The sequence below is a fragment of the Phyllobates terribilis genome, unplaced genomic scaffold (genome assembly GCF_046119375.1).
Source record: "Phyllobates terribilis strain yellow unplaced genomic scaffold, ASM4611937v1 Scaffold_1__5_contigs__length_1240528914, whole genome shotgun sequence".
In the NCBI taxonomy this organism is placed as follows: Eukaryota; Metazoa; Chordata; class Amphibia; order Anura; family Dendrobatidae; genus Phyllobates; species Phyllobates terribilis.
In genome coordinates this window covers 641,262,746-641,551,103 of record NW_027362761.1, presented here as the reverse complement: position 1 = coordinate 641,551,103, position 288,358 = coordinate 641,262,746, and positions in this window count along the sequence as shown.

Genomic DNA, 288,358 nt, shown 5'->3' with positions numbered 1-288,358 from the left:
CTTTTCCATTGCTCTCGGAATTCGGGTGAAGTTTAAAAATGCTTCGGAACTCTTCTATTGTTCTTGGAATTCCGCTGAAGTTTAAAAATGCTTTAAATCTCTTCCATTGTTCTCGTAATTCTGCTCATGTTTAAAAATGCTTCGGAACTCTTCCATTGTTCTCGTAATTCCGCTGAAGTTTAAAAATGGTTCGGAACTCTTCCATTGTTCTCGGAATTCGGATGACGTTTTAAAATGCTTCGGTACTCTTCCATTGTTCTCGGAATTCCGCTGACGTTTAAAAATGCTTCGGAACTCTTCCATTGTTATCGGAATTCCGCTGAAGTTTAAAAATGCTTTGGAACTCTTCCATTGTTCTAGGAATTCTGCTGAAGTCTAAAAATTCATCTGAACTCTTCCATTATTCTCGGAATTCGTGTGAATTTTAAAAATGCTTCGGAACTCTTCTATTGTTCTCGGAATTCCGCTGAAGTTTAAAAATGCTTAAAATCTCTTACATTGTTCTCGGAATTCCGCTGAAGTTTAAAAATGCTTCGGAACTCTTCCATTTTTCTCGGAAATCTGCTGAAGTTTAAAAATGCTTCAGAACATTTCCATTGTTCTCAGAATTCCGCTGACGTTTAAAAATGATTCGGTACTCTTCCATTGTTCTCGGAATTCCGCTGACGTTTAAAAATGCTTCGGTACTCTTCTATTGTTCTCGGAATTCCGCTGACATATAAAAATGCTTCGGAAATCTTGCATTGTTCTCGGCATTCCGCTGACGTTTAAAAATGCTTCGGAACTCTTCAATTGTTCTCGGAATTCTGCTGAACTTTTAAAATGCTTTGGAACTCTTCCATTGCTCTCGGAATTCGGGTGAAGTTTAAAAATGCTTCGGAACTCTTCTATTGTTCTCGGAATTCCGCTGAAGTTTAAAATGCTTAAAATCTCTTCCATTGTTCTCGTAATTCTGCTCATGTTTAAAAATGCTTCGGAACTCTTCCATTGTTCTCGTAATTTCGCTGAAGTTTAAAAATGCTTGGGAACTCTTCCTTTGTTCTCGGAATTCCGCTGACGTTTAAAAATGCTTCACAACTCTTCCATTGTTCTCGGAATTCCGCTGACTTTTAAAAATGCTTCGGAACTCTTCCATTGTTCTCCAAATTCCGCTGAAGTTTAAAAATGCTTCGGAACCCTTCCATTGTTCTCGGAATTCTGCTGAAGTTTGAAAATGCTTCAGAACTCTTCCATTGTTCTCAGAATTCCGCTGACGTTTAAAAATGCTTCACAACTCTTCCATTGTTCTCGGAATTCCGCTGACTTTTAAAAATGCTTCGGAACTCTTCCATTGTTCTCCAAATTCCGCTGAAGTTTAAAAATGCTTCGGAACCCTTCCATTGTTCTCGGAATTCTGCTGAAGTTTAAAAATGCTTCAGAACTCTTCCATTGTTCTCAGAATTCCGCTGACATTTAAAAATGCTTCGGAAATCTTCCATTGTTTTTAAAATTCCGCTGACGCTTAAAAATGCTTCAGAACTCTTCCATTGTTCTCGGAATTCCGCTGACGTTTAATAATGCTTCGCAACTCTTTCATTGTTCTCGGAATTCCGCTGACGTTTAAAAATGCTTCGGAACTCTTCCATTGTTCTCGGAATTCCGTTGAAGTTTAAAAATGCTTCGAAACTCTTCCATTGTTCTCGGAATTCTGCTGAAGTTTAAAAATGCTTCGAAACTCTTTCATTGTTCTCGGAATTCTGCTGAAGTTTAAAAATGCTTCAGAACTCTTCCATTGCTCTCGGAATTCCGCTGACGTTTAAAAATGCTTCGGAACTCTTCCATTGTTATCGGAATTCCGCTGAAGTTTAAAAATGCTTTGGAACTCTTCCATTGTTCTAGGAATTCTGCTGAAGTCTAAAAATTCATCTGAACTCTTCCATTATTCTCGGAATTCGTGTGAATTTTAAAAATGCTTCGGAACTCTTCTATTGTTCTCGGAATTCCGCTGAAGTTTAAAAATGCTTAAAATCTCTTACATTGTTCTCGGAATTCCGCTGAAGTTTAAAAATGCTTCGGAACTCTTCCATTTTTCTCGGAAATCTGCTGAAGTTTAAAAATGCTTCAGAACATTTCCATTGTTCTCAGAATTCCGCTGACGTTTAAAAATGATTCGGTACTCTTCCATTGTTCTCGGAATTCCGCTGACGTTTAAAAATGCTTCGGTACTCTTCCATTGTTCTCGGAATTCCGCTGACATATAAAAATGCTTCGGAAATCTTGCATTGTTCTCGGCATTCCGCTGACGTTTAAAAATGCTTCGGAACTCTTCAATTGTTCTCGGAATTCTGCTGAACTTTTAAAATGCTTTGGAACTCTTCCATTGCTCTCGGAATTCGGGTGAAGTTTAAAAATGCTTCGGAACTCTTCTATTGTTCTCGGAATTCCGCTGAAGTTTAAAAATGCTTAAAATCTCTTCCATTGTTCTCGTAATTCTGCTCATGTTTAAAAATGCTTCGGAACTCTTCCATTGTTCTCGTAATTTCGCTGAAGTTTAAAAATGCTTGGGAACTCTTCCTTTGTTCTCGGAATTCCGCTGACGTTTAAAAATGCTTCACAACTCTTCCATTGTTCTCGGAATTCCGCTGACTTTTAAAAATGCTTCGGAACTCTTCCATTGTTCTCCAAATTCCGCTGAAGTTTAAAAATGCTTCGGAACCCTTCCATTGTTCTCGGAATTCTGCTGAAGTTTGAAAATGCTTCAGAACTCTTTCATTGTTCTCAGAATTCCGCTGACGTTTAAAAATGCTTCACAACTCTTCCATTGTTCTCGGAATTCCGCTGACTTTTAAAAATGCTTCGGAACTCTTCCATTGTTCTCCAAATTCCGCTGAAGTTTAAAAATGCTTCGGAACCCTTCCATTGTTCTCGGAATTCTGCTGAAGTTTAAAAATGCTTCAGAACTCTTCCATTGTTCTCAGAATTCCGCTGACATTTAAAAATGCTTCGGAAATCTTCCATTGTTTTTAAAATTCCGCTGACGCTTAAAATCCTTCAGAACTCTTCCATTGTTCTCGGAATTCCGCTGACGTTTAAAAATGCTTCGGAACTGTTCCATTGTTCTCGGAATTCCGTTGAAGTTTAAAAATGCTTCGAAACTCTTCCATTTTTCTCGGAATTCTGCTGAAGTTTAAAAATGCTTCGAAACTCTTTCATTGTTCTCGGAATTCTGCTGAAGTTTAAAAATGCTTCAGAACTCTTCCATTGCTCTCGGAATTCCGCTGACGTTTAATAATGCTTCGCAACTCTTCCACTGTTCTCGGAATTCCGTTGAAGTTTAAAAATGCTTCAAAACTCTTCCATTGTTCTCGGAATTCTGCTGAAGTTTAAAAATGCTTTGAAACTCTTCCATTGTTCTCGGCATTCCGCTGACATTTAAAAATGCTTCGGAACTCTTCCATTGTTCTCGGAATTCCGTTGAAGTTTAAAAATGCTTCGAAACTCTTCCATTGTTCTCGGAATTCTGTTGAAGTTTAAAAATGCTTCGGTACTCTTCCATTGTTCTCGGAATTCCGCTGACATATAAAAATGCTTCGGAGATCTTGCATTGTTCTCGGCATTCCGCTGACATTTAAAAATGCTTCGGAACTCTTCAATTGTTCTCGGAATTCTGCTGAACTTTTAAAATGCTTTGGAACTTTTCCATTGCTCTCGGAATTCGGGTGAAGTTTAAAAATGCTTCGGAACTCTTCTATTGTTCTTGGAATTCCGCTGAAGTTTAAAAATGCTTTAAATCTCTTCCATTGTTCTCGTAATTCTGCTCATGTTTAAAAATGCTTCGGAACTCTTCCATTGTTCTCGTAATTCCGCTGAAGTTTAAAAATGGTTCGGAACTCTTCCATTGTTCTCGGAATTCGGATGACGTTTTAAAATGCTTCGGTACTCTTCCATTGTTCTCGGAATTCCGCTGACGTTTAAAAATGCTTCGGAACTCTTCCATTGTTATCGGAATTCCGCTGAAGTTTAAAAATGCTTTGGAACTCTTCCATTGTTCTAGGAATTCTGCTGAAGTCTAAAAATTCATCTGAACTCTTCCATTATTCTCGGAATTCGTGTGAATTTTAAAAATGCTTCGGAACTCTTCTATTGTTCTCGGAATTCCGCTGAAGTTTAAAAATGCTTAAAATCTCTTACATTGTTCTCGGAATTCCGCTGAAGTTTAAAAATGCTTCGGAACTCTTCCATTTTTCTCGGAAATCTGCTGAAGTTTAAAAATGCTTCAGAACATTTCCATTGTTCTCAGAATTCCGCTGACGTTTAAAAATGATTCGGTACTCTTCCATTGTTCTCGGAATTCCGCTGACGTTTAAAAATGCTTCGGTACTCTTCCATTGTTCTCGGAATTCCGCTGACATATAAAAATGCTTCGGAAATCTTGCATTGTTCTCGGCATTCCGCTGACGTTTAAAAATGCTTCGGAACTCTTCAATTGTTCTCGGAATTCTGCTGAACTTTTAAAATGCTTTGGAACTCTTCCATTGCTCTCGGAATTCGGGTGAAGTTTAAAAATGCTTCGGAACTCTTCTATTGTTCTCGGAATTCCGCTGAAGTTTAAAATGCTTAAAATCTCTTCCATTGTTCTCGTAATTCTGCTCATGTTTAAAAATGCTTCGGAACTCTTCCATTGTTCTCGTAATTTCGCTGAAGTTTAAAAATGCTTGGGAACTCTTCCTTTGTTCTCGGAATTCCGCTGACGTTTAAAAATGCTTCACAACTCTTCCATTGTTCTCGGAATTCCGCTGACTTTTAAAAATGCTTCGGAACTCTTCCATTGTTCTCCAAATTCCGCTGAAGTTTAAAAATGCTTCGGAACCCTTCCATTGTTCTCGGAATTCTGCTGAAGTTTGAAAATGCTTCAGAACTCTTCCATTGTTCTCAGAATTCCGCTGACGTTTAAAAATGCTTCACAACTCTTCCATTGTTCTCGGAATTCCGCTGACTTTTAAAAATGCTTCGGAACTCTTCCATTGTTCTCCAAATTCCGCTGAAGTTTAAAAATGCTTCGGAACCCTTCCATTGTTCTCGGAATTCTGCTGAAGTTTAAAAATGCTTCAGAACTCTTCCATTGTTCTCAGAATTCCGCTGACATTTAAAAATGCTTCGGAAATCTTCCATTGTTTTTAAAATTCCGCTGACGCTTAAAAATGCTTCAGAACTCTTCCATTGTTCTCGGAATTCCGCTGACGTTTAATAATGCTTCGCAACTCTTTCATTGTTCTCGGAATTCCGCTGACGTTTAAAAATGCTTCGGAACTCTTCCATTGTTCTCGGAATTCCGTTGAAGTTTAAAAATGCTTCGAAACTCTTCCATTGTTCTCGGAATTCTGCTGAAGTTTAAAAATGCTTCGAAACTCTTTCATTGTTCTCGGAATTCTTCTGAAGTTTAAAAATGCTTCAGAACTCTTCCATTGCTCTCGGAATTCCGCTGACGTTTAATAATGCTTCGCAACTCTTCCACTGTTCTCGGAATTCCGTTGAAGTTTAAAAATGCTTCAAAACTCTTCCATTGTTCTCGGAATTCTGCTGAAGTTTAAAAATGCTTCGGTACTCTTCCATTGTTCTCGGAATTCCGCTGACATATAAAAATGCTTCTGAAATCTTGCATTGTTCTCGGCATTCCGCTGACATTTAAAAATGCTTCGGAACTCTTCCATTGTTCTCGGAATTCCGTTGAAGTTTAAAAATGCTTCGAAACTCTTCCATTGTTCTCGGAATTCTGTTGAAGTTTAAAAATGCTTCGGTACTCTTCCATTGTTCTCGGAATTCCGCTGACATATAAAAATGCTTCGGAGATCTTGCATTGTTCTCGGCATTCCGCTGACATTTAAAAATGCTTCGGAACTCTTCAATTGTTCTCGGAATTCTGCTGAACTTTTAAAATGCTTTGGAACTTTTCCATTGCTCTCGGAATTCGGGTGAAGTTTAAAAATGCTTCGGAACTCTTCTATTGTTCTTGGAATTCCGCTGAAGTTTAAAAATGCTTTAAATCTCTTCCATTGTTCTCGTAATTCTGCTCATGTTTAAAAATGCTTCGGAACTCTTCCATTGTTCTCGTAATTCCGCTGAAGTTTAAAAATGGTTCGGAACTCTTCCATTGTTCTCGGAATTCGGATGACGTTTTAAAATGCTTCGGTACTCTTCCATTGTTCTCGGAATTCCGCTGACGTTTAAAAATGCTTCGGAACTCTTCCATTGTTATCGGAATTCCGCTGAAGTTTAAAAATGCTTTGGAACTCTTCCATTGTTCTAGGAATTCTGCTGAAGTCTAAAAATTCATCTGAACTCTTCCATTATTCTCGGAATTCGTGTGAATTTTAAAAATGCTTCGGAACTCTTCTATTGTTCTCGGAATTCCGCTGAAGTTTAAAAATGCTTAAAATCTCTTACATTGTTCTCGGAATTCCGCTGAAGTTTAAAAATGCTTCGGAACTCTTCCATTTTTCTCGGAAATCTGCTGAAGTTTAAAAATGCTTCAGAACATTTCCATTGTTCTCAGAATTCCGCTGACGTTTAAAAATGATTCGGTACTCTTCCATTGTTCTCGGAATTCCGCTGACGTTTAAAAATGCTTCGGTACTCTTCCATTGTTCTCGGAATTCCGCTGACATATAAAAATGCTTCGGAAATCTTGCATTGTTCTCGGCATTCCGCTGACGTTTAAAAATGCTTCGGAACTCTTCAATTGTTCTCGGAATTCTGCTGAACTTTTAAAATGCTTTGGAACTCTTCCATTGCTCTCGGAATTCGGGTGAAGTTTAAAAATGCTTCGGAACTCTTCTATTGTTCTCGGAATTCCGCTGAAGTTTAAAATGCTTAAAATCTCTTCCATTGTTCTCGTAATTCTGCTCATGTTTAAAAATGCTTCGGAACTCTTCCATTGTTCTCGTAATTTCGCTGAAGTTTAAAAATGCTTGGGAACTCTTCCTTTGTTCTCGGAATTCCGCTGACGTTTAAAAATGCTTCACAACTCTTCCATTGTTCTCGGAATTCCGCTGACTTTTAAAAATGCTTCGGAACTCTTCCATTGTTCTCCAAATTTCGCTGAAGTTTAAAAATGCTTCGGAACCCTTCCATTGCTCTCGGAATTCTGCTGAAGTTTGAAAATGCTTCAGAACTCTTCCATTGTTCTCAGAATTCCGCTGACGTTTAAAAATGCTTCACAACTCTTCCATTGTTCTCGGAATTCCGCTGACTTTTAAAAATGCTTCGGAACTCTTCCATTGTTCTCCAAATTCCGCTGAAGTTTAAAAATGCTTCGGAACCCTTCCATTGTTCTCGGAATTCTGCTGAAGTTTAAAAATGCTTCAGAACTCTTCCATTGTTCTCAGAATTCCGCTGACATTTAAAAATGCTTCGGAAATCTTCCATTGTTTTTAAAATTCCGCTGACGCTTAAAAATGCTTCAGAACTCTTCCATTGTTCTCGGAATTCCGCTGACGTTTAATAATGCTTCGCAACTCTTTCATTGTTCTCGGAATTCCGCTGACGTTTAAAAATGCTTCGGAACTCTTCCATTGTTCTCGGAATTCCGTTGAAGTTTAAAAATGCTTCGAAACTCTTCCATTGTTCTCGGAATTCTGCTGAAGTTTAAAAATGCTTCGAAACTCTTTCATTGTTCTCGTAATTCTGCTCATGTTTAAAAATGCTTCGGAACTCTTCCATTGTTCTCGTAATTCCGCTGAAGTTTAAAAATGGTTCGGAACTCTTCCATTGTTCTCGGAATTCGGATGACGTTTTAAAATGCTTCGGTACTCTTCCATTGTTCTCGGAATTCCGCTGACGTTTAAAAATGCTTCGGAACTCTTCCATTGTTATCGGAATTCCGCTGAAGTTTAAAAATGCTTTGGAACTCTTCCATTGTTCTAGGAATTCTGCTGAAGTCTAAAAATTCATCTGAACTCTTCCATTATTCTCGGAATTCGTGTGAATTTTAAAAATGCTTCGGAACTCTTCTATTGTTCTCGGAATTCCGCTGAAGTTTAAAAATGCTTAAAATCTCTTACATTGTTCTCGGAATTCCGCTGAAGTTTAAAAATGCTTCGGAACTCTTCCATTTTTCTCGGAAATCTGCTGAAGTTTAAAAATGCTTCAGAACATTTCCATTGTTCTCAGAATTCCGCTGACGTTTAAAAATGATTCGGTACTCTTCCATTGTTCTCGGAATTCCGCTGACGTTTAAAAATGCTTCGGTACTCTTCCATTGTTCTCGGAATTCCGCTGACATATAAAAATGCTTCGGAAATCTTGCATTGTTCTCGGCATTCCGCTGACGTTTAAAAATGCTTCGGAACTCTTCAATTGTTCTCGGAATTCTGCTGAACTTTTAAAATGCTTTGGAACTCTTCCATTGCTCTCGGAATTCGGGTGAAGTTTAAAAATGCTTCGGAACTCTTCTATTGTTCTCGGAATTCCGCTGAAGTTTAAAATGCTTAAAATCTCTTCCATTGTTCTCGTAATTCTGCTCATGTTTAAAAATGCTTCGGAACTCTTCCATTGTTCTCGTAATTTCGCTGAAGTTTAAAAATGCTTGGGAACTCTTCCTTTGTTCTCGGAATTCCGCTGACGTTTAAAAATGCTTCACAACTCTTCCATTGTTCTCGGAATTCCGCTGACTTTTAAAAATGCTTCGGAACTCTTCCATTGTTCTCCAAATTCCGCTGAAGTTTAAAAATGCTTCGGAACCCTTCCATTGTTCTCGGAATTCTGCTGAAGTTTGAAAATGCTTCAGAACTCTTCCATTGTTCTCAGAATTCCGCTGACGTTTAAAAATGCTTCACAACTCTTCCATTGTTCTCGGAATTCCGCTGACTTTTAAAAATGCTTCGGAACTCTTCCATTGTTCTCCAAATTCCGCTGAAGTTTAAAAATGCTTCGGAACCCTTCCATTGTTCTCGGAATTCTGCTGAAGTTTAAAAATGCTTCAGAACTCTTCCATTGTTCTCAGAATTCCGCTGACATTTAAAAATGCTTCGGAAATCTTCCATTGTTTTTAAAATTCCGCTGACGCTTAAAAATGCTTCAGAACTCTTCCATTGTTCTCGGAATTCCGCTGACGTTTAATAATGCTTCGCAACTCTTTCATTGTTCTCGGAATTCCGCTGACGTTTAAAAATGCTTCGGAACTCTTCCATTGTTCTCGGAATTCCGTTGAAGTTTAAAAATGCTTCGAAACTCTTCCATTGTTCTCGGAATTCTGCTGAAGTTTAAAAATGCTTCGAAACTCTTTCATTGTTCTCGGAATTCTGCTGAAGTTTAAAAATGCTTCAGAACTCTTCCATTGCTCTCGGAATTCCGCTGACGTTTAATAATGCTTCGCAACTCTTCCACTGTTCTCGGAATTCCGTTGAAGTTTAAAAATGCTTCAAAACTCTTCCATTGTTCTCGGAATTCTGCTGAAGTTTAAAAATGCTTCGGTACTCTTCCATTGTTCTCGGAATTCCGCTGACATATAAAAATGCTTCGGAAATCTTGCATTGTTCTCGGCATTCCGCTGACATTTAAAAATGCTTCGGAACTCTTCCATTGTTCTCGGAATTCTGTTGAAGTTTAAAAATGCTTCGGTACTCTTCCATTGTTCTCGGAATTCCGCTGACATATAAAAATGCTTCGGAGATCTTGCATTGTTCTCGGCATTCCGCTGACATTTAAAAATGCTTCGGAACTCTTCAATTGTTCTCGGAATTCTGCTGAACTTTTAAAATGCTTTGGAACTTTTCCATTGCTCTCGGAATTCGGGTGAAGTTTAAAAATGCTTCGGAACTCTTCTATTGTTCTTGGAATTCCGCTGAAGTTTAAAAATGCTTTAAATCTCTTCCATTGTTCTCGTAATTCTGCTCATGTTTAAAAATGCTTCGGAACTCTTCCATTGTTCTCGTAATTCCGCTGAAGTTTAAAAATGGTTCGGAACTCTTCCATTGTTCTCGGAATTCGGATGACGTTTTAAAATGCTTCGGTACTCTTCCATTGTTCTCGGAATTCCGCTGACGTTTAAAAATGCTTCGGAACTCTTCCATTGTTATCGGAATTCCGCTGAAGTTTAAAAATGCTTTGGAACTCTTCCATTGTTCTAGGAATTCTGCTGAAGTCTAAAAATTCATCTGAACTCTTCCATTATTCTCGGAATTCGTGTGAATTTTAAAAATGCTTCGGAACTCTTCTATTGTTCTCGGAATTCCGCTGAAGTTTAAAAATGCTTAAAATCTCTTACATTGTTCTCGGAATTCCGCTGAAGTTTAAAAATGCTTCGGAACTCTTCCATTTTTCTCGGAAATCTGCTGAAGTTTAAAAATGCTTCAGAACATTTCCATTGTTCTCAGAATTCCGCTGACGTTTAAAAATGATTCGGTACTCTTCCATTGTTCTCGGAATTCCGCTGACGTTTAAAAATGCTTCGGTACTCTTCCATTGTTCTCGGAATTCCGCTGACATATAAAAATGCTTCGGAAATCTTGCATTGTTCTCGGCATTCCGCTGACGTTTAAAAATGCTTCGGAACTCTTCAATTGTTCTCGGAATTCTGCTGAACTTTTAAAATGCTTTGGAACTCTTCCATTGCTCTCGGAATTCGGGTGAAGTTTAAAAATGCTTCGGAACTCTTCTATTGTTCTCGGAATTCCGCTGAAGTTTAAAATGCTTAAAATCTCTTCCATTGTTCTCGTAATTCTGCTCATGTTTAAAAATGCTTCGGAACTCTTCCATTGTTCTCGTAATTTCGCTGAAGTTTAAAAATGCTTGGGAACTCTTCCTTTGTTCTCGGAATTCCGCTGACGTTTAAAAATGCTTCACAACTCTTCCATTGTTCTCGGAATTCCGCTGACTTTTAAAAATGCTTCGGAACTCTTCCATTTTTCTCCAAATTCCGCTGAAGTTTAAAAATGCTTCGGAACCCTTCCATTGTTCTCGGAATTCTGCTGAAGTTTGAAAATGCTTCAGAACTCTTCCATTGTTCTCAGAATTCCGCTGACGTTTAAAAATGCTTCACAACTCTTCCATTGTTCTCGGAATTCCGCTGACTTTTAAAAATGCTTCGGAACTCTTCCATTGTTCTCCAAATTCCGCTGAAGTTTAAAAATGCTTCGGAACCCTTCCATTGTTCTCGGAATTCTGCTGAAGTTTAAAAATGCTTCAGAACTCTTCCATTGTTCTCAGAATTCCGCTGACATTTAAAAATGCTTCGGAAATCTTCCATTGTTTTTAAAATTCCGCTGACGCTTAAAAATGCTTCAGAACTCTTCCATTGTTCTCGGAATTCCGCTGACGTTTAATAATGCTTCGCAACTCTTTCATTGTTCTCGGAATTCCGCTGACGTTTAAAAATGCTTCGGAACTCTTCCATTGTTCTCGGAATTCCGTTGAAGTTTAAAAATGCTTCGAAACTCTTCCATTGTTCTCGGAATTCTGCTGAAGTTTAAAAATGCTTCGAAACTCTTTCATTGTTCTCGGAATTCTGCTGAAGTTTAAAAATGCTTCAGAACTCTTCCATTGCTCTCGGAATTCCGCTGACGTTTAATAATGCTTTGCAACTCTTCCACTGTTCTCGGAATTCCGTTGAAGTTTAAAAATGCTTCAAAACTCTTCCATTGTTCTCGGAATTCTGCTGAAGTTTAAAAATGCTTCGGTACTCTTCCATTGTTCTCGGAATTCCGCTGACATATAAAAATGCTTCGGAAATCTTGCATTGTTCTCGGCATTCCGCTGACATTTAAAAATGCTTCGGAACTCTTCCATTGTTCTCGGAATTCCGTTGAAGTTTTAAAATGCTTCGAAACTCTTCCATTGTTCTCGGAATTCGGGTGAAGTTTAAAAATGCTTCGGAACTCTTCTATTGTTCTTGGAATTCCGCTGAAGTTTAAAAATGCTTAAAATCTCTTCCATTGTTCTCGTAATTCTGCTCATGTTTAAAAATGCTTCGGAACTCTTCCATTGTTCTCGTAATTCCGCTGAAGTTTAAAAATGGTTCGGAACTCTTCCATTGTTCTCGGAATTCCGATGACGTTTTAAAATGCTTCGGTACTCTTCCATTGTTCTCGGAATTTCGCTAACGTTTAAAAATGCTTCGGAACTCTTCCATTGTTATCGGAATTCCGCTGAAGTTTAAAAATGCTTTGGAACTCTTCCATTGTTCTAGGAATTCTGCTGAAGTCTAAAAATTCATCTGAACTCTTCCATTATTCTCGGAATTCGTGTGAATTTTAAAAATGCTTCGGAACTCTTCTATTGTTCTCGGAATTCCGCTGAAGTTTAAAAATGCTTAAAATCTCTTACATTGTTCTCGGAATTCCGCTGAAGTTTAAAAATGCTTCGGAACTCTTCCATTTTTCTCGGAAATCTGCTGAAGTTTAAAAATGCTTCAGAACATTTCCATTGTTCTCAGAATTCCGCTGACGTTTAAAAATGATTCGGTACTCTTCCATTGTTCTCGGAATTCCGCTGACGTTTAAAAATGCTTCGGTACTCTTCCATTGTTCTCGGAATTCCGCTGACATATAAAAATGCTTCGGAAATCTTGCTTTGTTCTCGGCATTCCGCTGACGTTTAAAAATGCTTCGGAGCTCTTCAATTGTTCTCGGAATTCTGCTGAACTTTTAAAATGCTTTGGAACTCTTCCATTGCTCTCGGAATTCGGGTGAAGTTTAAAAATGCTTCGGAACTCTTCTATTGTTCTCGGAATTCCGCTGAAGTTTAAAAATGCTTAAAATCTCTTCCATTGTTCTCGTAATTCTGCTCATGTTTAAAAATGCTTGGGAACTCTTCCATTGTTCTCGGAATTCCGCTGACTTTTAAAAATGCTTCGGAACTCTTCCATTGTTCTCCAAATTCCGCTGAAGTTTAAAAATGCTTCGGAACCCTTCCATTGTTCTCGGAATTCTGCTGAAGTTTAAAAATGCTTCAGAACTCTTCCATTGTTCTCAGAATTCCGCTGACGTTTAAAAATGCTTCGGAAATCTTCCATTGTTTTCAAAATTCCGCTGACGCTTAAAAATGCTTCAGAACTCTTCCATTGTTCTCGGAATTCCGCTGACGTTTAATAATGCTTCGCAACTCTTTCATTGTTCTCGGAATTCCGCTGACGTTTAAAAATGCTTCGAAACTCTTCCATTGTTCTCGGAATTCTGCTGAAGTTTAAAAATGCTTCGAAACTCTTTCATTGTTCTCGGAATTCTGCTGAAGTTTAAAAATGCTTCAGAACTCTTCCATTGCTCTCGGAATTCCGCTGACGTTTAATAATGCTTCGCAACTCTTCCATTGTTCTCGGAATTCCGTTGAAGTTTAAAAATGCTTCGAAACTCTTCCATTGTTCTCGGAATTCTGCTGAAGTTTAAAAATGCTTCGGTACTCTTCCATTGTTCTCGGAATTCCACTGACATATAAAAATGCTTCGGAAATCTTGCATTGTTCTCGGCATTCCGCTGACATTTAAAAATGCTTCGGAACTCTTCAATTGTTCTCGGAATTCTGCTGAATTTTAAAATGCTTTGGAACTCTTCCATTGCTCTCGGAATTCGGGTGAAGTTTAAAAATGCTTCGGAACTCTTCTATTGTTCTCGGAATTCCGCTGAAGTTTAAAAATGCTTAAAATCTCTTCCATTGTTCTCGTAATTCTGCTCATGTTTAAAAATGCTTCGGAACTCTTCCATTGTTCTCGTAATTCCGCTGAAGTTTAAAAATGGTTCGGAACTCTTCCATTGTTCTCGGAATTCCGATGACGTTTTAAAATGCTTCGGTACTCTTCCATTGTTCTCGGAATTCCGCTGACGTTTAAAAATGCTTCGGAACTCTTCCATTGTTATCGGAATTCCGCTGAAGTTTAAAAATGCTTCGGAACTCTTCCATTGTTCTAGGAATTCTGCTGAAGTCTAAAAATTCATCTGAACTCTTCCATTGCTCTCAGAATTCCGCTGACGTTTAAAAATGCTTCGGAAATCTTCCATTGTTTTTAAAATTCCGCTGACGCTTAAAAATGCTTCAGAACTCTTCCATTGTTCTCAGAATTCCGCTGACGTTTAATAATGCTTCGCAACTCTTTCATTGTTCTCGCAATTCCGCTGAAGTTTAAAAATGCTTCAGAACTCTTCCATTGCTCTCGGAATTCCGATGACGTTTAATAATGCTTCGCAACTCTTCCATTGTTCTCGGATTTCCGTTGAAGTTTAAAAATGCTTTGGAACTCTTCCATTGTTCTAGGAATTCTGCTGAAGTCTAAAAATTCATCTGAACTCTTCCATTATTCTCGGAATTCGTGTGAATTTTAAAAATGCTTCGGAACTCTTCTATTGTTCTCGGAATTCCGCTGAAGTTTAAAAATGCTTAAAATCTCTTACATTGTTCTCGGAATTCCGCTGAAGTTTAAAAATGCTTCGGAACTCTTCCATTTTTCTCGGAAATCTGCTGAAGTTTAAAAATGCTTCAGAACATTTCTATTGTTCTCAGAATTCCGCTGACGTTTAAAAATGATTCGGTACTCTTCCATTGTTCTCGGAATTCCGCTGACGTTTAAAAATGCTTCGGTACTCTTCCATTGTTCTCGGAATTCCGCTGACATATAAAAATGCTTCGGAGATCTTGCATTGTTCTCGGCATTCCGCTGACATTTAAAAATGCTTCGGAACTCTTCAATTGTTCTCGGAATTCTGCTGAACTTTTAAAATGCTTTGGAACTTTTCCATTGCTCTCGGAATTCGGGTGAAGTTTAAAAATGCTTCGGAACTCTTCTATTGTTCTTGGAATTCCGCTGAAGTTTAAAAATGCTTTAAATCTCTTCCATTGTTCTCGTAATTCTGCTCATGTTTAAAAATGCTTCGGAACTCTTCCATTGTTCTCGTAATTCCGCTGAAGTTTAAAAATGGTTCGGAACTCTTCCATTGTTCTCGGAATTCGGATGACGTTTTAAAATGCTTCGGTACTCTTCCATTGTTCTCGGAATTCCGCTGACGTTTAAAAATGCTTCGGAACTCTTCCATTGTTATCGGAATTCCGCTGAAGTTTAAAAATGCTTTGGAACTCTTCCATTGTTCTAGGAATTCTGCTGAAGTCTAAAAATTCATCTGAACTCTTCCATTATTCTCGGAATTCGTGTGAATTTTAAAAATGCTTCGGAACTCTTCTATTGTTCTCGGAATTCCGCTGAAGTTTAAAAATGCTTAAAATCTCTTACATTGTTCTCGGAATTCCGCTGAAGTTTAAAAATGCTTCGGAACTCTTCCATTTTTCTCGGAAATCTGCTGAAGTTTAAAAATGCTTCAGAACATTTCCATTGTTCTCAGAATTCCGCTGACGTTTAAAAATGATTCGGTACTCTTCCATTGTTCTCGGAATTCCGCTGACGTTTAAAAATGCTTCGGTACTCTTCCATTGTTCTCGGAATTCCGCTGACATATAAAAATGCTTCGGAAATCTTGCATTGTTCTCGGCATTCCGCTGACGTTTAAAAATGCTTCGGAACTCTTCAATTGTTCTCGGAATTCTGCTGAACTTTTAAAATGCTTTGGAACTCTTCCATTGCTCTCGGAATTCGGGTGAAGTTTAAAAATGCTTCGGAACTCTTCTATTGTTCTCGGAATTCCGCTGAAGTTTAAAATGCTTAAAATCTCTTCCATTGTTCTCGTAATTCTGCTCATGTTTAAAAATGCTTCGGAACTCTTCCATTGTTCTCGTAATTTCGCTGAAGTTTAAAAATGCTTGGGAACTCTTCCTTTGTTCTCGGAATTCCGCTGACGTTTAAAAATGCTTCACAACTCTTCCATTGTTCTCGGAATTCCGCTGACTTTTAAAAATGCTTCGGAACTCTTCCATTGTTCTCCAAATTCCGCTGAAGTTTAAAAATGCTTCGGAACCCTTCCATTGTTCTCGGAATTCTGCTGAAGTTTAAAAATGCTTCAGAACTCTTCCATTGTTCTCAGAATTCCGCTGACATTTAAAAATGCTTCGGAAATCTTCCATTGTTTTTAAAATTCCGCTGACGCTTAAAAATGCTTCAGAACTCTTCCATTGTTCTCGGAATTCCGCTGACGTTTAATAATGCTTCGCAACTCTTTCATTGTTCTCGGAATTCCGCTGACGTTTAAAAATGCTTCGGAACTCTTCCATTGTTCTCGGAATTCCGTTGAAGTTTAAAAATGCTTCGAAACTCTTCCATTGTTCTCGGAATTCTGCTGAAGTTTAAAAATGCTTCGAAACTCTTTCATTGTTCTCGGAATTCTGCTGAAGTTTAAAAATGCTTCAGAACTCTTCCATTGCTCTCGGAATTCCGCTGACGTTTAATAATGCTTCGCAACTCTTCCACTGTTCTCGGAATTCCGTTGAAGTTTAAAAATGCTTCAAAACTCTTCCATTGTTCTCGGAATTCTGCTGAAGTTTAAAAATGCTTCGGTACTCTTCCATTGTTCTCGGAATTCCGCTGACATATAAAAATGCTTCGGAAATCTTGCATTGTTCTCGGCATTCCGCTGACATTTAAAAATGCTTCGGAACTCTTCCATTGTTCTCGGAATTCCGTTGAAGTTTTAAAATGCTTCGAAACTCTTCCATTGTTCTCGGAATTCTGTTGAAGTTTAAAAATGCTTCGGTACTCTTCCATTGTTCTCGGAATTCCGCTGACATATAAAAATGCTTCGGAGATCTTGCATTGTTCTCGGCATTCCGCTGACATTTAAAAATGCTTCGGAACTCTTCAATTGTTCTCGGAATTCTGCTGAACTTTTAAAATGCTTTGGAACTCTTCCATTGCTCTCGGAATTCGGGTGAAGTTTAAAAATGCTTCGGAACTCTTCTATTGTTCTCGGAATTCCGCTGAAGTTTAAAAATGCTTAAAATCTCTTCCATTGTTCTCGTAATTCTGCTCATGTTTAAAAATGCTTGGGAACTCTTCCATTGTTCTCGGAATTCCGCTGACTTTTAAAAATGCTTCGGAACTCTTCCATTGTTCTCCAAATTCCGCTGAAGTTTAAAAATGCTTCGGAACCCTTCCATTGTTCTCGGAATTCTGCTGAAGTTTAAAAATGCTTCAGAACTCTTCCATTGTTCTCAGAATTCCGCTGACGTTTAAAAATGCTTCGGAAATCTTCCATTGTTTTCAAAATTCCGCTGACGCTTAAAAATGCTTCAGAACTCTTCCATTGTTCTCGGAATTCCGCTGACGTTTAATAATGCTTCGCAACTCTTTCATTGTTCTCGGAATTCCGCTGACGTTTAAAAATGCTTCGAAACTCTTCCATTGTTCTCGGAATTCTGCTGAAGTTTAAAAATGCTTCGAAACTCTTTCATTGTTCTCGGAATTCTGCTGAAGTTTAAAAATGCTTCAGAACTCTTCCATTGCTCTCGGAATTCCGCTGACGTTTAATAATGCTTCGCAACTCTTCCATTGTTCTCGGAATTCCGTTGAAGTTTAAAAATGCTTCGAAACTCTTCCATTGTTCTCGGAATTCTGCTGAAGTTTAAAAATGCTTCGGTACTCTTCCATTGTTCTCGGAATTCCACTGACATATAAAAATGCTTCGGAAATCTTGCATTGTTCTCGGCATTCCGCTGACATTTAAAAATGCTTCGGAACTCTTCAATTGTTCTCGGAATTCTGCTGAATTTTAAAATGCTTTGGAACTCTTCCATTGCTCTCGGAATTCGGGTGAAGTTTAAAAATGCTTCGGAACTCTTCTATTGTTCTCGGAATTCCGCTGAAGTTTAAAAATGCTTAAAATCTCTTCCATTGTTCTCGTAATTCTGCTCATGTTTAAAAATGCTTCGGAACTCTTCCATTGTTCTCGTAATTCCGCTGAAGTTTAAAAATGGTTCGGAACTCTTCCATTGTTCTCGGAATTCCGATGACGTTTTAAAATGCTTCGGTACTCTTCCATTGTTCTCGGAATTCCGCTGACGTTTAAAAATGCTTCGGAACTCTTCCATTGTTATCGGAATTCCGCTGAAGTTTAAAAATGCTTCGGAACTCTTCCATTGTTCTAGGAATTCTGCTGAAGTCTAAAAATTCATCTGAACTCTTCCATTGCTCTCAGAATTCCGCTGACGTTTAAAAATGCTTCGGAAATCTTCCATTGTTTTTAAAATTCCGCTGACGCTTAAAAATGCTTCAGAACTCTTCCATTGTTCTCAGAATTCCGCTGACGTTTAATAATGCTTCGCAACTCTTTCATTGTTCTCGCAATTCCGCTGAAGTTTAAAAATGCTTCAGAACTCTTCCATTGCTCTCGGAATTCCGATGACGTTTAATAATGCTTCGCAACTCTTCCATTGTTCTCGGATTTCCGTTGAAGTTTAAAAATGCTTTGGAACTCTTCCATTGTTCTAGGAATTCTGCTGAAGTCTAAAAATTCATCTGAACTCTTCCATTATTCTCGGAATTCGTGTGAATTTTAAAAATGCTTCGGAACTCTTCTATTGTTCTCGGAATTCCGCTGAAGTTTAAAAATGCTTAAAATCTCTTACATTGTTCTCGGAATTCCGCTGAAGTTTAAAAATGCTTCGGAACTCTTCCATTTTTCTCGGAAATCTGCTGAAGTTTAAAAATGCTTCAGAACATTTCCATTGTTCTCAGAATTCCGCTGACGTTTAAAAATGATTCGGTACTCTTCCATTGTTCTCGGAATTCCGCTGACGTTTAAAAATGCTTCGGTACTCTTCCATTGTTCTCGGAATTCCGCTGACATATAAAAATGCTTCGGAGATCTTGCATTGTTCTCGGCATTCCGCTGACATTTAAAAATGCTTCGGAACTCTTCAATTGTTCTCGGAATTCTGCTGAACTTTTAAAATGCTTTGGAACTTTTCCATTGCTCTCGGAATTCGGGTGAAGTTTAAAAATGCTTCGGAACTCTTCTATTGTTCTTGGAATTCCGCTGAAGTTTAAAAATGCTTTAAATCTCTTCCATTGTTCTCGTAATTCTGCTCATGTTTAAAAATGCTTCGGAACTCTTCCATTGTTCTCGTAATTCCGCTGAAGTTTAAAAATGGTTCGGAACTCTTCCATTGTTCTCGGAATTCGGATGACGTTTTAAAATGCTTCGGTACTCTTCCATTGTTCTCGGAATTCCGCTGACGTTTAAAAATGCTTCGGAACTCTTCCATTGTTATCGGAATTCCGCTGAAGTTTAAAAATGCTTTGGAACTCTTCCATTGTTCTAGGAATTCTGCTGAAGTCTAAAAATTCATCTGAACTCTTCCATTATTCTCGGAATTCGTGTGAATTTTAAAAATGCTTCGGAACTCTTCTATTGTTCTCGGAATTCCGCTGAAGTTTAAAAATGCTTAAAATCTCTTACATTGTTCTCGGAATTCCGCTGAAGTTTAAAAATGCTTCGGAACTCTTCCATTTTTCTCGGAAATCTGCTGAAGTTTAAAAATGCTTCAGAACATTTCCATTGTTCTCAGAATTCCGCTGACGTTTAAAAATGATTCGGTACTCTTCCATTGTTCTCGGAATTCCGCTGACGTTTAAAAATGCTTCGGTACTCTTCCATTGTTCTCGGAATTCCGCTGACATATAAAAATGCTTCGGAAATCTTGCATTGTTCTCGGCATTCCGCTGACGTTTAAAAATGCTTCGGAACTCTTCAATTGTTCTCGGAATTCTGCTGAACTTTTAAAATGCTTTGGAACTCTTCCATTGCTCTCGGAATTCGGGTGAAGTTTAAAAATGCTTCGGAACTCTTCTATTGTTCTCGGAATTCCGCTGAAGTTTAAAATGCTTAAAATCTCTTCCATTGTTCTCGTAATTCTGCTCATGTTTAAAAATGCTTCGGAACTCTTCCATTGTTCTCGTAATTTCGCTGAAGTTTAAAAATGCTTGGGAACTCTTCCTTTGTTCTCGGAATTCCGCTGACGTTTAAAAATGCTTCACAACTCTTCCATTGTTCTCGGAATTCCGCTGACTTTTAAAAATGCTTCGGAACTCTTCCATTGTTCTCCAAATTCCGCTGAAGTTTAAAAATGCTTCGGAACCCTTCCATTGTTCTCGGAATTCTGCTGAAGTTTGAAAATGCTTCAGAACTCTTCCATTGTTCTCAGAATTCTGCTGACGTTTAAAAATGCTTCACAACTCTTCCATTGTTCTCGGAATTCCGCTGACTTTTAAAAATGCTTCGGAACTCTTCCATTGTTCTCCAAATTCCGCTGAAGTTTAAAAATGCTTCGGAACCCTTCCATTGTTCTCGGAATTCTGCTGAAGTTTAAAAATGCTTCAGAACTCTTCCATTGTTCTCAGAATTCCGCTGACATTTAAAAATGCTTCGGAAATCTTCCATTGTTTTTAAAATTCCGCTGACGCTTAAAAATGCTTCAGAACTCTTCCATTGTTCTCGGAATTCCGCTGACGTTTAATAATGCTTCGCAACTCTTTCATTGTTCTCGGAATTCCGCTGACGTTTAAAAATGCTTCGGAACTCTTCCATTGTTCTCGGAATTCCGTTGAAGTTTAAAAATGCTTCGAAACTCTTCCATTGTTCTCGGAATTCTGCTGAAGTTTAAAAATGCTTCGAAACTCTTTCATTGTTCTCGGAATTCTGCTGAAGTTTAAAAATGCTTCAGAACTCTTCCATTGCTCTCGGAATTCCGCTGACGTTTAATAATGCTTCGCAACTCTTCCACTGTTCTCGGAATTCCGTTGAAGTTTAAAAATGCTTCAAAACTCTTCCATTGTTCTCGGAATTCTGCTGAAGTTTAAAAATGCTTCGGTACTCTTCCATTGTTCTCGGAATTCCGCTGACATATAAAAATGCTTCGGAAATCTTGCATTGTTCTCGGCATTCCGCTGACATTTAAAAATGCTTCGGAACTCTTCCATTGTTCTCGGAATTCCGTTGAAGTTTTAAAATGCTTCGAAACTCTTCCATTGTTCTCGGAATTCTGTTGAAGTTTAAAAATGCTTCGGTACTCTTCCATTGTTCTCGGAATTCCGCTGACATATAAAAATGCTTCGGAGATCTTGCATTGTTCTCGGCATTCCGCTGACATTTAAAAATGCTTCGGAACTCTTCAATTGTTCTCGGAATTCTGCTGAACTTTTAAAATGCTTTGGAACTCTTCCATTGCTCTCGGAATTCGGGTGAAGTTTAAAAATGCTTCGGAACTCTTCTATTGTTCTTGGAATTCCGCTGAAGTTTAAAAATGCTTAAAATCTCTTCCATTGTTCTCGTAATTCTGCTCATGTTTAAAAATGCTTCGGAACTCTTCCATTGTTCTCGTAATTCCGCTGAAGTTTAAAAATGGTTCGGAACTCTTCCATTGTTCTCGGAATTCCGATGACGTTTTAAAATGCTTCGGTACTCTTCCATTGTTCTCGGAATTTCGCTAACGTTTAAAAATGCTTCGGAACTCTTCCATTGTTATCGGAATTCCGCTGAAGTTTAAAAATGCTTTGGAACTCTTCCATTGTTCTAGGAATTCTGCTGAAGTCTAAAAATTCATCTGAACTCTTCCATTATTCTCGGAATTCGTGTGAATTTTAAAAATGCTTCGGAACTCTTCTATTGTTCTCGGAATTCCGCTGAAGTTTAAAAATGCTTAAAATCTCTTACATTGTTCTCGGAATTCCGCTGAAGTTTAAAAATGCTTCGGAACTCTTCCATTTTTCTCGGAAATCTGCTGAAGTTTAAAAATGCTTCAGAACATTTCCATTGTTCTCAGAATTCCGCTGATGTTTAAAAATGATTCGGTACTCTTCCATTGTTCTCGGAATTCCGCTGACGTTTAAAAATGCTTCGGTACTCTTCCATTGTTCTCGGAATTCCGCTGACATATAAAAATGCTTCGGAAATCTTGCTTTGTTCTCGGCATTCCGCTGACGTTTAAAAATGCTTCGGAACTCTTCAATTGTTCTCGGAATTCTGCTGAACTTTTAAAATGCTTTGGAACTCTTCCATTGCTCTCGGAATTCGGGTGAAGTTTAAAAATGCTTCGGAACTCTTCTATTGTTCTCGGAATTCCGCTGAAGTTTAAAAATGCTTAAAATCTCTTCCATTGTTCTCGTAATTCTGCTCATGTTTAAAAATGCTTGGGAACTCTTCCATTGTTCTCGGAATTCCGCTGACTTTTAAAAATGCTTCGGAACTCTTCCATTGTTCTCCAAATTCCGCTGAAGTTTAAAAATGCTTCGGAACCCTTCCATTGTTCTCGGAATTCTGCTGAAGTTTAAAAATGCTTCAGAACTCTTCCATTGTTCTCAGAATTCCGCTGACGTTTAAAAATGCTTCGGAAATCTTCCATTGTTTTCAAAATTCCGCTGACGCTTAAAAATGCTTCAGAACTCTTCCATTGTTCTCGGAATTCCGCTGACGTTTAATAATGCTTCGCAACTCTTTCATTGTTCTCGGAATTCCGCTGACGTTTAAAAATGCTTCGAAACTCTTCCATTGTTCTCGGAATTCTGCTGAAGTTTAAAAATGCTTCGAAACTCTTTCATTGTTCTCGGAATTCTGCTGAAGTTTAAAAATGCTTCAGAACTCTTCCATTGCTCTCGGAATTCCGCTGACGTTTAATAATGCTTCGCAACTCTTCCATTGTTCTCGGAATTCCGTTGAAGTTTAAAAATGCTTCGAAACTCTTCCATTGTTCTCGGAATTCTGCTGAAGTTTAAAAATGCTTCGGTACTCTTCCATTGTTCTCGGAATTCCACTGACATATAAAAATGCTTCGGAAATCTTGCATTGTTCTCGGCATTCCGCTGACATTTAAAAATGCTTCGGAACTCTTCAATTGTTCTCGGAATTCTGCTGAATTTTAAAATGCTTTGGAACTCTTCCATTGCTCTCGGAATTCGGGTGAAGTTTAAAAATGCTTCGGAACTCTTCTATTGTTCTCGGAATTCCGCTGAAGTTTAAAAATGCTTAAAATCTCTTCCATTGTTCTCGTAATTCTGCTCATGTTTAAAAATGCTTCGGAACTCTTCCATTGTTCTCGTAATTCCGCTGAAGTTTAAAAATGGTTCGGAACTCTTCCATTGTTCTCGGAATTCCGATGACGTTTTAAAATGCTTCGGTACTCTTCCATTGTTCTCGGAATTCCGCTGACGTTTAAAAATGCTTCGGAACTCTTCCATTGTTATCGGAATTCCGCTGAAGTTTAAAAATGCTTCGGAACTCTTCCATTGTTCTAGGAATTCTGCTGAAGTCTAAAAATTCATCTGAACTCTTCCATTGCTCTCAGAATTCCGCTGACGTTTAAAAATGCTTCGGAAATCTTCCATTGTTTTTAAAATTCCGCTGACGCTTAAAAATGCTTCAGAACTCTTCCATTGTTCTCAGAATTCCGCTGACGTTTAATAATGCTTCGCAACTCTTTCATTGTTCTCGCAATTCCGCTGAAGTTTAAAAATGCTTCAGAACTCTTCCATTGCTCTCGGAATTCCGATGACGTTTAATAATGCTTCGCAACTCTTCCATTGTTCTCGGATTTCCGTTGAAGTTTAAAAATGCTTTGGAACTCTTCCATTGTTCTAGGAATTCTGCTGAAGTCTAAAAATTCATCTGAACTCTTCCATTATTCTCGGAATTCGTGTGAATTTTAAAAATGCTTCGGAACTCTTCTATTGTTCTCGGAATTCCGCTGAAGTTTAAAAATGTTTAAAATCTCTTACATTGTTCTCGGAATTCCGCTGAAGTTTAAAAATGCTTCGGAACTCTTCCATTTTTCTCGGAAATCTGCTGAAGTTTAAAAATGCTTCAGAACATTTCCATTGTTCTCAGAATTCCGCTGACGTTTAAAAATGATTCGGTACTCTTCCATTGTTCTCGGAATTCCGCTGACGTTTAAAAATGCTTCGGTACTCTTCCATTGTTCTCGGAATTCCGCTGACATATAAAAATGCTTCGGAAATCTTGCATTGTTCTCGGCATTCCGCTGACGTTTAAAAATGCTTCGGAACTCTTCAATTGTTCTCGGAATTCTGCTGAACTTTTAAAATGCTTTGGAACTCTTCCATTGCTCTCGGAATTCGGGTGAAGTTTAAAAATGCTTCGGAACTCTTCTATTGTTCTCGGAATTCCGCTGAAGTTTAAAAATGCTTAAAATCTCTTCCATTGTTCTCGTAATTCTGCTCATGTTTAAAAATGCTTCGGAACTCTTCCATTGTTCTCGTAATTTCGCTGAAGTTTAAAAATGCTTGGGAACTCTTCCATTGTTCTCGGAATTCCGCTGACGTATAAAAATGCTTCACAACTCTTCCATTGTTCTCGTAATTCCGCTGAAGTTTAAAAATGCTTCGGAACCCTTCCATTGTTCTCGGAATTCTGCTGAAGTTTAAAAATGCTTCAGAACTCTTCCATTGTTCTCAGAATTCCGCTGACGTTTAAAAATGCTTCGGAAATCTTCCATTGTTTTCAAAATTCCGCTGACGCTTAAAAATGCTTCAGAACTCTTCCATTGTTCTCGGAATTCCGCTGACGTTTAATAATGCTTCGCAACTCTTTCATTGTTCTCGGAATTCCGCTGACGTTTAAAAATGCTTCGGAACTCTTCCATTGTTCTCGGAATTCCGTTGAAGTTTAAAAATGCTTCGAAACTCTTCCATTGTTCTCGGAATTCTGCTGAAGTTTAAAAATGCTTCAAAACTCTTTCATTGTTCTCGGAATTCTGCTGAAGTTTAAAAATGCTTCAGAACTCTTCCATTGCTCTCGGAATTCCGCTGACGTTTAATAATGCTTCGCAACTCTTCCATTGTTCTCGGAATTCCGTTGAAGTTTAAAAATGCTTCGAAACTCTTCCATTGTTCTCGGAATTCTGCTGAAGTTTAAAAATGCTTCGGTACTCTTCCATTGTTCTCGGAATTCCACTGACATATAAAAATGCTTCGGAAATCTTGCATTGTTCTCGGCATTCCGCTGACATTTAAAAATGCTTCGGAACTCTTCAATTGTTCTCGGAATTCTGCTGAACTTTTAAAATGCTTTGGAACTCTTCCATTGCTCTCGGAATTCGGGTGAAGTTTAAAAATGCTTCGGAACTCTTCTATTGTTCTCGGAATTCCGCTGAAGTTTAAAAATGCTTAAAATCTCTTCCATTGTTCTCGTAATTCTGCTCATGTTTAAAAATGCTTCGGAACTCTTCCATTGTTCTTGTAATTTCGCTGAAGTTTAAAAATGCTTCGGAACTCTTCCATTGTTCTCGGAATTCCGCTGACGTTTAAAAATGCTTCACAACTCTTCCATTGTTCTCGGAATTCCGCTGACTTTTAAAAATGCTTCGGAACTCTTCCATTGTTCTCCAAATTCCGCTGAAGTTTAAAAATGCTTCGGAACCCTTTCATTGTTCTCGGAATTCTGCTGAAGTTTAAAAATGCTTCGGTACTCTTCCATTGTTCTCGGAATTCCGCTGACGTTTAAAAATGCTTTGGAACTCTTCCATTGTTATCGGAATTCCGCTGAAGTTTAAAAATGCTTCGGAACTCTTCCATTGTTCTAGGAATTCTGCTGAAGTCTAAAAATTCATCTGAACTCTTCCATTGCTCTCAGAATTCCGCTGACGTTTAAAAATGCTTCGGAAATCTTCCATTGTTTTTAAAATTCCGCTGACGCTTAAAAATGCTTCAGAACTCTTCCATTGTTCTCGGAATTCCGCTGACGTTTAATAATGCTTCGCAACTCTTTCATTGTTCTCGCAATTCCGCTGAAGTTTAAAAATGCTTCAGAACTCTTCCATTGCTCTCGGAATTCCGCTGACGTTTAATAATGCTTCGCAACTCTTCCATTGTTCTCGGATTTCCGTTGAAGTTTAAAAATGCTTCGAAACTCTTCCATTGTTCTCGGAATTCTGCTGAAGTTTAAAAATGCTTCGGTACTCTTCCATTGTTCTCGGAATTCCGCTGACATATAAAAATGCTTCGGAAATCTTGCATTGTTCTCGGCATTCCGCTGACATTTAAAAATGCTTCGGAACTCTTCAATTGTTCTCGGAATTCTGCTGAAATTTTAAAATGCTTTGGAACTCTTCCATTGCTCTCGGAATTCGGGTGAAGTTTAAAAATGCTTCGGAACTCTTCTATTGTTCTCGGAATTCCGCTGAAGTTTAAAAATGCTTAAAATCTCTTCCATTGTTCTCGTAATTCTGCTCATGTTTAAAAATGCTTCGGAACTCTTCCATTGTTCTCGTAATTCCGCTGAAGTTTAAAAATGGTTCGGAACTCTTCCATTGTTCTCGGAATTCCGATGACGTTTTAAAATACTTCGGTACTCTTCCATTGTTCTCGGAATTCCGCTGACGTTTAAAAATGCTTCGGAACTCTTCCATTGTTATCGGAATTCCGCTGAAGTTTAAAAATGCTTCGGAACTCTTCCATTGTTCTAGGAATTCTGCTGAAGTCTAAAAATTCATCTGAACTCTTCCATTGCTCTCAGAATTCCGCTGACGTTTAAAAATGCTTCGGAAATCTTCCATTGTTTTTAAAATTCCGCTGACGCTTAAAAATGCTTCAGAACTCTTCCATTGTTCTCAGAATTCCGCTGACGTTTAATAATGCTTCGCAACTCTTTCATTGTTCTCGCAATTCCGCTGAAGTTTAAAAATGCTTCAGAACTCTTCCATTGCTCTCGGAATTCCGATGACGTTTAATAATGCTTCGCAACTCTTCCATTGTTCTCGGATTTCCGTTGAAGTTTAAAAATGCTTTGGAACTCTTCCATTGTTCTAGGAATTCTGCTGAAGTCTAAAAATTCATCTGAACTCTTCCATTATTCTCGGAATTCGTGTGAATTTTAAAAATGCTTCGGAACTCTTCTATTGTTCTCGGAATTCCGCTGAAGTTTAAAAATGCTTAAAATCTCTTACATTGTTCTCGGAATTCCGCTGAAGTTTAAAAATGCTTCGGAACTCTTCCATTTTTCTCGGAAATCTGCTGAAGTTTAAAAATGCTTCAGAACATTTCCATTGTTCTCAGAATTCCGCTGACGTTTAAAAATGATTCGGTACTCTTCCATTGTTCTCGGAATTCCGCTGACGTTTAAAAATGCTTCGGTACTCTTCCATTGTTCTCGGAATTCCGCTGACATATAAAAATGCTTCGGAAATCTTGCATTGTTCTCGGCATTCCGCTGACGTTTAAAAATGCTTCGGAACTCTTCAATTGTTCTCGGAATTCTGCTGAACTTTTAAAATGCTTTGGAACTCTTCCATTGCTCTCGGAATTCGGGTGAAGTTTAAAAATGCTTCGGAACTCTTCTATTGTTCTCGGAATTCCGCTGAAGTTTAAAAATGCTTAAAATCTCTTCCATTGTTCTCGTAATTCTGCTCATGTTTAAAAATGCTTCGGAACTCTTCCATTGTTCTCGTAATTTCGCTGAAGTTTAAAAATGCTTGGGAACTCTTCCATTGTTCTCGGAATTCCGCTGACGTATAAAAATGCTTCACAACTCTTCCATTGTTCTCGTAATTCCGCTGAAGTTTAAAAATGCTTCGGAACCCTTCCATTGTTCTCGGAATTCTGCTGAAGTTTAAAAATGCTTCAGAACTCTTCCATTGTTCTCAGAATTCCGCTGACGTTTAAAAATGCTTCGGAAATCTTCCATTGTTTTCAAAATTCCGCTGACGCTTAAAAATGCTTCAGAACTCTTCCATTGTTCTCGGAATTCCGCTGACGTTTAATAATGCTTCGCAACTCTTTCATTGTTCTCGGAATTCCGCTGACGTTTAAAAATGCTTCGGAACTCTTCCATTGTTCTCGGAATTCCGTTGAAGTTTAAAAATGCTTCGAAACTCTTCCATTGTTCTCGGAATTCTGCTGAAGTTTAAAAATGCTTCGAAACTCTTTCATTGTTCTCGGAATTCTGCTGAAGTTTAAAAATGCTTCAGAACTCTTCCATTGCTCTCGGAATTCCGCTGACGTTTAATAATGCTTCGCAACTCTTCCATTGTTCTCGGAATTCCGTTGAAGTTTAAAAATGCTTCGAAACTCTTCCATTGTTCTCGGAATTCTGCTGAAGTTTAAAAATGCTTCGGTACTCTTCCATTGTTCTCGGAATTCCACTGACATATAAAAATGCTTCGGAAATCTTGCATTGTTCTCGGCATTCCGCTGACGTTTAAAAATGCTTCGGAACTCTTCAATTGTTCTCGGAATTCTGCTGAACTTTTAAAATGCTTTGGAACTCTTCCATTGCTCTCGGAATTCGGGTGAAGTTTAAAAATGCTTCGGAACTCTTCTATTGTTCTCGGAATTCCGCTGAAGTTTAAAAATGCTTAAAATCTCTTCCATTGTTCTCGTAATTCTGCTCATGTTTAAAAATGCTTCGGAACTCTTCCATTGTTCTTGTAATTTCGCTGAAGTTTAAAAATGCTTCGGAACTCTTCCATTGTTCTCGGAATTCCGCTGACGTTTAAAAATGCTTCACAACTCTTCCATTGTTCTCGGAATTCCGCTGACTTTTAAAAATGCTTCGGAACTCTTCCATTGTTCTCCAAATTCCGCTGAAGTTTAAAAATGCTTCGGAACCCTTTCATTGTTCTCGGAATTCTGCTGAAGTTTAAAAATGCTTCGGTACTCTTCCATTGTTCTCGGAATTCCGCTGACGTTTAAAAATGCTTTGGAACTCTTCCATTGTTATCGGAATTCCGCTGAAGTTTAAAAATGCTTCGGAACTCTTCCATTGTTCTAGGAATTCTGCTGAAGTCTAAAAATTCATCTGAACTCTTCCATTGCTCTCAGAATTCCGCTGACGTTTAAAAATGCTTCGGAAATCTTCCATTGTTTTTAAAATTCCGCTGACGCTTAAAAATGCTTCAGAACTCTTCCATTGTTCTCAGAATTCCGCTGACGTTTAATAATGCTTCGCAACTCTTTCATTGTTCTCGCAATTCCGCTGAAGTTTAAAAATGCTTCAGAACTCTTCCATTGCTCTCGGAATTCCGATGACGTTTAATAATGCTTCGCAACTCTTCCATTGTTCTCGGATTTCCGTTGAAGTTTAAAAATGCTTTGGAACTCTTCCATTGTTCTAGGAATTCTGCTGAAGTCTAAAAATTCATCTGAACTCTTCCATTATTCTCGGAATTCGTGTGAATTTTAAAAATGCTTCGGAACTCTTCTATTGTTCTCGGAATTCCGCTGAAGTTTAAAAATGTTTAAAATCTCTTACATTGTTCTCGGAATTCCGCTGAAGTTTAAAAATGCTTCGGAACTCTTCCATTTTTCTCGGAAATCTGCTGAAGTTTAAAAATGCTTCAGAACATTTCCATTGTTCTCAGAATTCCGCTGACGTTTAAAAATGATTCGGTACTCTTCCATTGTTCTCGGAATTCCGCTGACGTTTAAAAATGCTTCGGTACTCTTCCATTGTTCTCGGAATTCCGCTGACATATAAAAATGCTTCGGAAATCTTGCATTGTTCTCGGCATTCCGCTGACGTTTAAAAATGCTTCGGAACTCTTCAATTGTTCTCGGAATTCTGCTGAACTTTTAAAATGCTTTGGAACTCTTCCATTGCTCTCGGAATTCGGGTGAAGTTTAAAAATGCTTCGGAACTCTTCTATTGTTCTCGGAATTCCGCTGAAGTTTAAAAATGCTTAAAATCTCTTCCATTGTTCTCGTAATTCTGCTCATGTTTAAAAATGCTTCGGAACTCTTCCATTGTTCTCGTAATTTCGCTGAAGTTTAAAAATGCTTGGGAACTCTTCCATTGTTCTCGGAATTCCGCTGACGTATAAAAATGCTTCACAACTCTTCCATTGTTCTCGTAATTCCGCTGAAGTTTAAAAATGCTTCGGAACCCTTCCATTGTTCTCGGAATTCTGCTGAAGTTTAAAAATGCTTCAGAACTCTTCCATTGTTCTCAGAATTCCGCTGACGTTTAAAAATGCTTCGGAAATCTTCCATTGTTTTCAAAATTCCGCTGACGCTTAAAAATGCTTCAGAACTCTTCCATTGTTCTCGGAATTCCGCTGACGTTTAATAATGCTTCGCAACTCTTTCATTGTTCTCGGAATTCCGCTGACGTTTAAAAATGCTTCGGAACTCTTCCATTGTTCTCGGAATTCCGTTGAAGTTTAAAAATGCTTCGAAACTCTTCCATTGTTCTCGGAATTCTGCTGAAGTTTAAAAATGCTTCGAAACTCTTTCATTGTTCTCGGAATTCTGCTGAAGTTTAAAAATGCTTCAGAACTCTTCCATTGCTCTCGGAATTCCGCTGACGTTTAATAATGCTTCGCAACTCTTCCATTGTTCTCGGAATTCCGTTGAAGTTTAAAAATGCTTCGAAACTCTTCCATTGTTCTCGGAATTCTGCTGAAGTTTAAAAATGCTTCGGTACTCTTCCATTGTTCTCGGAATTCCACTGACATATAAAAATGCTTCGGAAATCTTGCATTGTTCTCGGCATTCCGCTGACATTTAAAAATGCTTCGGAACTCTTCAATTGTTCTCGGAATTCTGCTGAACTTTTAAAATGCTTTGGAACTCTTCCATTGCTCTCGGAATTCGGGTGAAGTTTAAAAATGCTTCGGAACTCTTCTATTGTTCTCGGAATTCCGCTGAAGTTTAAAAATGCTTAAAATCTCTTCCATTGTTCTCGTAATTCTGCTCATGTTTAAAAATGCTTCGGAACTCTTCCATTGTTCTTGTAATTTCGCTGAAGTTTAAAAATGCTTCGGAACTCTTCCATTGTTCTCGGAATTCCGCTGACGTTTAAAAATGCTTCACAACTCTTCCATTGTTCTCGGAATTCCGCTGACTTTTAAAAATGCTTCGGAACTCTTCCATTGTTCTCCAAATTCCGCTGAAGTTTAAAAATGCTTCGGAACCCTTTCATTGTTCTCGGAATTCTGCTGAAGTTTAAAAATGCTTCGGTACTCTTCCATTGTTCTCGGAATTCCGCTGACGTTTAAAAATGCTTTGGAACTCTTCCATTGTTATCGGAATTCCGCTGAAGTTTAAAAATGCTTCGGAACTCTTCCATTGTTCTAGGAATTCTGCTGAAGTCTAAAAATTCATCTGAACTCTTCCATTGCTCTCAGAATTCCGCTGACGTTTAAAAATGCTTCGGAAATCTTCCATTGTTTTTAAAATTCCGCTGACGCTTAAAAATGCTTCAGAACTCTTCCATTGTTCTCGGAATTCCGCTGACGTTTAATAATGCTTCGCAACTCTTTCATTGTTCTCGCAATTCCGCTGAAGTTTAAAAATGCTTCAGAACTCTTCCATTGCTCTCGGAATTCCGCTGACGTTTAATAATGCTTCGCAACTCTTCCATTGTTCTCGGATTTCCGTTGAAGTTTAAAAATGCTTCGAAACTCTTCCATTGTTCTCGGAATTCTGCTGAAGTTTAAAAATGCTTCGGTACTCTTCCATTGTTCTCGGAATTCCGCTGACATATAAAAATGCTTCGGAAATCTTGCATTGTTCTCGGCATTCCGCTGACATTTAAAAATGCTTCGGAACTCTTCAATTGTTCTCGGAATTCTGCTGAAATTTTAAAATGCTTTGGAACTCTTCCATTGCTCTCGGAATTCGGGTGAAGTTTAAAAATGCTTCGGAACTCTTCTATTGTTCTCGGAATTCCGCTGAAGTTTAAAAATGCTTAAAATCTCTTCCATTGTTCTCGTAATTCTGCTCATGTTTAAAAATGCTTCGGAACTCTTCCATTGTTCTCGTAATTCCGCTGAAGTTTAAAAATGGTTCGGAACTCTTCCATTGTTCTCGGAATTCCGATGACGTTTTAAAATACTTCGGTACTCTTCCATTGTTCTCGGAATTCCGCTGACGTTTAAAAATGCTTCGGAACTCTTCCATTGTTATCGGAATTCCGCTGAAGTTTAAAAATGCTTCGGAACTCTTCCATTGTTCTAGGAATTCTGCTGAAGTCTAAAAATTCATCTGAACTCTTCCATTGCTCTCAGAATTCCGCTGACGTTTAAAAATGCTTCGGAAATCTTCCATTGTTTTTAAAATTCCGCTGACGCTTAAAAATGCTTCAGAACTCTTCCATTGTTCTCAGAATTCCGCTGACGTTTAATAATGCTTCGCAACTCTTTCATTGTTCTCGCAATTCCGCTGAAGTTTAAAAATGCTTCAGAACTCTTCCATTGCTCTCGGAATTCCGATGACGTTTAATAATGCTTCGCAACTCTTCCATTGTTCTCGGATTTCCGTTGAAGTTTAAAAATGCTTTGGAACTCTTCCATTGTTCTAGGAATTCTGCTGAAGTCTAAAAATTCATCTGAACTCTTCCATTATTCTCGGAATTCGTGTGAATTTTAAAAATGCTTCGGAACTCTTCTATTGTTCTCGGAATTCCGCTGAAGTTTAAAAATGCTTAAAATCTCTTACATTGTTCTCGGAATTCCGCTGAAGTTTAAAAATGCTTCGGAACTCTTCCATTTTTCTCGGAAATCTGCTGAAGTTTAAAAATGCTTCAGAACATTTCCATTGTTCTCAGAATTCCGCTGACGTTTAAAAATGATTCGGTACTCTTCCATTGTTCTCGGAATTCCGCTGACGTTTAAAAATGCTTCGGTACTCTTCCATTGTTCTCGGAATTCCGCTGACATATAAAAATGCTTCGGAAATCTTGCATTGTTCTCGGCATTCCGCTGACGTTTAAAAATGCTTCGGAACTCTTCAATTGTTCTCGGAATTCTGCTGAACTTTTAAAATGCTTTGGAACTCTTCCATTGCTCTCGGAATTCGGGTGAAGTTTAAAAATGCTTCGGAACTCTTCTATTGTTCTCGGAATTCCGCTGAAGTTTAAAAATGCTTAAAATCTCTTCCATTGTTCTCGTAATTCTGCTCATGTTTAAAAATGCTTCGGAACTCTTCCATTGTTCTCGTAATTTCGCTGAAGTTTAAAAATGCTTGGGAACTCTTCCATTGTTCTCGGAATTCCGCTGACGTATAAAAATGCTTCACAACTCTTCCATTGTTCTCGTAATTCCGCTGAAGTTTAAAAATGCTTCGGAACCCTTCCATTGTTCTCGGAATTCTGCTGAAGTTTAAAAATGCTTCAGAACTCTTCCATTGTTCTCAGAATTCCGCTGACGTTTAAAAATGCTTCGGAAATCTTCCATTGTTTTCAAAATTCCGCTGACGCTTAAAAATGCTTCAGAACTCTTCCATTGTTCTCGGAATTCCGCTGACGTTTAATAATGCTTCGCAACTCTTTCATTGTTCTCGGAATTCCGCTGACGTTTAAAAATGCTTCGGAACTCTTCCATTGTTCTCGGAATTCCGTTGAAGTTTAAAAATGCTTCGAAACTCTTCCATTGTTCTCGGAATTCTGCTGAAGTTTAAAAATGCTTCGAAACTCTTTCATTGTTCTCGGAATTCTGCTGAAGTTTAAAAATGCTTCAGAACTCTTCCATTGCTCTCGGAATTCCGCTGACGTTTAATAATGCTTCGCAACTCTTCCATTGTTCTCGGAATTCCGTTGAAGTTTAAAAATGCTTCGAAACTCTTCCATTGTTCTCGGAATTCTGCTGAAGTTTAAAAATGCTTCGGTACTCTTCCATTGTTCTCGGAATTCCACTGACATATAAAAATGCTTCGGAAATCTTGCATTGTTCTCGGCATTCCGCTGACATTTAAAAATGCTTCGGAACTCTTCAATTGTTCTCGGAATTCTGCTGAACTTTTAAAATGCTTTGGAACTCTTCCATTGCTCTCGGAATTCGGGTGAAGTTTAAAAATGCTTCGGAACTCTTCTATTGTTCTCGGAATTCCGCTGAAGTTTAAAAATGCTTAAAATCTCTTCCATTGTTCTCGTAATTCTGCTCATGTTTAAAAATGCTTCGGAACTCTTCCATTGTTCTTGTAATTTCGCTGAAGTTTAAAAATGCTTCGGAACTCTTCCATTGTTCTCGGAATTCCGCTGACGTTTAAAAATGCTTCACAACTCTTCCATTGTTCTCGGAATTCCGCTGACTTTTAAAAATGCTTCGGAACTCTTCCATTGTTCTCCAAATTCCGCTGAAGTTTAAAAATGCTTCGGAACCCTTTCATTGTTCTCGGAATTCTGCTGAAGTTTAAAAATGCTTCGGTACTCTTCCATTGTTCTCGGAATTCCGCTGACGTTTAAAAATGCTTTGGAACTCTTCCATTGTTATCGGAATTCCGCTGAAGTTTAAAAATGCTTCGGAACTCTTCCATTGTTCTAGGAATTCTGCTGAAGTCTAAAAATTCATCTGAACTCTTCCATTGCTCTCAGAATTCCGCTGACGTTTAAAAATGCTTCGGAAATCTTCCATTGTTTTTAAAATTCCGCTGACGCTTAAAAATGCTTCAGAACTCTTCCATTGTTCTCGGAATTCCGCTGACGTTTAATAATGCTTCGCAACTCTTTCATTGTTCTCGCAATTCCGCTGAAGTTTAAAAATGCTTCAGAACTCTTCCATTGCTCTCGGAATTCCGCTGACGTTTAATAATGCTTCGCAACTCTTCCATTGTTCTCGGATTTCCGTTGAAGTTTAAAAATGCTTCGAAACTCTTCCATTGTTCTCGGAATTCTGCTGAAGTTTAAAAATGCTTCGGTACTCTTCCATTGTTCTCGGAATTCCGCTGACATATAAAAATGCTTCGGAAATCTTGCATTGTTCTCGGCATTCCGCTGACATTTAAAAATGCTTCGGAACTCTTCAATTGTTCTCGGAATTCTGCTGAACTTTTAAAATGCTTTGGAACTCTTCCATTGCTCTCGGAATTCGGGTGAAGTTTAAAAATGCTTCAGAACTCTTCTATTGTTCTCGGAATTCCGCTGAAGTTTAAAAATGCTTAAAATCTCTTCCATTGTTCTCGTAATTCTGCTCATGTTTAAAAATGCTTCGGAACTCTTCCATTGTTCTCGTAATTCCGCTGAAGTTTAAAAATGGTTCGGAACTCTTCCATTGTTCTCGGAATTCCGATGACGTTTTAAAATGCTTCGGTACTCTTCCATTGTTCTCGGAATTCCGCTGACGTTTAAAAATGCTTCGGAACTCTTCCATTGTTATCGGAATTCCGCTGAAGTTTAAAAATGCTTCGGAACTCTTCCATTGTTCTAGGAATTCTGCTGAAGTCTAAAAATTCATCTGAACTCTTCCATTGCTCTCAGAATTCCGCTGACGTTTAAAAATGCTTCGGAAATCTTCCATTGTTTTTAAAATTCCGCTGACGCTTAAAAATGCTTCAGAACTCTTCCATTGTTCTCAGAATTCCGCTGACGTTTAATAATGCTTCGCAACTCTTTCATTGTTCTCGCAATTCCGCTGAAGTTTAAAAATGCTTCAGAACTCTTCCATTGCTCTCGGAATTCCGCTGACGTTTAATAATGTTTCGCAACTCTTCCATTGTTCTCGGATTTCCGTTGAAGTTTAAAAATGCTTTGGAACTCTTCCATTGTTCTAGGAATTCTGCTGAAGTCTAAAAATTCATCTGAACTCTTCCATTATTCTCGGAATTCGTGTGAATTTTAAAAATGCTTCGGAACTCTTCTATTGTTCTCGGAATTCCGCTGAAGTTTAAAAATGCTTAAAATCTCTTACATTGTTCTCGGAATTCCGCTGAAGTTTAAAAATGCTTCGGAACTCTTCCATTTTTCTCGGAAATCTGCTGAAGTTTAAAAATGCTTCAGAACATTTCCATTGTTCTCAGAATTCCGCTGACGTTTAAAAATGATTCGGTACTCTTCCATTGTTCTCGGAATTCCGCTGAAGTTTAAAAATGCTTAAAATCTCTTACATTGTTCTCGGAATTCTGCTGAAGTTTAAAAATGCTTCGGAACTCTTCCATTTTTCTCGGAAATCTGCTGAAGTTTAAAAATGCTTCAGAACATTTCCATTGTTCTCAGAATTCCGCTGACGTTTAAAAATGATTCGGTACTCTTCCATTGTTCTCGGAATTCCGCTGACGTTTAAAAATGCTTCGGTACTCTTCCATTGTTCTCGGAATTCCGCTGACATATAAAAATGCTTCGGAAATCTTGCATTGTTCTCGGAATTCCGCTGACGTTTAAAAATGCTTCGGAACTCTTCAATTGTTCTCGGAATTCTGCTGAACTTTTAAAATGCTTTGGAACTCTTCCATTGCTCTCGGAATTCGGGTGAAGTTTAAAAATGCTTCGGAACTCTTCTATTGTTCTCGGAATTCCGCTGAAGTTTAAAAATGCTTAAAATCTCTTCCATTGTTCTCGTAATTCTGCTCATGTTTAAAAATGCTTCGGAACTCTTCCATTGTTCTCGTAATTTCGCTGAAGTTTAAAAATGCTTGGGAACTCTTCCATTGTTCTCGGAATTCCGCTGACGTTTAAAAATGCTTCACAACTCTTCCATTGTTCTCGGAATTCCGCTGACTTTTAAAAATGCTTCGGAACTCTTCCATTGTTCTCCAAATTCCGCTGAAGTTTAAAAATGCTTCGGAACCCTTCCATTGTTCTCGGAATTCTGCTGAAGTTTAAAAATGCTTCAGAACTCTTCCATTGTTCTCAGAATTCCGCTGACGTTTAAAAATGCTTCGGAAATCTTCCATTGTTTTCAAAATTCCGCTGACGCTTAAAAATGCTTCAGAACTCTTCCATTGTTCTCGGAATTCCGCTGACGTTTAATAATGCTTCGCAACTCTTTCATTGTTCTCGGAATTACGCTGACGTTTAAAAATGCTTTGGAACTCTTCCATTGTTCTCGGAATTCCGTTGAAGTTTAAAAATGCTTCGAAACTCTTCCATTGTTCTCGGAATTCTGCTGAAGTTTAAAAATGCTTCGAAACTCTTTCATTGTTCTCGGAATTCTGCTGAAGTTTAAAAATGCTTCAGAACTCTTCCATTGCTCTCGGAATTCTGCTGACGTTTAATAATGCTTCGCAACTCTTCCATTGTTCTCGGAATTCCGTTGAAGTTTAAAAATGCATCGAAACTCTTCCATTGTTCTCGGAATTCTGCTGAAGTTTAAAAATGCTTCGGTACTCTTCCATTGTTCTCGGAATTCCACTGACATATAAAAATGCTTCGGAAATCTTGCATTGTTCTCGGCATTCCGCTGACATTTAAAAATGCTTCGGAACTGTTCAATTGTTCTCGGAATTCTGCTGAACTTTTAAAATGCTTTGGAACTCTTCCATTGCTCTCGGAATTTGGGTGAAGTTTAAAAATGCTTCGGAACTCTTCTATTGTTCTCGGAATTCCGCTGAAGTTTAAAAATGCTTAAAATCTCTTCCATTGTTCTCGTAATTCTTCTCATGTTTAAAAATGCTTCGGAACTCTTCCATTGTTCTCGTAATTTCGCTGAAGTTTAAAAATGCTTCGGAACTCTTCCATTGTTCTCGGAATTCCGCTGACGTTTAAAAATGCTTCACAACTCTTCCATTGTTCTCCAAATTCCTCTGAAGTTTAAAAATGCTTCGGAACCCTTCCATTGTTCTCGGAATTCTGCTGAAGTTTAAAAATGCTTCAGAACTCTTCCATTGTTCTCAGAATTCCGCTGACGTTTAAAAATGCTTCGGAACTCTTCCATTGTTATCGGAATTCCGCTGAAGTTTAAAAATGCTTCGGAACTCTTCCATTGTTCTAGGAATTCTGCTGAAGTCTAAAAATTCATCTGAACTCTTCCATTGCTCTCAGAATTCCGCTGACGTTTAAAAATGCTTCGGAAATCTTCCATTGTTTTTAAAATTCCGCTGACGCTTAAAAATGCTTCAGAACTCTTCCATTGTTCTCAGAATTCCGCTGACGTTTAATAATGCTTCGCAACTCTTTCATTGTTCTCGCAATTCCGCTGAAGTTTAAAAATGCTTCAGAACTCTTCCATTGCTCTCGGAATTCCGCTGACGTTTAATAATGTTTCGCAACTCTTCCATTGTTCTCGGATTTCCGTTGAAGTTTAAAAATGCTTTGGAACTCTTCCATTGTTCTAGGAATTCTGCTGAAGTCTAAAAATTCATCTGAACTCTTCCATTATTCTCGGAATTCGTGTGAATTTTAAAAATGCTTCGGAACTCTTCTATTGTTCTCGGAATTCCGCTGAAGTTTAAAAATGCTTAAAATCTCTTACATTGTTCTCGGAATTCCGCTGAAGTTTAAAAATGCTTCGGAACTCTTCCATTTTTCTCGGAAATCTGCTGAAGTTTAAAAATGCTTCAGAACATTTCCATTGTTCTCAGAATTCCGCTGACGTTTAAAAATGATTCGGTACTCTTCCATTGTTCTCGGAATTCCGCTGAAGTTTAAAAATGCTTAAAATCTCTTACATTGTTCTCGGAATTCTGCTGAAGTTTAAAAATGCTTCGGAACTCTTCCATTTTTCTCGGAAATCTGCTGAAGTTTAAAAATGCTTCAGAACATTTCCATTGTTCTCAGAATTCCGCTGACGTTTAAAAATGATTCGGTACTCTTCCATTGTTCTCGGAATTCCGCTGACGTTTAAAAATGCTTCGGTACTCTTCCATTGTTCTCGGAATTCCGCTGACATATAAAAATGCTTCGGAAATCTTGCATTGTTCTCGGCATTCCGCTGACGTTTAAAAATGCTTCGGAACTCTTCCATTGTTCTCGGAATTCTGCTGAACTTTTAAAATGCTTTGGAACTCTTCCATTGCTCTCGGTATTCGGGTGAAGTTTAAAAATGCTTCGGAACTCTTCTATTGTTCTCGGAATTCCGCTGAAGTTTAAAAATGCTTAAAATCTCTTCCATTGTTCTCGTAATTCTGCTCATGTTTAAAAATGCTTCGGAACTCTTCCATTGTTCTCGTAATTTCGCTGAAGTTTAAAAATGCTTGGGAACTCTTCCATTGTTCTCGGAATTCCGCTGACGTTTAAAAATGCTTCACAACTCTTCCATTGTTCTCGGAATTCCGCTGACTTTTAAAAATGCTTCGGAACTCTTCCATTGTTCTCCAAATTCCGCTGAAGTTTAAAAATACTTCGGAACCCTTCCATTGTTCTCGGAATTCTGCTGAAGTTTAAAAATGCTTCAGAACTCTTCCATTGTTCTCAGAATTCCGCTGACGTTTAAAAATGCTTCGGAAATCTTCCATTGTTTTCAAAATTCCGCTGACGCTTAAAAATGCTTCAGAACTCTTCCATTGTTCTCGGAATTCCGCTGACGTTTAATAATGCTTCGCAACTCTTTCATTGTTCTCGGAATTACGCTGACGTTTAAAAATGCTTCGAAACTCTTTCATTGTTCTCGGAATTCTGCTGAAGTTTAAAAATGCTTCGAAACTCTTTCATTGTTCTCGGAATTCTGCTGAAGTTTAAAAATGCTTCAGAACTCTTCCATTGCTCTCGGAATTCTGCTGACGTTTAATAATGCTTCGCAACTCTTCCATTGTTCTCGGAATTCCGTTGAAGTTTAAAAATGCTTCGAAACTCTTCCATTGTTCTCGGAATTCTGCTGAAGTTTAAAAATGCTTCGGTACTCTTCCATTGTTCTCGGAATTCCACTGACATATAAAAATGCTTCGGAAATCTTGCATTGTTCTCGGCATTCCGCTGACATTTAAAAATGCTTCGGAACTCTTCAATTGTTCTCGGAATTCTGCTGAACTTTTAAAATGCTTTGGAACTCTTCCATTGCTCTCGGAATTCGGGTGAAGTTTAAAAATGCTTCGGAACTCTTCTATTGTTCTCGGAATTCCGCTGAAGTTTAAAAATGCTTAAAATCTCTTCCATTGTTCTCGTAATTCTGCTCATGTTTAAAAATGCTTCGGAACTCTTCCATTGTTCTCGTAATTTCGCTGAAGTTTAAAAATGCTTCGGAACTCTTCCATTGTTCTCGGAATTCCGCTGACGTTTAAAAATGCTTCACAACTCTTCCATTGTTCTCGGAATTCCGCTGACTTTTAAAAATGCTTCAGAACTCTTCCATTGTTCTCCAAATTCCGCTGAAGTTTAAAAATGCTTCGGAACCCTTCCATTGTTCTCGGAATTCTGCTGAAGTTTAAAAATGCTTCAGAACTCTTCCATTGTTCTCAGAATTCCGCTGACGTTTAAAAATGCTTCGGAAATCTTCCATTGTTTTCAAAATTCCGCTGACGCTTAAAAATGCTTCAGATCTCTTCCATTGTTCTCGGAATTCCGCTGACGTTTAATAATGCTTCGCAACTCTTTCATTGTTCTCGGAATTCCGCTGACATTTAAAAATGCTTCGGAACTCTTCCATTGTTCTCGGAATTCCGTTGAAGTTTAAAAATGCTTCGAAACTCTTCCATTGTTCTCGGAATTCTGCTGAAGTTTAAAAATGCTTCGAAACTCTTTCATTGTTCTCGGAATTCTGTTGAAGTTTAAAAATGCTTCAGAACTCTTCCATTGCTCTCGGAATTCCGCTGACGTTTACTAATGCTTCGCAACTCTTCCATTGTTCTCGGAATTCCGTTGAAGTTTAAAAATGCTTCGAAACTCTTCCATTGTTCTCGGAATTCTGCTGAAGTTTAAAAATGCTTCGGTACTCTTCCATTGTTCTCGGAATTCCACTGACATATAAAAATGCTTCGGAAATCTTGCATTGTTCTCGGCATTCCGCTGACATTTAAAAATGCTTCGGAACTCTTCAATTGTTCTCGGAATTCTGCTGAACTTTTAAAATGCTTTGGAACTCTTCCATTGCTCTCGGAATTCGGGTGAAGTTTAAAAATGCTTCGGAACTCTTCTATTGTTCTCGGAATTCCGCTGCAGTTTAAAAATGCTTAAAATCTCTTCCATTGTTCTCGTAATTCTGCTCATGTTTAAAAATGCTTCGGAACTCTTCCATTGTTCTCGTAATTCCGCTGAAGTTTAAAAATGCTTCGGAACTCTTCCATTGTTATCGGAATTCCGCTGAAGTTTAAAAATGCTTCGGAACTCTTCCATTGTTCTAGGAATTCTGCTGAAGTCTAAAAATTCATCTGAACTCTTTCATTATTCTCGGAATTCGTGTGAATTTTAAAAATGCTTCGGAACTCTTCTATTGTTCTCGGAATTCCGCTGAAGTTTAAAAATGCTTAAAATCTCTTCCATTGTTCTCGGAATTCCGCTGACATATAAAAATGCTTCGGAAATCTTGCATTGTTCTCGGCATTCCGCTGACGTTTAAAAATGCTTCGGAACTCTTCAATTGTTCTCGGAATTCTGCTGAACTTTTAAAATGCTTTGGAACTCTTCCATTGCTCTCGGAATTCGGGTGAAGTTTAAAAATGCTTCGGAACTCTTGTATTGTTCTCGGAATTCCGCTGAAGTTTAAAAATGCTTAAAATCTCTTCCATTGTTCTCGTAATTCTGCTCATGTTTAAAAATGCTTCGGAACTCTTCCATTGTTCTCGTTATTCCGCTGAAGTTTAAAAATGCTTCGGAACTCTTCCATTGTTCTCGGAATTCCGCTGACGTTTAAAAATGCTTCACAACTCTTCCATTGTTCTCGGAATTCCGCTGACTTTTAAAAATGCTTCGTAACTCTTCCATTGTTCTCCAAATTCCGCTGAAGTTTAAAAATGCTTCGGAACCCTTCCTTTGTTCTCGGAATTCTGCTGAAGTTTAAAAATGCTTCAGAACTCTTCCATTGTTCTCAGAATTCCGCTGACGTTTAAAAATGCTTCGGAAATCTTCCATTGTTCTCGGAATTCCGCTGACGTTTAATAATGCTTCGCAACTCTTTCATTGTTCTCGGAATTCCGCTGACGTTTAAAAATGCTTCAGAACTCTTCCATTGCTCTCGGAATTCCGCTGACGTTTAATAATGCTTCGCAACTCTTCCATTGTTCTCGGAATTCCGTTGAAGTTTAAAAATGCTTCGAAACTCTTCCATTGTTCTCGGAATTCTGCTGAAGTTTAAAAATGCTTCGGTACTCTTCCATTGTTCTCGGAATTCCGCTGACATATAAAAATGCTTCGGAAATCTTGCATTGTTCTCGGCATTCCGCTGACATTTAAAAATGCTTCGGAACTCTTCAATTGTTCTCGGAATTCTGCTGAACTTTTAAAATGCTTTGGAACTCTTCCATTGCTCTCGGAATTCGGGTGAAGTTTAAAAATGCTTCGGAACTCTTCTATTGTTCTCGGAATTCCGCTGAAGTTTAAAAATGCTTAAAATCTCTTCCATTGTTCTCGTAATTCTGCTCATGTTTAAAAATGCTTCGGAACTCTTCCATTGTTTTCGTAATTCCGCTGAAGTTTAAAAATGATTCGGAACTCTTCCATTGTTCTCGGAATTCCGATGACGTTTAAAAATGCTTCGGAACTCTTCCATTGTTATCGGAATTCCGCTGAAGTTTAAAAATGCTTCGGAACTCTTCCATTGTTCTAGGAATTCTGCTGAAGTCTAAAAATTCATCTGAACTCTTCCATTATTCTCGGAATTCGTGTGAATTTAAAAAATGCTTCGGAACTCTTCTATTGTTCTCGGAATTCAGCTGAAGTTTAAAAATGCTTAAAATCTCTTACATTGTTCTCGGAATTCCGCTGAAGTTTAAAAATGCTTCGGAACTCTTCCATTGTTCTCAGAATTCCGCTGCCGTTTAAAAATGCTTCGGTAATCTTCCATTGTTCTCGGAATTCCGCTGACGTTTAAAAATGCTTCGGTACTCTTCCATTGTTCTCGGAATTCCGCTGACATATAAAAATGCTTCGGAAATCTTGCATTGTTCTCGGCATTCCGCTGAAGTTTAAAAATGGTTCGGAACTCTTCCATTGTTCTCGGAATTCCGATGACGTTTTAAAATGCTTCGGTACTCTTCCATTGTTCTCGGAATTCCGCTGACGTTTAAAAATGCTTCGGAACTCTTCCATTGTTATCGGAATTCCGCTGAAGTTTAAAAATGCTTCGGAACTCTTCCATTGTTCTAGGAATTCTGCTGAAGTCTAAAAATTCATCTGAACTCTTTCATTATTCTCGGAATTCGTGTGAATTTTAAAAATGCTTCGGAACTCTTCTATTGTTCTCGGAATTCCGCTGAAGTTTAAAAATGCTTAAAATCTCTTCCATTGTTCTCGGAATTCCGCTGACATATAAAAATGCTTCAGAAATCTTGCATTGTTCTCGGCATTCCGCTGACGTTTAAAAATGCTTCGGAACTCTTCAATTGTTCTCGGAATTCTGCTGAACTTTTAAAATGCTTTGGAACTCTTCCATTGCTCTCGGAATTCGGGTGAAGTTTAAAAATGCTTCGGAACTCTTCTATTGTTCTCGGAATTCCGCTGAAGTTTAAAAATGCTTAAAATCTCTTCCATTGTTCTCGTAATTCTGCTCATGTTTAAAAATGCTTCGGAACTCTTCCATTGTTCTCGTAATTCCGCTGAAGTTTAAAAATGCTTCGGAACTCTTCCATTGTTCTCGGAATTCCGCTGACGTTTAAAAATGCTTCACAACTCTTCCATTGTTCTCGGAATTCCGCTGACTTTTAAAAATGCTTCGGAACTCTTCCATTGTTCTCCAAATTCCGCTGAAGTTTAAAAATGCTTCGGAACCCTTCCTTTGTTCTCGGAATTCTGCTGAAGTTTAAAAATGCTTCAGAACTCTTCCATTGTTCTCAGAATTCCGCTGACGTTTTAAAATGCTTCGGTACTCTTCCATTGTTCTCGGAATTCCACTGACGTTTAAAAATGCTTCACAACTCTTCCATTGTTCTCGGAATTCCGCTGACTTTTAAAAATGAATCGGAACTCTTCCATTGTTCTCCAAATTCCGCTGAAGTTTAAAAATGCTTCGGAACCCTTCCTTTGTTCTCGGAATTCTGCTGAAGTTTAAAAATGCTTCGGAACTCTTCCATTGTTCTCGGAATTCCGATGACGTTTAAAAATGCTTCGGAACTCTTCCATTGTTATCGGAATTCCGCTGAAGTTTAAAAATGCTTCGGAACTCTTCCATTGTTCTAGGAATTCTGCTGAAGTCTAAAAATTCATCTGAACTTTTATATTGTTCTCAGAATTCCGCTGACGTTTAAAAATGCTTCGGAAATCTTCCATTGTTTTCAAAATTCCGCTGACGCTTAAAAATGCTTCAGAACTCTTCCATTGTTCTCGGAATTCCGCTGACGTTTAATAATGCTTCGCAACTCTTTCATTGTTCTCGGAATTCCGCTGACGTTTAAAAATGCTTCGGAACTCTTCCATTGTTCTCGGAATTCCGTTGAAGTTTAAAAATGCTTCGAAACTCTTCCATTGTTCTCGGAATTCTGCTGAAGTTTAAAAATGCTTCGAAACTCTTTCATTGTTCTCGGAATTCTGCTGAAGTTTAAAAATGCTTCAGAACTCTTCCATTGCTCTCGGAATTCCGCTGACGTTTAATAATGCTTCGTAACTCTTCCATTGTTCTCGGAATTCCGTTGAAGTTTAAAAATGCTTCGAAACTCTTCCATTGTTCTCGGAATTCTGCTGAAGTTTAAAAATGCTTCGGTACTCTTCCATTGTTCTCGGAATTCCGCTGACATATAAAAATGCTTCGGAAATCTTGCATTGTTCTCGGAATTCCGCTGACATATAAAAATGCTTCGGAAATCTTGCATTGTTCTCGGCATTCCGCTGACATTTAAAAATGCTTCGGAACTCTTCAATTGTTCTCGGAATTCTGCTGAACTTTTAAAATGCTTTGGAACTCTTCCATTGCTCTCGGAATTCGGGTGAAGTTTAAAAATGCTTCGGAACTCTTCTATTGTTCTCGGAATTCCGCTGAAGTTTAAAAATGCTTAAAATCTCTTCCATTGTTCTCGTAATTCTGCTCATGTTTAAAAATGCTTCGGAACTCTTCCATTGTTTTCGTAATTCCGCTGAAGTTTAAAAATGGTTCGGAACTCTTCCATTGTTCTCGGAATTCCGATGACGTTTTAAAATGCTTCGGTACTCTTCCATTGTTCTCGGAATTCCGCTGACGTTTAAAAATGCTTCGGAACTCTTCCATTGTTATCGGAATTCCGCTGAAGTTTAAAAACGCTTCGGAACTCTTCCATTGTTCTAGGAATTCTGCTGAAGTCTAAAAATTCATCTGAACTCTTCCATTATTCTCGGAATTCGTGTGAATTTTAAAAATGCTTCGGAACTCTTCTATTGTTCTCGGAATTCCGCTGAAGTTTAAAAATGCTTAAAATCTCTTACATTGTTCTCGGAATTCCGCTGAAGTTTAAAAATGCTTCGGAACTCTTCCATTGTTCTCAGAATTCCGCTGCCGTTTAAAAATGCTTCGGTACTCTTCCATTGTTCTCGGAATTCCGCTGACGTTTAAAAATGCTTCGGTACTCTTCCATTGTTCTCGGAATTCCGCTGACATATAAAAATGCTTCGGAAATCTTGCATTGTTCTCGGCATTCCGCTGACGTTTAAAAATGCTTCGGAACTCTTCAATTGTTCTCGGAATTCTGCTGAACTTTTAAAATGCTTTGGAACTCTTCCATTGCTCTCGGAATTCGGGTGAAGTTTAAAAATGCTTCGGAACTCTTCAATTGTTCTCGGAATTCTGCTGAACTTTAAAAATGCTTCGGAACTCTTCCATTGTTCTCCAAATTCCGCTGAAGTTTAAAAATGCTTCGGAACCCTTCCATTGTTCTCGGAATTCTGCTGAAGTTTAAAAATGCTTCAGAACTCTTCCATTGTTCTCAGAATTCCGCTGACGTTTAAAAATGCTTCGGAACTCTTCTATTGTTCTCGGAATTCCGCTGACGTTTAAAAATGCTTCGGAACTCTTCCATTGTTATCGGAATTCCGCTGAAGTTTAAAAATGCTTCGGAACTATTCCATTGTTCTAGGAATTCTGCTGAAGTCTAAAAATTCATCTGAACTCTTCCATTGTTCTCAGAATTCCGCTGACGTTTAAAAATGCTTCGGAAATCTTCCATTGTTTTCAAAATTCCGCTGACGCTTAAAAATGCTTCAGAACTCTTCCATTGTTCTCGGAATTCCGCTGACGTTTAATAATGCTTCGCAACTCTTTCATTGTTCTCGGAATTCCGCTGACGTTTAAAAATGCTTCGGAACTCTTCCATTGTTCTCGGAATTCCATTGAAGTTTAAAAATGCTTCGAAACTCTTCCATTGTTCTCGGAATTCTGCTGAAGTTTAAAAATGCTTCGAAACTCTTTCATTGTTCTCGGAATTCTGCTGAAGTTTAAAAATGCTTCAGAACTCTTCCATTGCTCTCGGAATTCCGCTGACGTTTAATAATGCTTCGCAACTCTTCCATTGTTCTCGGAAATCCGTTGAAGTTTAAAAATGCTTCGAAACTCTTCCATTGTTCTCGGAATTCTGCTGAAGCTTAAAAATGCTTCGGTACTCTTCCATTTTTCTCGGAATTCCGCTGACATATAAAAATGCTTCGGAAATCTTGCATTGTTCTCGACATTCCGCTGACATTTAAAAATGCTTCGGAACTCTTCAATTGTTCTCGGAATTCTGCTGAACTTTTAAAATGCTTTGGAACTCTTCCATTGCTCTCGGAATTCGGGTGAAGTTTAAAAATGCTTCGGAAATCTTCTATTGTTCTCGGAATTCCGCTGAAGTTTAAAAATGCTTAAAATCTCTTCCATTGTTCTCGTAATTCTGCTCATGTTTAAAAATGCTTCGGAACTCTTCCATTGTTCTCGTAATTCCGCTGAATTTTAAAAATGGTACGGAACTCTTCCATTGTTCTCGGAATTCCGATGACGTTTTAAAATGCTTCGGTACTCTTCCATTGTTCTCGGAATTCCGCTGACGTTTAAAAATGCTTCGGAACTCTTCTATTGTTATCGGAATTCCGCTGAAGTTTAAAAATGCTTCGGAACTCTTCCATTGTTCTAGGAATTCTGCTGAAGTCTAAAAATTCATCTGAACTCTTTCATTATTCTCGGAATTCGTGTGAATTTTAAAAATGCTTCGGAACTCTTCTATTGTTCTCGGAATTCCGCTGAAGTTTAAAAATGCTTAAAATCTCTTCCATTGTTCTCGGAATTCCGCTGACATATAAAAATGCTTCGGAAATCTTGCATTGTTCTCGGCATTCCGCTGAAGTTTAAAAATGGTTCGGAACTCTTCCATTGTTCTCGGAATTCCGATGACGTTTTAAAATGCTTCGGTACTCTTCCATTGTTCTCGGAATTCCGCTGACGTTTAAAAATGCTTCGGAACTCTTCCATTGTTATCGGAATTCCGCTGAGGTTTAAAAATGCTTCGGAACTCTTCCATTGTTCTAGGAATTCTGCTGAAGTCTAAAAATTCATCTGAACTCTTTCATTATTCTCGGAATTCGTGTGAATTTTAAAAATGCTTCGGAACTCTTCTATTGTTCTCGGAATTCCGCTGAAGTTTAAAAATGCTTAAAATCTCTTCCATTGTTCTCGGAATTCCGCTGACATATAAAAATGCTTCAGAAATCTTGCATTGTTCTCGGCATTCCGCTGACGTTTAAAAATGCTTCGGAACTCTTCAATTGTTCTCGGAATTCTGCTGAACTTGTAAAATGCTTTGGAACTCTTCCATTGCTCTCGGAATTCGGGTGAAGTTTAAAAATGCTTCGGAACTCTTCTATTGTTCTCGGAATTCCGCTGAAGTTTAAAAATGCTTAAAATCTCTTCCATTGTTCTCGTAATTCTGCTCATGTTTAAAAATGCTTCGGAACTCTTCCATTGTTCTCGTAATTCCGCTGAAGTTTAAAAATGCTTCAGAACTCTTTCATTGTTCTCGGAATTCCGCTGACGTTTAAAAATGCTTCAGAACTCTTCCATTGTTCTCGGAATTCCGCTGACTTTTAAAAATGCTTTGGAACTCTTCCATTGTTCTCCAAATTCCGCTGAAGTTTAAAAATGCTTCGGAACCCTTCCTTTGTTCTCGGAATTCTGCTGAAGTTTAAAAATGCTTCAGAACTCTTCCATTGTTCTTAGAATTCCGCTGACGTTTTAAAATGCTTCACAACTCTTCCATTGTTCTCGGAATTCCGCTGACTTTTAAAAATGCTTCGGAACTCTTCCATTGTTCTCCAAATTCCGCTGAAGTTTAAAAATGCTTCGGAACCCTTCCTTTATTCTCGGAATTCTGCTGAAGTTTAAAAATGCTTCGGAACTCTTCCATTGTTCTCGGAATTCCGATGACGTTTTAAAATGCTTCGGTACTCTTCCATTGTTCTCGGAATTCCGCTGACGTTTAAAAATGCTTCGGAACTCTTCCATTGTTATCGGAATTCCGCTGAAGTTTAAAAATGCTTCGGAACTCTTCCATTGTTCTAGGAATTCTGCTGAAGTCTAAAAATTCATCTGAACTTTTCCATTGTTCTCAGAATTCCGCTGACGTTTAAAAATGCTTCGGAAATCTTACATTGTTTTCAAAATTCCGCTGACGCTTAAAAATGCTTCAGAACTCTTCCATTGTTCTCGGAATTCCGCTGACGTTTAATAATGCTTCGCAACTCTTTCATTGTTCTCGGAATTCCGCTGACGTTTAAAAATGCTTCGGAACTCTTCCATTGTTCTCGGAATTCCGTTGAAGTTTAAAAATGCTTCGAAACTCTTCCATTGTTCTCGGAATTCTGCTGAAGTTTAAAAATGCTTCGAAACTCTTTCATTGTTCTCGGAATTCTGCTGAAGTTTAAAAATGCTTCAGAACTCTTCCATTGCTCTCGGAATTCCGCTGACGTTTAATAATGCTTCGTAACTCTTCCATTGTTCTCGGAATTCCGTTGAAGTTTAAAAATGCTTCGAAACTCTTCCATTGTTCTCGGAATTATGCTGAAGTTTAAAAATGCTTCGGTACTCTTCCATTGTTCTCGGAATTCCGCTGACATATAAAAATGCTTCGGAAATCTTGCATTGTTCTCGGAATTCCGCTGACATATAAAAATGCTTCGGAAATCTTGCATTGTTCTCGGCATTCCGCTGACATTTAAAAATGCTTCGGAACTCTTCCATTGTTCTCGGAATTCTGTTGAAGTTTAAAAATGCTTCGGTACTCTTCCATTGTTCTCGGAATTCCGCTGACATATAAAAATGCTTCGGAAATCTTGCATTGTTCTCGGCATTCCGCTGACATTTAAAAATGCTTCGGAACTCTTCAATTGTTCTCGGAATTCTGCTGAACTTATAAAATGCTTTGTAACTCTTCCATTGCTCTCGGAATTCGGGTGAAGTTTAAAAATGCTTCGGAACTCTTCTATTGTTCTCGGAATTCCGCTGAAGTTTAAAAATGCTTAAAATCTCTTCCATTGTTCTCGTAATTCTGCTCATGTTTAAAAATGCTTCGGAACTCTTCCATTGTTTTCGTAATTCCGCTGAAGTTTAAAAATGGTTCGGAACTCTTCCATTGTTCTCGGAATTCCGATGACGTTTTAAAATGCTTCGGTACTCTTCCATTGTTCTCGGAATTCCACTGACGTTTAAAAATGCTTCGGAACTCTTCCATTGTTATCGGAATTCCGCTGAAGTTTAAAAATGCTTCGGAACTCTTCCATTGTTCTAGGAATTCTGCTGAAGTCTAAAAATTCATCTGAACTCTTCCATTATTCTCGGAATTCGTGTGAATTTTAAAAATGCTTCGGAACTCTTCCATTGTTCTCAGAATTCCTCTGCCGTTTAAAAATGCTTCGGTACTCTTCCATTGTTCTCGGAATTCCGCTGACGTTTAAAAATGCTTCGGTACTCTTCCATTGTTCTCGGAATTCCGCTGACATATAAAAATGCTTCGGAAATCTTGCATTGTTCTCGGCATTCCGCTGACGTTTAAAAATGCTTCGGAACTCTTCAATTGTTCTCGGAATTCTGCTGAACTTTTAAAATGCTTTGGAACTCTTCCATTGCTCTCGGAATTCGGGTGAAGTTTAAAAATGCTTCGGAACTCTTCTATTGTTCTCGGAATTCCGCTGAAGTTTAAAAATGCTTAAAATCTCTTCCATTGTTCTCGTAATTCTGCTCATGTTTAAAAATGCTTCGGAACTCTTCCATTGTTCTCCAAATTCCGCTGAAGTTTAAAAATGCTTCGGAACCCTTCCATTGTTCTCGGAATTCTGCTGAAGTTTAAAAATGCTTCAGAACTCTTCCATTGTTCTCAGAATTCCGCTGACGTTTAAAAATGCTTCGGAACTCTTCTATTGTTCTCGGAATTCCGCTGAAGTTTAAAAATGCTTAAAATCTCTTCCATTGTTCTCGTAATTCTGCTCATGTTTAAAAATGCTTCGGAACTCTTCCATTGTTCTCGTAATTCCGCTGAAGTTTAAAAATGGTTCGGAACTCTTCCATTGTTCTCGGAATTCCGATGACGTTTTAAAATGCTTCGGTACTCTTCCATTGTTCTCGGAATTCCGCTGACGTTTAAAAATGCTTCGGAACTCTTCCATTGTTATCGGAATTCCGCTGAAGTTTAAAAATGCTTCGGAACTATTCCATTGTTCTAGGAATTCTGCTGAAGTCTAAAAATTCATCTGAACTCTTCCATTGTTCTCAGAATTCCGCTGACGTTTAAAAATGCTTCGGAAATCTTCCATTGTTTTCAAAATTCCGCTGACGCTTAAAAATGCTTCAGAACTCTTCCATTGTTCTCGGAATTCCGCTGACGTTTAATAATGCTTCGCAACTCTTTCATTGTTCTCGGAATTCCGCTGACGTTTAAAAATGCTTCGGAACTCTTCCATTGTTCTCGGAATTCCGTTGAAGTTTAAAAATGCTTCGAAACTCTTCCATTGTTCTCGGAATTCTGCTGAAGTTTAAAAATGCTTCGAAACTCTTTCATTGTTCTCGGAATTCTGCTGAAGTTTAAAAATGCTTCAGAACTCTTCCATTGCTCTCGGAATTCCGCTGACGTTTAATAATGCTTCGCAACTCTTCCATTGTTCTCGGAATTCCGTTGAAGTTTAAAAATGCTTCGAAACTCTTCCATTGTTCTCGGAATTCTGCTGAAGCTTAAAAATGCTTCGGTACTCTTCCATTTTTCTCGGAATTCCGCTGACATATAAAAATGCTTCGGAAATCTTGCATTGTTCTCGGCATTCCGCTGACATTTAAAAATGCTTCGGAACTCTTCAATTGTTCTCGGAATTCTGCTGAACTTTTAAAATGCTTTGGAACTCTTCCATTGCTCTAGGAATTCGGGTGAAGTTTAAAAATGCTTCGGAAATCTTCTATTGTTCTCGGAATTCCGCTGACTTTTAAAAATGCTTTGGAACTCTTCCATTGTTCTCCAAATTCCGCTGAAGTTTAAAAATGCTTCGGAACCCTTCCTTTGTTCTCGGAATTCTGCTGAAGTTTAAAAATGCTTCAGAACTCTTCCATTGTTCTTAGAATTCCGCTGACGTTTTAAAATGCTTCGGTACTCTTCCATTGTTCTCGGAATTCCGCTGACGTTTAAAAATGCTTCACAACTCTTCCATTGTTCTCGGAATTCCGCTGACTTTTAAAAATGCTTCGGAACTCTTCCATTGTTCTCCAAATTCCGCTGAAGTTTAAAAATGCTTCGGAACCCTTCCTTTGTTCTCGGAATTCTGCTGAAGTTTAAAAATGCTTCGGAACTCTTCCATTGTTCTCGGAATTCCGATGACGTTTTAAAATGCTTCGGTACTCTTCCATTGTTCTCGGAATTCCGCTGACGTTTAAAAATGCTTCGGAACTCTTCCATTGTTATCGGAATTCCGCTGAAGTTTAAAAATGCTTCGGAACTCTTCCATTGTTCTAGGAATTCTGCTGAAGTCTAAAAATTCATCTGAACTTTTCCATTGTTCTCAGAATTCCGCTGACGTTTAAAAATGCTTCGGAAATCTTCCATTGTTTTCAAAATTCCGCTGACGCTTAAAAATGCTTCAGAACTCTTCCATTGTTCTCGGAATTCCGCTGACGTTTAATAATGCTTCGCAACTCTTTCATTGTTCTCGGAATTCCGCTGACATATAAAAATGCTTCGGAAATCTTGCATTGTTCTCGGCATTCCGCTGACATTTAAAAATGCTTCGGAACTCTTCCATTGTTCTCGGAATTCTGTTGAAGTTTAAAAATGCTTCGGTACTCTTCCATTGTTCTCGGAATTCCGCTGACATATAAAAATGCTTCGGAAATCTTGCATTGTTCTCGGCATTCCGCTGACATTTAAAAATGCTTCGGAACTCTTCAATTGTTCTCGGAATTCTGCTGAACTTATAAAATGCTTTGGAACTCTTCCATTGCTCTCGGAATTCGGGTGAAGTTTAAAAATGCTTCGGAACTCTTCTATTGTTCTCGGAATTCCGCTGAAGTTTAAAAATGCTTAAAATCTCTTCCATTGTTCTCGTAATTCTGCTCATGTTTAAAAATGCTTCGGAACTCTTCCATTGTTTTCGTAATTCCGCTGAAGTTTAAAAATGGTTCGGAACTCTTCCATTGTTCTCGGAATTCCGATGACGTTTTAAAATGCTTCGGTACTCTTCCATTGTTCTCGGAATTCCACTGACGTTTAAAAATGCTTCGGAACTCTTCTATTGTTCTCGGAATTCCGCTGAAGTTTAAAAATGCTTAAAATCTCTTCCATTGTTCTCGTAATTCTGCTCATGTTTAAAAATGCTTCGGAACTCTTCCATTGTTCTCCAAATTCCGCTGAAGTTTAAAAATGCTTCGGAACCCTTCCATTGTTCTCGGAATTCTGCTGAAGTTTAAAAATGCTTCAGAACTCTTCCATTGTTCTCAGAATTCCGCTGACGTTTAAAAATGCTTCGGAACTCTTCTATTGTTCTCGGAATTCCGCTGAAGTTTAAAAATGCTTAAAATCTCTTCCATTGTTCTCGTAATTCTGCTCATGTTTAAAAATGCTTCGGAACTCTTCCATTGTTCTCGTAATTCCGCTGAAGTTTAAAAATGGTTCGGAACTCTTCCATTGTTCTCGGAATTCCGATGACGTTTTAAAATGCTTCGGTACTCTTCCATTGTTCTCGGAATTCCGCTGACGTTTAAAAATGCTTCGGAACTCTTCCATTGTTATCGGAATTCCGCTGAAGTTTAAAAATGCTTCGGAACTATTCCATTGTTCTAGGAATTCTGCTGAAGTCTAAAAATTCATCTGAACTCTTCCATTGTTCTCAGAATTCCGCTGACGTTTAAAAATGCTTCGGAAATCTTCCATTGTTTTCAAAATTCCGCTGACGCTTAAAAATGCTTCAGAACTCTTCCATTGTTCTCGGAATTCCGCTGACGTTTAATAATGCTTCGCAACTCTTTCATTGTTCTCGGAATTCCGCTGACGTTTAAAAATGCTTCGGAACTCTTCCATTGTTCTCGGAATTCCGTTGAAGTTTAAAAATGCTTCGAAACTCTTCCATTGTTCTCGGAATTCTGCTGAAGTTTAAAAATGCTTCGAAACTCTTTCATTGTTCTCGGAATTCTGCTGAAGTTTAAAAATGCTTCAGAACTCTTCCATTGCTCTCGGAATTCCGCTGACGTTTAATAATGCTTCGCAACTCTTCCATTGTTCTCGGAATTCCGTTGAAGTTTAAAAATGCTTCGAAACTCTTCCATTGTTCTCGGAATTCTGCTGAAGCTTAAAAATGCTTCGGTACTCTTCCATTTTTCTCGGAATTCCGCTGACATATAAAAATGCTTCGGAAATCTTGCATTGTTCTCGGCATTCCGCTGACATTTAAAAATGCTTCGGAACTCTTCAATTGTTCTCGGAATTCTGCTGAACTTTTAAAATGCTTTGGAACTCTTCCATTGCTCTAGGAATTCGGGTGAAGTTTAAAAATGCTTCGGAAATCTTCTATTGTTCTCGGAATTCCGCTGACTTTTAAAAATGCTTTGGAACTCTTCCATTGTTCTCCAAATTCCGCTGAAGTTTAAAAATGCTTCGGAACCCTTCCTTTGTTCTCGGAATTCTGCTGAAGTTTAAAAATGCTTCAGAACTCTTCCATTGTTCTTAGAATTCCGCTGACGTTTTAAAATGCTTCGGTACTCTTCCATTGTTCTCGGAATTCCGCTGACGTTTAAAAATGCTTCACAACTCTTCCATTGTTCTCGGAATTCCGCTGACTTTTAAAAATGCTTCGGAACTCTTCCATTGTTCTCCAAATTCCGCTGAAGTTTAAAAATGCTTCGGAACCCTTCCTTTGTTCTCGGAATTCTGCTGAAGTTTAAAAATGCTTCGGAACTCTTCCATTGTTCTCGGAATTCCGATGACGTTTTAAAATGCTTTGGTACTCTTCCATTGTTCTCGGAATTCCGCTGACGTTTAAAAATGCTTCGGAACTCTTCCATTGTTATCGGAATTCCGCTGAAGTTTAAAAATGCTTCGGAACTCTTCCATTGTTCTAGGAATTCTGCTGAAGTCTAAAAATTCATCTGAACTTTTCCATTGTTCTCAGAATTCCGCTGACGTTTAAAAATGCTTCGGAAATCTTCCATTGTTTTCAAAATTCCGCTGACGCTTAAAAATGCTTCAGAACTCTTCCATTGTTCTCGGAATTCCGCTGACGTTTAATAATGCTTCGCAACTCTTTCATTGTTCTCGGAATTCCGCTGACGTTTAAAAATGCTTCGGAACTCTTCCATTGTTCTCGGAATTCCGTTGAAGTTTAAAAATGCTTCGAAACTCTTCCATTGTTCTCGGAATTCTGCTGAAGTTTAAAAATGCTTCGAAACTCTTTCATTGTTCTCGGAATTCTGCTGAAGTTTAAAAATGCTTCAGAACTCTTCCATTGCTCTCGGAATTCCGCTGACGTTTAATAATGCTTCGTAACTCTTCCATTGTTCTCGGAATTCCGTTGAAGTTTAAAAATGCTTCGAAACTCTTCCATTGTTCTCGGAATTATGCTGAAGTTTAAAAATGCTTCGGTACTCTTCCATTGTTCTCGGAATTCCGCTGACATATAAAAATGCTTCGGAAATCTTGCATTGTTCTCGGAATTCCGCTGACATATAAAAATGCTTCGGAAATCTTGCATTGTTCTCGGCATTCCGCTGACATTTAAAAATGCTTCGGAACTCTTCCATTGTTCTCGGAATTCTGTTGAAGTTTAAAAATGCTTCGGTACTCTTCCATTGTTCTCGGAATTCCGCTGACATATAAAAATGCTTCGGAAATCTTGCATTGTTCTCGGCATTCCGCTGACATTTAAAAATGCTTCGGAACTCTTCAATTGTTCTCGGAATTCTGCTGAACTTATAAAATGCTTTGGAACTCTTCCATTGCTCTCGGAATTCGGGTGAAGTTTAAAAATGCTTCGGAACTCTTCTATTGTTCTCGGAATTCCGCTGAAGTTTAAAAATGCTTAAAATCTCTTCCATTGTTCTCGTAATTCTGCTCATGTTTAAAAATGCTTCGGAACTCTTCCATTGTTTTCGTAATTCCGCTGAAGTTTAAAAATGGTTCGGAACTCTTCCATTGTTCTCGGAATTCCGATGACGTTTTAAAATGCTTCGGTACTCTTCCATTGTTCTCGGAATTCCACTGACGTTTAAAAATGCTTCGGAACTCTTCCATTGTTATCGGAATTCCGCTGAAGTTTAAAAATGCTTCGGAACTCTTCCATTGTTCTAGGAATTCTGCTGAAGTCTAAAAATTCATCTGAACTCTTCCATTATTCTCGGAATTCGTGTGAATTTTAAAAATGCTTCGGAACTCTTCTATTGTTCTCGGAATTCCGCTGAAGTTTAAAAATGCTTAAAATCTCTTACATTGTTCTCGGAATTCCGCTGAAGTTTAAAAATGCTTCGGAACTCTTCCATTGTTCTCAGAATTCCTCTGCCGTTTAAAAATGCTTCGGTACTCTTCCATTGTTCTCGGAATTCCGCTGACGTTTAAAAATGCTTCGGTACTCTTCCATTGTTCTCGGAATTCCGCTGACATATAAAAATGCTTCGGAAATCTTGCATTGTTCTCGGCATTCCGCTGACGTTTAAAAATGCTTCGGAACTCTTCAATTGTTCTCGGAATTCTGCTGAACTTTTAAAATGCTTTGGAACTCTTCCATTGCTCTCGGAATTCGGGTGAAGTTTAAAAATGCTTCGGAACTCTTCTATTGTTCTCGGAATTCCGCTGAAGTTTAAAAATGCTTAAAATCTCTTCCATTGTTCTCGTAATTCTGCTCATGTTTAAAAATGCTTCGGAACTCTTCCATTGTTCTCCAAATTCCGCTGAAGTTTAAAAATGCTTCGGAACCCTTCCATTGTTCTCGGAATTCTGCTGAAGTTTAAAAATGCTTCAGAACTCTTCCATTGTTCTCAGAATTCCGCTGACGTTTAAAAATGCTTCGGAACTCTTCTATTGTTCTCGGAATTCCGCTGAAGTTTAAAAATGCTTAAAATCTCTTCCATTGTTCTCGTAATTCTGCTCATGTTTAAAAATGCTTCGGAACTCTTCCATTGTTCTCGTAATTCCGCTGAAGTTTAAAAATGGTTCGGAACTCTTCCATTGTTCTCGGAATTCCGATGACGTTTTAAAATGCTTCGGTACTCTTCCATTGTTCTCGGAATTCCGCTGACGTTTAAAAATGCTTCGGAACTCTTCCATTGTTATCGGAATTCCGCTGAAGTTTAAAAATGCTTCGGAACTATTCCATTGTTCTAGGAATTCTGCTGAAGTCTAAAAATTCATCTGAACTCTTCCATTGTTCTCAGAATTCCGCTGACGTTTAAAAATGCTTCGGAAATCTTCCATTGTTTTCAAAATTCCGCTGACGCTTAAAAATGCTTCAGAACTCTTCCATTGTTCTCGGAATTCCGCTGACGTTTAATAATGCTTCGCAACTCTTTCATTGTTCTCGGAATTCCGCTGACGTTTAAAAATGCTTCGGAACTCTTCCATTGTTCTCGGAATTCCGTTGAAGTTTAAAAATGCTTCGAAACTCTTCCATTGTTCTCGGAATTCTGCTGAAGTTTAAAAATGCTTCGAAACTCTTTCATTGTTCTCGGAATTCTGCTGAAGTTTAAAAATGCTTCAGAACTCTTCCATTGCTCTCGGAATTCCGCTGACGTTTAATAATGCTTCGCAACTCTTCCATTGTTCTCGGAATTCCGTTGAAGTTTAAAAATGCTTCGAAACTCTTCCATTGTTCTCGGAATTCTGCTGAAGCTTAAAAATGCTTCGGTACTCTTCCATTTTTCTCGGAATTCCGCTGACATATAAAAATGCTTCGGAAATCTTGCATTGTTCTCGGCATTCCGCTGACATTTAAAAATGCTTCGGAACTCTTCAATTGTTCTCGGAATTCTGCTGAACTTTTAAAATGCTTTGGAACTCTTCCATTGCTCTAGGAATTCGGGTGAAGTTTAAAAATGCTTCGGAAATCTTCTATTGTTCTCGGAATTCCGCTGAAGTTTAAAAATGCTTAAAATCTCTTCCATTGTTCTCGTAATTCTGCTCATGTTTAAAAATGCTTCGGAACTCTTCCATTGTTCTCGTAATTCCGCTGAAGTTTAAAAATGGTACGGAACTCTTCCATTGTTCTCGGAATTCCGATGACGTTTTAAAATGCTTCGGTACTCTTCCATTGTTCTCGGAATTCCGCTGACGTTTAAAAATGCTTCGGAACTCTTCCATTGTTATCGGAATTCCGCTGAAGTTTAAAAATGCTTCGGAACTTTTCCATTGTTCTAGGAATTCTGCTGAAGTCTAAAAATTCATCTGAACTCTTTCATTATTCTCGGAATTCGTGTGAATTTTAAAAATGCTTCGGAACTCTTCTATTGTTCTCGGAATTCCGCTGAAGTTTAAAAATGCTTAAAATCTCTTCCATTGTTCTCGGAATTCCGCTGACATATAAAAATGCTTCGGAAATCTTGCATTGTTCTCGGCATTCCGCTGACGTTTAAAAATGCTTCGGAACTCTTCAATTGTTCTCGGAATTCTGCTGAACTTTTAAAATGCTTCGGAACTCTTCTATTGTTCTCGGAATTCCGCTGAAGTTTAAAAATGCTTAAAATCTCTTCCATTGTTCTCGTAATTCTGCTCATGTTTAAAAATGCTTCGGAACTTTTCCATTGTTTTCGTAATTCCGCTGAAGTTTAAAAATGGTTCGGAACTCTTCCATTGTTCTCGGAATTCCGATGACGTTTTAAAATGCTTCGGTACTCTTCCATTGTTCTCGGAATTCCGCTGACGTTTAAAAATGCTTCGGAACTCTTCCATTGTTATCGGAATTCCGCTGAAGTTTAAAAATGCTTCGGAACTCTTCCATTGTTCTAGGAATTCTGCTGAAGTCTAAAAATTCATCTGAACTCTTCCATTATTCTCGGAATTCGTGTGAATTTTAAAAATGCTTCGGAACTCTTCTATTGTTCTCGGAATTCCGCTGAAGTTTAAAAATGCTTAAAATCTCTTACATTGTTCTCGGAATTCCGCTGAAGTTTAAAAATGCTTCGGAACTCTTACATTGTTCTCAGAATTCCGCTGCCGTTTAAAAATGCTTCGGTACTCTTCCATTGTTTGCGGAATTCCGCTGACGTTTAAAAACGCTTCGGTACTCTTCCATTGTTCTCGGAATTCCGCTGACATATAAAAATGCTTCGGAAATCTTGCATTGTTCTCGGCATTCCGCTGACGTTTAAAAATGCTTCGGAACTCTTCAATTGTTCTCGGAATTCTGCTGAACTTTTAAAATGCTTTGGAACTCTTCCATTGCTCTCGGAATTCGGGTGAAGTTTAAAAATGCTTCGGAACTCTTCTATTGTTCTCGGAATTCCGCTGAAGTTTAAAAATGCTTAAAATCTCTTCCATTGTTCTCGTAATTCTGCTCATGTTTAAAAATGCTTCGGAACTCTTCCATTGTTCTCCAAATTCTGCTGAAGTTTAAAAATGCTTCGGAACGCTTCCATTGTTCTCGGAATTCTGCTGAAGTTTAAAAATGCTTCAGAACTCTTCCATTGTTCTCAGAATTCCGCTGACGTTTAAAAATGCTTCGGAACTCTTCTATTGTTCTCGGAATTCCGCTGAAGTTTAAAAATGCTTAAAATCTCTTCCATTGTTCTCGTAATTCTGCTCATGTTTAAAAATGCTTCGGAACTCTTCCATTGTTCTCGTAATTCCGCTGAAGTTTAAAAATGGTTCGGAACTCTTCCATTGTTCTCGGAATTCCGATGACGTTTTAAAATGCTTCGGTACTCTTCCATTGTTCTCGGAATTCCGCTGACGTTTAAAAATGCTTCGGAACTCTTCCATTGTTATCGGAATTCCGCTGAAGTTTAAAAATGCTTCGGAACTATTCCATTGTTCTAGGAATTCTGCTGAAGTCTAAAAATTCATCTGAACTCTTCCATTGTTCTCAGAATTCCGCTGACGTTTAAAAATGCTTCGGAAATCTTCCATTGTTTTCAAAATTCCGCTGACGCTTAAAAATGCTTCAGAACTCTTCCATTGTTCTCGGAATTCCGCTGACGTTTAATAATGCTTCGCAACTCTTTCATTGTTCTCGGAATTCCGCTGACGTTTAAAAATGCTTCGGAACTCTTCCATTGTTCTCGGAATTCCGTTGAAGTTTAAAAATGCTTCGAAACTCTTCCATTGTTCTCGGAATTCTGCTGAAGTTTAAAAATGCTTCGAAACTCTTTCATTGTTCTCGGAATTCTGCTGAAGTTTAAAAATGCTTCAGAACTCTTCCATTGCTCTCGGAATTCCGCTGACGTTTAATAATGCTTCGTAACTCTTCCATTGTTCTCGGAATTCCGTTGAAGTTTAAAAATGCTTCGAAACTCTTCCATTGTTCTCGGAATTATGCTGAAGTTTAAAAATGCTTCGGTACTCTTCCATTGTTCTCTGAATTCCGCTGACATATAAAAATGCTTCGGAAATCTTGCATTGTTCTCGGAATTCCGCTGACATATAAAAATGCTTCGGAAATCTTGCATTGTTCTCGGCATTCCGCTGACATTTAAAAATGCTTCGGAACTCTTCCATTGTTCTCGGAATTCTGTTGAAGTTTAAAAATGCTTCGGTACTCTTCCATTGTTCTCGGAATTCCGCTGACATATAAAAATGCTTCGGAAATCTTGCATTGTTCTCGGAATTCCGCTGACATATAAAAATGCTTCGGAAATCTTGCATTGTTCTCGGCATTCCGCTGACATTTAAAAATGCTTCGGAACTCTTCAATTGTTCTCGGAATTCTGCTGAACTTATAAAATGCTTTGGAACTCTTCCATTGCTCTCGGAATTCGGGTGAAGTTTAAAAATGCTTCGGAACTCTTCTATTGTTCTCGGAATTCCGCTGAAGTTTAAAAATGCTTAAAATCTCTTCCATTGTTCTCGTAATTCTGCTCATGTTTAAAAATGCTTCGGAACTCTTCCATTGTTATCGGAATTCCGCTGAAGTTTAAAAATGCTTCGGAACTCTTCCATTGTTCTAGGAATTCTGCTGAAGTCTAAAAATTCATCTGAACTCTTCCATTATTCTCGGAATTCGTGTGAATTTTAAAAATGCTTCGGAACTCTTCTATTGTTCTCGGAATTCCGCTGAAGTTTAAAAATGCTTAAAATCTCTTACATTGTTCTCGGAATTCCGCTGAAGTTTAAAAATGCTTCGGAACTCTTCCATTGTTCTCAGAATTCCGCTGCCGTTTAAAAATGCTTCGGTACTCTTCCATTGTTCTCGGAATTCCGCTGACGTTTAAAAATGCTTCGGTACTCTTCCATTGTTCTCGGAATTCCGCTGACATATAAAAATGCTTCGGAAATCTTGCATTGTTCTCGGCATTCCGCTGACGTTTAAAAATGCTTCGGAACTCTTCAATTGTTCTCGGAATTCTGCTGAACTTTTAAAATGCTTTGGAACTCTTCCATTGCTCTCGGAATTCGGGTGAAGTTTAAAAATGCTTCGGAACTCTTCTATTGTTCTCGGAATTCCGCTGAAGTTTAAAAATGCTTAAAATCTCTTCCATTGTTCTCGTAATTCTGCTCATGTTTAAAAATGCTTCGGAACTCTTCCATTGTTCTCCAAATTCCGCTGAAGTTTAAAAATGCTTCGGAACCCTTCCATTGTTCTCGGAATTCTGCTGAAGTTTAAAAATGCTTCAGAACTCTTCCATTGTTATCAGAATTCCGCTGACGTTTAAAAATGCTTCGGAACTCTTCTATTGTTCTCGGAATTCCGCTGAAGTTTAAAAATGCTTAAAATCTCTTCCATTGTTCTCGTAATTCTGCTCATGTTTAAAAATGCTTCGGAACTCTTCCATTGTTCTCGTAATTCCGCTGAAGTTTAAAAATGGTTCGGAACTCTTCCATTGTTCTCGGAATTCCGATGACGTTTTAAAATGCTTCGGTACTCTTCCATTGTTCTCGGAATTCCGCTGACGTTTAAAAATGCTTCGGAACTCTTCCATTGTTATCGGAATTCCGCTGAAGTTTAAAAATGCTTCGGAACTATTCCATTGTTCTAGGAATTCTGCTGAAGTCTAAAAATTCATCTGAACTCTTCCATTGTTCTCAGAATTCCGCTGACGTTTAAAAATGCTTCGGAAATCTTCCATTGTTTTCAAAATTCCGCTGACGCTTAAAAATGCTTCAGAACTCTTCCATTGTTCTCGGAATTCCGCTGACGTTTAATAATGCTTCGCAACTCTTTCATTGTTCTCGGAATTCCGCTGACGTTTAAAAATGCTTCGGAACTCTTCCATTGTTCTCGGAATTCCGTTGAAGTTTAAAAATGCTTCGAAACTCTTCCATTGTTCTCGGAATTCTGCTGAAGTTTAAAAATGCTTCGAAACTCTTTCATTGTTCTCGGAATTCTGCTGAAGTTTAAAAATGCTTCAGAACTCTTCCATTGCTCTCGGAATTCCGCTGACGTTTAATAATGCTTCGCAACTCTTCCATTGTTCTCGGAATTCCGTTGAAGTTTAAAAATGCTTCGAAACTCTTCCATTGTTCTCGGAATTCTGCTGAAGCTTAAAAATGCTTCGGTACTCTTCCATTTTTCTCGGAATTCCGCTGACATATAAAAATGCTTCGGAAATCTTGCATTGTTCTCGGCATTCCGCTGACATTTAAAAATGCTTCGGAACTCTTCAATTGTTCTCGGAATTCTGCTGAACTTTTAAAATGCTTTGGAACTCTTCCATTGCTCTAGGAATTCGGGTGAAGTTTAAAAATGCTTCGGAAATCTTCTATTGTTCTCGGAATTCCGCTGAAGTTTAAAAATGCTTAAAATCTCTTCCATTGTTCTCGTAATTCTGCTCATGTTTAAAAATGCTTCGGAACTCTTCCATTGTTCTCGTAATTCCGCTGAAGTTTAAAAATGGTACGGAACTCTTCCATTGTTCTCGGAATTCCGATGACGTTTTAAAATGCTTCGGTACTCTTCCATTGTTCTCGGAATTCCGCTGACGTTTAAAAATGCTTCGGAACTCTTCCATTGTTATCGGAATTCCGCTGAAGTTTAAAAATGCTTCGGAACTCTTCCATTGTTCTAGGAATTCTGCTGAAGTCTAAAAATTCATCTGAACTCTTTCATTATTCTCGGAATTCGTGTGAATTTTAAAAATGCTTCGGAACTCTTCTATTGTTCTCGGAATTCCGCTGAAGTTTAAAAATGCTTAAAATCTCTTCCATTGTTCTCGGAATTCCGCTGACATATAAAAATGCTTCGGAAATCTTGCATTGTTCTCGGCATTCCGCTGACGTTTAAAAATGCTTCGGAACTCTTCAATTGTTCTCGGAATTCTGCTGAACTTTTAAAATGCTTCGGAACTCTTCTATTGTTCTCGGAATTCCGCTGAAGTTTAAAAATGCTTAAAATCTCTTCCATTGTTCTCGTAATTCTGCTCATGTTTAAAAATGCTTCGGAACTTTTCCATTGTTTTCGTAATTCCGCTGAAGTTTAAAAATGATTCGGAACTCTTCCATTGTTCTCGGAATTCCGATGACGTTTCAAAATGCTTCGGTACTCTTCCATTGTTCTCGGAATTCCGCTGACGTTTAAAAATGCTTCGGAACTCTTCCATTGTTATCGGAATTCCGCTGAAGTTTAAAAATGCTTCGGAACTCTTCCATTGTTCTAGGAATTCTGCTGAAGTCTAAAAATTCATCTGAACTCTTCCATTATTCTCGGAATTCGTGTGAATTTTAAAAATGCTTCGGAACTCTTCTATTGTTCTCGGAATTCCGCTGAAGTTTAAAAATGCTTAAAATCTCTTACATTGTTCTCGGAATTCCGCTGAAGTTTAAAAATGCTTCGGAACTCTTCCATTGTTCTCAGAATTCCGCTGACGTTTAAAAATGCTTCGGTACTCTTCCATTGTTCTCGGAATTCCGCTGACATATAAAAATGCTTCGGAAATCTTGCATTGTTCTCGGCATTCCGCTGACGTTTAAAAATGCTTCGGAACTCTTCAATTGTTCTCGGAATTCTGCTGAACTTTTAAAATGCTTTGGAACTCTTCCATTGCTCTCGGAATTCGGGTGAAGTTTAAAAATGCTTCGGAACTCTTCTATTGTTCTCGGAATTCCGCTGAAGTTTAAAAATGCTTAAAATCTCTTCCATTGTTCTCGTAATTCTGCTCATGTTTAAAAATGCTTCGGAACTCTTCCATTGTTCTCCAAATTCCGCTGAAGTTTAAAAATGCTTCGGAACCCTTCCATTGTTCTCGGAATTCTGCTGAAGTTTAAAAATGCTTCAGAACTCTTCCATTGTTCTCAGAATTCCGCTGACGTTTAAAAATGCTTCGGAACTCTTCTATTGTTCTCGGAATTCCGCTGAAGTTTAAAAATGCTTAAAATCTCTTCCATTGTTCTCGTAATTCTGCTCATGTTTAAAAATGCTTCGGAACTCTTCCATTGTTCTCGTAATTCCGCTGAAGTTTAAAAATGGTTCGGAACTCTTCCATTGTTCTCGGAATTCCGATGACGTTTTAAAATGCTTCGGTACTCTTCCATTGTTCTCGGAATTCCGCTGACGTTTAAAAATGCTTCGGAACTCTTCCATTGTTATCGGAATTCCGCTGAAGTTTAAAAATGCTTCGGAACTATTCCATTGTTCTAGGAATTCTGCTGAAGTCTAAAAATTCATCTGAACTCTTCCATTGTTCTCAGAATTCCGCTGACGTTTAAAAATGCTTCGGAAATCTTCCATTGTTTTCAAAATTCCGCTGACGCTTAAAAATGCTTCAGAACTCTTCCATTGTTCTCGGAATTCCGCTGACGTTTAATAATGCTTCGCAACTCTTTCATTGTTCTCGGAATTCCGCTGACGTTTAAAAATGCTTCGGAACTCTTCCATTGTTCTCGGAATTCCGTTGAAGTTTAAAAATGCTTCGAAACTCTTCCATTGTTCTCGGAATTCTGCTGAAGTTTAAAAATGCTTCGAAACTCTTTCATTGTTCTTGGAATTCTGCTGAAGTTTAAAAATGCTTCAGAACTCTTCCATTGCTCTCGGAATTCCGTTGAAGTTTAAAAATGCTTCGAAACTCTTCCATTGTTCTCGGAATTATGCTGAAGTTTAAAAATGCTTCGGTACTCTTCCATTGTTCTCTGAATTCCGCTGACATATAAAAATGCTTCGGAAATCTTGCATTGTTCTCGGAATTCCGCTGACATATAAAAATGCTTCGGAAATCTTGCATTGTTCTCGGCATTCCGCTGACATTTAAAAATGCTTCGGAACTCTTCCATTGTTCTCGGAATTCTGTTGAAGTTTAAAAATGCTTCGGTACTCTTCCATTGTTCTCGGAATTCCGCTGACATATAAAAATGCTTCGGAAATCTTGCATTGTTCTCGGCATTCCGCTGACATTTAAAAATGCTTCGGAACTCTTCAATTGTTCTCGGAATTCTGCTGAACTTATAAAATGCTTTGGAACTCTTCCATTGCTCTCGGAATTCGGGTGAAGTTTAAAAATGCTTCGGAACTCTTCTATTGTTCTCGGAATTCCGCTGAAGTTTAAAAATGCTTAAAATCTCTTCCATTGTTCTCGGCATTCCGCTGACATTTAAAAATGCTTCGGAACTCTTCCATTGTTCTCGGAATTCTGTTGAAGTTTAAAAATGCTTCGGTACTCTTCCATTGTTCTCGGAATTCCGCTGACATATAAAAATGCTTCGGAAATCTTGCATTGTTCTCGGAATTCCGCTGACATATAAAAATGCTTCGGAAATCTTGCATTGTTCTCGGCATTCCGCTGACATTTAAAAATGCTTCGGAACTCTTCAATTGTTCTCGGAATTCTGCTGAACTTATAAAATGCTTTGGAACTCTTCCATTGCTCTCGGAATTCGGGTGAAGTTTAAAAATGCTTCGGAACTCTTCTATTGTTCTCGGAATTCCGCTGAAGTTTAAAAATGCTTAAAATCTCTTCCATTGTTCTCGTAATTCTGCTCATGTTTAAAAATGCTTCGGAACTCTTCCATTGTTATCGGAATTCCGCTGAAGTTTAAAAATGCTTCGGAACTCTTCCATTGTTCTAGGAATTCTGCTGAAGTCTAAAAATTCATCTGAACTCTTCCATTATTCTCGGAATTCGTGTGAATTTTAAAAATGCTTCGGAACTCTTCTATTGTTCTCGGAATTCCGCTGAAGTTTAAAAATGCTTAAAATCTCTTACATTGTTCTCGGAATTCCGCTGAAGTTTAAAAATGCTTCGGAACTCTTCCATTGTTCTCAGAATTCCGCTGCCGTTTAAAAATGCTTCGGTACTCTTCCATTGTTCTCGGAATTCCGCTGACGTTTAAAAATGCTTCGGTACTCTTCCATTGTTCTCGGAATTCCGCTGACATATAAAAATGCTTCGGAAATCTTGCATTGTTCTCGGCATTCCGCTGACGTTTAAAAATGCTTCGGAACTCTTCAATTGTTCTCGGAATTCTGCTGAACTTTTAAAATGCTTTGGAACTCTTCCATTGCTCTCGGAATTCGGGTGAAGTTTAAAAATGCTTCGGAACTCTTCTATTGTTCTCGGAATTCCGCTGAAGTTTAAAAATGCTTAAAATCTCTTCCATTGTTCTCGTAATTCTGCTCATGTTTAAAAATGCTTCGGAACTCTTCCATTGTTCTCCAAATTCCGCTGAAGTTTAAAAATGCTTCGGAACCCTTCCATTGTTCTCGGAATTCTGCTGAAGTTTAAAAATGCTTCAGAACTCTTCCATTGTTCTCAGAATTCCGCTGACGTTTAAAAATGCTTCGGAACTCTTCTATTGTTCTCGGAATTCCGCTGAAGTTTAAAAATGCTTAAAATCTCTTCCATTGTTCTCGTAATTCTGCTCATGTTTAAAAATGCTTCGGAACTCTTCCATTGTTCTCGTAATTCCGCTGAAGTTTAAAAATGGTTCCGAACTCTTCCATTGTTCTCGGAATTCCGATGACGTTTTAAAATGCTTCGGTACTCTTCCATTGTTCTCGGAATTCCGCTGACGTTTAAAAATGCTTCGGAACTCTTCCATTGTTATCGGAATTCCGCTGAAGTTTAAAAATGCTTCGGAACTATTCCATTGTTCTAGGAATTCTGCTGAAGTCTAAAAATTCATCTGAACTCTTCCATTGTTCTCAGAATTCCGCTGACGTTTAAAAATGCTTCGGAAATCTTCCATTGTTTTCAAAATTCCGCTGACGCTTAAAAATGCTTCAGAACTCTTCCATTGTTCTCGGAATTCCGCTGACGTTTAATAATGCTTCGCAACTCTTTCATTGTTCTCGGAATTCCGCTGACGTTTAAAAATGCTTCGGAACTCTTCCATTGTTCTCGGAATTCCGTTGAAGTTTAAAAATGCTTCGAAACTCTTCCATTGTTCTCGGAATTCTGCTGAAGTTTAAAAATGCTTCGAAACTCTTTCATTGTTCTCGGAATTCTGCTGAAGTTTAAAAATGCTTCAGAACTCTTCCATTGCTCTCGGAATTCCGCTGACGTTTAATAATGCTTCGCAACTCTTCCATTGTTCTCGGAATTCCGTTGAAGTTTAAAAATGCTTCGAAACTCTTCCATTGTTCTCGGAATTCTGCTGAAGCTTAAAAATGCTTCGGTACTCTTCCATTTTTCTCGGAATTCCGCTGACATATAAAAATGCTTCGGAAATCTTGCATTGTTCTCGGCATTCCGCTGACATTTAAAAATGCTTCGGAACTCTTCAATTGTTCTCGGAATTCTGCTGAACTTTTAAAATGCTTTGGAACTCTTCCATTGCTCTAGGAATTCGGGTGAAGTTTAAAAATGCTTCGGAAATCTTCTATTGTTCTCGGAATTCCGCTGAAGTTTAAAAATGCTTAAAATCTCTTCCATTGTTCTCGTAATTCTGCTCATGTTTAAAAATGCTTCGGAACTCTTCCATTGTTCTCGTAATTCCGCTGAAGTTTAAAAATGGTACGGAACTCTTCCATTGTTCTCGGAATTCCGATGACGTTTTAAAATGCTTCGGTACTCTTCCATTGTTCTCGGAATTCCGCTGACGTTTAAAAATGCTTCGGAACTCTTCCATTGTTATCGGAATTCCGCTGAAGTTTAAAAATGCTTCGGAACTCTTCCATTGTTCTAGGAATTCTGCTGAAGTCTAAAAATTCATCTGAACTCTTTCATTATTCTCGGAATTCGTGTGAATTTTAAAAATGCTTCGGAACTCTTCTATTGTTCTCGGAATTCCGCTGAAGTTTAAAAATGCTTAAAACCTCTTCCATTGTTCTCGGAATTCCGCTGACATATAAAAATGCTTCGGAAATCTTGCATTGTTCTCGGCATTCCGCTGACGTTTAAAAATGCTTCGGAACTCTTCAATTGTTCTCGGAATTCTGCTGAACTTTTAAAATGCTTCGGAACTCTTCTATTGTTCTCGGAATTCCGCTGAAGTTTAAAAATGCTTAAAATCTCTTCCATTGTTCTCGTAATTCTGCTCATGTTTAAAAATGCTTCGGAACTTTTCCATTGTTTTCGTAATTCCGCTGAAGTTTAAAAATGATTCGGAACTCTTCCATTGTTCTCGGAATTCCGATGACGTTTTAAAATGCTTCGGTACTCTTCCATTGTTCTCGGAATTCCGCTGACGTTTAAAAATGCTTCGGAACTCTTCCATTGTTATCGGAATTCCGCTGAAGTTTAAAAATGCTTCGGAACTCTTCCATTGTTCTAGGAATTCTGCTGAAGTCTAAAAATTCATCTGAACTCTTCCATTATTCTCGGAATTCGTGTGAATTTTAAAAATGCTTCGGAACTCTTCTATTGTTCTCGGAATTCCGCTGAAGTTTAAAAATGCTTAAAATCTCTTACATTGTTCTCGGAATTCCGCTGAAGTTTAAAAATGCTTCGGAACTCTTCCATTGTTCTCAGAATTCCGCTGACGTTTAAAAATGCTTCGGTACTCTTCCATTGTTCTCGGAATTCCGCTGACATATAAAAATGCTTCGGAAATCTTGCATTGTTCTCGGCATTCCGCTGACGTTTAAAAATGCTTCGGAACTCTTCAATTGTTCTCGGAATTCTGCTGAACTTTTAAAATGCTTTGGAACTCTTCCATTGCTCTCGGAATTCGGGTGAAGTTTAAAAATGCTTCGGAACTCTTCTATTGTTCTCGGAATTCCGCTGAAGTTTAAAAATGCTTAAAATCTCTTCCATTGTTCTCGTAATTCTGCTCATGTTTAAAAATGCTTCGGAACTCTTCCATTGTTCTCCAAATTCCGCTGAAGTTTAAAAATGCTTCGGAACCCTTCCATTGTTCTCGGAATTCTGCTGAAGTTTAAAAATGCTTCAGAACTCTTCCATTGTTCTCAGAATTCCGCTGACGTTTAAAAATGCTTCGGAACTCTTCTATTGTTCTCGGAATTCCGCTGAAGTTTAAAAATGCTTAAAATCTCTTCCATTGTTCTCGTAATTCTGCTCATGTTTAAAAATGCTTCGGAACTCTTCCATTGTTCTCGTAATTCCGCTGAAGTTTAAAAATGGTTCGGAACTCTTCCATTGTTCTCGGAATTCCGATGACGTTTTAAAATGCTTCGGTACTCTTCCATTGTTCTCGGAATTCCGCTGACGTTTAAAAATGCTTCGGAACTCTTCCATTGTTATCGGAATTCCGCTGAAGTTTAAAAATGCTTCGGAACTATTCCATTGTTCTAGGAATTCTGCTGAAGTCTAAAAATTCATCTGAACTCTTCCATTGTTCTCAGAATTCCGCTGACGTTTAAAAATGCTTCGGAAATCTTCCATTGTTTTCAAAATTCCGCTGACGCTTAAAAATGCTTCAGAACTCTTCCATTGTTCTCGGAATTCCGCTGACGTTTAATAATGCTTCGCAACTCTTTCATTGTTCTCGGAATTCCGCTGACGTTTAAAAATGCTTCGGAACTCTTCCATTGTTCTCGGAATTCCGTTGAAGTTTAAAAATGCTTCGAAACTCTTCCATTGTTCTCGGAATTCTGCTGAAGTTTAAAAATGCTTCGAAACTCTTTCATTGTTCTCGGAATTCTGCTGAAGTTTAAAAATGCTTCAGAACTCTTCCATTGCTCTCGGAATTCCGCTGACGTTTAATAATGCTTCGTAACTCTTCCATTGTTCTCGGAATTCCGTTGAAGTTTAAAAATGCTTCGAAACTCTTCCATTGTTCTCGGAATTATGCTGAAGTTTAAAAATGCTTCGGTACTCTTCCATTGTTCTCTGAATTCCGCTGACATATAAAAATGCTTCGGAAATCTTGCATTGTTCTCGGAATTCCGCTGACATATAAAAATGCTTCGGAAATCTTGCATTGTTCTCGGCATTCCGCTGACATTTAAAAATGCTTCGGAACTCTTCCATTGTTCTCGGAATTCTGTTGAAGTTTAAAAATGCTTCGGTACTCTTCCATTGTTCTCGGAATTCCGCTGACATATAAAAATGCTTCGGAAATCTTGCATTGTTCTCGGCATTCGGCTGACATTTAAAAATGCTTCGGAACTCTTCAATTGTTCTCGGAATTCTGCTGAACTTATAAAATGCTTTGGAACTCTTCCATTGCTCTCGGAATTCGGGTGAAGTTTAAAAATGCTTCGGAACTCTTCTATTGTTCTCGGAATTCCGCTGAAGTTTAAAAATGCTTAAAATCTCTTCCATTGTTCTCGGAATTCCGCTGACATATAAAAATGCTTCGGAAATCTTGCATTGTTCTCGGCATTCCGCTGACGTTTAAAAATGCTTCGGAACTCTTCAATTGTTCTCGGAATTCTGCTGAACTTTTAAAATGCTTCGGAACTCTTCTATTGTTCTCGGAATTCCGCTGAAGTTTAAAAATGCTTAAAATCTCTTCCATTGTTCTCGTAATTCTGCTCATGTTTAAAAATGCTTCGGAACTTTTCCATTGTTTTCGTAATTCCGCTGAAGTTTAAAAATGGTTCGGAACTCTTCCATTGTTCTCGGAATTCCGATGACGTTTTAAAATGCTTCGGTACTCTTCCATTGTTCTCGGAATTCCGCTGACGTTTAAAAATGCTTCGGAACTCTTCCATTGTTATCGGAATTCCGCTGAAGTTTAAAAATGCTTCGGAACTCTTCCATTGTTCTAGGAATTCTGCTGAAGTCTAAAAATTCATCTGAACTCTTCCATTATTCTCGGAATTCGTGTGAATTTTAAAAATGCTTCGGAACTCTTCTATTGTTCTCGGAATTCCGCTGAAGTTTAAAAATGCTTAAAATCTCTTACATTGTTCTCGGAATTCCGCTGAAGTTTAAAAATGCTTCGGAACTCTTCCATTGTTCTCAGAATTCCGCTGCCGTTTAAAAATGCTTCGGTACTCTTCCATTGTTCTCGGAATTCCGCTGACGTTTAAAAATGCTTCGGTACTCTTCCATTGTTCTCGGAATTCCGCTGACATATAAAAATGCTTCGGAAATCTTGCATTGTTCTCGGCATTCCGCTGACGTTTAAAAATGCTTCGGAACTCTTCAATTGTTCTCGGAATTCTGCTGAACTTTTAAAATGCTTTGGAACTCTTCCATTGCTCTCGGAATTCGGGTGAAGTTTAAAAATGCTTCGGAACTCTTCTATTGTTCTCGGAATTCCACTGAAGTTTAAAAATGCTTAAAATCTCTTACATTGTTCTCGGAATTCCGCTGAAGTTTAAAAATGCTTCGGAACTCTTCCATTGTTCTCAGAATTCCGCTGCCGTTTAAAAATGCTTCGGTACTCTTCCATTGTTCTCGGAATTCCGCTGACGTTTAAAAATGCTTCGGTACTCTTCCATTGTTCTCGGAATTCCGCTGACATATAAAAATGCTTCGGAAATCTTGCATTGTTCTCGGCATTCCGCTGACGTTTAAAAATGCTTCGGAACTCTTCAATTGTTCTCGGAATTCTGCTGAACTTTTAAAATGCTTTGGAACTCTTCCATTGCTCTCGGAATTCGGGTGAAGTTTAAAAATGCTTCGGAACTCTTCTATTGTTCTCGGAATTCCACTGAAGTTTAAAAATGCTTAAAATCTCTTCCATTGTTCTCGTAATTCTGCTCATGTTTAAAAATGCTTCGGAACTCTTCCATTGTTCTCCAAATTCCGCTGAAGTTTAAAAATGCTTCGGAACCCTTCCATTGTTCTCGGAATTCTGCTGAAGTTTAAAAATGCTTCAGAACTCTTCCATTGTTCTCAGAATTCCGCTGACGTTTAAAAATGCTTCGGAACTCTTCTATTGTTCTCGTAATTCTGCTCATGTTTAAAAATGCTTCAGAACTCTTCCATTGTTCTCGTAATTCCGCTGAAGTTTCAAAATGGTTCGGAACTCTTCCATTGTTCTCGGAATTCCGATGACGTTTTAAAATGCTTCGGTACTCTTCCATTGTTCTCGGAATTCCGCTGACGTTTAAAAATGCTTCGGAACTCTTCCATTGTTATCGGAATTCCGCTGAATTTTAAAAATGCTTCGGAACTATTCCATTGTTCTAGGAATTCTGCTGAAGTCTAAAAATTCATCTGAACTCTCCCATTGTTCTCAGAATTCCGCTGACGTTTAAAAATGCTTCGGAAATCTTCCATTGTTTTCAAAATTCCGCTGACGCTTAAAAATGCTTCAGAACTCTTCCATTGTTCTCGGAATTCCGCTGACGTTTAATAATGCTTCGCAACTCTTTCATTGTTCTCGGAATTCCGCTGACGTTTAAAAATGCTTCGGAACTCTTCCATTGTTCTCGGAATTCCGTTGAAGTTTAAAAATGCTTCGAAACTCTTCCATTGTTCTCGGAATTCTGCTGAAGTTTAAAAATGCTTCGAAACTCTTTCATTGTTCTCGGAATTCTGCTGAAGTTTAAAAATGCTTCAGAACTCTTCCATTGCTCTCGGAATTCCGCTGACGTTTAATAATGCTTCGTAACTCTTCCATTGTTCTCGGAATTCCGTTGAAGTTTAAAAATGCTTCGAAACTCTTCCATTGTTCTCGGAATTATGCTGAAGTTTAAAAATGCTTCGGTACTCTTCCATTGTTCTCTGAATTCCGCTGACATATAAAAATGCTTCGGAAATCTTGCATTGTTCTCGGAATTCCGCTGACATATAAAAATGCTTCGGAAATCTTGCATTGTTCTCGGCATTCCGCTGACATTTAAAAATGCTTCGGAACTCTTCCATTGTTCTCGGAATTCTGTTGAAGTTTAAAAATGCTTCGGTACTCTTCCATTGTTCTCGGAATTCCGCTGACATATAAAAATGCTTCGGAAATCTTGCATTGTTCTCGGCATTCGGCTGACATTTAAAAATGCTTCGGAACTCTTCAATTGTTCTCGGAATTCTGCTGAACTTATAAAATGCTTTGGAACTCTTCCATTGCTCTCGGAATTCGGGTGAAGTTTAAAAATGCTTCGGAACTCTTCTATTGTTCTCGGAATTCCGCTGAAGTTTAAAAATGCTTAAAATCTCTTCCATTGTTCTCGGAATTCCGCTGACATATAAAAATGCTTCGGAAATCTTGCATTGTTCTCGGCATTCCGCTGACGTTTAAAAATGCTTCGGAACTCTTCAATTGTTCTCGGAATTCTGCTGAACTTTTAAAATGCTTCGGAACTCTTCTATTGTTCTCGGAATTCCGCTGAAGTTTAAAAATGCTTAAAATCTCTTCCATTGTTCTCGTAATTCTGCTCATGTTTAAAAATGCTTCGGAACTTTTCCATTGTTTTCGTAATTCCGCTGAAGTTTAAAAATGGTTCGGAACTCTTCCATTGTTCTCGGAATTCCGATGACGTTTTAAAATGCTTCGGTACTCTTCCATTGTTCTCGGAATTCCGCTGACGTTTAAAAATGCTTCGGAACTCTTCCATTGTTATCGGAATTCCGCTGAAGTTTAAAAATGCTTCGGAACTCTTCCATTGTTCTAGGAATTCTGCTGAAGTCTAAAAATTCATCTGAACTCTTCCATTATTCTCGGAATTCGTGTGAATTTTAAAAATGCTTCGGAACTCTTCTATTGTTCTCGGAATTCCGCTGAAGTTTAAAAATGCTTAAAATCTCTTACATTGTTCTCGGAATTCCGCTGAAGTTTAAAAATGCTTCGGAACTCTTCCATTGTTCTCAGAATTCCGCTGCCGTTTAAAAATGCTTCGGTACTCTTCCATTGTTCTCGGAATTCCGCTGACGTTTAAAAATGCTTCGGTACTCTTCCATTGTTCTCGGAATTCCGCTGACATATAAAAATGCTTCGGAAATCTTGCATTGTTCTCGGCATTCCGCTGACGTTTAAAAATGCTTCGGAACTCTTCAATTGTTCTCGGAATTCTGCTGAACTTTTAAAATGCTTTGGAACTCTTCCATTGCTCTCGGAATTCGGGTGAAGTTTAAAAATGCTTCGGAACTCTTCTATTGTTCTCGGAATTCCACTGAAGTTTAAAAATGCTTAAAATCTCTTACATTGTTCTCGGAATTCCGCTGAAGTTTAAAAATGCTTCGGAACTCTTCCATTGTTCTCAGAATTCCGCTGCCGTTTAAAAATGCTTCGGTACTCTTCCATTGTTCTCGGAATTCCGCTGACGTTTAAAAATGCTTCGGTACTCTTCCATTGTTCTCGGAATTCCGCTGACATATAAAAATGCTTCGGAAATCTTGCATTGTTCTCGGCATTCCGCTGACGTTTAAAAATGCTTCGGAACTCTTCAATTGTTCTCGGAATTCTGCTGAACTTTTAAAATGCTTTGGAACTCTTCCATTGCTCTCGGAATTCGGGTGAAGTTTAAAAATGCTTCGGAACTCTTCTATTGTTCTCGGAATTCCACTGAAGTTTAAAAATGCTTAAAATCTCTTCCATTGTTCTCGTAATTCTGCTCATGTTTAAAAATGCTTCGGAACTCTTCCATTGTTCTCCAAATTCCGCTGAAGTTTAAAAATGCTTCGGAACCCTTCCATTGTTCTCGGAATTCTGCTGAAGTTTAAAAATGCTTCAGAACTCTTCCATTGTTCTCAGAATTCCGCTGACGTTTAAAAATGCTTCGGAACTCTTCTATTGTTCTCGTAATTCTGCTCATGTTTAAAAATGCTTCGGAACTCTTCCATTGTTCTCGTAATTCCGCTGAAGTTTCAAAATGGTTCGGAACTCTTCCATTGTTCTCGGAATTCCGATGACGTTTTAAAATGCTTCGGTACTCTTCCATTGTTCTCGGAATTCCGCTGACGTTTAAAAATGCTTCGGAACTCTTCCATTGTTATCGGAATTCCGCTGAATTTTAAAAATGCTTCGGAACTATTCCATTGTTCTAGGAATTCTGCTGAAGTCTAAAAATTCATCTGAACTCTCCCATTGTTCTCAGAATTCCGCTGACGTTTAAAAATGCTTCGGAAATCTTCCATTGTTTTCAAAATTCCGCTGACGCTTAAAAATGCTTCAGAACTCTTCCATTGTTCTCGGAATTCCGCTGACGTTTAATAATGCTTCGCAACTCTTTCATTGTTCTCGGAATTCCGCTGACGTTTAAAAATGCTTCGGAACTCTTCCATTGTTCTCGGAATTCCGTTGAAGTTTAAAAATGCTTCGAAACTCTTCCATTGTTCTCGGAATTCTGCTGAAGTTTAAAAATGCTTCGAAACTCTTTCATTGTTCTCGGAATTCTGCTGAAGTTTAAAAATGCTTCAGAACTCTTCCATTGCTCTCGGAATTCCGCTGACGTTTAATAATGCTTCGCAACTCTTCCATTGTTCTCGGAATTCCGTTGAAGTTTAAAAATGCTTCGAAACTCTTCCATTGTTCTCGGAATTCTGCTGAAGCTTAAAAATGCTTCGGTACTCTTCCATTTTTCTCGGAATTCCGCTGTAGTTTAAAAATGCTTAAAATCTCTTCCATTGTTCTCGTAATTCTGCTCATGTTTAAAAATGCTTCGGAACTCTTCCATTGTTCTCGTAATTCCGCTGAAGTTTAAAAATGGTTCGGAACTCTTCCATTGTTCTCGGAATTCCGATGACGTTTTAAAATGCTTCGGTACTCTTCCATTGTTCTCGGAATTCCGCTGACGTTTAAAAATGCTTCGGAACTCTTCCATTGTTATCGGAATTCCGCTGAAGTTTAAAAATGCTTCGGAACTATTCCATTGTTCTAGGAATTCTGCTGAAGTCTAAAAATTCATCTGAACTCTTCCATTGTTCTCAGAATTCCGCTGACGTTTAAAAATGCTTTGGAAATCTTCCATTGTTTTCAAAATTCCGCTGACGCTTAAAAATGCTTCAGAACTCTTCCATTGTTCTCGGAATTCCGCTGACGTTTAATAATGCTTCGCAACTCTTTCATTGTTCTCGGAATTCTGCTGACGTTTAAAAATGCTTCGGAACTCTTCCATTGTTCTCGGAATTCCGTTGAAGTTTAAAAATGCTTCGAAACTCTTCCATTGTTCTCGGAATTCTGCTGAAGTTTAAAAATGCTTCGAAACTCTTTCATTGTTCTCGGAATTCTGCTGAAGTTTAAAAATGCTTCAGAACTCTTCCATTGCTCTCGGAATTCCGCTGACGTTTAATAATGCTTCGCAACTCTTCCATTGTTCTCGGAATTCCGTTGAAGTTTAAAAATGCTTCGAAACTCTTCCATTGTTCTCGGAATTCTGCTGAAGCTTAAAAATGCTTCGGTACTCTTCCATTTTTCTCGGAATTCCGCTGACATATAAAAATGCTTCGGAAATCTTGCATTGTTCTCGGCATTCCGCTGACATTTAAAAATGCTTCGGAACTCTTCAATTGTTCTCGGAATTCTGCTGAACTTTTAAAATGCTTTGGAACTCTTCCATTGCTCTCTGAATTCGGGTGAAGTTTAAAAATGCTTCGGAAATCTTCTATTGTTCTCGGAATTCCGCTGAAGTTTAAAAATGCTTAAAATCTCTTCCATTGTTCTCGTAATTCTGCTCATGTTTAAAAATGCTTCGGAACTCTTCCATTGTTCTCGTAATTCCGCTGAAGTTTAAAAATGCTTCGGAACTCTTCCATTGTTCTCGGAATTCCGCTGACGTTTAAAAATGCTTCACAACTCTTCCATTGTTCTCGGAATTCCGCTGACTTTTAAAAATGCTTCGGAACTCTTCCATTGTTCTCCAAATTCCGCTGAAGTTTAAAAATGCTTCGGAACCCTTCCTTTGTTCTCGGAATTCTGCTGAAGTTTAAAAATGCTTCAGAACTCTTCCATTGCTCTTAGAATTCCGCTGACGTTTTAAAATGCTTCGGTACTCTTCCATTGTTCTCGGAATTCCGCTGACGTTTAAAAATGCTTCGGAACTCTTCCATTGTTATCGGAATTCCGCTGAAGTTTAAAAATGCTTCGGAACTATTCCATTGTTCTAGGAATTCTGCTGAAGTCTAAAAATTCATCTGAACTCTTCCATTGTTCTCAGAATTCCGCTGACGTTTAAAAATGCTTCGGAAATCTTCCATTGTTTTCAAAATTCCGCTGACGCTTAAAAATGCTTCAGAACTCTTCCATTGTTCTCGGAATTCCGCTGACGTTTAATAATGCTTCGCAACTCTTTCATTGTTCTCGGAATTCCGCTGACGTTTAAAAATGCTTCGGAACTCTTCCATTGTTCTCGGAATTCCGTTGAAGTTTAAAAATGCTTCGAAACTCTTCCATTGTTCTCGGAATTCTGCTGAAGTTTAAAAATGCTTCGAAACTCTTTCATTGTTCTCGGATTTCTGCTGAAGTTTAAAAATGCTTCAGAACTCTTCCATTGCTCTCGGAATTCCGCTGACGTTTAATAATGCTTCGCAACTCTTCCATTGTTCTCGGAATTCCGTTGAAGTTTAAAAATGCTTCGAAACTCTTCCATTGTTCTCGGAATTCTGCTGAAGCTTAAAAATGCTTCGGTACTCTTCCATTTTTCTCGGAATTCCGCTGACATATAAAAATGCTTCGGAACTCTTCAATTGTTCTCGGAATTCTGCTGAACTTTTAAAATGCTTTGGAACTCTTCCATTGCTCTCGGAATTCTGGTGAAGTTTAAAAATGCTTCGGAACTCTTCTATTGTTCTCGGAATTCCGCTGAAGTTTAAAAATGCTTAAAATCTCTTCCATTGTTATCGTAATTCTGCTCATGTTTAAAAATGCTTCGGAACTCTTCCATTGTTCTCCAAATTCCGCTGAAGTTTAAAAATGCTTCGGAACCCTTCCATTGTTCTCGGAATTCTGCTGAAGTTTAAAAATGCTTCAGAACTCTTCCATTGTTCTCAGAATTCCGCTGACGTTTAAAAATGCTTCGGAACTCTTCTATTGTTCTCGGAATTCCGCTGAAGTTTAAAAATGCTTAAAATCTCTTCCATTGTTCTCGTAATTCTGCTCATGTTTAAAAATGCTTCGGAACTCTTCCATTGTTCTCGTAATTCCGCTGAAGTTTAAAAATGGTTCGGAACTCTTCCATTGTTCTCGGAATTCCGATGACGTTTTAAAATGCTTCGGTACTCTTCCATTGTTCTCGGAATTCCGCTGACGTTTAAAAATGCTTCGGAACTCTTCCATTGTTATCGGAATTCCGCTGAAGTTTAAAAATGCTTCGGTACTCTTCCATTTTTCTCGGAATTCCGCTGACATATAAAAATGCTTCGGAAATCTTGCATTGTTCTCGGCATTCCGCTGACATTTAAAAATGCTTCGGAACTCTTCAATTGTTCTCGGAATTCTGCTGAACTTTTAAAATGCTTTGGAACTCTTCCATTGCTCTAGGAATTCGGGTGAAGTTTAAAAATGCTTCGGAAATCTTCTATTGTTCTCGGAATTCCGCTGAAGTTTAAAAATGCTTAAAATCTCTTCCATTGTTCTCGTAATTCTGCTCATGTTTAAAAATGCTTCGGAACTCTTCCATTGTTCTCGTAATTCCGCTGAAGTTTAAAAATGGTACGGAACTCTTCCATTGTTCTCGGAATTCCGATGACGTTTTAAAATGCTTCGGTACTCTTCCATTGTTCTCGGAATTCCGCTGACGTTTAAAAATGCTTCGGAACTCTTCCATTGTTATCGGAATTCCGCTGAAGTTTAAAAATGCTTCGGAACTCTTCCATTGTTCTAGGAATTCTGCTGAAGTCTAAAAATTCATCTGAACTCTTTCATTATTCTCGGAATTCGTGTGAATTTTAAAAATGCTTCGGAACTCTTCTATTGTTCTCGGAATTCCGCTGAAGTTTAAAAATGCTTAAAATCTCTTCCATTGTTCTCGGAATTCCGCTGACATATAAAAATGCTTCGGAAATCATGCATTGTTCTCGGCATTCCGCTGACGTTTAAAAATGCTTCGGAACTCTTCAATTGTTCTCGGAATTCTGCTGAACTTTTAAAATGCTTCGGAACTCTTCTATTGTTCTCGGAATTCCGCTGAAGTTTAAAAATGCTTAAAATCTCTTCCATTGTTCTCGTAATTCTGCTCATGTTTAAAAATGCTTCGGAACTTTTCCATTGTTTTCGTAATTCCGCTGAAGTTTAAAAATGGTTCGGAACTCTTCCATTGTTCTCGGAATTCCGATGACGTTTTAAAATGCTTCGGTACTCTTCCATTGTTCTCGGAATTCCGCTGACGTTTAAAAATGCTTCGGAACTCTTCCATTGTTATCGGAATTCCGCTGAAGTTTAAAAATGCTTCGGAACTCTTCCATTGTTCTAGGAATTCTGCTGAAGTCTAAAAATTCATCTGAACTCTTCCATTATTCTCGGAATTCGTGTGAATTTTAAAAATGCTTCGGAACTCTTCTATTGTTCTCGGAATTCCGCTGAAGTTTAAAAATGCTTAAAATCTCTTACATTGTTCTCGGAATTCCGCTGAAGTTTAAAAATGCTTCGGAACTCTTCCATTGTTCTCAGAATTCCGCTGCCGTTTAAAAATGCTTCGGTACTCTTCCATTGTTCTCGGAATTCCGCTGACGTTTAAAAATGCTTCGGTACTCTTCCATTGTTCTCGGAATTCCGCTGACATATAAAAATGCTTCGGAAATCTTGCATTGTTCTCGGCATTCCGCTGACGTTTAAAAATGCTTCGGAACTCTTCAATTGTTCTCGGAATTCTGCTGAACTTTTAAAATGCTTTGGAACTCTTCCATTGCTCTCGGAATTCTGGTGAAGTTTAAAAATGCTTCGGAACTCTTCTATTGTTCTCGGAATTCCGCTGAAGTTTAAAAATGCTTAAAATCTCTTCCATTGTTCTCGTAATTCTGCTCATGTTTAAAAATGCTTCGGAACTCTTCCATTGTTCTCCAAATTCCGCTGAAGTTTAAAAATGCTTCGGAACCCTTCCATTGTTCTCGGAATTCTGCTGAAGTTTAAAAATGCTTCAGAACTCTTCCATTGTTCTCAGAATTCCGCTGACGTTTAAAAATGCTTCGGAACTCTTCTATTGTTCTCGGAATTCCGCTGAAGTTTAAAAATGCTTAAAATCTCTTCCATTGTTCTCGTAATTCTGCTCATGTTTAAAAATGCTTCGGAACTCTTCCATTGTTCTCGTAATTCCGCTGAAGTTTAAAAATGGTTCGGAACTCTTCCATTGTTCTCGGAATTCCGATGACGTTTTAAAATGCTTCGGTACTCTTCCATTGTTCTCGGAATTCCGCTGACGTTTAAAAATGCTTCGGAACTCTTCCATTGTTATCGGAATTCCGCTGAAGTTTAAAAATGCTTCGGAACTATTCCATTGTTCTAGGAATTCTGCTGAAGTCTAAAAATTCATCTGAACTCTTCCATTGTTCTCAGAATTCCGCTGACGTTTAAAAATGCTTCGGAAATCTTCCATTGTTTTCAAAATTCCGCTGACGCTTAAAAATGCTTCAGGACTCTTCCATTGTTCTCGGAATTCCGCTGACGTTTAATAATGCTTCGCAACTCTTTCATTGTTCTCGGAATTCCGCTGACGTTTAAAAATGCTTCGGAACTCTTCCATTGTTCTCGGAATTCCGTTGAAGTTTAAAAATGCTTCGAAACTCTTCCATTGTTCTCGGAATTCTGCTGAAGTTTAAAAATGCTTCGAAACTCTTTCATTGTTCTCGGAATTCTGCTGAAGTTTAAAAATGCTTCAGAACTCTTCCATTGCTCTCGGAATTCCGCTGACGTTTAATAATGCTTCGCAACTCTTCCATTGTTCTCGGAATTCCGTTGAAGTTTAAAAATGCTTCGAAACTCTTCCATTGTTCTCGGAATTCTGCTGAAGCTTAAAAATGCTTCGGTACTCTTCCATTTTTCTCGGAATTCCGCTGACATATAAAAATGCTTCGGAAATCTTGCATTGTTCTCGGCATTCCGCTGACATTTAAAAATGCTTCGGAACTCTTCAATTGTTCTTGGAATTCTGCTGAACTTTTAAAATGCTTTGGAACTCTTCCATTGCTCTCGGAATTCGGGTGAAGTTTAAAAATGCTTCGGAAATCTTCTATTGTTCTCGGAATTCCGCTGAAGTTTAAAAATGCTTAAAATCTCTTCCATTGTTCTCGTAATTCTGCTCATGTTTAAAAATGCTTCGGAACTCTTCCATTGTTCTCGTAATTCCGCTGAAGTTTAAAAATGGTACGGAACTCTTCCATTGTTCTCGGAATTCCGATGACGTTTTAAAATGCTTCGGTACTCTTCCATTGTTCTCGGAATTCCGCTGACGTTTAAAAATGCTTCGGAACTCTTCCATTGTTATCGGAATTCCGCTGAAGTTTAAAAATGCTTCGGAACTCTTCCATTGTTCTAGGAATTCTGCTGAAGTCTAAAAATTCATCTGAACTCTTTCATTATTCTCGGAATTCGTGTGAATTTTAAAAATGCTTCGGAACTCTTCTATTGTTCTCGGAATTCCGCTGAAGTTTAAAAATGCTTAAAATCTCTTCCATTGTTCTCGGAATTCCGCTGACATATAAAAATGCTTCGGAAATCTTGCATTGTTCTCGGCATTCCGCTGACGTTTAAAAATGCTTCGGAACTCTTCAATTGTTCTCGGAATTCTGCTGAACTTTTAAAATGCTTCGGAACTCTTCTATTGTTCTCGGAATTCCGCTGAAGTTTAAAAATGCTTAAAATCTCTTCCATTGTTCTCGTAATTCTGCTCATGTTTAAAAATGCTTCGGAACTCTTCCATTGTTTTCGTAATACCGCTGAAGTTTAAAAATGGTTCGGAACTCTTCCATTGTTCTCGGAATTCCGATGACGTTTTAAAATGCTTCGGTACTCTTCCATTGTTCTCGGAATTCCGCTGACGTTTAAAAATGCTTTGGAACTCTTCCATTGTTATCGGAATTCCGCTGAAGTTTAAAAATGCTTCGGAACTCTTCCATTGTTCTAGGAATTCTGCTGAAGTCTAAAAATTCATCTGAACTCTTCCATTATTCTCGGAATTCGTGTGAATTTTAAAAATGCTTCGGAACTCTTCTATTGTTCTCGGAATTCCGCTGAAGTTTAAAAATGCTTAAAATCTCTTACATTGTTCTCGGAATTCCGCTGAAGTTTAAAAATGCTTCGGAACTCTTCCATTGTTCTCAGAATTCCGCTGCCGTTTAAAAATGCTTCGGTACTCTTCCATTGTTCTCGGAATTCCGCTGACGTTTAAAAATGCTTCGGTACTCTTCCATTGTTCTCGGAATTCCGCTGACATATAAAAATGCTTCGGAAATCTTGCATTGTTCTCGGCATTCCGCTGACGTTTAAAAATGCTTCGGAACTCTTCAATTGTTCTCGGAATTCTGCTGAACTTTTAAAATGCTTTGGAACTCTTCCATTGCTCTCGGAATTCGGGTGAAGTTTAAAAATGCTTCGGAACTCTTCTATTGTTCTCGGAATTCCGCTGAAGTTTAAAAATGCTTAAAATCTCTTCCATTGTTCTCGTAATTCTGCTCATGTTTAAAAATGCTTCGGAACTCTTCCATTGTTCTCCAAATTCCGCTGAAGTTTAAAAATGCTTCGGAACCCTTCCATTGTTCTCGGAATTCTGCTGAAGTTTAAAAATGCTTCAGAACTCTTCCATTGTTCTCAGAATTCCGCTGACGTTTAAAAATGCTTCGGAACTCTTCTATTGTTCTCGGAATTCCGCTGTAGTTTAAAAATGCTTAAAATCTCTTCCATTGTTCTCGTAATTCTGCTCATGTTTAAAAATGCTTCGGAACTCTTCCATTGTTCTCGTAATTCCGCTGAAATTTAAAAATGGTTCGGAACTCTTCCATTGTTCTCGGAATTCCGATGACGTTTTAAAATGCTTCGGTACTCTTCCATTGTTCTCGGAATTCCGCTGACGTTTAAAAATGCTTCGGAACTCTTCCATTGTTATCGGAATTCCGCTGAAGTTTAAAAATGCTTCGGAACTATTCCATTGTTCTAGGAATTCTGCTGAAGTCTAAAAATTCATCTGAACTCTTCCATTGTTCTCAGAATTCCGCTGACGTTTAAAAATGCTTTGGAAATCTTCCATTGTTTTCAAAATTCCGCTGACGCTTAAAAATGCTTCAGAACTCTTCCATTGTTCTCGGAATTCCGCTGACGTTTAATAATGCTTCGCAACTCTTTCATTGTTCTCGGAATTCCGCTGACGTTTAAAAATGCTTCGGAACTCTTCCATTGTTCTCGGAATTCCGTTGAAGTTTAAAAATGCTTCGAAACTCTTCCATTGTTCTCGGAATTCTGCTGAAGTTTAAAAATGCTTCGAAACTCTTTCATTGTTCTCGGAATTCTGCTGAAGTTTAAAAATGCTTCAGAACTCTTCCATTGCTCTCGGAATTCCGCTGACGTTTAATAATGCTTCGCAACTCTTCCATTGTTCTCGGAATTCCGTTGAAGTTTAAAAATGCTTCGAAACTCTTCCATTGTTCTCGGAATTCTGCTGAAGCTTAAAAATGCTTCGGTACTCTTCCATTTTTCTCGGAATTCCGCTGACATATAAAAATGCTTCGGAAATCTTGCATTGTTCTCGGCATTCCGCTGACATTTAAAAATGCTTCGGAACTCTTCAATTGTTCTCGGAATTCTGCTGAACTTTTAAAATGCTTTGGAACTCTTCCATTGCTCTCGGAATTCGGGTGAAGTTTAAAAATGCTTCGGAAATCTTCTATTGTTCTCGGAATTCCGCTGAAGTTTAAAAATGCTTAAAATCTCTTCCATTGTTCTCGTAATTCTGCTCATGTTTAAAAATGCTTCGGAACTCTTCCATTGTTCTCGTAATTCCGCTGAAGTTTAAAAATGCTTCGGAACTCTTCCATTGTTCTCGGAATTCCGCTGACGTTTAAAAATGCTTCACAACTCTTCCATTGTTCTCGGAATTCCGCTGACTTTTAAAAATGCTTCGGAACTCTTCCATTGTTCTCCAAATTCCGCTGAAGTTTAAAAATGCTTCGGAACCCTTCCTTTGTTCTCGGAATTCTGCTGAAGTTTAAAAATGCTTCAGAACTCTTCCATTGTTCTTAGAATTCCGCTGACGTTTTAAAATGCTTCGGTACTCTTCCATTGTTCTCGGAATTCCGCTGACGTTTAAAAATGCTTCGGAACTCTTCCATTGTTATCGGAATTCCGCTGAAGTTTAAAAATGCTTCGGAACTATTCCATTGTTCTAGGAATTCTGCTGAAGTCTAAAAATTCATCTGAACTCTTCCATTGTTCTCAGAATTCCGCTGACGTTTAAAAATGCTTCGGAAATCTTCCATTGTTTTCAAAATTCCGCTGACGCTTAAAAATGCTTCAGAACTCTTCCATTGTTCTCGGAATTCCGCTGACATTTAATAATGCTTCGCAACTCTTTCATTGTTCTCGGAATTCCGCTGACGTTTAAAAATGCTTCGGAACTCTTCCATTGTTCTCGGAATTCCGTTGAAGTTTAAAAATGCTTCGAAACTCTTCCATTGTTCTCGGAATTCTGCTGAAGTTTAAAAATGCTTCGAAACTCTTTCATTGTTCTCGGAATTCTGCTGAAGTTTAAAAATGCTTCAGAACTCTTCCATTGCTCTCGGAATTCCGCTGACGTTTAATAATGCTTCGCAACTCTTCCATTGTTCTCGGAATTCCGTTGAAGTTTAAAAATGCTTCGAAACTCTTCCATTGTTCTCGGAATTCTGCTGAAGCTTAAAAATGCTTCGGTACTCTTCCATTTTTCTCGGAATTCCGCTGACATATAAAAATGCTTCGGAAATCTTGCATTGTTCTCGGCATTCCGCTGACATTTAAAAATGCTTCGGAACTCTTCAATTGTTCTCGGAATTCTGCTGAACTTTTAAAATGCTTTGGAACTCTTCCATTGCTCTCGGAATTCGGGTGAAGTTTAAAAATGCTTCGGAAATCTTCTATTGTTCTCGGAATTCCGCTGAAGTTTAAAAATGCTTAAAATCTCTTCCATTGCTCTCGTAATTCTGCTCATGTTTAAAAATGCTTCGGAACTCTTCCATTGTTCTCGTAATTCCGCTGAAGTTTAAAAATGGTACGGAACTCTTCCATTGTTCTCGGAATTCCGATGACGTTTTAAAATGCTTCGGTACTCTTCCATTGTTCTCGGAATTCCGCTGACGTTTAAAAATGCTTCGGAACTCTTCCATTGTTATCGGAATTCCGCTGAAGTTTAAAAATGCTTCGGAACTCTTCCATTGTTCTAGGAATTCTGCTGAAGTCTAAAAATTCATCTGAACTCTTTCATTATTCTCGGAATTCGTGTGAATTTTAAAAATGCTTCGGAACTCTTCTATTGTTCTCGGAATTCCGCTGAAGTTTAAAAATGCTTAAAATCTCTTCCATTGTTCTCGGAATTCCGCTGACATATAAAAATGCTTCGGAAATCTTGCATTGTTCTCGGCATTCCGCTGACGTTTAAAAATGCTTCGGAACTCTTCAATTGTTCTCGGAACTCTGCTGAACTTTTAAAATGCTTCGGAACTCTTCTATTGTTCTCGGAATTCCGCTGAAGTTTAAAAATGCTTAAAATCTCTTCCATTGTTCTCGTAATTCTGCTCATGTTTAAAAATGCTTCGGAACTCTTCCATTGTTTTCGTAATTCCGCTGAAGTTTAAAAATGGTTCGGAACTCTTCCATTGTTCTCGGAATTCCGATGACGTTTTAAAATGCTTCGGTACTCTTCCATTGTTCTCGGAATTCCGCTGACGTTTAAAAATGCTTCGGAACTCTTCCATTGTTATCGGAATTCCGCTGAAGTTTAAAAATGCTTCGGAACTCTTCCATTGTTCTAGGAATTCTGCTGAAGTCTAAAAATTCATCTGAACTCTTCCATTATTCTCGGAATTCGTGTGAATTTTAAAAATGCTTCGGAACTCTTCTATTGTTCTCGGAATTCCGCTGAAGTTTAAAAATGCTTAAAATCTCTTACATTGTTCTCGGAATTCCGCTGAAGTTTAAAAATGCTTCGGAACTCTTCCATTGTTCTCAGAATTCCGCTGCCGTTTAAAAATGCTTCGGTACTCTTCCATTGTTCTCGGAATTCCTCTGACATATAAAAATGCTTCGGAAATCTTGCATTGTTCTCGGCATTCCGCTGACGTTTAAAAATGCTTCGGAACTCTTCAATTGTTCTCGGAATTCTGCTGAACTTTTAAAATGCTTTGGAACTCTTCCATTGCTCTCGGAATTCGGGTGAAGTTTAAAAATGCTTCGGAACTCTTCTATTGTTCTCGGAATTCCGCTGAAGTTTAAAAATGCTTAAAATCTCTTCCATTGTTCTCGTAATTCTGCTCATGTTTAAAAATGCTTCGGAACTCTTCCATTGTTCTCCAAATTCCGCTGAAGTTTAAAAATGCTTCGGAACCCTTCCATTGTTCTCGGAATTCTGCTGAAGTTTAAAAATGCTTCAGAACTCTTCCATTGTTCTCAGAATTCCGCTGACGTTTAAAAATGCTTCGGAACTCTTCTATTGTTCTCGGAATTCCGCTGTAGTTTAAAAATGCTTAAAATCTCTTCCATTGTTCTCGTAATTCTGCTCATGTTTAAAAATGCTTCGGAACTCTTCCATTGTTCTTAGAATTCCGCTGACGTTTTAAAATGCTTCGGTACTCTTCCATTGTTCTCGGAATTCCGCTGACGTTTAAAAATGCTTCGGAACTCTTCCATTGTTATCGGAATTCCGCTGAAGTTTAAAAATGCTTCGGAACTATTCCATTGTTCTAGGAATTCTGCTGAAGTCTAAAAATTCATCTGAACTCTTCCATTGTTCTCAGAATTCCGCTGACGTTTAAAAATGCTTCGGAAATCTTCCATTGTTTTCAAAATTCCGCTGACGCTTAAAAATGCTTCAGAACTCTTCCATTGTTCTCGGAATTCCGCTGACGTTTAATAATGCTTCGCAACTCTTTCATTGTTCTCGGAATTCCGCTGACGTTTAAAAATGCTTCGGAACTCTTCCATTGTTCTCGGAATTCCGTTGAAGTTTAAAAATGCTTCGAAACTCTTCCATTGTTCTCGGAATTCTGCTGAAGTTTTAAAATGCTTCGAAACTCTTTCATTGTTCTCGGAATTCTGCTGAAGTTTAAAAATGCTTCAGAACTCTTCCATTGCTCTCGGAATTCCGCTGACGTTTAATAATGCTTCGCAACTCTTCCATTGTTCTCGGAATTCCGTTGAAGTTTAAAAATGCTTCGAAACTCTTACATTGTTCTCGGAATTCTGCTGAAGCTTAAAAATGCTTCGGTACTCTTCCATTTTTCTCGGAATTCCGCTGACATATAAAAATGCTTCGGAAATCTTGCATTGTTCTCGGCATTCCGCTGACATTTAAAAATGCTTCGGAACTCTTCAATTGTTCTCGGAATTCTGCTGAACTTTTAAAATGCTTTGGAACTCTTCCATTGCTCTCGGAATTCGGGTGAAGTTTAAAAATGCTTCGGAAATCTTCTATTGTTCTCGGAATTCCGCTGAAGTTTAAAAATGCTTAAAATCTCTTCCATTGTTCTCGTAATTCTGCTCATGTTTAAAAATGCTTCGGAACTCTTCCATTGTTCTCGTAATTCCGCTGAAGTTTAAAAATGCTTCGGAACTCTTCCATTGTTCTCGGAATTCCGCTGACGTTTAAAAATGCTTCACAACTCTTCCATTGTTCTCGGAATTCCGCTGACTTTTAAAAATGCTTCGGAACTCTTCCATTGTTCTCCAAATTCCGCTGAAGTTTAAAAATGCTTCGGAACCCTTCCTTTGTTCTCGGAATTCTGCTGAAGTTTAAAAATGCTTCAGAACTCTTCCATTGTTCTTAGAATTCCGCTGACGTTTTAAAATGCTTCGGTACTCTTCCATTTTTCTCGGAATTCCGCTGACATATAAAAATGCTTCGGAAATCTTGCATTGTTCTCGGCATTCCGCTGACATTTAAAAATGCTTCGGAACTCTTCAATTGTTCTCGGAATTCTGCTGAACTTTTAAAATGCTTTGGAACTCTTCCATTGCTCTCGGAATTCGGGTGAAGTTTAAAAATGCTTCGGAAATCTTCTATTGTTCTCGGAATTCCGCTGAAGTTTAAAAATGCTTAAAATCTCTTCCATTGTTCTCGTAATTCTGCTCATGTTTAAAAATGCTTCGGAACTCTTCCATTGTTCTCGTAATTCCGCTGAAGTTTAAAAATGGTACGGAACTCTTCCATTGTTCTCGGAATTCCGATGACGTTTTAAAATGCTTCGGTACTCTTCCATTGTTCTCGGAATTCCGCTGAAGTTTAAAAATGCTTCGGAACTCTTCCATTGTTCTAGGAATTCTGCTGAAGTCTAAAAATTCATCTGAACTCTTTCATTATTCTCGGAATTCGTGTGAATTTTAAAAATGCTTCGGAACTCTTCTATTGTTCTCGGAATTCCGCTGAAGTTTAAAAATGCTTAAAATCTCTTCCATTGTTCTCGGAATTCCGCTGACATATAAAAATGCTTCGGAAATCTTGCATTGTTCTCGGCATTCCGCTGACGTTTAAAAATGCTTCGGAACTCTTCAATTGTTCTCGGAACTCTGCTGAACTTTTAAAATGCTTCGGAACTCTTCTATTGTTCTCGGAATTCCGCTGAAGTTTAAAAATGCTTAAAATCTCTTCCATTGTTCTCGTAATTCTGCTCATGTTTAAAAATGCTTCGGAACTCTTCCATTGTTTTCGTAATTCCGCTGAAGTTTAAAAATGGTTCGGAACTCTTCCATTGTTCTCGGAATTCCGATGACGTTTTAAAATGCTTCGGTACTCTTCCATTGTTCTCGGAATTCCGCTGACGTTTAAAAATGCTTCGGAACTCTTCCATTGTTACCGGAATTCCGCTGAAGTTTAAAAATGCTTCGGAACTCTTCCATTGTTCTAGGAATTCTGCTGAAGTCTAAAAATTCATCTGAACTCTTCCATTATTCTCGGAATTCGTGTGAATTTTAAAAATGCTTCGGAACTCTTCTATTGTTCTCGGAATTCCGCTGAAGTTTAAAAATGCTTAAAATCTCTTACATTGTTCTCGGAATTCCGCTGAAGTTTAAAAATGCTTCGGAACTCTTCCATTGTTCTCAGAATTCCGCTGCCGTTTAAAAATGCTTCGGTACTCTTCCATTGTTCTCGGAATTCCGCTGACGTTTAAAAATGCTTCGGTACTCTTCCATTGTTCTCGGAATTCCGCTGACATATTAAAATGCTTCGGAAATCTTGCATTGTTCTCGGCATTCCGCTGACGTTTAAAAATGCTTCGGAACTCTTCAATTGTTCTCGGAATTCTGCTGAACTTTTAAAATGCTTTGGAACTCTTCCATTGCTCTCGGAATTCGGGTGAAGTTTAAAAATGCTTCGGAACTCTTCTATTGTTCTCGGAATTCCGCTGAAGTTTAAAAATGCTTAAAATCTCTTCCATTGTTCTCGTAATTCTGCTCATGTTTAAAAATGCTTCGGAACTCTTCCATTGTTCTCCAAATTCCGCTGAAGTTTAAAAATGCTTCGGAACCCTTCCATTGTTCTCGGAATTCTGCTGAAGTTTAAAAATGCTTCAGAACTCTTCCATTGTTCTCAGAATTCCGCTGACGTTTAAAAATGCTTCGGAACTCTTCTATTGTTCTCGGAATTCCGCTGAAGTTTAAAAATGCTTAAAATCTCTTCCATTGTTCTCGTAATTCTGCTCATGTTTAAAAATGCTTCGGAACTCTTCCATTGTTCTCGGAATTCCGATGACGTTTTAAAATGCTTCGGTACTCTTCCATTGTTCTCGGAATTCCGCTGACGTTTAAAAATGCTTCGGAACTCTTCCATTGTTATCGGAATTCCGCTGAAGTTTAAAAATGCTTCGGAACTCTTCCATTGTTCTAGGAATTCTGCTGAAGTCTAAAAATTCATCTGAACTCTTCCATTGTTCTCAGAATTCCGCTGACGTTTAAAAATGCTTCGGAAATCTTCCATTGTTTTCAAAATTCCGCTGACGCTTAAAAATGCTTCAGAACTCTTCCATTGTTCTCGGAATTCCGCTGACGTTTAATAATGCTTCGCAACTCTTTCATTGTTCTCGGAATTCCGTTGAAGTTTAAAAATGCTTCGAAACTCTTCCATTGTTCTCGGAATTCTGCTGAAGTTTAAAAATGCTTCGAAACTCTTTCATTGTTCTCGGAATTCTGCTGAAGTTTAAAAATGCTTCAGAACTCTTCCATTGCTCTCGGAATTCCGCTGACGTTTAATAATGCTTCGCAACTCTTCCATTGTTCTCGGAATTCCGTTGAAGTTTAAAAATGCTTCGAAACTCTTCCATTGTTCTCGGAATTCTGCTGAAGCTTAAAAATGCTTCGGTACTCTTCCATTTTTCTCGGAATTCCGCTGACATATAAAAATGCTTCGGAAATCTTGCATTGTTCTCGGCATTCCGCTGACATTTAAAAATGCTTCGGAACTCTTCAATTGTTCTCGGAATTCTGCTGAACTTTTAAAATGCTTTGGAACTCTTCCATTGCTCTCGGAATTCGGGTGAAGTTTAAAAATGCTTCGGAAATCTTCTATTGTTCTCGGAATTCCGCTGAAGTTTAAAAATGCTTAAAATCTCTTCCATTGTTCTCGTAATTCTGCTCATGTTTAAAAATGCTTCGGAACTCTTCCATTGTTCTCGTAATTCCGCTGAAGTTTAAAAATGCTTCGGAACTCTTCCATTGTTCTCGGAATTCCGCTGACGTTTAAAAATGCTTCACAACTCTTCCATTGTTCTCGGAATTCCGCTGACTTTTAAAAATGCTTCGGAACTCTTCCATTGTTCTCCAAATTCCGCTGAAGTTTAAAAATGCTTCGGAACCCTTCCTTTGTTCTCGGAATTCTGCTGAAGTTTAAAAATGCTTCAGAACTCTTCCATTGTTCTTAGAATTCCGCTGACGTTTTAAAATGCTTCGGTACTCTTCCATTGTTCTCGGAATTCCGCTGACGTTTAAAAATGCTTCGGAACTCTTCCATTGTTATCGGAATTCCGCTGAAGTTTAAAAATGCTTCGGAACTATTCCATTGTTCTAGGAATTCTGCTGAAGTCTAAAAATTCATCTGAACTCTTCCATTGTTCTCAGAATTCCGCTGACGTTTAAAAATGCTTCGGAAATCTTCCATTGTTTTCAAAATTCCGCTGACGCTTAAAAATGCTTCAGAACTCTTCCATTGTTCTCGGAATTCCGCTGACGTTTAATAATGCTTCGCAACTCTTTCATTGTTCTCGGAATTCCGCTGACGTTTAAAAATGCTTCGGAACTCTTCCATTGTTCTCGGAATTCCGTTGAAGTTTAAAAATGCTTCGAAACTCTTCCATTGTTCTCGGAATTCTGCTGAAGTTTAAAAATGCTTCGAAACTCTTTCATTGTTCTCGGAATTCTGCTGAAGTTTAAAAATGCTTCAGAACTCTTCCATTGCTCTCGGAATTCCGCTGACGTTTAATAATGCTTCGCAACTCTTCCATTGTTCTCGGAATTCCGTTGAAGTTTAAAAATGCTTCGAAACTCTTCCATTGTTCTCGGAATTCTGCTGAAGCTTAAAAATGCTTCGGTACTCTTCCATTTTTCTCGGAATTCCGCTGACATATAAAAATGCTTCGGAAATCTTGCATTGTTCTCGGCATTCCGCTGACATTTAAAAATGCTTCGGAACTCTTCAATTGTTCTCGGAATTCTGCTGAACTTTTAAAATGCTTTGGAACTCTTCCATTGCTCTCGGAATTCGGGTGAAGTTTAAAAATGCTTCGGAAATCTTCTATTGTTCTCGGAATTCCGCTGAAGTTTAAAAATGCTTAAAATCTCTTCCATTGTTCTCGTAATTCTGCTCATGTTTAAAAATGCTTCGGAACTCTTCCATTGTTCTCGTAATTCCGCTGAAGTTTAAAAATGCTTCGGAACCCTTCCTTTGTTCTCGGAATTCTGCTGAAGTTTAAAAATGCTTCAGAACTCTTCCATTGTTCTTAGAATTCCGCTGACGTTTTAAAATGCTTCGGTACTCTTCCATTGTTCTCGGAATTCCGCTGACGTTTAAAAATGCTTCACAACTCTTCCATTGTTCTCGGAATTCCGCTGACTTTTAAAAATGCTTCGGAACTCTTCCATTGTTCTCCAAATTCCGCTGAAGTTTAAAAATGCTTCGGAACCCTTCCTTTGTTCTCGGAATTCTGCTGAAGTTTAAAAATGCTTCGGAACTCTTCCATTGTTCTCGGAATTCCGATGACGTTTTAAAATGCTTCGGTACTCTTCCATTGTTCTCGGAATTCCGCTGACGTTTAAAAATGCTTCGGAACTCTTCCATTGTTATCGGAATTCCGCTGAAGTTTAAAAATGCTTCGGAACTCTTCCATTGTTCTAGGAATTTTGCTGAAGTCTAAAAATTCATCTGAACTTTTCCATTGTTCTCAGAATTCCGCTGACGTTTAAAAATGCTTCGGAAATCTTCCATTGTTTTCAAAATTCCGCTGACGCTTAAAAATGCTTCACAACTCTTCCATTGTTCTCGGAATTCCGCTGACTTTTAAAAATGCTTCGGAACTCTTCCATTGTTCTCCAAATTCCGCTGAAGTTTAAAAATGCTTCGGAACCCTTCCTTTGTTCTCGGAATTCTGCTGAAGTTTAAAAATGCTTCGGAACTCTTCCATTGTTCTCGGAATTCCGCTGACGTTTAATAATGCTTCGCAACTCTTTCATTGTTCTCGGAATTCCGCTGACGTTTAAAAATGCTTCGGAACTCTTCCATTGTTCTCGGAATTCCGTTGAAGTTTAAAAATGCTTCGAAACTCTTCCATTGTTCTCGGAATTCTGCTGAAGTTTAAAAATGCTTCGAAACTCTTTCATTGTTCTCGGAATTCTGCTGAAGTTTAAAAATGCTTCAGAACTCTTCCATTGCTCTCGGAATTCCGCTGACGTTTAATAATGCTTCGTAACTCTTCCATTGTTCTCGGAATTCCGTTGAAGTTTAAAAATGCTTCGAAACTCTTCCATTGTTCTCGGAATTATGCTGAAGTTTAAAAATGCTTCGGTACTCTTCCATTGTTCTCGGAATTCCGCTGACATATAAAAATGCTTCGGAAATCTTGCATTGTTCTCGGAATTCCGCTGACATATAAAAATGCTTCGGAAATCTTGCATTGTTCTCGGCATTCCGCTGACATTTAAAAATGCTTCGGAACTCTTCCATTGTTCTCGGAATTCTGTTGAAGTTTAAAAATGCTTCGGTACTCTTCCATTGTTCTCGGAAATCCGCTGACATATAAAAATGCTTCGGAAATCTTGCATTGTTCTCGGCATTCCGCTGACATTTAAAAATGCTTCGGAACTCTTCAATTGTTCTCGGAATTCTGCTGAACTTTTAAAATGCTTTGGAAATCTTCCATTGCTCTCGGAATTCGGGTGAAGTTTAAAAATGCTTCGGAACTCTTCTATTGTTCTCGGAATTCCGCTGAAGTTTAAAAATGTTTAAAATCTCTTCCATTGTTCTCGTAATTCTGCTCATGTTTAAAAATGCTTCGGAACTCTTCCATTGTTTTCGTAATTCCGCTGAAGTTTAAAAATGGTTCGGAACTCTTCCATTGTTCTCGGAATTCCGATGACGTTTTAAAATGCTTCGGTACTCTTCCATTGTTCTCGGAATTCCGCTGACGTTTAAAAATGCTTCGGAACTCTTCCATTGTTATCGGAATTCCGCTGAAGTTTAAAAATGCTTCGGAACTCTTCCATTGTTCTAGGAATTCTGCTGAAGTCTAAAAATTCATCTGAACTCTTCCATTATTCTCGGAATTCGTGTGAATTTTAAAAATGCTTCGGAACTCTTCTATTGTTCTCGGAATTCCGCTGAAGTTTAAAAATGCTTCGGAACTCTTCCATTGTTCTCAGAATTCCGCTGCCGTTTAAAAATGCATCGGTACTCTTCCATTGTTCTCGGAATTCCGCTGACGTTTAAAAATGCTTCGGTACTCTTCCATTGTTCTCGGAATTCCGCTGACATATAAAAATGCTTCGGAAATCTTGCATTGTTCTCGGCATTCCGCTGACGTTTAAAAATGCTTCGGAACTCTTCAATTGTTCTCGGAATTCTGCTGAACTTTTAAAATGCTTTGGAACTCTTCCATTGCTCTCGGAATTCGGGTGAAGTTTAAAAATGCTTCGGAACTCTTCTATTGTTCTCGGAATTCCGCTGAAGTTTAAAAATGCTTAAAATCTCTTCCATTGTTCTCGTAATTCTGCTCATGTTTAAAAATGCTTCGGAACTCTTCCATTGTTCTCCAAATTCCGCTGAAGTTTAAAAATGCTTCGGAACCCTTCCATTGTTCTCGGAATTATGCTGAAGTTTAAAAATGCTTCAGAACTCTTCCATTGTTCTCAGAATTCCGCTGACGTTTAAAAATGCTTCGGAACTCTTCTATTGTTCTCGGAATTCCGCTGAAGTTTAAAAATGCTTAAAATCTCTTCCATTGTTCTCGTAATTCTGCTCATGTTTAAAAATGCTTCGGAACTCTTCCATTGTTCTCGTAATTCCGCTGAAGTTTAAAAATGGTTCGGAACTCTTCCATTGTTCTCGGAATTCCGATGACGTTTTAAAATGCTTCGGTACTCTTCCATTGTTCTCGGAATTCCGCTGACGTTTAAAAATGCTTCGGAACTCTTCCATTGTTATCGGAATTCCGCTGAAGTTTAAAAATGCTTCGGAACTATTCCATTGTTCTAGGAATTCTGCTGAAGTCTAAAAATTCATCTGAACTCTTCCATTGTTCTCAGAATTCCGCTGACGTTTAAAAATGCTTCACAACTCTTCCATTGTTCTCGGAATTCCGCTGACTTTTAAAAATGCTTCGGAACTCTTCCATTGTTCTCCAAATTCCGCTGAAGTTTAAAAATGCTTCGGAACCCTTCCTTTGTTCTCGGAATTCTGCTGAAGTTTAAAAATGCTTCGGAACTCTTCCATTGTTCTCGGAATTCCGATGACGTTTTAAAATGCTTCGGTACTCTTCCATTGTTCTCGGAATTCCGCTGACGTTTAAAAATGCTTCGGAACTCTTCCATTGTTATCGGAATTCCGCTGAAGTTTAAAAATGCTTCGGAACTCTTCCATTGTTCTAGGAATTCTGCTGAAGTCTAAAAATTCATCTGAACTTTTCCATTGTTCTCAGAATTCCGCTGACGTTTAAAAATGCTTCGGAAATCTTCCATTGTTTTCAAAATTCCGCTGACGCTTAAAAATGCTTCACAACTCTTCCATTGTTCTCGGAATTCCGCTGACTTTTAAAAATGCTTCGGAACTCTTCCATTGTTCTCCAAATTCCGCTGAAGTTTAAAAATGCTTCGGAACCCTTCCTTTGTTCTCGGAATTCTGCTGAAGTTTAAAAATGCTTCGGAACTCTTCCATTGTTCTCGGAATTCCGCTGACGTTTAATAATGCTTCGCAACTCTTTCATTGTTCTCGGAATTCCGTTGAAGTTTAAAAATGCTTCGAAACTCTTCCATTGTTCTCGGAATTCCGCTGACGTTTAAAAATGCTTCGGAACTCTTCCATTGTTCTCGGAATTCCGTTGAAGTTTAAAAATGCTTCGAAACTCTTCCATTGTTCTCGGAATTCTGCTGAAGTTTAAAAATGCTTCGAAACTCTTTCATTGTTCTCGGAATTCTGCTGAAGTTTAAAAATGCTTCAGAACTCTTCCATTGCTCTCGGAATTCCGCTGACGTTTAATAATGCTTCGTAACTCTTCCATTGTTCTCGGAATTCCGTTGAAGTTTAAAAATGCTTCGAAACTCTTCCATTGTTCTCGGAATTATGCTGAAGTTTAAAAATGCTTCGGTACTCTTCCATTGTTCTCGGAATTCCGCTGACATATAAAAATGCTTCGGAAATCTTGCATTGTTCTCGGAATTCCGCTGACATATAAAAATGCTTCGGAAATCTTGCATTGTTCTCGGCATTCCGCTGACATTTAAAAATGCTTCGGAACTCTTCCATTGTTCTCGGAATTCTGTTGAAGTTTAAAAATGCTTCGGTACTCTTCCATTGTTCTCGGAATTCCGCTGACATATAAAAATGCTTCGGAAATCTTGCATTGTTCTCGGCATTCCGCTGACATTTAAAAATGCTTCGGAACTCTTCTATTGTTCTCGGAATTCCGCTGAAGTTTAAAAATGCTTAAAATCTCTTACATTGTTCTCGGAATTCCGCTGAAGTTTAAAAATGCTTCGGAACTCTTCCATTGTTCTCAGAATTCCGCTGCCGTTTAAAAATGCTTCGGTACTCTTCCATTGTTCTCGGAATTCCGCTGACGTTTAAAAATGCTTCGGTACTCTTCCATTGTTCTCGGAATTCCGCTGACATATAAAAATGCTTCGGAAATCTTGCATTGTTCTCGGCATTCCGCTGACGTTTAAAAATGCTTCGGAACTCTTCAATTGTTCTCGGAATTCTGCTGAACTTTTAAAATGCTTTGGAACTCTTCCATTGCTCTCGGAATTCGGGTGAAGTTTAAAAATGCTTCGGAACTCTTCTATTGTTCTCGGAATTCCGCTGAAGTTTAAAAATGCTTAAAATCTCTTCCATTGTTCTCGTAATTCTGCTCATGTTTAAAAATGCTTCGGAACTCTTTCATTGTTCTCGGAATTCCGATGACGTTTTAAAATGCTTCGGTACTCTTCCATTGTTCTCGGAATTCCGCTGACGTTTAAAAATGCTTCGGAACTCTTCCATTGTTATCGGAATTCCGCTGAAGTTTAAAAATGCTTCGGAACTATTCCATTGTTCTAGGAATTCTGCTGAAGTCTAAAAATTCATCTGAACTCTTCCATTGTTCTCAGAATTCCGCTGACGTTTAAAAATGCTTCGGAAATCTTCCATTGTTTTCAAAATTCCGCTGACGCTTAAAAATGCTTCAGAACTCTTCCATTGTTCTCGGAATTCCGCTGACGTTTAATAATGCTTCGCAACTTTTTCATTGTTCTCGGAATTCCGTTGAAGTTTAAAAATGCTTCGAAACTCTTCCATTGTTCTCGGAATTCTGCTGAAGTTTAAAAATGCTTCGAAACTCTTTCATTGTTCTCGGAATTCTGCTGAAGTTTAAAAATGCTTCAGAACTCTTCCATTGCTCTCGGAATTCCGCTGACGTTTAATAATGCTTCGCAACTCTTCCATTGTTCTCGGAATTCCGTTGAAGTTTAAAAATGCTTCGAAACTCTTCCATTGTTCTCGGAATTCTGCTGAAGCTTAAAAATGCTTCGGTACTCTTCCATTTTTCTCGGAATTCCGCTGACATATAAAAATGCTTCGGAAATCTTGCATTGTTCTCGGCATTCCGCTGACATTTAAAAATGCTTCGGAACTCTTCAATTGTTCTCGGAATTCTGCTGAACTTTTAAAATGCTTTGGAACTCTTCCATTGCTCTCGGAATTCGGGTGAAGTTTAAAAATGCTTCGGAAATCTTCTATTGTTCTCGGAATTCCGCTGAAGTTTAAAAATGCTTAAAATCTCTTCCATTGTTCTCGTAATTCTGCTCATGTTTAAAAATGCTTCGGAACTCTTCCATTGTTCTCGTAATTCCGCTGAAGTTTAAAAATGCTTCGGAACTCTTCCATTGTTCTCGGAATTCCGCTGACGTTTAAAAATGCTTCACAACTCTTCCATTGTTCTCGGAATTCCGCTGACTTTTAAAAATGCTTCGGAACTCTTCCATTGTTCTCCAAATTCCGCTGAAGTTTAAAAATGCTTCGGAACCCTTCCTTTGTTCTCGGAATTCTGCTGAAGTTTAAAAATGCTTCAGAACTCTTCCATTGTTCTTAGAATTCCGCTGACGTTTTAAAATGCTTCGGTACTCTTCCATTGTTCTCGGAATTCCGCTGACGTTTAAAAATGCTTCACAACTCTTCCATTGTTCTCGGAATTCCGCTGACTTTTAAAAATGCTTCGGAACTCTTCCATTGTTCTCCAAATTCCGCTGAAGTTTAAAAATGCTTCGGAACCCTTCCTTTGTTCTCGGAATTCTGCTGAAGTTTAAAAATGCTTCGGAACTCTTCCATTGTTCTCGGAATTCCGATGACGTTTTAAAATGCTTCGGTACTCTTCCATTGTTCTCGGAATTCCGCTGACGTTTAAAAATGCTTCGGAACTCTTCCATTGTTATCGGAATTCCGCTGAAGTTTAAAAATGCTTCGGAACTCTTCCATTGTTCTAGGAATTCTGCTGAAGTCTAAAAATTCATCTGAACTTTTCCATTGTTCTCAGAATTCCGCTGACGTTTAAAAATGCTTCGGAAATCTTCCATTGTTTTCAAAATTCCGCTGACGCTTAAAAATGCTTCACAACTCTTCCATTGTTCTCGGAATTCCGCTGACTTTTAAAAATGCTTCGGAACTCTTCCATTGTTCTCCAAATTCCGCTGAAGTTTAAAAATGCTTCGGAACCCTTCCTTTGTTCTCGGAATTCTGCTGAAGTTTAAAAATGCTTCGGAACTCTTCCATTGTTCTCGGAATTCCGCTGACGTTTAATAATGCTTCGCAACTCTTTCATTGTTCTCGGAATTCCGCTGACGTTTAAAAATGCTTCGGAACTCTTCCATTGTTCTCGGAATTCCGTTGAAGTTTAAAAATGCTTCGAAACTCTTCCATTGTTCTCGGAATTCTGCTGAAGTTTAAAAATGCTTCGAAACTCTTTCATTGTTCTCGGAATTCTGCTGAAGTTTAAAAATGCTTCAGAACTCTTCCATTGCTCTCGGAATTCCGCTGACGTTTAATAATGCTTCGTAACTCTTCCATTGTTCTCGGAATTCCGTTGAAGTTTAAAAATGCTTCGAAACTCTTCCATTGTTCTCGGAATTATGCTGAAGTTTAAAAATGCTTTGGTACTTTTCCATTGTTCTCGGAATTCCGCTGACATATAAAAATGCTTCGGAAATCTTGCATTGTTCTCGGAATTCCGCTGACATATAAAAATGCTTCGGAAATCTTGCATTGTTCTCGGCATTCCGCTGACATTTAAAAATGCTTCGGAACTCTTCCATTGTTCTCGGAATTCTGTTGAAGTTTAAAAATGCTTCGGTACTCTTCCATTGTTCTCTGAAATCCGCTGACATATAAAAATGCTTCGGAAATCTTGCATTGTTCTCGGCATTCCGCTGACATTTAAAAATGCTTCGGAACTCTTCAATTGTTCTCGGAATTCTGCTGAACTTTTAAAATGCTTTGGAAATCTTCCATTGCTCTCGGAATTCGGGTGAAGTTTAAAAATGCTTCGGAACTCTTCTATTGTTCTCGGAATTCCGCTGAAGTTTAAAAATGTATAAAATCTCTTCCATTGTTCTCGTAATTCTGCTCATGTTTAAAAATGCTTCGGAACTCTTCCATTGTTTTCGTAATTCCGCTGAAGTTTAAAAATGGTTCGGAACTCTTCCATTGTTCTCGGAATTCCGATGACGTTTTAAAATGCTTCGGTACTCTTCCATTGTTCTCGGAATTCCGCTGACGTTTAAAAATGCTTCGGAACTCTTCCATTGTTATCGGAATTCCGCTGAAGTTTAAAAATGCTTCGGAACTCTTCCATTGTTCTAGGAATTCTGCTGAAGTCTAAAAATTCATCTGAACTCTTCCATTATTCTCGGAATTCGTGTGAATTTTAAAAATGCTTCGGAACTCTTCTATTGTTCTCGGAATTCCGCTGAAGTTTAAAAATGCTTCGGAACTCTTCCATTGTTCTCAGAATTCCGCTGCCGTTTAAAAATGCTTCGGTACTCTTCCATTGTTCTCGGAATTCCGCTGACGTTTAAAAATGCTTCGGTACTCTTCCATTGTTCTCGGAATTCCGCTGACATATAAAAATGCTTCGGAAATCTTGCATTGTTCTCGGCATTCCGCTGACGTTTAAAAATGCTTCGGAACTCTTCAATTGTTCTCGGAATTCTGCTGAACTTTTAAAATGCTTTGGAACTCTTCCATTGCTCTCGGAATTCGGGTGAAGTTTAAAAATGCTTCGGAACTCTTCTATTGTTCTCGGAATTCCGCTGAAGTTTAAAAATGCTTAAAATCTCTTCCATTGTTCTCGTAATTCTGCTCATGTTTAAAAATGCTTCGGAACTCTTCCATTGTTCTCCAAATTCCGCTGAAGTTTAAAAATGCTTCGGAACCCTTCCATTGTTCTCGGAATTCTGCTGAAGTTTAAAAATGCTTCAGAACTCTTCCATTGTTCTCAGAATTCCGCTGACGTTTAAAAATGCTTCGGAACTCTTCTATTGTTCTCGGAATTCCGCTGAAGTTTAAAAATGCTTAAAATCTCTTCCATTGTTCTCGTAATTCTGCTCATGTTTAAAAATGCTTCGGAACTCTTCCATTGTTCTCGTAATTCCGCTGAAGTTTAAAAATGGTTCGGAACTCTTCCATTGTTCTCGGAATTCCGATGACGTTTTAAAATGCTTCGGTACTCTTCCATTGTTCTCGGAATTCCGCTGACGTTTAAAAATGCTTCGGAACTCTTCCATTGTTATCGGAATTCCGCTGAAGTTTAAAAATGCTTCGGAACTATTCCATTGTTCTAGGAATTCTGCTGAAGTCTAAAAATTCATCTGAACTCTTCCATTGTTCTCAGAATTCCGCTGACGTTTAAAAATGCTTCACAACTCTTCCATTGTTCTCGGAATTCCGCTGACTTTTAAAAATGCTTCGGAACTCTTCCATTGTTCTCCAAATTCCGCTGAAGTTTAAAAATGCTTCGGAACCCTTCCTTTGTTCTCGGAATTCTGCTGAAGTTTAAAAATGCTTCGGAACTCTTCCATTGTTCTCGGAATTCCGATGACGTTTTAAAATGCTTCGGTACTCTTCCTTTGTTCTCGGAATTCCGCTGACGTTTAAAAATGCTTCGGAACTCTTCCATTGTTATCGGAATTCCGCTGAAGTTTAAAAATGCTTCGGAACTCTTCCATTGTTCTAGGAATTCTGCTGAAGTCTAAAAATTCATCTGAACTTTTCCATTGTTCTCAGAATTCCGCTGACGTTTAAAAATGCTTCGGAAATCTTCCATTGTTTTCAAAATTCCGCTGACGCTTAAAAATGCTTCACAACTCTTCCATTGTTCTCGGAATTCCGCTGACTTTTAAAAATGCTTCGGAACTCTTCCATTGTTCTCCAAATTCCGCTGAAGTTTAAAAATGCTTCGGAACCCTTCCTTTGTTCTCGGAATTCTGCTGAAGTTTAAAAATGCTTCGGAACTCTTCCATTGTTCTCGGAATTCCGCTGACGTTTAATAATGCTTCGCAACTCTTTCATTGTTCTCGGAATTCCGCTGACGTTTAAAAATGCTTCGGAACTCTTCCATTGTTCTCGGAATTCCGTTGAAGTTTAAAAATGCTTCGAAACTCTTCCATTGTTCTCGGAATTATGCTGAAGTTTAAAAATGCTTTGGTACTTTTCCATTGTTCTCGGAATTCCGCTGACATATAAAAATGCTTCGGAAATCTTGCATTGTTCTCGGAATTCCGCTGACATATAAAAATGCTTCGGAAATCTTGCATTGTTCTCGGCATTCCGCTGACATTTAAAAATGCTTCGGAACTCTTCCATTGTTCTCGGAATTCTGTTGAAGTTTAAAAATGCTTCGGTACTCTTCCATTGTTCTCTGAAATCCGCTGACATATAAAAATGCTTCGGAAATCTTGCATTGTTCTCGGCATTCCGCTGACATTTAAAAATGCTTCGGAACTCTTCAATTGTTCTCGGAATTCTGCTGAACTTTTAAAATGCTTTGGAAATCTTCCATTGCTCTCGGAATTCGGGTGAAGTTTAAAAATGCTTCGGAACTCTTCTATTGTTCTCGGAATTCCGCTGAAGTTTAAAAATGTATAAAATCTCTTCCATTGTTCTCGTAATTCTGCTCATGTTTAAAAATGCTTCGGAACTCTTCCATTGTTTTCGTAATTCCGCTGAAGTTTAAAAATGGTTCGGAACTCTTCCATTGTTCTCGGAATTCCGATGACGTTTTAAAATGCTTCGGTACTCTTCCATTGTTCTCGGAATTCCGCTGACGTTTAAAAATGCTTCGGAACTCTTCCATTGTTATCGGAATTCCGCTGAAGTTTAAAAATGCTTCGGAACTCTTCCATTGTTCTAGGAATTCTGCTGAAGTCTAAAAATTCATCTGAACTCTTCCATTATTCTCGGAATTCGTGTGAATTTTAAAAATGCTTCGGAACTCTTCTATTGTTCTCGGAATTCCGCTGAAGTTTAAAAATGCTTCGGAACTCTTCCATTGTTCTCAGAATTCCGCTGCCGTTTAAAAATGCTTCGGTACTCTTCCATTGTTCTCGGAATTCCGCTGACGTTTAAAAATGCTTCGGTACTCTTCCATTGTTCTCGGAATTCCGCTGACATATAAAAATGCTTCGGAAATCTTGCATTGTTCTCGGCATTCCGCTGACGTTTAAAAATGCTTCGGAACTCTTCAATTGTTCTCGGAATTCTGCTGAACTTTTAAAATGCTTTGGAACTCTTCCATTGCTCTCGGAATTCGGGTGAAGTTTAAAAATGCTTCGGAACTCTTCTATTGTTCTCGGAATTCCGCTGAAGTTTAAAAATGCTTAAAATCTCTTCCATTGTTCTCGTAATTCTGCTCATGTTTAAAAATGCTTCGGAACTCTTCCATTGTTCTCCAAATTCCGCTGAAGTTTAAAAATGCTTCGGAACCCTTCCATTGTTCTCGGAATTCTGCTGAAGTTTAAAAATGCTTCAGAACTCTTCCATTGTTCTCAGAATTCCGCTGACGTTTAAAAATGCTTCGGAACTCTTCTATTGTTCTCGGAATTCCGCTGAAGTTTAAAAATGCTTAAAATCTCTTCCATTGTTCTCGTAATTCTGCTCATGTTTAAAAATGCTTCGGAACTCTTCCATTGTTCTCGTAATTCCGCTGAAGTTTAAAAATGGTTCGGAACTCTTCCATTGTTCTCGGAATTCCGATGACGTTTTAAAATGCTTCGGTACTCTTCCATTGTTCTCGGAATTCCGCTGACGTTTAAAAATGCTTCGGAACTCTTCCATTGTTATCGGAATTCCGCTGAAGTTTAAAAATGCTTCGGAACTATTCCATTGTTCTAGGAATTCTGCTGAAGTCTAAAAATTCATCTGAACTCTTCCATTGTTCTCAGAATTCCGCTGACGTTTAAAAATGCTTCACAACTCTTCCATTGTTCTCGGAATTCCGCTGACTTTTAAAAATGCTTCGGAACTCTTCCATTGTTCTCCAAATTCCGCTGAAGTTTAAAAATGCTTCGGAACCCTTCCTTTGTTCTCGGAATTCTGCTGAAGTTTAAAAATGCTTCGGAACTCTTCCATTGTTCTCGGAATTCCGCTGACGTTTAATAATGCTTCGCAACTCTTTCATTGTTCTCGGAATTCCGCTGACGTTTAAAAATGCTTCGGAACTCTTCCATTGTTCTCGGAATTCCGTTGAAGTTTAAAAATGCTTCGAAACTCTTCCATTGTTCTCGGAATTCTGCTGAAGTTTAAAAATGCTTCGAAACTCTTTCATTGTTCTCGGAATTCTGCTGAAGTTTAAAAATGCTTCAGAACTCTTCCATTGCTCTCGGAATTCCGCTGACGTTTAATAATGCTTCGTAACTCTTCCATTGTTCTCGGAATTCCGTTGAAGTTTAAAAATGCTTCGAAACTCTTCCATTGTTCTCGGAATTATGCTGAAGTTTAAAAATGCTTTGGTACTTTTCCATTGTTCTCGGAATTCCGCTGACATATAAAAATGCTTCGGAAATCTTGCATTGTTCTCGGAATTCCGCTGACATATAAAAATGCTTCGGAAATCTTGCATTGTTCTCGGCATTCCGCTGACATTTAAAAATGCTTCGGAACTCTTCCATTGTTCTCGGAATTCTGTTGAAGTTTAAAAATGCTTCGGTACTCTTCCATTGTTCTCTGAAATCCGCTGACATATAAAAATGCTTCGGAAATCTTGCATTGTTCTCGGCATTCCGCTGACATTTAAAAATGCTTCGGAACTCTTCAATTGTTCTCGGAATTCTGCTGAACTTTTAAAATGCTTTGGAAATCTTCCATTGCTCTCGGAATTCGGGTGAAGTTTAAAAATGCTTCGGAACTCTTCTATTGTTCTCGGAATTCCGCTGAAGTTTAAAAATGTATAAAATCTCTTCCATTGTTCTCGTAATTCTGCTCATGTTTAAAAATGCTTCGGAACTCTTCCATTGTTTTCGTAATTCCGCTGAAGTTTAAAAATGGTTCGGAACTCTTCCATTGTTCTCGGAATTCCGATGACGTTTTAAAATGCTTCGGTACTCTTCCATTGTTCTCGGAATTCCGCTGACGTTTAAAAATGCTTCGGAACTCTTCCATTGTTATCGGAATTCCGCTGAAGTTTAAAAATGCTTCGGAACTCTTCCATTGTTCTAGGAATTCTGCTGAAGTCTAAAAATTCATCTGAACTCTTCCATTATTCTCGGAATTCGTGTGAATTTTAAAAATGCTTCGGAACTCTTCTATTGTTCTCGGAATTCCGCTGAAGTTTAAAAATGCTTCGGAACTCTTCCATTGTTCTCAGAATTCCGCTGCCGTTTAAAAATGCTTCGGTACTCTTCCATTGTTCTCGGAATTCCGCTGACGTTTAAAAATGCTTCGGTACTCTTCCATTGTTCTCGGAATTCCGCTGACATATAAAAATGCTTCGGAAATCTTGCATTGTTCTCGGCATTCCGCTGACGTTTAAAAATGCTTCGGAACTCTTCAATTGTTCTCGGAATTCTGCTGAACTTTTAAAATGCTTTGGAACTCTTCCATTGCTCTCGGAATTCGGGTGAAGTTTAAAAATGCTTCGGAACTCTTCTATTGTTCTCGGAATTCCGCTGAAGTTTAAAAATGCTTAAAATCTCTTCCATTGTTCTCGTAATTCTGCTCATGTTTAAAAATGCTTCGGAACTCTTCCATTGTTCTCCAAATTCCGCTGAAGTTTAAAAATGCTTCGGAACCCTTCCATTGTTCTCGGAATTCTGCTGAAGTTTAAAAATGCTTCAGAACTCTTCCATTGTTCTCAGAATTCCGCTGACGTTTAAAAATGCTTCGGAACTCTTCTATTGTTCTCGGAATTCCGCTGAAGTTTAAAAATGCTTAAAATCTCTTCCATTGTTCTCGTAATTCTGCTCATGTTTAAAAATGCTTCGGAACTCTTCCATTGTTCTCGTAATTCCGCTGAAGTTTAAAAATGGTTCGGAACTCTTCCATTGTTCTCGGAATTCCGATGACGTTTTAAAATGCTTCGGTACTCTTCCATTGTTCTCGGAATTCCGCTGACGTTTAAAAATGCTTCGGAACTCTTCCATTGTTATCGGAATTCCGCTGAAGTTTAAAAATGCTTCGGAACTATTCCATTGTTCTAGGAATTCTGCTGAAGTCTAAAAATTCATCTGAACTCTTCCATTGTTCTCAGAATTCCGCTGACGTTTAAAAATGCTTCACAACTCTTCCATTGTTCTCGGAATTCCGCTGACTTTTAAAAATGCTTCGGAACTCTTCCATTGTTCTCCAAATTCCGCTGAAGTTTAAAAATGCTTCGGAACCCTTCCTTTGTTCTCGGAATTCTGCTGAAGTTTAAAAATGCTTCGGAACTCTTCCATTGTTCTCGGAATTCCGATGACGTTTTAAAATGCTTCGGTACTCTTCCTTTGTTCTCGGAATTCCGCTGACGTTTAAAAATGCTTCGGAACTCTTCCATTGTTATCGGAATTCCGCTGAAGTTTAAAAATGCTTCGGAACTCTTCCATTGTTCTAGGAATTCTGCTGAAGTCTAAAAATTCATCTGAACTTTTCCATTGTTCTCAGAATTCCGCTGACGTTTAAAAATGCTTCGGAAATCTTCCATTGTTTTCAAAATTCCGCTGACGCTTAAAAATGCTTCACAACTCTTCCATTGTTCTCGGAATTCCGCTGACTTTTAAAAATGCTTCGGAACTCTTCCATTGTTCTCCAAATTCCGCTGAAGTTTAAAAATGCTTCGGAACCCTTCCTTTGTTCTCGGAATTCTGCTGAAGTTTAAAAATGCTTCGGAACTCTTCCATTGTTCTCGGAATTCCGCTGACGTTTAATAATGCTTCGCAACTCTTTCATTGTTCTCGGAATTCCGCTGACGTTTAAAAATGCTTCGGAACTCTTCCATTGTTCTCGGAATTCCGTTGAAGTTTAAAAATGCTTCGAAACTCTTCCATTGTTCTCGGAATTATGCTGAAGTTTAAAAATGCTTTGGTACTTTTCCATTGTTCTCGGAATTCCGCTGACATATAAAAATGCTTCGGAAATCTTGCATTGTTCTCGGAATTCCGCTGACATATAAAAATGCTTCGGAAATCTTGCATTGTTCTCGGCATTCCGCTGACATTTAAAAATGCTTCGGAACTCTTCCATTGTTCTCGGAATTCTGTTGAAGTTTAAAAATGCTTCGGTACTCTTCCATTGTTCTCTGAAATCCGCTGACATATAAAAATGCTTCGGAAATCTTGCATTGTTCTCGGCATTCCGCTGACATTTAAAAATGCTTCGGAACTCTTCAATTGTTCTCGGAATTCTGCTGAACTTTTAAAATGCTTTGGAAATCTTCCATTGCTCTCGGAATTCGGGTGAAGTTTAAAAATGCTTCGGAACTCTTCTATTGTTCTCGGAATTCCGCTGAAGTTTAAAAATGTATAAAATCTCTTCCATTGTTCTCGTAATTCTGCTCATGTTTAAAAATGCTTCGGAACTCTTCCATTGTTTTCGTAATTCCGCTGAAGTTTAAAAATGGTTCGGAACTCTTCCATTGTTCTCGGAATTCCGATGACGTTTTAAAATGCTTCGGTACTCTTCCATTGTTCTCGGAATTCCGCTGACGTTTAAAAATGCTTCGGAACTCTTCCATTGTTATCGGAATTCCGCTGAAGTTTAAAAATGCTTCGGAACTCTTCCATTGTTCTAGGAATTCTGCTGAAGTCTAAAAATTCATCTGAACTCTTCCATTATTCTCGGAATTCGTGTGAATTTTAAAAATGCTTCGGAACTCTTCTATTGTTCTCGGAATTCCGCTGAAGTTTAAAAATGCTTCGGAACTCTTCCATTGTTCTCAGAATTCCGCTGCCGTTTAAAAATGCTTCGGTACTCTTCCATTGTTCTCGGAATTCCGCTGACGTTTAAAAATGCTTCGGTACTCTTCCATTGTTCTCGGAATTCCGCTGACATATAAAAATGCTTCGGAAATCTTGCATTGTTCTCGGCATTCCGCTGACGTTTAAAAATGCTTCGGAACTCTTCAATTGTTCTCGGAATTCTGCTGAACTTTTAAAATGCTTTGGAACTCTTCCATTGCTCTCGGAATTCGGGTGAAGTTTAAAAATGCTTCGGAACTCTTCTATTGTTCTCGGAATTCCGCTGAAGTTTAAAAATGCTTAAAATCTCTTCCATTGTTCTCGTAATTCTGCTCATGTTTAAAAATGCTTCGGAACTCTTCCATTGTTCTCCAAATTCCGCTGAAGTTTAAAAATGCTTCGGAACCCTTCCATTGTTCTCGGAATTCTGCTGAAGTTTAAAAATGCTTCAGAACTCTTCCATTGTTCTCAGAATTCCGCTGACGTTTAAAAATGCTTCGGAACTCTTCTATTGTTCTCGGAATTCCGCTGAAGTTTAAAAATGCTTAAAATCTCTTCCATTGTTCTCGTAATTCTGCTCATGTTTAAAAATGCTTCGGAACTCTTCCATTGTTCTCGTAATTCCGCTGAAGTTTAAAAATGGTTCGGAACTCTTCCATTGTTCTCGGAATTCCGATGACGTTTTAAAATGCTTCGGTACTCTTCCATTGTTCTCGGAATTCCGCTGACGTTTAAAAATGCTTCGGAACTCTTCCATTGTTATCGGAATTCCGCTGAAGTTTAAAAATGCTTCGGAACTATTCCATTGTTCTAGGAATTCTGCTGAAGTCTAAAAATTCATCTGAACTCTTCCATTGTTCTCAGAATTCCGCTGACGTTTAAAAATGCTTCACAACTCTTCCATTGTTCTCGGAATTCCGCTGACTTTTAAAAATGCTTCGGAACTCTTCCATTGTTCTCCAAATTCCGCTGAAGTTTAAAAATGCTTCGGAACCCTTCCTTTGTTCTCGGAATTCTGCTGAAGTTTAAAAATGCTTCGGAACTCTTCCATTGTTCTCGGAATTCCGATGACGTTTTAAAATGCTTCGGTACTCTTCCATTGTTCTCGGAATTCCGCTGACGTTTAAAAATGCTTCGGAACTCTTCCATTGTTATCGGAATTCCGCTGAAGTTTAAAAATGCTTCGGAACTCTTCCATTGTTCTAGGAATTCTGCTGAAGTCTAAAAATTCATCTGAACTTTTCCATTGTTCTCAGAATTCCGCTGACGTTTAAAAATGCTTCGGAAATCTTCCATTGTTTTCAAAATTCCGCTGACGCTTAAAAATGCTTCACAACTCTTCCATTGTTCTCGGAATTCCGCTGACTTTTAAAAATGCTTCGGAACTCTTCCATTGTTCTCCAAATTCGGCTGAAGTTTAAAAATGCTTCGGAACCCTTCCTTTGTTCTCGGAATTCTGCTGAAGTTTAAAAATGCTTCGGAACTCTTCCATTGTTCTCGGAATTCCGCTGACGTTTAATAATGCTTCGCAACTCTTTCATTGTTCTCGGAATTCCGCTGACGTTTAAAAATGCTTCGGAACTCTTCCATTGTTCTCGGAATTCCGTTGAAGTTTAAAAATGCTTCGAAACTCTTCCATTGTTCTCGGAATTCTGCTGAAGTTTAAAAATGCTTCGAAACTCTTTCATTGTTCTCGGAATTCTGCTGAAGTTTAAAAATGCTTCAGAACTCTTCCATTGCTCTCGGAATTCCGCTGACGTTTAATAATGCTTCGTAACTCTTCCATTGTTCTCGGAATTCCGTTGAAGTTTAAAAATGCTTCGAAACTCTTCCATTATTCTCGGAATTATGCTGAAGTTTAAAAATGCTTCGGTACTCTTCCATTGTTCTCGGAATTCCGCTGACATATAAAAATGCTTCGGAAATCTTGCATTGTTCTCGGAATTCCGCTGACATATAAAAATGCTTCGGAAATCTTGCATTGTTCTCGGCATTCCGCTGACATTTAAAAATGCTTCGGAACTCTTCCATTGTTCTCGGAATTCTGTTGAAGTTTAAAAATGCTTCGGTACTCTTCCATTGTTCTCGGAAATCCGCTGACATATAAAAATGCTTCGGAAATCTTGCATTGTTCTCGGCATTCCGCTGACATTTAAAAATGCTTCGGAACTCTTCAATTGTTCTCGGAATTCTGCTGAACTTTTAAAATGCTTTGGAAATCTTCCATTGCTCTCGGAATTCGGGTGAAGTTTAAAAATGCTTCGGAACTCTTCTATTGTTCTCGGAATTCCGCTGAAGTTTAAAAATGTTTAAAATCTCTTCCATTGTTCTCGTAATTCTGCTCATGTTTAAAAATGCTTCGGAACTCTTCCATTGTTTTCGTAATTCCGCTGAAGTTTAAAAATGGTTCGGAACTCTTCCATTGTTCTCGGAATTCCGATGACGTTTTAAAATGCTTCGGTACTCTTCCATTGTTCTCGGAATTCCGCTGACGTTTAAAAATGCTTCGGAACTCTTCCATTGTTATCGGAATTCCGCTGAAGTTTAAAAATGCTTCGGAACTCTTCCATTGTTCTAGGAATTCTGCTGAAGTCTAAAAATTCATCTGAACTCTTCCATTATTCTCGGAATTCGTGTGAATTTTAAAAATGCTTCGGAACTCTTCTATTGTTCTCGGAATTCCGCTGAAGTTTAAAAATGCTTCGGAACTCTTCCATTGTTCTCAGAATTCCGCTGCCGTTTAAAAATGCTTCGGTACTCTTCCATTGTTCTCGGAATTCCGCTGACGTTTAAAAATGCTTCGGTACTCTTCCATTGTTCTCGGAATTCCGCTGACATATAAAAATGCTTCGGAAATCTTGCATTGTTCTCGGCATTCCGCTGACGTTTAAAAATGCTTCGGAACTCTTCAATTGTTCTCGGAATTCTGCTGAACTTTTAAAATGCTTTGGAACTCTTCCATTGCTCTCGGAATTCGGGTGAAGTTTAAAAATGCTTCGGAACTCTTCTATTGTTCTCGGAATTCCGCTGAAGTTTAAAAATGCTTAAAATCTCTTCCATTGTTCTCGTAATTCTGCTCATGTTTAAAAATGCTTCGGAACTCTTCCATTGTTCTCCAAATTTCGCTGACGTTTAAAAATGCTTCGGAACTCTTCTATTGTTCTCGGAATTCCGCTGAAGTTTAAAAATGCTTAAAATCTCTTCCATTGTTCTCGTAATTCTGCTCATGTTTAAAAATGCTTCGGAACTCTTCCATTGTTATCGGAATTCCGCTGAAGTTTAAAAATGCTTCGGAACTATTCCATTGTTCTAGGAATTCTGCTGAAGTCTAAAAATTCATCTGAACTCTTCCATTGTTCTCAGAATTCCGCTGACGTTTAAAAATGCTTCACAACTCTTCCATTGTTCTCGGAATTCCGCTGACTTTTAAAAATGCTTCGGAACTCTTCCATTGTTCTCCAAATTCCGCTGAAGTTTAAAAATGCTTCGGAACCCTTCCTTTGTTCTCGGAATTCTGCTGAAGTTTAAAAATGCTTCGGAACTCTTCCATTGTTCTCGGAATTCCGATGACGTTTTAAAATGCTTCGGTACTCTTCCATTGTTCTCGGAATTCCGCTGACGTTTAAAAATGCTTCGGAACTCTTCCATTGTTATCGGAATTCCGCTGAAGTTTAAAAATGCTTCGGAACTCTTCCATTGTTCTAGGAATTCTGCTGAAGTCTAAAAATTCATCTGAACTTTTCCATTGTTCTCAGAATTCCGCTGACGTTTAAAAATGCTTCGGAAATCTTCCATTGTTTTCAAAATTCCGCTGACGCTTAAAAATGCTTCACAACTCTTCCATTGTTCTCGGAATTCCGCTGACTTTTAAAAATGCTTCGGAACTCTTCCATTGTTCTCCAAATTCCGCTGAAGTTTAAAAATGCTTCGGAACCCTTCCTTTGTTCTCGGAATTCTGCTGAAGTTTAAAAATGCTTCGGAACTCTTCCATTGTTCTCGGAATTCCGCTGACGTTTAATAATGCTTCGCAACTCTTTCATTGTTCTCGGAATTCCGCTGACGTTTAAAAATGCTTCGGAACTCTTCCATTGTTCTCGGAATTCCGTTGAAGTTTAAAAATGCTTCGAAACTCTTCCATTGTTCTCGGAATTCTGCTGAAGTTTAAAAATGCTTCGAAACTCTTTCATTGTTCTCGGAATTCTGCTGAAGTTTAAAAATGCTTCAGAACTCTTCCATTGCTCTCGGAATTCCGCTGACGTTTAATAATGCTTCGTAACTCTTCCATTGTTCTCGGAATTCCGTTGAAGTTTAAAAATGCTTCGAAACTCTTCCATTGTTCTCGGAATTATGCTGAAGTTTAAAAATGCTTCGGTACTCTTCCATTGTTCTCGGAATTCCGCTGACATATAAAAATGCTTCGGAAATCTTGCATTGTTCTCGGAATTCCGCTGACATATAAAAATGCTTCGGAAATCTTGCATTGTTCTCGGCATTCCGCTGACATTTAAAAATGCTTCGGAACTCTTCCATTGTTCTCGGAATTCTGTTGAAGTTTAAAAATGCTTCGGTACTCTTCCATTGTTCTCGGAATTCCGCTGACATATAAAAATGCTTCGGAAATCTTGCATTGTTCTCGGCATTCCGCTGACATTTAAAAATGCTTCGGAACTCTTCAATTGTTCTCGGAATTCTGCTGAACTTTTAAAATGCTTTGGAAATCTTCCATTGCTCTCGGAATTCGGGTGAAGTTTAAAAATGCTTCGGAACTCTTCTATTGTTCTCGGAATTCCGCTGAAGTTTAAAAATGCTTAAAATCTCTTCCATTGTTCTCGTAATTCTGCTCATGTTTAAAAATGCTTCGGAACTCTTCCATTGTTTTCGTAATTCCGCTGAAGTTTAAAAATGGTTCGGAACTCTTCCATTGTTCTCGGAATTCCGATGACGTTTTAAAATGCTTCGGTACTCTTCCATTGTTCTCGGAATTCCGCTGACGTTTAAAAATGCTTCGGAACTCTTCCATTGTTATCGGAATTCCGCTGAAGTTTAAAAATGCTTCGGAACTCTTCCATTGTTCTAGGAATTTTGCTGAAGTCTAAAAATTCATCTGAACTCTTCCATTATTCTCGGAATTCGTGTGAATTTTAAAAATGCTTCGGAACTCTTCTATTGTTCTCGGAATTCCGCTGAAGTTTAAAAATGCTTCGGAACTCTTCCATTGTTCTCAGAATTCCGCTGCCGTTTAAAAATGCTTCGGTACTCTTCCATTGTTCTCGGAATTCCGCTGACGTTTAAAAATGCTTCGGTACTCTTCCATTGTTCTCGGAATTCCGCTGACATATAAAAATGCTTCGGAAATCTTGCATTGTTCTCGGCATTCCGCTGACGTTTAAAAATGCTTCGGAACTCTTCAATTGTTCTCGGAATTCTGCTGAACTTTTAAAATGCTTTGGAACTCTTCCATTGCTCTCGGAATTCGGGTGAAGTTTAAAAATGCTTCGGAACTCTTCTATTGTTCTCGGAATTCCGCTGAAGTTTAAAAATGCTTAAAATCTCTTCCATTGTTCTCGTAATTCTGCTCATGTTTAAAAATGCTTCGGAACTCTTCCATTGTTCTCCAAATTCCGCTGAAGTTTAAAAATGCTTCGGAACCCTTCCATTGTTCTCGGAATTCTGCTGAAGTTTAAAAATGCTTCAGAACTCTTCCATTGTTCTCAGAATTCCGCTGACGTTTAAAAATGCTTCGGAACTCTTCTATTGTTCTCGGAATTCCGCTGAAGTTTAAAAATGCTTAAAATCTCTTCCATTGTTCTCGTAATTCTGCTCATGTTTAAAAATGCTTCGGAACTCTTCCATTGTTCTCGTAATTCCGCTGAAGTTTAAAAATGGTACGGAACTCTTCCATTGTTCTCGGAATTCCGATGACGTTTTAAAATGCTTCGGTACTCTTCCATTGTTCTCGGAATTCCGCTGACGTTTAAAAATGCTTCGGAACTCTTCCATTGTTATCGGAATTCCGCTGAAGTTTAAAAATGCTTCGGAACTATTCCATTGTTCTAGGAATTCTGCTGAAGTCTAAAAATTCATCTGAACTCTTCCATTGTTCTCAGAATTCCGCTGACGTTTAAAAATGCTTCACAACTCTTCCATTGTTCTCGGAATTCCGCTGACTTTTAAAAATGCTTCGGAACTCTTCCTTTGTTCTCGGAATTCTGCTGAAGTTTAAAAATGCTTCGGAACTCTTCCATTGTTCTCGGAATTCCGATGACGTTTTAAAATGCTTCGGTACTCTTCCATTGTTCTCGGAATTCCGCTGACGTTTAAAAATGCTTCGGAACTCTTCCATTGTTATCGGAATTCCGCTGAAGTTTAAAAATGCTTCGGAACTCTTCCATTGTTCTAGGAATTCTGCTGAAGTCTAAAAATTCATCTGAACTTTTCCATTGTTCTCAGAATTCCGCTGACGTTTAAAAATGCTTCGGAAATCTTCCATTGTTTTCAAAATTCCGCTGACGCTTAAAAATGCTTCACAACTCTTCCATTGTTCTCGGAATTCCGCTGACTTTTAAAAATGCTTCGGAACTCTTCCATTGTTCTCCAAATTCCGCTGAAGTTTAAAAATGCTTCGGAACCCTTCCTTTGTTCTCGGAATTCTGCTGAAGTTTAAAAATGCTTCGGAACTCTTCCATTGTTCTCGGAATTCCGCTGACGTTTAATAATGCTTCGCAACTCTTTCATTGTTCTCGGAATTCCGCTGACGTTTAAAAATGCTTCGGAACTCTTCCATTGTTCTCGGAATTCCGTTGAAGTTTAAAAATGCTTCGAAACTCTTCCATTGTTCTCGGAATTCTGCTGAAGTTTAAAAATGCTTCGAAACTCTTTCATTGTTCTCGGAATTCTGCTGAAGTTTAAAAATGCTTCAGAACTCTTCCATTGCTCTCGGAATTCCGCTGACGTTTAATAATGCTTCGTAACTCTTCCATTGTTCTCGGAATTCCGTTGAAGTTTAAAAATGCTTCGAAACTCTTCCATTGTTCTCGGAATTATGCTGAAGTTTAAAAATGCTTCGGTACTCTTCCATTGTTCTCGGAATTCCGCTGACATATAAAAATGCTTCGGAAATCTTGCATTGTTCTCGGAATTCCGCTGACATATAAAAATGCTTCGGAAATCTTGCATTGTTCTCGGCATTCCGCTGACATTTAAAAATGCTTCGGAACTCTTCCATTGTTCTCGGAATTCTGTTGAAGTTTAAAAATGCTTCGGTACTCTTCCATTGTTCTCGGAATTCCGCTGACATATAAAAATGCTTCGGAAATCTTGCATTGTTCTCGGCATTCCGCTGACATTTAAAAATGCTTCGGAACTCTTCAATTGTTCTCGGAATTCTGCTGAACTTTTAAAATGCTTTGGAAATCTTCCATTGCTCTCGGAATTCGGGTGAAGTTTAAAAATGCTTCGGAACTCTTCTATTGTTCTCGGAATTCCGCTGAAGTTTAAAAATGCTTAAAATCTCTTCCATTGTTCTCGTAATTCTGCTCATGTTTAAAAATGCTTCGGAACTCTTCCATTGTTTTCGTAATTCCGCTGAAGTTTAAAAATGGTTCGGAACTCTTCCATTGTTCTCGGAATTCCGATGACGTTTTAAAATGCTTCGGTACTCTTCCATTGTTCTCGGAATTCCGCTGACGTTTAAAAATGCTTCGGAACTCTTCCATTGTTATCGGAATTCCGCTGAAGTTTAAAAATGCTTCGGAACTCTTCCATTGTTCTAGGAATTCTGCTGAAGTCTAAAAATTCATCTGAACTTTTCCATTGTTCTCAGAATTCCGCTGACGTTTAAAAATGCTTCGGAAATCTTCCATTGTTTTCAAAATTCCGCTGACGCTTAAAAATGCTTCACAACTCTTCCATTGTTCTCGGAATTCCGCTGACTTTTAAAAATGCTTCGGAACTCTTCCATTGTTCTCCAAATTCCTCTGAAGTTTAAAAATGCTTCGGAACCCTTCCTTTGTTCTCGGAATTCTGCTGAAGTTTAAAAATGCTTCGGAACTCTTCCATTGTTCTCGGAATTCCGCTGACGTTTAATAATGCTTCGCAACTCTTTCATTGTTCTCGGAATTCCGCTGACGTTTAAAAATGCTTCGGAACTCTTCCATTGTTCTCGGAATTCCGTTGAAGTTTAAAAATGCTTCGAAACTCTTCCATTGTTCTCGGAATTCTGCTGAAGTTTAAAAATGCTTCGAAACTCTTTCATTGTTCTCGGAATTCTGCTGAAGTTTAAAAATGCTTCAGAACTCTTCCATTGCTCTCGGAATTCCGCTGACGTTTAATAATGCTTCGTAACTCTTCCATTGTTCTCGGAATTCCGTTGAAGTTTAAAAATGCTTCGAAACTCTTCCATTGTTCTCGAATTATGCTGAAGTTTAAAAATGCTTCGGTACTCTTCCATTGTTCTCGGAATTCCGCTGACATATAAAAATGCTTCGGAAATCTTGCATTGTTCTCGGAATTCCGCTGACATATAAAAATGCTTCGGAAATCTTGCATTGTTCTCGGCATTCCGCTGACATTTAAAAATGCTTCGGAACTCTTCCATTGTTCTCGGAATTCTGTTGAAGTTTAAAAATGCTTCGGTACTCTTCCATTGTTCTCGGAATTCCGCTGACATATAAAAATGCTTCGGAAATCTTGCATTGTTCTCGGCATTCCGCTGACATTTAAAAATGCTTCGGAACTCTTCAATTGTTCTCGGAATTCTGCTGAACTTTTAAAATGCTTTGGAAATCTTCCATTGCTCTCGGAATTCGGGTGAAGTTTAAAAATGCTTCGGAACTCTTCTATTGTTCTCGGAATTCCGCTGAAGTTTAAAAATGCTTAAAATCTCTTCCATTGTTCTCGTAATTCTGCTCATGTTTAAAAATGCTTCGGAACTCTTCCATTGTTTTCGTAATTCCGCTGAAGTTTAAAAATGGTTCGGAACTCTTCCATTGTTCTCGGAATTCCGATGACGTTTTAAAATGCTTCGGTACTCTTCCATTGTTCTCGGAATTCCGCTGACGTTTAAAAATGCTTCGGAACTCTTCCATTGTTATCGGAATTCCGCTGAAGTTTAAAAATGCTTCGGAACTCTTCCATTGTTCTAGGAATTCTGCTGAAGTCTAAAAATTCATCTGAACTCTTCCATTATTCTCGGAATTCGTGTGAATTTTAAAAATGCTTCGGAACTCTTCTATTGTTCTCGGAATTCCGCTGAAGTTTAAAAATGCTTCGGAACTCTTCCATTGTTCTCAGAATTCCGCTGCCGTTTAAAAATGCTTCGGTACTCTTCCATTGTTCTCGGAATTCCGCTGACGTTTAAAAATGCTTCGGTACTCTTCCATTGTTCTCGGAATTCCGCTGACATATAAAAATGCTTCGGAAATCTTGCATTGTTCTCGGCATTCCGCTGACGTTTAAAAATGCTTCGGAACTCTTCAATTGTTCTCGGAATTCTGCTGAACTTTTAAAATGCTTTGGAACTCTTCCATTGCTCTCGGAATTCGGGTGAAGTTTAAAAATGCTTCGGAACTCTTCTATTGTTCTCGGAATTCCGCTGAAGTTTAAAAATGCTTAAAATCTCTTCCATTGTTCTCGTAATTCTGCTCATGTTTAAAAATGCTTCGGAACTCTTCCATTGTTCTCCAAATTCCGCTGAAGTTTAAAAATGCTTCGGAACCCTTCCATTGTTCTCGGAATTCTGCTGAAGTTTAAAAATGCTTCAGAACTCTTCCATTGTTCTCAGAATTCCGCTGACGTTTAAAAATGCTTCGGAACTCTTCTATTGTTCTCGGAATTCCGCTGAAGTTTAAAAATGCTTAAAATCTCTTCCATTGTTCTCGTAATTCTGCACATGTTTAAAAATGCTTCGGAACTCTTCCATTGTTCTCGTAATTCCGCTGAAGTTTAAAAATGGTTCGGAACTCTTCCATTGTTCTCGGAATTCCGATGACGTTTTAAAATGCTTCGGTACTCTTCCATTGTTCTCGGAATTCCGCTGACGTTTAAAAATGCTTCGGAACTCTTCCATTGTTATCGGAATTCCGCTGAAGTTTAAAAATGCTTCGGAACTATTCCATTGTTCTAGGAATTCTGCTGAAGTCTAAAAATTCATCTGAACTCTTCCATTGTTCTCAGAATTCCGCTGACGTTTAAAAATGCTTCGGAAATCTTCCATTGTTTTCAAAATTCCGCTGACGCTTAAAAATGCTTCAGAACTCTTCCATTGTTTTCGGAATTCCGCTGACGTTTAATAATGCTTCGCAACTCTTTCATTGTTCTCGGAATTCCGCTGACGTTTAAAAATGCTTCGGAACTCTTCCATTGTTCTCGGAATTCCGTTGAAGTTTAAAAATGCTTCGAAACTCTTCCATTGTTCTCGGAATTCTGCTGAAGTTTAAAAATGCTTCGAAACTCTTTCATTGTTCTCGGAATTCTGCTGAAGTTTAAAAATGCTTCAGAACTCTTCCATTGCTCTCGGAATTCCGCTGACGTTTAATAATGCTTCGCAACTCTTCCATTGTTCTCGGAATTCCGTTGAAGTTTAAAAATGCTTCGAAACTCTTCCATTGTTCTCGGAATTCTGCTGAAGCTTAAAAATGCTTCGGTACTCTTCCATTTTTCTCGGAATTCCGCTGACATATAAAAATGCTTCGGAAATCTTGCATTGTTCTCGGTATTCCGCTGACATTTAAAAATGCTTCGGGACTCTTCCATTGCTCTCGGAATTCGGGTGAAGTTTAAAAATGCTTCGGAAATCTTCTATTGTTCTCGGAATTCCGCTGAAGTTTAAAAATGCTTAAAATCTCTTCCATTGTTCTCGTAATTCTGCTCATGTTTAAAAATGCTTCGGAACTCTTCCATTGTTCTCGTAATTCCGCTGAAGTTTAAAAATGGTACGGAACTCTTCCATTGTTCTCGGAATTCCGATGACGTTTTAAAATGCTTCGGTACTCTTCCATTGTTCTCGGAATTCCGCTGACGTTTAAAAATGCTTCGGAACTCTTCCATTGTTATCGGAATTCCGCTGAAGTTTAAAAATGCTTCGGAACTATTCCATTGTTCTAGGAATTCTGCTGAAGTCTAAAAATTCATCTGAACTCTTCCATTGTTCTCAGAATTCCGCTGACGTTTAAAAATGCTTCACAACTCTTCCATTGTTCTCGGAATTCCGCTGACTTTTAAAAATGCTTCGGAACTCTTCCTTTGTTCTCCAAATTCCGCTGAAGTTTAAAAATGCTTCGGAACCCTTCCTTTGTTCTCGGAATTCTGCTGAAGTTTAAAAATGCTTCGGAACTCTTCCATTGTTCTCGGAATTCCGATGACGTTTTAAAATGCTTCGGTACTCTTCCATTGTTCTCGGAATTCCGCTGACGTTTAAAAATGCTTCGGAACTCTTCCATTGTTATCGGAATTCCGCTGAAGTTTAAAAATGCTTCGGAACTCTTCCATTGTTCTAGGAATTCTGCTGAAGTCTAAAAATTCATCTGAACTTTTCCATTGTTCTCAGAATTCCGCTGACGTTTAAAAATGCTTCGGAAATCTTCCATTGTTTTCAAAATTCCGCTGACGCTTAAAAATGCTTCACAACTCTTCCATTGTTCTCGGAATTCCGCTGACTTTTAAAAATGCTTCGGAACTCTTCCATTGTTCTCCAAATTCCGCTGAAGTTTAAAAATGCTTCGGAACCCTTCCTTTGTTCTCGGAATTCTGCTGAAGTTTAAAAATGCTTCGGAACTCTTCCATTGTTCTCGGAATTCCGCTGACGTTTAATAATGCTTCGCAACTCTTTCATTGTTCTCGGAATTCCGCTGACGTTTAAAAATGCTTCGGAACTCTTCCATTGTTCTCGGAATTCCGTTGAAGTTTAAAAATGCTTCGAAACTCTTCCATTGTTCTCGGAATTCTGCTGAAGTTTAAAAATGCTTCGAAACTCTTTCATTGTTCTCGGAATTCTGCTGAAGTTTAAAAATGCTTCAGAACTCTTCCATTGCTCTCGGAATTCCGCTGACGTTTAATAATGCTTCGTAACTCTTCCATTGTTCTCGGAATTCCGTTGAAGTTTAAAAATGCTTCGAAACTCTTCCATTGTTCTCGGAATTATGCTGAAGTTTAAAAATGCTTCGGTACTCTTCCATTGTTCTCGGAATTCCGCTGACATATAAAAATGCTTCGGAAATCTTGCATTGTTCTCGGAATTCCGCTGACATATAAAAATGCTTCGGAAATCTTGCATTGTTCTCGGCATTCCGCTGACATTTAAAAATGCTTCGGAACTCTTCCATTGTTCTCGGAATTCTGTTGAAGTTTAAAAATGCTTCGGTACTCTTCCATTGTTCTCGGAATTCCGCTGACATATAAAAATGCTTCGGAAATCTTGCATTGTTCTCGGCATTCCGCTGACATTTAAAAATGCTTCGGAACTCTTCAATTGTTCTCGGAATTCTGCTGAACTTTTAAAATGCTTTGGAAATCTTCCATTGCTCTCGGAATTCGGGTGAAGTTTAAAAATGCTTCGGAACTCTTCTATTGTTCTCGGAATTCCGCTGAAGTTTAAAAATGATTAAAATCTCTTCCATTGTTCTCGTAATTCTGCTCATGTTTAAAAATGCTTCGGAACTCTTCCATTGTTTTCGTAATTCCGCTGAAGTTTAAAAATGGTTCGGAACTCTTCCATTGTTCTCGGAATTCCGATGACGTTTTAAAATGCTTCGGTACTCTTCCATTGTTCTCGGAATTCCGCTGACGTTTAAAAATGCTTCGGAACTCTTCCATTGTTATCGGAATTCCGCTGAAGTTTAAAAATGCTTCGGAACTCTTCCATTGTTCTAGGAATTCTGCTGAAGTCTAAAAATTCATCTGAACTCTTCCATTATTCTCGGAATTCGTGTGAATTTTAAAAATGCTTCGGAACTCTTCTATTGTTCTCGGAATTCCGCTGAAGTTTAAAAATGCTTCGGAACTCTTCCATTGTTCTCAGAATTCCGCTGCCGTTTAAAAATGCTTCGGTACTCTTCCATTGTTCTCGGAATTCCGCTGACGTTTAAAAATGCTTCGGTACTCTTCCATTGTTCTCGGAATTCCGCTGACATATAAAAATGCTTCGGAAATCTTGCATTGTTCTCGGCATTCCGCTGACGTTTAAAAATGCTTCGGAACTCTTCAATTGTTCTCGGAATTCTGCTGAACTTTTAAAATGCTTTGGAACTCTTCCATTGCTCTCGGAATTCGGGTGAAGTTTAAAAATGCTTCGGAACTCTTCTATTGCTCTCGGAATTCCGCTGAAGTTTAAAAATGCTTAAAATCTCTTCCATTGTTCTCGTAATTCTGCTCATGTTTAAAAATGCTTCGGAACTCTTCCATTGTTCTCCAAATTCCGCTGAAGTTTAAAAATGCTTCGGAACCCTTCCATTGTTCTCGGAATTCTGCTGAAGTTTAAAAATGCTTCAGAACTCTTCCATTGTTCTCAGAATTCCGCTGACGTTTAAAAATGCTTCGGAACTCTTCTATTGTTCTCGGAATTCCGCTGAAGTTTAAAAATGCTTAAAATCTCTTCCATTGTTCTCGTAATTCTGCTCATGTTTAAAAATGCTTCGGAACTCTTCCATTGTTCTCGTAATTCCGCTGAAGTTTAAAAATGGTTCGGAACTCTTCCATTGTTCTCGGAATTCCGATGACGTTTTAAAATGCTTCGGTACTCTTCCATTGTTCTCGGAATTCCGCTGACGTTTAAAAATGCTTCGGAACTCTTCCATTGTTATCGGAATTCCGCTGAAGTTTAAAAATGCTTCGGAACTATTCCATTGTTCTAGGAATTCTGCTGAAGTCTAAAAATTCATCTGAACTCTTCCATTGTTCTCAGAATTCCGCTGACGTTTAAAAATGCTTCACAACTCTTCCATTGTTCTCGGAATTCCGCTGACTTTTAAAAATGCTTCGGAACTCTTCCATTGTTCTCCAAATTCCGCTGAAGTTTAAAAATGCTTCGGAACCCTTCCTTTGTTCTCGGAATTCTGCTGAAGTTTAAAAATGCTTCGGAACTCTTCCATTGTTCTCGGAATTCCGATGACGTTTTAAAATGCTTCGGTACTCTTCCATTGTTCTCGGAATTCCGCTGACGTTTAAAAATGCTTCGGAACTCTTCCATTGTTATCGGAATTCCGCTGAAGTTTAAAAATGCTTCGGAACTCTTCCATTGTTCTAGGAATTCTGCTGAAGTCTAAAAATTCATCTGAACTTTTCCATTGTTCTCAGAATTCCGCTGACGTTTAAAAATGCTTCGGAAATCTTCCATTGTTTTCAAAATTCCGCTGACGCTTAAAAATGCTTCACAACTCTTCCATTGTTCTCGGAATTCCGCTGACTTTTAAAAATGCTTCGGAACTCTTCCATTGTTCTCCAAATTCCGCTGAAGTTTAAAAATGCTTCGGAACCCTTCCTTTGTTCTCGGAATTCTGCTGAAGTTTAAAAATGCTTCGGAACTCTTCCATTGTTCTCGGAATTCCGCTGACGTTTAATAATGCTTCGCAACTCTTTCATTGTTCTCGGAATTCCGCTGACGTTTAAAAATGCTTCGGAACTCTTCCATTGTTCTCGGAATTCCGTTGAAGTTTAAAAATGCTTCGAAACTCTTCAATTGTTCTCGGAATTCTGCTGAACTTTTAAAATGCTTTGGAAATCTTCCATTGCTCTCGGAATTCGGGTGAAGTTTAAAAATGCTTCGGAACTCTTCTATTGTTCTCGGAATTCCGCTGAAGTTTAAAAATGCTTAAAATCTCTTCCATTGTTCTCGTAATTCTGCTCATGTTTAAAAATGCTTCGGAACTCTTCCATTGTTTTCGTAATTCCGCTGAAGTTTAAAAATGGTTCGGAAATCTTCCATTGTTCTCGGAATTCCGATGACGTTTTAAAATGCTTCGGTACTCTTCCATTGTTCTCGGAATTCCGCTGACGTTTAAAAATGCTTCGGAACTCTTCCATTGTTATCGGAATTCCGCTGAAGTTTAAAAATGCTTCGGAACTCTTCCATTGTTCTAGGAATTCTGCTGAAGTCTAAAAATTCATCTGAACTCTTCCATTATTCTCGGAATTCGTGTGAATTTTAAAAATGCTTCGGAACTCTTCTATTGTTCTCGGAATTCCGCTGAAGTTTAAAAATGCTTCGGAACTCTTCCATTGTTCTCAGAATTCCGCTGCCGTTTAAAAATGCTTCGGTACTCTTCCATTGTTCTCGGAATTCCGCTGACGTTTAAAAATGCTTCGGTACTCTTCCATTGTTCTCGGAATTCCGCTGACATATAAAAATGCTTCGGAAATCTTGCATTGTTCTCGGCATTCCGCTGACGTTTAAAAATGCTTCGGAACTCTTCAATTGTTCTCGGAATTCTGCTGAACTTTTAAAATGCTTTGGAACTCTTCCATTGCTCTCGGAATTCGGGTGAAGTTTAAAAATGCTTCGGAACTCTTCTATTGTTCTCGGAATTCCGCTGAAGTTTAAAAATGCTTAAAATCTCTTCCATTGTTCTCGTAATTCTGCTCATGTTTAAAAATGCTTCGGAACTCTTCCATTGTTCTCCAAATTCCGCTGAAGTTTAAAAATGCTTCGGAACCCTTCCATTGTTCTCTGAATTCTGCTGAAGTTTAAAAATGCTTCAGAACTCTTCCATTGTTCTCAGAATTCCGCTGACGTTTAAAAATGCTTCGGAACTCTTCTATTGTTCTCGGAATTCCGCTGAAGTTTAAAAATGCTTAAAATCTCTTCCATTGTTCTCGTAATTCTGCACATGTTTAAAAATGCTTCGGAACTCTTCCATTGTTCTCGTAATTCCGCTGAAGTTTAAAAATGGTTCGGAACTCTTCCATTGTTCTCGGAATTCCGATGACGTTTTAAAATGCTTCGGTACTCTTCCATTGTTCTCGGAATTCCGCTGACGTTTAAAAATGCTTCGGAACTCTTCCATTGTTATCGGAATTCCGCTGAAGTTTAAAAATGCTTCGGAACTATTCCATTGTTCTAGGAATTCTGCTGAAGTCTAAAAATTCATCTGAACTCTTCCATTGTTCTCGGAATTCCGTTGAAGTTTAAAAATGCTTCGAAACTCTTCCATTGTTCTCGGAATTCTGCTGAAGTTTAAAAATGCTTCGAAACTCTTTCATTGTTCTCGGAATTCTGCTGAAGTTTAAAAATGCTTCAGAACTCTTCCATTGCTCTCGGAATTCCGCTGACGTTTAATAATGCTTCGCAACTCTTCCATTGTTCTCGGAATTCCGTTGAAGTTTAAAAATGCTTCGAAACTCTTCCATTGTTCTCGGAATTCTGCTGAAGCTTAAAAATGCTTCGGTACTCTTCCATTTTTCTCGGAATTCCGCTGACATATAAAAATGCTTCGGAAATCTTGCATTGTTCTCGGCATTCCGCTGACATTTAAAAATGCTTCGGGACTCTTCCATTGCTCTCGGAATTCGGGTGAAGTTTAAAAATGCTTCGGAAATCTTCTATTGTTCTCGGAATTCCGCTGAAGTTTAAAAATGCTTAAAATCTCTTCCATTGTTCTCGTAATTCTGCTCATGTTTAAAAATGCTTCGGAACTCTTCCATTGTTCTCGTAATTCCGCTGAAGTTTAAAAATGGTACGGAACTCTTCCATTGTTCTCGGAATTCCGATGACGTTTTAAAATGCTTCGGTACTCTTCCATTGTTCTCGGAATTCCGCTGACGTTTAAAAATGCTTCGGAACTCTTCCATTGTTATCGGAATTCCGCTGAAGTTTAAAAATGCTTTGGAACTCTTCCATTGTTCTAGGAATTCTGCTGAATTCTAAAAATTCATCTGAACTCTTTCATTATTCTCGGAATTCGTGTGAATTTTAAAAATGCTTCGGAACTCTTCTATTGTTCTCGGAATTCCGCTGAAGTTTAAAAATGCTTAAAATCTCTTCCATTGTTCTCGTAATTCTGCTCATGTTTAAAAATGCTTCGGTACTCTTCCATTGTTCTCGGAATTCCGCTGACGTTTAAAAATGCTTCGGTACTCTTCCATTGTTCTCGGAATTCCGCTGACATATAAAAATGCTTCGGAAATCTTGCATTGTTCTCGGCATTCCGCTGACGTTTAAAAATGCTTCGGAACTCTTCAATTGTTCTCGGAATTCTGCTGAACTTTTAAAATGCTTTGGAACTCTTCCATTGCTCTCGGAATTCGGGTGAAGTTTAAAAATGCTACGGAACTCTTCTATTGTTCTCGGAATTCCGCTGAAGTTTAAAAATGCTTAAAATCTCTTCCATTGTTCTCGTAATTCTGCTCATGTTTAAAAATGCTTCGGAACTCTTCCATTGTTCTCCAAATTCCGCTGAAGTTTAAAAATGCTTCGGAACCCTTCCATTGTTCTCGGAATTCTGCTGAAGTTTAAAAATGCTTCAGAACTCTTCCATTGTTCTCAGAATTCCGCTGACGTTTAAAAATGCTTCGGAACTCTTCTATTGTTCTCGGAATTCCGCTGAAGTTTAAAAATGCTTAAAATCTCTTCCATTGTTCTTATAATTCTGCACATGTTTAAAAATGCTTCGGAACTCTTCCATTGTTCTCGTAATTCCGCTGAAGTTTAAAAATGGTTCGGAACTCTTCCATTGTTCTCGGAATTCCGATGACGTTTTAAAATGCTTCGGTACTCTTCCATTGTTCTCGGAATTCCGCTGACGTTTAAAAATGCTTCGGAACTCTTCCATTGTTATCGGAATTCCGCTGAAGTTTAAAAATGCTTCGGAACTATTCCATTGTTCTAGGAATTCTGCTGAAGTCTAAAAATTCATCTGAACTCTTCCATTGTTCTCAGAATTCCGCTGACGTTTAAAAATGCTTCGGAAATCTTCCATTGTTTTCAAAATTCCGCTGACGCTTAAAAATGCTTCAGAACTCTTCCATTGTTTTCGGAATTCCGCTGACGTTTAATAATGCTTCGCAACTCTTTCATTGTTCTCGGAATTCCGCTGACGTTTAAAAATGCTTCGGAACTCTTCCATTGTTCTCGGAATTCCGTTGAAGTTTAAAAATGCTTCGAAACTCTTCCATTGTTCTCGGAATTCTGCTGAAGTTTAAAAATGCTTCGAAACTCTTTCATTGTTCTCGGAATTCTGCTGAAGTTTAAAAATGCTTCAGAACTCTTCCATTGTTCTCGGAATTCTGCTGAAGCTTAAAAATGCTTCGGTACTCTTCCATTTTTCTCGGAATTCCGCTGACATATAAAAATGCTTCGGAAATCTTGCATTGTTCTCGGCATTCCGCTGACATTTAAAAATGCTTCGGAACTCTTCCATTGCTCTCGGAATTCGGGTGAAGTTTAAAAATGCTTCGGAAATCTTCTATTGTTCTCGGAATTCCGCTGAAGTTTAAAAATGCTTAAAATCTCTTCCATTGTTCTCGTAATTCTGCTCATGTTTAAAAATGCTTCGGAACTCTTCCATTGTTCTCGTAATTCCGCTGAAGTTTAAAAATGGTACGGAACTCTTCCATTGTTCTCGGAATTCCGATGACGTTTTAAAATGCTTCAGAACTCTTCCATTGTTCTCAGAATTCCGCTGACGTTTAAAAATGCTTCGGAACTCTTCTATTGTTCTCGGAATTCCGCTGAAGTTTAAAAATGCTTAAAATCTCTTCCATTGTTCTCGTAATTCTGCACATGTTTAAAAATGCTTCGGAACTCTTCCATTGTTCTCGTAATTCCGCTGAAGTTTAAAAATGGTTCGGAACTCTTCCATTGTTCTCGGAATTCCGATGACGTTTTAAAATGCTTCGGTACTCTTCCATTGTTCTCGGAATTCCGCTGACGTTTAAAAATGCTTCGGAACTCTTCCATTGTTATCGGAATTCCGCTGAAGTTTAAAAATGCTTCGGAACTATTCCATTGTTCTAGGAATTCTGCTGAAGTCTAAAAATTCATCTGAACTCTTCCATTGTTCTCAGAATTCCGCTGACGTTTAAAAATGCTTCGGAAATCTTCCATTGTTTTCAAAATTCCGCTGACGCTTAAAAATGCTTCAGAACTCTTCCATTGTTTTCGGAATTCCGCTGACGTTTAATAATGCTTCGCAACTCTTTCATTGTTCTCGGAATTCCGCTGACGTTTAAAAATGCTTCGGAACTCTTCCATTGTTCTCGGAATTCCGTTGAAGTTTAAAAATGCTTCGAAACTCTTCCATTGTTCTCGGAATTCTGCTGAAGTTTAAAAATGCTTCGAAACTCTTTCATTGTTCTCGGAATTCTGCTGAAGTTTAAAAATGCTTCAGAACTCTTCCATTGCTCTCGGAATTCCGCTGACGTTTAATAATGCTTCGCAACTCTTCCATTGTTCTCGGAATTCCGTTGAAGTTTAAAAATGCTTCGAAACTCTTCCATTGTTCTCGGAATTCTGCTGAAGCTTAAAAATGCTTCGGTACTCTTCCATTTTTCTCGGAATTCCGCTGACATATAAAAATGCTTCGGAAATCTTGCATTGTTCTCGGTATTCCGCTGACATTTAAAAATGCTTCGGGACTCTTCCATTGCTCTCGGAATTCGGGTGAAGTTTAAAAATGCTTCGGAAATCTTCTATTGTTCTCGGAATTCCGCTGAAGTTTAAAAATGCTTAAAATCTCTTCCATTGTTCTCGTAATTCTGCTCATGTTTAAAAATGCTTCGGAACTCTTCCATTGTTCTCGTAATTCCGCTGAAGTTTAAAAATGGTACGGAACTCTTCCATTGTTCTCGGAATTCCGATGACGTTTTAAAATGCTTCGGTACTCTTCCATTGTTCTCGGAATTCCGCTGACGTTTAAAAATGCTTCGGAACTCTTCCATTGTTATCGGAATTCCGCTGAAGTTTAAAAATGCTTCGGAACTATTCCATTGTTCTAGGAATTCTGCTGAAGTCTAAAAATTCATCTGAACTCTTCCATTGTTCTCAGAATTCCGCTGACGTTTAAAAATGCTTCACAACTCTTCCATTGTTCTCGGAATTCCGCTGACTTTTAAAAATGCTTCGGAACTCTTCCTTTGTTCTCCAAATTCCGCTGAAGTTTAAAAATGCTTCGGAACCCTTCCTTTGTTCTCGGAATTCTGCTGAAGTTTAAAAATGCTTCGGAACTCTTCCATTGTTCTCGGAATTCCGATGACGTTTTAAAATGCTTCGGTACTCTTCCATTGTTCTCGGAATTCCGCTGACGTTTAAAAATGCTTCGGAACTCTTCCATTGTTATCGGAATTCCGCTGAAGTTTAAAAATGCTTCGGAACTCTTCCATTGTTCTAGGAATTCTGCTGAAGTCTAAAAATTCATCTGAACTTTTCCATTGTTCTCAGAATTCCGCTGACGTTTAAAAATGCTTCGGAAATCTTCCATTGTTTTCAAAATTCCGCTGACGCTTAAAAATGCTTCACAACTCTTCCATTGTTCTCGGAATTCCGCTGACTTTTAAAAATGCTTCGGAACTCTTCCATTGTTCTCCAAATTCCGCTGAAGTTTAAAAATGCTTCGGAACCCTTCCTTTGTTCTCGGAATTCTGCTGAAGTTTAAAAATGCTTCGGAACTCTTCCATTGTTCTCGGAATTCCGCTGACGTTTAATAATGCTTCGCAACTCTTTCATTGTTCTCGGAATTCCGCTGATGTTTAAAAATGCTTCGGAACTCTTCCATTGTTCTCGGAATTCCGTTGAAGTTTAAAAATGCTTCGAAACTCTTCCATTGTTCTCGGAATTCTGCTGAAGTTTAAAAATGCTTCGAAACTCTTTCATTGTTCTCGGAATTCTGCTGAAGTTTAAAAATGCTTCAGAACTCTTCCATTGCTCTCGGAATTCCGCTGACGTTTAATAATGCTTCGTAACTCTTCCATTGTTCTCGGAATTCCGTTGAAGTTTAAAAATGCTTCGAAACTCTTCCATTGTTCTCGGAATTATGCTGAAGTTTAAAAATGCTTCGGTACTCTTCCATTGTTCTCGGAATTCCGCTGACATATAAAAATGCTTCGGAAATCTTGCATTGTTCTCGGAATTCCGCTGACATATAAAAATGCTTCGGAAATCTTGCATTGTTCTCGGCATTCCGCTGACATTTAAAAATGCTTCGGAACTCTTCCATTGTTCTCGGAATTCTGTTGAAGTTTAAAAATGCTTCGGTACTCTTCCATTGTTCTCGGAATTCCGCTGACATATAAAAATGCTTCGGAAATCTTGCATTGTTCTCGGCATTCCGCTGACATTTAAAAATGCTTCGGAACTCTTCAATTGTTCTCGGAATTCTGCTGAACTTTTAAAATGCTTTGGAAATCTTCCATTGCTCTCGGAATTCGGGTGAAGTTTAAAAATGCTTCGGAACTCTTCTATTGTTCTCGGAATTCCGCTGAAGTTTAAAAATGATTAAAATCTCTTCCATTGTTCTCGTAATTCTGCTCATGTTTAAAAATGCTTCGGAACTCTTCCATTGTTTTCGTAATTCCGCTGAAGTTTAAAAATGGTTCGGAACTCTTCCATTGTTCTCGGAATTCCGATGACGTTTTAAAATGCTTCGGTACTCTTCCATTGTTCTCGGAATTCCGCTGACGTTTAAAAATGCTTCGGAACTCTTCCATTGTTATCGGAATTCCGCTGAAGTTTAAAAATGCTTCGGAACTCTTCCATTGTTCTAGGAATTCTGCTGAAGTCTAAAAATTCATCTGAACTCTTCCATTATTCTCGGAATTCGTGTGAATTTTAAAAATGCTTCGGAACTCTTCTATTGTTCTCGGAATTCCGCTGAAGTTTAAAAATGCTTCGGAACTCTTCCATTGTTCTCAGAATTCCGCTGCCGTTTAAAAATGCTTCGGTACTCTTCCATTGTTCTCGGAATTCCGCTGACGTTTAAAAATGCTTCGGTACTCTTCCATTGTTCTCGGAATTCCGCTGACATATAAAAATGCTTCGGAAATCTTGCATTGTTCTCGGCATTCCGCTGACGTTTAAAAATGCTTCGGAACTCTTCAATTGTTCTCGGAATTCTGCTGAACTTTTAAAATGCTTTGGAACTCTTCCATTGCTCTCGGAATTCGGGTGAAGTTTAAAAATGCTTCGGAACTCTTCTATTGCTCTCGGAATTCCGCTGAAGTTTAAAAATGCTTAAAATCTCTTCCATTGTTCTCGTAATTCTGCTCATGTTTAAAAATGCTTCGGAACTCTTCCATTGTTCTCCAAATTCCGCTGAAGTTTAAAAATGCTTCGGAACCCTTCCATTGTTCTCGGAATTCTGCTGAAGTTTAAAAATGCTTCAGAACTCTTCCATTGTTCTCAGAATTCCGCTGACGTTTAAAAATGCTTCGGAACTCTTCTATTGTTCTCGGAATTCCGCTGAAGTTTAAAAATGCTTAAAATCTCTTCCATTGTTCTCGTAATTCTGCTCATGTTTAAAAATGCTTCGGAACTCTTCCATTGTTCTCGTAATTCCGCTGAAGTTTAAAAATGGTTCGGAACTCTTCCATTGTTCTCGGAATTCCGATGACGTTTTAAAATGCTTCGGTACTCTTCCATTGTTCTCGGAATTCCGCTGACGTTTAAAAATGCTTCGGAACTCTTCCATTGTTATCGGAATTCCGCTGAAGTTTAAAAATGCTTCGGAACTATTCCATTGTTCTAGGAATTCTGCTGAAGTCTAAAAATTCATCTGAACTCTTCCATTGTTCTCAGAATTCCGCTGACGTTTAAAAATGCTTCACAACTCTTCCATTTTTCTCGGAATTCCGCTGACTTTTAAAAATGCTTCGGAACTCTTCCATTGTTCTCCAAATTCCGCTGAAGTTTAAAAATGCTTCGGAACCCTTCCTTTGTTCTCGGAATTCTGCTGAAGTTTAAAAATGCTTCGGAACTCTTCCATTGTTCTCGGAATTCCGATGACGTTTTAAAATGCTTCGGTACTCTTCCATTGTTCTCGGAATTCCGCTGACGTTTAAAAATGCTTCGGAACTCTTCCATTGTTATCGGAATTCCGCTGAAGTTTAAAAATGCTTCGGAACTCTTCCATTGTTCTAGGAATTCTGCTGAAGTCTAAAAATTCATCTGAACTTTTCCATTGTTCTCAGAATTCCGCTGACGTTTAAAAATGCTTCGGAAATCTTCCATTGTTTTCAAAATTCCGCTGACGCTTAAAAATGCTTCACAACTCTTCCATTGTTCTCGGAATTCCGCTGACTTTTAAAAATGCTTCGGAACTCTTCCATTGTTCTCCAAATTCCGCTGAAGTTTAAAAATGCTTCGGAACCCTTCCTTTGTTCTCGGAATTCTGCTGAAGTTTAAAAATGCTTCGGAACTCTTCCATTGTTCTCGGAATTCCGCTGACGTTTAATAATGCTTCGCAACTCTTTCATTGTTCTCGGAATTCCGCTGACGTTTAAAAATGCTTCGGAACTCTTCCATTGTTCTCGGAATTCCGTTGAAGTTTAAAAATGCTTCGAAACTCTTCCATTGTTCTCGGAATTCTGCTGAAGTTTAAAAATGCTTCGAAACTCTTTCATTGTTCTCGGAATTCTGCTGAAGTTTAAAAATGCTTCAGAACTCTTCCATTGCTCTCGGAATTCCGCTGACGTTTAATAATGCTTCGTAACTCTTCCATTGTTCTCGGAATTCCGTTAAAGTTTAAAAATGCTTCGAAACTCTTCCATTGTTCTCGGAATTATGCTGAAGTTTAAAAATGCTTCGGTACTCTTCCATTGTTCTCGGAATTCCGCTGACATATAAAAATGCTTCGGAAATCTTGCATTGTTCTCGGAATTCCGCTGACATATAAAAATGCTTCGGAAATCTTGCATTGTTCTCGGCATTCCGCTGACATTTAAAAATGCTTCGGAACTCTTCCATTGTTCTCGGAATTCTGTTGAAGTTTAAAAATGCTTCGGTACTCTTCCATTGTTCTCGGAATTCCGCTGACATATAAAAATACTTCGGAAATCTTGCATTGTTCTCGGCATTCCGCTGACATTTAAAAATGCTTCGGAACTCTTCAATTGTTCTCGGAATTCTGCTGAACTTTTAAAATGCTTTGGAAATCTTCCATTGCTCTCGGAATTCGGGTGAAGTTTAAAAATGCTTCGGAACTCTTCTATTGTTCTCGGAATTCCGCTGAAGTTTAAAAATGCTTAAAATCTCTTCCATTGTTCTCGTAATTCTGCTCATGTTTAAAAATGCTTCGGAACTCTTCCATTGTTTTCGTAATTCCGCTGAAGTTTAAAAATGGTTCGGAAATCTTCCATTGTTCTCGGAATTCCGATGACGTTTTAAAATGCTTCGGTACTCTTCCATTGTTCTCGGAATTCCGCTGACGTTTAAAAATGCTTCGGAACTCTTCCATTGTTATCGGAATTCCGCTGAAGTTTAAAAATGCTTCGGAACTCTTCCATTGTTCTAGGAATTCTGCTGAAGTCTAAAAATTCATCTGAACTCTTCCATTATTCTCGGAATTCGTGTGAATTTTAAAAATGCTTCGGAACTCTTCTATTGTTCTCGGAATTCCGCTGAAGTTTAAAAATGCTTCGGAACTCTTCCATTGTTCTCAGAATTCCGCTGCCGTTTAAAAATGCTTCGGTACTCTTCCATTGTTCTCGGAATTCCGCTGACGTTTAAAAATGCTTCGGTACTCTTCCATTGTTCTCGGAATTCCGCTGACATATAAAAATGCTTCGGAAATCTTGCATTGTTCTCGGCATTCCGCTGACGTTTAAAAATGCTTCGGAACTCTTCAATTGTTCTCGGAATTCTGCTGAACTTTTAAAATGCTTTGGAACTCTTCCATTGCTCTCGGAATTCGGGTGAAGTTTAAAAATGCTTCGGAACTCTTCTATTGTTCTCGGAATTCCGCTGAAGTTTAAAAATGCTTAAAATCTCTTCCATTGTTCTCGTAATTCTGCTCATGTTTAAAAATGCTTCGGAACTCTTCCATTGTTCTCCAAATTCCGCTGAAGTTTAAAAATGCTTCGGAACCCTTCCATTGTTCTCTGAATTCTGCTGAAGTTTAAAAATGCTTCAGAACTCTTCCATTGTTCTCAGAATTCCGCTGACGTTTAAAAATGCTTCGGAACTCTTCTATTGTTCTCGGAATTCCGCTGAAGTTTAAAAATGCTTAAAATCTCTTCCATTGTTCTCGTAATTCTGCACATGTTTAAAAATGCTTCGGAACTCTTCCATTGTTCTCGTAATTCCGCTGAAGTTTAAAAATGGTTCGGAACTCTTCCATTGTTCTCGGAATTCCGATGACGTTTTAAAATGCTTCGGTACTCTTCCATTGTTCTCGGAATTCCGCTGACGTTTAAAAATGCTTCGGAACTCTTCCATTGTTATCGGAATTCCGCTGAAGTTTAAAAATGCTTCGGAACTATTCCATTGTTCTAGGAATTCTGCTGAAGTCTAAAAATTCATCTGAACTCTTCCATTGTTCTCGGAATTCCGTTGAAGTTTAAAAATGCTTCGAAACTCTTCCATTGTTCTCGGAATTCTGCTGAAGTTTAAAAATGCTTCGAAACTCTTTCATTGTTCTCGGAATTCTGCTGAAGTTTAAAAATGCTTCAGAACTCTTCCATTGCTCTCGGAATTCCGCTGACGTTTAATAATGCTTCGCAACTCTTCCATTGTTCTCGGAATTCCGTTGAAGTTTAAAAATGCTTCGAAACTCTTCCATTGTTCTCGGAATTCTGCTGAAGCTTAAAAATGCTTCGGTACTCTTCCATTTTTCTCGGAATTCCGCTGACATATAAAAATGCTTCGGAAATCTTGCATTGTTCTCGGCATTCCGCTGACATTTAAAAATGCTTCGGGACTCTTCCATTGCTCTCGGAATTCGGGTGAAGTTTAAAAATGCTTCGGAAATCTTCTATTGTTCTCGGAATTCCGCTGAAGTTTAAAAATGCTTAAAATCTCTTCCATTGTTCTCGTAATTCTGCTCATGTTTAAAAATGCTTCGGAACTCTTCCATTGTTCTCGTAATTCCGCTGAAGTTTAAAAATGGTACGGTACTCTTCCATTGTTCTCGGAATTCCGCTGACGTTTAAAAATGCTTCGGAACTCTTCCATTGTTATCGGAATTCCGCTGAAGTTTAAAAATGCTTTGGAACTCTTCCATTGTTCTAGGAATTCTGCTGAATTCTAAAAATTCATCTGAACTCTTTCATTATTCTCGGAATTCGTGTGAATTTTAAAAATGCTTCGGAACTCTTCTATTGTTCTCGGAATTCCGCTGAAGTTTAAAAATGCTTAAAATCTCTTCCATTGTTCTCGTAATTCTGCTCATGTTTAAAAATGCTTCGGTACTCTTCCATTGTTCTCGGAATTCCGCTGACGTTTAAAAATGCTTCGGTACTCTTCCATTGTTCTCGGAATTCCGCTGACATATAAAAATGCTTCGGAAATCTTGCATTGTTCTCGGCATTCCGCTGACGTTTAAAAATGCTTCGGAACTCTTCAATTGTTCTCGGAATTCTGCTGAACTTTTAAAATGCTTTGGAACTCTTCCATTGCTCTCGGAATTCGGGTGAAGTTTAAAAATGCTACGGAACTCTTCTATTGTTCTCGGAATTCCGCTGAAGTTTAAAAATGCTTAAAATCTCTTCCATTGTTCTCGTAATTCTGCTCATGTTTAAAAATGCTTCGGAACTCTTCCATTGTTCTCCAAATTCCGCTGAAGTTTAAAAATGCTTCGGAACCCTTCCATTGTTCTCGGAATTCTGCTGAAGTTTAAAAATGCTTCAGAACTCTTCCATTGTTCTCAGAATTCCGCTGACGTTTAAAAATGCTTCGGAACTCTTCTATTGTTCTCGGAATTCCGCTGAAGTTTAAAAATGCTTAAAATCTCTTCCATTGTTCTTATAATTCTGCACATGTTTAAAAATGCTTCGGAACTCTTCCATTGTTCTCGTAATTCCGCTGAAGTTTAAAAATGGTTCGGAACTCTTCCATTGTTCTCGGAATTCCGATGACGTTTTAAAATGCTTCGGTACTCTTCCATTGTTCTCGGAATTCCGCTGACGTTTAAAAATGCTTCGGAACTCTTCCATTGTTATCGGAATTCCGCTGAAGTTTAAAAATGCTTCGGAACTATTCCATTGTTCTAGGAATTCTGCTGAAGTCTAAAAATTCATCTGAACTCTTCCATTGTTCTCAGAATTCCGCTGACGTTTAAAAATGCTTCGGAAATCTTCCATTGTTTTCAAAATTCCGCTGACGCTTAAAAATGCTTCAGAACTCTTCCATTGTTTTCGGAATTCCGCTGACGTTTAATAATGCTTCGCAACTCTTTCATTGTTCTCGGAATTCCGCTGACGTTTAAAAATGCTTCGGAACTCTTCCATTGTTCTCGGAATTCCGTTGAAGTTTAAAAATGCTTCGAAACTCTTCCATTGTTCTCGGAATTCTGCTGAAGTTTAAAAATGCTTCGAAACTCTTTCATTGTTCTCGGAATTCTGCTGAAGTTTAAAAATGCTTCAGAACTCTTCCATTGTTCTCGGAATTCTGCTGAAGCTTAAAAATGCTTCGGTACTCTTCCATTTTTCTCGGAATTCCGCTGACATATAAAAATGCTTCGGAAATCTTGCATTGTTCTCGGCATTCCGCTGACATTTAAAAATGCTTCGGAACTCTTCCATTGCTCTCGGAATTCGGGTGAAGTTTAAAAATGCTTCGGAAATCTTCTATTGTTCTCGGAATTCCGCTGAAGTTTAAAAATGCTTAAAATCTCTTCCATTGTTCTCGTAATTCTGCTCATGTTTAAAAATGCTTCGGAACTCTTCCATTGTTCTCGTAATTCCGCTGAAGTTTAAAAATGGTACGGAACTCTTCCATTGTTCTCGGAATTCCGATGACGTTTTAAAATGCTTCGGTACTCTTCCATTGTTCTCGGAATTCCGCTGACGTTTAAAAATGCTTCGGAACTCTTCCATTGTTATCGGAATTCCGCTGAAGTTTAAAAATGCTTCGGAACTCTTCCATTGTTCTAGGAATTCTGCTGAATTCTAAAAATTCATCTGAACTCTTTCATTATTCTCGGAATTCGTGTGAATTTTAAAAATGCTTCGGAACTCTTCTATTGTTCTCGGAATTCCGCTGAAGTTTAAAAATGCTTAAAATCTCTTACATTGTTCTCGGAATTCCGCTGAAGTTTAAAAATGCTTCGGAACTCTTCCATTGTTCTCAGAATTCCGCTGCCGTTTAAAAATGCTTCGGTACTCTTCCATTGTTCTCGGAATTCCGCTGACGTTTAAAAATGCTTCGGTACTCTTCCATTGTTCTCGGAATTCCGCTGACATATAAAAATGCTTCGGAAATCTTGCATTGTTCTCGGCATTCCGCTGACGTTTAAAAATGCTTCGGAACTCTTCAATTGTTCTCGGAATTCTGCTGAACTTTTAAAATGCTTTGGAACTCTTCCATTGCTCTCGGAATTCGGGTGAAGTTTAAAAATGCTTCGGAACTCTTCTATTGTTCTCGGAATTCCGCTGAAGTTTAAAAATGCTTAAAATCTCTTCCATTGTTCTCGTAATTCTGCTCATGTTTAAAAATGCTTCGGAACTCTTCCATTGTTCTCCAAATTCCGCTGAAGTTTAAAAATGCTTCGGAACCCTTCCATTGTTCTCGGAATTCTGCTGAAGTTTAAAAATGCTTCAGAACTCTTCCATTGTTCTCAGAATTCCGCTGACGTTTAAAAATGCTTCGGAACTCTTCTATTGTTCTCGGAATTCCGCTGAAGTTTAAAAATGCTTAAAATCTCTTCCATTGTTCTCGTAATTCTGCTCATGTTTAAAGATGCTTCGGAACTCTTTCATTGTTCTCGGAATTCTGCTGAAGTTTAAAAATGCTTCAGAACTCTTCCATTGCTCTCGGAATTCCGCTGACGTTTAATAATGCTTCGCAACTCTTCCATTGTTCTCGGAATTCCGTTGAAGTTTAAAAATGCTTCGAAACTCTTCCATTGTTCTCGGAATTCTGCTGAAGCTTAAAAATGCTTCGGTACTCTTCCATTTTTCTCGGAATTCCGCTGACATATAAAAATGCTTTGGAACTCTTCAATTGTTCTCGGAATTCTGCTGAACTTTTAAAATGCTTTGGAACTCTTCCCTTGCTCTCGGAATTCGGGTGAAGTTTAAAAATGCTTCGGAAATCTTCTATTGTTCTCGGAATTCCGCTGAAGTTTAAAAATGCTTAAAATCTCTTCCATTGTTCTCGTAATTCTGCTCATGTTTAAAAATGCTTCGGAACTCTTCCATTGTTCTCGTAATTCCGCTGAAGTTTAAAAATGCTTCGAAACTCTTCCATTGTTATCGGAATTCCGCTGAAGTTTAAAAATGCTTCGGAACTATTCCATTGTTCTAGGAATTCTGCTGAAGTCTAAAAATTCATCTGAACTCATTCATTATTCTCGGAATTCGTGTGAATTTTAAAAATGCTTCGGAACTCTTCTATTGTTCTCGGAATTCCGCTGAAGTTTAAAAATGCTTAAAATCTCTTCCATTGTTCTCGGAATTCCGCTGACATATAAAAATGCTTCGGAAATCTTGCATTGTTCTCGGCATTCCGCTGACGTTTAAAAATGCTTCGGAACTCTTCCATTGTTCTCGGAATTCCGCTGACGTTTAAAAATGCTTCACAACTCTTCCATTGTTCTCGGAATTCCGCTGACTTTTAAAAATGCTTCGGAACTCTTCCATTGTTCTCGTAATTCCGCTGAAGTTTAAAAATGGTTCGGAACTCTTCAATTGTTCTCGGAATTCCGCTGACGTTTAAAAATGCTTCGGTACTCTTCCATTGTTCTCGGAATTCCGCTGACATATAAAAATGCTTCGGAAATCTTGCATTGTTCTCGGCATTCCGCTGAACTTTTAAAATGCTTTGGAACTCTTCCATTGCTCTCGGAATTCGGGTGAAGTTTAAAAATGCTTCAGAACTCTTCTATTGTTCTCGGAATTCCGCTGAAGTTTAAAAATGCTTAAAATCTCTTCCATTGTTCTCGTAATTCTGCTCATGTTTAAAAATGCTTCACAACTCTTCCATTGTTCTCGGAATTCCGCTGACTTCTAAAGATTCTTCGGAACTCTTCCATTGCTCTCCAAATTCCGCTGAAGTTTAAAAATGCTTCGGAACCCTTCCATTGTTCTCGGAATTCTGCTGAAGTTTAAAAATGCTTCAGAACTCTTCCATTGTTCTCAGAATTCTGCTGAAGTTTAAAAATGCTTCGGTACTCTTCCATTGTTCTCGGAATTCCGCTGACATATAAAAATGCTTCGGAAATCTTGCATTGTTCTCGGCATTCCGCTGACATTTAAAAATGCTTCGGAACTCTTCAATTGTTCTCGGAATTCTGCTGAACTTTTAAAATGCTTTGGAACTCTTCCATTGCTCTCGGAATTCGGGTGAAGTTTAAAAATGCTTCGGAACTCTTCTATTGTTCTCGGATTTCCGCTGAAGTTTAAAAATGCTTAAAATCTCTTCCATTGTTCTCGTAATTCTGCTCATGTTTAAAAATGCTTCGGAACTCTTCCATTGTTCTCGTAATTCCGCTGAAGTTTAAAAATGGTTCGGAACTCTTCCATTGTTCTCGGAATTCCGATGACGTTTTAAAATGCTTCGGTACTCTTCCATTGTTCTCGGAATTCCGCTGACGTTTAAAAATGCTTCGGAACTCTTCCATTGTTATCGGAATTCCGCTGAAGTTTAAAAATGCTTCGGAACTCTTCCATTGTTCTAGGAATTCTGCTGAAGTCTAAAAATTCATCTGAACTCTTCCATTGTTCTCAGAATTCCGCTGACGTTTAAAAATGCTTCGGAAATCTTCCATTGTTTTCAAAATTCCGCTGACGCTTAAAAATGCTTCAGAACTCTTCCATTGTTCTCGGAATTCCGCTGACGTTTAATAATGCTTCGCAACTCTTTCATTGTTCTCGGAATTCCGCTGACGTTTAAAAATGCTTCAGAACTCTTCCATTGCTCTCGGAATTCCGCTGACGTTTAATAATGCTTCGCAACTCTTCCATTGTTCTCGGAATTCCGTTGAAGTTTAAAAATGCTTCGAAACTCTTCCATTGTTCTCGGAATTCTGCCGAAGTTTAAAAATGCTTCGGTACTCTTCCATTGTTCTCGGAATTCCGCTGACATATAAAAATGCTTCGGAAATCTTGCATTGTTCTCGGCATTCCGCTGACATTTAAAAATGCTTCGGAACTCTTCAATTGTTCTCGGAATTCTGCTGAACTTTTAAAATGCTTTGGAACTCTTCCATTGCTTTCGGAATTCGGGTGAAGTTTAAAAATGCTTCGGAAATCTTCTATTGTTCTCGGAATTCCGCTGAAGTTTAAAAATGCTTAAAATCTCTTCCATTGTTCTCGTAATTCTGCTCATGTTTAAAAATGCTTCGGAACTCTTCCATTGTTCTCGTAATTCCGCTGAAGTTTAAAAATGGTACGGAACTCTTCCATTGTTCTCGGAATTCCGATGACGTTTTAAAATGCTTCGGTACTCTTCCATTGTTCTCGGAATTCCGCTGACGTTTAAAAATGCTTCGGAACTCTTCCATTGTTATCGGAATTCCGCTGAAGTTTAAAAATGCTTCGGAACTCTTCCATTGTTCTAGGAATTCTGCTGAATTCTAAAAATTCATCTGAACTCTTTCATTATTCTCGGAATTCGTGTGAATTTTAAAAATGCTTCGGAACTCTTCTATTGTTCTCGGAATTCCGCTGAAGTTTAAAAATGCTTAAAATCTCTTACATTGTTCTCGGAATTCCGCTGAAGTTTAAAAATGCTTCGGAACTCTTCCATTGTTCTCAGAATTCCGCTGCCGTTTAAAAATGCTTCGGTACTCTTCCATTGTTCTCGGAATTCCGCTGACGTTTAAAAATGCTTCGGTACTCTTCCATTGTTCTCGGAATTCCGCTGACATATAAAAATGCTTCGGAAATCTTGCATTGTTCTCGGCATTCCGCTGACGTTTAAAAATGCTTCGGAACTCTTCAATTGTTCTCGGAATTCTGCTGAACTTTTAAAATGCTTTGGAACTCTTCCATTGCTCTCGGAATTCGGGTGAAGTTTAAAAATGCTTCGGAACTCTTCTATTGTTCTCGGAATTCCGCTGAAGTTTAAAAATGCTTAAAATCTCTTCCATTGTTCTCGTAATTCTGCTCATGTTTAAAAATGCTTCGGAACTCTTCCATTGTTCTCCAAATTCCGCTGAAGTTTAAAAATGCTTCGGAACCCTTCCATTGTTCTCGGAATTCTGCTGAAGTTTAAAAATGCTTCAGAACTCTTCCATTGTTCTCAGAATTCCGCTGACGTTTAAAAATGCTTCGGAACTCTTCTATTGTTCTCGGAATTCCGCTGAAGTTTAAAAATGCTTAAAATCTCTTCCATTGTTCTCGTAATTCTGCTCATGTTTAAAGATGCTTCGGAACTCTTTCATTGTTCTCGGAATTCTGCTGAAGTTTAAAAATGCTTCAGAACTCTTCCATTGCTCTCGGAATTCCGCTGACGTTTAATAATGCTTCGCAACTCTTCCATTGTTCTCGGAATTCCGTTGAAGTTTAAAAATGCTTCGAAACTCTTCCATTGTTCTCGGAATTCTGCTGAAGCTTAAAAATGCTTCGGTACTCTTCCATTTTTCTCGGAATTCCGCTGACATATAAAAATGCTTTGGAACTCTTCAATTGTTCTCGGAATTCTGCTGAACTTTTAAAATGCTTTGGAACTCTTCCCTTGCTCTCGGAATTCGGGTGAAGTTTAAAAATGCTTCGGAAATCTTCTATTGTTCTCGGAATTCCGCTGAAGTTTAAAAATGCTTAAAATCTCTTCCATTGTTCTCGTAATTCTGCTCATGTTTAAAAATGCTTCGGAACTCTTCCATTGTTCTCGTAATTCCGCTGAAGTTTAAAAATGCTTCGAAACTCTTCCATTGTTATCGGAATTCCGCTGAAGTTTAAAAATGCTTCGGAACTATTCCATTGTTCTAGGAATTCTGCTGAAGTCTAAAAATTCATCTGAACTCATTCATTATTCTCGGAATTCGTGTGAATTTTAAAAATGCTTCGGAACTCTTCTATTGTTCTCGGAATTCCGCTGAAGTTTAAAAATGCTTAAAATCTCTTCCATTGTTCTCGGAATTCCGCTGACATATAAAAATGCTTCGGAAATCTTGCATTGTTCTCGGCATTCCGCTGACGTTTAAAAATGCTTCGGAACTCTTCCATTGTTCTCGGAATTCCGCTGACGTTTAAAAATGCTTCACAACTCTTCCATTGTTCTCGGAATTCCGCTGACTTTTAAAAATGCTTCGGAACTCTTCCATTGTTCTCGTAATTCCGCTGAAGTTTAAAAATGGTTCGGAACTCTTCAATTGTTCTCGGAATTCCGCTGACGTTTAAAAATGCTTCGGTACTCTTCCATTGTTCTCGGAATTCCGCTGACATATAAAAATGCTTCGGAAATCTTGCATTGTTCTCGGCATTCCGCTGAACTTTTAAAATGCTTTGGAACTCTTCCATTGCTCTCGGAATTCGGGTGAAGTTTAAAAATGCTTCAGAACTCTTCTATTGTTCTCGGAATTCCGCTGAAGTTTAAAAATGCTTAAAATCTCTTCCATTGTTCTCGTAATTCTGCTCATGTTTAAAAATGCTTCACAACTCTTCCATTGTTCTCGGAATTCCGCTGACTTCTAAAGATTCTTCGGAACTCTTCCATTGCTCTCCAAATTCCGCTGAAGTTTAAAAATGCTTCGGAACCCTTCCATTGTTCTCGGAATTCTGCTGAAGTTTAAAAATGCTTCAGAACTCTTCCATTGTTCTCAGAATTCTGCTGAAGTTTAAAAATGCTTCGGTACTCTTCCATTGTTCTCGGAATTCCGCTGACATATAAAAATGCTTCGGAAATCTTGCATTGTTCTCGGCATTCCGCTGACATTTAAAAATGCTTCGGAACTCTTCAATTGTTCTCGGAATTCTGCTGAACTTTTAAAATGCTTTGGAACTCTTCCATTGCTCTCGGAATTCGGGTGAAGTTTAAAAATGCTTCGGAACTCTTCTATTGTTCTCGGATTTCCGCTGAAGTTTAAAAATGCTTAAAATCTCTTCCATTGTTCTCGTAATTCTGCTCATGTTTAAAAATGCTTCGGAACTCTTCCATTGTTCTCGTAATTCCGCTGAAGTTTAAAAATGGTTCGGAACTCTTCCATTGTTCTCGGAATTCCGATGACGTTTTAAAATGCTTCGGTACTCTTCCATTGTTCTCGGAATTCCGCTGACGTTTAAAAATGCTTCGGAACTCTTCCATTGTTATCGGAATTCCGCTGAAGTTTAAAAATGCTTCGGAACTCTTCCATTGTTCTAGGAATTCTGCTGAAGTCTAAAAATTCATCTGAACTCTTCCATTGTTCTCAGAATTCCGCTGACGTTTAAAAATGCTTCGGAAATCTTCCATTGTTTTCAAAATTCCGCTGACGCTTAAAAATGCTTCAGAACTCTTCCATTGTTCTCGGAATTCCGCTGACGTTTAATAATGCTTCGCAACTCTTTCATTGTTCTCGGAATTCCGCTGACGTTTAAAAATGCTTCAGAACTCTTCCATTGCTCTCGGAATTCCGCTGACGTTTAATAATGCTTCGCAACTCTTCCATTGTTCTCGGAATTCCGTTGAAGTTTAAAAATGCTTCGAAACTCTTCCATTGTTCTCGGAATTCTGCCGAAGTTTAAAAATGCTTCGGTACTCTTCCATTGTTCTCGGAATTCCGCTGACATATAAAAATGCTTCGGAAATCTTGCATTGTTCTCGGCATTCCGCTGACATTTAAAAATGCTTCGGAACTCTTCAATTGTTCTCGGAATTCTGCTGAACTTTTAAAATGCTTTGGAACTCTTCCATTGCTTTCGGAATTCGGGTGAAGTTTAAAAATGCTTCGGAAATCTTCTATTGTTCTCGGAATTCCGCTGAAGTTTAAAAATGCTTAAAATCTCTTCCATTGTTCTCGTAATTCTGCTCATGTTTAAAAATGCTTCGGAACTCTTCCATTGTTCTCGTAATTCCGCTGAAGTTTAAAAATGGTACGGAACTCTTCCATTGTTCTCGGAATTCCGATGACGTTTTAAAATGCTTCGGTACTCTTCCATTGTTCTCGGAATTCCGCTGACGTTTAAAAATGCTTCGGAACTCTTCCATTGTTATCGGAATTCCGCTGAAGTTTAAAAATGCTTCGGAACTCTTCCATTGTTCTAGGAATTCTGCTGAAGTCTAAAAATTCATCTGAACTCTTTCATTATTCTCGGAATTCGTGTGAATTTTAAAAATGAATCGGAACTCTTCTATTGTTCTCGGAATTCCGCTGAAGGTTAAAAATGCTTAAAATCTCTTCCATTGTTCTCGGAATTCCGCTGACATATAAAAATGCTTCGGAAATCTTGCATTGTTCTCGGCATTCCGCTGACGTTTAAAAATGCTTCGGAACTCTTCAATTGTTCTCGGAATTCTGCTGAACTTTTAAAATGCTTTGGAACTCTTCTATTGCTCTCGGAATTCGGGTGAAGTTTAAAAATGCTTCGGAACTCTTCCATTGTTCTCGTAATTCCGCTGAAGTTTAAAAATGCTTCGGAACTCTTCCATTGTTCTCGGAATTCCGCTGACGTTTAAAAATGCTTCACAACTCTTCCATTGTTCTCGGAATTCCGCTGACTTTTAAAAATGCTTCGGAACTCTTCCATTGTTCTCGTAATTCCGCTGAAGTTTAAAAATGGTTCGGAACTCTTCCATTGTTCTCGGAATTCCGCTGACGTTTAAAAATGCTTCGGTACTCTTCCATTGTTCTCGGAATTCCGCTGACATATAAAAATGCCTCGGAAATCTTGCATTGTTCTCGGCATTCCGCTGACGTTTAAAAATGCTTCGGAACTCTTCAATTGTTCTCGGAATTCTGCTGAACTTTTAAAATGCTTTGGAACTCTTCCATTGCTCTCGGAATTCGGGTGAAGTTTAAAAATGCTTCGGAACTCTTCTATTGTTCTCGGAATTCCGCTGAAGTTTAAAAATGCTTAAAATCTCTTACTTTGTTCTCGGAATTCCGCTGAAGTTTAAAAATGCTTCGGAACTCTTCCATTGTTCTCAGAATTCCGCTGCCGTTTAAAAATGCTTCGGTACTCTTCCATTGTTCTCGGAATTCCGCTGACGTTTAAAAATGCTTCGGTACTCTTCCATTGTTCTCGGAATTCCGCTGACATATAAAAATGCTTCGGAAATCTTGCATTGTTCTCAGAATTCCGCTGCCGTTTAAAAATGCTTCGGTACTCTTCCATTGTTCTCGGAATTCGGGTGAAGTTTAAAAATGCTTCGGAACTCTTCAATTGTTCTCGGAATTCTGCTGAACTTTTAAAATGCTTTGGAACTCTTCCATTGCTCTCGGAATTCGGGTGAAGTTTAAAAATGCTTCGGAAATCTTCTATTGTTCTCGGAATTCCGCTGAAGTTTAAAAATGCTTAAAATCTCTTCCATTGTTCTCGTAATTCTGCTCATGTTTAAAAATGCTTCGGAACTCTTCCATTGTTCTCGTAATTCCGCTGAAGTTTAAAAATGGTACGGAACTCTTCCATTGTTCTCGGAATTCCGATGACGTTTTAAAATGCTTCGGTACTCTTCCATTGTTCTCGGAATTCCGCTAACGTTTAAAAATGCTTCGGAACTCTTCCATTGTTCTAGGAAATCTGCTGAAGTCTAAAAATTCATCTGAACTCTTTCATTATTCTCGGAATTCGAGTGAATTTTAAAAATGCTTCGGAACTCTTCTATTGTTCTCGGAATTCCGCTGAAGTTTAAAAATGCTTAAAATCTCTTCCATTGTTCTCGGAATTCTGCTCATGTTTAAAAATGCTTCACAACTCTTCCATTGTTCTCGGAATTCCGCTGACTTTTAAAAATGCTTCGGAACTCTTCCATTGCTCTCCAAATTCAGCTGAAGTTTAAAAATGCTTCGGAACCCTTCCATTGTTCTCGGAATTCTGCTGAAGTTTAAAAATGCTTCAGAACTCTTCCATTGTTCTCAGAATTCTGCTGAAGTTTAAAAATGCTTCGGTACTCTTCCATTGTTCTCGGAATTCCGCTGACATATAAAAATGCTTCGGAAATCTTGCATTGTTCTCGGCATTCCGCTGACATTTAAAAATGCTTCGGAACTCTTCAATTGTTCTCGGAATTCTGCTGAACTTTTAAAATGCTTTGGAACTCTTCCATTGCTCTCGGAATTCGGGTGAAGTTTAAAAATGCTTCGGAACTCTTCCATTGTTCTCGTAATTCCGCTGAAGTTTAAAAATGCTTCGGAACTCTTCCATTGTTCTCGGAATTCCGCTGACGTTTAAAAATGTTTCACAACTCTTCCATTGTTCTCGGAATTCCGCTGACTTTTAAAAATGCTTCGGAACTCTTCCATTGTTCTCCAAATTCCGCTGAAGTTTAAAAATGCTTCGGAACCCTTCCATTGTTCTCGGAATTCTGCTGAAGTTTAAAAATGCTTCAGAACTCTTCCATTGTTCTCAGAATTCCGCTGACGTTTAAAAATGCTTCGGAAATCTTCATTGTTTTCAAAATTCTGCTGACGCTTAAAAATGCTTCAGAACTCTTCCATTGTTCTCGGAATTCTGCTGAAGTTTAAAAATGCTTCAGAACAATTCCATTGTTCTCGGAATTCCGCTGACGTTTAAAAATGCTTCGGAACTCTTCCATTGTTATCGGAATTCCGCTGAAGTTTAAAAATGCTTCGGAACTATTCCATTATTCTAGGAATTCTGCTGAAGTCTAAAAATTCATCTGAACTCTTCCATTGTTCTCAGAATTCCGCTGACGTTTAAAAATGCTTCGGAAATCTTCCATTGTTTTCAAAATTCCGCTGACGCTTAAAAATGCTTCAGAACTCTTCCATTGTTCTCGGAATTCCGCTGACGTTTAATAATGCTTCGCAACTCTTTCATTGTTCTCGGAATTCCGCTGACGTTTAAAAATGCTTCGGAACTCTTCCATTGTTCTCGGAATTCCGCTGACGTTTAATAATGCTTCGCAACTCTTCCATTGTTCTCGGAATTCCGTTGAAGTTTAAAAATGCTTCGAAACTCTTCCATTGTTCTCAGAATTCTGCTGAAGTTTAAAAATGCTTCGGTACTCTTCCATTGTTCTCGGAATTCCGATGACGTTTTAAAATGCTTCGGTACTCTTCCATTGTTCTCGGAATTCCGCTGACGTTTAAAAATGCTTCGGAACTCTTCCATTGTTATCGGAATTCCGCTGAAGTTTAAAAATGCTTCGGAACTCTTCCATTGTTCTAGGAATTCTGCTGAAGTCTAAAAATTCATCTGAACTCTTTCATTATTCTCGGAATTCGTGTGAATTTTAAAAATGCTTCGGAACTCTTCTATTGTTCTCGGAATTCCGCTGAAGTTTAAAAATGCTTAAAATCTCTTCCATTGTTCTCGGAATTCCGCTGACATATAAAAATGCTTCGGAAATCTTGCATTGTTCTCGGCATTCCGCTGACGTTTAAAAATGCTTCGGAACTCTTCAATTGTTCTCGGAATTCTGCTGAACTTTTAAAATGCTTTGGAACTCTTCTATTGCTCTCGGAATTCGGGTGAAGTTTAAAAATGCTTCGGAACTCTTCCATTGTTCTCGTAATTCCGCTGAAGTTTAAAAATGCTTCGGAACTCTTCCATTGTTCTCGGAATTCCGCTGACGTTTAAAAATGCTTCACAACTCTTCCATTGTTCTCGGAATTCCGCTGACTTTTAAAAATGCTTCGGAACTCTTCCATTGTTCTCGTAATTCCGCTGAAGTTTAAAAATGGTTCGGAACTCTTCCATTGTTCTCGGAATTCCGCTGACGTTTAAAAATGCTTCGGTACTCTTCCATTGTTCTCGGAATTCCGCTGACATATAAAAATGCTTCGGAAATCTTGCATTGTTCTCGGCATTCCGCTGACGTTTAAAAATGCTTCGGAACTCTTCAATTGTTCTCGGAATTCTGCTGAACTTTTAAAATGCTTTGGAACTCTTCCATTGCTCTCGGAATTCGGGTGAAGTTTAAAAATGCTTCGGAACTCTTCTATTGTTCTCGGAATTCCGCTGAAGTTTAAAAATGCTTAAAATCTCTTCCATTGTTTTCGTAATTCTGCTCATGTTTAAAAATGCTTCACAACTCTTCCATTGTTCTCGGAATTCCGCTGACCTTTAAAAATGCTTCGGAACTCTTCCATTGCTCTCCAAATTCCGCTGAAGTTTAAAAATGCTTCGGAACCCTTCCATTGTTCTCGGAATTCTGCTGAAGTTTAAAAATGCTTCAGAACTCTTCCATTGTTCTCAGAATTCTGCTGAAGTTTAAAAATGCTTCGGTACTCTTCCATTGTTCTCGGAATTCCGCTGACATATAAAAATGCTTCGGAAATCTTGCATTGTTCTCGGCATTCCGCTGACATTTAAAAATGCTTCGGAACTCTTCAATTGTTCTCGGAATTCTGCTGAACTTTTAAAATGCTTTGGAACTCTTCCATTGCTCTCGGAATTCGGGTGAAGTTTAAAAATGCTTCGGAACTCTTCTATTGTTCTCGGATTTCCGCTGAAGTTTAAAAATGCTTAAAATCTCTTCCATTGTTCTCGTAATTCTGCTCATGTTTAAAAATGCTTCGGAACTCTTCCATTGTTCTCGTAATTCCGCTGAATTTTAAAAATGGTTCGGAACTCTTCCATTGTTCTCGAAATTCCGATGACGTTTTAAAATGCTTCGGTACTCTTCCATTGTTCTCGGAATTCCGCTGACGTTTAAAAATGCTTCGGAACTCTTCCATTGTTATCGGAATTCCGCTGAAGTTTAAAAATGCTTCGGAACTCTTCCATTGTTCTAGGAATTCTGCTGAAGTCTAAAAATTCATCTGAACTCTTCCATTGTTCTCAGAATTCCGCTGACGTTTAAAAATGCTTCGGAAATCTTCCATTGTTTTCAAAATTCCGCTGACGCTTAAAAATGCTTCAGAACTCTTCCATTGTTCTCGGAATTCCGCTGACGTTTAATAATGCTTCGCAACTCTTTCATTGTTCTCGGAATTCCGTTGAAGTTTAAAAATGCTTAAAATCTCTTCCATTGTTCTCGGAATTCCGCTGACATATAAAAATGCTTCGGAAATCTTGCATTGTTCTCGGCATTCCGCTGCCGTTTAAAAATGCTTCGGAACTCTTCAATTGTTCTCGGAATTCTGCTGAACTTTTAAAATGCTTTGGAACTCTTCCATTGCTCTCGGAATTCGGGTGAAGTTTAAAAATGCTTCGGAACTCTTCCATTGTTCTCGGAATTCTGCTGAAGTTTAAAAATGCTTCGAAACTCTTTCATTGTTCTCGAATTCTGCTGAAGTTTAAAAATGCTTCAGAACTCTTCCATTGCTCTCAGAATTCCGCTGACGTTTAATAATGCTTCGTAACTCTTCCATTGTTCTCGGAATTCCGTTGAAGTTTAAAAATGCTTCGAAACTCTTCCATTGTTCTCGGAATTCCGTTGAAGTTTAAAAATGCTTCGAAACTCTTCCATTGTTCTCGGAATTCTGCTGAAGTTTAAAAATGCTTCGGTACTCTTCCATTGTTCTCGGAATTCCGCTGACATATAAAAATGCTTCGGAAATCTTGCATTGTTCTCGGCATTCCGCTGACATTTAAAAATGCTTCGGAACTCTTCAATTGTTCTCGGAATTCTGCTGAACTTTTAAAATGCTTTGGAACTCTTCCATTGCTCTCGGAATTCGGGTGAAGTTTAAAAATGCTTCGGAAATCTTCTATTGTTCTCGGAATTCCGCTGAAGTTTAAAAATGCTTAAAATCTCTTCCATTGTTCTCGTAATTCTGCTCATGTTTAAAAATGCTTCGGAACTCTTCCATTGTTCTCGGAATTCCGTTGAAGTTTAAAAATGCTTCGAAACTCTTCCATTGTTCTCGGAATTCTGCTGAAGTTTAAAAATGCTTCGGTACTCTTCCATTGTTCTCGGAATTCCGCTGACATATAAAAATGCTTCGGAAATCTTGCATTGTTCTCGGCATTCCGCTGACATTTAAAAATGCTTCGGAACTCTTCAATTGTTCTTGGAATTCTGCTGAACTTTTAAAATGCTTTGGAACTCTTCCATTGCTCTCGGAATTCGGGTGAAGTTTAAAAATGCTTCGGAACTCTTCTATTGTTCTCGGAATTCCGCTGAAGTTTAAAAATGCTTAAAATCTCTTCCATTGTTCTCGTAATTCTGCTCATGTTTAAAAATGTTTCGGAACTCTTCCATTGTTTTCGTAATTCCGCTGAAGTTTAAAAATGGTTTGGAACTCTTCCATTGTTCTCAGAATTCCGATGACGTTTTAAAATGCTTCGGTACTCTTCCATTGTTCTCGGAATTCCGCTGACGTTTAAAAATGCTTCCGAACTCTTCCATTGTTATCGGAATTCCGCTGAAGTTTAAAAATGCTTCGGAACTCTTCCATTGTTCTAGGAATTCTGCTGAAGTCTAAAAATTCATCTGAACTCTTCCATTATTCTCGGAATTCGTGTGAATTTTAAAAATGCTTCGGAACTCTTCTATTGTTCTCGGAATTCCGCTGAAGTTTAAAAATGCTTAAAATCTCTTACATTGTTCTCGGAATTCCGCTGAAGTTTAAAAATGCTTCGGAACTCTTCCATTGTTCTCAGAATTCCGCTGCCGTTTAAAAATGCTTCGGTACTCTTCCATTGTTCTCGTAATTCCGCTGACTTTTAAAAATGCTTCGGAACTCTTCCATTGTTCTCCAAATTCCGCTGAAGTTTAAAAATGCTTCGGAACCCTTCCATTGTTCTCGGAATTCTGCTGAAGTTTAAAAATGCTTCAGAACTCTTCCATTGTTCTCAGAATTCCGCTGACGTTTAAAAATGCTTCGGAAATCTTCCATTGTTTTCAAAATTCCGCTGACGCTTAAAAATGCTTCAGAACTCTTCCATTGTTCTCGGAATTCTGCTGAAGTTTAAAAATGCTTCAGAACAATTCCATTGTTCTCGGAATTCCGCTGACGTTTAAAAATGCTTCGGAACTCTTCCATTGTTATCGGAATTCCGCTGTAGTTTAAAAATGCTTCGGAACTATTCCATTGTTCTAGGAATTCTGCTGAAGTCTAAAAATTCATCTGAACTCTTCCATTGTTCTCAGAATTCCGCTGACGTTTAAAAATGCTTCGGAAATCTTCCATTGTTTTCAAAATTCCGCTGACGCTTAAAAATGCTTCAGAACTCTTCCATTGTTCTCGGAATTCCGCTGACGTTTAATAATGCTTCGCAACTCTTTCATTGTTCTCGGAATTCCGCTGACGTTTAAAAATGCTTCGGAACTCTTCCATTGTTCTCGGAATTCCGCTGACGTTTAATAATGCTTCGCAACTCTTCCATTGTTCTCGGAATTCCGTTGAAGTTTAAAAATGCTTCGAAACTCTTCCATTGTTCTCGGAATTCTGCTGAAGTTTAAAAATGCTTCGGTACTCTTCCATTGTTCTCGGAATTCCGCTGACATATAAAAATGCTTCGGAAATCTTGCATTGTTCTCGGCATTCCGCTGACATTTAAAAATGCTTCGGAACTCTTCAATTGTTCTCGGAATTCTGCTGAACTTTTAAAATGCTTTGGAACTCTTCCATTGCTCTCGGAATTCGGGTGAAGTTTAAAAATGCTTCGGAAATCTTCTATTGTTCTCGGAATTCCGCTGAAGTTTAAAAATGCTTAAAATCTCTTCCATTGTTCTCGTAATTCTGCTCATGTTTAAAAATGCTTCGGAACTCTTCCATTGTTCTCGTAATTCCGCTGAAGTTTAAAAATGGTACGGAACTCTTCCATTGTTCTCGGAATTCCGATGACGTTTTAAAATGCTTCGGTACTCTTCCATTGTTCTCGGAATTCCGCTGACGTTTAAAAATGCTTCGGAACTCTTCCATTGTTATCGGAATTCCGCTGAAGTTTAAAAATGCTTCGGAACTCTTCCATTGTTCTAGGAATTCTGCTGAAGTCTAAAAATTCATCTGAACTCTTTCATTATTCTCGGAATTCGAGTGAATTTTAAAAATGCTTCGGAACTCTTCTATTGTTCTCGGAATTCCGCTGAAGTTTAAAAATGCTTAAAATCTCTTCCATTGTTCTCGGAATTCTGCTCATGTTTAAAAATGCTTCACAACTCTTCCATTGTTCTCGGAATTCCGCTGACTTTTAAAAATGCTTCGGAACTCTTCCATTGCTCTCCAAATTCAGCTGAAGTTTAAAAATGCTTCGGAACCCTTCCATTGTTCTCGGAATTCTGCTGAAGTTTAAAAATGCTTCAGAACTCTTCCATTGTTCTCAGAATTCTGCTGAAGTTTAAAAATGCTTCGGTACTCTTCCATTGTTCTCGGAATTCCGCTGACATATAAAAATGCTTCGGAAATCTTGCATTGTTCTCGGCATTCCGCTGACATTTAAAAATGCTTCGGAACTCTTCAATTGTTCTCGGAATTCTGCTGAACTTTTAAAATGCTTTGGAACTCTTCCATTGCTCTCGGAATTCGGGTGAAGTTTAAAAATGCTTCGGAACTCTTCCATTGTTCTCGTAATTCCGCTGAAGTTTAAAAATGCTTCGGAACTCTTCCATTGTTCTCGGAATTCCGCTGACGTTTAAAAATGTTTCACAACTCTTCCATTGTTCTCGGAATTCCGCTGACTTTTAAAAATGCTTCGGAACTCTTCCATTGTTCTCCAAATTCCGCTGAAGTTTAAAAATGCTTCGGAACCCTTCCATTGTTCTCGGAATTCTGCTGAAGTTTAAAAATGCTTCAGAACTCTTCCATTGTTCTCAGAATTCCGCTGACGTTTAAAAATGCTTCGGAAATCTTCATTGTTTTCAAAATTCTGCTGACGCTTAAAAATGCTTCAGAACTCTTCCATTGTTCTCGGAATTCTGCTGAAGTTTAAAAATGCTTCAGAACAATTCCATTGTTCTCGGAATTCCGCTGACGTTTAAAAATGCTTCGGAACTCTTCCATTGTTATCGGAATTCCGCTGAAGTTTAAAAATGCTTCGGAACTATTCCATTATTCTAGGAATTCTGCTGAAGTCTAAAAATTCATCTGAACTCTTCCATTGTTCTCAGAATTCCGCTGACGTTTAAAAATGCTTCGGAAATCTTCCATTGTTTTCAAAATTCCGCTGACGCTTAAAAATGCTTCAGAACTCTTCCATTGTTCTCGGAATTCCGCTGACGTTTAATAATGCTTCGCAACTCTTTCATTGTTCTCGGAATTCCGCTGACGTTTAAAAATGCTTCGGAACTCTTCCATTGTTCTCGGAATTCCGCTGACGTTTAATAATGCTTCGCAACTCTTCCATTGTTCTCGGAATTCCGTTGAAGTTTAAAAATGCTTCGAAACTCTTCCATTGTTCTCAGAATTCTGCTGAAGTTTAAAAATGCTTCGGTACTCTTCCATTGTTCTCGGAATTCCGATGACGTTTTAAAATGCTTCGGTACTCTTCCATTGTTCTCGGAATTCCGCTGACGTTTAAAAATGCTTCGGAACTCTTCCATTGTTATCGGAATTCCGCTGAAGTTTAAAAATGCTTCGGAACTCTTCCATTGTTCTAGGAATTCTGCTGAAGTCTAAAAATTCATCTGAACTCTTTCATTATTCTCGGAATTCGTGTGAATTTTAAAAATGCTTCGGAACTCTTCTATTGTTCTCGGAATTCCGCTGAAGTTTAAAAATGCTTAAAATCTCTTCCATTGTTCTCGGAATTCCGCTGACATATAAAAATGCTTCGGAAATCTTGCATTGTTCTCGGCATTCCGCTGACGTTTAAAAATGCTTCGGAACTCTTCAATTGTTCTCGGAATTCTGCTGAACTTTTAAAATGCTTTGGAACTCTTCTATTGCTCTCGGAATTCGGGTGAAGTTTAAAAATGCTTCGGAACTCTTCCATTGTTCTCGTAATTCCGCTGAAGTTTAAAAATGCTTCGGAACTCTTCCATTGTTCTCGGAATTCCGCTGACGTTTAAAAATGCTTCACAACTCTTCCATTGTTCTCGGAATTCCGCTGACTTTTAAAAATGCTTCGGAACTCTTCCATTGTTCTCGTAATTCCGCTGAAGTTTAAAAATGGTTCGGAACTCTTCCATTGTTCTCGGAATTCCGCTGACGTTTAAAAATGCTTCGGTACTCTTCCATTGTTCTCGGAATTCCGCTGACATATAAAAATGCTTCGGAAATCTTGCATTGTTCTCGGCATTCCGCTGACGTTTAAAAATGCTTCGGAACTCTTCAATTGTTCTCGGAATTCTGCTGAACTTTTAAAATGCTTTGGAACTCTTCCATTGCTCTCGGAATTCGGGTGAAGTTTAAAAATGCTTCGGAACTCTTCTATTGTTCTCGGAATTCCGCTGAAGTTTAAAAATGCTTAAAATCTCTTCCATTGTTTTCGTAATTCTGCTCATGTTTAAAAATGCTTCACAACTCTTCCATTGTTCTCGGAATTCCGCTGACCTTTAAAAATGCTTCGGAACTCTTCCATTGCTCTCCAAATTCCGCTGAAGTTTAAAAATGCTTCGGAACCCTTCCATTGTTCTCGGAATTCTGCTGAAGTTTAAAAATGCTTCAGAACTCTTCCATTGTTCTCAGAATTCTGCTGAAGTTTAAAAATGCTTCGGTACTCTTCCATTGTTCTCGGAATTCCGCTGACATATAAAAATGCTTCGGAAATCTTGCATTGTTCTCGGCATTCCGCTGACATTTAAAAATGCTTCGGAACTCTTCAATTGTTCTCGGAATTCTGCTGAACTTTTAAAATGCTTTGGAACTCTTCCATTGCTCTCGGAATTCGGGTGAAGTTTAAAAATGCTTCGGAACTCTTCTATTGTTCTCGGATTTCCGCTGAAGTTTAAAAATGCTTAAAATCTCTTCCATTGTTCTCGTAATTCTGCTCATGTTTAAAAATGCTTCGGAACTCTTCCATTGTTCTCGTAATTCCGCTGAATTTTAAAAATGGTTCGGAACTCTTCCATTGTTCTCGAAATTCCGATGACGTTTTAAAATGCTTCGGTACTCTTCCATTGTTCTCGGAATTCCGCTGACGTTTAAAAATGCTTCGGAACTCTTCCATTGTTATCGGAATTCCGCTGAAGTTTAAAAATGCTTCGGAACTCTTCCATTGTTCTAGGAATTCTGCTGAAGTCTAAAAATTCATCTGAACTCTTCCATTGTTCTCAGAATTCCGCTGACGTTTAAAAATGCTTCGGAAATCTTCCATTGTTTTCAAAATTCCGCTGACGCTTAAAAATGCTTCAGAACTCTTCCATTGTTCTCGGAATTCCGCTGACGTTTAATAATGCTTCGCAACTCTTTCATTGTTCTCGGAATTCCGTTGAAGTTTAAAAATGCTTAAAATCTCTTCCATTGTTCTCGGAATTCCGCTGACATATAAAAATGCTTCGGAAATCTTGCATTGTTCTCGGCATTCCGCTGCCGTTTAAAAATGCTTCGGAACTCTTCAATTGTTCTCGGAATTCTGCTGAACTTTTAAAATGCTTTGGAACTCTTCCATTGCTCTCGGAATTCGGGTGAAGTTTAAAAATGCTTCGGAACTCTTCCATTGTTCTCGGAATTCTGCTGAAGTTTAAAAATGCTTCGAAACTCTTTCATTGTTCTCGAATTCTGCTGAAGTTTAAAAATGCTTCAGAACTCTTCCATTGCTCTCAGAATTCCGCTGACGTTTAATAATGCTTCGTAACTCTTCCATTGTTCTCGGAATTCCGTTGAAGTTTAAAAATGCTTCGAAACTCTTCCATTGTTCTCGGAATTCCGTTGAAGTTTAAAAATGCTTCGAAACTCTTCCATTGTTCTCGGAATTCTGCTGAAGTTTAAAAATGCTTCGGTACTCTTCCATTGTTCTCGGAATTCCGCTGACATATAAAAATGCTTCGGAAATCTTGCATTGTTCTCGGCATTCCGCTGACATTTAAAAATGCTTCGGAACTCTTCAATTGTTCTCGGAATTCTGCTGAACTTTTAAAATGCTTTGGAACTCTTCCATTGCTCTCGGAATTCGGGTGAAGTTTAAAAATGCTTCGGAAATCTTCTATTGTTCTCGGAATTCCGCTGAAGTTTAAAAATGCTTAAAATCTCTTCCATTGTTCTCGTAATTCTGCTCATGTTTAAAAATGCTTCGGAACTCTTCCATTGTTCTCGGAATTCCGTTGAAGTTTAAAAATGCTTCGAAACTCTTCCATTGTTCTCGGAATTCTGCTGAAGTTTAAAAATGCTTCGGTACTCTTCCATTGTTCTCGGAATTCCGCTGACATATAAAAATGCTTCGGAAATCTTGCATTGTTCTCGGCATTCCGCTGACATTTAAAAATGCTTCGGAACTCTTCAATTGTTCTTGGAATTCTGCTGAACTTTTAAAATGCTTTGGAACTCTTCCATTGCTCTCGGAATTCGGGTGAAGTTTAAAAATGCTTCGGAACTCTTCTATTGTTCTCGGAATTCCGCTGAAGTTTAAAAATGCTTAAAATCTCTTCCATTGTTCTCGTAATTCTGCTCATGTTTAAAAATGTTTCGGAACTCTTCCATTGTTTTCGTAATTCCGCTGAAGTTTAAAAATGGTTTGGAACTCTTCCATTGTTCTCAGAATTCCGATGACGTTTTAAAATGCTTCGGTACTCTTCCATTGTTCTCGGAATTCCGCTGACGTTTAAAAATGCTTCCGAACTCTTCCATTGTTATCGGAATTCCGCTGAAGTTTAAAAATGCTTCGGAACTCTTCCATTGTTCTAGGAATTCTGCTGAAGTCTAAAAATTCATCTGAACTCTTCCATTATTCTCGGAATTCGTGTGAATTTTAAAAATGCTTCGGAACTCTTCTATTGTTCTCGGAATTCCGCTGAAGTTTAAAAATGCTTAAAATCTCTTACATTGTTCTCGGAATTCCGCTGAAGTTTAAAAATGCTTCGGAACTCTTCCATTGTTCTCAGAATTCCGCTGCCGTTTAAAAATGCTTCGGTACTCTTCCATTGTTCTCGTAATTCCGCTGACTTTTAAAAATGCTTCGGAACTCTTCCATTGTTCTCCAAATTCCGCTGAAGTTTAAAAATGCTTCGGAACCCTTCCATTGTTCTCGGAATTCTGCTGAAGTTTAAAAATGCTTCAGAACTCTTCCATTGTTCTCAGAATTCCGCTGACGTTTAAAAATGCTTCGGAAATCTTCCATTGTTTTCAAAATTCCGCTGACGCTTAAAAATGCTTCAGAACTCTTCCATTGTTCTCGGAATTCTGCTGAAGTTTAAAAATGCTTCAGAACAATTCCATTGTTCTCGGAATTCCGCTGACGTTTAAAAATGCTTCGGAACTCTTCCATTGTTATCGGAATTCCGCTGTAGTTTAAAAATGCTTCGGAACTATTCCATTGTTCTAGGAATTCTGCTGAAGTCTAAAAATTCATCTGAACTCTTCCATTGTTCTCAGAATTCCGCTGACGTTTAAAAATGCTTCGGAAATCTTCCATTGTTTTCAAAATTCCGCTGACGCTTAAAAATGCTTCAGAACTCTTCCATTGTTCTCGGAATTCCGCTGACGTTTAATAATGCTTCGCAACTCTTTCATTGTTCTCGGAATTCCGCTGACGTTTAAAAATGCTTCGGAACTCTTCCATTGTTCTCGGAATTCCGCTGACGTTTAATAATGCTTCGCAACTCTTCCATTGTTCTCGGAATTCCGTTGAAGTTTAAAAATGCTTCGAAACTCTTCCATTGTTCTCGGAATTCTGCTGAAGTTTAAAAATGCTTCGGTACTCTTCCATTGTTCTCGGAATTCCGCTGACATATAAAAATGCTTCGGAAATCTTGCATTGTTCTCGGCATTCCGCTGACATTTAAAAATGCTTCGGAACTCTTCAATTGTTCTCGGAATTCTGCTGAACTTTTAAAATGCTTTGGAACTCTTCCATTGCTCTCGGAATTCGGGTGAAGTTTAAAAATGCTTAAAATCTCTTCCATTGTTCTCGTAATTCTGCTCATGTTTAAAAATGCTTCGGAACTCTTCCATTGTTCTCGTAATTCCGCTGAAGTTTAAAAATGGTACGGAACTCTTCCATTGTTCTCGGAATTCCGATGACGTTTTAAAATGCTTCGGTACTCTTCCATTGTTCTCGGAATTCCGCTGACGTTTAAAAATGCTTCGGAACTCTTCCATTGTTATCGGAATTCCGCTGAAGTTTAAAAATGCTTCGGAACTCTTCCATTGTTCTAGGAATTCTGCTGAAGTCTAAAAATTCATCTGAACTCTTTCATTATTCTCGGAATTCGTGTGAATTTTAAAAATGCTTCGGAACTCTTCTATTGTTCTCGGAATTCCGCTGAAGTTTAAAAATGCTTAAAATCTCTTCCATTGTTCTCGGAATTCCGCTGACATATAAAAATGCTTCGGAAATCTTGCATTGTTCTCGGCATTCCGCTGACGTTTAAAAATGCTTCGGAACTCTTCAATTGTTCTCAGAATTCTGCTGAACTTTTAAAATGCTTTGGAACTCTTCTATTGCTCTCGGAATTCGGGTGAAGTTTAAAAATGCTTCGGAACTCTTCTATTGTTCTCGGAATTCCGCTGAAGTTTAAAAATGCTTAAAATCTCTTCCATTGTTCTCGTAATTCTGCTCATGTTTAAAAATGTTTCGGAACTCTTCCATTGTTTTCGTAATTCCGCTGAAGTTTAAAAATGGTTTGGAACTCTTCCATTGTTCTCAGAATTCCGATGACGTTTTAAAATGCTTCGGTACTCTTCCATTGTTCTCGGAATTCCGCTGACGTTTAAAAATGCTTCCGAACTCTTCCATTGTTATCGGAATTCCGCTGAAGTTTAAAAATGCTTCGGAACTCTTCCATTGTTCTAGGAATTCTGCTGAAGTCTAAAAATTCATCTGAACTCTTCCATTATTCTCGGAATTCGTGTGAATTTTAAAAATGCTTCGGAACTCTTCTATTGTTCTCGGAATTCCGCTGAAGTTTAAAAATGCTTAAAATCTCTTACATTGTTCTCGGAATTCCGCTGAAGTTTAAAAATGCTTCGGAACTCTTCCATTGTTCTCAGAATTCCGCTGCCGTTTAAAAATGCTTCGGTACTCTTCCATTGTTCTCGGAATTCCGCTGACGTTTAAAAATGCTTCGGTACTCTTCCATTGTTCTCGGAATTCCGCTGACATATAAAAATGCTTCGGAAATCTTGCATTGTTCTCAGTATTCCGCTGCCGTTTAAAAATGCTTCGGTACTCTTCCATTGTTCTCGGAATTCGGGTGAAGTTTAAAAATGCTTCGGAACTCTTCCATTGTTCTCGGAATTCTGTTGAAGTTTAAAAATGCTTCGGTACTCTTCCATTGTTCTCGGAATTCCGCTGACATATAAAAATGCTTCGGAAATCTTGCATTGTTCTCGGCATTCCGCTGACATTTAAAAATGCTTCGGAACTCTTCAATTGTTCTTGGAATTCTGCTGAACTTTTAAAATGCTTTGGAACTCTTCCATTGCTCTCGGAATTCGGGTGAAGTTTAAAAATGCTTCGGAACTCTTCTATTGTTCTCGGAATTCCGCTGAAGTTTAAAAATGCTTAAAATCTCTTCCATTGTTCTCGTAATTCTGCTCATGTTTAAAAATGTTTCGGAACTCTTCCATTGTTTTCGTAATTCCGCTGAAGTTTAAAAATGGTTTGGAACTCTTCCATTGTTCTCAGAATTCCGATGACGTTTTAAAATGCTTCGGTACTCTTCCATTGTTCTCGGAATTCCGCTGACGTTTAAAAATGCTTCCGAACTCTTCCATTGTTATCGGAATTCCGCTGAAGTTTACAAATGCTTCGGAACTCTTCCATTGTTCTAGGAATTCTGCTGAAGTCTAAAAATTCATCTGAACTCTTCCATTATTCTCGGAATTCGTGTGAATTTTAAAAATGCTTCGGAACTCTTCTATTGTTCTCGGAATTCCGCTGAAGTTTAAAAATGCTTAAAATCTCTTACATTGTTCTCGGAATTCCGCTGAAGTTTAAAAATGCTTCGGAACTCTTCCATTGTTCTCAGAATTCCGCTGCCGTTTAAAAATGCTTCGGTACTCTTCCATTGTTCTCGGAATTCCGCTGACGTTTAAAAATGCTTCGGTACTCTTCCATTGTTCTCGGAATTCCGCTGACATATAAAAATGCTTCGGAAATCTTGCATTGTTCTCAGTATTCCGCTGCCGTTTAAAAATGCTTCGGTACTCTTCCATTGTTCTCGGAATTCGGGTGAAGTTTAAAAATGCTTCGGAACTCTTCAATTGTTCTCGGAATTCTGCTGAACTTTTAAAATGCTTTGGAACTCTTCCATTGCTCTCGGAATTCGGGTGAAGTTTAAAAATGCTTCGGAAATCTTCTATTGTTCTCGGAATTCCGCTGAAGTTTAAAAATGCTTAAAATCTCTTCCATTGTTCTCGTAATTCTGCTCATGTTTAAAAATGCTTCGGAACTCTTCCATTGTTCTCGTAATTCCGCTGAAGTTTAAAAATACTTCGGAACTTTTCCATTGTTCTCGGAATTCCGTTGACGTTTAAAAATGTTTCACAACTCTTCCATTGTTCTCGGAATTCCGCTGACTTTTAAAAATGCTTCGGAACTCTTCCATTGTTCTCCAAATTCCGCTGAAGTTTAAAAATGCTTCGGAACCCTTCCATTGTTCTCGGAATTCTGCTGAAGTTTAAAAATGCTTCAGAACTCTTCCATTGTTCTCAGAATTCCGCTGACGTTTAAAAATGCTTCGGAAATCTTCCATTGTTTTCAAAATTCCGCTGACGCTTAAAAATGCTTCAGAACTCTTCCATTGTTCTCGGAATTCTGCTGAAGTTTAAAAATGCTTTAGAACAATTCCATTGTTCTCGGAATTCCGCTGACGTTTAAAAATGCTTCGGAACTCTTCCATTGTTATCGGAATTCCGCTGTAGTTTAAAAATGCTTCGGAACTATTCCATTGTTCTAGGAATTCTGCTGAAGTCTAAAAATTCATCTGAACTCTTCCATTGTTCTCAGAATTCCGCTGACGTTTAAAAATGCTTCGGAAATCTTCCATTGTTTTCAAAATTCCGCTGACGCTTAAAAATGCTTCAGAACTCTTCCATTGTTCTCGGAATTCCGCTGACGTTTAATAATGCTTCGCAACTCTTTCATTGTTCTCGGAATTCCGCTGACGTTTAAAAATGCTTCGGAACTCTTCCATTGTTCTCGGAATTCCGCTGACGTTTAATAATGCTTCGCAACTCTTCCATTGTTCTCGGAATTCCGTTGAAGTTTAAAAATGCTTCGAAACTCTTCCATTGTTCTCGGAATTCTGCTGAAGTTTAAAAATGCTTCGGTACTCTTCCATTGTTCTCGGAATTCCGCTGACATATAAAAATGCTTCGGAAATCTTGCATTGTTCTCGGCATTCCGCTGACATTTAAAAATGCTTCGGAACTCTTCAATTGTTCTTGGAATTCTGCTGAACTTTTAAAATGCTTTGGAACTCTTCCATTGCTCTCGGAATTCGGGTGAAGTTTAAAAATGCTTCGGAACTCTTCTATTGTTCTCGGAATTCCGCTGAAGTTTAAAAATGCTTAAAATCTCTTCCATTGTTCTCGTAATTCTGCTCATGTTTAAAAATGTTTCGGAACTCTTCCATTGTTTTCGTAATTCCGCTGAAGTTTAAAAATGGTTTGGAACTCTTCCATTGTTCTCAGAATTCCGATGACGTTTTAAAATGCTTCGGCACTCTTCCATTGTTCTCGGAATTCCGCTGACGTTTAAAAATGCTTCCGAACTCTTCCATTGTTATCGGAATTCCGCTGAAGTTTAAAAATGCTTCGGAACTCTTCCATTGTTCTAGGAATTCTGCTGAAGTCTAAAAATTCATCTGAACTCTTCCATTATTCTCGGAATTCGTGTGAATTTTAAAAATGATTCGGAACTCTTCTATTGTTCTCGGAATTCCGCTGAAGTTTAAAAATGCTTAAAATCTCTTACATTGTTCTCGGAATTCCGCTGAAGTTTAAAAATGCTTCGGAACTCTTCCATTGTTCTCAGAATTCCGCTGCCGTTTAAAAATGCTTCGGTACTCTTCCATTGTTCTCGGAATTCCGCTGACGTTTAAAAATGCTTCGGTACTCTTCCATTGTTCTCGGAATTCCGCTGACATATAAAAATGCTTCGGAAATCTTGCATTGTTCTCAGTATTCCGCTGCCGTTTAAAAATGCTTCGGTACTCTTCCATTGTTCTCGGAATTCGGGTGAAGTTTAAAAATGCTTCGGAACTCTTCAATTGTTCTCGGAATTCTGCTGAACTTTTAAAATGCTTTGGAACTCTTCCATTGCTCTCGGAATTCGGGTGAAGTTTAAAAATGCTTCGGAAATCTTCTATTGTTCTCGGAATTCCGCTGAAGTTTAAAAATGCTTAAAATCTCTTCCATTGTTCTCGTAATTCTGCTCATGTTTAAAAATGCTTCGGAACTCTTCCATTGTTCTCGTAATTCCGCTGAAGTTTAAAAATACTTCGGAACTTTTCCATTGTTCTCGGAATTCCGTTGACGTTTAAAAATGTTTCACAACTCTTCCATTGTTCTCGGAATTCCGCTGACTTTTAAAAATGCTTCGGAACCCTTCCATTGTTCTCGGAATTCTGCTGAAGTTTAAAAATGCTTCAGAACTCTTCCATTGTTCTCAGAATTCCGCTGACGTTTAAAAATGCTTCGGAAATCTTCCATTGTTTTCAAAATTCCGCTGACGCTTAAAAATGCTTCAGAACTCTTCCATTGTTCTCGGAATTCTGCTGAAGTTTAAAAATGCTTCAGAACAATTCCATTGTTCTCGGAATTCCGCTGACGTTTAAAAATGCTTCGGAACTCTTCCATTGTTATCGGAATTCCGCTGTAGTTTAAAAATGCTTCGGAACTATTCCATTGTTCTAGGAATTCTGCTGAAGTCTAAAAATTCATCTGAACTCTTCCATTGTTCTCAGAATTCCGCTGACGTTTAAAAATGCTTCGGAAATCTTCCATTGTTTTCAAAATTCCGCTGACGCTTAAAAATGCTTCAGAACTCTTCCATTGTTCTCGGAATTCCGCTGACGTTTAATAATGCTTCGCAACTCTTTCATTGTTCTCGGAATTCCGCTGACGTTTAAAAATGCTTCGGAACTCTTCCATTGTTCTCGGAATTCCGCTGACGTTTAATAATGCTTCGCAACTCTTCCATTGTTCTCGGAATTCCGTTGAAGTTTAAAAATGCTTCGAAACTCTTCCATTGTTCTCGGAATTCTGCTGAAGTTTAAAAATGCTTCGGTACTCTTCCATTGTTCTCGGAATTCCGCTGACATATAAAAATGCTTCGGAAATCTTGCATTGTTCTCGGCATTCCGCTGACATTTAAAAATGCTTCGGAACTCTTCAATTGTTCTCGGAATTCTGCTGAACTTTTAAAATGCTTTGGAACTCTTCCATTGCTCTCGGAATTCGGGTGAAGTTTAAAAATGCTTCGGAAATCTTCTATTGTTCTCGGAATTCCGCTGAAGTTTAAAAATGCTTAAAATCTCTTCCATTGTTCTCGTAATTCTGCTCATGTTTAAAAATGCTTCGGAACTCTTCCATTGTTCTCGGAATTCCGTTGAAGTTTAAAAATGCTTCGAAACTCTTCCATTGTTCTCGGAATTCTGCTGAAGTTTAAAAATGCTTCGGTACTCTTCCATTGTTCTCGGAATTCCGCTGACATATAAAAATGCTTCGGAAATGTTGCATTGTTCTCGGCATTCCGCTGACATTTAAAAATGCTTCGGAACTCTTCCATTGTTCTCGGAATTCTGTTGAAGTTTAAAAATGCTTCGGTACTCTTCCATTGTTCTCGGAATTCCGCTGACATATAAAAATGCTTCGGAAATCTTGCATTGTTCTCGGCATTCCGCTGACATTTAAAAATGCTTCGGAACTCTTCAATTGTTCTTGGAATTCTGCTGAACTTTTAAAATGCTTTGGAACTCTTCCATTGCTCTCGGAATTCGGGTGAAGTTTAAAAATGCTTCGGAACTCTTCTATTGTTCTCGGAATTCCGCTGAAGTTTAAAAATGCTTAAAATCTCTTCCATTGTTCTCGTAATTCTGCTCATGTTTAAAAATGTTTCGGAACTCTTCCATTGTTTTCGTAATTCCGCTGAAGTTTAAAAATGGTTTGGAACTCTTCCATTGTTCTCAGAATTCCGATGACGTTTTAAAATGCTTCGGTACTCTTCCATTGTTCTCGGAATTCCGCTGACGTTTAAAAATGCTTCCGAACTCTTCCGTTGTTATCGGAATTCCGCTGAAGTTTAAAAATGCTTCGGAACTCTTCCATTGTTCTAGGAATTCTGCTGAAGTCTAAAAATTCATCTGAACTCTTCCATTATTCTCGGAATTCGTGTGAATTTTAAAAATGCTTCGGAACTCTTCTATTGTTCTCGGAATTCCGCTGAAGTTTAAAAATGCTTAAAATCTCTTACATTGTTCTCGGAATTCCGCTGAAGTTTAAAAATGCTTCGGAACTCTTCCATTGTTCTCAGAATTCCGCTGCCGTTTAAAAATGCTTCGGTACTCTTCCATTGTTCTCGGAATTCCGCTGACGTTTAAAAATGCTTCGGTACTCTTCCATTGTTCTCGGAATTCCGCTGACATATAAAAATGCTTCGGAAATCTTGCATTGTTCTCAGTATTCCGCTGCCGTTTAAAAATGCTTCGGTACTCTTCCATTGTTCTCGGAATTCGGGTGAAGTTTAAAAATGCTTCGGAACTCTTCAATTGTTCTCGGAATTCTGCTGAACTTTTAAAATGCTTTGGAACTCTTCCATTGCTCTCGGAATTCGGGTGAAGTTTAAAAATGCTTCGGAAATCTTCTATTGTTCTCGGAATTCCGCTGAAGTTTAAAAATGCTTAAAATCTCTTCCATTGTTCTCGTAATTCTGCTCATGTTTAAAAATGCTTCGGAACTCTTCCATTGTTCTCGTAATTCCGCTGAAGTTTAAAAATACTTCGGAACTTTTCCATTGTTCTCGGAATTCCGTTGACGTTTAAAAATGTTTCACAACTCTTCCATTGTTCTCGGAATTCCGCTGACTTTTAAAAATGCTTCGGAACTCTTCCATTGTTCTCCAAATTCCGCTGAAGTTTAAAAATGCTTCGGAACCCTTCCATTGTTCTCGGAATTCTGCTGAAGTTTAAAAATGCTTCAGAACTCTTCCATTGTTCTCAGAATTCCGCTGACGTTTAAAAATGCTTCGGAAATCTTCCATTGTTTTCAAAATTCCGCTGACGCTTAAAAATGCTTCAGAACTCTTCCATTGTTCTCGGAATTCTGCTGAAGTTTAAAAATGCTTCAGAACAATTCCATTGTTCTCGGAATTCCGCTGACGTTTAAAAATGCTTCGGAACTCTTCCATTGTTATCGGAATTCCGCTGTAGTTTAAAAATGCTTCGGAACTATTCCATTGTTCTAGGAATTCTGCTGAAGTCTAAAAATTCATCTGAACTCTTCCATTGTTCTCAGAATTCCGCTGACGTTTAAAAATGCTTCGGAAATCTTCCATTGTTTTCAAAATTCCGCTGACGCTTAAAAATGCTTCAGAACTCTTCCATTGTTCTCGGAATTCCGCTGACGTTTAATAATGCTTCGCAACTCTTTCATTGTTCTCGGAATTCCGCTGACGTTTAAAAATGCTTCGGAACTCTTCCATTGTTCTCGGAATTCCGCTGACGTTTAATAATGCTTCGCAACTCTTCCATTGTTCTCGGAATTCCGTTGAAGTTTAAAAATGCTTCGAAACTCTTCCATTGTTCTCGGAATTCTGCTGAAGTTTAAAAATGCTTCGGTACTCTTCCATTGTTCTCGGAATTCCGCTGACATATAAAAATGCTTCGGAAATCTTGCATTGTTCTCGGCATTCCGCTGACATTTAAAAATGCTTCGGAACTCTTCAATTGTTCTCGGAATTCTGCTGAACTTTTAAAATGCTTTGGAACTCTTCCATTGCTCTCGGAATTCGGGTGAAGTTTAAAAATGCTTCGGAAATCTTCTATTGTTCTCGGAATTCCGCTGAAGTTTAAAAATGCTTAAAATCTCTTCCATTGTTCTCGTAATTCTGCTCATGTTTAAAAATGCTTCGGAACTCTTCCATTGTTCTCGTAATTCCGCTGAAGTTTAAAAATGGTACGGAACTCTTCCATTGTTCTCGGAATTCCGATGACGTTTTAAAATGCTTCGGTACTCTTCCATTGTTCTCGGAATTCCGCTGACGTTTAAAAATGCTTCGGAACTCTTCCATTGTTATCGGAATTCCGCTGAAGTTTAAAAATGCTTCGGAACTCTTCCATTGTTCTAGGAATTCTGCTGAAGTCTAAAAATTCATCTGAACTCTTTCATTATTCTCGGAATTCGTGTGAATTTTAAAAATGCTTCGGAACTCTTCTATTGTTCTCGGAATTCCGCTGAAGTTTAAAAATGCTTAAAATCTCTTCCATTGTTCTCGGAATTCCGCTGACATATAAAAATGCTTCGGAAATCTTGCATTGTTCTCGGCATTCCGCTGACGTTTAAAAATGCTTCGGAACTCTTCAATTGTTCTCGGAATTCTGCTGAACTTTTAAAATGCTTTGGAACTCTTCTATTGCTCTCGGAATTCGGGTGAAGTTTAAAAATGCTTCGGAACTCTTCTATTGTTCTCGGAATTCCGCTGAAGTTTAAAAATGCTTAAAATCTCTTCCATTGTTCTCGTAATTCTGCTCATGTTTAAAAATGTTTCGGAACTCTTCCATTGTTTTCGTAATTCCGCTGAAGTTTAAAAATGGTTTGGAACTCTTCCATTGTTCTCAGAATTCCGATGACGTTTTAAAATGCTTCGGTACTCTTCCATTGTTCTCGGAATTCCGCTGACGTTTAAAAATGCTTCCGAACTCTTCCATTGTTATCGGAATTCCGCTGAAGTTTAAAAATGCTTCGGAACTCTTCCATTGTTCTAGGAATTCTGCTGAAGTCTAAAAATTCATCTGAACTCTTCCATTATTCTCGGAATTCGTGTGAATTTTAAAAATGCTTCGGAACTCTTCTATTGTTCTCGGAATTCCGCTGAAGTTTAAAAATGCTTAAAATCTCTTACATTGTTCTCGGAATTCCGCTGAAGTTTAAAAATGCTTCGGAACTCTTCCATTGTTCTCAGAATTCCGCTGCCGTTTAAAAATGCTTCGGTACTCTTCCATTGTTCTCGGAATTCCGCTGACGTTTAAAAATGCTTCGGTACTCTTCCACTGTTCTCGGAATTCCGCTGACATATAAAAATGCTTCGGAAATCTTGCATTGTTCTCAGTATTCCGCTGCCGTTTAAAAATGCTTCGGTACTCTTCCATTGTTCTCGGAATTCGGGTGAAGTTTAAAAATGCTTCGGAACTCTTCCATTGTTCTCGGAATTCTGTTGAAGTTTAAAAATGCTTCGGTACTCTTCCATTGTTCTCGGAATTCCGCTGACATATAAAAATGCTTCGGAAATCTTGCATTGTTCTCGGCATTCCGCTGACATTTAAAAATGCTTCGGAACTCTTCAATTGTTCTTGGAATTCTGCTGAACTTTTAAAATGCTTTGGAACTCTTCCATTGCTCTCGGAATTCGGGTGAAGTTTAAAAATGCTTCGGAACTCTTCTATTGTTCTCGGAATTCCGCTGAAGTTTAAAAATGCTTAAAATCTCTTCCATTGTTCTCGTAATTCTGCTCATGTTTAAAAATGTTTCGGAACTCTTCCATTGTTTTCGTAATTCCGCTGAAGTTTAAAAATGGTTTGGAACTCTTCCATTGTTCTCAGAATTCCGATAACGTTTTAAAATGCTTCGGTACTCTTCCATTGTTCTCGGAATTCCGCTGACGTTTAAAAATGCTTCCGAACTCTTCCATTGTTATCGGAATTCCGCTGAAGTTTAAAAATGCTTCGGAACTCTTCCATTGTTCTAGGAATTCTGCTGAAGTCTAAAAATTCATCTGAACTCTTCCATTATTCTCGGAATTCGTGTGAATTTTAAAAATGCTTCGGAACTCTTCTATTGTTCTCGGAATTCCGCTGAAGTTTAAAAATGCTTAAAATCTCTTACATTGTTCTCGGAATTCCGCTGAAGTTTAAAAATGCTTCGGAACTCTTCCATTGTTCTCAGAATTCCGCTGCCGTTTAAAAATGCTTCGGTACTCTTCCATTGTTCTCGGAATTCCGCTGACGTTTAAAAATGCTTCGGTACTCTTCCATTGTTCTCGGAATTCCGCTGACATATAAAAATGCTTCGGAAATCTTGCATTGTTCTCAGTATTCCGCTGCCGTTTAAAAATGCTTCGGTACTCTTCCATTGTTCTCGGAATTCGGGTGAAGTTTAAAAATGCTTCGGAACTCTTCAATTGTTCTCGGAATTCTGCTGAACTTTTAAAATGCTTTGGAACTCTTCCATTGCTCTCGGAATTCGGGTGAAGTTTAAAAATGCTTCGGAAATCTTCTATTGTTCTCGGAATTCCGCTGAAGTTTAAAAATGCTTAAAATCTCTTCCATTGTTCTCGTAATTCTGCTCATGTTTAAAAATGCTTCGGAACTCTTCCATTGTTCTCGTAATTCCGCTGAAGTTTAAAAATACTTCGGAACTTTTCCATTGTTCTCGGAATTCCGTTGACGTTTAAAAATGTTTCACAACTCTTCCATTGTTCTCGGAATTCCGCTGACTTTTAAAAATGCTTCGGAACTCTTCCATTGTTCTCCAAATTCCGCTGAAGTTTAAAAATGCTTCAGAACTCTTCCATTGTTCTCAGAATTCCGCTGACGTTTAAAAATGCTTCGGAAATCTTCCATTGTTTTCAAAATTCCGCTGACGCTTAAAAATGCTTCAGAACTCTTCCATTGTTCTCGGAATTCTGCTGAAGTTTAAAAATGCTTTAGAACAATTCCATTGTTCTCGGAATTCCGCTGACGTTTAAAAATGCTTCGGAACTCTTCCATTGTTATCGGAATTCCGCTGTAGTTTAAAAATGCTTCGGAACTATTCCATTGTTCTAGGAATTCTGCTGAAGTCTAAAAATTCATCTGAACTCTTCCATTGTTCTCAGAATTCCGCTGACGTTTAAAAATGCTTCGGAAATCTTCCATTGTTTTCAAAATTCCGCTGACGCTTAAAAATGCTTCAGAACTCTTCCATTGTTCTCGGAATTCCGCTGACGTTTAATAATGCTTCGCAACTCTTTCATTGTTCTCGGAATTCCGCTGACGTTTAAAAATGCTTCGGAACTCTTCCATTGTTCTCGGAATTCCGCTGACGTTTAATAATGCTTCGCAACTCTTCCATTGTTCTCGGAATTCCGTTGAAGTTTAAAAATGCTTCGAAACTCTTCCATTGTTCTCGGAATTCTGCTGAAGTTTAAAAATGCTTCGGTACTCTTCCATTGTTCTCGGAATTCCGCTGACATATAAAAATGCTTCGGAAATCTTGCATTGTTCTCGGCATTCCGCTGACATTTAAAAATGCTTCGGAACTCTTCAATTGTTCTCGGAATTCTGCTGAACTTTTAAAATGCTTTGGAACTCTTCCATTGCTCTCGGAATTCGGGTGAAGTTTAAAAATTCTTCGGAAATCTTCTATTGTTCTCGGAATTCCGCTGAAGTTTAAAAATGCTTAAAATCTCTTCCATTGTTCTCGTAATTCTGCTCATGTTTAAAAATGCTTCGGAACTCTTCCATTGTTCTCGGAATTCCGTTGAAGTTTAAAAATGCTTCGAAACTCTTCCATTGTTCTCGGAATTCTGCTGAAGTTTAAAAATGCTTCGGTACTCTTCCATTGTTCTCGGAATTCCGCTGACATATAAAAATGCTTCGGAAATGTTGCATTGTTCTCGGCATTCCGCTGACATTTAAAAATGCTTCGGAACTCTTCCATTGTTCTCGGAATTCTGTTGAAGTTTAAAAATGCTTCGGTACTCTTCCATTGTTCTCGGAATTCCGCTGACATATAAAAATGCTTCGGAAATCTTGCATTGTTCTCGGCATTCCGCTGACGTTTAAAAATGCTTCGGAACTCTTCAATTGTTCTCGGAATTCTGCTGAACTTTTAAAATGCTTTGGAACTCTTCTATTGCTCTCGGAATTCGGGTGAAGTTTAAAAATGCTTCGGAACTCTTCTATTGTTCTCGGAATTCCGCTGAAGTTTAAAAATGCTTAAAATCTCTTCCATTGTTCTCGTAATTCTGCTCATGTTTAAAAATGTTTCGGAACTCTTCCATTGTTTTCGTAATTCCGCTGAAGTTTAAAAATGGTTTGGAACTCTTCCATTGTTCTCAGAATTCCGATGACGTTTTAAAATGCTTCGGTACTCTTCCATTGTTCTCGGAATTCCGCTGACGTTTAAAAATGCTTCCGAACTCTTCCATTGTTATCGGAATTCCGCTGAAGTTTAAAAATGCTTCGGAACTCTTCCATTGTTCTAGGAATTCTGCTGAAGTCTAAAAATTCATCTGAACTCTTCCATTATTCTCGGAATTCGTGTGAATTTTAAAAATGCTTCGGAACTCTTCTATTGTTCTCGGAATTCCGCTGAAGTTTAAAAATGCTTAAAATCTCTTACATTGTTCTCGGAATTCCGCTGAAGTTTAAAAATGCTTCGGAACTCTTCCATTGTTCTCAGAATTCCGCTGCCGTTTAAAAATGCTTCGGTACTCTTCCATTGTTCTCGGAATTCCGCTGACGTTTAAAAATGCTTCGGTACTCTTCCATTGTTCTCGGAATTCCGCTGACATATAAAAATGCTTCGGAAATCTTGCATTGTTCTCAGTATTCCGCTGCCGTTTAAAAATGCTTCGGTACTCTTCCATTGTTCTCGGAATTCGGGTGAAGTTTAAAAATGCTTCGGAACTCTTCAATTGTTCTCGGAATTCTGCTGAACTTTTAAAATGCTTTGGAACTCTTCCATTGCTCTCGGAATTCGGGTGAAGTTTAAAAATGCTTCGGAAATCTTCTATTGTTCTCGGAATTCCGCTGAAGTTTAAAAATGCTTAAAATCTCTTCCATTGTTCTCGTAATTCTGCTCATGTTTAAAAATGCTTCGGAACTCTTCCATTGTTCTCGTAATTCCGCTGAAGTTTAAAAATACTTCGGAACTTTTCCATTGTTCTCGGAATTCCGTTGACGTTTAAAAATGTTTCACAACTCTTCCATTGTTCTCGGAATTCCGCTGACTTTTAAAAATGCTTCGGAACTCTTCCATTGTTCTCCAAATTCCGCTGAAGTTTAAAAATGCTTCGGAACCCTTCCATTGTTCTCGGAATTCTGCTGAAGTTTAAAAATGCTTCAGAACTCTTCCATTGTTCTCAGAATTCCGCTGACGTTTAAAAATGCTTCGGAAATCTTCCATTGTTTTCAAAATTCCGCTGACGCTTAAAAATGCTTCAGAACTCTTCCATTGTTCTCGGAATTCTGCTGAAGTTTAAAAATGCTTCAGAACAATTCCATTGTTCTCGGAATTCCGCTGACGTTTAAAAATGCTTCGGAACTCTTCCATTGTTATCGGAATTCCGCTGAAGTTTAAAAATGCTTCGGAACTATTCCATTGTTCTAGGAATTCTGCTGAAGTCTAAAAATTCATCTGAACTCTTCCATTGTTCTCAGAATTCCGCTGACGTTTAAAAATGCTTCGGAAATCTTCCATTGTTTTCAAAATTCCGCTGACGCTTAAAAATGCTTCAGAACTCTTCCATTGTTCTCGGAATTCCGCTGACGTTTAATAATGCTTCGCAACTCTTTCATTGTTCTCGGAATTCCGCTGACGTTTAAAAATGCTTCGGAACTCTTCCATTGTTCTCGGAATTCCGCTGACGTTTAATAATGCTTCGCAACTCTTCCATTGTTCTCGGAATTCCGTTGAAGTTTAAAAATGCTTCGAAACTCTTCCATTGTTCTCGGAATTCTGCTGAAGTTTAAAAATGCTTCGGTACTCTTCCATTGTTCTCGGAATTCCGCTGACATATAAAAATGCTTCGGAAATCTTGCATTGTTCTCGGCATTCCGCTGACATTTAAAAATGCTTCGGAACTCTTCAATTGTTCTCGGAATTCTGCTGAACTTTTAAAATGCTTTGGAACTCTTCCATTGCTCTCGGAATTCGGGTGAAGTTTAAAAATGCTTCGGAAATCTTCTATTGTTCTCGGAATTCCGCTGAAGTTTAAAAATGCTTAAAATCTCTTCCATTGTTCTCGTAATTCTGCTCATGTTTAAAAATGCTTCGGAACTCTTCCATTGTTCTCGTAATTCCGCTGAAGTTTAAAAATGGTACGGAACTCTTCCATTGTTCTCGGAATTCCGATGACGTTTTAAAATGCTTCGGTACTCTTCCATTGTTCTCGGAATTCCGCTGACGTTTAAAAATGCTTCGGAACTCTTCCATTGTTATCGGAATTCCGCTGAAGTTTAAAAATGCTTCGGAACTCTTCCATTGTTCTAGGAATTCTGCTGAAGTCTAAAAATTCATCTGAACTCTTTCATTATTCTCGGAATTCGTGTGAATTTTAAAAATGCTTCGGAACTCTTCTATTGTTCTCGGAATTCCGCTGAAGTTTAAAAATGCTTAAAATCTCTTCCATTGTTCTCGGAATTCCGCTGACATATAAAAATGCTTCGGAAATCTTGCATTGTTCTCGGCATTCCGCTGACGTTTAAAAATGCTTCGGAACTCTTCCATTGTTCTCGGAATTCCGCTGACGTTTAATAATGCTTCGCAACTCTTCCATTGTTCTCGGAATTCCGTTGAAGTTTAAAAATGCTTCGAAACTCTTCCATTGTTCTCGGAATTCTGCTGAAGTTTAAAAATGCTTCGGTACTCTTCCATTGTTCTCGGAATTCCGCTGACATATAAAAATGCTTCGGAAATCTTGCATTGTTCTCGGCATTCCGCTGACATTTAAAAATGCTTCGGAACTCTTCAATTGTTCTCGGAATTCTGCTGAACTTTTAAAATGCTTTGGAACTCTTCCATTGCTCTCGGAATTCGGGTGAAGTTTAAAAATGCTTCGGAAATCTTCTATTGTTCTCGGAATTCCGCTGAAGTTTAAAAATGCTTAAAATCTCTTCCATTGTTCTCGTAATTCTGCTCATGTTTAAAAATGCTTCGGAACTCTTCCATTGTTCTCGTAATTCCGCTGAAGTTTAAAAATGGTACGGAACTCTTCCATTGTTCTCGGAATTCCGATGACGTTTTAAAATGCTTCGGTACTCTTCCATTGTTCTCGGAATTCCGCTGACGTTTAAAAATGCTTCGGAACTCTTCCATTGTTATCGGAATTCCGCTGAAGTTTAAAAATGCTTCGGAACTCTTCCATTGTTCTAGGAATTCTGCTGAAGTCTAAAAATTCATCTGAACTCTTTCATTATTCTCGGAATTCGTGTGAATTTTAAAAATGCTTCGGAACTCTTCTATTGTTCTCGGAATTCCGCTGAAGTTTAAAAATGCTTAAAATCTCTTCCATTGTTCTCGGAATTCCGCTGACATATAAAAATGCTTCGGAAATCTTGCATTGTTCTCGGCATTCCGCTGACGTTTAAAAATGCTTCGGAACTCTTCAATTGTTCTCGGAATTCTGCTGAACTTTTAAAATGCTTTGGAACTCTTCTATTGCTCTCGGAATTCGGGTGAAGTTTAAAAATGCTTCGGAACTCTTCCATTGTTCTCGTAATTCCGCTGAAGTTTAAAAATGCTTCGGAACTCTTCCATTGTTCTCGGAATTCCGCTGACGTTTAAAAATGCTTCACAACTCTTCCATTGTTCTCGGAATTCCGCTGACTTTTAAAAATGCTTCGGAACTCTTCCATTGTTCTCGTAATTCCGCTGAAGTTGAAAAATGGTTCGGAACTCTTCCATTGTTCTCGGAATTCCGCTGACGTTTAAAAATGCTTCGGTACTCTTCCATTGTTCTCGGAATTCCGCTGACATATAAAAATGCTTCGGAAATCTTGCATTGTTCTCGGCATTCCGCTGACGTTTAAAAATGCTTCGGAACTCTTCCATTGTTCTCAGAATTCCGCTGCCGTTTAAAAATGCTTCGGTACTCTTCCATTGTTCTCGGAATTCCGCTGACGTTTAAAAATGCTTCGGTACTCTTCCATTGTTCTCGGAATTCCGCTGACATATAAAAATGCTTCGGAAATCTTGCATTGTTCTCAGTATTCCGCTGCCGTTTAAAAATGCTTCGGTACTCTTCCATTGTTCTCGGAATTCGGGTGAAGTTTAAAAATGCTTCGGAACTCTTCAATTGTTCTCGGAATTCTGCTGAACTTTTAAAATGCTTTGGAACTCTTCCATTGCTCTCGGAATTCGGGTGAAGTTTAAAAATGCTTCGGAAATCTTCTATTGTTCTCGGAATTCCGCTGAAGTTTAAAAATGCTTAAAATCTCTTCCATTGTTCTCGTAATTCTGCTCATGTTTAAAAATGCTTCGGAACTCTTCCATTGTTCTCGTAATTCCGCTGAAGTTTAAAAATACTTCGGAACTTTTCCATTGTTCTCGGAATTCCGTTGACGTTTAAAAATGTTTCACAACTCTTCCATTGTTCTCGGAATTCCGCTGACTTTTAAAAATGCTTCGGAACTCTTCCATTGTTCTCCAAATTCCGCTGAAGTTTAAAAATGCTTCGGAACCCTTCCATTGTTCTCGGAATTCTGCTGAAGTTTAAAAATGCTTCAGAACTCTTCCATTGTTCTCAGAATTCCGCTGACGTTTAAAAATGCTTCGGAAATCTTCCATTGTTTTCAAAATTCCGCTGACGCTTAAAAATGCTTCAGAACTCTTCCATTGTTCTCGGAATTCTGCTGAAGTTTAAAAATGCTTCAGAACAATTCCATTGTTCTCGGAATTCCGCTGACGTTTAAAAATGCTTCGGAACTCTTCCATTGTTATCGGAATTCCGCTGAAGTTTAAAAATGCTTCGGAACTATTCCATTGTTCTAGGAATTCTGCTGAAGTCTAAAAATTCATCTGAACTCTTCCATTGTTCTCAGAATTCCGCTGACGTTTAAAAATGCTTCGGAAATCTTCCATTGTTTTCAAAATTCCGCTGACGCTTAAAAATGCTTCAGAACTCTTCCATTGTTCTCGGAATTCCGCTGACGTTTAATAATGCTTCGCAACTCTTTCATTGTTCTCGGAATTCCGCTGACGTTTAAAAATGCTTCGGAACTCTTCCATTGTTCTCGGAATTCCGCTGACGTTTAATAATGCTTCGCAACTCTTCCATTGTTCTCGGAATTCCGTTGAAGTTTAAAAATGCTTCGAAACTCTTCCATTGTTCTCGGAATTCTGCTGAAGTTTAAAAATGCTTCGGTACTCTTCCATTGTTCTCGGAATTCCGCTGACATATAAAAATGCTTCGGAAATCTTGCATTGTTCTCGGCATTCCGCTGACATTTAAAAATGCTTCGGAACTCTTCAATTGTTCTCGGAATTCTGCTGAACTTTTAAAATGCTTTGGAACTCTTCCATTGCTCTCGGAATTCGGGTGAAGTTTAAAAATGCTTCGGAAATCTTCTATTGTTCTCGGAATTCCGCTGAAGTTTAAAAATGCTTAAAATCTCTTCCATTGTTCTCGTAATTCTGCTCATGTTTAAAAATGCTTCGGAACTCTTCCATTGTTCTCGTAATTCCGCTGAAGTTTAAAAATGGTACGGAACTCTTCCATTGTTCTCGGAATTCCGATGACGTTTTAAAATGCTTCGGTACTCTTCCATTGTTCTCGGAATTCCGCTGACGTTTAAAAATGCTTCGGAACTCTTCCATTGTTATCGGAATTCCGCTGAAGTTTAAAAATGCTTCGGAACTCTTCCATTGTTCTAGGAATTCTGCTGAAGTCTAAAAATTCATCTGAACTCTTTCATTATTCTCGGAATTCGTGTGAATTTTAAAAATGCTTCGGAACTCTTCTATTGTTCTCGGAATTCCGCTGAAGTTTAAAAATGCTTAAAATCTCTTCCATTGTTCTCGGAATTCCGCTGACATATAAAAATGCTTCGGAAATCTTGCATTGTTCTCGGCATTCCGCTGACGTTTAAAAATGCTTCGGAACTCTTCAATTGTTCTCGGAATTCTGCTGAACTTTTAAAATGCTTTGGAACTCTTCTATTGCTCTCGGAATTCGGGTGAAGTTTAAAAATGCTTCGGAACTCTTCCATTGTTCTCGTAATTCCGCTGAAGTTTAAAAATGCTTCGGAACTCTTCCATTGTTCTCGGAATTCCGCTGACGTTTAAAAATGCTTCACAACTCTTCCATTGTTCTCGGAATTCCGCTGACTTTTAAAAATGCTTCGGAACTCTTCCATTGTTCTCGTAATTCCGCTGAAGTTGAAAAATGGTTCGGAACTCTTCCATTGTTCTCGGAATTCCGCTGACGTTTAAAAATGCTTCGGTACTCTTCCATTGTTCTCGGAATTCCGCTGACATATAAAAATGCTTCGGAAATCTTGCATTGTTCTCGGCATTCCGCTGACGTTTAAAAATGCTTCGGAACTCTTCAATTGTTCTCGGAATTCTGCTGAACTTTTAAAATGCTTTGGAACTCTTCCATTGCTCTCGGAATTCGGGTGAAGTTTAAAAATGCTTCGGAACTCTTCTATTGTTCTCGGATTTCCGCTGAAGTTTAAAAATGCTTAAAATCTCTTCCATTGTTCTCGTAATTCTGCTCATGTTTAAAAATGCTTCGGAACTCTTCCATTATTCTCGTAATTCTGCTGAAGTTTAAAAATGGTTCGGAACTCTTCCATTGTTCTCGGAATTCCGATGACGTTTTAAAATGCTTCGGTACTCTTCCATTGTTCTCGGAATTCCGCTGACGTTTAAAAATGGTACGGAACTCTTCCATTGTTCTCGGAATTCCGATGACGTTTTAAAATGCTTCGGTACTCTTCCATTGTTCTCGGAATTCCGCTGACGTTTAAAAATGCTTCGGAACTCTTCCATTGTTATCGGAATTCCGCTGAAGTTTAAAAATGCTTCGGAACTCTTCCATTGTTCTAGGAATTCTGCTGAAGTCTAAAAATTCATCTGAACTCTTTCATTATTCTCGGAATTCGTGTGAATTTTAAAAATGCTTCGGAACTCTTCTATTGTTCTCGGAATTCCGCTGAAGTTTAAAAATGCTTAAAATCTCTTCCATTGTTCTCGGAATTCCGCTGACATATAAAAATGCTTCGGAAATCTTGCATTGTTCTCGGCATTCCGCTGACGTTTAAAAATGCTTCGGAACTCTTCCATTGTTCTCGGAATTCCGCTGACGTTTAATAATGCTTCGCAACTCTTCCATTGTTCTCGGAATTCCGTTGAAGTTTAAAAATGCTTCGAAACTCTTCCATTGTTCTCGGAATTCTGCTGAAGTTTAAAAATGCTTCGGTACTCTTCCATTGTTCTCGGAATTCCGCTGACATATAAAAATGCTTCGGAAATCTTGCATTGTTCTCGGCATTCCGCTGACATTTAAAAATGCTTCGGAACTCTTCAATTGTTCTCGGAATTCTGCTGAACTTTTAAAATGCTTTGGAACTCTTCCATTGCTCTCGGAATTCGGGTGAAGTTTAAAAATGCTTCGGAAATCTTCTATTGTTCTCGGAATTCCGCTGAAGTTTAAAAATGCTTAAAATCTCTTCCATTGTTCTCGTAATTCTGCTCATGTTTAAAAATGCTTCGGAACTCTTCCATTGTTCTCGTAATTCCGCTGAAGTTTAAAAATGGTACGGAACTCTTCCATTGTTCTCGGAATTCCGATGACGTTTTAAAATGCTTCGGTACTCTTCCATTGTTCTCGGAATTCCGCTGACGTTTAAAAATGCTTCGGAACTCTTCCATTGTTATCGGAATTCCGCTGAAGTTTAAAAATGCTTCGGAACTCTTCCATTGTTCTAGGAATTCTGCTGAAGTCTAAAAATTCATCTGAACTCTTTCATTATTCTCGGAATTCGTGTGAATTTTAAAAATGCTTCGGAACTCTTCTATTGTTCTCGGAATTCCGCTGAAGTTTAAAAATGCTTAAAATCTCTTCCATTGTTCTCGGAATTCCGCTGACATATAAAAATGCTTCGGAAATCTTGCATTGTTCTCGGCATTCCGCTGACGTTTAAAAATGCTTCGGAACTCTTCAATTGTTCTCGGAATTCTGCTGAACTTTTAAAATGCTTTGGAACTCTTCTATTGCTCTCGGAATTCGGGTGAAGTTTAAAAATGCTTCGGAACTCTTCCATTGTTCTCGTAATTCCGCTGAAGTTTAAAAATGCTTCGGAACTCTTCCATTGTTCTCGGAATTCCGCTGACGTTTAAAAATGCTTCACAACTCTTCCATTGTTCTCGGAATTCCGCTGACTTTTAAAAATGCTTCGGAACTCTTCCATTGTTCTCGTAATTCCGCTGAAGTTGAAAAATGGTTCGGAACTCTTCCATTGTTCTCGGAATTCCGCTGACGTTTAAAAATGCTTCGGTACTCTTCCATTGTTCTCGGAATTCCGCTGACATATAAAAATGCTTCGGAAATCTTGCATTGTTCTCGGCATTCCGCTGACGTTTAAAAATGCTTCGGAACTCTTCCATTGTTCTCAGAATTCCGCTGCCGTTTAAAAATGCTTCGGTACTCTTCCATTGTTCTCGGAATTCCGCTGACGTTTAAAAATGCTTCGGTACTCTTCCATTGTTCTCGGAATTCCGCTGACATATAAAAATGCTTCGGAAATCTTGCATTGTTCTCAGTATTCCGCTGCCGTTTAAAAATGCTTCGGTACTCTTCCATTGTTCTCGGAATTCGGGTGAAGTTTAAAAATGCTTCGGAACTCTTCAATTGTTCTCGGAATTCTGCTGAACTTTTAAAATGCTTTGGAACTCTTCCATTGCTCTCGGAATTCGGGTGAAGTTTAAAAATGCTTCGGAAATCTTCTATTGTTCTCGGAATTCCGCTGAAGTTTAAAAATGCTTAAAATCTCTTCCATTGTTCTCGTAATTCTGCTCATGTTTAAAAATGCTTCGGAACTCTTCCATTGTTCTCGTAATTCCGCTGAAGTTTAAAAATACTTCGGAACTTTTCCATTGTTCTCGGAATTCCGTTGACGTTTAAAAATGTTTCACAACTCTTCCATTGTTCTCGGAATTCCGCTGACTTTTAAAAATGCTTCGGAACTCTTCCATTGTTCTCCAAATTCCGCTGAAGTTTAAAAATGCTTCGGAACCCTTCCATTGTTCTCGGAATTCTGCTGAAGTTTAAAAATGCTTCAGAACTCTTCCATTGTTCTCAGAATTCCGCTGACGTTTAAAAATGCTTCGGAAATCTTCCATTGTTTTCAAAATTCCGCTGACGCTTAAAAATGCTTCAGAACTCTTCCATTGTTCTCGGAATTCTGCTGAAGTTTAAAAATGCTTCAGAACAATTCCATTGTTCTCGGAATTCCGCTGACGTTTAAAAATGCTTCGGAACTCTTCCATTGTTATCGGAATTCCGCTGAAGTTTAAAAATGCTTCGGAACTATTCCATTGTTCTAGGAATTCTGCTGAAGTCTAAAAATTCATCTGAACTCTTCCATTGTTCTCAGAATTCCGCTGACGTTTAAAAATGCTTCGGAAATCTTCCATTGTTTTCAAAATTCCGCTGACGCTTAAAAATGCTTCAGAACTCTTCCATTGTTCTCGGAATTCCGCTGACGTTTAATAATGCTTCGCAACTCTTTCATTGTTCTCGGAATTCCGCTGACGTTTAAAAATGCTTCGGAACTCTTCCATTGTTCTCGGAATTCCGCTGACGTTTAATAATGCTTCGCAACTCTTCCATTGTTCTCGGAATTCCGTTGAAGTTTAAAAATGCTTCGAAACTCTTCCATTGTTCTCGGAATTCTGCTGAAGTTTAAAAATGCTTCGGTACTCTTCCATTGTTCTCGGAATTCCGCTGACATATAAAAATGCTTCGGAAATCTTGCATTGTTCTCGGCATTCCGCTGACATTTAAAAATGCTTCGGAACTCTTCAATTGTTCTCGGAATTCTGCTGAACTTTTAAAATGCTTTGGAACTCTTCCATTGCTCTCGGAATTCGGGTGAAGTTTAAAAATGCTTCGGAAATCTTCTATTGTTCTCGGAATTCCGCTGAAGTTTAAAAATGCTTAAAATCTCTTCCATTGTTCTCGTAATTCTGCTCATGTTTAAAAATGCTTCGGAACTCTTCCATTGTTCTCGTAATTCCGCTGAAGTTTAAAAATGGTACGGAACTCTTCCATTGTTCTCGGAATTCCGATGACGTTTTAAAATGCTTCGGTACTCTTCCATTGTTCTCGGAATTCCGCTGACGTTTAAAAATGCTTCGGAACTCTTCCATTGTTATCGGAATTCCGCTGAAGTTTAAAAATGCTTCGGAACTCTTCCATTGTTCTAGGAATTCTGCTGAAGTCTAAAAATTCATCTGAACTCTTTCATTATTCTCGGAATTCGTGTGAATTTTAAAAATGCTTCGGAACTCTTCTATTGTTCTCGGAATTCCGCTGAAGTTTAAAAATGCTTAAAATCTCTTCCATTGTTCTCGGAATTCCGCTGACATATAAAAATGCTTCGGAAATCTTGCATTGTTCTCGGCATTCCGCTGACGTTTAAAAATGCTTCGGAACTCTTCAATTGTTCTCGGAATTCTGCTGAACTTTTAAAATGCTTTGGAACTCTTCTATTGCTCTCGGAATTCGGGTGAAGTTTAAAAATGCTTCGGAACTCTTCCATTGTTCTCGTAATTCCGCTGAAGTTTAAAAATGCTTCGGAACTCTTCCATTGTTCTCGGAATTCCGCTGACGTTTAAAAATGCTTCACAACTCTTCCATTGTTCTCGGAATTCCGCTGACTTTTAAAAATGCTTCGGAACTCTTCCATTGTTCTCGTAATTCCGCTGAAGTTGAAAAATGGTTCGGAACTCTTCCATTGTTCTCGGAATTCCGCTGACGTTTAAAAATGCTTCGGTACTCTTCCATTGTTCTCGGAATTCCGCTGACATATAAAAATGCTTCGGAAATCTTGCATTGTTCTCGGCATTCCGCTGACGTTTAAAAATGCTTCGGAACTCTTCAATTGTTCTCGGAATTCTGCTGAACTTTTAAAATGCTTTGGAACTCTTCCATTGCTCTCGGAATTCGGGTGAAGTTTAAAAATGCTTCGGAACTCTTCTATTGTTCTCGGATTTCCGCTGAAGTTTAAAAATGCTTAAAATCTCTTCCATTGTTCTCGTAATTCTGCTCATGTTTAAAAATGCTTCGGAACTCTTCCATTATTCTCGTAATTCTGCTGAAGTTTAAAAATGGTTCGGAACTCTTCCATTGTTCTCGGAATTCCGATGACGTTTTAAAATGCTTCGGTACTCTTCCATTGTTCTCGGAATTCCGCTGACGTTTAAAAATGCTTCGGAACTCTTCCATTGTTATCGGAATTCCGCTGAAGTTTAAAAATGCTTCGGAACTCTTCCATTGTTCTAGGAATTCTGCTGAAGTCTAAAAATTCATCTGAACTCTTTCATTATTCTCGGACTTCGTGTGAATTTTAAAAATGCTTCGGAACTCTTCTATTGTTCTCGGAATTCCGCTGAAGTTTAAAAATGCTTAAAATCTCTTCCATTGTTCTCGGAATTCCGATGACATATAAAAATGCTTCGGAAATCTTGCATTGTTCTCGGCATTCAGCTGACGTTTAAAAATGCTTCGGAACTCTTCAATTGTTCTCGGAATTCTGCTGAACTTTTAAAATGCTTTGGAACTCTTCTATTGCTCTCGGAATTCGGGTGAAGTTTAAAAATGCTTCGGAACTCTTCCATTGTTCTCGTAATTCCGCTGAAGTTTAAAAATGGTTCGGAACTCTTCCATTGTTCTCGGAATTCCGATGACGTTTTAAAATGCTTCGGTACTCTTCCATTGTTCTCGGAATTCCGCTGACGTTTAATAATGCTTCGCAACTCTTTCATTGTTCTCGGAATTCCGCTGACGTTTAAAAATGCTTCGGAACTCTTCCATTGTTCTCGGAATTCCGTTGAAGTTTAAAAATGCTTCGAAACTCTTCCATTGTTCTCGGAATTCTGCTGAAGTTTAAAAATGCTTCGAAACTCTTTCATTGTTCTCGGAATTCTGCTGAAGTTTAAAAATGCTTCGAAACTCTTTCATTGTTCTCGGAATTCTGCTGAAGTTTAAAAATGCTTCGAAACTCTTTCATTGTTCTCGGAATTCTGCTGAAGTTTACAAATGCTTCAGAACTCTTCCATTGCTCTCGGAATTCCGCTGACGTTTAATAATGCTTCGCAACTCTTCCATTGTTCTCGGAATTCCGTTGAAGTTTAAAAATGCTTCAAAACTCTTCCATTGTTCTCGGTATTCTGCTGAAGTTTAAAAATGCTTCGGTACTCTTCCATTGTTCTCGGAATTCCGCTGACATATAAAAATGCTTCGGAAATCTTACATTGTTCTCGGCATTCCGCTGACATTTAAAAATGCTTCGGAACTCTTCAATTGTTCTCGGAATTCTGCTGAACTTTTAAAATGCTTTGGAACTCTTCCATTGCTCTCGGAATTCGGGTGAAGTTTAAAAATGCTTCGGAAATCTTGTATTGTTCTCGGAATTCCGCTGAAGTTTAAAAATGCTTAAAATCTCTTCCATTGTTCTCGTAATTCTGCTCATGTTTAAAAATGCTTCGGAACTCTTCCATTGTTCTCGCAATTCCGCTGAAGTTTAAAAATGCTACGGAACTCTTCCATTGTTCTCGGAATTCCGCTGACGTTTAAAAATGCTTCACAACTCTTCCATTGTTCTCGGAATTCCGCTGACTTTTAAAAATGCTTCGGAACTCTTCCATTGTTCTCGTAATTCCGCTGAAGTTTAAAAATGGTTCGGTACTCTTCCATTGTTCTCGGAATTCCGCTGAAGTTTAAAAATGCTTCGGAACTCTTCCATTGTTATCGGAATTCCGCTGAAGTTTAAAAATGCTTCGGAACTCTTCCATTGTTCTAGGAATTCTGCTGAAGTCTAAAAATTCATCTGAACTCTTTCATTATTCTCGGAATTCGTGTGAATTTTAAAAATGCTTCGGAACTCTTCTATTGTTCTCGGAATTCTGCTGAACTTTTAAAATGCTTTGGAACTCTTCTATTGCTCTCGGAATTCGGGTGAAGTTTAAAAATGCTTCGGAACTCTTCCATTGTTCTCGTAATTCCGCTGAAGTTTAAAAATGCTTCGGAACTCTTCCATTGTTCTCGGAATTCCGCTGACGTTTAAAAATGCTTCACAACTCTTCCATTGTTCTCGGAATTCCGTTGACTTTTAAAAATGCTTCGGAACTCTTCCATTGTTCTCCAAATTCCGCTGAAGAGTAAAAATGCTTCGGAACCCTTCCATTGTTCTCGGAATTCTGCTGAAGTTTAAAAATGCTTCAGAACTCTTCCATTGTTCTCAGAATTCCGCTGACGTTTAAAAATGCTTCGGAAATCTTCCATTGTTTTCAAAATTCCGCTGACGCTTAAAAATGCTTCGGAACTCTTCTATTGTTCTCGAAATTCCGCTGAAGTTTAAAAATGCTTAAAATCTCTTACATTGTTCTCGGAATTCCGCTGAAGTTTAAAAATGCTTCGGAACTCTTCCATTGTTCTCAGAATTCCGCTGCCGTTTAAAAATGCTTCGGTACTCTTCCATTGTTCTCGGAATTCCGCTGACGTTCAAAAATGCTTCGGTACTCTTCCATTGTTCTCGGAATTCCGCTGACATATAAAAATGCTTCGGAAATCTTCAATTGTTCTCGGAATTCTGCTGAACTTTTAAAATGCTTTGGAATTCTTCCATTGCTCTCGGAATTCGGGTGAAGTTTAAAAATGCTTCGGAACTCTTCTATTGTTCTCGGAATTCCGCTGAAGTTTAAAAATGCTTAAAATCTCTTCCATTGTTCTCGTAATTCTGCTCATGTTTAAAATTGCTTCACAACTCTTCCATTGTTCTCGGAATTCCGCTGACTTTTAAAAATGCTTCGGAACTCTTCCATTGTTCTCCAAATTCGGCTGAAGTTTAAAAATGCTTCGGAACCCTTCCATTGTTCTCGGAATTCTGCTGAAGTTTAAAAATGCTACAGAACTCTTCCATTGTTCTCAGAATTCCGCTGACGTTTAAAAATGCTTCGGAAATCTTCCATTGTTTTCAAAATTCCGCCGACGCTTAAAAATGCTTCAGAACTCTTCCATTGTTCTCGGAATTCCGCTGACGTTTAATAATGCTTCGCAACTCTTTCATTGTTCTCGGAATTCCGCTGACGTTTAAAAATGCTTCGGAACTCTTCCATTGTTCTCGGAATTCCGTTGAAGTTTAAAAATGCTTCGAAACTCTTCCATTGTTCTCGGAATTCTGCTGAAGTTTAAAAATGCTTCAGAACTCTTCCATTGCTCTCGGAATTCCGCTGACATATAAAAATGCTTCGGAACTCTTCAATTGTTCTCGGAATTCTGCTGAACTTTTAAAATGCTTTGGAACTCTTCCATTGCTCTCGGAATTCGGGTGAAGTTTAAAAATGCTTCGGAAATCTTCTATTGTTCTCGGAATTCCGCTGAAGTTTAAAAATGCTTAAAATCTCTTCCATTGTTCTCGTAATTCTGCTCATGTTTAAAAATGCTTCGGAACTCTTCCATTGTTCTCATAATTCCGCTGAAGTTTAAAAATGGTACGGAACTCTTCCATTGTTCTAGGAATTCTGCTGAAGTCTAAAAATTCATCTGAACTCTCTCATTATTCTCGGAATTCGTGTGAATTTTAAAAATGCTTCGGAACTCTTCTATTGTTATCGGAATTCCGCTGAAGTTTAAAAATGCTTCGGAACTCTTCCATTGTTCTAGGAATTCTGCTGAAGTCTAAAAATTCATCTGAACTCTCTCATTATTCTCGGAATTCGTGTGAATTTTAAAAATGCTTCGGAACTCTTCTATTGTTCTCGGAATTCCGCTGAAGTTTAAAAATGCTTAAAATCTCTTCCATTGTTCTCGGAATTCCGCTGACATATAAAAATGCTTCGGAAATCTTGCATTGTTCTCGGCATTCCGCTGACGTTTAAAAATACTTCGGAACTCTTCAATTGTTCTCGGAATTCTGCTGAACTTTTAAAATGCTTTGGAACTCTTCCATTGCTCTCGGAATTCGGGTGAAGTTTAAAAATGCTTCGGAACTCTTCTATTGTTCTCGGAATTCCGCTGAAGTTTAAAAATGCTTAAAATCTCTTCCATTGTTCTCGTAATTCTGCTCATGTTTAAAAATGCTTCAGAACTCTTCCATTGTTCTCGTAATTCCGCTGAAGTTTAAAAATGCTTCGGAACTCTTCCATTGTTCTCGGAATTCCGCTGACGTTTAAAAATGCTTCACAACTCTTCCATTGTTCTCGGAATTCCGCTGACTTTTAAAAATGCTTCGGAACCCTTCCATTGTTCTCGGAATTCTGCTGAAGTTTAAAAATGCTTCAGAACTCTTCCATTGTTCTCAGAATTCCGCTGACGTTTAAAAATGCTTCGGAAATCTTCCATTGTTTTCAAAATTCCGCTGACGCTTAAAAATGCTTCAGAACTCTTCCATTGTTCTCGGAATTCCGCTGACGTTTAATAATGCTTCGCAACTCTTTCATTGTTCTCGGAATTCCGCTGACGTTTAAAAATGCTTCGGAACTCTTCCATTGTTCTCGGAATTCTGCTGAAGTTTAAAAATGCTTCGAAACTCTTTCATTGTTCTCGGAATTCTGCTGAAGTTTAAAAATGCTTCGAAACTCTTTCATTGTTCTCGGAATTCTGCTGAAGTTTAAAAATGCTTCAGAACTCTTCCATTGCTCTCGGAATTCCGCTGACGTTTAATAATGCTTCGCAACTCTTCCATTGTTCTCGGAATTCCGTTGAAGTTTAAAAATGCTTCGGAACTCTTCCATTGTTCTCAGAATTCCGCTGCCGTTTAAAAATGCTTCGGTACTCTTCCATTGTTCTCGGAATTCCGCTGACGTTTAAAAACGCTTCGGTACTCTTCCATTGTTCTCGGAATTCCGCTGACATATAAAAATGCTTCGGAAATCTTGCATTGTTCTCGGCATTCCGCTGACGTTTAAAAATGCTTCGGAACTCTTCAATTGTTCTCGGAATTCTGCTGAACTTTTAAAATGCTTTGGAATTCTTCCATTGCTCTCGGAATTCGGGTGAAGTTTAAAAATGCTTCGGAACTCTTCCATTGTTCTAGGAATTCTGCTGAAGTCTAAAAATTCATCTGAACTCTTTCATTATTCTCGGAATTCGTGTGAATTTTAAAAATGCTACGGAACTCTTCTATTGTTCTCGGAATTCCGCTGAAGTTTAAAAATGCTTAAAATCTCTTCCATTGTTCTTGGAATTCCGCTGACATATAAAAATGCTTCGGAAATCTTGCATTGTTCTCAGCATTCCGCTGACGTTTAAAAATGCTTCGGAACTCTTCAATTGTTCTCGGAATTATGCTGAACTTTTAAAATGCTTTGGAACTCTTCCATTGCTCTCGGAATTCGGGTGAAGTTTAAAAATGCTTCGGAACTCTTCTATTGTTCTCGGAATTCCGCTGAAGTTTAAAAATGCTTAAAATCTCTTCCATTGTTCTCGTAATTCTGCTCATGTTTAAAAATGCTTCAGAACTCTTCCATTGTTCTCAGAATTCCGCTGACGTTTAAAAATGCTTCGGAAATCTTCCATTGTTCTCCAAATTCCGCTGAAGTTTAAAAATGCTTCGGAACCCTTCCATTGTTCTCGGAATTCTGCTGAAGTTTAAAAATGCTTCAGAACTCTTCCATTGTTCTCAGAATTCCGCTGACGTTTAAAAATGCTTCGGAAATCTTCCATTGTTTTCAAAATTCCGCTGACGCTTAAAAATGCTTCAGAACTCTTCCATTGTTCTCGGAATTCCGCTGACATTTAATAATGCTTCGCAACTCTTTCATTGTTCTCGGAATTCCGCTGACGTTTAAAAATGCTTCAGTACTCTTCCATTGTTCTCGGAATTCCGCTGACATATAAAAATGCTTCGGAAATCTTGCATTGTTCTCGGCATTCCGCTGACGTTTAAAAATGCTTCGGAACTCTTCAATTGTTCTCGGAATTCTGCTGAACTTTTAAAATGCTTTGGAATTCTTCCATTGCTCTCGGAATTCGGGTGAAGTTTAAAAATGCTTCGGAACTCTTCTATTGTTCTCGGAATTCCGCTGAAGTTTAAAAATGCTTAAAATCTCTTCCATTGTTCTCGTAATTCTGCTCATGTTTAAAATTGCTTCACAACTCTTCCATTGTTCTCGGAATTCCGCTGACTTTTAAAAATGCTTCGGAACTCTTCGATTGTTCTCCAAATTCCGCTGAAGTTTAAAAATGCTTCGGAACCCTTCCATTGTTCTCGGAATTCTGCTGAAGTTTAAAAATGCTTCAGAACTCTTCCATTGTTCTCAGAATTCCGCTGACGTTTAAAAATGCTTCGGAAATCTTCCATTGTTTTCAAAATTCCGCCGACGCTTAAAAATGCTTCAGAACTCTTCCATTGTTCTCGGAATTCCGCTGACGTTTAATAATGCTTCGCAACTCTTTCATTGTTCTCGGAATTCCGCTGACGTTTAAAAATGCTTCGGAACTCTTCCATTGTTCTCGGAATTCCGTTGAAGTTTAAAAATGCTTCGGAACTCTTCTATTGTTCTCGGAATTCTGCTGAACTTTTAAAATGCTTTGGAACTCTTCTATTGCTCTCGGAATTCGGGTGAAGTTTAAAAATGCTTCGGAACTCTTCCATTGTTCTCGTAATTCCGCTGAAGTTTAAAAATGCTTCGGAACTCTTCCATTGTTCTCGGAATTCCGCTGACGTTTAAAAATGCTTCACAACTCTTCCATTGTTCTCGGAATTCCGTTGACTTTTAAAAATGCTTCGGAACTCTTCCATTGTTCTCCAAATTCCGCTGAAGAGTAAAAATGCTTCGGAACCCTTCCATTGTTCTCGGAATTCTGCTGAAGTTTAAAAATGCTTCAGAACTCTTCCATTGTTCTCAGAATTCCGCTGACGTTTAAAAATGCTTCGGAAATCTTCCATTGTTTTCAAAATTCCGCTGACGCTTAAAAATGCTTCGGAACTCTTCTATTGTTCTCGAAATTCCGCTGAAGTTTAAAAATGCTTAAAATCTCTTACATTGTTCTCGGAATTCCGCTGAAGTTTAAAAATGCTTCGGAACTCTTCCATTGTTCTCAGAATTCCGCTGCCGTTTAAAAATGCTTCGGTACTCTTCCATTGTTCTCGGAATTCCGCTGACGTTCAAAAATGCTTCGGTACTCTTCCATTGTTCTCGGAATTCCGCTGACATATAAAAATGCTTCGGAAATCTTCAATTGTTCTCGGAATTCTGCTGAACTTTTAAAATGCTTTGGAATTCTTCCATTGCTCTCGGAATTCGGGTGAAGTTTAAAAATGCTTCGGAACTCTTCTATTGTTCTCGGAATTCCGCTGAAGTTTAAAAATGCTTAAAATCTCTTCCATTGTTCTCGTAATTCTGCTCATGTTTAAAATTGCTTCACAACTCTTCCATTGTTCTCGGAATTCCGCTGACTTTTAAAAATGCTTCGGAACTCTTCCATTGTTCTCCAAATTCGGCTGAAGTTTAAAAATGCTTCGGAACCCTTCCATTGTTCTCGGAATTCTGCTGAAGTTTAAAAATGCTACAGAACTCTTCCATTGTTCTCAGAATTCCGCTGACGTTTAAAAATGCTTCGGAAATCTTCCATTGTTTTCAAAATTCCGCCGACGCTTAAAAATGCTTCAGAACTCTTCCATTGTTCTCGGAATTCCGCTGACGTTTAATAATGCTTCGCAACTCTTTCATTGTTCTCGGAATTCCGCTGACGTTTAAAAATGCTTCGGAACTCTTCCATTGTTCTCGGAATTCCGTTGAAGTTTAAAAATGCTTCGAAACTCTTCCATTGTTCTCGGAATTCTGCTGAAGTTTAAAAATGCTTCAGAACTCTTCCATTGCTCTCGGAATTCCGCTGACATATAAAAATGCTTCGGAACTCTTCAATTGTTCTCGGAATTCTGCTGAACTTTTAAAATGCTTTGGAACTCTTCCATTGCTCTCGGAATTCGGGTGAAGTTTAAAAATGCTTCGGAAATCTTCTATTGTTCTCGGAATTCCGCTGAAGTTTAAAAATGCTTAAAATCTCTTCCATTGTTCTCGTAATTCTGCTCATGTTTAAAAATGCTTCGGAACTCTTCCATTGTTCTCATAATTCCGCTGAAGTTTAAAAATGGTACGGAACTCTTCCATTGTTCTAGGAATTCTGCTGAAGTCTAAAAATTCATCTGAACTCTCTCATTATTCTCGGAATTCGTGTGAATTTTAAAAATGCTTCGGAACTCTTCTATTGTTATCGGAATTCCGCTGAAGTTTAAAAATGCTTCGGAACTCTTCCATTGTTCTAGGAATTCTGCTGAAGTCTAAAAATTCATCTGAACTCTCTCATTATTCTCGGAATTCGTGTGAATTTTAAAAATGCTTCGGAACTCTTCTATTGTTCTCGGAATTCCGCTGAAGTTTAAAAATGCTTAAAATCTCTTCCATTGTTCTCGGAATTCCGCTGACATATAAAAATGCTTCGGAAATCTTGCATTGTTCTCGGCATTCCGCTGACGTTTAAAAATACTTCGGAACTCTTCAATTGTTCTCGGAATTCTGCTGAACTTTTAAAATGCTTTGGAACTCTTCCATTGCTCTCGGAATTCGGGTGAAGTTTAAAAATGCTTCGGAACTCTTCTATTGTTCTCGGAATTCCGCTGAAGTTTAAAAATGCTTAAAATCTCTTCCATTGTTCTCGTAATTCTGCTCATGTTTAAAAATGCTTCAGAACTCTTCCATTGTTCTCGTAATTCCGCTGAAGTTTAAAAATGCTTCGGAACTCTTCCATTGTTCTCGGAATTCCGCTGACGTTTAAAAATGCTTCACAACTCTTCCATTGTTCTCGGAATTCCGCTGACTTTTAAAAATGCTTCGGAACCCTTCCATTGTTCTCGGAATTCTGCTGAAGTTTAAAAATGCTTCAGAACTCTTCCATTGTTCTCAGAATTCCGCTGACGTTTAAAAATGCTTCGGAAATCTTCCATTGTTTTCAAAATTCCGCTGACGCTTAAAAATGCTTCAGAACTCTTCCATTGTTCTCGGAATTCCGCTGACGTTTAATAATGCTTCGCAACTCTTTCATTGTTCTCGGAATTCCGCTGACGTTTAAAAATGCTTCGGAACTCTTCCATTGTTCTCGGAATTCTGCTGAAGTTTAAAAATGCTTCGAAACTCTTTCATTGTTCTCGGAATTCTGCTGAAGTTTAAAAATGCTTCGAAACTCTTTCATTGTTCTCGGAATTCTGCTGAAGTTTAAAAATGCTTCAGAACTCTTCCATTGCTCTCGGAATTCCGCTGACGTTTAATAATGCTTCGCAACTCTTCCATTGTTCTCGGAATTCCGTTGAAGTTTAAAAATGCTTCGGAACTCTTCCATTGTTCTCAGAATTCCGCTGCCGTTTAAAAATGCTTCGGTACTCTTCCATTGTTCTCGGAATTCCGCTGACGTTTAAAAACGCTTCGGTACTCTTCCATTGTTCTCGGAATTCCGCTGACATATAAAAATGCTTCGGAAATCTTGCATTGTTCTCGGCATTCCGCTGACGTTTAAAAATGCTTCGGAACTCTTCAATTGTTCTCGGAATTCTGCTGAACTTTTAAAATGCTTTGGAATTCTTCCATTGCTCTCGGAATTCGGGTGAAGTTTAAAAATGCTTCGGAACTCTTCTATTGTTCTCGGAATTCCGCTGAAGTTTAAAAATGCTTAAAATCTCTTCCATTGTTCTCGTAATTCTGCTCATGTTTAAAATTGCTTCACAACTCTTCCATTGTTCTCGGAATTCCGCTGACTTTTAAAAATGCTTCGGAACTCTTCCATTGTTCTCCAAATTCCGCTGAAGTTTAAAAATGCTTCGGAACCCTTCCATTGTTCTCAGAATTCTGCTGAAGTTTAAAAATGCTTCAGAACTCTTCCATTGTTCTCAGAATTCCGCTGACGTTTAAAACTGCTTCGGAAATCTTCCATTGTTTTCAAAATTCCGCCGACGCTTAAAAATGCTTCAGAACTCTTCCATTGTTCTCGGAATTCCGCTGACGTTTAATAATGCTTCGCAACTCTTTCATTGTTCTCGGAATTCCGCTGACGTTTAAAAATGCTTCGGAACTCTTCCATTGTTCTCGGAATTCCGTTGAAGTTTAAAAATGCTTCGAAACTCTTCCATTGTTCTCGGAATTCTGCTGAAGTTTAAAAATGCTTCGGTACTCTTCCATTGTTCTCGGAATTCCGCTGACATATAAAAATGCTTCGGAAATCTTGCATTGTTCTCGGCATTCCGCTGACATTTAAAAATGCTTCGGAACTCTTCAATTGTTCTCGGAATTCTGCTGAACTTTTAAAATGCTTTGGAACTCTTCCATTGCTCTCGGAATTTGGGTGAAGTTTAAAAATGCTTCGGAAATCTTCTATTGTTCTCGGAATTCCGCTGAAGTTTAAAAATGCTTAAAATCTCTTCCATTGTTCTCGTAATTCTGCTCATGTTTAAAAATGCTTCGGAACTCTTCCATTGTTCTCATAATTCCGCTGAAGTTTAAAAATGGTACGGAACTCTTCCATTGTTCTCGGAATTCCGATGACGTTTTAAAATGCTTCGGTACTCTTCCATTGTTCTCGGAATTCCGCTGACGTTTTAAAATGCTTCGGAACTCTTCCATTGTTATCGTAATTCCGCTGAAGTTTAAAAATGCTTCGGAACTCTTCCATTGTTCTAGGAATTCTGCTGAAGTCTAAAAATTCATCTGAACTCTTTCATTATTCTCGGAATTCGTGTGAATTTTAAAAATGCTACGGAACTCTTCTATTGTTCTCGGAATTCCGCTGAAGTTTAAAAATGCTTAAAATCTCTTCCATTGTTCTCGGAATTCCGCTGACATATAAAAATGCTTCGGAAATCTTGCATTGTTCTCAGCATTCCGCTGACGTTTAAAAATGCTTCGGAACTCTTCAATTGTTCTCGGAATTATGCTGAACTTTTAAAATGCTTTGGAACTCTTCCATTGCTCTCGGAATTCGGGTGAAGTTTAAAAATGCTTCGGAACTCTTCTATTGTTCTCGGAATTCCGCTGAAGTTTAAAAATGCTTAAAATCTCTTCCATTGTTCTCGTAATTCTGCTCATGTTTAAAAATGCTTCAGAACTCTTCCATTGTTCTCGTAATTCCGCTGAAGTTTAAAAATGCTTCGGAACTCTTCCATTGTTCTCGGAATTCCGCTGACGTTTAAAAATGCTTCACAACTCTTCCATTGTTCTCGGAATTCCGCTGACTTTTAAAAATGCTTCGGAACTCTTCCATTGTTCTCCAAATTCCGCTGAAGTTTAAAAATGCTTCGGAACCCTTCCATTGTTCTCGGAATTCTGCTGAAGTTTAAAAATGCTTCAGAACTCTTCCATTGTTCTCAGAATTCCGCTGACGTTTAAAAATGCTTCGGAAATCTTCCATTGTTTTCAAAATTCCGCTGACGCTTAAAAATGCTTCAGAACTCTTCCATTGTTCTCGGAATTCCGCTGACATTTAATAATGCTTCGCAACTCTTTCATTGTTCTCGGAATTCCGCTGACGTTTAAAAATGCTTCAGTACTCTTCCATTGTTCTCGGAATTCCGCTGACATATAAAAATGCTTCGGAAATCTTGCATTGTTCTCGGCATTCCGCTGACGTTTAAAAATGCTTCGGAACTCTTCAATTGTTCTCGGAATTCTGCTGAACTTTTAAAATGCTTTGGAATTCTTCCATTGCTCTCGGAATTCGGGTGAAGTTTAAAAATGCTTCGGAACTCTTCTATTGTTCTCGGAATTCCGCTGAAGTTTAAAAATGCTTAAAATCTCTTCCATTGTTCTCGTAATTCTGCTCATGTTTAAAATTGCTTCACAACTCTTCCATTGTTCTCGGAATTCCGCTGACTTTTAAAAATGCTTCGGAACTCTTCGATTGTTCTCCAAATTCCGCTGAAGTTTAAAAATGCTTCGGAACCCTTCCATTGTTCTCGGAATTCTGCTGAAGTTTAAAAATGCTTCAGAACTCTTCCATTGTTCTCAGAATTCCGCTGACGTTTAAAAATGCTTCGGAAATCTTCCATTGTTTTCAAAATTCCGCCGACGCTTAAAAATGCTTCAGAACTCTTCCATTGTTCTCGGAATTCCGCTGACGTTTAATAATGCTTCGCAACTCTTTCATTGTTCTCGGAATTCCGCTGACGTTTAAAAATGCTTCGGAACTCTTCCATTGTTCTCGGAATTCCGTTGAAGTTTAAAAATGCTTCGAAACTCTTCCATTGTTCTCGGAATTCTGCTGAAGTTTAAAATTGCTTCGAAACTCTTTCATTGTTCTCGGAATTCCGCTGACATATAAAAATGCTTCGGAAATCTTGCATTGTTCTCGGCATTCCGCTGACATTTAAAAATGTTTCGGAACTCTTCAATTGTTCTCGGAATTCTGCTGAACTTTTAAAATGCTTTGGAACTCTTCCATTGCTCTCGGAATTCGGGTGAAGTTTAAAAATGCTTCGGAACTCTTCCATTGTTCTTGTAATTCCGCTGAAGTTTAAAAATGGTTCGGAACTCTTCCATTGTTCTCGGAATTCCGATGACGTTTTAAAATGCTTCGGTACTCTTCCATTGTTCTCGGAATTCCGCTGACTTTTAAAAATGCTTCGGAACTCTTCCATTGTTATCGGAATTCCGCTGAAGTTTAAAAATGCTTCGGAACTCTTCCATTGTTCTAGGAATTCTGCTGAAGTCTAAAAATTCATCTGAACTCTTCCATTGTTCTCAGAATTCCGCTGACGTTTAAAAATGCTTCGGAAATCTTCCATTGTTTTCAAAATTCCGCTGACGCTTAAAAATGCTTCAGAACTCTTCCATTGTTCTCGGAATTCCGCTGACGTTTAATAATGCTTCGCAACTCTTTCATTGTTCTCGGAATTCCGCTGACGTTTAAAAATGCTTCGGAACTCTTCCATTGTTCTCGGAATTCTGCTGAAGTTTAAAAATGCTTCGAAACTCTTTCATTGTTCTCGGAATTCTGCTGAAGTTTAAAAATGCTTCGAAACTCTTTCATTGTTCTCGGAATTCTGCTGAAGTTTAAAAATGCTTCAGAACTCTTCCATTGCTCTCGGAATTCCGCTGACGTTTAATAATGCTTCGCAACTCTTCCATTGTTCTCGGAATTCCGTTGAAGTTTAAAAATGCTTCGGAACTCTTCCATTGTTCTCAGAATTCCGCTGCCGTTTAAAAATGCTTCGGTACTCTTCCATTGTTCTCGGAATTCCGCTGACGTTTAAAAACGCTTCGGTACTCTTCCATTGTTCTCGGAATTCCGCTGACATATAAAAATGCTTCGGAAATCTTGCATTGTTCTCGGCATTCCGCTGACGTTTAAAAATGCTTCGGAACTCTTCAATTGTTCTCGGAATTCTGCTGAACTTTTAAAATGCTTTGGAATTCTTCCATTGCTCTCGGAATTCGGGTGAAGTTTAAAAATGCTTCGGAACTCTTCTATTGTTCTCGGAATTCCGCTGAAGTTTAAAAATGCTTAAAATCTCTTCCATTGTTCTCGTAATTCTGCTCATGTTTAAAATTGCTTCACAACTCTTCCATTGTTCTCGGAATTCCGCTGACTTTTAAAAATGCTTCGGAACTCTTCCATTGTTCTCCAAATTCCGCTGAAGTTTAAAAATGCTTCGGAACCCTTCCATTGTTCTCAGAATTCTGCTGAAGTTTAAAAATGCTTCAGAACTCTTCCATTGTTCTCAGAATTCCGCTGACGTTTAAAAATGCTTCGGAAATCTTCCATTGTTTTCAAAATTCCGCCGACGCTTAAAAATGCTTCAGAACTCTTCCATTGTTCTCGGAATTCCGCTGACGTTTAATAATGCTTCGCAACTCTTTCATTGTTCTCGGAATTCCGCTGACGTTTAAAAATGCTTCGGAACTCTTCCATTGTTCTCGGAATTCCGTTGAAGTTTAAAAATGCTTCGAAACTCTTCCATTGTTCTCGGAATTCTGCTGAAGTTTAAAAATGCTTCGGTACTCTTCCATTGTTCTCGGAATTCCGCTGACATATAAAAATGCTTCGGAAATCTTGCATTGTTCTCGGCATTCCGCTGACATTTAAAAATGCTTCGGAACTCTTCAATTGTTCTCGGAATTCTGCTGAACTTTTAAAATGCTTTGGAACTCTTCCATTGCTCTCGGAATTTGGGTGAAGTTTAAAAATGCTTCGGAAATCTTCTATTGTTCTCGGAATTCCGCTGAAGTTTAAAAATGCTTAAAATCTCTTCCATTGTTCTCGTAATTCTGCTCATGTTTAAAAATGCTTCGGAACTCTTCCATTGTTCTCATAATTCCGCTGAAGTTTAAAAATGGTACGGAACTCTTCCATTGTTCTCGGAATTCCGATGACGTTTTAAAATGCTTCGGTACTCTTCCATTGTTCTCGGAATTCCGCTGAAGTTTAAAAATGCTTCGGAACTCTTCCATTGTTCTAGGAATTCTGCTGAAGTCTAAAAATTCATCTGAACTCTTTCATTATTCTCGGAATTCGTGTGAATTTTAAAAATGCTACGGAACTCTTCTATTGTTCTCGGAATTCCGCTGAAGTTTAAAAATGCTTAAAATCTCTTCCATTGTTCTCGGAATTCCGCTGACATATAAAAATGCTTCGGAAATCTTGCATTGTTCTCAGCATTCCGCTGACGTTTAAAAATGCTTCGGAACTCTTCAATTGTTCTCGGAATTATGCTGAACTTTTAAAATGCTTTGGAACTCTTCCATTGCTCTCGGAATTCGGGTGAAGTTTAAAAATGCTTCGGAACTCTTCTATTGTTCTCGGAATTCCGCTGAAGTTTAAAAATGCTTAAAATCTCTTCCATTGTTCTCGTAATTCTGCTCATGTTTAAAAATGCTTCAGAACTCTTCCATTGTTCTCGTAATTCCGCTGAAGTTTAAAAATGCTTCGGAACTCTTCCATTGTTCTCGGAATTCCGCTGACGTTTAAAAATGCTTCACAACTCTTCCATTGTTCTCGGAATTCCGCTGACTCTTAAAAATGCTTCGGAACTCTTCCATTGTTCTCCAAATTCCGCTGAAGTTTAAAAATGCTTCGGAACCCTTCCATTGTTCTCGGAATTCTGCTGAAGTTTAAAAATGCTTCAGAACTCTTCCATTGTTCTCAGAATTCCGCTGACGTTTAAAAATGCTTCGGAAATCTTCCATTGTTTTCAAAATTCCGCTGACGCTTAAAAATGCTTCAGAACTCTTCCATTGTTCTCGGAATTCCGCAGACATTTAATAATGCTTCTCAACTCTTTCATTGTTCTCGGAATTCCGCTGACGTTTAAAAATGCTTCAGTACTCTTCCATTGTTCTCGGAATTCCGCTGACATATAAAAATGCTTCGGAAATCTTGCATTGTTCTCGGCATTCCGCTGACGTTTAAAAATGCTTCGGAACTCTTCAATTGTTCTCGGAATTCTGCTGAACTTTTAAAATGCTTTGGAATTCTTCCATTGCTCTCGGAATTCGGGTGAAGTTTAAAAATGCTTCGGAACTCTTCTATTGTTCTCGGAATTCCGCTGAAGTTTAAAAATGCTTAAAATCTCTTCCATTGTTCTCGTAATTCTGCTCATGTTTAAAATTGCTTCACAACTCTTCCATTGTTCTCGGAATTCCGCTGACTTTTAAAAATGCTTCGGAACTCTTCGATTGTTCTCCAAATTCCGCTGAAGTTTAAAAATGCTTCGGAACCCTTCCATTGTTCTCGGAATTCTGCTGAAGTTTAAAAATGCTTCAGAACTCTTCCATTGTTCTCAGAATTCCGCTGACGTTTAAAAATGCTTCGGAAATCTTCCATTGTTTTCAAAATTCCGCCGACGCTTAAAAATGCTTCAGAACTCTTCCATTGTTCTCGGAATTCCGCTGACGTTTAATAATGCTTCGCAACTCTTTCATTGTTCTCGGAATTCCGCTGACGTTTAAAAATGCTTCGGAACTCTTCCATTGTTCTCGGAATTCCGTTGAAGTTTAAAAATGCTTCGAAACTCTTCCATTGTTCTCGGAATTCTGCTGAAGTTTAAAATTGCTTCGAAACTCTTTCATTGTTCTCGGAATTCCGCTGACATATAAAAATGCTTCGGAAATCTTGCATTGTTCTCGGCATTCCGCTGACATTTAAAAATGTTTCAGAACTCTTCAATTGTTCTCGGAATTCTGCTGAACTTTTAAAATGCTTTGGAACTCTTCCATTGCTCTCGGAATTCGGGTGAAGTTTAAAAATGCTTCGGAACTCTTCCATTGTTCTTGTAATTCCGCTGAAGTTTAAAAATGGTTCGGAACTCTTCCATTGTTCTCGGAATTCCGATGACGTTTTAAAATGCTTCGGTACTCTTCCATTGTTCTCGGAATTCCGCTGACTTTTAAAAATGCTTCGGAACTCTTCCATTGTTATCGGAATTCCGCTGAAGTTTAAAAATGCTTCGGAACTCTTCCATTGTTCTAGGAATTCTGCTGAAGTCTAAAAATTCATCTGAACTCTTCCATTGTTCTCAGAATTCCGCTGACGTTTAAAAATGCTTCGGAAATCTTCCATTGTTTTCAAAATTCCGCTGACGCTTAAAAATGCTTCAGAACTCTTCCATTGTTCTCGGAATTCCGCTGACGTTTAATAATGCTTCGCAACTCTTTCATTGTTCTCGGAATTCTGCTGACATTTAAAAATGCTTCGGAACTCTTCCATTGTTCTCGGAATTCCGTTGAAGTTTAAAAATGCTTCGAAACTCTTCCATTGTTCTCGGAATTCTGCTGAAGTTTAAAAATGCTTCGAAACTCTTTCATTGTTCTCGGAATTCTGCTGAAGTTTAAAAATGCTTCAGAACTCTTCCATTGCTCTCGGAATTCCGCTGACGTTTAATAATGCTTCGCAACTCTTCCATTGTTATCGAAATTCCGTTGAAGTTTAAAAATGCTTCGAAACTCTTCCATTGTTCTCGGAATTCTGCTGAAGTTTAAAAATGCTTTGGTACTCTTCCATTGTTCTCGGAATTCCGCTGACATATAAAAATGCTTCGGAAATCTTCCATTGCTCTCGGAATTCCGCTGACGTTTAATAATGCTTCGCAACTCTTCCATTGTTCTCGGAATTCCGTTGAAGTTTAAAAATGCTTCGGAACTCTTCAATTGTTCTCGGAATTCTGCTGAACTTTTAAAATGCTTTGGAACTCTTCCATTGCTCTCGGAATTCGGGTGAAGTTTAAAAATGCTTCGGAAATCTTCTATTGTTCTCGGAATTCCGCTGAAGTTTAAACATGCTTAAAATCTCTTCCATTGTTCTCGTAATTCTGCTCATGTTTAAAAATGCTTCGGAACTCTTCCATTGTTCTCATAATTCCGCCGAAGTTTAAAAATGGTACGGAACTCTTCCATTGTTCTCGGAATTCCGATGACGTTTTAAAATGCTTCGGAACTCTTCTATTGTTCTCGGAATTCCGCTGAAGTTTAAAAATGCTTAAAATCTCTTCCATTGTTCTCGGAATTCCGCTGACATATAAAAATGCTTCGGAAATCTTGCATTGTTCTCGGCATTCCGCTGACGTTTAAAAATGCTTCGGAACTCTTCAATTGTTCTCGGAATTCTGCTGAACTTTTAAAATGCTTTGGAACTCTTCCATTGCTCTCGGAATTCGGGTGAAGTTTAAAAATGCTTCGGAACTCTTCTATTGTTCTCGGAATTCCGCTGAAGTTTAAAAATGCTTAAAATCTCTTCCATTGTTCTCGTAATTCTGCTCATGTTTAAAAATGCTTCAGAACTCTTCCATTGTTCTCGTAATTCCGCTGAAGTTTAAAAATGCTTCGGAACTCTTCCATTGTTCTCGGAATTCCGCTGACGTTTAAAAATGCTTCACAACTCTTCCATTGTTCTCGGAATTCCGCTGACTTTGAAAAATGCTTCGGAACTCTTCCATTGTTCTCCAAATTCCGCTGAAGTTTAAAAATGCTTCGGAACCCTTCCATTGTTCTCGGAATTCTGCTGAAGTTTAAAAATGCTTCAGAACTCTTCCATTGTTCTCAGAATTCCGCTGACGTTTAAAAATGCTTCGGAAATCTTCCATTGTTTTCAAAATTCCGCTGACGCTTAAAAATGCTTCAGAACTCTTCCATTGTTCTCGGAATTCCGCTGACGTTTAATAATGCTTCGCAACTCTTTCATTGTTCTCGGAATTCCGCTGACGTTTAAAAATGCTTCGGAACTCTTCCATTGTTCTCGGAATTCCGTTGAAGTTTAAAAATGCTTCGAAACTCTTCCATTGTTCTCGGAATTCTGCTGAAGTTTAAAAATGCTTCGAAACTCTTTCATTGTTCTCGGAATTCTGCTGAAGTTTAAAAATGCTTCAGAACTCTTCCATTGTTCTCAGAATTCCGCTGACGTTTAAAAATGCTTCGGAAATCTTCCATTGTTTTCAAAATTCCGCTGACGCTTAAAAATGCTTCAGAACTCTTCCATTGTTCTCGGAATTCCGCTGACATTTAATAATGCTTCGCAACTCTTTCATTGTTCTCGGAATTCCGCTGACGTTTAAAAATGCTTCAGTACTCTTCCATTGTTCTCGGAATTCCGCTGACATATAAAAATGCTTCGGAAATCTTGCATTGTTCTCGGCATTCCGCTGACGTTTAAAAATGCTTCGGAACTCTTCAATTGTTCTCGGAATTCTGCTGAACTTTTAAAATGCTTTGGAATTCTTCCATTGCTCTCGGAATTCGGGTGAAGTTTAAAAATGCTTCGGAACTCTTCTATTGTTCTCGGAATTCCGCTGAAGTTTAAAAATGCTTAAAATCTCTTCCATTGTTCTCGTAATTCTGCTCATGTTTAAAATTGCTTCACAACTCTTCCATTGTTCTCGGAATTCCGCTGACTTTTAAAAATGCTTCGGAACTCTTCGATTGTTCTCCAAATTCCGCTGAAGTTTAAAAATGCTTCGGAACCCTTCCATTGTTCTCGGAATTCTGCTGAAGTTTAAAAATGCTTCAGAACTCTTCCATTGTTCTCAGAATTCCGCTGACGTTTAAAAATGCTTCGGAAATCTTCCATTGTTTTCAAAATTCCGCCGACGCTTAAAAATGCTTCAGAACTCTTCCATTGTTCTCGGAATTCCGCTGACGTTTAATAATGCTTCGCAACTCTTTCATTGTTCTCGGAATTCCGCTGACGTTTAAAAATGCTTCGGAACTCTTCCATTGTTCTCGGAATTCCGTTGAAGTTTAAAAATGCTTCGAAACTCTTCCATTGTTCTCGGAATTCTGCTGAAGTTTAAAATTGCTTCGAAACTCTTTCATTGTTCTCGGAATTCCGCTGACATATAAAAATGCTTCGGAAATCTTGCATTGTTCTCGGCATTCCGCTGACATTTAAAAATGTTTCGGAACTCTTCAATTGTTCTCGGAATTCTGCTGAACTTTTAAAATGCTTTGGAACTCTTCCATTGCTCTCGGAATTCGGGTGAAGTTTAAAAATGCTTCGGAACTCTTCCATTGTTCTTGTAATTCCGCTGAAGTTTAAAAATGGTTCGGAACTCTTCCATTGTTCTCGGAATTCCGATGACGTTTTAAAATGCTTCGGTACTCTTCCATTGTTCTCGGAATTCCGCTGACTTTTAAAAATGCTTCGGAACTCTTCCATTGTTATCGGAATTCCGCTGAAGTTTAAAAATGCTTCGGAACTCTTCCATTGTTCTAGGAATTCTGCTGAAGTCTAAAAATTCATCTGAACTCTTCCATTGTTCTCAGAATTCCGCTGACGTTTAAAAATGCTTCGGAAATCTTCCATTGTTTTCAAAATTCCGCTGACGCTTAAAAATGCTTCAGAACTCTTCCATTGTTCTCGGAATTCCGCTGACGTTTAATAATGCTTCGCAACTCTTTCATTGTTCTCGGAATTCCGCTGACGTTTAAAAATGCTTCGGAACTCTTCCATTGTTCTCGGAATTCTGCTGAAGTTTAAAAATGCTTCGAAACTCTTTCATTGTTCTCGGAATTCTGCTGAAGTTTAAAAATGCTTCGAAACTCTTTCATTGTTCTCGGAATTCTGCTGAAGTTTAAAAATGCTTCAGAACTCTTCCATTGCTCTCGGAATTCCGCTGACGTTTAATAATGCTTCGCAACTCTTCCATTGTTCTCGGAATTCCGTTGAAGTTTAAAAATGCTTCGGAACTCTTCCATTGTTCTCAGAATTCCGCTGCCGTTTAAAAATGCTTCGGTACTCTTCCATTGTTCTCGGAATTCCGCTGACGTTTAAAAACGCTTCGGTACTCTTCCATTGTTCTCGGAATTCCGCTGACATATAAAAATGCTTCGGAAATCTTGCATTGTTCTCGGCATTCCGCTGACGTTTAAAAATGCTTCGGAACTCTTCAATTGTTCTCGGAATTCTGCTGAACTTTTAAAATGCTTTGGAATTCTTCCATTGCTCTCGGAATTCGGGTGAAGTTTAAAAATGCTTCGGAACTCTTCTATTGTTCTCGGAATTCCGCTGAAGTTTAAAAATGCTTAAAATCTCTTCCATTGTTCTCGTAATTCTGCTCATGTTTAAAATTGCTTCACAACTCTTCCATTGTTCTCGGAATTCCGCTGACTTTTAAAAATGCTTCGGAACTCTTCCATTGTTCTCCAAATTCCGCTGAAGTTTAAAAATGCTTCGGAACCCTTCCATTGTTCTCAGAATTCTGCTGAAGTTTAAAAATGCTTCAGAACTCTTCCATTGTTCTCAGAATTCCGCTGACGTTTAAAAATGCTTCGGAAATCTTCCATTGTTTTCAAAATTCCGCCGACGCTTAAAAATGCTTCAGAACTCTTCCATTGTTCTCGGAATTCCGCTGACGTTTAATAATGCTTCGCAACTCTTTCATTGTTCTCGGAATTCCGCTGACGTTTAAAAATGCTTCGGAACTCTTCCATTGTTCTCGGAATTCCGTTGAAGTTTAAAAATGCTTCGAAACTCTTCCATTGTTCTCGGAATTCTGCTGAAGTTTAAAAATGCTTCGGTACTCTTCCATTGTTCTCGGAATTCCGCTGACATATAAAAATGCTTCGGAAATCTTGCATTGTTCTCGGCATTCCGCTGACATTTAAAAATGCTTCGGAACTCTTCAATTGTTCTCGGAATTCTGCTGAACTTTTAAAATGCTTTGGAACTCTTCCATTGCTCTCGGAATTTGGGTGAAGTTTAAAAATGCTTCGGAAATCTTCTATTGTTCTCGGAATTCCGCTGAAGTTTAAAAATGCTTAAAATCTCTTCCATTGTTCTCGTAATTCTGCTCATGTTTAAAAATGCTTCGGAACTCTTCCATTGTTCTCATAATTCCGCTGAAGTTTAAAAATGGTACGGAACTCTTCCATTGTTCTCGGAATTCCGATGACGTTTTAAAATGCTTCGGTACTCTTCCATTGTTCTCGGAATTCCGCTGACGTTTTAAAATGCTTCGGAACTCTTCCATTGTTATCGTAATTCCGCTGAAGTTTAAAAATGCTTCGGAACTCTTCCATTGTTCTAGGAATTCTGCTGAAGTCTAAAAATTCATCTGAACTCTTTCATTATTATCGGAATTCGTGTGAATTTTAAAAATGCTACGGAACTCTTCTATTGTTCTCGGAATTCCGCTGAAGTTTAAAAATGCTTAAAATCTCTTCCATTGTTCTCGGAATTCCGCTGACATATAAAAATGCTTCGGAAATCTTGCATTGTTCTCAGCATTCCGCTGACGTTTAAAAATGCTTCGGAACTCTTCAATTGTTCTCGGAATTATGCTGAACTTTTAAAATGCTTTGGAACTCTTCCATTGCTCTCGGAATTCGGGTGAAGTTTAAAAATGCTTCGGAACTCTTCTATTGTTCTCGGAATTCCGCTGAAGTTTAAAAATGCTTAAAATCTCTTCCATTGTTCTCGTAATTCTGCTCATGTTTAAAAATGCTTCAGAACTCTTCCATTGTTCTCGTAATTCCGCTGAAGTTTAAAAATGCTTCGGAACTCTTCCATTGTTCTCGGAATTCCGCTGACGTTTAAAAATGCTTCACAACTCTTCCATTGTTCTCGGAATTCCGCTGACTTTTAAAAATGCTTCGGAACTCTTCCATTGTTCTCCAAATTCCGCTGAAGTTTAAAAATGCTTCGGAACCCTTCCATTGTTCTCGGAATTCTGCTGAAGTTTAAAAATGCTTCAGAACTCTTCCATTGTTCTCAGAATTCCGCTGACGTTTAAAAATGCTTCGGAAATCTTCCATTGTTTTCAAAATTCCGCTGACGCTTAAAAATGCTTCAGAACTCTTCCATTGTTCTCGGAATTCCGCTGACATTTAATAATGCTTCGCAACTCTTTCATTGTTCTCGGAATTCCGCTGACGTTTAAAAATGCTTCAGTACTCTTCCATTGTTCTCGGAATTCCGCTGACATATAAAAATGCTTCGGAAATCTTGCATTGTTCTCGGCATTCCGCTGACGTTTAAAAATGCTTCGGAACTCTTCAATTGTTCTCGGAATTCTGCTGAACTTTTAAAATGCTTTGGAATTCTTCCATTGCTCTCGGAATTCGGGTGAAGTTTAAAAATGCTTCGGAACTCTTCTATTGTTCTCGGAATTCCGCTGAAGTTTAAAAATGCTTAAAATCTCTTCCATTGTTCTCGTAATTCTGCTCATGTTTAAAATTGCTTCACAACTCTTCCATTGTTCTCGGAATTCCGCTGACTTTTAAAAATGCTTCGGAACTCTTCGATTGTTCTCCAAATTCCGCTGAAGTTTAAAAATGCTTCGGAACCCTTCCATTGTTCTCGGAATTCTGCTGAAGTTTAAAAATGCTTCAGAACTCTTCCATTGTTCTCAGAATTCCGCTGACGTTTAAAAATGCTTCGGAAATCTTCCATTGTTTTCAAAATTCCGCCGACGCTTAAAAATGCTTCAGAACTCTTCCATTGTTCTCGGAATTCCGCTGACGTTTAATAATGCTTCGCAACTCTTTCATTGTTCTCGGAATTCCGCTGACGTTTAAAAATGCTTCGGAACTCTTCCATTGTTCTCGGAATTCCGTTGAAGTTTAAAAATGCTTCGAAAATCTTCCATTGTTCTCGGAATTCTGCTGAAGTTTAAAATTGCTTCGAAACTCTTTCATTGTTCTCGGAATTCCGCTGACATATAAAAATGCTTCGGAAATCTTGCATTGTTCTCGGCATTCCGCTGACATTTAAAAATGTTTCGGAACTCTTCAATTGTTCTCGGAATTCTGCTGAACTTTTAAAATGCTTTGGAACTCTTCCATTGCTCTCGGAATTCGGGTGAAGTTTAAAAATGCTTCGGAACTCTTCCATTGTTCTTGTAATTCCGCTGAAGTTTAAAAATGGTTCGGAACTCTTCCATTGTTCTCGGAATTCCGATGACGTTTTAAAATGCTTCGGTACTCTTCCATTGTTCTCGGAATTCCGCTGACTTTTAAAAATGCTTCGGAACTCTTCCATTGTTATCGGAATTCCGCTGAAGTTTAAAAATGGTTCGGAACTCTTCCATTGTTCTCAGAATTCCGCTGACGTTTAAAAATGCTTCGGAAATCTTCCATTGTTTTCAAAATTCCGCTGACGCTTAAAAATGCTTCAGAACTCTTCCATTGTTCTCGGAATTCCGCTGACGTTTAATAATGCTTCGCAACTCTTTCATTGTTCTCGGAATTCTGCTGACATTTAAAAATGCTTCGGAACTCTTCCATTGTTCTCGGAATTCCGTTGAAGTTTAAAAATGCTTCGAAACTCTTCCATTGTTCTCGGAATTCTGCTGAAGTTTAAAAATGCTTCGAAACTCTTTCATTGTTCTCGGAATTCTGCTGAAGTTTAAAAATGCTTCAGAACTCTTCCATTGCTCTCGGAATTCCGCTGACGTTTAATAATGCTTCGCAACTCTTCCATTGTTATCGAAATTCCGTTGAAGTTTAAAAATGCTTCGAAACTCTTCCATTGTTCTCGGAATTCTGCTGAAGTTTAAAAATGCTTTGGTACTCTTCCATTGTTCTCGGAATTCCGCTGACATATAAAAATGCTTCGGAAATCTTCCATTGCTCTCGGAATTCCGCTGACGTTTAATAATGCTTCGCAACTCTTCCATTGTTCTCGGAATTCCGTTGAAGTTTAAAAATGCTTCGGAACTCTTCAATTGTTCTCGGAATTCTGCTGAACTTTTAAAATGCTTTGGAACTCTTCCATTGCTCTCGGAATTCGGGTGAAGTTTAAAAATGCTTCGGAAATCTTCTATTGTTCTCGGAATTCCGCTGAAGTTTAAACATGCTTAAAATCTCTTCCATTGTTCTCGGAATTCTGCTCATGTTTAAAAATGCTTCGGAACTCTTCCATTGTTCTCATAATTCCGCCGAAGTTTAAAAATGGTACGGAACTCTTCCATTGTTCTCGGAATTCCGATGACGTTTTAAAATGCTTCGGAACTCTTCTATTGTTCTCGGAATTCCGCTGAAGTTTAAAAATGCTTAAAATCTCTTCCATTGTTCTCGGAATTCCGCTGACATATAAAAATGCTTCGGAAATCTTGCATTGTTCTCGGCATTCCGCTGACGTTTAAAAATGCTTCGGAACTCTTCAATTGTTCTCGGAATTCTGCTGAACTTTTAAAATGCTTTGGAACTCTTCCATTGCTCTCGGAATTCGGGTGAAGTTTAAAAATGCTTCGGAACTCTTCTATTGTTCTCGGAATTCCGCTGAAGTTTAAAAATGCTTAAAATCTCTTCCATTGTTCTCGTAATTCTGCTCATGTTTAAAAATGCTTCAGAACTCTTCCATTGTTCTCGTAATTCCGCTGAAGTTTAAAAATGCTTCGGAACTCTTCCATTGTTCTCGGAATTCCGCTGACGTTTAAAAATGCTTCACAACTCTTCCATTGTTCTCGGAATTCCGCTGACTTTGAAAAATGCTTCGGAACTCTTCCATTGTTCTCCAAATTCCGCTGAAGTTTAAAAATGCTTCGGAACCCTTCCATTGTTCTCGGAATTCTGCTGAAGTTTAAAAATGCTTCAGAACTCTTCCATTGTTCTCAGAATTCCGCTGACGTTTAAAAATGCTTCGGAAATCTTCCATTGTTTTCAAAATTCCGCTGACGCTTAAAAATGCTTCAGAACTCTTCCATTGTTCTCGGAATTCCGCTGACGTTTAATAATGCTTCGCAACTCTTTCATTGTTCTCGGAATTCCGCTGACGTTTAAAAATGCTTCGGAACTCTTCCATTGTTCTCGGAATTCCGTTGAAGTTTAAAAATGCTTCGAAACTCTTCCATTGTTCTCGGAATTCTGCTGAAGTTTAAAAATGCTTCGAAACTCTTTCATTGTTCTCGGAATTCTGCTGAAGTTTAAAAATGCTTCAGAACTCTTCCATTGCTCTCGGAATTCCGCTGACGTTTAATAATGCTTCGCAACTCTTCCATTGTTCTCGGAATTCCGTTGAAGTTTAAAAATGCTTCGGAACTCTTCCATTGTTCTCAGAATTCCGCTGCCGTTTAAAAATGCTTCGGTACTCTTCCATTGTTCTCGGAATTCCGCTGACGTTTAAAAATGCTTCGGTACTCTTCCATTGTTCTCGGAATTCCGCTGACATATAAAAATGCTTCGGAAATCTTGCATTGTTCTCGGCATTCCACTGACGTTTAAAAATGCTTCGGAACTCTTCAATTGTTCTCGGAATTCTGCTGAACTTTTAAAATGCTTTGGAACTCTTCCATTGCTCTCGGAATTCGGGTGAAGTTTAAAAATGCTTCGGAACTCTTCTATTGTTCTCGGAATTCCGCTGAAGTTTAAAAATGCTTAAAATCTCTTCCATTGTTCTCGTAATTCTGCTCATGTTTAAAAATGCTTCGGAACTCTTCCATTGTTCTCGCAATTCCGCTGAAGTTTAAAAATGCTTCGGAACTCTTCCATTGTTCTCGGAATTCCGCTGACGTTTAAAAATGCTTCACAACTCTTCCATTGTTCTCGGAATTCCGCTGACTTTTAAAAATGCTTCGGACCTCTTCCATTGGTCTCCAAATTCCGCTGAAGTTTAAAAATGCTTCGGAACCCTTCCATTGTTCTCAGAATTCTGCTGAAGTTTAAAAATGCTTCAGAACTCTTCCATTGCTCTCGGAATTCCGCTGACGTTTAATAATGCTTCGCAGCTCTTCCATTGTTCTCGGAATTCCGTTGAAGTTTAAAAATGCTTCGAAACTCTTCCATTGTTCTCGGAATTCTGCTGAAGTTTAAAAATGCTTCGGTACTCCTCCATTGTTCTCGGAATTCCGCTGACATATAAAAATGCTTCGGAAATCTTGCATTGTTCTCGGCATTCCGCTGACATTTAAAAATGCTTCGGAACTCTTCAATTGTTCTCGGAATTCTGCTGAACTTTTAAAATGCTTTGGAACTCTTCCATTGCTCTCGTAATTCGGGTGAAGTTTAAAAATGCTTCGGAACTCTTCTATTGTTCTCGGAATTCCGCTGAAGTTTAAAAATGCTTAAAATCTCTTCCATTGTTCTCGGAATTCCGCTGACGTTTAAAAATGCTTCGGAACTCTTCCATTGTTCTCGTAATTCCGTTGAAGTTTAAAAATGCTTCGAAACTCTTCCATTCTTCTCGGAATTCTGCTGAAGTTTAAAAATGCTTCGAAACTCTTTCATTGTTCTCGGAATTCTGCTGAAGTTTAAAAATGCTTCAGAACTCTTCCATTGCTCTCGGAATTCCGCTGACGTTTAATAATGCTTCGCAACTCTTCCATTGTTCTCGGAATTCCGTTGAAGTTTAAAAATGCTTCGAAACTCTTCCATTGTTCTCGGAATTCTGCTGAAGTTTAAAAATGCTTCGGTACTCTTCCATTGTTCTCGGAATTCCGCTGACATATAAAAATGCTTCGGAAATCTTGCATTGTTCTCGGCATTCCGCTGACATTTAAAAATGCTTCGGAACTCTTCAATTGTTCTCGGAATTCTGCTGAACTTTTAAAATGCTTTGGAACTCTTCCATTGCTCTCGGAATTCGGGTGAAGTTTAAAAATGCTTCGGAAATCTTCTATTGTTCTCGGAATTCCGCTGAAGTTTAAAAATGCTTAAAATCTCTTCCATTGTTCTCGTAATTCTGCTCATGTTTAAAAATGCTTTGGAACTCTTCCATTGTTCTCGTAATTCCGCTGAAGTTTAAAAATGGTACGGAACTCTTCCATTGTTCTCGGAATTCCGATGACGTTTTAAAATGCTTCGGAAATCTTCCATTGTTCTCGGCATTCCGCTGACGTTTAAAAATGCTTCGGAACTCTTCAATTGTTCTCGGAATTCTGCTGAACTTTTAAAATGCTTTGGAATTCTTCCATTGCTCTCGGAATTCGGGTGAAGTTTAAAAATGCTTCGGAACTCTTCTATTGTTCTCGGAATTCCGCTGAAGTTTAAAAATGCTTAAAATCTCTTCCATTGTTCTCGTAATTCTGCTCATGTTTAAAATTGCTTCACAACTCTTCCATTGTTCTCGGAATTCCGCTGACTTTTAAAAATGCTTCGGAACTCTTCCATTGTTCTCCAAATTCCGCTGAAGTTTAAAAATGCTTCGGAACCCTTCCATTGTTCTCAGAATTCTGCTGAAGTTTAAAAATGCTTCAGAACTCTTCCATTGTTCTCAGAATTCCGCTGACGTTTAAAAATGCTTCGGAAATCTTCCATTGTTTTCAAAATTCCGCCGACGCTTAAAAATGCTTCAGAACTCTTCCATTGTTCTCGGAATTCCGCTGACGTTTAATAATGCTTCGCAACTCTTTCATTGTTCTCGGAATTCCGCTGACGTTTAAAAATGCTTCGGAACTCTTCCATTGTTCTCGGAATTCCGTTGAAGTTTAAAAATGCTTCGAAACTCTTCCATTGTTCTCGGAATTCTGCTGAAGTTTAAAAATGCTTCGGTACTCTTCCATTGTTCTCGGAATTCCGCTGACATATAAAAATGCTTCGGAAATCTTGCATTGTTCTCGGCATTCCGCTGACATTTAAAAATGCTTCGGAACTCTTCAATTGTTCTCGGAATTCTGCTGAACTTTTAAAATGCTTTGGAACTCTTCCATTGCTCTCGGAATTTGGGTGAAGTTTAAAAATGCTTCGGAAATCTTCTATTGTTCTCGGAATTCCGCTGAAGTTTAAAAATGCTTAAAATCTCTTCCATTGTTCTCGTAATTCTGCTCATGTTTAAAAATGCTTCGGAACTCTTCCATTGTTCTCATAATTCCGCTGAAGTTTAAAAATGGTACGGAACTCTTCCATTGTTCTCGGAATTCCGATGACGTTTTAAAATGCTTCGGTACTCTTCCATTGTTCTCGGAATTCCGCTGACGTTTTAAAATGCTTCGGAACTCTTCCATTGTTATCGTAATTCCGCTGAAGTTTAAAAATGCTTCGGAACTCTTCCATTGTTCTAGGAATTCTGCTGAAGTCTAAAAATTCATCTGAACTCTTTCATTATTCTCGGAATTCGTGTGAATTTTAAAAATGCTTCGGAACCCTTCCATTGTTCTCAGAATTCTGCTGAAGTTTAAAAATGCTTCAGAACTCTTCCATTGTTCTCAGAATTCCGCTGACGTTTAAAAATGCTTCGGAAATCTTCCATTGTTTTCAAAATTCCGCCGACGCTTAAAAACGCTTCAGAACTCTTCCATTGTTCTCGGAATTCCGCTGACGTTTAATAATGCTTCGCAACTCTTTCATTGTTCTCGGAATTCCGCTGACGTTTAAAAATGCTTCGGAACTCTTCCATTGTTCTCGGAATTCCGCTGAAGTTTAAAAATGCTTCGAAACTCTTCCATTGTTCTCGGAATTCTGCTGAAGTTTAAAAATGCTTCGGTACTCCTCCATTGTTCTCGGAATTCCGCTGACATATAAAAATGCTTCGGAAATCTTGCATTGTTCTCGGCATTCCGCTGACTTTTAAAAATGCTTCGGAACTCTTCCATTGTTCTCCAAATTCCGTTGAAGTTTAAAAATGCTTCGGAACCCTTCCATTGTTCTCGGAATTCTGCTGAAGTTTAAAAATGCTTCAGAACTCTTCCATTGTTCTCAGAATTCCGCTGACTTTTAAAAATGCTTCGGAAATCTTCCATTGTTTTCAAAATTCCGCCGACGCTTAAAATTGCTTCAGAACTCTTCCATTGTTCTCGGAATTCCGCTGACGTTTAAAAATGCTTCGGAACTCTTCCATTGTTATCGGAATTCCGCTGACGTTTAAAAATGCTTCGGAACTCTTCCATTGTTCTCGGAATTCCGTTGAAGTTTAAAAATGCTTCGAAACTCTTCCATTGTTCTCGGAATTCTGCTGAAGTTTAAAAATGCTTCGGAACTCTTCCATTGTTCTAGGAATTCTGCTGAAGTCTAAAAATTCATCTGAACTCTTCCATTGTTCTCAGAATTCCGCTGACGTTTAAAAATGCTTCGGAAATCTTCCATTGTTTTCAAAATTCCGCTGACGCTTAAAAATGCTTCAGAACTCTTCCATTGTTCTCGGAATTCCGCTGACGTTTAATAATGCTTCGCAACTCTTTCATTGTTCTCGGAATTCTGCTGACATTTAAAAATGCTTCGGAACTCTTCCATTGTTCTCGGAATTCCGTTGAAGTTTAAAAATGCTTCGAAACTCTTCCATTGTTCTCGGAATTCTGCTGAAGTTTAAAAATGCTTCGAAACTCTTTCATTGTTCTCGGAATTCTGCTGAAGTTTAAAAATGCTTCAGAACTCTTCCATTGCTCTCGGAATTCCGCTGACGTTTAATAATGCTTCGCAACTCTTCCATTGTTATCGAAATTCCGTTGAAGTTTAAAAATGCTTCGAAACTCTTCCATTGTTCTCGGAATTCTGCTGAAGTTTAAAAATGCTTTGGTACTCTTCCATTGTTCTCGGAATTCCGCTGACATATAAAAATGCTTCGGAAATCTTCCATTGCTCTCGGAATTCCGCTGACGTTTAATAATGCTTCGCAACTCTTCCATTGTTCTCGGAATTCCGTTGAAGTTTAAAAATGCTTCGGAACTCTTCAATTGTTCTCGGAATTCTGCTGAACTTTTAAAATGCTTTGGAACTCTTCCATTGCTCTCGGAATTCGGGTGAAGTTTAAAAATGCTTCGGAAATCTTCTATTGTTCTCGGAATTCCGCTGAAGTTTAAACATGCTTAAAATCTCTTCCATTGTTCTCGTAATTCTGCTCATGTTTAAAAATGCTTCGGAACTCTTCCATTGTTCTCATAATTCCGCCGAAGTTTAAAAATGGTACGGAACTCTTCCATTGTTCTCGGAATTCCGATGACGTTTTAAAATGCTTCGGAACTCTTCTATTGTTCTCGGAATTCCGCTGAAGTTTAAAAATGCTTAAAATCTCTTCCATTGTTCTCGGAATTCCGCTGACATATAAAAATGCTTCGGAAATCTTGCATTGTTCTCGGCATTCCGCTGACGTTTAAAAATGCTTCGGAACTCTTCAATTGTTCTCGGAATTCTGCTGAACTTTTAAAATGCTTTGGAACTCTTCCATTGCTCTCGGAATTCGGGTGAAGTTTAAAAATGCTTCGGAACTCTTCTATTGTTCTCGGAATTCCGCTGAAGTTTAAAAATGCTTAAAATCTCTTCCATTGTTCTCGTAATTCTGCTCATGTTTAAAAATGCTTCAGAACTCTTCCATTGTTCTCGTAATTCCGCTGAAGTTTAAAAATGCTTCGGAACTCTTCCATTGTTCTCGGAATTCCGCTGACGTTTAAAAATGCTTCACAACTCTTCCATTGTTCTCGGAATTCCGCTGACTTTGAAAAATGCTTCGGAACTCTTCCATTGTTCTCCAAATTCCGCTGAAGTTTAAAAATGCTTCGGAACCCTTCCATTGTTCTCGGAATTCTGCTGAAGTTTAAAAATGCTTCAGAACTCTTCCATTGTTCTCAGAATTCCGCTGACGTTTAAAAATGCTTCGGAAATCTTCCATTGTTTTCAAAATTCCGCTGACGCTTAAAAATGCTTCAGAACTCTTCCATTGTTCTCGGAATTCCGCTGACGTTTAATAATGCTTCGCAACTCTTTCATTGTTCTCGGAATTCCGCTGACGTTTAAAAATGCTTCGGAACTCTTCCATTGTTCTCGGAATTCCGTTGAAGTTTAAAAATGCTTCGAAACTCTTCCATTGTTCTCGGAATTCTGCTGAAGTTTAAAAATGCTTCGAAACTCTTTCATTGTTCTCGGAATTCTGCTGAAGTTTAAAAATGCTTCAGAACTCTTCCATTGCTCTCGGAATTCCGCTGACGTTTAATAATGCTTCGCAACTCTTCCATTGTTCTCGGAATTCCGTTGAAGTTTAAAAATGCTTCGGAACTCTTCCATTGTTCTCAGAATTCCGCTGCCGTTTAAAAATGCTTCGGTACTCTTCCATTGTTCTCGGAATTCCGCTGACGTTTAAAAATGCTTCGGTACTCTTCCATTGTTCTCGGAATTCCGCTGACATATAAAAATGCTTCGGAAATCTTGCATTGTTCTCGGCATTCCACTGACGTTTAAAAATGCTTCGGAACTCTTCAATTGTTCTCGGAATTCTGCTGAACTTTTAAAATGCTTTGGAACTCTTCCATTGCTCTCGGAATTCGGGTGAAGTTTAAAAATGCTTCGGAACTCTTCTATTGTTCTCGGAATTCCGCTGAAGTTTAAAAATGCTTAAAATCTCTTCCATTGTTCTCGTAATTCTGCTCATGTTTAAAAATGCTTCGGAACTCTTCCATTGTTCTCGCAATTCCGCTGAAGTTTAAAAATGCTTCGGAACTCTTCCATTGTTCTCGGAATTCCGCTGACGTTTAAAAATGCTTCACAACTCTTCCATTGTTCTCGGAATTCCGCTGACTTTTAAAAATGCTTCGGACCTCTTCCATTGGTCTCCAAATTCCGCTGAAGTTTAAAAATGCTTCGGAACCCTTCCATTGTTCTCAGAATTCTGCTGAAGTTTAAAAATGCTTAAAATCTCTTCCATTGTTCTCGGAATTCCGCTGACGTTTAAAAATGCTTCGGAACTCTTCCATTGTTCTCGTAATTCCGTTGAAGTTTAAAAATGCTTCGAAACTCTTCCATTCTTCTCGGAATTCTGCTGAAGTTTAAAAATGCTTCGAAACTCTTTCATTGTTCTCGGAATTCTGCTGAAGTTTAAAAATGCTTCAGAACTCTTCCATTGCTCTCGGAATTCCGCTGACGTTTAATAATGCTTCGCAACTCTTCCATTGTTCTCGGAATTCCGTTGAAGTTTAAAAATGCTTCGAAACTCTTCCATTGTTCTCGGAATTCTGCTGAAGTTTAAAAATGCTTCGGTACTCTTCCATTGTTCTCGGAATTCCGCTGACATATAAAAATGCTTCGGAAATCTTGCATTGTTCTCGGCATTCCGCTGACATTTAAAAATGCTTCGGAACTCTTCAATTGTTCTCGGAATTCTGCTGAACTTTTAAAATGCTTTGGAACTCTTCCATTGCTCTCGGAATTCGGGTGAAGTTTAAAAATGCTTCGGAAATCTTCTATTGTTCTCGGAATTCCGCTGAAGTTTAAAAATGCTTAAAATCTCTTCCATTGTTCTCGTAATTCTGCTCATGTTTAAAAATGCTTTGGAACTCTTCCATTGTTCTCGTAATTCCGCTGAAGTTTAAAAATGGTACGGAACTCTTCCATTGTTCTCGGAATTCCGATGACGTTTTAAAATGCTTCGGAAATCTTCCATTGTTCTCGGCATTCCGCTGACGTTTAAAAATGCTTCGGAACTCTTCAATTGTTCTCGGAATTCTGCTGAACTTTTAAAATGCTTTGGAATTCTTCCATTGCTCTCGGAATTCGGGTGAAGTTTAAAAATGCTTCGGAACTCTTCTATTGTTCTCGGAATTCCGCTGAAGTTTAAAAATGCTTAAAATCTCTTCCATTGTTCTCGTAATTCTGCTCATGTTTAAAAATGCTTCGGAACTCTTCCATTGTTCTCGGAATTCCGCTGACGTTTAAAAATGCTTCACAACTCTTCCATTGTTCTCGGAATTCCGCTGACTTTTAAAAATGCTTCGGACCTCTTCCATTGGTCTCCAAATTCCGCTGAAGTTTAAAAATGCTTCGGAACCCTTCCATTGTTCTCAGAATTCTGCTGAAGTTTAAAAATGCTTCAGAACTCTTCCATTGCTCTCGGAATTCCGCTGACGTTTAATAATGCTTCGCAGCTCTTCCATTGTTCTCGGAATTCCGTTGAAGTTTAAAAATGCTTCGAAACTCTTCCATTGTTCTCGGAATTCTGCTGAAGTTTAAAAATGCTTCGGTACTCCTCCATTGTTCTCGGAATTCCGCTGACATATAAAAATGCTTCGGAAATCTTGCATTGTTCTCGGCATTCCGCTGACATTTAAAAATGCTTCGGAACTCTTCAATTGTTCTCGGAATTCTGCTGAACTTTTAAAATGCTTTGGAACTCTTCCATTGCTCTCGTAATTCGGGTGAAGTTTAAAAATGCTTCGGAACTCTTCTATTGTTCTCGGAATTCCGCTGAAGTTTAAAAATGCTTAAAATCTCTTCCATTGTTCTCGGAATTCCGCTGACGTTTAAAAATGCTTCGGAACTCTTCCATTGTTCTCGTAATTCCGTTGAAGTTTAAAAATGCTTCGAAACTCTTCCATTCTTCTCGGAATTCTGCTGAAGTTTAAAAATGCTTCGAAACTCTTTCATTGTTCTCGGAATTCTGCTGAAGTTTAAAAATGCTTCAGAACTCTTCCATTGCTCTCGGAATTCCGCTGACGTTTAATAATGCTTCGCAACTCTTCCATTGTTCTCGGAATTCCGTTGAAGTTTAAAAATGCTTCGAAACTCTTCCATTGTTCTCGGAATTCTGCTGAAGTTTAAAAATGCTTCGGTACTCTTCCATTGTTCTCGGAATTCCGCTGACATATAAAAATGCTTCGGAAATCTTGCATTGTTCTCGGCATTCCGCTGACATTTAAAAATGCTTCGGAACTCTTCAATTGTTCTCGGAATTCTGCTGAACTTTTAAAATGCTTTGGAACTCTTCCATTGCTCTCGGAATTCGGGTGAAGTTTAAAAATGCTTCGGAAATCTTCTATTGTTCTCGGAATTCCGCTGAAGTTTAAAAATGCTTAAAATCTCTTCCATTGTTCTCGTAATTCTGCTCATGTTTAAAAATGCTTTGGAACTCTTCCATTGTTCTCGTAATTCCGCTGAAGTTTAAAAATGGTACGGAACTCTTCCATTGTTCTCGGAATTCCGATGACGTTTTAAAATGCTTCGGAAATCTTCCATTGTTCTCGGCATTCCGCTGACGTTTAAAAATGCTTCGGAACTCTTCAATTGTTCTCGGAATTCTGCTGAACTTTTAAAATGCTTTGGAATTCTTCCATTGCTCTCGGAATTCGGGTGAAGTTTAAAAATGCTTCGGAACTCTTCTATTGTTCTCGGAATTCCGCTGAAGTTTAAAAATGCTTAAAATCTCTTCCATTGTTCTCGTAATTCTGCTCATGTTTAAAATTGCTTCACAACTCTTCCATTGTTCTCGGAATTCCGCTGACTTTTAAAAATGCTTCGGAACTCTTCCATTGTTCTCCAAATTCCGCTGAAGTTTAAAAATGCTTCGGAACCCTTCCATTGTTCTCAGAATTCTGCTGAAGTTTAAAAATGCTTCAGAACTCTTCCATTGTTCTCAGAATTCCGCTGACGTTTAAAAATGCTTCGGAAATCTTCCATTGTTTTCAAAATTCCGCCGACGCTTAAAAATGCTTCAGAACTCTTCCATTGTTCTCGGAATTCCGCTGACGTTTAATAATGCTTCGCAACTCTTTCATTGTTCTCGGAATTCCGCTGACGTTTAAAAATGCTTCGGAACTCTTCCATTGTTCTCGGAATTCCGTTGAAGTTTAAAAATGCTTCGAAACTCTTCCATTGTTCTCGGAATTCTGCTGAAGTTTAAAAATGCTTCGGTACTCTTCCATTGTTCTCGGAATTCCGCTGACATATAAAAATGCTTCGGAAATCTTGCATTGTTCTCGGCATTCCGCTGACATTTAAAAATGCTTCGGAACTCTTCAATTGTTCTCGGAATTCTGCTGAACTTTTAAAATGCTTTGGAACTCTTCCATTGCTCTCGGAATTTGGGTGAAGTTTAAAAATGCTTCGGAAATCTTCTATTGTTCTCGGAATTCCGCTGAAGTTTAAAAATGCTTAAAATCTCTTCCATTGTTCTCGTAATTCTGCTCATGTTTAAAAATGCTTCGGAACTCTTCCATTGTTCTCATAATTCCGCTGAAGTTTAAAAATGGTACGGAACTCTTCCATTGTTCTCGGAATTCCGATGACGTTTTAAAATGCTTCGGTACTCTTCCATTGTTCTCGGAATTCCGCTGACGTTTTAAAATGCTTCGGAACTCTTCCATTGTTATCGTAATTCCGCTGAAGTTTAAAAATGCTTCGGAACTCTTCCATTGTTCTAGGAATTCTGCTGAAGTCTAAAAATTCATCTGAACTCTTTCATTATTCTCGGAATTCGTGTGAATTTTAAAAATGCTTCGGAACCCTTCCATTGTTCTCAGAATTCTGCTGAAGTTTAAAAATGCTTCAGAACTCTTCCATTGTTCTCAGAATTCCGCTGACGTTTAAAAATGCTTCGGAAATCTTCCATTGTTTTCAAAATTCCGCCGACGCTTAAAAACGCTTCAGAACTCTTCCATTGTTCTCGGAATTCCGCTGACGTTTAATAATGCTTCGCAACTCTTTCATTGTTCTCGGAATTCCGCTGATGTTTAAAAATGCTTCGGAACTCTTCCATTGTTCTCGGAATTCCGCTGAAGTTTAAAAATGCTTCGAAACTCTTCCATTGTTCTCGGAATTCTGCTGAAGTTTAAAAATGCTTCGGTACTCCTCCATTGTTCTCGGAATTCCGCTGACATATAAAAATGCTTCGGAAATCTTGCATTGTTCTCGGCATTCCGCTGACTTTTAAAAATGCTTCGGAACTCTTCCATTGTTCTCCAAATTCCGTTGAAGTTTAAAAATGCTTCGGAACCCTTCCATTGTTCTCGGAATTCTGCTGAAGTTTAAAAATGCTTCAGAACTCTTCCATTGTTCTCAGAATTCCGCTGACGTTTAAAAATGCTTCGGAAATCTTCCATTGTTTTCAAAATTCCGCCGACGCTTAAAATTGCTTCAGAACTCTTCCATTGTTCTCGGAATTCCGCTGACGTTTAAAAATGCTTCGGAACTCTTCCATTGTTATCGGAATTCCGCTGACGTTTAAAAATGCTTCGGAACTCTTCCATTGTTCTCGGAATTCCGTTGAAGTTTAAAAATGCTTCGAAACTCTTCCATTGTTCTCGGAATTCTGCTGAAGTTTAAAAATGCTTCGAAACTCTTTCATTGTTCTCGGAATTCTGCTGAAGTTTAAAAATGCTTCAGAACTCTTCCATTGCTCTCGGAATTCCGCTGACGTTTAATAATGCTTCGCAACTCTTCCATTGTTCTCGGAATTCCGTTGAAGTTTAAAAATGCTTCGAAACTCTTCCATTGTTCTCGGAATTCTGCTGAAGTTTAAAAATGCTTCGGTACTCTTCCATTGTTCTCGGAATTCCGCTGACATATAAAAATGCTTCGGAAATCTTGCATTGTTCACGGCATTCCGCTGACATTTAAAAATGCTTCGGAACTCTTCAATTGTTCTCGGAATTCTGCTGAACTTTTAAAATGCTTTGGAACTCTTCCATTGCTCTCGGAATTCGGGTGAAGTTTAAAAATGCTTCGGAAATCTTCTATTGTTCTCGGAATTCCGCTGAAGTTTAAAAATGCTTAAAATCTCTTCCATTGTTCTCGTAATTCTGCTCATGTTTAAAAATGCTTCGGAACTGTTCCATTGTTCTCGTAATTCCGCTGAAGTTTAAAAATGGTACGGAACTCTTCCATTGTTCTCGGAATTCCGATGACGTTTTAAAATGCTTTGGTACTCTTCCATTGTTCTAGGAATTCCGCTGACGTTTAAAAATGCTTCGGAACTCTTCCATTGTTATCGGAATTCCGCTGAAGTTTAAAAATGCTTCGGAACTCTTCCATTGTTCTAGGAATTCTGCTGAAGTCTAAAAATTCATCTGAACTCTTTCATTATTCTCGGAATTCGTGTGAATTTTAAAAATGCTTCGGAACTCTTCTATTGTTCTCGGAATTCCGCTGAAGTTTAAAAATGCTTAAAATCTCTTCCATTGTTCTCGTAATTCTGCTCATGTTTAAAAATGCTTCACAACTCTTCCATTGTTCTCGGAATTCCGCTGACTTTTAAAAATGCTTCGGAACTCTTCCATTGTTCTCCAAATTCCGCTGAAGTTTAAAAATGCTTCGGAACCCTTCCATTGTTCTCGGAATTCTGCTGAAGTTTAAAAATGCTTCAGAACTCTTCCATTGTTCTCAGAATTCCGCTGACGTTTAAAAATGCTTCGGAAATCTTCCATTGTTTTCAAAATTCCGCCGACGCTTAAAAATGCTTCAGAACTCTTCCATTGTTCTCGGAATTCCGCTGACATATAAAAATGCTTCGGAAATCTTGCATTGTTCTCGGCATTCCGCTGACATTTAAAAATGCTTCGGAACTCTTCAATTGTTCTCGGAATTCTGCTGAACTTTTAAAATGCTTTGGAACTCTTCCATTGCTCTCGTAATTCGGGTGAAGTTTAAAAATGCTTCGGAACTCTTCTATTGTTCTCGGAATTCCGCTGAAGTTTAAAAATGCTTAAAATCTCTTCCATTGTTCTCGTAATTCTGCTCATGTTTAAAAATGCTTCGGAACTCTTCCATTGTTCTCGTAATTCCGTTGAAGTTTAAAAATGGTACGGAACTCTTCCATTGTTCTCGGAATTCCGATGACGTTTTAAAATGCTTCGGTACTCTTCCATTGTTCTCGGAATTCCGCTGACGTTTAAAAATGCTTCGGAACTCTTCCATTGTTATCGGAATTCCGCTGAAGTTTAAAAATGCTTCGGAACTCTTCCATTGTTCTAGGAATTCTGCTGAAGTCTAAAAATTCATCTGAACTCTTTCATTATTCTCGGAATTCGTGTGAATTTTAAAAATGCTTCGGAACTCTTCTATTGTTCTCGGAATTCCGCTGACGTTTAACAATGCTTCGCAACTCTTTCATTGTTCTCGGAATTCCGCTGACGTTTAAAAATGCTTCGGAACTCTTCCATTGTTCTCGGAATTCCGTTGAAGTTTAAAAATGCTTCGAAACTCTTCCATTGTTCTCGGAATTCTGCTGAAGTTTAAAAATGCTTCGAAACTCTTTCATTGTTCTCGGAATTCTGCTGAAGTTTAAAAATGCTTCAGAACTCTTCCATTGCTCTCGGAATTCCGCTGACGTTTAATAATGCTTCGCAACTCTTCCATTGTTCTCGGAATTCCGTTGAAGTTTAAAAATGCTTCGAAACTCTTCCATTGTTCTCGGAATTCTGCTGAAGTTTAAAAATGCTTCGGTACTCTTCCATTGTTCTCGGAATTCCGGTGACATATAAAAATGCTTCGGAAATCTTGCATTGTTCTCGGCATTCCGCTGACATTTAAAAATGCTTCGGAACTCTTCAATTGTTCTCGGAATTCTGCTGAACTTTTAAAATGCTTTGGAACTCTTCCATTGCTCTCGGAATTTGGGTGAAGTTTAAAAATGCTTCGGAAATCTTCTATTGTTCTCGGAATTCCGCTGAAGTTTAAAAATGCTTAAAATCTCTTCCATTGTTCTCGTAATTCTGCTCATGTTTAAAAATGCTTCGGAACTCTTCCATTGTTCTCGTAATTCCGCTGAAGTTTAAAAATGGTACGGAACTCTTCCATTGTTCTCGGAATTCCGATGACGTTTTAAAATGCTTCGGTACTCTTCCATTGTTCTCGGAATTCCGCTGACGTTTAAAAATGCTTCAGAACTCTTCCATTGTTATCGGAATTCCGCTGAAGTTTAAAAATGCTTCGGAACTCTTCCATTGTTCTAGGAATTCTGCTGAAGTCTAAAAATTCATCTGAACTCTTTCATTATTCTCGGAATTCGTGTGAATTTTAAAAATGCTTCGGAACTCTTCTATTGTTCTCGGAATTCCGCTGAAGTTTAAAAATGCTTAAAATCTCTTCCATTGTTCTCGGAATTCCGCTGACATATAAAAATGCTTCGGAAATCTTGCATTGTTCTCGGCATTCCGCTGACGTTTAAAAATGCTTCGGAACTCTTCAATTGTTCTCGGAATTCTGCTGAACTTTTAAAATGCTTTGGAACTCTTCCATTGCTCTCGGAATTCGGGTGAAGTTTAAAAATGCTTCGGAACTCTTCTATTGTTCTCGGAATTCCGCTGAAGTTTAAAAATGCTTAAAATCTCTTCCATTGTTCTCGTAATTCTGCTCATGTTTAAAAATGCTTCGGAACTCTTCCATTGTTCTCGTAATTCCGCTGAAGTTTAAAAATGCTTCGGAACTCTTCCATTGTTCTCGGAATTCCGCTGACGTTTAAAAATGCTTCACAACTCTTCCATTGTTCTCGGAATTCCGCTGACTTTTAAAAATGCTTCGGAACTCTTCCAATGTTCTCCAAATTCCGCTGAAGTTTAAAAATGCTTCGGAACACTTCCATTGTTCTCATAATTCCGCTGACGTTTAAAAATGCTTCGGAAATCTTCCATTGTTTTCAAAATTCCGCTGATGCTTAAAAATGCTTCAGAACTCTTCCATTGTTCTCGGAATTCCGCTGACGTTTAATAATGATTCGCAACTCTTTCATTGTTCTCGGAATTCCGCTGACGTTTAAAAATGCTTCGGAACTCTTCCATTGTTCTCGGAATTCCGTTGAAGTTTAAAAATGCTTCGAAACTCTTCCATTGTTCTCGGAATTCTGCTGAAGTTTAAAAATGCTTCGAAACTCTTCAATTGTTCTCGGAATTCTGCTGAACTTTTAAAATGCTTTGGAACTCTTCCATTGCTCTCGGAATTCTGCTCATGTTTAAAAATGCTTCGAAACTCTTCCATTGTTCTCGCAATTCCGCTGAAGTTTAAAAATGCTTCGGAACTCTTCCATTGTTCTCGGAATTCCGCTGACGTTTAAAAATGCTTCACAACTCTTCCATTGTTCTCGGAATTCCGCTGACTTTTAAAAATGCTTCGGAACTCTTCCATTGTTCTCCAAATTCCGCTGAAGTTTAAAAATGCTTCGGAACCCTTCCATTGTTCTCGGAATTCTGCTGAAGTTTAAAAATGCTTCAGAACTCTTCCATTGTTCTCAGAATTCCGCTGACGTTTAAAAATGCTTCGGAAATCTTCCATTGTTTTCAAAATTCCGCTGACGCTTAAAAATGCTTCAGAACTCTTCCATTGTTCTTGGAATTCCGCTGACGTTTAATAATGCTTCGCAACTCTTTCATTGTTCTCGGAATTCCGCTGACGTTTAAAAATGCTTCACAACTCTTCCATTGTTCTCGGAATTCCGCTGACTTTTAAAAATGCTTCGGTACTCTTCCATTGTTCTCCAAATTCCGCTGAAGTTTAAAAATGCTTCGGAACCCTTCCATTGTTCTCGGAATTCTGCTGAAGTTTAAAAATGCTTCAGAACTCTTCCATTGTTCTCAGAATTCCGCTGACGTTTAAAAATGCTTCGGAAATCTTCCATCGTTTTCAAAATTCCGCTGACGCTTAAAAATGCTTCAGAACTCTTCCATTGTTCTCGGAATTCCGCTGACGTTTAAAAATGCTTCGGTACTCTTCCATTGTTCTCGGAATTCCGCTGACATATAAAAATGCTTCGGAAATCTTGCATTGTTCTCGGCATTCCGCTGACGTTTAATAATGCTTCGGAACTCTTCAATTGTTCTCGGAATTCTGCTGAACTTTTAAAATGCTTTGGAACTCTTCCATTGCTCTCGGAATTCGGGTGAAGTTTAAAAATGCTTCGGAACTCTTCTATTGTTCTCGGAATTCCGCTGAAGTTTAAAAATGCTTAAAATCTCTTCCATTGTTCTCGTAATTCTGCTCATGTTTAAAAATGCTTCACAACTCTTCCATTGTTCTCGGAATTCCGCTGACTTTTAAAAATGCTTCGGAACTCTTCCATTGTTCTCCAAATTCCGCTGAAGTTTAAAAATGCTTCGGAACCCTTCCATTGTTCTCGGAATTCTGCTGAAGTTTAAAAATGCTTCAGAACTCTTCCATTGTTCTCAGAATTCCGCTGACGTTTAAAAATGCTTCGGAAATCTTCCATTGTTTTCAAAATTCCGCCGACGCTTAAAAATGCTTCAGAACTCTTCCATTGTTCTCGGAATTCCGCTGACGTTTAAAAATGCTTCGGAACTCTTCCATTGTTATCGGAATTCCGCTGACGTTTAAAAATGCTTCGGAACTCTTCCATTGTTCTCGGAATTCCGTTGAAGTTTAAAAATGCTTCGAAACTCTTCCATTGTTCTCGGAATTCTGCTGAAGTTTAAAAATGCTTCGAAACTCTTTCATTGTTCTCGGAATTCTGCTGAAGTTTAAAAATGCTTCAGAACTCTTCCATTGCTCTCGGAATTCCGCTGACGTTTAATAATGCTTCGCAACTCTTCCATTGTTCTCGGAATTCCGTTGAAGTTTAAAAATGCTTCGAAACTCTTCCATTGTTCTCGGAATTCTGCTGAAGTTTAAAAATGCTTCGGTACTCTTCCATTGTTCTCGGAATTCCGCTGACATATAAAAATGCTTCGGAAATCTTGCATTGTTCACGGCATTCCGCTGACATTTAAAAATGCTTCGGAACTCTTCAATTGTTCTCGGAATTCTGCTGAACTTTTAAAATGCTTTGGAACTCTTCCATTGCTCTCGGAATTCGGGTGAAGTTTAAAAATGCTTCGGAAATCTTCTATTGTTCTCGGAATTCCGCTGAAGTTTAAAAATGCTTAAAATCTCTTCCATTGTTCTCGTAATTCTGCTCATGTTTAAAAATGCTTCGGAACTGTTCCATTGTTCTCGTAATTCCGCTGAAGTTTAAAAATGGTACGGAACTCTTCCATTGTTCTCGGAATTCCGATGACGTTTTAAAATGCTTTGGTACTCTTCCATTGTTCTAGGAATTCCGCTGACGTTTAAAAATGCTTCGGAACTCTTCCATTGTTATCGGAATTCCGCTGAAGTTTAAAAATGCTTCGGAACTCTTCCATTGTTCTAGGAATTCTGCTGAAGTCTAAAAATTCATCTGAACTCTTTCATTATTCTCGGAATTCGTGTGAATTTTAAAAATGCTTCGGAACTCTTCTATTGTTCTCGGAATTCCGCTGAAGTTTAAAAATGCTTAAAATCTCTTCCATTGTTCTCGTAATTCTGCTCATGTTTAAAAATGCTTCACAACTCTTCCATTGTTCTCGGAATTCCGCTGACTTTTAAAAATGCTTTGGAACTCTTCCATTGTTCTCCAAATTCCGCTGAAGTTTAAAAATGCTTCGGAACCCTTCCATTGTTCTCGGAATTCTGCTGAAGTTTAAAAATGCTTCAGAACTCTTCCATTGTTCTCAGAATTCCGCTGACGTTTAAAAATGCTTCGGAAATCTTCCATTGTTTTCAAAATTCCGCCGACGCTTAAAAATGCTTCAGAACTCTTCCATTGTTCTCGGAATTCCGCTGACATATAAAAATGCTTCGGAAATCTTGCATTGTTCTCGGCATTCCGCTGCCGTTTAAAAATGCTTCGGAACTCTTCAATTGTTCTCGGAATTCTGCTGAACTTTTAAAATGCTTTGGAACTCTTCCATTGCTCTCGGAATTCGGGTGAAGTTTAAAAATGCTTCGGAACTCTTCTATTGTTCTCGGAATTCCGCTGAAGTTTAAAAATGCTTAAAATCTCTTCCATTGTTCTCGTAATTCTGCTCATGTTTAAAAATGCTTCGGAACTCTTCCATTGTTCTCGTAATTCCGCTGAAGTTTAAAAATGCTTCGGAACTCTTCCATTGTTCTCGGAATTCCGCTGACGTTTAAAAATGCTTCACAACTCTTCCATTGTTCTCGGAATTCCGCTGACTTTTAAAAATGCTTCGGAACTCTTCCAATGTTCTCCAAATTCCGCTGAAGTTTAAAAATGCTTCGGAACACTTCCATTGTTCTCAGAATTCCGCTGACGTTTAAAAATGCTTCGGAAATCTTCCATTGTTTTCAAAATTCCGCTGATGCTTAAAAATGCTTCAGAACTCTTCCATTGTTCTCGGAATTCCGCTGACGTTTAATAATGATTCGCAACTCTTTCATTGTTCTCGGAATTCCGCTGACGTTTAAAAATGCTTCGGAACTCTTCCATTGTTCTCGGAATTCCGTTGAAGTTTAAAAATGCTTCGAAACTCTTCCATTGTTCTCGGAATTCTGCTGAAGTTTAAAAATGCTTCGAAACTCTTTCATTGTTCTCGGAATTCTGCTGAAGTTTAAAAATGCTTCAGAACTCTTCCATTGCTCTCGGAATTCCGCTGACGTTTAATAATGCTTCGCAACTCTTCCATTGTTCTCGGAATTCCGTTGAAGTTTAAAAATGCTTCGGAACTCTTCCATTTTTCTCGGAAATCTGCTGAAGTTTAAAAATGCTTCAGAACTCTTCCATTGTTCTCAGAATTCCGCTGACGTTTAAAAATGCTTCGGTACTCTTCCATTGTTCTCGGAATTCCGCTGACGTTTAAAAATGCTTCGGTACTCTTCCATTGTTCTCGGAATTCCGCTGACATATAAAAATGCTTCGGAAATCTTGCATTGTTCTCGGCATTCCGCTGACGTTTAAAAATGCTTCGGAACTCTTCAATTGTTCTCGGAATTCTGCTGAACTTTTAAAATGCTTTGGAACTCTTCCATTGCTCTCGGAATTCTGCTCATGTTTAAAAATGCTTCGAAACTCTTCCATTGTTCTCGCAATTCCGCTGAAGTTTAAAAATGCTTCGGAACTCTTCCATTGTTCTCGGAATTCCGCTGACGTTTAAAAATGCTTCACAACTCTTCCATTGTTCTCGGAATTCCGCTGACTTTTAAAAATGCTTCGGAACTCTTCCATTGTTCTCCAAATTCCGCTGAAGTTTAAAAATGCTTCGGAACCCTTCCATTGTTCTCGGAATTCTGCTGAAGTTTAAAAATGCTTCAGAACTCTTCCATTGTTCTCAGAATTCCGCTGACGTTTAAAAATGCTTCGGAAATCTTCCATTGTTTTCAAAATTCCGCTGACGCTTAAAAATGCTTCAGAACTCTTCCATTGTTCTTGGAATTCCGCTGACGTTTAATAATGCTTCGCAACTCTTTCATTGTTCTCGGAATTCCGCTGACGTTTAAAAATGCTTCGGAACTCTTCCATTGTTCTCGGAATTCCGTTGAAGTTTAAAAATGCTTCGAAACTCTTCCATTGTTCTCGGAATTCTGCTGAAGTTTAAAAATGCTTCGAAACTCTTTCATTGTTCTCGGAATTCTGCTGAAGTTTAAAAATGCTTCAGAACTCTTCCATTGCTCTTGGAATTCCGCTGACGTTTAATAATGCTTCGCAACTCTTCCATTGTTCTCGGAATTCCGTTGAAGTTTAAAAATGCTTCGAAACTCTTCCATTGTTCTCGGAATTCTGCTGAAGTTTAAAAATGCTTCGGTACTCTTCCATTGTTCTCGGAATTCCGCTGACATATAAAAATGCTTCGGAAATCTTGCATTGTTCTCGGCATTCCGCTGACATTTAAAAATGCTTCGGAACTCTTCAATTGTTCTCGGAATTCTGCTGAACTTTTAAAATGCTTTGGAACTCTTCCATTGCTCTCGGAATTCGGGTGAATTTTAAAAATGCTTCGGAAATCTTCTATTGTTCTCGGAATTCCGCTGAAGTTTAAAAATGCTTAAAATCTCTTCCATTGTTCTCGTAATTCTGCTCATGTTTAAAAATGCTTCGGAACTCTTCCATTGTTCTCGTAATTCCGCTGAAGTTTAAAAATGGTTCGGAACTCTTCCATTGTTCTCGGAATTCCGATGACGTTTTAAAATACTTCGGTACTCTTCCATTTTTCTCGGAATTCCGCTGACGTTTAAAAATGCTTCGGAACTCTTCCATTGTTATCGGAATTCCGCTGAAGTTTAAAAATGCTTCGGAACTCTTCCATTGTTCTAGGAATTCTGCTGAAGTCTAAAAATTCATCTGAACTCTTTCATTATTCTCGGAATTCGTGTGAATTTTAAAAATGCTTCGGAACTCTTCTATTGTTCTCGGAATTCCGCTGAAGTTTAAAAATGCTTAAAATCTCTTCCATTGTTCTCGGAATTCCGCTGACATATAAAAATGCTTCGGAAATCTTGCATTGTTCTCGGCATTCCGCTGACATTTAAAAATGCTTCGGAACTCTTCAATTGTTCTCGGAATTCTGCTGAACTTTTAAAATGCTTTGGAACTCTTCCATTGCTCTCGGAATTCGGGTGAAGTTTAAAAATGCTTCGGAAATCTTCTATTGTTCTCGGAATTCCGCTGAAGTTTAAAAATGCTTAAAATCTCTTCCATTGTTCTCGTAATTCTGCTCATGTTTAAAAATGCTTTGGAACTCTTCCATTGTTCTCGTAATTCCGCTGAAGTTTAAAAATGGTACGGAACTCTTCCATTGTTCTCGGAATTCCGATGACGTTTTAAAATGCTTCGGTACTCTTCCATTGTTCTCAGAATTCCGCTGACGTTTAAAAATGCTTCGGAACTCTTCCATTGTTATCGGAATTCCGCTGAAGTTTAAAAATGCTTCGGAACTCTTCCATTGTTCTAGGAATTCTGCTGAAGTCTAAAAATTCATCTGAACTCTTTCATTATTCTCGGAATTCGTGTGAATTTTAAAAATGCTTCGGAACTCTTCTATTGTTCTCGGAATTCCGCTGACGTTTAATAATGCTTCGCAACTCTTTCATTGTTCTCGGAATTCCGCTGACGTTTAAAAATGCTTCGGAACTCTTCCATTGTTCTCGGAATTCCGTTGAAGTTTAAAAATGCTTCGAAACTCTTCCATTGTTCTCGGAATTCTGCTGAAGTTTAAAAATGCTTCGAAACTCTTTCATTGTTCTCGGAATTCTGCTGAAGTTTAAAAATGCTTCAGAACTCTTCCATTGCTCTCGGAATTCCGCTGACGTTTAATAATGCTTCGCAACTCTTCCATTGTTCTCGGAATTCCGTTGAAGTTTAAAAATGCTTCGAAACTCTTCCATTGTTCTCGGAATTCTGCTGAAGTTTAAAAATGCTTCGGTACTCTTCCATTGTTCTCGGAATTCCGCTGACATATAAAAATGCTTCGGAAATCTTGCATTGTTCTCGGCATTCCGCTGACATTTAAAAATGCTTCGGAACTCTTCAATTGTTCTCGGAATTCTGCTGAACTTTTAAAATGCTTTGGAACTCTTCCATTGCTCTCGGAATTTGGGTGAAGTTTAAAAATGCTTCGGAAATCTTCTATTGTTCTCGGAATTCCGCTGAAGTTTAAAAATGCTTAAAATCTCTTCCATTGTTCTCGTAATTCTGCTCATGTTTAAAAATGCTTCGGAACTCTTCCATTGTTCTCGTAATTCCGCTGAAGTTTAAAAATGGTACGGAACTCTTCCATTGTTCTCGGAATTCCGATGACGTTTTAAAATGCTTCGGTACTCTTCCATTGTTCTCCGAATTCCGCTGACGTTTAAAAATGCTTCGGAACTCTTCCATTGTTATCGGAATTCCGCTGAAGTTTAAAAATGCTTCGGAACTCTTCCATTGTTCTAGGAATTCTGCTGAAGTCTAAAAATTCATCTGAACTCTTTCATTATTCTCGGAATTCGTGTGAATTTTAAAAATGCTTCGGAACTCTTCTATTGTTCTCGGAATTCCGCTGAAGTTTAAAAATGCTTAAAATCTCTTCCATTGTTCTCGGAATTCCGCTGACATATAAAAATGCTTCGGAAATCTTGCATTGTTCTCGGCATTCCGCTGACGTTTAAAAATGCTTCGGAACTCTTCAATTATTCTCGGAATTCTGCTGAACTTTTAAAATGCTTTGGAACTCTTCCATTGCTCTCGGAATTCGGGTGAAGTTTAAAAATGCTTCGGAACTCTTCTATTGTTCTCGGAATTCCGCTGAAGTTTAAAAATGCTTAAAATCTCTTCCATTGTTCTCGTAATTCTGCTCATGTTTAAAAATGCTTCGGAACTCTTCCATTGTTCTCGTAATACCGCTGAAGCTTAAAAATGCTTCGGAACTCTTCCATTGTTCTCGGAATTCCGCTGACGTTTAAAAATGCTTCACAACTCTTCCATTGTTCTCGGAATTCCGCTGACTTTTAAAAATGCTTCGGAACTCTTCCATTGTTCTCCAAATTCCGCTGAAGTTTAAAAATGCTTCGGAACCCTTCCATTGTTCTCGGAATTCCGCTGACGTTTAAAAATGCTTCGGAAATCTTCCATCGTTTTCAAAATTCCGCTGACGCTTAAAAATGCTTCAGAACTCTTCCATTGTTCTCGGAATTCCGCTGACGTTTAATAATGCTTCGCAACTCTTTCATTGTTCTCGGAATTCCGCTGACGTTTAAAAATGCTTCGGAACTCTTCCATTGTTCTCGGAATTCCGTTGAAGTTTAAAAATGCTTCGAAACTCTTCCATTGTTCTCGGAATTCTGCTGAAGTTTAAAAATGCTTCGAAACTCTTTCATTGTTCTCGGAATTCTGCTGAAGTTTAAAAATGCTTCAGAACTCTTCCATTGCTCTCGGAATTCCGCTGACGTTTAATAATGCTTAGCAACTCTTCCATTGTTCTCGGAATTCCGTTGAAGTTTAAAAATGCTTCGGAACTCTTCCATTGTTCTCAGAATTCCGCTGCCGTTTAAAAATGCTTCGGTACTCTTCCATTGTTCTCGGAATTCCGCTGACGTTTAAAAATGCTTCGGTACTCTTCCATTGTTCTCGGAATTCCGCTGACATATAAAAATGCTTCGGAAATCTTGCATTGTTCTCGGCATTCCGCTGACGTTTAATAATGCTTCGGAACTCTTCAATTGTTCTCGGAATTCTGCTGAACTTTTAAAATGCTTTGGAACTCTTCCATTGCTCTCGGAATTCGGGTGAAGTTTAAAAATGCTTCGGAACTCTTCCATTGTTCTCGGAATTCCGCTGACTTTTAAAAATGCTTCGGAACTCTTCCATTGTTCTCCAAATTCCGCTGAAGTTTAAAAATGCTTCGGAACCCTTCCATTGTTCTCGGAATTCTGCTGAAGTTTAAAAATGCTTCAGAACTCTTCCATTGTTCTCAGAATTCCGCTGACGTTTAAAAATGCTTCGGAAATCTTCCATTGTTTTCAAAATTCCGCCGACGCTTAAAAATGCTTCAGAACTCTTCCATTGTTCTCGGAATTCCGCTGACGTTTAATAATGCTTCGCAACTCTTTCATTGTTCTCGGAATTCCGCTGACGTTTAAAAATGCTTCGGAACTCTTCCATTGTTCTCGGAATTCCGTTGAAGTTTAAAAATGCTTCGAAACTCTTCCATTGTTCTCGGAATTCTGCTGAAGTTTAAAAATGCTACGAAACTCTTTCATTGTTCTTGGAATTCTGCTGAAGTTTAAAAATGCTTCAGAACTCTTCCATTGCTCTCGGAATTCCGCTGACGTTTAATAATGCTTCGCAACTCTTCCATTGTTCTCGGAATTCCGTTGAAGTTTAAAAATGCTTCGAAAATCTTCCATTGTTCTCGGAATTCAGCTGAAGTTTAAAAATGCTTCGGTACTCTTCCATTGTTCTCGGAATTCCGCTGACATATAAAAATGCTTCGGAAATCTTGCATTGTTCTCGGCATTCCGCTGACATTTAAAAATGCTTCGGAACTCTTCAATTGTTCTCGGAATTCTGCTGAACTTTTAAAATGCTTCAGAACTCTTCCATTGTTCTCGGAATTCCGCTGACGTTTAATAATGCTTCGCAACTCTTTCATTGTTCTCGGAATTCCGCTGACGTTTAAAAATGCTTCGGAACTCTTCCATTGTTCTCGGAATTCCGTTGAAGTTTAAAAATACTTCGAAACTCTTCCATTGTTCTCGGAATTCTGCTGAAGTTTAAAAATGCTTCGAAACTCTTTCATTGTTCTTGGAATTCTGCTGAAGTTTAAAAATGCTTCAGAACTCTTCCATTGCTCTCGGAATTCCGCTGACGTTTAATAATGCTTCGCAACTCTTCCATTGTTCTCGGAATTCCGTTGAAGTTTAAAAATGCTTCGGAACTCTTCAATTGTTCTCGGAATTCTGCTGAACTTTTAAAATGCTTTGGAACTCTTCCATTGCTCTCGGAATTCGGGTGAAGTTTAAAAATGCTTCGGAAATCTTCTATTGTTCTCGGAATTCCGCTGAAGTTTAAAAATGCTTAAAATCTCTTCCATTGTTCTCGTAATTCTGCTCATGTTTAAAAATGCTTCGGAACTGTTCCATTGTTCTCGTAATTCCGCTGAAGTTTAAAAATGGTACGGAACTCTTCCATTGTTCTCGGAATTCCGATGACGTTTTAAAATGCTTTGGTACTCTTCCATTGTTCTCGGAATTCCGCTGACGTTTAAAAATGCTTCGGAACTCTTCCATTGTTATCGGAATTCCGCTGAAGTTTAAAAATGCTTCGGAACTCTTCCTTTGTTCTAGGAATTCTGCTGAAGTCTAAAAATTCATCTGAACTCTTTCATTATTCTCGGAATTCGTATGAATTTTAAAAATGCTTCGGAACTCTTCTATTGTTCTCGGAATTCCGCTGAAGTTTAAAAATGCTTAAAATCTCTTCCATTGTTCTCGGAATTCCGCTGACATATAAAAATGCTTCGGAAATCTTGCATTGTTCTCGGCATTCCGCTGCCGTTTAAAAATGCTTTGGAACTCTTCCATTGCTCTCGGAATTCGGGTGAAGTTTAAAAATGCTTCGGAACTCTTCTATTGTTCTCGGAATTCCGCTGAAGTTTAAAAGTGCTTAAAATCTCTTCCATTGTTCTCGTAATTCTGCTCATGTTTAAAAATGCTTCGGAACTCTTCCATTGTTCTCGTAATTCCACTGAAGTTTAAAAATGCTTCGAAACTCTTTCATTGTTCTCGGAATTCTGCTGAAGTTTAAAAATGCTTCAGAACTCTTCCATTGCTCTCGGAATTCCGCTGACGTTTAATAATGCTTCGCAACTCTTCCATTGTTCTCGGAATTCCGCTGACATATAAAAATGCTTCGGAAATCTTGCATTGTTCTCGGCATTCCGCTGACGTTTAAAAATGCTTCGGAACTCTTCAATTGTTCTCGGAATTCTGCTGAACTTTTAAAATGCTTTGGAACTCTTCCATTGCTCTCGGAATTCGGGTGAAGTTTAAAAATGCTTCGGAACTCTTCTATTGTTCTCGGAATTCCGCTGAAGTTTAAAAATGCTTAAAATCTCTTCCATTGTTCTCGTAATTCTGCTCATGTTTAAAAATGCTTTGAAACTCTTCCATTGTTCTCGCAATTCTGCTGAAGTTTAAAAATGCTTCAGAACTCTTCCATTGTTCTCAGAATTCCGCTGACGTTTAAAAATGCTTCGGAAATCTTCCATTGTTTTCAAAATTCCGCTGACGCTTAAAAATGCTTCAGAACTCTTCCATTGTTCTTGGAATTCCGCTGACGTTTAATAATGCTTCGCAACTCTTTCATTGTTCTCGGAATTCCGCTGACGTTTAAAAATGCTTCGGAACTCTTCCATTGTTCTCGGAATTCCGTTGAAGTTTAAAAATGCTTCGAAACTCTTCCATTGTTCTCGGAATTCTGCTGAAGTTTAAAAATGCTTCGAAACTCTTTCATTGTTCTCGGAATTCTGCTGAAGTTTAAAAATGCTTCAGAACTCTTCCATTGCTCTTGGAATTCCGCTGACGTTTAATAATGCTTCGCAACTCTTCCATTGTTCTCGGAATTCCGTTGAAGTTTAAAAATGCTTCGAAACTCTTCCATTGTTCTCGGAATTCTGCTGAAGTTTAAAAATGCTTCGGTACTCTTCCATTGTTCTCGGAATTCCGCTGACATATAAAAATGCTTCGGAAATCTTGCATTGTTCTCGGCATTCCGCTGACATTTAAAAATGCTTCGGAACTCTTCAATTGTTCTCGGAATTCTGCTGAACTTTTAAAATGCTTTGGAACTCTTCCATTGCTCTCGGAATTCGGGTGAATTTTAAAAATGCTTCGGAAATCTTCTATTGTTCTCGGAATTCCGCTGAAGTTTAAAAATGCTTAAAATCTCTTCCATTGTTCTCGTAATTCTGCTCATGTTTAAAAATGCTTCGGAACTCTTCCATTGTTCTCGTAATTCCGCTGAAGTTTAAAAATGGTTCGGAACTCTTCCATTGTTCTCGGAATTCCGATGACGTTTTAAAATACTTCGGTACTCTTCCATTTTTCTCGGAATTCCGCTGACGTTTAAAAATGCTTCGGAACTCTTCCATTGTTATCGGAATTCCGCTGAAGTTTAAAAATGCTTCGGAACTCTTCCATTGTTCTAGGAATTCTGCTGAAGTCTAAAAATTCATCTGAACTCTTTCATTATTCTCGGAATTCGTGTGAATTTTAAAAATGCTTCGGAACTCTTCTATTGTTCTCGGAATTCCGCTGAAGTTTAAAAATGCTTAAAATCTCTTCCATTGTTCTCGGAATTCCGCTGACATATAAAAATGCTTCGGAAATCTTGCATTGTTCTCGGCATTCCGCTGACATTTAAAAATGCTTCGGAACTCTTCAATTGTTCTCGGAATTCTGCTGAACTTTTAAAATGCTTTGGAACTCTTCCATTGCTCTCGGAATTCGGGTGAAGTTTAAAAATGCTTCGGAAATCTTCTATTGTTCTCGGAATTCCGCTGAAGTTTAAAAATGCTTAAAATCTCTTCCATTGTTCTCGTAATTCTGCTCATGTTTAAAAATGCTTTGGAACTCTTCCATTGTTCTCGTAATTCCGCTGAAGTTTAAAAATGGTACGGAACTCTTCCATTGTTCTCGGAATTCCGATGACGTTTTAAAATGCTTCGGTACTCTTCCATTGTTCTCAGAATTCCGCTGACGTTTAAAAATGCTTCGGAACTCTTCCATTGTTATCGGAATTCCGCTGAAGTTTAAAAATGCTTCGGAACTCTTCCATTGTTCTAGGAATTCTGCTGAAGTCTAAAAATTCATCTGAACTCTTTCATTATTCTCGGAATTCGTGTGAATTTTAAAAATGCTTCGGAACTCTTCTATTGTTCTCGGAATTCCGCTGACGTTTAATAATGCTTCGCAACTCTTTCATTGTTCTCGGAATTCCGCTGACGTTTAAAAATGCTTCGGAACTCTTCCATTGTTCTCGGAATTCCGTTGAAGTTTAAAAATGCTTCGAAACTCTTCCATTGTTCTCGGAATTCTGCTGAAGTTTAAAAATGCTTCGAAACTCTTTCATTGTTCTCGGAATTCTGCTGAAGTTTAAAAATGCTTCAGAACTCTTCCATTGCTCTCGGAATTCCGCTGACGTTTAATAATGCTTCGCAACTCTTCCATTGTTCTCGGAATTCCGTTGAAGTTTAAAAATGCTTCGAAACTCTTCCATTGTTCTCGGAATTCTGCTGAAGTTTAAAAATGCTTCGGTACTCTTCCATTGTTCTCGGAATTCCGCTGACATATAAAAATGCTTCGGAAATCTTGCATTGTTCTCGGCATTCCGCTGACATTTAAAAATGCTTCGGAACTCTTCAATTGTTCTCGGAATTCTGCTGAACTTTTAAAATGCTTTGGAACTCTTCCATTGCTCTCGGAATTTGGGTGAAGTTTAAAAATGCTTCGGAAATCTTCTATTGTTCTCGGAATTCCGCTGAAGTTTAAAAATGCTTAAAATCTCTTCCATTGTTCTCGTAATTCTGCTCATGTTTAAAAATGCTTCGGAACTCTTCCATTGTTCTCGTAATTCCGCTGAAGTTTAAAAATGGTACGGAACTCTTCCATTGTTCTCGGAATTCCGATGACGTTTTAAAATGCTTCGGTACTCTTCCATTGTTCTCCGAATTCCGCTGACGTTTAAAAATGCTTCGGAACTCTTCCATTGTTATCGGAATTCCGCTGAAGTTTAAAAATGCTTCGGAACTCTTCCATTGTTCTAGGAATTCTGCTGAAGTCTAAAAATTCATCTGAACTCTTTCATTATTCTCGGAATTCGTGTGAATTTTAAAAATGCTTCGGAACTCTTCTATTGTTCTCGGAATTCCGCTGAAGTTTAAAAATGCTTAAAATCTCTTCCATTGTTCTCGGAATTCCGCTGACATATAAAAATGCTTCGGAAATCTTGCATTGTTCTCGGCATTCCGCTGACGTTTAAAAATGCTTCGGAACTCTTCAATTATTCTCGGAATTCTGCTGAACTTTTAAAATGCTTTGGAACTCTTCCATTGCTCTCGGAATTCGGGTGAAGTTTAAAAATGCTTCGGAACTCTTCTATTGTTCTCGGAATTCCGCTGAAGTTTAAAAATGCTTAAAATCTCTTCCATTGTTCTCGTAATTCTGCTCATGTTTAAAAATGCTTCGGAACTCTTCCATTGTTCTCGTAATACCGCTGAAGCTTAAAAATGCTTCGGAACTCTTCCATTGTTCTCGGAATTCCGCTGACGTTTAAAAATGCTTCACAACTCTTCCATTGTTCTCGGAATTCCGCTGACTTTTAAAAATGCTTCGGAACTCTTCCATTGTTCTCCAAATTCCGCTGAAGTTTAAAAATGCTTCGGAACCCTTCCATTGTTCTCGGAATTCCGCTGACGTTTAAAAATGCTTCGGAAATCTTCCATCGTTTTCAAAATTCCGCTGACGCTTAAAAATGCTTCAGAACTCTTCCATTGTTCTCGGAATTCCGCTGACGTTTAATAATGCTTCGCAACTCTTTCATTGTTCTCGGAATTCCGCTGACGTTTAAAAATGCTTCGGAACTCTTCCATTGTTCTCGGAATTCCGTTGAAGTTTAAAAATGCTTCGAAACTCTTCCATTGTTCTCGGAATTCTGCTGAAGTTTAAAAATGCTTCGAAACTCTTTCATTGTTCTCGGAATTCTGCTGAAGTTTAAAAATGCTTCAGAACTCTTCCATTGCTCTCGGAATTCCGCTGACGTTTAATAATGCTTAGCAACTCTTCCATTGTTCTCGGAATTCCGTTGAAGTTTAAAAATGCTTCGGAACTCTTCCATTGTTCTCAGAATTCCGCTGCCGTTTAAAAATGCTTCGGTACTCTTCCATTGTTCTCGGAATTCCGCTGACGTTTAAAAATGCTTCGGTACTCTTCCATTGTTCTCGGAATTCCGCTGACATATAAAAATGCTTCGGAAATCTTGCATTGTTCTCGGCATTCCGCTGACGTTTAATAATGCTTCGGAACTCTTCAATTGTTCTCGGAATTCTGCTGAACTTTTAAAATGCTTTGGAACTCTTCCATTGCTCTCGGAATTCGGGTGAAGTTTAAAAATGCTTCGGAACTCTTCCATTGTTCTCGGAATTCCGCTGACTTTTAAAAATGCTTCGGAACTCTTCCATTGTTCTCCAAATTCCGCTGAAGTTTAAAAATGCTTCGGAACCCTTCCATTGTTCTCGGAATTCTGCTGAAGTTTAAAAATGCTTCAGAACTCTTCCATTGTTCTCAGAATTCCGCTGACGTTTAAAAATGCTTCGGAAATCTTCCATTGTTTTCAAAATTCCGCCGACGCTTAAAAATGCTTCAGAACTCTTCCATTGTTCTCGGAATTCCGCTGACGTTTAATAATGCTTCGCAACTCTTTCATTGTTCTCGGAATTCCGCTGACGTTTAAAAATGCTTCGGAACTCTTCCATTGTTCTCGGAATTCCGTTGAAGTTTAAAAATGCTTCGAAACTCTTCCATTGTTCTCGGAATTCTGCTGAAGTTTAAAAATGCTACGAAACTCTTTCATTGTTCTTGGAATTCTGCTGAAGTTTAAAAATGCTTCAGAACTCTTCCATTGCTCTCGGAATTCCGCTGACGTTTAATAATGCTTCGCAACTCTTCCATTGTTCTCGGAATTCCGTTGAAGTTTAAAAATGCTTCGAAAATCTTCCATTGTTCTCGGAATTCAGCTGAAGTTTAAAAATGCTTCGGTACTCTTCCATTGTTCTCGGAATTCCGCTGACATATAAAAATGCTTCGGAAATCTTGCATTGTTCTCGGCATTCCGCTGACATTTAAAAATGCTTCGGAACTCTTCAATTGTTCTCGGAATTCTGCTGAACTTTTAAAATGCTTCAGAACTCTTCCATTGTTCTCGGAATTCCGCTGACGTTTAATAATGCTTCGCAACTCTTTCATTGTTCTCGGAATTCCGCTGACGTTTAAAAATGCTTCGGAACTCTTCCATTGTTCTCGGAATTCCGTTGAAGTTTAAAAATACTTCGAAACTCTTCCATTGTTCTCGGAATTCTGCTGAAGTTTAAAAATGCTTCGAAACTCTTTCATTGTTCTTGGAATTCTGCTGAAGTTTAAAAATGCTTCAGAACTCTTCCATTGCTCTCGGAATTCCGCTGACGTTTAATAATGCTTCGCAACTCTTCCATTGTTCTCGGAATTCCGTTGAAGTTTAAAAATGCTTCGGAACTCTTCAATTGTTCTCGGAATTCTGCTGAACTTTTAAAATGCTTTGGAACTCTTCCATTGCTCTCGGAATTCGGGTGAAGTTTAAAAATGCTTCGGAAATCTTCTATTGTTCTCGGAATTCCGCTGAAGTTTAAAAATGCTTAAAATCTCTTCCATTGTTCTCGTAATTCTGCTCATGTTTAAAAATGCTTCGGAACTGTTCCATTGTTCTCGTAATTCCGCTGAAGTTTAAAAATGGTACGGAACTCTTCCATTGTTCTCGGAATTCCGATGACGTTTTAAAATGCTTTGGTACTCTTCCATTGTTCTCGGAATTCCGCTGACGTTTAAAAATGCTTCGGAACTCTTCCATTGTTATCGGAATTCCGCTGAAGTTTAAAAATGCTTCGGAACTCTTCCATTGTTCTAGGAATTCTGCTGAAGTCTAAAAATTCATCTGAACTCTTTCATTATTCTCGGAATTCGTATGAATTTTAAAAATGCTTCGGAACTCTTCTATTGTTCTCGGAATTCCGCTGAAGTTTAAAAATGCTTAAAATCTCTTCCATTGTTCTCGGAATTCCGCTGACATATAAAAATGCTTCGGAAATCTTGCATTGTTCTCGGCATTCCGCTGCCGTTTAAAAATGCTTTGGAACTCTTCCATTGCTCTCGGAATTCGGGTGAAGTTTAAAAATGCTTCGGAACTCTTCTATTGTTCTCGGAATTCCGCTGAAGTTTAAAAGTGCTTAAAATCTCTTCCATTGTTCTCGTAATTCTGCTCATGTTTAAAAATGCTTCGGAACTCTTCCATTGTTCTCGTAATTCCACTGAAGTTTAAAAATGCTTCGAAACTCTTTCATTGTTCTCGGAATTCTGCTGAAGTTTAAAAATGCTTCAGAACTCTTCCATTGCTCTCGGAATTCCGCTGACGTTTAATAATGCTTCGCAACTCTTCCATTGTTCTCGGAATTCCGCTGACATATAAAAATGCTTCGGAAATCTTGCATTGTTCTCGGCATTCCGCTGACGTTTAAAAATGCTTCGGAACTCTTCAATTGTTCTCGGAATTCTGCTGAACTTTTAAAATGCTTTGGAACTCTTCCATTGCTCTCGGAATTCGGGTGAAGTTTAAAAATGCTTCGGAACTCTTCTATTGTTCTCGGAATTCCGCTGAAGTTTAAAAATGCTTAAAATCTCTTCCATTGTTCTCGTAATTCTGCTCATGTTTAAAAATGCTTTGAAACTCTTCCATTGTTCTCGCAATTCTGCTGAAGTTTAAAAATGCTTCAGAACTCTTCCATTGTTCTCAGAATTCCGCTGACGTTTAAAAATGCTTCGGAAATCTTCCATTGTTTTCAAAATTCCGCTGACGCTTAAAAATGCTTCAGAACTCTTCCATTGTTCTTGGAATTCCGCTGACGTTTAATAATGCTTCGCAACTCTTTCATTGTTCTCGGAATTCCGCTGACGTTTAAAAATGCTTCGGAACTCTTCCATTGTTCTCGGAATTCCGTTGAAGTTTAAAAATGCTTCGAAACTCTTCCATTGTTCTCGGAATTCTGCTGAAGTTTAAAAATGCTTCGAAACTCTTTCATTGTTCTCGGAATTCTGCTGAAGTTTAAAAATGCTTCAGAACTCTTCCATTGCTCTTGGAATTCCGCTGACGTTTAATAATGCTTCGCAACTCTTCCATTGTTCTCGGAATTCCGTTGAAGTTTAAAAATGCTTCGAAACTCTTCCATTGTTCTCGGAATTCTGCTGAAGTTTAAAAATGCTTCGGTACTCTTCCATTGTTCTCGGAATTCCGCTGACATATAAAAATGCTTCGGAAATCTTGCATTGTTCTCGGCATTCCGCTGACATTTAAAAATGCTTCGGAACTCTTCAATTGTTCTCGGAATTCTGCTGAACTTTTAAAATGCTTTGGAACTCTTCCATTGCTCTCGGAATTCGGGTGAATTTTAAAAATGCTTCGGAAATCTTCTATTGTTCTCGGAATTCCGCTGAAGTTTAAAAATGCTTAAAATCTCTTCCATTGTTCTCGTAATTCTGCTCATGTTTAAAAATGCTTCGGAACTCTTCCATTGTTCTCGTAATTCCGCTGAAGTTTAAAAATGGTTCGGAACTCTTCCATTGTTCTCGGAATTCCGCTGACTTTTAAAAATGCTTCGGAACTCTTCCATTGTTCTCCAAATTCCGCTGAAGTTTAAAAATGCTTCGGAACCCTTCCATTGTTCTCGGAATTCTGCTGAAGTTTAAAAATGATTCAGAACTCTTCCATTGTTCTCAGAATTCCGCTGACGTTTAAAAATGCTTCGGAAATCTTCCATTGTTTTCAAAATTCCGCCGACGCTTAAAAATGCTTCAGAACTCTTCCATTGTTCTCGGAATTCCGCTGACGTTTAATAATGCTTCGCAACTCTTTCATTGTTCTCGGAATTCCGCTGACGTTTAAAAATGCTTCGGAACTCTTCCATTGTTCTCGGAATTCCGTTGAAGTTTAAAAATGCTTCCAAACTCTTCCATTGTTCTCGGAATTCTGCTGAAGTTTAAAAATGCTTCGAAACTCTTTCATTGTTCTTGGAATTCTGCTGAAGTTTAAAAATGCTTCAGAACTCTTCCATTGCTCTCGGAATTCCGCTGACGTTTAATAATGCTTCGCAACTCTTCCATTGTTCTCGGAATTCCGTTGAAGTTTAAAAATGCTTCGAAAATCTTCCATTGTTCTCGGAATTCAGCTGAAGTTTAAAAATGCTTCGGTACTCTTCCATTGTTCTCGGAATTCCGCTGACATATAAAAATGCTTCGGAAATCTTGCATTGTTCTCGGCATTCCGCTGACATTTAAAAATGCTTCGGAACTCTTCAATTGTTCTCGGAATTCTGCTGAACTTTTAAAATGCTTCAGAACTCTTCCATTGTTCTCGGAATTCCGCTGACGTTTAATAATGCTTCGCAACTCTTTCATTGTTCTCGGAATTCCGCTGACGTTTAAAAATGCTTCGGAACTCTTCCATTGTTCTCGGAATTCCGTTGAAGTTTAAAAATACTTTGAAACTCTTCCATTGTTCTCGGAATTCTGCTGAAGTTTAAAAATGCTTCGAAACTCTTTCATTGTTCATGGAATTCTGCTGAAGTTTAAAAATGCTTCAGAACTCTTCCATTGCTCTCGGAATTCCGCTGACGTTTAATAATGCTTCGCAACTCTTCCATTGTTCTCGGAATTCCGTTGAAGTTTAAAAATGCTTCGGAACTCTTCAATTGTTCTCGGAATTCTGCTGAACTTTTAAAATGCTTTGGAACTCTTCCATTGCTCTCGGAATTCGGGTGAAGTTTAAAAATGCTTCGGAAATCTTCTATTGTTCTCGGAATTCCGCTGAAGTTTAAAAATGCTTAAAATCTCTTCCATTGTTCTCGTAATTCTGCTCATGTTTAAAAATGCTTCGGAACTGTTCCATTGTTCTCGTAATTCCGCTGAAGTTTAAAAATGGTACGGAACTCTTCCATTGTTCTCGGAATTCCGATGACGTTTTAAAATGCTTTGGTACTCTTCCATTGTTCTCGGAATTCCGCTGACGTTTAAAAATGCTTCGGAACTCTTCCATTGTTATCGGAATTCCGCTGAAGTTTAAAAATGCTTCGGAACTCTTCCATTGTTCTAGGAATTCTGCTGAAGTCTAAAAATTCATCTGAACTCTTTCATTATTCTCGGAATTCGTGTGAATTTTAAAAATGCTTCGGAACTCTTCTATTGTTCTCGGAATTCCGCTGAAGTTTAAAAATGCTTAAAATCTCTTCCATTGTTCTCGGAATTCCGCTGACATATAAAAATGCTTCGGAAATCTTGCATTGTTCTCGGCATTCCGCTGCCGTTTAAAAATGCTTCGGAACTCTTCAATTGTTCTCGGAATTCTGCTGAACTTTTAAAATGCTTTGGAACTCTTCCATTGCTCTCGGAATTCGGGTGAAGTTTAAAAATGCTTCGGAACTCTTCTATTGTTCTCGGAATTCCGCTGAAGTTTAAAAATGCTTAAAATCTCTTCCATTGTTCTCGTAATTCTGCTCATGTTTAAAAATGCTTCGGAACTCTTCCATTGTTCTCGTAATTCCACTGAAGTTTAAAAATGCTTCGAAACTCTTTCATTGTTCTCGGAATTCTGCTGAAGTTTAAAAATGCTTCAGAACTCTTCCATTGCTCTCGGAATTCCGCTGACGTTTAATAATGCTTCGCAACTCTTCCATTGTTCTCGGAATTCCGTTGAAGTTTAAAAATGCTTCGGAACTCTTCCATTTTTCTCGGAAATCTGCTGAAGTTTAAAAATGCTTCAGAACTCTTCCATTGTTCTCAGAATTCCGCTGACGTTTAAAAATGCTTCGGTACTCTTCCATTGTTCTCGGAATTCCGCTGACGTTTAAAAATGCTTCGGTACTCTTCCATTGTTCTCGGAATTCCGCTGACATATAAAAATGCTTCGGAAATCTTGCATTGTTCTCGGCATTCCGCTGACGTTTAAAAATGCTTCGGAACTCTTCAATTGTTCTCGGAATTCTGCTGAACTTTTAAAATGCTTTGGAACTCTTCCATTGCTCTCGCAATTCGGGTGAAGTTTTAAAATGCTTCGGAACTCTTCTATTGTTCTCGGAATTCCGCTGAAGTTTAAAAATGCTTAAAATCTCTTCCATTGTTCTCGTAATTCTGCTCATGTTTAAAAATGCTTCAAAACTCTTCCATTGTTCTCGCAATTCTGCTGAAGTTTAAAAATGCTTCAGAACTCTTCCATTGTTCTCGGAATTCCGTTGAAGTTTAAAAATGCTTCGAAACTCTTCCATTGTTCTCGGAATTCTGCTGAAGTTTAAAAATGCTTCGAAACTCTTTCATTGTTCTCGGAATTCTGCTGAAGTTTAAAAATGCTTCAGAACTCTTCCATTGCTCTTGGAATTCCGCTGACGTTTAATAATGCTTCGCAACTCTTCCATTGTTCTCGGAATTCCGTTGAAGTTTAAAAATGCTTCGAAACTCTTCCATTGTTCTCGGAATTCTGCTGAAGTTTAAAAATGCTTCGGTACTCTTCCATTGTTCTCGGAATTCCGCTGACATATAAAAATGCTTCGGAAATCTTGCATTGTTCTCGGCATTCCGCTGACATTTAAAAATGCTTCGGAACTCTTCAATTGTTCTCGGAATTCTGCTGAACTTTTAAAATGCTTTGGAACTCTTCCATTGCTCTCGGAATTCGGGTGAATTTTAAAAATGCTTCGGAAATCTTCTATTGTTCTCGGAATTCCGCTGAAGTTTAAAAATGCTTAAAATCTCTTCCATTGTTCTCGTAATTCTGCTCATGTTTAAAAATGCTTCGGAACTCTTCCATTGTTCTCGTAATTCCGCTGAAGTTTAAAAATGGTTCGGAACTCTTCCATTGTTCTCGGAATTCCGATGACGTTTTAAAATACTTCGGTACTCTTCCATTTTTCTCGGAATTCCGCTGACGTTTAAAAATGCTTCGGAACTCTTCCATTGTTATCGGAATTCCGCTGAAGTTTAAAAATGCTTCGGAACTCTTCCATTGTTCTAGGAATTCTGCTGAAGTCTAAAAATTCATCTGAACTCTTTCATTATTCTCGGAATTCGTGTGAATTTTAAAAATGCTTCGGAACTCTTCTATTGTTCTCGGAATTCCGCTGAAGTTTAAAAATGCTTAAAATCTCTTCCATTGTTCTCGGAATTCCGCTGACATATAAAAATGCTTCGGAAATCTTGCATTGTTCTCGGCATTCCGCTGACGTTTAAAAATGCTTCGGAACTCTTCAATTGTTCTCGGAATTCTGCTGAACTTTTAAAATGCTTTGGAACTCTTCCATTGCTCTCGGAATTCGGGTGAAGTTTAAAAATGCTTCGGAACTCTTCTATTGTTCTCGGAATTCCGCTGAAGTTTAAAAATGCTTAAAATCTCTTCCATTGTTCTCGTAATTCTGCTCATGTTTAAAAATGCTTTGGAACTCTTCCATTGTTCTCGTAATTCCGCTGAAGTTTAAAAATGCTTCGGAACTCTTCCATTGTTCTCGGAATTCCGCTGACATTTAAAAATGCTTCACAACTCTTCCATTGTTCTCGGAATTCCGCTGACTTTTAAAAATGCTTCGGAACTCTTCCATTGTTCTCCAAATTCCGCTGAAGTTTAAAAATGCTTCGGAACCCTTCCATTGTTCTCGGAATTCTGCTGAAGTTTAAAAATGCTTCAGAACTCTTCCATTGTTCTCGGAATTCCGTTGAAGTTTAAAAATGCTTCGAAACTCTTACATTGTTCTCGCAATTCTGCTGAAGTTTAAAAATGCTTCGAAACTCTTTCATTGTTCTCGGAATTCTGCTGAAGTTTAAAAAATTCCGCTGATGTTTAATAATGCTTCGCAACTCTTCCATTGTTCACGGAATTCCGTTGAAGTTTAAAAATGCTTCGGAACTCTTCCATTGTTCTCAGAATTCCGCTGCCGTTTAAAAATGCTTCGGTACTCTTCCATTGTTCTCGGAATTCCGCTGACGTTTAAAAATGCTTCGGTACTCTTCCATTGTTCTCGGAATTCCGCTGACATATAAAAATGCTTCGGAAATCTTGCATTGTTCTCGGCATTCTGCTGACGTTTAAAAATGCTTCGGAACTCTTCAATTGTTCTCGGAATTCTTCTGAACTTTTAAAATGCTTTGGAACTCTTCCATTGCTCTCGGAATTCGGGTGAAGTTTAAAAATGCTTCGGAACTCTTCTATTGTTCTCGGAATTCCGCTGAAGTTTAAAAATGCTTAAAATCTCTTCCATTGTTCTCGTAATTCTGCTCATGTTTAAAAATGCTTCGGAACTCTTCCATTGTTCTCGCAATTCCGCTGAAGTTTAAAAATGCTTCGTAACTCTTCCATTGTTCTCGGAATTCCGCTGACGTTTAAAAATGCTTCACAACTCTTCCATTGTTCTCGGAATTCCGCTGACTTTTAAAAATGCTTCGGAACTCTTCCATTGTTCTCCAAATTCCGCTGAAGTTTAAAAATGCTTCGGAACCCTTCCATTGTTCTCGGAATTCTGCTGAAGTTTAAAAATGCTTCAGAACTCTTCCATTGTTCTCAGAATTCCGCTGACGTTTAAAAATGCTTCGGAAATCTTCCATTGTTTTCAAAATTCCGCCGACGCTTAAAAATGCTTCAGAACTCTTCCATTGTTCTCGGAATTCCGCTGACGTTTAATAATGCTTCGCAACTCTTTCATTGTTCTCGGAATTCCGCTGACGTTTAAAAATGCTTCGGAACTCTTCCATTGTTCTCGGAATTCCGTTGAAGTTTAAAAATGCTTCGAAACTCTTCCATTGTTCTCGGAATTCTGCTGAAGTTTAATAATGCTTCGCAACTCTTTCATTGTTCTCGGAATTCCGCTGACGTTTAAAAATGCTTCGGAACTCTTCCATTGTTCTCGGAATTCCGCTGACGTTTAAAAATGCTTCACAACTCTTCCATTGTTCTCGGAATTCCGCTGACTTTTAAAAATGCTTCGGAACTCTTCCAATGTTCTCCAAATTCCGCTGAAGTTTAAAAATGCTTCGGAACACTTCCATTGTTCTCAGAATTCCGCTGACGTTTAAAAATGCTTCGGAAATCTTCCCTTGTTTTCAAAATTCCGCTGATGCTTAAAAATGCTTCAGAACTCTTCCATTGTTCTCGGAATTCCGCTGACGTTTAATAATGATTCGCAACTCTTTCATTGTTCTCGGAATTCCGCTGACGTTTAAAAATGCTTCGGAACTCTTCCATTGTTCTCGGAATTCCGTTGAAGTTTAAAAATGCTTCGAAACTCTTCCATTGTTCTCGGAATTCTGCTGAAGTTTAAAAATGCTTCGAAACTCTTTCATTGTTCTTGGAATTCTGCTGAAGTTTAAAAATGCTTCAGAACTCTTCCATTGCTCTCGGAATTCCGCTGACGTTTAATAATGCTTCGCAACTCTTCCATTGTTCTCGGAATTCCATTGAAGTTTAAAAATGCTTCGGAACTCTTCCATTTTTCTCGGAAATCTGCTGAAGTTTAAAAATGCTTCAGAACTCTTCCATTGTTCTCAGAATTCCGCTGACGTTTAAAAATGCTTCGGTACTCTTCCATTGTTCTCGGAATTCCGCTGACGTTTAAAAATGCTTCGGTACTCTTCCATTGTTCTCGGAATTCCGCTGACATATAAAAATGCTTCGGAAATCTTGCATTGTTCTCGGCATTCCGCTGACGTTTAAAAATGCTTCGGAACTCTTCAATTGTTCTCGGAATTCTGCTGAACTTTTAAAATGCTTTGGAACTCTTCCATTGCTCTCGGAATTCGGGTGAAGTTTAAAAATGCTTCGGAACTCTTCTATTGTTCTCGGAATTCCGCTGAAGTTTAAAAATGCTTAAAATCTCTTCCATTGTTCTCGTAATTCTTCTCATGTTTAAAAATGCTTCGAAACTCTTCCATTGTTCTCGCAATTCCGCTGATGTTTAAAAATGCTTCGGAACTCTTCATTTGTTCTCGGAATTCCGCTGACGTTTAAAAATGCTTCACAACTCTTCCATTGTTCTCGGAATTCCGCTGACTTTTAAAAATGCTTCGGAACTCTTCCATTGTTCTCCAAATTCCGCTGAAGTTTAAAAATGCTTCGGAACCCTTCCATTGTTCTCGGAATTCTGCTGAAGTTTAAAAATGCTTCAGAACTCTTCCATTGTTCTCAGAATTCCGCTGACGTTTAAAAATGCTTCGGAAATCTTCCATTGTTTTCAAAATTCCGCTGACGCTTAAAAATGCTTCAGAACTCTTCCATTGTTCTTGGAATTCCGCTGACGTTTAATAATGCTTCGCAACTCTTCCATTGTTCTCGTAATTCCGCTGAAGTTTAAAAATGGTTCGGAACTCTTCCATTGTTCTCGGAATTCCGATGACGTTTTAAAATACTTCGGTACTCTTCCATTTTTCTCGGAATTCCGCTGACGTTTAAAAATGCTTCGGAACTCTTCCATTGTTCTCCAAATTCCGCTGAAGTTTAAAAATGCTTCGGAACCCTTCCATTGTTCTCGGAATTCTGCTGAAGTTTAAAAATGCTTCAGAACTCTTCCATTGTTCTCGGAATTCCGTTGAAGTTTAAAAATGCTTCGAAACTCTTACATTGTTCTCGCAATTCTGCTGAAGTTTAAAAATGCTTCGAAACTCTTTCATTGTTCTCGGAATTCTGCTGAAGTTTAAAAAATTCCGCTGATGTTTAATAATGCTTCGCAACTCTTCCATTGTTCACGGAATTCCGTTGAAGTTTAAAAATGCTTCGGAACTCTTCCATTGTTCTCAGAATTCCGCTGCCGTTTAAAAATGCTTCGGTACTCTTCCATTGTTCTCGGAATTCCGCTGACGTTTAAAAATGCTTCGGTACTCTTCCATTGTTCTCGGAATTCCGCTGACATATAAAAATGCTTCGGAAATCTTGCATTGTTCTCGGCATTCTGCTGACGTTTAAAAATGCTTCGGAACTCTTCAATTGTTCTCGGAATTCTTCTGAACTTTTAAAATGCTTTGGAACTCTTCCATTGCTCTCGGAATTCGGGTGAAGTTTAAAAATGCTTCGGAACTCTTCTATTGTTCTCGGAATTCCGCTGAAGTTTAAAAATGCTTAAAATCTCTTCCATTGTTCTCGTAATTCTGCTCATGTTTAAAAATGCTTCGGAACTCTTCCATTGTTCTCGCAATTCCGCTGAAGTTTAAAAATGCTTCGTAACTCTTCCATTGTTCTCGGAATTCCGCTGACGTTTAAAAATGCTTCACAACTCTTCCATTGTTCTCGGAATTCCGCTGACTTTTAAAAATGCTTCGGAACTCTTCCATTGTTCTCCAAATTCCGCTGAAGTTTAAAAATGCTTCGGAACCCTTCCATTGTTCTCGGAATTCTGCTGAAGTTTAAAAATGCTTCAGAACTCTTCCATTGTTCTCAGAATTCCGCTGACGTTTAAAAATGCTTCGGAAATCTTCCATTGTTTTCAAAATTCCGCCGACGCTTAAAAATGCTTCAGAACTCTTCCATTGTTCTCGTAATTCCGCTGAAGTTTAAAAATGGTTCGGAACTCTTCCATTGTTCTCGGAATTCCGATGACGTTTTAAAATGCTTCGGTACTCTTCCATTGTTCTCGGAATTCCGCTGACGTTTAAAAATGCTTCGGAACTCTTCCATTGTTATCGGAATTCCGCTGACGTTTAAAAATGCTTCGGAACTCTTCCATTGTTCTCGGAATTCCGTTGAAGTTTAAAAATGCTTTGAAACTCTTCCATTGTCCTCGGAATTCTGCTGAAGTTTAAAAATGCTTCGAAACTCTTTCATTGTTCTCGGAATTCTGCTGAAGTTTAAAAATGCTTCAGAACTCTTCCATTGCTCTCGGAATTCCGCTGACGTTTAATAATGCTTCGCAACTCTTCCATTGTTCTCGGAATTCCGTTGAAGTTTAAAAATGCTTTGAAACTCTTCCATTGTTCTCGGAATTCTGCTGAAGTTTAAAAATGCTTCGGTACTCTTCCATTGTTCTCGGAATTCCGCTGACTTATAAAAATGCTTCGGAAATCTTGCATTGTTCACGGCATTCCGCTGACATTTAAAAATGCTTCGGAACTCTTCAATTGTTCTCGGAATTCTGCTGAACTTTTAAAATGCTTTGGAACTCTTCCATTGCTCTCGGAATTCGGGTGAAGTTTAAAAATGCTTCGGAAATCTTCTATTGTTCTCGGAATTCCGCTGAAGTTTAAAAATGCTTAAAATCTCTTCCATTGTTCTCGTAATTCTGCTCATGTTTAAAAATGCTTCGGAACTGTTCCATTGTTCTCGTAATTCCGCTGAAGTTTAAAAATGGTACGGAACTCTTCCATTGTTCTCGGAATTCCGATGACGTTTTAAAATGCTTTGGTACTCTTCCATTGTTCTCGGAATTCCGCTGACGTTTAAAAATGCTTCGGAACTCTTCCATTGTTATCGGAATTCCGCTGAAGTTTAAAAATGCTTCGGAACTCTTCCATTGTTCTAGGAATTCTGCTGAAGTCTAAAAATTCATCTGAACTCTTTCATTATTCTCGGAATTCGTGTGAATTTTAAAAATGCTTCGGAACTCTTCTATTGTTCTCGGAATTCCGCTGAAGTTTAAAAATGCTTAAAATCTCTTCCATTGTTCTCGGAATTCCGCTGACATAAAAATGCTTCGGAAATCTTGCATTGTTCTCGGCATTCCGCTGCCGTTTAAAAATGCTTCGGAACTCTTCAATTGTTCTCGGAATTCTGCTGAACTTTTAAAATGCTTTGGAACTCTTCCATTGCTCTCGGAATTCGGGTGAAGTTTAAAAATGCTTCGGAACTCTTCTATTGTTCTCGGAATTCCGCTGAAGTTTAAAAATGCTTAAAATCTCTTCCATTGTTCTCGTAATTCTGCTCATGTTTAAAAATGCTTCGGAACTCTTCCATTGTTCTCGTAATTCCGCTGAAGTTTAAAAATGCTTCGGAACTCTTCCATTGTTCTCGGAATTCCGCTGACGTTTAAAAATGCTTCACAACTCTTCCATTGTTCTCGGAATTCCGCTGACTTTTAAAAATGCTTCGGAACTCTTCCAATGTTCTCCAAATTCCGCTGAAGTTTAAAAATGCTTCGGAACACTTCCATTGTTCTCAGAATTCCGCTGACGTTTAAAAATGCTTCGGAAATCTTCCATTGTTTTCAAAATTCCGCTGATGCTTAAAAATGCTTCAGAACTCTTCCATTGTTCTCGGAATTCCGCTGACGTTTAATAATGATTCGCAACTCTTTCATTGTTCTCGGAATTCCGCTGACGTTTAAAAATGCTTCGGAACTCTTCCATTGTTCTCGGAATTCCGTTGAAGTTTAAAAATGCTTCGAAACTCTTCCATTGTTCTCGGAATTCTGCTGAAGTTTAAAAATGCTTCGAAACTCTTTCATTGTTCTTGGAATTCTGCTGAAGTTTAAAAATGCTTCAGAACTCTTCCATTGCTCTCGGAATTCCGCTGACGTTTAATAATGCTTCGCAACTCTTCCATTGTTCTCGGAATTCCGTTGAAGTTTAAAAATGCTTCGGAACTCTTCCATTTTTCTCGGAAATCTGCTGAAGTTTAAAAATGCTTCAGAACTCTTCCATTGTTCTCAGAATTCCGCTGACGTTTAAAAATGCTTCGGTACTCTTCCATTGTTCTCGGAATTCCGCTGACGTTTAAAAATGCTTCGGTACTCTTCCATTGTTCTCGGAATTCCGCTGACATATAAAAATGCTTCGGAAATCTTGCATTGTTCTCGGCATTCCGCTGACGTTTAAAAATGCTTCGGAACTCTTCAATTGTTCTCGGAATTCTGCTGAACTTTTAAAATGCTTTGGAACTCTTCCATTGCTCTCGGAATTCGGGTGAAGTTTAAAAATGCTTCGGAACTCTTCTATTGTTCTCGGAATTCCGCTGAAGTTTAAAAATGCTTAAAATCTCTTCCATTGTTCTCGTAATTCTGCTCATGTTTAAAAATGCTTCGAAACTCTTCCATTGTTCTCGCAATTCCGCTGAAGTTTAAAAATGCTTCGGAACTCTTCATTTGTTCTCGGAATTCCGCTGACGTTTAAAAATGCTTCACAACTCTTCCATTGTTCTCGGAATTCCGCTGACTTTTAAAAATGCTTCGGAACTCTTCCATTGTTCTCCAAATTCCGCTGAAGTTTAAAAATGCTTCGGAACCCTTCCATTGTTCTCGGAATTCTGCTGAAGTTTAAAAATGCTTCAGAACTCTTCCATTGTTCTCAGAATTCCGCTGACGTTTAAAAATGCTTCGGAAATCTTCCATTGTTTTCAAAATTCCGCTGACGCTTAAAAATGCTTCAGAACTCTTCCATTGTTCTTGGAATTCCGCTGACGTTTAATAATGCTTCGCAACTCTTTCATTGTTCTCGGAATTCCGCTGACGTTTAAAAATGCTTCGGAACTCTTCCATTGTTCTCGGAATTCCGTTGAAGTTTAAAAATGCTTCGAAACTCTTCCATTGTTCTCGGAATTCTGCTGAAGTTTAAAAATGCTTCGAAACTCTTTCATTGTTCTCGGAATTCTGCTGAAGTTTAAAAATGCTTCAGAACTCTTCCATTGCTCTTGGAATTCCGCTGACGTTTAATAATGCTTCGCAACTCTTCCATTGTTCTCGGAATTCCGTTGAAGTTTAAAAATGCTTCGAAACTCTTCCATTGTTCTCGGAATTCTGCTGAAGTTTAAAAATGCTTCGGTACTCTTCCATTGTTCTCGGAATTCCGCTGACATATAAAAATGCTTCGGAAATCTTGCATTGTTCTCGGCATTCCGCTGACATTTAAAAATGCTTCGGAACTCTTCAATTGTTCTCGGAATTCTGCTGAACTTTTAAAATGCTTTGGAACTCTTCCATTGCTCTCGGAATTCGGGTGAATTTTAAAAATGCTTCGGAAATCTTCTATTGTTCTCGGAATTCCGCTGAAGTTTAAAAATGCTTAAAATCTCTTCCATTGTTCTCGTAATTCTGCTCATGTTTAAAAATGCTTCGGAACTCTTCCATTGTTCTCGTAATTCCGCTGAAGTTTAAAAATGGTTCGGAACTCTTCCATTGTTCTCGGAATTCCGATGACGTTTTAAAATACTTCGGTACTCTTCCATTTTTCTCGGAATTCCGCTGACGTTTAAAAATGCTTCGGAACTCTTCCATTGTTATCGGAATTCCGCTGAAGTTTAAAAATGCTTCGGAACTCTTCCATTGTTCTAGGAATTCTGCTGAAGTCTAAAAATTCATCTGAACTCTTTCATTATTCTCGGAATTCGTGTGAATTTTAAAAATGCTTCGGAACTCTTCTATTGTTCTCGGAATTCCGCTGAAGTTTAAAAATGCTTAAAATCTCTTCCATTGTTCTCGGAATTCCGCTGACATATAAAAATGCTTCGGAAATCTTGCATTGTTCTCGGCATTCCGCTGACGTTTAAAAATGCTTCGGAACTCTTCAATTGTTCTCGGAATTCTGCTGAACTTTTAAAATGCTTTGGAACTCTTCCATTGCTCTCGGAATTCGGGTGAAGTTTAAAAATGCTTCGGAACTCTTCCATTGTTCTCGTAATTCCGCTGAAGTTTAAAAATGCTTCGGAACTCTTCCATTGTTCTCGGAATTCCGCTGACGTTTAAAAATGCTTCGCAACTCTTCCATTGTTCTCGGAATTCCGTTGAAGTTTAAAAATGCTTCGAAACTCTTCCATTGTTCTCGGAATTCTGCTGAAGTTTAAAAATGCTTCGGTACTCTTCCATTGTTCTCGGAATTCCGCTGACTTATAAAAATGCTTCGGAAATCTTGCATTGTTCACGGCATTCCGCTGACATTTAAAAATGCTTCGGAACTCTTCAATTGTTCTCGGAATTCTGCTGAACTTTTAAAATGCTTTGGAACTCTTCCATTGCTCTCGGAATTCAGGTGAAGTTTAAAAATGCTTCGGAAATCTTCTATTGTTCTCGGAATTCCGCTGAAGTTTAAAAATGCTTAAAATCTCTTCCATTGTTCTCGTAATTCTGCTCATGTTTAAAAATGCTTCGGAACTGTTCCATTGTTCTCGTAATTCCGCTGAAGTTTAAAAATGGTACGGAACTCTTCCATTGTTCTCGGAATTCCGATGACGTTTTAAAATGCTTTGGTACTCTTCCATTGTTCTCGGAATTCCGCTGACGTTTAAAAATGCTTCGGAACTCTTCCATTGTTATCGGAATTCCGCTGAAGTTTAAAAATGCTTCGGAACTCTTCCATTGTTCTAGGAATTCTGCTGAAGTCTAAAAATTCATCTGAACTCTTTCATTATTCTCGGAATTCGTGTGAATTTTAAAAATGCTTCGGAACTCTTCTATTGTTCTCGGAATTCCGCTGAAGTTTAAAAATGCTTAAAATCTCTTCCATTGTTCTCGGAATTCCGCTGACATATAAAAATGCTTCGGAAATCTTGCATTGTTCTCGGCATTCCGCTGCCGTTTAAAAATGCTTCGGAACTCTTCAATTGTTCTCGGAATTCTGCTGAAGTTTAAAAATGCTTAAAATCTCTTCCATTGTTCTCGTAATTCTGCTCATGTTTAAAAATGCTTCGGAACTCTTCCATTGTTCTCGTAATTCCGCTGAAGTTTAAAAATGCTTCGGAACTCTTCCATTGTTCTCGGAATTCCGCTGACGTTTAAAAATGCTTCACAACTCTTCCATTGTTCTCGGAATTCCGCTGACTTTTAAAAATGCTTCGGAACTCTTCCAATGTTCTCCAAATTCCGCTGAAGTTTAAAAATGCTTCGGAACACTTCCATTGTTCTCAGAATTCCGCTGACGTTTAAAAATGCTTCGGAAATCTTCCATTGTTTTCAAAATTCCGCTGATGCTTAAAAATGCTTCAGAACTCTTCCATTGTTCTCGGAATTCCGCTGACGTTTAATAATGATTCGCAACTCTTTCATTGTTCTCGGAATTCCGCTGACGTTTAAAAATGCTTCGGAACTCTTCCATTGTTCTCGGAATTCCGTTGAAGTTTAAAAATGCTTCGAAACTCTTCCATTGTTCTCGGAATTCTGCTGAAGTTTAAAAATGCTTCGAAACTCTTTCATTGTTCTTGGAATTCTGCTGAAGTTTAAAAATGCTTCAGAACTCTTCCATTGCTCTCGGAATTCCGCTGACGTTTAATAATGCTTCGCAACTCTTCCATTGTTCTCGGAATTCCGTTGAAGTTTAAAAATGCTTCGGAACTCTTCCATTTTTCTCGGAAATCTGCTGAAGTTTAAAAATGCTTCAGAACTCTTCCATTGTTCTCAGAATTCCGCTGACGTTTAAAAATGCTTCGGTACTCTTCCATTGTTCTCGGAATTCCGCTGACGTTTAAAAATGCTTCGGTACTCTTCCATTGTTCTCGGAATTCCGCTGACATATAAAAATGCTTCGGAAATCTTGCATTGTTCTCGGCATTCCGCTGACATTTAAAAATGCTTCGGAACTCTTCAATTGTTCTCGGAATTCTGCTGAACTTTTAAAATGCTTTGGAACTCTTCCATTGCTCTCGGAATTCGGGTGAAGTTTAAAAATGCTTCGGAACTCTTCTATTGTTCTCGGAATTCCGCTGAAGTTTAAAAATGCTTAAAATCTCTTCCATTGTTCTCGTAATTCTGCTCATGTTTAAAAATGCTTCGAAACTCTTCCATTGTTCTCGCAATTCCGCTGAAGTTTAAAAATGCTTCGGAACTCTTCATTTGTTCTCGGAATTCCGCTGACGTTTAAAAATGCTTCACAACTCTTCCATTGTTCTCGGAATTCCGCTGACTTTTAAAAATGCTTCGGAACTCTTCCATTGTTCTCCAAATTCCGCTGAAGTTTAAAAATGCTTCGGAACCCTTCCATTGTTCTCGGAATTCTGCTGAAGTTTAAAAATGCTTCAGAACTCTTCCATTGTTCTCAGAATTCCGCTGACGTTTAAAAATGCTTCGGAAATCTTCCATTGTTTTCAAAATTCCGCTGACGCTTAAAAATGCTTCAGAACTCTTCCATTGTTCTTGGAATTCCGCTGACGTTTAATAATGCTTCGCAACTCTTTCATTGTTCTCGGAATTCCGCTGACGTTTAAAAATGCTTCGGAACTCTTCCATTGTTCTCGGAATTCCGTTGAAGTTTAAAAATGCTTCGAAACTCTTCCATTGTTCTCGGAATTCTGCTGAAGTTTAAAAATGCTTCGAAACTCTTTCATTGTTCTCGGAATTCTGCTGAAGTTTAAAAATGCTTCAGAACTCTTCCATTGCTCTTGGAATTCCGCTGACGTTTAATAATGCTTCGCAACTCTTCCATTGTTCTCGGAATTCCGTTGAAGTTTAAAAATGCTTCGAAACTCTTCCATTGTTCTCGGAATTCTGCTGAAGTTTAAAAATGCTTCGGTACTCTTCCATTGTTCTCGGAATTCCGCTGACATATAAAAATGCTTCGGAAATCTTGCATTGTTCTCGGCATTCCGCTGACATTTAAAAATGCTTCGGAACTCTTCAATTGTTCTCGGAATTCTGCTGAACTTTTAAAATGCTTTGGAACTCTTCCATTGCTCTCGGAATTCGGGTGAATTTTAAAAATGCTTCGGAAATCTTCTATTGTTCTCGGAATTCCGCTGAAGTTTAAAAATGCTTAAAATCTCTTCCATTGTTCTCGTAATTCTGCTCATGTTTAAAAATGCTTCGGAACTGTTCCATTGTTCTCGTAATTCCGCTGAAGTTTAAAAATGGTACGGAACTCTTCCATTGTTCTCGGAATTCCGATGACGTTTTAAAATGCTTTGGTACTCTTCCATTGTTCTCGGAATTCCGCTGACGTTTAAAAATGCTTCGGAACTCTTCCATTGTTATCGGAATTCCGCTGAAGTTTAAAAATGCTTCGGAACTCTTCCATTGTTCTAGGAATTCTGCTGAAGTCTAAAAATTCATCTGAACTCTTTCATTATTCTCGGAATTCGTGTGAATTTTAAAAATGCTTCGGAACTCTTCTATTGTTCTCGGAATTCCGCTGAAGTTTAAAAATGCTTAAAATCTCTTCCATTGTTCTCGGAATTCCGCTGACATATAAAAATGCTTCGGAAATCTTGCATTGTTCTCGGCATTCCGCTGCCGTTTAAAAATGCTTCGGAACTCTTCAATTGTTCTCGGAATTCTGCTGAACTTTTAAAATGCTTTGGAACTCTTCCATTGCTCTCGGAATTCGGGTGAAGTTTAAAAATGCTTCGGAACTCTTCTATTGTTCTCGGAATTCCGCTGAAGTTTAAAAATGCTTAAAATCTCTTCCATTGTTCTCGTAATTCTGCTCATGTTTAAAAATGCTTCGGAACTCTTCCATTGTTCTCGTAATTCCGCTGAAGTTTAAAAATGCTTCGGAACTCTTCCATTGTTCTCGGAATTCCGCTGACGTTTAAAAATGCTTCACAACTCTTCCATTGTTCTCGGAATTCCGCTGACTTTTAAAAATGCTTCGGAACTCTTCCAATGTTCTCCAAATTCCGCTGAAGTTTAAAAATGCTTCGGAACACTTCCATTGTTCTCAGAATTCCGCTGACGTTTAAAAATGCTTCGGAAATCTTCCATTGTTTTCAAAATTCCGCTGATGCTTAAAAATGCTTCAGAACTCTTCCATTGTTCTCGGAATTCCGCTGACGTTTAATAATGATTCGCAACTCTTTCATTGTTCTCGGAATTCCGCTGACGTTTAAAAATGCTTCGGAACTCTTCCATTGTTCTCGGAATTCCGTTGAAGTTTAAAAATGCTTCGAAACTCTTCCATTGTTCTCGGAATTCTGCTGAAGTTTAAAAATGCTTCGAAACTCTTTCATTGTTCTTGGAATTCTGCTGAAGTTTAAAAATGCTTCAGAACTCTTCCACTGCTCTCGGAATTCCGCTGACGTTTAATAATGCTTCGCAACTCTTCCATTGTTCTCGGAATTCCGTTGAAGTTTAAAAATGCTTCGGAACTCTTCCATTTTTCTCGGAAATCTGCTGAAGTTTAAAAATGCTTCAGAACTCTTCCATTGTTCTCAGAATTCCGCTGACGTTTAAAAATGCTTCGGTACTCTTCCATTGTTCTCGGAATTCCGCTGACGTTTAAAAATGCTTCGGTACTCTTCCATTGTTCTCGGAATTCCGCTGACATATAAAAATGCTTCGGAAATCTTGCATTGTTCTCGGCATTCCGCTGACGTTTAAAAATGCTTCGGAACTCTTCAATTGTTCTCGGAATTCTGCTGAACTTTTAAAATGCTTTGGAACTCTTCCATTGCTCTCGGAATTCGGGTGAAGTTTAAAAATGCTTCGGAACTCTTCTATTGTTCTCGGAATTCCGCTGAAGTTTAAAAATGCTTAAAATCTCTTCCATTGTTCTCGTAATTCTGCTCATGTTTAAAAATGCTTCGAAACTCTTCCATTGTTCTCGCAATTCCGCTGAAGTTTAAAAATGCTTCGGAACTCTTCATTTGTTCTCGGAATTCCGCTGACGTTTAAAAATGCTTCACAACTCTTCCATTGTTCTCGGAATTCCGCTGACTTTTAAAAATGCTTCGGAACTCTTCCATTGTTCTCCAAATTCCGCTGAAGTTTAAAAATGCTTCGGAACCCTTCCATTGTTCTCGGAATTCTGCTGAAGTTTAAAAATGCTTCAGAACTCTTCCATTGTTCTCAGAATTCCGCTGACGTTTAAAAATGCTTCGGAAATCTTCCATTGTTTTCAAAATTCCGCTGACGCTTAAAAATGCTTCAGAACTCTTCCATTGTTCTTGGAATTCCGCTGACGTTTAATAATGCTTCGCAACTCTTTCATTGTTCTCGGAATTCCGCTGACGTTTAAAAATGCTTCGGAACTCTTCCATTGTTCTCGGAATTCCGTTGAAGTTTAAAAATGCTTCGAAACTCTTCCATTGTTCTCGGAATTCTGCTGAAGTTTAAAAATGCTTCAAAACTCTTTCATTGTTCTCGGAATTCTGCTGAAGTTTAAAAATGCTTCAGAACTCTTCCATTGCTCTTGGAATTCCGCTGACGTTTAATAATGCTTCGCAACTCTTCCATTGTTCTCGGAATTCCGTTGAAGTTTAAAAATGCTTCGAAACTCTTCCATTGTTCTCGGAATTCTGCTGAAGTTTAAAAATGCTTCGGAACTCTTCCATTGTTCTCAGAATTCCGCTGACATATAAAAATGCTTCGGAAATCTTGCATTGTTCTCGGCATTCCGCTGACGTTTAAAAATGCTTCGGAACTCTTCAATTGTTCTCGGAATTCTGCTGAACTTTTAAAATGCTTTGGAACTCTTCCATTGCTCTCGGAATTCGGGTGAAGTTTAAAAATGCTTCGGAACTCTTCTATTGTTCTCGGAATTCCGCTGAAGTTTAAAAATGCTTAAAATCTCTTCCATTGTTCTCGTAATTCTGCTCATGTTTAAAAATGCTTCGAAACTCTTCCATTGTTCTCGCAATTCCGCTGAAGTTTAAAAATGCTTCGGAACTCTTCATTTGTTCTCGGAATTCCGCTGACGTTTAAAAATGCTTCACAACTCTTCCATTGTTCTCGGAATTCCGCTGACTTTTAAAAATGCTTCGGAACTCTTCCATTGTTCTCCAAATTCCGCTGAAGTTTAAAAATGCTTCGGAACCCTTCCATTGTTCTCGGAATTCTGCTGAAGTTTAAAAATGCTTCAGAACTCTTCCATTGTTCTCAGAATTCCGCTGACGTTTAAAAATGCTTCGGAAATCTTCCATTGTTTTCAAAATTCCGCTGACGCTTAAAAATGCTTCAGAACTCTTCCATTGTTCTTGGAATTCCGCTGACGTTTAATAATGCTTCGCAACTCTTTCATTGTTCTCGGAATTCCGCTGACGTTTAAAAATGCTTCGGAACTCTTCCATTGTTCTCGGAATTCTGCTCATGTTTAAAAATGCTTCGAAACTCTTCCATTGTTCTCGCAATTCCGCTGAAGTTTAAAAATGCTTCGGAACTCTTCATTTGTTCTCGGAATTCCGCTGACGTTTAAAAATGCTTCACAACTCTTCCATTGTTCTCGGAATTCCGCTGACTTTTAAAAATGCTTCGGAACTCTTCCATTGTTCTCCAAATTCCGCTGAAGTTTAAAAATGCTTCGGAACCCTTCCATTGTTCTCGGAATTCTGCTGAAGTTTAAAAATGCTTCAGAACTCTTCCATTGTTCTCAGAATTCCGCTGACGTTTAAAAATGCTTCGGAAATCTTCCATTGTTTTCAAAATTCCGCTGACGCTTAAAAATGCTTCAGAACTCTTCCATTGTTCTTGGAATTCCGCTGACGTTTAATAATGCTTCGCAACTCTTTCATTGTTCTCGGAATTCCGCTGACGTTTAAAAATGCTTCGGAACTCTTCCATTGTTCTCGGAATTCCGTTGAAGTTTAAAAATGCTTCGAAACTCTTCCATTGTTCTCGGAATTCTGCTGAAGTTTAAAAATGCTTCGAAACTCTTTCATTGTTCTCGGAATTCTGCTGAAGTTTAAAAATGCTTCAGAACTCTTCCATTGCTCTTGGAATTCCGCTGACGTTTAATAATGCTTCGCAACTCTTCCATTGTTCTCGGAATTCCGTTGAAGTTTAAAAATGCTTCGAAACTCTTCCATTGTTCTCGGAATTCTGCTGAAGTTTAAAAATGCTTCGGTACTCTTCCATTGTTCTCGGAATTCCGCTGACATATAAAAATGCTTCGGAAATCTTGCATTGTTCTCGGCATTCCGCTGACATTTAAAAATGCTTCGGAACTCTTCAATTGTTCTCGGAATTCTGCTGAACTTTTAAAATGCTTTGGAACTCTTCCATTGCTCTCGGAATTCGGGTGAATTTTAAAAATGCTTCGGAAATCTTCTATTGTTCTCGGAATTCCGCTGAAGTTTAAAAATGCTTAAAATCTCTTCCATTGTTCTCGTAATTCTGCTCATGTTTAAAAATGCTTCGGAACTGTTCCATTGTTCTCGTAATTCCGCTGAAGTTTAAAAATGGTACGGAACTCTTCCATTGTTCTCGGAATTCCGATGACGTTTTAAAATGCTTTGGTACTCTTCCATTGTTCTCGGAATTCCGCTGACGTTTAAAAATGCTTCGGAACTCTTCCATTGTTATCGGAATTCCGCTGAAGTTTAAAAATGCTTCGGAACTCTTCCATTGTTCTAGGAATTCTGCTGAAGTCTAAAAATTCATCTGAACTCTTTCATTATTCTCGGAATTCGTGTGAATTTTAAAAATGCTTCGGAACTCTTCTATTGTTCTCGGAATTCCGCTGAAGTTTAAAAATGCTTAAAATCTCTTCCATTGTTCTCGGAATTCCGCTGACATATAAAAATGCTTCGGAAATCTTGCATTGTTCTCGGCATTCCGCTGCCGTTTAAAAATGCTTCGGAACTCTTCAATTGTTCTCGGAATTCTGCTGAACTTTTAAAATGCTTTGGAACTCTTCCATTGCTCTCGGAATTCGGGTGAAGTTTAAAAATGCTTCGGAACTCTTCTATTGTTCTCGGAATTCCGCTGAAGTTTAAAAATGCTTAAAATCTCTTCCATTGTTCTCGTAATTCTGCTCATGTTTAAAAATGCTTCGGAACTCTTCCATTGTTCTCGTAATTCCGCTGAAGTTTAAAAATGCTTCGGAACTCTTCCATTGTTCTCGGAATTCCGCTGACGTTTAAAAATGCTTCACAACTCTTCCATTGTTCTCGGAATTCCGCTGACTTTTAAAAATGCTTCGGAACTCTTCCAATGTTCTCCAAATTCCGCTGAAGTTTAAAAATGCTTCGGAACACTTCCATTGTTCTCAGAATTCCGCTGACGTTTAAAAATGCTTCGGAAATCTTCCATTGTTTTCAAAATTCCGCTGATGCTTAAAAATGCTTCAGAACTCTTCCATTGTTCTCGGAATTCCGCTGACGTTTAATAATGATTCGCAACTCTTTCATTGTTCTCGGAATTCCGCTGACGTTTAAAAATGCTTCGGAACTCTTCCATTGTTCTCGGAATTCCGTTGAAGTTTAAAAATGCTTCGAAACTCTTCCATTGTTCTCGGAATTCTGCTGAAGTTTAAAAATGCTTCGAAACTCTTTCATTGTTCTTGGAATTCTGCTGAAGTTTAAAAATGCTTCAGAACTCTTCCACTGCTCTCGGAATTCCGCTGACGTTTAATAATGCTTCGCAACTCTTCCATTGTTCTCGGAATTCCGTTGAAGTTTAAAAATGCTTCGGAACTCTTCCATTTTTCTCGGAAATCTGCTGAAGTTTAAAAATGCTTCAGAACTCTTCCATTGTTCTCAGAATTCCGCTGACGTTTAAAAATGCTTCGGTACTCTTCCATTGTTCTCGGAATTCCGCTGACGTTTAAAAATGCTTCGGTACTCTTCCATTGTTCTCGGAATTCCGCTGACATATAAAAATGCTTCGGAAATCTTGCATTGTTCTCGGCATTCCGCTGACGTTTAAAAATGCTTCGGAACTCTTCAATTGTTCTCGGAATTCTGCTGAACTTTTAAAATGCTTTGGAACTCTTCCATTGCTCTCGGAATTCGGGTGAAGTTTAAAAATGCTTCGGAACTCTTCTATTGTTCTCGGAATTCCGCTGAAGTTTAAAAATGCTTAAAATCTCTTCCATTGTTCTCGTAATTCTGCTCATGTTTAAAAATGCTTCGAAACTCTTCCATTGTTCTCGCAATTCCGCTGAAGTTTAAAAATGCTTCGGAACTCTTCATTTGTTCTCGGAATTCCGCTGACGTTTAAAAATGCTTCACAACTCTTCCATTGTTCTCGGAATTCCGCTGACTTTTAAAAATGCTTCGGAACTCTTCCATTGTTCTCCAAATTCCGCTGAAGTTTAAAAATGCTTCGGAACCCTTCCATTGTTCTCGGAATTCTGCTGAAGTTTAAAAATGCTTCAGAACTCTTCCATTGTTCTCAGAATTCCGCTGACGTTTAAAAATGCTTCGGAAATCTTCCATTGTTTTCAAAATTCCGCTGACGCTTAAAAATGCTTCAGAACTCTTCCATTGTTCTTGGAATTCCGCTGACGTTTAATAATGCTTCGCAACTCTTTCATTGTTCTCGGAATTCCGCTGACGTTTAAAAATGCTTCGGAACTCTTCCATTGTTCTCGGAATTCCGTTGAAGTTTAAAAATGCTTCGAAACTCTTCCATTGTTCTCGGAATTCTGCTGAAGTTTAAAAATGCTTCAAAACTCTTTCATTGTTCTCGGAATTCTGCTGAAGTTTAAAAATGCTTCAGAACTCTTCCATTGCTCTTGGAATTCCGCTGACGTTTAATAATGCTTCGCAACTCTTCCATTGTTCTCGGAATTCCGTTGAAGTTTAAAAATGCTTCGAAACTCTTCCATTGTTCTCGGAATTCTGCTGAAGTTTAAAAATGCTTCGGAACTCTTCCATTGTTCTCAGAATTCCGCTGACATATAAAAATGCTTCGGAAATCTTGCATTGTTCTCGGCATTCCGCTGACGTTTAAAAATGCTTCGGAACTCTTCAATTGTTCTCGGAATTCTGCTGAACTTTTAAAATGCTTTGGAACTCTTCCATTGCTCTCGGAATTCGGGTGAAGTTTAAAAATGCTTCGGAACTCTTCTATTGTTCTCGGAATTCCGCTGAAGTTTAAAAATGCTTAAAATCTCTTCCATTGTTCTCGTAATTCTGCTCATGTTTAAAAATGCTTCGAAACTCTTCCATTGTTCTCGCAATTCCGCTGAAGTTTAAAAATGCTTCGGAACTCTTCATTTGTTCTCGGAATTCCGCTGACGTTTAAAAATGCTTCACAACTCTTCCATTGTTCTCGGAATTCCGCTGACTTTTAAAAATGCTTCGGAACTCTTCCATTGTTCTCCAAATTCCGCTGAAGTTTAAAAATGCTTCGGAACCCTTCCATTGTTCTCGGAATTCTGCTGAAGTTTAAAAATGCTTCAGAACTCTTCCATTGTTCTCAGAATTCCGCTGACGTTTAAAAATGCTTCGGAAATCTTCCATTGTTTTCAAAATTCCGCTGACGCTTAAAAATGCTTCAGAACTCTTCCATTGTTCTTGGAATTCCGCTGACGTTTAATAATGCTTCGCAACTCTTTCATTGTTCTCGGAATTCCGCTGACGTTTAAAAATGCTTCGGAACTCTTCCATTGTTCTCGGAATTCCGTTGAAGTTTAAAAATGCTTCGAAACTCTTCCATTGTTCTCGGAATTCTGCTGAAGTTTAAAAATGCTTCGAAACTCTTTCATTGTTCTCGGAATTCTGCTGAAGTTTAAAAATGCTTCAGAACTCTTCCATTGCTCTTGGAATTCCGCTGACGTTTAATAATGCTTCGCAACTCTTCCATTGTTCTCGGAATTCCGTTGAAGTTTAAAAATGCTTCGAAACTCTTCCATTGTTCTCGGAATTCTGCTGAAGTTTAAAAATGCTTCGGTACTCTTCCATTGTTCTCGGAATTCCGCTGACATATAAAAATGCTTCGGAAATCTTGCATTGTTCTCGGCATTCCGCTGACATTTAAAAATGCTTCGGAACTCTTCAATTGTTCTCGGAATTCTGCTGAACTTTTAAAATGCTTTGGAACTCTTCCATTGCTCTCGGAATTCGGGTGAATTTTAAAAATGCTTCGGAAATCTTCTATTGTTCTCGGAATTCCGCTGAAGTTTAAAAATGCTTAAAATCTCTTCCATTGTTCTCGTAATTCTGCTCATGTTTAAAAATGCTTCGGAACTCTTCCATTGTTCTCGTAATTCCGCTGAAGTTTAAAAATGGTTCGGAACTCTTCCATTGTTCTCGGAATTCCGATGACGTTTTAAAATACTTCGGTACTCTTCCATTTTTCTCGGAATTCCGCTGACGTTTAAAAATGCTTCGGAACTCTTCCATTGTTATCGGAATTCCGCTGAAGTTTAAAAATGCTTCGGAACTCTTCCATTGTTCTAGGAATTCTGCTGAAGTCTAAAAATTCATCTGAACTCTTTCATTATTCTCGGAATTCGTGTGAATTTTAAAAATGCTTCGGAACTCTTCTATTGTTCTCGGAATTCCGCTGAAGTTTAAAAATGCTTAAAATCTCTTCCATTGTTCTCGGAATTCCGCTGACATATAAAAATGCTTCGGAAATCTTGCATTGTTCTCGGCATTCCGCTGACGTTTAAAAATGCTTCGGAACTCTTCAATTGTTCTCGGAATTCTGCTGAACTTTTAAAATGCTTTGGAACTCTTCCATTGCTCTCGGAATTCGGGTGAAGTTTAAAAATGCTTCGGAACTCTTCCATTGTTCTCGTAATTCCGCTGAAGTTTAAAAATGCTTCAGAACTCTTCCATTGTTCTCGGAATTCCGCTGACGTTTAAAAATGCTTCACAACTCTTCCATTGTTCTCGGAATTCCGCTGACTTTTAAAAATGCTTCGGAACTCTTCCATTGTTCTCCAAATTCCGCTGAAGTTTAAAAATGCTTCGGAACCCTTCCATTGTTCTCGGAATTCTGCTGAAGTTTAAAAATGCTTCAGAACTCTTCCATTGTTCTCAGAATTCCGCTGACGTTTAAAAATGGTTCGGAAATCTTCCATTGTTTTCAAAATTCCGCTGACGCTTAAAAATGCTTCAGAACTCTTCCATTGTTCTCGGAATTCCGCTGACGTTTAATAATGCTTCGCAACTCTTTCATTGTTCTCGGAATTCCGCTAACGTTTAAAAATGCTTCTGAACTCTTCCATTGTTCTCGGAATTCCGTTGAAGTTTAAAAATGCTTCGAAACTCTTCCATTGTTCTCGGAATTCTGCTGAAGTTTAAAAATGCTTCGAAACTCTTTCATTGTTCTCGGAATTCTGCTGAAGTTTAAAAAATTCCGCTGACGTTTAATAATGCTTCGCAACTCTTCCATTGTTCACGGAATTCCGTTGAAGTTTAAAAATGCTTCGGAACTCTTCCATTGTTCTCAGAATTCCGCTGCCGTTTAAAAATGCTTCGGTACTCTTCCATTGTTCTCGGAATTCCGCTGACGTTTAAAAATGCTTCGGTACTCTTCCATTGTTCTCGGAATTCCGCTGACATATAAAAATGCTTCGGAAATCTTGCATTGTTCTCGGCATTCTGCTGACGTTTAAAAATGCTTCGGAACTCTTCAATTGTTCTCGGAATTCTGCTGAACTTTTAAAATGCTTTGGAACTCTTCCATTGCTCTCGGAATTCGGGTGAAGTTTAAAAATGCTTCGGAACTCTTCTATTGTTCTCGGAATTCCGCTGAAGTTTAAAAATGCTTAAAATCTCTTCCATTGTTCTCGTAATTCTGCTCATGTTTAAAAATGCTTCGGAACTCTTCCATTGTTCTCGCAATTCCGCTGAAGTTTAAAAATGCTTCGTAACTCTTCCATTGTTCTCGGAATTCCGCTGACGTTTAAAAATGCTTCACAACTCTTCCATTGTTCTCGGAATTCCGCTGACTTTTAAAAATGCTTCGGAACTCTTCCATTGTTCTCCAAATTCCGCTGAAGTTTAAAAATGCTTCGGAACCCTTCCATTGTTCTCGGAATTCTGCTGAAGTTTAAAAATGCTTCAGAACTCTTCCATTGTTCTCAGAATTCCGCTGACGTTTAAAAATGCTTCGGAAATCTTCCATTGTTTTCAAAATTCCGCCGACGCTTAAAAATGCTTCAGAACTCTTCCATTGTTCTCGGAATTCCGCTGACGTTTAATAATGCTTCGCAACTCTTTCATTGTTCTCGGAATTCCGCTGACGTTTAAAAATGCTTCGGAACTCTTCCATTGTTCTCGGAATTCCGTTGAAGTTTAAAAATGCTTCGAAACTCTTCCATTGTTCTCGGAATTCTGCTCATGTTTAAAAATGCTTCGCAACTCTTCCATTGTTCTCGTAATTCCGCTGAAGTTTAAAAATGGTTCGGAACTCTTCCATTGTTCTCGGAATTCCGATGACGTTTTAAAATGCTTCGGTACTCTTCCATTGTTCTCGGAATTCCGCTGACGTTTAAAAATGCTTCGGAACTCTTCCATTGTTATCGGAATTCCGCTGACATTTAAAAATGCTTCGGAACTCTTCCATTGTTCTCGGAATTCCGTTGAAGTTTAAAAATGCTTCGAAACTCTTTCATTGTTCTCGGAATTCTGCTGAAGTTTAAAAATGCTTCGAAACTCTTTCATTGTTCTCGGAATTCTGCTGAAGTTTAAAAATGCTTCAGAACTCTTCCATTGCTCTCGGAATTCCGCTGACGTTTAATAATGCTTCGCAACTCTTCCATTGTTCTCGGAATTCCGTTGAAGTTTAAAAATGCTTCGAAACTCTTCCATTGTTCTCGGAATTCTGCTGAAGTTTAAAAATGCTTCGGTACTCTTCCATTGTTCTCGGAATTCCGCTGACATATAAAAATGCTTCGGAAATCTTGCATTGTTCACGGCATTCCGCTGACATTTAAAAATGCTTCGGAACTCTTCAATTGTTCTCGGAATTCTGCTGAACTTTTAAAATGCTTTGGAACTCTTCCATTGTTCTAGGAATTCTGCTGAAGTCTAAAAATTCATCTGAACTCTTTCATTATTCTCGGAATTCGTGTGAATTTTAAAAATGCTTCGGAACTCTTCTATTGTTCTCGGAATTCCGCTGAAGTTTAAAAATGCTTAAAATCTCTTCCATTGTTCTCGTAATTCTGCTCATGTTTAAAAATGCTTCGGAACTGTTCCATTGTTCTCGTAATTCCGCTGAAGTTTAAAAATGGTACGGAACTCTTCCATTGTTCTCGGAATTCCGATGACGTTTTAAAATGCTTTGGTACTCTTCCATTGTTCTCGGAATTCCGCTGACGTTTAAAAATGCTTCGGAACTCTTCCATTGTTATCGGAATTCCGCTGAAGTTTAAAAATGCTTCGGAAATCTTCTATTGTTCTCGGAATTCCGCTGAAGTTTAAAAATGCTTAAAATCTCTTCCATTGTTCTCGTAATTCTGCTCATGTTTAAAAATGCTTCGGAACTGTTCCATTGTTCTCGTAATTCCGCTGAAGTTTAAAAATGGTACGGAACTCTTCCATTGTTCTCGGAATTCCGATGACGTTTTAAAATGCTTTGGTACTCTTCCATTGTTCTCGGAATTCCGCTGACGTTTAAAAATGCTTCGGAACTCTTCCATTGTTATCGGAATTCCGCTGAAGTTTAAAAATGCTTCGGAACTCTTCCATTGTTCTAGGAATTCTGCTGAAGTCTAAAAATTCATCTGAACTCTTTCATTATTCTCGGAATTCGTGTGAATTTTAAAAATGCTTCGGAACTCTTCTATTGTTCTCGGAATTCCGCTGAAGTTTAAAAATGCTTAAAATCTCTTCCATTGTTCTCGGAATTCCGCTGACATATAAAAATGCTTCGGAAATCTTGCATTGTTCTCGGCATTCCGCTGCCGTTTAAAAATGCTTCGGAACTCTTCAATTGTTCTCGGAATTCTGCTGAACTTTTAAAATGCTTTGGAACTCTTCCATTGCTCTCGGAATTCGGGTGAAGTTTAAAAATGCTTCGGAACTCTTCTATTGTTCTCGGAATTCCGCTGAAGTTTAAAAATGCTTAAAATCTCTTCCATTGTTCTCGTAATTCTGCTCATGTTTAAAAATGCTTCGGAACTCTTCCATTGTTCTCGTAATTCCGCTGAAGTTTAAAAATGCTTCGGAACTCTTCCATTGTTCTCGGAATTCCGCTGACGTTTAAAAATGCTTCACAACTCTTCCATTGTTCTCGGAATTCCGCTGACTTTTAAAAATGCTTCGGAACTCTTCCAATGTTCTCCAAATTCCGCTGAAGTTTAAAAATGCTTCGGAACACTTCCATTGTTCTCAGAATTCCGCTGACGTTTAAAAATGCTTCGGAAATCTTCCATTGTTTTCAAAATTCCGCTGATGCTTAAAAATGCTTCAGAACTCTTCCATTGTTCTCGGAATTCCGCTGACGTTTAATAATGATTCGCAACTCTTTCATTGTTCTCGGAATTCCGCTGACGTTTAAAAATGCTTCGGAACTCTTCCATTGTTCTCGGAATTCCGTTGAAGTTTAAAAATGCTTCGAAACTCTTCCATTGTTCTCGGAATTCTGCTGAAGTTTAAAAATGCTTCGAAACTCTTTCATTGTTCTTGGAATTCTGCTGAAGTTTAAAAATGCTTCAGAACTCTTCCATTGCTCTCGGAATTCCGCTGACGTTTAATAATGCTTCGCAACTCTTCCATTGTTCTCGGAATTCCGTTGAAGTTTAAAAATGCTTCGGAACTCTTCCATTTTTCTCGGAAATCTGCTGAAGTTTAAAAATGCTTCAGAACTCTTCCATTGTTCTCAGAATTCCGCTGACGTTTAAAAATGCTTCGGTACTCTTCCATTGTTCTCGGAATTCCGCTGACGTTTAAAAATGCTTCGGTACTCTTCCATTGTTCTCGGAATTCCGCTGACATATAAAAATGCTTCGGAAATCTTGCATTGTTCTCGGCATTCCGCTGACGTTTAAAAATGCTTCGGAACTCTTCAATTGTTCTCGGAATTCTGCTGAACTTTTAAAATGCTTTGGAACTCTTCCATTGCTCTCGGAATTCGGGTGAAGTTTAAAAATGCTTCGGAACTCTTCTATTGTTCTCGGAATTCCGCTGAAGTTTAAAAATGCTTAAAATCTCTTCCATTGTTCTCGTAATTCTGCTCATGTTTAAAAATGCTTCGAAACGCTTCCATTGTTCTCGCAATTCCGCTGAAGTTTAAAAATGCTTCGGAACTCTTCATTTGTTCTCGGAATTCCGCTGACGTTTAAAAATGCTTCACAACTCTTCCATTGTTCTCGGAATTCCGCTGACTTTTAAAAATGCTTCGGAACTCTTCCATTGTTCTCCAAATTCCGCTGAAGTTTAAAAATGCTTCGGAACCCTTCCATTGTTCTCGGAATTCTGCTGAAGTTTAAAAATGCTTCAGAACTCTTCCATTGTTCTCAGAATTCCGCTGACGTTTAAAAATGCTTCGGAAATCTTCCATTGTTTTCAAAATTCCGCTGACGCTTAAAAATGCTTCAGAACTCTTCCATTGTTCTTGGAATTCCGCTGACGTTTAATAATGCTTCGCAACTCTTTCATTGTTCTCGGAATTCCGCTGACGTTTAAAAATGCTTCGGAACTCTTCCATTGTTCTCGGAATTCCGTTGAAGTTTAAAAATGCTTCGAAACTCTTCCATTGTTCTCGGAATTCTGCTGAAGTTTAAAAATGCTTCGAAACTCTTTCATTGTTCTCGGAATTCTGCTGAAGTTTAAAAATGCTTCAGAACTCTTCCATTGCTCTTGGAATTCCGCTGACGTTTAATAATGCTTCGCAACTCTTCCATTGTTCTCGGAATTCCGTTGAAGTTTAAAAATGCTTCGAAACTCTTCCATTGTTCTCGGAATTCTGCTGAAGTTTAAAAATGCTTCGGTACTCTTCCATTGTTCTCGGAATTCCGCTGACATATAAAAATGCTTCGGAAATCTTGCATTGTTCTCGGCATTCCGCTGACATTTAAAAATGCTTCGGAACTCTTCAATTGTTCTCGGAATTCTGCTGAACTTTTAAAATGCTTTGGAACTCTTCCATTGCTCTCGGAATTCGGGTGAATTTTAAAAATGCTTCGGAAATCTTCTATTGTTCTCGGAATTCCGCTGAAGTTTAAAAATGCTTAAAATCTCTTCCATTGTTCTCGTAATTCTGCTCATGTTTAAAAATGCTTCGGAACTCTTCCATTGTTCTCGTAATTCCGCTGAAGTTTAAAAATGGTTCGGAACTCTTCCATTGTTCTCGGAATTCCGATGACGTTTTAAAATACTTCGGTACTCTTCCATTTTTCTCGGAATTCCGCTGACGTTTAAAAATGCTTCGGAACTCTTCCATTGTTATCGGAATTCCGCTGAAGTTTAAAAATGCTTCGGAACTCTTCCATTGTTCTAGGAATTCTGCTGAAGTCTAAAAATTCATCTGAACTCTTTCATTATTCTCGGAATTCGTGTGAATTTTAAAAATGCTTCGGAACTCTTCTATTGTTCTCGGAATTCCGCTGAAGTTTAAAAATGCTTAAAATCTCTTCCATTGTTCTCGGAATTCCGCTGACATATAAAAATGCTTCGGAAATCTTGCATTGTTCTCGGCATTCCGCTGACGTTTAAAAATGCTTCGGAACTCTTCAATTGTTCTCGGAATTCTGCTGAACTTTTAAAATGCTTTGGAACTCTTCCATTGCTCTCGGAATTCGGGTGAAGTTTAAAAATGCTTCGGAACTCTTCCATTGTTCTCGTAATTCCGCTGAAGTTTAAAAATGCTTCGGAACTCTTCCATTGTTCTCGGAATTCCGCTGACGTTTAAAAATGCTTCACAACTCTTCCATTGTTCTCGGAATTCCGCTGACTTTTAAAAATGCTTCGGAACTCTTCCATTGTTCTCCAAATTCCGCTGAAGTTTAAAAATGCTTCGGAACCCTTCCATTGTTCTCGGAATTCTGCTGAAGTTTAAAAATGCTTCAGAACTCTTCCATTGTTCTCAGAATTCCGCTGACGTTTAAAAATGGTTCGGAAATCTTCCATTGTTTTCAAAATTCCGCTGACGCTTAAAAATGCTTCAGAACTCTTCCATTGTTCTCGGAATTCCGCTGACGTTTAATAATGCTTCGCAACTCTTTCATTGTTCTCGGAATTCCGCTAACGTTTAAAAATGCTTCGGAACTCTTCCATTGTTCTCGGAATTCCGTTGAAGTTTAAAAATGCTTCGAAACTCTTCCATTGTTCTCGGAATTCTGCTGAAGTTTAAAAATGCTTCGAAACTCTTTCATTGTTCTCGGAATTCTGCTGAAGTTTAAAAAATTCCGCTGACGTTTAATAATGCTTCGCAACTCTTCCATTGTTCACGGAATTCCGTTGAAGTTTAAAAATGCTTCGGAACTCTTCCATTGTTCTCAGAATTCCGCTGCCGTTTAAAAATGCTTCGGTACTCTTCCATTGTTCTCGGAATTCCGCTGACGTTTAAAAATGCTTCGGTACTCTTCCATTGTTCTCGGAATTCCGCTGACATATAAAAATGCTTCGGAAATCTTGCATTGTTCTCGGCATTCCGCTGACGTTTAAAAATGCTTCGGAACTCTTCAATTGTTCTCGGAATTCTGCTGAACTTTTAAAATGCTTTGGAACTCTTCCATTGCTCTCGGAATTCGGGTGAAGTTTAAAAATGCTTCGGAACTCTTCTATTGTTCTCGGAATTCCGCTGAAGTTTAAAAATGCTTAAAATCTCTTCCATTGTTCTCGTAATTCTGCTCATGTTTAAAAATGCTTCGGAACTCTTCCATTGTTCTCGCAATTCCGCTGAAGTTTAAAAATGCTTCGTAACTCTTCCATTGTTCTCGGAATTCCGCTGACGTTTAAAAATGCTTCACAACTCTTCCATTGTTCTCGGAATTCCGCTGACTTTTAAAAATGCTTCGGAACTCTTCCATTGTTCTCCAAATTCCGCTGAAGTTTAAAAATGCTTCGGAACCCTTCCATTGTTCTCGGAATTCTGCTGAAGTTTAAAAATGCTTCAGAACTCTTCCATTGTTCTCAGAATTCCGCTGACGTTTAAAAATGCTTCGGAAATCTTCCATTGTTTTCAAAATTCCGCCGACGCTTAAAAATGCTTCAGAACTCTTCCATTGTTCTCGGAATTCCGCTGACGTTTAATAATGCTTCGCAACTCTTTCATTGTTCTCGGAATTCCGCTGACGTTTAAAAATGCTTCGGAACTCTTCCATTGTTCTCGGAATTCCGTTGAAGTTTAAAAATGCTTCGAAACTCTTCCATTGTTCTCGGAATTCTGCTCATGTTTAAAAATGCTTCGCAACTCTTCCATTGTTCTCGTAATTCCGCTGAAGTTTAAAAATGGTTCGGAACTCTTCCATTGTTCTCGGAATTCCGATGACGTTTTAAAATGCTTCGGTACTCTTCCATTGTTCTCGGAATTCCGCTGACGTTTAAAAATGCTTCGGAACTCTTCCATTGTTATCGGAATTCCGCTGACATTTAAAAATGCTTCGGAACTCTTCCATTGTTCTCGGAATTCCGTTGAAGTTTAAAAATGCTTCGAAACTCTTCCATTGTTCTCGGAATTCTGCTGAAGTTTAAAAATGCTTCGAAACTCTTTCATTGTTCTCGGAATTCTGCTGAAGTTTAAAAATGCTTCAGAACTCTTCCATTGCTCTCGGAATTCCGCTGACGTTTAATAATGCTTCGCAACTCTTCCATTGTTCTCGGAATTCCGTTGAAGTTTAAAAATGCTTCGAAACTCTTCCATTGTTCTCGGAATTCTGCTGAAGTTTAAAAATGCTTCGGTACTCTTCCATTGTTCTCGGAATTCCGCTGACATATAAAAATGCTTCGGAAATCTTGCATTGTTCACGGCATTCCGCTGACATTTAAAAATGCTTCGGAACTCTTCAATTGTTCTCGGAATTCTGCTGAACTTTTAAAATGCTTTGGAACTCTTCCATTGCTCTCGGAATTCGGGTGAAGTTTAAAAATGCTTCGGAAATCTTCTATTGTTCTCGGAATTCCGCTGAAGTTTAAAAATGCTTAAAATCTCTTCCATTGTTCTCGTAATTCTGCTCATGTTTAAAAATGCTTCGGAACTGTTCCATTGTTCTCGTAATTCCGCTGAAGTTTAAAAATGGTACGGAACTCTTCCATTGTTCTCGGAATTCCGATGACGTTTTAAAATGCTTTGGTACTCTTCCATTGTTCTCGGAATTCCGCTGACGTTTAAAAATGCTTCGGAACTCTTCCATTGTTATCGGAATTCCGCTGAAGTTTAAAAATGCTTCGGAACTCTTCCATTGTTCTAGGAATTCTGCTGAAGTCTAAAAATTCATCTGAACTCTTTCATTATTCTCGGAATTCGTGTGAATTTTAAAAATGCTTCGGAACTCTTCTATTGTTCTCGGAATTCCGCTGAAGTTTAAAAATGCTTAAAATCTCTTCCATTGTTCTCGGAATTCCGCTGACATATAAAAATGCTTCGGAAATCTTGCATTGTTCTCGGCATTCCGCTGCCGTTTAAAAATGCTTCGGAACTCTTCAATTGTTCTCGGAATTCTGCTGAACTTTTAAAATGCTTTGGAACTCTTCCATTGCTCTCGGAATTCGGGTGAAGTTTAAAAATGCTTCGGAACTCTTCTATTGTTCTCGGAATTCCGCTGAAGTTTAAAAATGCTTAAAATCTCTTCCATTGTTCTCGTAATTCTGCTCATGTTTAAAAATGCTTCGGAACTCTTCCATTGTTCTCGTAATTCCGCTGAAGTTTAAAAATGCTTCGGAACTCTTCCATTGTTCTCGGAATTCCGCTGACGTTTAAAAATGCTTCACAACTCTTCCATTGTTCTCGGAATTCCGCTGACTTTTAAAAATGCTTCGGAACTCTTCCAATGTTCTCCAAATTCCGCTGAAGTTTAAAAATGCTTCGGAACACTTCCATTGTTCTCAGAATTCCGCTGACGTTTAAAAATGCTTCGGAAATCTTCCATTGTTTTCAAAATTCCGCTGATGCTTAAAAATGCTTCAGAACTCTTCCATTGTTCTCGGAATTCCGCTGACGTTTAATAATGATTCGCAACTCTTTCATTGTTCTCGGAATTCCGCTGACGTTTAAAAATGCTTCGGAACTCTTCCATTGTTCTCGGAATTCCGTTGAAGTTTAAAAATGCTTCGAAACTCTTCCATTGTTCTCGGAATTCTGCTGAAGTTTAAAAATGCTTCGAAACTCTTTCATTGTTCTTGGAATTCTGCTGAAGTTTAAAAATGCTTCAGAACTCTTCCATTGCTCTCGGAATTCCGCTGACGTTTAATAATGCTTCGCAACTCTTCCATTGTTCTCGGAATTCCGTTGAAGTTTAAAAATGCTTCGGAACTCTTCCATTTTTCTCGGAAATCTGCTGAAGTTTAAAAATGCTTCAGAACTCTTCCATTGTTCTCAGAATTCCGCTGACGTTTAAAAATGCTTCGGTACTCTTCCATTGTTCTCGGAATTCCGCTGACGTTTAAAAATGCTTCGGTACTCTTCCATTGTTCTCGGAATTCCGCTGACATATAAAAATGCTTCGGAAATCTTGCATTGTTCTCGGCATTCCGCTGACGTTTAAAAATGCTTCGGAACTCTTCAATTGTTCTCGGAATTCTGCTGAACTTTTAAAATGCTTTGGAACTCTTCCATTGCTCTCGGAATTCGGGTGAAGTTTAAAAATGCTTCGGAACTCTTCTATTGTTCTCGGAATTCCGCTGAAGTTTAAAAATGCTTAAAATCTCTTCCATTGTTCTCGTAATTCTGCTCATGTTTAAAAATGCTTCGAAACTCTTCCATTGTTCTCGCAATTCCGCTGAAGTTTAAAAATGCTTCGGAACTCTTCCATTGTTCTCGGAATTCCGCTGACTTTTAAAAATGCTTCGGAACTCTTCCATTGTTCTCCAAATTCCGCTGAAGTTTAAAAATGCTTCGGAACCCTTCCATTGTTCTCGGAATTCTGCTGAAGTTTAAAAATGCTTCAGAACTCTTCCATTGTTCTCAGAATTCCGCTGACGTTTAAAAATGCTTCGGAAATCTTCCATTGTTTTCAAAATTCCGCTGACGCTTAAAAATGCTTCAGAACTCTTCCATTGTTCTTGGAATTCCGCTGACGTTTAATAATGCTTCGCAACTCTTTCATTGTTCTCGGAATTCCGCTGACGTTTAAAAATGCTTCGGAACTCTTCCATTGTTCTCGGAATTCCGTTGAAGTTTAAAAATGCTTCGAAACTCTTCCATTGTTCTCGGAATTCTGCTGAAGTTTAAAAATGCTTCGAAACTCTTTCATTGTTCTCGGAATTCTGCTGAAGTTTAAAAATGCTTCAGAACTCTTCCATTGCTCTTGGAATTCCGCTGACGTTTAATAATGCTTCGCAACTCTTCCATTGTTCTCGGAATTCCGTTGAAGTTTAAAAATGCTTCGAAACTCTTCCATTGTTCTCGGAATTCTGCTGAAGTTTAAAAATGCTTCGGTACTCTTCCATTGTTCTCGGAATTCCGCTGACATATAAAAATGCTTCGGAAATCTTGCATTGTTCTCGGCATTCCGCTGACATTTAAAAATGCTTCGGAACTCTTCAATTGTTCTCGGAATTCTGCTGAACTTTTAAAATGCTTTGGAACTCTTCCATTGCTCTCGGAATTCGGGTGAATTTTAAAAATGCTTCGGAAATCTTCTATTGTTCTCGGAATTCCGCTGAAGTTTAAAAATGCTTAAAATCTCTTCCATTGTTCTCGTAATTCTGCTCATGTTTAAAAATGCTTCGGAACTCTTCCATTGTTCTCGTAATTCCGCTGAAGTTTAAAAATGGTTCGGAACTCTTCCATTGTTCTCGGAATTCCGATGACGTTTTAAAATACTTCGGTACTCTTCCATTTTTCTCGGAATTCCGCTGACGTTTAAAAATGCTTCGGAACTCTTCCATTGTTATCGGAATTCCGCTGAAGTTTAAAAATGCTTCGGAACTCTTCCATTGTTCTAGGAATTCTGCTGAAGTCTAAAAATTCATCTGAACTCTTTCATTATTCTCGGAATTCGTGTGAATTTTAAAAATGCTTCGGAACTCTTCTATTGTTCTCGGAATTCCGCTGAAGTTTAAAAATGCTTAAAATCTCTTCCATTGTTCTCGGAATTCCGCTGACATATAAAAATGCTTCGGAAATCTTGCATTGTTCTCGGCATTCCGCTGACGTTTAAAAATGCTTCGGAACTCTTCAATTGTTCTCGGAATTCTGCTGAACTTTTAAAATGCTTTGGAACTCTTCCATTGCTCTCGGAATTCGGGTGAAGTTTAAAAATGCTTCGGAACTCTTCCATTGTTCTCGTAATTCCGCTGAAGTTTAAAAATGCTTCGGAACTCTTCCATTGTTCTCGGAATTCCGCTGACGTTTAAAAATGCTTCACAACTCTTCCATTGTTCTCGGAATTCCGCTGACTTTTAAAAATGCTTCGGAACTCTTCCATTGTTCTCCAAATTCCGCTGAAGTTTAAAAATGCTTCGGAACCCTTCCATTGTTCTCGGAATTCTGCTGAAGTTTAAAAATGCTTCAGAACTCTTCCATTGTTCTCAGAATTCCGCTGACGTTTAAAAATGGTTCGGAAATCTTCCATTGTTTTCAAAATTCCGCTGACGCTTAAAAATGCTTCAGAACTCTTCCATTGTTCTCGGAATTCCGCTGACGTTTAATAATGCTTCGCAACTCTTTCATTGTTCTCGGAATTCCGCTAACGTTTAAAAATGCTTCGGAACTCTTCCATTGTTCTCGGAATTCCGTTGAAGTTTAAAAATGCTTCGAAACTCTTCCATTGTTCTCGGAATTCTGCTGAAGTTTAAAAAATTCCGCTGACGTTTAATAATGCTTCGCAACTCTTCCATTGTTCACGGAATTCCGTTGAAGTTTAAAAATGCTTCGGAACTCTTCCATTGTTCTCAGAATTCCGCTGCCGTTTAAAAATGCTTCGGTACTCTTCCATTGTTCTCGGAATTCCGCTGACGTTTAAAAATGCTTCGGTACTCTTCCATTGTTCTCGGAATTCCGCTGACATATAAAAATGCTTCGGAAATCTTGCATTGTTCTCGGCATTCTGCTGACGTTTAAAAATGCTTCGGAACTCTTCAATTGTTCTCGGAATTCTGCTGAACTTTTAAAATGCTTTGGAACTCTTCCATTGCTCTCGGAATTCGGGTGAAGTTTAAAAATGCTTCGGAACTCTTCTATTGTTCTCGGAATTCCGCTGAAGTTTAAAAATGCTTAAAATCTCTTCCATTGTTCTCGTAATTCTGCTCATGTTTAAAAATGCTTCGGAACTCTTCCATTGTTCTCGCAATTTCGCTGAAGTTTAAAAATGCTTCGTAACTCTTCCATTGTTCTCGGAATTCCGCTGACGTTTAAAAATGCTTCACAACTCTTCCATTGTTCTCGGAATTCCGCTGACTTTTAAAAATGCTTCGGAACTCTTCCATTGTTCTCCAAATTCCGCTGAAGTTTAAAAATGCTTCGGAACCCTTCCATTGTTCTCGGAATTCTGCTGAAGTTTAAAAATGCTTCAGAACTCTTCCATTGTTCTCAGAATTCCGCTGACGTTTAAAAATGCTTCGGAAATCTTCCATTGTTTTCAAAATTCCGCCGACGCTTAAAAATGCTTCAGAACTCTTCCATTGTTCTCGGAATTCCGCTGACGTTTAATAATGCTTCGCAACTCTTTCATTGTTCTCGGAATTCCGCTGACGTTTAAAAATGCTTCGGAACTCTTCCATTGTTCTCGGAATTCCGTTGAAGTTTAAAAATGCTTCGAAACTCTTCCATTGTTTTCGGAATTCTGCTCATGTTTAAAAATGCTTCGGAACTCTTCCATTGTTCTCGTAATTCCACTGAAGTTTAAAAATGGTTCGGAACTCTTCCATTGTTCTCGGAATTCCGATGACGTTTTAAAATGCTTCGGTACTCTTCCATTGTTCTCGGAATTCCGCTGACGTTTAAAAATGCTTCGGAACTCTTCAATTGTTCTCGGAATTCTGCTGAACTTTTAAAATGCTTTGGAACTCTTCCATTGCTCTCGGAATTCGGGTGAAGTTTAAAAATGCTTCGGAACTCTTCTATTGTTCTCGGAATTCCGCTGAAGTTTAAAAATGCTTAAAATCTCTTCCATTGTTCTCGTAATTCTGCTCATGTTTAAAAATGCTTCAAAACTCTTCCATTGTTCTCGGAATTCTGCTGAAGTTTAAAAATGCTTCGGAACCCTTCCATTGTTCTCGGAATTCTGCTGAAGTTTAAAAATGCTTCAGAACTCTTCCATTGTTCTCAGAATTCCGCTGACGTTTAAAAATGCTTCGGAAATCTTCCATTGTTTTCAAAATTCCGCTGACGCTTAAAAATGCTTCAGAACTCTTCCATTGTTCTTGGAATTCCGCTGACGTTTAATAATGCTTCGCAACTCTTTCATTGTTCTCGGAATTCCGCTGACGTTTAAAAATGCTTCGGAACTCTTCCATTGTTCTCGGAATTCCGTTGAAGTTTAAAAATGCTTCGAAACTCTTCCATTGTTCTCGGAATTCTGCTGAAGTTTAAAAATGCTTCGAAACTCTTTCATTGTTCTCGGAATTCTGCTGAAGTTTAAAAATGCTTCAGAACTCTTCCATTGCTCTTGGAATTCCGCTGACGTTTAATAATGCTTCGCAACTCTTCCATTGTTCTCGGAATTCCGTTGAAGTTTAAAAATGCTTCGAAACTCTTCCATTGTTCTCGGAATTCTGCTGAAGTTTAAAAATGCTTCGGTACTCTTCCATTGTTCTCGGAATTCCGCTGACATATAAAAATGCTTCGGAAATCTTGCATTGTTCTCGGCATTCCGCTGACATTTAAAAATGCTTCGGAACTCTTCAATTGTTCTCGGAATTCTGCTGAACTTTTAAAATGCTTTGGAACTCTTCCATTGCTCTCGGAATTCGGGTGAATTTTAAAAATGCTTCGGAAATCTTCTATTGTTCTCGGAATTCCGCTGAAGTTTAAAAATGCTTAAAATCTCTTCCATTGTTCTCGTAATTCTGCTCATGTTTAAAAATGCTTCGGAACTCTTCCATTGTTCTCGTAATTCCGCTGAAGTTTAAAAATGGTTCGGAACTCTTCCATTGTTCTCGGAATTCCGATGACGTTTTAAAATACTTCGGTACTCTTCCATTTTTCTCGGAATTCCGCTGACGTTTAAAAATGCTTCGGAACTCTTCCATTGTTATCGGAATTCCGCTGAAGTTTAAAAATGCTTCGGAACTCTTCCATTGTTCTAGGAATTCTGCTGAAGTCTAAAAATTCATCTGAACTCTTTCATTATTCTCGGAATTCGTGTGAATTTTAAAAATGCTTCGGAACTCTTCTATTGTTCTCGGAATTCCGCTGAAGTTTAAAAATGCTTAAAATCTCTTCCATTGTTCTCGGAATTCCGCTGACATATAAAAATGCTTCGGAAATCTTGCATTGTTCTCGGCATTCCGCTGACGTTTAAAAATGCTTCGGAACTCTTCAATTGTTCTCGGAATTCTGCTGAACTTTTAAAATGCTTTGGAACTCTTCCATTGCTCTCGGAATTCGGGTGAAGTTTAAAAATGCTTCGGAACTCTTCCATTGTTCTCGTAATTCCGCTGAAGTTTAAAAATGCTTCGGAACTCTTCCATTGTTCTCGGAATTCCGCTGACGTTTAAAAATGCTTCACAACTCTTCCATTGTTCTCGGAATTCCGCTGACTTTTAAAAATGCTTCGGAACTCTTCCATTGTTCTCCAAATTCCGCTGAAGTTTAAAAATGCTTCGGAACCCTTCCATTGTTCTCGGAATTCTGCTGAAGTTTAAAAATGCTTCAGAACTCTTCCATTGTTCTCAGAATTCCGCTGACGTTTAAAAATGGTTCGGAAATCTTCCATTGTTTTCAAAATTCCGCTGACGCTTAAAAATGCTTCAGAACTCTTCCATTGTTCTCGGAATTCCGCTGACGTTTAATAATGCTTCGCAACTCTTTCATTGTTCTCGGAATTCCGCTAACGTTTAAAAATGCTTCGGAACTCTTCCATTGTTCTCGGAATTCCGTTGAAGTTTAAAAATGCTTCGAAACTCTTCCATTGTTCTCGGAATTCTGCTGAAGTTTAAAAATGCTTCGAAACTCTTTCATTGTTCTCGGAATTCTGCTGAAGTTTAAAAAATTCCGCTGACGTTTAATAATGCTTCGCAACTCTTCCATTGTTCACGGAATTCCGTTGAAGTTTAAAAATGCTTCGGAACTCTTCCATTGTTCTCAGAATTCCGCTGCCGTTTAAAAATGCTTCGGTACTCTTCCATTGTTCTCGGAATTCCGCTGACGTTTAAAAATGCTTCGGTACTCTTCCATTGTTCTCGGAATTCCGCTGACATATAAAAATGCTTCGGAAATCTTGCATTGTTCTCGGCATTCTGCTGACGTTTAAAAATGCTTCGGAACTCTTCAATTGTTCTCGGAATTCTGCTGAACTTTTAAAATGCTTTGGAACTCTTCCATTGCTCTCGGAATTCGGGTGAAGTTTAAAAATGCTTCGGAACTCTTCTATTGTTCTCGGAATTCCGCTGAAGTTTAAAAATGCTTAAAATCTCTTCCATTGTTCTCGTAATTCTGCTCATGTTTAAAAATGCTTCGGAACTCTTCCATTGTTCTCGCAATTTCGCTGAAGTTTAAAAATGCTTCGTAACTCTTCCATTGTTCTCGGAATTCCGCTGACGTTTAAAAATGCTTCACAACTCTTCCATTGTTCTCGGAATTCCGCTGACTTTTAAAAATGCTTCGGAACTCTTCCATTGTTCTCCAAATTCCGCTGAAGTTTAAAAATGCTTCGGAACCCTTCCATTGTTCTCGGAATTCTGCTGAAGTTTAAAAATGCTTCAGAACTCTTCCATTGTTCTCAGAATTCCGCTGACGTTTAAAAATGCTTCGGAAATCTTCCATTGTTTTCAAAATTCCGCCGACGCTTAAAAATGCTTCAGAACTCTTCCATTGTTCTCGGAATTCCGCTGACGTTTAATAATGCTTCGCAACTCTTTCATTGTTCTCGGAATTCCGCTGACGTTTAAAAATGCTTCGGAACTCTTCCATTGTTCTCGGAATTCCGTTGAAGTTTAAAAATGCTTCGAAACTCTTCCATTGTTTTCGGAATTCTGCTCATGTTTAAAAATGCTTCGGAACTCTTCCATTGTTCTCGTAATTCCGCTGAAGTTTAAAAATGGTTCGGAACTCTTCCATTGTTCTCGGAATTCCGATGACGTTTTAAAATGCTTCGGTACTCTTCCATTGTTCTCGGAATTCCGCTGACGTTTAAAAATGCTTCGGAACTCTTCCATTGTTATCGGAATTCCGCTGACGTTTAAAAATGCTTCGGAACTCTTCCATTGTTCTCGGAATTCCGTTGAAGTTTAAAAATGCTTCGAAACTCTTCCATTGTTCTCGGAATTCTGCTGAAGTTTAAAAATGCTTCGAAACTCTTTCATTGTTCTCGGAATTCTGCTGAAGTTTAAAAATGCTTCAGAACTCTTCCATTGCTCTCGGAATTCCGCTGACGTTTAATAATGCTTCGCAACTCTTCCATTGTTCTCGGAATTCCGTTGAAGTTTAAAAATGCTTCGAAACTCTTCCATTGTTCACAGCATTCCGCTGACATTTAAAAATGCTTCGGAACTCTTCAATTGTTCTCGGAATTCTGCTGAACTTTTAAAATGCTTTGGAACTCTTCCATTGCTCTCGGAATTCGGGTGAAGTTTAAAAATGCTTCGGAAATCTTCTATTGTTCTCGGAATTCCGCTGAAGTTTAAAAATGCTTAAAATCTCTTCCATTGTTCTCGTAATTCTGCTCATGTTTAAAAATGCTTCGGAACTGTTCCATTGTTCTCGTAATTCCGCTGAAGTTTAAAAATGGTACGGAACTCTTCCATTGTTCTCGGAATTCCGATGACGTTTTAAAATGCTTTGGTACTCTTCCATTGTTCTCGGAATTCCGCTGACGTTTAAAAATGCTTCGGAACTCTTCCATTGTTATCGGAATTCCGCTGAAGTTTAAAAATGCTTCGGAACTCTTCCATTGTTCTAGGAATTCTGCTGAAGTCTAAAAATTCATCTGAACTCTTTCATTATTCTCGGAATTCGTGTGAATTTTAAAAATGCTTCGGAACTCTTCTATTGTTCTCGGAATTCCGCTGAAGTTTAAAAATGCTTAAAATCTCTTCCATTGTTCTCGGAATTCCGCTGACATATAAAAATGCTTCGGAAATCTTGCATTGTTCTCGGCATTCCGCTGCCGTTTAAAAATGCTTCGGAACTCTTCAATTGTTCTCGGAATTCTGCTGAACTTTTAAAATGCTTTGGAACTCTTCCATTGCTCTCGGAATTCGGGTGAAGTTTAAAAATGCTTCGGAACTCTTCTATTGTTCTCGGAATTCCGCTGAAGTTTAAAAATGCTTAAAATCTCTTCCATTGTTCTCGTAATTCTGCTCATGTTTAAAAATGCTTCGGAACTCTTCCATTGTTCTCGTAATTCCGCTGAAGTTTAAAAATGCTTCGGAACTCTTCCATTGTTCTCGGAATTCCGCTGACGTTTAAAAATGCTTCACAACTCTTCCATTGTTCTCGGAATTCCGCTGACTTTTAAAAATGCTTCGGAACTCTTCCAATGTTCTCCAAATTCCGCTGAAGTTTAAAAATGCTTCGGAACACTTCCATTGTTCTCAGAATTCCGCTGACGTTTAAAAATGCTTCGGAAATCTTCCATTGTTTTCAAAATTCCGCTGATGCTTAAAAATGCTTCAGAACTCTTCCATTGTTCTCGGAATTCCGCTGACGTTTAATAATGATTCGCAACTCTTTCATTGTTCTCGGAATTCCGCTGACGTTTAAAAATGCTTCGGAACTCTTCCATTGTTATCGGAATTCCGTTGAAGTTTAAAAATGCTTCGAAACTCTTCCATTGTTCTCGGAATTCTGCTGAAGTTTAAAAATGCTTCGAAACTCTTTCATTGTTCTTGGAATTCTGCTGAAGTTTAAAAATGCTTCAGAACTCTTCCATTGCTCTCGGAATTCCGCTGACGTTTAATAATGCTTCGCAACTCTTCCATTGTTCTCGGAATTCCGTTGAAGTTTAAAAATGCTTCGGAACTCTTCCATTTTTCTCGGAAATCTGCTGAAGTTTAAAAATGCTTCAGAACTCTTCCATTGTTCTCAGAATTCCGCTGACGTTTAAAAATGCTTCGGTACTCTTCCATTGTTCTCGGAATTCCGCTGACGTTTAAAAATGCTTCGGTACTCTTCCATTGTTCTCGGAATTCCGCTGACATATAAAAATGCTTCGGAAATCTTGCATTGTTCTCGGCATTCCGCTGACGTTTAAAAATGCTTCGGAACTCTTCAATTGTTCTCGGAATTCTGCTGAACTTTTAAAATGCTTTGGAACTCTTCCATTGCTCTCGGAATTCGGGTGAAGTTTAAAAATGCTTCGGAACTCTTCTATTGTTCTCGGAATTCCGCTGAAGTTTAAAAATGCTTAAAATCTCTTCCATTGTTCTCGTAATTCTGCTCATGTTTAAAAATGCTTCAAAACTCTTCCATTGTTCTCGGAATTCTGCTGAAGTTTAAAAATGCTTCGGAACCCTTCCATTGTTCTCGGAATTCTGCTGAAGTTTAAAAATGCTTCAGAACTCTTCCATTGTTCTCAGAATTCCGCTGACGTTTAAAAATGCTTCGGAAATCTTCCATTGTTTTCAAAATTCCGCTGACGCTTAAAAATGCTTCAGAACTCTTCCATTGTTCTTGGAATTCCGCTGACGTTTAATAATGCTTCGCAACTCTTTCATTGTTCTCGGAATTCCGCTGACGTTTAAAAATGCTTCGGAACTCTTCCATTGTTCTCGGAATTCCGTTGAAGTTTAAAAATGCTTCGAAACTCTTCCATTGTTCTCGGAATTCTGCTGAAGTTTAAAAATGCTTCGAAACTCTTTCATTGTTCTCGGAATTCTGCTGAAGTTTAAAAATGCTTCAGAACTCTTCCATTGCTCTTGGAATTCCGCTGACGTTTAATAATGCTTCGCAACTCTTCCATTGTTCTCGGAATTCCGTTGAAGTTTAAAAATGCTTCGAAACTCTTCCATTGTTCTCGGAATTCTGCTGAAGTTTAAAAATGCTTCGGTACTCTTCCATTGTTCTCGGAATTCCGCTGACATATAAAAATGCTTCGGAAATCTTGCATTGTTCTCGGCATTCCGCTGACATTTAAAAATGCTTCGGAACTCTTCAATTGTTCTCGGAATTCTGCTGAACTTTTAAAATGCTTTGGAACTCTTCCATTGCTCTCGGAATTCGGGTGAATTTTAAAAATGCTTCGGAAATCTTCTATTGTTCTCGGAATTCCGCTGAAGTTTAAAAATGCTTAAAATCTCTTCCATTGTTCTCGTAATTCTGCTCATGTTTAAAAATGCTTCGGAACTCTTCCATTGTTCTCGTAATTCCGCTGAAGTTTAAAAATGGTTCGGAACTCTTCCATTGTTCTCGGAATTCCGATGACGTTTTAAAATACTTCGGTACTCTTCCATTTTTCTCGGAATTCCGCTGACGTTTAAAAATGCTTCGGAACTCTTCCATTGTTATCGGAATTCCGCTGAAGTTTAAAAATGCTTCGGAACTCTTCCATTGTTCTAGGAATTCTGCTGAAGTCTAAAAATTCATCTGAACTCTTTCATTATTCTCGGAATTCGTGTGAATTTTAAAAATGCTTCGGAACTCTTCTATTGTTCTCGGAATTCCGCTGAAGTTTAAAAATGCTTAAAATCTCTTCCATTGTTCTCGGAATTCCGCTGACATATAAAAATGCTTCGGAAATCTTGCATTGTTCTCGGCATTCCGCTGACGTTTAAAAATGCTTCGGAACTCTTCAATTGTTCTCGGAATTCTGCTGAACTTTTAAAATGCTTTGGAACTCTTCCATTGCTCTCGGAATTCGGGTGAAGTTTAAAAATGCTTCGGAACTCTTCCATTTTTCTCGTAATTCCGCTGAAGTTTAAAAATGCTTCGGAACTCTTCCATTGTTCTCGGAATTCCGCTGACGTTTAAAAATGCTTCACAACTCTTCCATTGTTCTCGGAATTCCGCTGACTTTTAAAAATGCTTCGGAACTCTTCCATTGTTCTCCAAATTCCGCTGAAGTTTAAAAATGCTTCGGAACCCTTCCATTGTTCTCGGAATTCTGCTGAAGTTTAAAAATGCTTCAGAACTCTTCCATTGTTCTCAGAATTCAGCTGACGTTTAAAAATGGTTCGGAAATCTTCCATTGTTTTCAAAATTCCGCTGACGCTTAAAAATGCTTCAGAACTCTTCCATTGTTCTCGGAATTCCGCTGACGTTTAATAATGCTTCGCAACTCTTTCATTGTTCTCGGAATTCCGCTAACGTTTAAAAATGCTTCGGAACTCTTCCATTGTTCTCGGAATTCCGTTGAAGTTTAAAAATGCTTCGAAACTCTTCCATTGTTCTCGGAATTCTGCTGAAGTTTAAAAATGCTTCGAAACTCTTTTATTGTTCTCGGAATTCTGCTGAAGTTTAAAAAATTCCGCTGACGTTTAATAATGCTTCGCAACTCTTCCATTGTTCACGGAATTCCGTTGAAGTTTAAAAATGCTTCGGAACTCTTCCATTGTTCTCAGAATTCCGCTGCCGTTTAAAAATGCTTTGGTACTCTTCCATTGTTCTCGGAATTCCGCTGACGTTTAAAAATGCTTCGGTACTCTTCCATTGTTCTCGGAATTCCGCTGACATATAAAAATGCTTCGGAAATCTTGCATTGTTCTCGGCATTCTGCTGACGTTTAAAAATGCTTCGGAACTCTTCAATTGTTCTCGGAATTCTGCTGAACTTTTAAAATGCTTTGGAACTCTTCCATTGCTCTCGGAATTCGGGTGAAGTTTAAAAATGCTTCGGAACTCTTCTATTGTTCTCGGAATTCCGCTGAAGTTTAAAAATGCTTAAAATCTCTTCCATTGTTCTCGTAATTCTGCTCATGTTTAAAAATGCTTCGGAACTCTTCCATTGTTCTCGCAATTCCGCTGAAGTTTAAAAATGCTTCGTAACTCTTCCATTGTTCTCGGAATTCCGCTGACTTTTAAAAATGCTTCGGAACTCTTCCATTGTTCTCCAAATTCCGCTGAAGTTTAAAAATGCTTCGGAACCCTTCCATTGTTCTCGGAATTCTGCTGAAGTTTAAAAATGCTTCAGAACTCTTCCATTGTTCTCAGAATTCCGCTGACGTTTAAAAATGCTTCGGAAATCTTCCATTGTTTTCAAAATTCCGCCGACGCTTAAAAATGCTTCAGAACTCTTCCATTGTTCTCGGAATTCCGCTGACGTTTAATAATGCTTCGCAACTCTTTCATTGTTCTCGGAATTCCGCTGACGTTTAAAAATGCTTCGGAACTCTTCCATTGTTCTCGGAATTCCGTTGAAGTTTAAAAATGCTTCGAAACTCTTCCATTGTTCTCGGAATTCTGCTCATGTTTAAAAATGCTTCGGAACTCTTCCATTGTTCTCGTAATTCCGCTGAAGTTTAAAAATGGTTCGGAACTCTTCCATTGTTCTCGGAATTCCGATGACGTTTTAAAATGCTTCGGTACTCTTCCATTGTTCTCGGAATTCCGCTGACGTTTAAAAATGCTTCGGAACTCTTCCATTGTTATCGGAATTCCGCTGACGTTTAAAAATGCTTCGGAACTCTTCCATTGTTCTCGGAATTCCGTTGAAGTTTAAAAATGCTTTGAAACTCTTCCATTGTTCTCGGAATTCTGCTGAAGTTTAAAAATGCTTCGAAACTCTTTCATTGTTCTCGGAATTCTGCTGAAGTTTAAAAATGCTTCAGAACTCTTCCATTGCTCTCGGAATTCCGCTGACGTTTAATAATGCTTCGCAACTCTTCCATTGTTCTCGGAATTCCGTTGAAGTTTAAAAATGCTTCGAAACTCTTCCATTGTTCTCGGAATTCTGCTGAAGTTTAAAAATGCTTCGGTACTCTTCCATTGTTCTCGGAATTCCGCTGACATATAAAAATGCTTCGGAAATCTTGCATTGTTCACGGCATTCCGCTGACATTTAAAAATGCTTCGGAACTCTTCAATTGTTCTCGGAATTCTGCTGAACTTTTAAAATGCTTTGGAACTCTTCCATTGCTCTCGGAATTCGGGTGAAGTTTAAAAATGCTTCGGAAATCTTCTATTGTTCTCGGAATTCCGCTGAAGTTTAAAAATGCTTAAAATCTCTTCCATTGTTCTCGTAATTCTGCTCATGTTTAAAAATGCTTCGGAACTGTTCCATTGTTCTCGTAATTCCGCTGAAGTTTAAAAATGGTACGGAACTCTTCCATTGTTCTCGGAATTCCGATGACGTTTTAAAATGCTTTGGTACTCTTCCATTGTTCTAGGAATTCCGCTGACGTTTAAAAATGCTTCGGAACTCTTCCATTGTTATCGGAATTCCGCTGAAGTTTAAAAATGCTTCGGAACTCTTCCATTGTTCTAGGAATTCTGCTGAAGTCTAAAAATTCATCTGAACTCTTTCATTATTCTCGGAATTCGTGTGAATTTTAAAAATGCTTCGGAACTCTTCTATTGTTCTCGGAATTCCGCTGAAGTTTAAAAATGCTTAAAATCTCTTCCATTGTTCTCGGAATTCCGCTGACATATAAAAATGCTTCGGAAATCTTGCATTGTTCTCGGCATTCCGCTGCCGTTTAAAAATGCTTCGGAACTCTTCAATTGTTCTCGGAATTCTGCTGAACTTTTAAAATGCTTTGGAACTCTTCCATTGCTCTCGGAATTCGGGTGAAGTTTAAAAATGCTTCGGAACTCTTCTATTGTTCTCGGAATTCCGCTGAAGTTTAAAAATGCTTAAAATCTCTTCCATTGTTCTCGTAATTCTGCTCATGTTTAAAAATGCTTCGGAACTCTTCCATTGTTCTCGTAATTCCGCTGAAGTTTAAAAATGCTTCGGAACTCTTCCATTGTTCTCGGAATTCCGCTGACGTTTAAAAATGCTTCACAACTCTTCCATTGTTCTCGGAATTCCGCTGACTTTTAAAAATGCTTCGGAACTCTTCCAATGTTCTCCAAATTCCGCTGAAGTTTAAAAATGCTTCGGAACACTTCCATTGTTCTCAGAATTCCGCTGACGTTTAAAAATGCTTCGGAAATCTTCCATTGTTTTCAAAATTCCGCTGATGCTTAAAAATGCTTCAGAACTCTTCCATTGTTCTCGCAATTCCGCTGACGTTTAATAATGATTCGCAACTCTTTCATTGTTCTCGGAATTCCGCTGACGTTTAAAAATGCTTCGGAACTCTTCCATTGTTCTCGGAATTCCGTTGAAGTTTAAAAATGCTTCGAAACTCTTCCATTGTTCTCGGAATTCTGCTGAAGTTTAAAAATGCTTCGAAACTCTTTCATTGTTCTTGGAATTCTGCTGAAGTTTAAAAATGCTTCAGAACTCTTCCATTGCTCTCGGAATTCCGCTGACGTTTAATAATGCTTCGCAACTCTTCCATTGTTCTCGGAATTCCGTTGAAGTTTAAAAATGCTTCGGAACTCTTCCATTTTTATCGGAAATCTGCTGAAGTTTAAAAATGCTTCAGAACTCTTCCATTGTTCTCAGAATTCCGCTGACGTTTAAAAATGCTTCGGTACTCTTCCATTGTTCTCGGAATTCCGCTGACGTTTAAAAATGCTTCGGTACTCTTCCATTGTTCTCGGAATTCCGCTGACATATAAAAATGCTTCGGAAATCTTGCATTGTTCTCGGCATTCCGCTGACGTTTAAAAATGCTTCGGAACTCTTCAATTGTTCTCGGAATTCTGCTGAACTTTTAAAATGCTTTGGAACTCTTCCATTGCTCTCGGAATTCGGGTGAAGTTTAAAAATGCTTCGGAACTCTTCTATTGTTCTCGGAATTCCGCTGAAGTTTAAAAATGCTTAAAATCTCTTCCATTGTTCTCGTAATTCTGCTCATGTTTAAAAATGCTTCGAAACTCTTCCATTGTTCTCGCAATTCCGCTGAAGTTTAAAAATGCTTCGGAACTCTTCCATTGTTCTCGGAATTCCGCTGACGTTTAATAATGCTTCGCAACTCTTCCATTGTTCTCGGAATTCTGTTGAAGTTTAAAAATGCTTCGGTACTCTTCCATTGTTCTCGGAATTCCGCTGACATATAAAAATGCTTCGGAACCCTTCCATTGTTCTCGGAATTCTGCTGAAGTTTAAAAATGCTTCAGAACTCTTCCATTGTTCTCAGAATTCCGCTGACGTTTAAAAATGCTTCGGAAATCTTCCATTGTTTTCAAAATTCCGCTGACGCTTAAAAATGCTTCAGAACTCTTCCATTGTTCTTGGAATTCCGCTGACGTTTAATAATGCTTCGCAACTCTTTCATTGTTCTCGGAATTCCGCTGACGTTTAAAAATGCTTCGGAACTCTTCCATTGTTCTCGGAATTCCGCTGAAGTTTAAAAATGCTTAAAATCTCTTCCATTGTTCTCGTAATTCTGCTCATGTTTAAAAATGCTTCGGAACTCTTCCATTGTTCTCGTAATTCCGCTGAAGTTTAAAAATGCTTCGGAACTCTTCCATTGTTCTCGGAATTCCGCTGACGTTTAAAAATGCTTCACAACTCTTCCATTGTTCTCGGAATTCCGCTGACTTTTAAAAATGCTTCGGAACTCTTCCATTGTTCTCCAAATTCCGCTGAAGTTTAAAAATGCTTCGGAACCCTTCCATTGTTCTCGGAATTCTGCTGAAGTTTAAAAATGCTTCAGAACTCTTCCATTGTTCTCAGAATTCCGCTGACGTTTAAAAATGCTTCGGAAATCTTCCATTGTTTTCAAAATTCCGCTGACGCTTAAAAATGCTTCAGAACTCTTCCATTGTTCTTGGAATTCCGCTGACGTTTAATAATGCTTCGCAACTCTTTCATTGTTCTCGGAATTCCGCTGACGTTTAAAAATGCTTCGGAACTCTTCCATTGTTCTCGGAATTCCGTTGAAGTTTAAAAATGCTTCGAAACTCTTCCATTGTTCTCGGAATTCTGCTGAAGTTTAAAAATGCTTCGAAACTCTTTCATTGTTCTCGGAATTCTGCTGAAGTTTAAAAATGCTTCAGAACTCTTCCATTGCTCTTGGAATTCCGCTGACGTTTAATAATGCTTCGCAACTCTTCCATTGTTCTCGGAATTCCGTTGAAGTTTAAAAATGCTTCGGTACTCTTTCATTGTTCTCGGAATTCCGCTGACATATAAAAATGCTTCGGAAATCTTGCATTGTTCTCGGCATTCCGCTGACATTTAAAAATGCTTCGGAACTCTTCAATTGTTCTCGGAATTCTGCTGAACTTTTAAAATGCTTTGGAACTCTTCCATTGCTCTCGGAATTCGGGTGAATTTTAAAAATGCTTCGGAAATCTTCTATTGTTCTCGGAATTCCGCTGAAGTTTAAAAATGCTTAAAATCTCTTCCATTGTTCTCGTAATTCTGCTCATGTTTAAAAATGCTTCGGAACTCTTCCATTGTTCTCGTAATTCCGCTGAAGTTTAAAAATGGTTCGGAACTCTTCCATTGTTCTCGGAATTCCGATGACGTTTTAAAATACTTCGGTACTCTTCCATTTTTCTCGGAATTCCGCTGACGTTTAAAAATGCTTCGGAACTCTTCCATTGCTCTCGGAATTCCGCTGACGTTTAATAATGCTTCGCAACTCTTCCATTGCTCTCGGAATTCCGCTGACGTTTAATAATGCTTCGCAACTCTTCCATTGTTCTCGGAATTCCGTTGAAGTTTAAAAATGCTTCGAAACTCTTCCATTGTTCTCGGAATTCTGCTGAAGTTTAAAAATGCTTCGGTACTCTTCCATTGTTCTCGGAATTCCGCTGACATATAAAAATGCTTCGGAAATCTTGCATTGTTCACGGCATTCCGCTGACATTTAAAAATGCTTCGGAACTCTTCAATTGTTCTCGGAATTCTGCTGAACTTTTAAAATGCTTTGGAACTCTTCCATTGCTCTCGGAATTCGGGTGAAGTTTAAAAATGCTTCGGAAATCTTCTATTGTTCTCGGAATTCCGCTGAAGTTTAAAAATGCTTAAAATCTCTTCCATTGTTCTCGTAATTCTGCTCATGTTTAAAAATGCTTCGGAACTGTTCCATTGTTCTCGTAATTCCGCTGAAGTTTAAAAATGGTACGGAACTCTTCCATTGTTCTCGGAATTCCGATGACGTTTTAAAATGCTTTGGTACTCTTCCATTGTTCTAGGAATTCCGCTGACGTTTAAAAATGCTTCGGAACTCTTCCATTGTTATCGGAATTCCGCTGAAGTTTAAAAATGCTTCGGAACTCTTCCATTGTTCTAGGAATTCTGCTGAAGTCTAAAAATTCATCTGAACTCTTTCATTATTCTCGGAATTCGTGTGAATTTTAAAAATGCTTCGGAACTCTTCTATTGTTCTCGGAATTCCGCTGAAGTTTAAAAATGCTTAAAATCTCTTCCATTGTTCTCGGAATTCCGCTGACATATAAAAATGCTTCGGAAATCTTGCATTGTTCTCGGCATTCCGCTGCCGTTTAAAAATGCTTCGGAACTCTTCAATTGTTCTCGGAATTCTGCTGAACTTTTAAAATGCTTTGGAACTCTTCCATTGCTCTCGGAATTCGGGTGAAGTTTAAAAATGCTTCGGAACTCTTCTATTGTTCTCGGAATTCCGCTGAAGTTTAAAAATGCTTAAAATCTCTTCCATTGTTCTCGTAATTCTGCTCATGTTTAAAAATGCTTCGGAACTCTTCCATTGTTCTCGTAATTCCGCTGAAGTTTAAAAATGCTTCGGAACTCTTCCATTGTTCTCGGAATTCCGCTGACGTTTAAAAATGCTTCACAACTCTTCCATTGTTCTCGGAATTCCGCTGACTTTTAAAAATGCTTCGGAACTCTTCCAATGTTCTCCAAATTCCGCTGAAGTTTAAAAATGCTTCGGAACACTTCCATTGTTCTCAGAATTCCGCTGACGTTTAAAAATGCTTCGGAAATCTTCCATTGTTTTCAAAATTCCGCTGATGCTTAAAAATGCTTCAGAACTCTTCCATTGTTCTCGCAATTCCGCTGACGTTTAATAATGATTCGCAACTCTTTCATTGTTCTCGGAATTCCGCTGACGTTTAAAAATGCTTCGGAACTCTTCCATTGTTCTCGGAATTCCGTTGAAGTTTAAAAATGCTTCGAAACTCTTCCATTGTTCTCGGAATTCTGCTGAAGTTTAAAAATGCTTCGAAACTCTTTCATTGTTCTTGGAATTCTGCTGAAGTTTAAAAATGCTTCAGAACTCTTCCATTGCTCTCGGAATTCCGCTGACGTTTAATAATGCTTCGCAACTCTTCCATTGTTCTCGGAATTCCGTTGAAGTTTAAAAATGCTTCGGAACTCTTCCATTTTTATCGGAAATCTGCTGAAGTTTAAAAATGCTTCAGAACTCTTCCATTGTTCTCAGAATTCCGCTGACGTTTAAAAATGCTTCGGTACTCTTCCATTGTTCTCGGAATTCCGCTGACGTTTAAAAATGCTTCGGTACTCTTCCATTGTTCTCGGAATTCCGCTGACATATAAAAATGCTTCGGAAATCTTGCATTGTTCTCGGCATTCCGCTGACGTTTAAAAATGCTTCGGAACTCTTCAATTGTTCTCGG